The sequence below is a fragment of the Rissa tridactyla genome, chromosome 5, assembly GCF_028500815.1.
Source record: "Rissa tridactyla isolate bRisTri1 chromosome 5, bRisTri1.patW.cur.20221130, whole genome shotgun sequence".
NCBI classification, from domain to species: domain Eukaryota; kingdom Metazoa; phylum Chordata; class Aves; order Charadriiformes; family Laridae; genus Rissa; species Rissa tridactyla.
Genome location: NC_071470.1, coordinates 24,985,483 through 25,270,178, shown reverse-complemented (window position 1 = coordinate 25,270,178; position 284,696 = coordinate 24,985,483). Strand labels below are relative to the sequence as shown.

Below are 284,696 nucleotides of genomic sequence, written 5' to 3'. Positions count from 1 at the left end.
GCCACGCAAACAGCTGCTGTTTGCCCCTGCACTGCTCTCCCTCAGATTTCTCTTTTTCTTCTGCTTCCCCTCCTGTGGCTTTATTTCTTTGCTCCCATTGATTTTTAGGGAATTTTCTTGGCAGCATCTTGCCCCCTTCCAAAGCTGCTGGCACGCCTTCCCCGTCGTGATTCCCACCTCGGAATGAGGGCTCGAACCCGACGCTGGCCCTTGGCTGAAAATCCGTAACACCCACAGGGGTCTGCATGGCCTTGGTGTCCCGTCACCCGACAGACACCTCCTGGAAAAAGACAGGACATGAGGCGCTCGCTGCTAAATGGCTTCTACAACAAGAGTGTGCCTTGCAGAAGCAGATTCTCCCAACCCTCCATTGCACCTTTGCTGAGAAGTGACTTAAGCCTGTGCTGTGTTTCAGGCTGGGGACAAAACTCCTGTGACACCCAGATATTTTTGAATGCCTGTCTGCACTCAGAATCCTCCCTGTGAGACAGAGCAAAAGGGAGCTTGAGCATGATGCACGCACGGCACCCACCTGCTCCATAGGGACAGTAGGTCACACGTGTAGGAAATGGGGACGGTGCCAATGTTAGCCTGATGTCTGCTTCATCTTCCAAAATACTGCTTAGTACCTTTTGTTTATTGTTTTTGAGTCTAGAAAATCTATTAAATCCAATGTATCAATACATTAAACACCATAGTAACCATGCCTATATGCAGTGTTCCTAAATTATCAGCAGGGAGCTCTAAATCCATCACAGCACCTCAGCTGTAGGAGGACGGGGAGAGCGGTACCATATGTGGCAGACGTGAATGGCAATTCCCTAGCTTTCCATTTTTGGTGGCGTCAGAAGAGTTAAAGATTTATTTTCCGCAGGAACAAGAGCCTAAAACAAACAGTAGTGACAGTAATTGCTCTGGCTTGTTTTATTTTTGTTGTTAGTGGTGAGGTTTTTATATCCCATCACTTTCATCAGCACTTAATTGCTGGCACAGAGCCTCGGCTGCCGAATTACGGGTCTCATTGCCATGCGAAGGGCTGTTCCATCCTTCTGAAGGAGCTGTGCCCATTCCAGAGTTAAAGCTGTGGGAGTTTTTTTGCTTAACACAGGTACTAAACTACTCCACTCTGTGTTAAATAAAAGACCAGGTTGTCCTTCAAACAACTGAGCACACTGGTGGGTGAGAAAACTTCCGACGGCAGGGAGCCTGCCGACCCCAGGGCTGGCAAGAAGAGTCTCTGAAGGTGGCGCGGGCAAGCTGGGCAAAGCTTGGTGTAACTCTGAAAGGTCCCAGCTGAACTGAAAAACAAGCAGGAAGGGCCCACCTACAAGCACAGTGAGCAAGGGGAGGGCGTCATATAAAGCTGTTCTATTGTCTTTAAGCAGAAATCACCATATGGAAGAGGTCTAAGTCAATGTTCTGGCCGCATCTTGCTTCTGTTGTGGTGGGACTTTCACCAAAAATGTGCACATTGCCTGAGATTTTACCCTCTGTACCTAAAGGGCTTTGTACAGCCAAGCGTACAGCAGAAGCCGGGTGTGCAGGCTGGGTGGGTGGGTCATGCAGGGAAGAGGTAGGTCTGGCAGGACGGTCTCTCCACATCTCATTTTCACAAGTTCAGATGTCTCTGAGTTTCATCTCCTTTCCATCTGCTTTAGCTTCAGGTTCCTGACACCCTGGTGGTGCAATTTACCCAGAGCTTGTAGACAGATAAAGAGCTAATAAGAATTTTATCGAAGCAGATTTTCTGCTAGCCTGATTCAGACCAGGGACTTCGAACCAGCCTATTGAGGTTCTGATGAATGCACTGATCACCCACCGCTTGCTCTTCAGAGATAGTAATTCCTTAGTTATTCCTTTCCATCTGAATTAAGACTGCTTGCTTTGCTCAATTTGTGGTCTCTGTGGCAAGTTTGCAGCATAGCGAAGCGGGGGAACTGCCTCCACTCAGCCAGTCTGAGGGTCTGGGCAACGTCTAATCTCCCTGCCATGGGTCCCCTCCTGTGGGACATGAAGCCACGAAGGGGAGAGTTTGGTAAGTTTGGACCCGTTATCTCCAGGACATGAAATGATAGGGTCAAGACATTATTAGGGTACACAGAGCTCCCATGTGCTCCTGGATCAGTTCACATCCCATGTCTGTAGTTTCTAGAGCAGGAACCCTTAAGGTCTAGCTCCTGACTTCAGATCCAGCGTCTCATCTTCTACTTACTTTCCACTAAAAATTTTCATCCTGCTGTGTTGAACTTGCCAGCAGTGTTGGGAGATGCAAAACACAGATCGTCTAGAATACTTTGTCTGGTCTGACAAGGAAAAAAAAAGGTATTATCATTTAACTGTTGTGATGGTAATGTTTTAGCAAAAGCAGAATGCCAAACTGTTAAAAGAAGCCCCCATCCACACCCCGGTGAAGATGTGAGGCTGTACCCCAGCAAACTGACTGGTTGCCTCTGGGATGGAAAATATTTCAATAGTCAGCTTTGAAAATGCGCAGAGATGTTAACGTGTAACCGGGGAAGATGTGCATTATCTGCAGTGATCAGCAAAGTGCACCCGTATATGAGTCAAACGTGACATTTCGTCTGTGCTTCATGATCGTGTGAGGAAACGATCACGATGAGCCCCCTCCAGCCCTCGTGCAGGAGAACCACACAAACCCCACAGAGGCCGTTTCCTACATACGCTCTCAAAATAGGCCTTACAGCAGCTTCAGCTAGTGCGTGGGCCTTCCACCGAGAACGAATTTCATGCTTTAAGGCTAAATCTGGGTTAGCATGACAGCGTCTGTCTGACGTACCCATTTTGCATGAGAACACGGTGCATGTTTGCTAAAGTTTTTTGAGCCCTGCGTGGAGACCCATGAGAGAAAAGCCATTCTGGGAACTACGGCAGTTTTATACCAAGTTCTTTAAAGCGCATGAATGGTACTTGCCTGAAATGTTGCTTCCTTGTACAAGGTAAGAGTCTCTTTGAGCAGAATCCAAAATCACACATTGCAATAATACTTTCAGTCAACTTCATGTCTATAAAGGTATCGTGGTAAAAATTAGAGTCTAAATGAATATCGAAAGGCAAAGATTGATACATAGTCTGTCATTCACTATTTTAAAATAATTTAACATCCAATGGTGAGAATAATCAGGCAAAATAAATGGTTGGAAGTCCGAAAATTCAGAGGTGGTATCCAGTGGTGAACTGTGTTGTCTCCAGTCCTAGTCACAGGCAAATTGCGGCCCCAGTAAGTTTCATGGAATTCCAGGTGCACCATCTGTCCTGCCCTCTTGGTGCCGGAGCTTTGCCGGAGCTTCTCTTCCTGTCTGCTCTGGGAGCTGAATGCTGCTCAGCCGGGGCAGGGTCAGGGGCTTTTTGGTAAATCTGGTTGCCCTGTCTGCTGACAGTGGGCTCAAACTTACAGCACCTGGGAAATGAACCAGTTGACCTGTTGGTCTACTGGTCCCCAGCATGGGTGGGACCATTTGAGGCATGTGGCTTTGATTCTGCTGTTTTGCTTCATGGCCAGGACAGGACCAGCATTTGGGAGCTGGGTTTGGGGGCAGAAGGGGAGAAGTTTGTCAGCCTCCTGACTGCTGGAGCAAGTTGAGAAAGATACATTTTTCATGTGTATACAGTTATAAATTCTGTTTTATTCCATGAGCTTATTTCTAACTACAGCCCTCAGTATACATGAAAACTTCCTCGTTGTGCTAAAGAAACGAGTCACATCTACATCCCTGGAAGGCAAAGCCTGCCAGCATGATAACATGCAGACAGGTTGAACCAGTTTGGTGCAGCTGAACTTCTGAACCGGAGCTGGATCACAACCCACCACTTTGAAGCCTAGAAGGAGGTAGGCACATGACTTTCCCCACTAGACCACATAAAAACATCCTCAAAGTCAGTGTCTGGAGCCTGCTTAGACCTGGGGGGCTGAACATGACAGAGGAGCTGTTTCCAGAAGCAGCAGCTGTGACAAGGCAAAGAGGAAAACCTACAGCCATGGTACAACAATGGGATCAGTGGGGATGACCAGAGGGCAGGGAAGTTTGAAGGATCTTTAGTGCTTGTATCCTGAGTGTCTTCAATGCCTGCATCTGATGGGCAAGAGGGATATGATTGATACACAGCATTGATCCCTCATGGCAGATCTCAGTAGAGCCAACAAGAGTGCTTTATGTGTACATGCCCAAAATCAACTTTTCTAAATATCTGAAGAGTCTGGCTCCAGGAACTGGCACCTGGGGATGGCTTTGTCAGGGCCCTCGTCGCCGTGCATCGGCCCAGTCCCACCTGTGGATAGTTTGCATTGCCATGGCTGTAGCCAAGTGTGTTTGCATCTGCTATCACTAAGGCTTGACCCAGTGCTGGATTGGCCAGGGCATGGATGCAGATGGAGCAATTTACTCCATCCTCCCACTTTGGAGAGGACAGAAATGCCGCTGGCTGGAGGGGTGCTCAGAGGTTTGGCTTTGAGCGCCCTGTAAGGGCCTTTCCTGCAGAAGGGTATTTAATGTCTGCTTTCTCGAATAGAAAGCTGAAGACTTCAACAACCTCTCCAGCTTCCCGTGTTGAAGGCTGCTGTTTAGTGGCAAAGATTAGATTTGGGGTGTTCTCCAATAACCTACTGCATCATCATTTACTCCCATTACTAGTACTCCAACAGATTTCAATGACCTTTGCGAAAATAAAATCAGACTAGATTGACATATTTGCTTTAGAAGATGCTAATCAATATCTATTTTGTTGGCCAATATGGTTATGTCTCCTGTTATTGTGATTTATTTCATTTTTGTTGACCAAAGGTGGTTGGATGGGTGATAACAGTACTGAAAGTGGCAAGGGTTAATAAATTCAGATGAGGTTGTCATCTTATTACCAGAGTGCAGGAAGTGAAGCACAGCCATTTAATTAACCTAGTCGCAATGAATTTCATGCAACACGCAGTTAACACTCCATCTATTAAAACTGCGAAGCAGATGGTAGTGAGCAGTTTTGTCTGCCGTAAATAGGGTACCAATTTAAATTACTTGGTGCACAGGATTTTATAGGACAAAATTATCTAGATATTAAATGGAGAGATATTTAATAATCTCTTTCTTTTAAGTCATGCATATATCAGCCTCTTGATCCAATAGCAGAAAACTCAATTATTTCCATGAAATCCCCAAAATGGACAGCTAAAAAAAAAAAAAAAGGCAAAACTTTGATGAATTGGCATTTCTTCAAACTCCAAGGCCCTCAGTCATTGTCTTTGTTGAAGAGCATATACCCCATTATAAAGTTTTACCCGGCTTTCTCTATCTGCCTAAGAGATTTTTATTATTCACACAAATGGATAATCCTAGTTGACTATTAAAAGGCCACATTTCTCAGTAGACAGGTAGTTTCTCTCTGGCTCTTGAAAAACAATTGTGATAAATATTAGCAAATTTAACATTTTCCTTTTCGTTTCCCACAGTTAGGGAGAGTTATGTGAGCACATAACTGCACACACTGGCAAGGGAGCTGTATATCAAAGGCCCTGTGGGCAAATCGGTGCCTGAAGCTGAGTCGCCGCTTTGCTTCCCTGTCTCTTACCCTGGGGAGAGGAAGATAAACTTTAAAAAAAAAATCACCCCACAACTGTATGATATGGCTTTCTATGCACAAAATAATTTAGATGCTTCTGGAACATGCCAGCTTTTGAAATTATTTCATGCACAAAATTGCTGCCCTCATATGAAACACAAGGCAGAGATGCTAGGAAGAAGCCAGTGATGCTAGGAAGAGGCAAAGAAGGTCTCCTTAAATCACAATTGCCTCAGGAGGGCATGAAATCCATTTGCCAGCAGAGAAGCAAATGTTTTTTTGAAATCGGAGCAGAATCCCAGGAAGAAAAGGGCCGCCTGAGCCAGCAGAGCAAGTAAGTTGCTGCACCCCCAGGAGCCTGCGGCTCCCACAGTCCCAGGCAAGGGCAGAAAATCGTCTTTCCGCTCCTTCAGAGAAAATAAATCTGATGGACCAACCTCCTTCGGCGCTCTCCTTCTCCCTACGAAGACAGAGGCTTGACAACAAGGCTCTGCTGCTGGTGAATAAGGTTCATTAAGCCCGCAGAAAGCTAGAGGGTGTGCATTCATTTATTTGAATGACTCTCGGAGACTTCTTTATTTGAATGACTTTTTCCTCAGAGAGGCAGAAGGCAAGTGTGTCCTTTGTCACCTCCTGTGATTGCTCTGTCCACTGAACCGCCAGCAATAGCTATCAGAAAGTCTCCAGAGATTCAAGGCATCACAATCCATGACAAAAGACATAAATTGCTCTTTTCACAGATGACATCCCGCTTTATCTCAGTAAAACACAAATCTCTGTTCAATGCCTGAAGAAGTCCTGGAGCATTACTTCACTGGAGCAAGGCTTCATGTAAATATGACTAAATCAGAGGTGATCCTTACACAATCATCCAGCGAGATTTTTTTCCATTCTCTATGCTCTTGACCCCCAGGGGAATTCAACTATTCATTGGTACCAGCCCCACCCTACTTAAGCAAACTGCCACCGTCCTTTTTTAGCCCTTCATATCAAGGTCAAGAAGGGCTTCATTTTCTGTCGTACCTGGTGGCACGGGTTTGGTTTGGCTATATCAAAAATGAATCGTAGTTATGGTCCCAAGCAATAAGTGGCAATGCAAAAGAGACCACAAATCAACAAACAAGAAGTAAAATGAAGGCTTACCCCCTCCCCCGTAGGGGAATTTTATTAGCGGGCAGTTTTACCTGCTCTCTTGGGAAGGGCATGCAGAGGTCCTAGCACCACCCCCTCTGCCCTAGGAGCCATGGGAGCACTTGACTATTCTTCGTCCTTCACGGGTGAAGCCTTGTGACAAAGGTTTATGGACTTCTTGAGGAGTACAGGCAAATGTAGAGACCAGCCCATCGCTTCTGGGAAAAGGACAATCACGTCACCTTTGTGCAGCCACACTCACCTCCAGGATCCTACAAACTGCCACAGCAGCAGGACACGATGTGTAAAAGATGAGGAGCAGAACATGGTCTTTGTTCAAGACCGTAACTAAATAAACTGAACAGTTCAAAATTAAATTTAATTCCATTTACTTTCAAACATACTATGAGCTATTTCCTTCCTAGCCATTGCTGCTGAAGAAGGAATGGACAGCCAGCCAGGTGGAGGAGACAGTGTCCTAACTCACAGAAGCTACCACTGCTGCAAGATGGGTCTCTGCCCTTCTTCACCCAGAAGAAAAAAAAAAAAGGCATGTTAATACCGCAAGTTTGAGAGTGGCAGCTTTTAAGCTGCTGTAATTTACTGTCACTCCATTGACACTAAAGCATATCCATACCCACAGCCTGACAATTCCCCCCTTTTCTTTAAACATCATTAACAGGGTTTCCTATGAAAATAAACACTTTAAAACTTGGAAGATTCTACTGAAAGATTGTGAAACAGATCAAAATATTGATAGGATATTGGTTGGGTGTTGATATTGATTGGATATTGCATTTGTTAAGACAGGTCAATATTATTGTTCAGTCTGAGACGCAGAGGCACTTCAAGGCAAAGTGACCAGCCTGGGCCATCTCGAGAGGTCCAAGTCAGCCCCAGGAACAAGCCCTGTCTCCTGACTGCCAAGTCAGTGCTTTATCAACAAAGTGCATTGTTCTTTAGTATATTCATTTATAATGCAGATTAGGTGGATGAGAGGGAAATTTAATCATTTAGAATGACTAATAACTATGCTAATGTGTTCAGATAAAATAAGCATTCACATATGCTGAAAGCCTTTATAGTGTAATAAACTTCTGTTATCTTTCGAGGCGTGCAGTACTTTGATTTTCATATACCAGCTCCTCTTTATTTCAAGTGCAATAAAAACATATTTTTTAAAAAGATTGCAAAGCCTGAGACTGCTGAACCTCCCATCAGTAGCGCCTGTGTGAAGCGCTGCCAGGCTGCTGCGAGTGGTGGGCTGGGGGCTCGGGGTTTCCTTGGGTGGTTGGGGCTTTTTTCACTCTCAGACAAAATGTGTCAAACCAATTTGAAGACTTGGACTTCAGAACTGGCAAAGAGCTTTGAGGGTGTAGATTTCAACAGGTCTGAGGCTTTGTGTGTACAGGAACACTAATTCCTTTGGAAGTTATTTCTATTTCCCTGCGTATGACCAAACACCAGCTTTGTTCCCCTGTCTAAATTCCTATTGTTCTTCCCCATGACACAGATACATTTATACAACATTTTAGCATTTTTTTTCCCCTCTGCTGTTGCAGACACGGTTGCTAATCATGCACCAGCGGTCTCTGCCATCAGGTGCAACACCGCAGCCTCACCTCTGGCTGCGGTTCCTTTGCTGCTTAGAATCATAGAAGCGTAGAATGGTTCAGGTTGGAAGGGACCTTAAAGATCACCTAGTTCCACCCCCCTGCCATGGGCAGGGACACCTCCCACTAGACCAGGCTGCTCAAAGCCTCATCCAGCCTGGCCTTGAACACTTCCAGGGATGGGGCACTCACAGCTTCTCTGGGCAAACTGTTCCAGTGCCTCACCACCCTCACAGGAAAGAATTTCTTCCTAATATCTAATCCAAATCTCCCTTCTTTCAGTTTAAAACCGTTACCCCTCATCCTATCACTGCACTCCCTAGTAAAGAGTCCATATCCACCTTTCCTGTAGGCCCCCTTTAGGTACTGGAAGGCTGCTATAAGGTCTCCCCGGAGCCTTCTCTTCTCCAGGCTGAACAACCCCGACTCTCTCAGCCTGTCCTCATAGCAGAGGTGCTCCAGCCCTCTGGAGCATCATTCCCCCTGCAGGCACAGACCCCAGGGTTACAGCTGCTGAGGTGCAGATCAGGCTGAATGTTTTAGGAAACCGGTCGCTTTTTGGCTGAGAACATCTCCCAGTGATGCTGGTGCAGGAGGTCACCCTGGAGCCCAGGATCCTGCTCCGTCGGGGCACAGCCTTGCCCTTCTTGGGGAAAAGTGCGACGCTGTTCTGTATTCTTCTGCTGCCCCTGCATCGCGCTGTGGTTCTCCTGTATGAAGCAGAAAAGTAAGTGAGAAGTCGCGGGAGAAAATCATCTCAGAGGGACACAAAAAAACCAAAAAGCTAACATACGCTATTAATTTCAACCTGCACTGAAAAAAAATATCAACTCGGTTTGTAGAAAAACAGCTATCTCTAAAAAAACCAGGAAGTATAGCAAAAGCAGTAATATTATTTATTTAATCTTCTTCCCTTAAGCAGAACAAAATATCAAAAATACCCAGTCTGTAAAAGGAAAGAATCATCTGGCAGTCGGCAATAAGTGACCAGATATTAAAAACGTCGTCAAGAACAATAGCAGATCTCGGGGTTTGTTTTCCCCTTTTAATAAGACAACAAAAGATAACTAAAATGAAAAAGCATAAAGCAATGGTGTCTCATCCTGGATGAAAGCACAAGCCTTACCAAAAGCATTAAAACAGGAATGTGCCCTAAAGTAGGAAACGGGGCCTCTCTACCCGGTCGACTTTTGTGAATGAGCGCAGAGAGCTCTGCAAAGGGAGGGCTGCCAGCGCGGGAAAGGCACAAATGCTGCGGAGGACATCTTCAGGGAAAAATTAGAAGAGGAGCCTACTGAAGCTGGGGTAGAAAATAGAAGGGAAGCTGACTGGGAAAGTGCAGATCTCAGACAGTTTGTCAGGCCAAATTGCCTGTTTCTATCTCCCTGGTGATGCACAGGTTATATTTGGTACTTGGAATTTTGTCATTCACACTCCACCAAGTGTTCGTGAGAACCTGTATTTAAATCACAAGGTCAATCAGTCATGCTGGAAAGCAGTGCTACAGAACGGAGACGAAGTGACTGCCATGTTCAAGCCTTTCTTTAAATACTCACTGATGATATTTTCTAAGCTAACCTTAAAATCCAGATTCTGGTGGCCGTATTCTTTACACGGAAGAGCTATGTAAAACAAAGGCTGACGGGAGGATTTTCAGTATTCAGCATTCTCCCGCAATCATGAAAGCAGGCGGGAGGGAAGGCGGCGCTGGCAGGCGGAGGGGCAGCTGCCGCAGGGGCCGGGTGAGCAGAAGCAGCACGTCCCAGTATGCCGGCTGCCTCGGGGTGGTTAAAACCCCGCAGAGAACTGGGTTACGTTCCTCATCCTGGCACAGGCTTGCTGGACCAGTGGAGATAACAGTCCTCATCTGCTTTTTTTTCAGCTCCTTAGCAGAAATGTCATAAATAAGTGCAAGGTGTGAGTATTTAGGAGGAGCATTTTCTTATCTTTTAACTAAGAATGTTACAGAGGTGGGTTGTTGGTTTTTTTTCTTTTTGCAAGGTAGGGAGAGTAGTAGATTTTTCCAATCTAACCTTTTATAGGCCAGGCATGTGATACGTGGCAAGAGCCATGAGAGGCATTTAAATTATCTCTTTTGAGGCCTTTTTATGCTTATTTTAGTTTCAATAGAATTGGGTCTGTTCCATATGTCCTGATTCACTACAGGATGCTTTTCTTGTCAGAGGAGCGGCTCTGTTTGATCAAGATGGTACTGACCTTGTTTGTGAAATGAAGTATCAACTCAGTGTATGGGGAAGTGTCTGCCTAGCACAGCTTCTAACAAAAAAACCCAACTTTTAGAAGAACGGTTTTATACAGGTTCTATTAAGAGCAAGCCAGGGAAAAAGCACAAACCTTATGTAATGCCGCATCACATAGACATTTAATCTTCCATTCACCTGATTAAAATTTTAATCAGAAAAAAAACTGGTCTGAAATAAAAGCACTATCGGATTTTTAAGTGTCTTAGGCTCCTGTCGACCCAAGAATATAAGATGCTGAAATTGTAATAGTAAGACTGGATAGCTCTTGTTTTTATCTCCGTGTGCGAGAAAAAATGAATGTTACGATTATCTGCGTGTTACTATTCCCTACCCACAGATAGGGAAACAGAGAAGTTTTGTTCCATCATAACTGACCAGACGTTATCAAGGTATATACACTATGTGAACGACTCAGCCCTGCTTTATTTTAACAGCTGTAATGTTTGCAAAGCTATGCCTTGCGAAAAAAAAAAAGTGAAAGATATATCTGAGGTATCCTCAATAAAGGGCTGTAAAAATGTTGGTTAGACTGCTGCCTATGACTATATTTAGATATATGTCTCCCTGAAGAATGCAATCACCAGGGTAAAATATTAACAGTTGGTTTATGGCGCTGCTATTTCCCTTTTACTTCCTCATTCATGTGCATGTGGAATAGAGCAGACAAGGGCTGGGGACAGGCTGAGGAGGGGACTATGTGTCCAGGCAGAGGCTCAGTGAGGGGGTGTAACACACTATTCCTGCTCAAGGAAACTTTGGGAGAAGTCACTCGCCCCCTGTGGCCCAAGGTCAGCCCTCACCAGCAGTGCAGAGCGACCCAGATTAAATTAAATCTTTTCACTGGGCTTTTTCACCTGGAGAAATTGCAGTCAGCTGGCACTGGCCTGAGGAATCTGTTCTGAGGGATGCAGAGATTTGTGCGCATCCACGCCCAGACCTGATGTTGGGTGAACAACGTGTGCATCCCCACTGCCTGAAACGAAATCAGCCCCTGAAAAAAAAACAACACAACGTCACTTCAGCCAACATACAGCCATCGGCAGAACATGCCAGAGTGGACACACTTGAGCAACGCAGCAATGTCGGCAGCTGTGGGCTGTGGGGCTGCTGCCCGCGGCTCCTGCCAACACGTGGTCCCAGCGTGGCCAAGTAGACACATGCCCGGGTGGCATGGCCTCGCAGCAGCTGTGATCCGGCAAAAAGTCCAAGGGAAAAAACTGCCTGGCACGGACCGGCAGACTCTGACTAGCCTGCAGCAATGAACATGGGAGTTAGCTGGTAGGAAAAAGTGAGCAGCAGCGCTTTTTTGGATCAGCAGCTGGAAACAGAGAGGCCACGTGGGCTGTTTCTCAGCTCGAGCATCCTATCCGAACGCTATTTTGAAATGGGGAAAATACGAAGCATGCCTAAAATCTGACAAACAGCACAGAAGATTTCCCAAAAAAGGCACAGAGGGAGGAGATATTAATGGAGTGACCCAGCCTCATGCTTCGGGAGGCCGTGTGCTCACCGACTGGGGCTGGGAAGGGTTTCTCATGGTGCAGCATTGCATACACAGTAAAGATCAAGAGGGCACGTTCTCGTGCAAACATCCAGGTTTGACCATTGTTCGAGACAATATAATACGCTGCTACGGATGGATCCATGGCACACTCTGCTATGGCAATTTCTGCTACGATGAATTCCCAGGAATGTGGGGAGCTGTGTTAATATTGGAGCTATGGCAGCAACAGCCACAGCAATGGCTCCTCCGAGTTGCTTGTCCCAGCAGTTAAGGAGAGGGACTGCAGATGGTTTCTGCCTCGTTTTCCATTGCTGTTTTTAAATGTAGGAGATGCACATGATTAAAGCAAAGCGTCTAGATCTAGAGATCATATTTTAACCTCAGGGTGTGTGTGTGAGAGAGGGAGAGACAGACAGAATGGATTAGTTTCTGAATTAGTGTTTGTAACAGTTCTACAAACACTTAGACAAATTCATAGTCAAAAAATAGTGTCAACGTTTCATTTAAAAGACTCTTTAAGGAGTTTCATCGCCGTATGTTGAAAATCTAAGCTTTAAAAGAGCCAATGTCTAAAAGTTTGGCTTCCTTCTCAAATGTGTCAATTGATATTTTCCTTCATTTGACCTATTTATCTTAAAACATTTATAATCTGTTGGGGGGATGTCCATAGCTAAATGTCCAATTTGGTTTGTTTGTTTTTTAAATCTGCCGTTCCCTTGCCAAGAAATTAAACAAACAGATGCCACTCTTTTTGAGGGGCTCCATTAAATACAATGTCTTACGCACCATCTGCTGGATCTGCAGCAGCAATTAACAGCTACACGCTATTCCCAGAGCAGAGCTGACAGCAATTGATGGTGCCGGGATACTGGCAATTTCTCCTTCCTGCTCCTCACCCTCTCCCTTCAAAATACCTATAATACAATATTTCCGCATAAAGGACTGGATACGCTGAGAAAAAAAAAAAAAGGAATAAGCGATTCTTTGTTCTTCAAATTATAATGGATGAAAGTCCGTGCCAGGCATTACACTTTTCAAGCAAAGAGCATATTCAGCAATAATGACTGAGCCAACAGATGACTGCAAAGGCAACGTGAGCAAAGTTTGTCCTGCATCTTTTGGGATCGTTCTCCTCCATAACGGCGTGCAGCTGCTCTGAAGAGCCGGGGGCCGGGACTGCGCAAAGGCTCTTCCCTCCTGCACTGCTGGTTTGAGCCCGCTCAGGTGGGAAACCACTGAAAATTGCTACCTACGTTTGATACCGAGCTCGAAATACCTGGGTAGGCTCAGCCTATTGAGCAATGACTCATGAGTGCTGGGCGTGATTCATGTCCATTGTCTGCCTGCCAGGTAAATGGCTTTGTACCAGTTAAAACTCTCGGAGACTGAGTCTTTTATTGGCAAGTGGCCCTCTTCTTCACGGGATGACACGGAGAGCATGGGTTCACTTTGTTCACTGGGGCGTCAGCTTTCAGCCTACTACCCTGCCCTTTCTGTTAGCTGCACACATTGATTACTTGCCCCGGAAAAGAAGAGCTTCCCTGGCCTTTTCTTCAGTGTTTGTGGTCATGGCGCTGTGGCTTTTCCTGGAGCTGTTGGGCCTGGCTGTTAGTTGTGCTCTGCCGGACAGAAGTAGGAGTGTCAGGGGGCTTCTCAGGGCACCAGAGGACTCTTTAATGCACTAAAAGGCAATTAAAAAATCTGTGTACCTGAGGCTTCAGGCTTCCTTTCTAATCAACACAGAAAGTCCATTTGCAAATAGACCAGCCTGCCTACTCCCATAGCTTCTGCCACCCCTCCACACATCCTCACAACTCTCCAACGTCAAGGTCCTCCTTTGAAGACCGTGATATTCCTCCCACAGCTATATTTACACAGTATTATCTGAAAGACATGCTTAATGCAGCAATGGTGCATTGCTTTATTTTCAGCAAGTTGTTTGCATTGCTGCCCCGGTGGAAGGATTTCTTTGCCTCAGTTTGTCAGGCTCGTAGTCTGTCCTCAATACAACTGATTTCTTCTCAGGCTTGTAAGAAATAAAGGGATCTTGGGGTTTAACATTTCAGATGCTCAGCCTGGCCACAGTGTCAGGATAGACAGGTGCACGTTATTTTGGAAATTAAAATTTCCATCCTGACAATAAATCTGTATAGTAATTATCTTTATTGCCCTGTATGGTGACCACCTGTAAAGGCAATCTGAACTTAAAAAGGGCGTCTCATAAATCAGGTGAGATTTAAAATCTTCCAATAGTTTGTAAATCTGCCCAGGATTTAGGGATTAATTGAAGAGCAGACAGCTTAATACATTACCCTTTCACCTCTGTGGGCCTGGGTTCAGAAGCTCACTTAGGTCAAGAAGTAAAAAATTAGATTGGTGATTTCTTCTCAGTCATTACGAGCGCTGGGGTTCAGGAGAGCCTGGTTAGTAGTGCTCGCAGCGCCCTGTTCTCTCGGTGAGGGTTTGCTTTGAGGGTTGCACGTGTCTTGTCTGCTGCTGGTACTCTATTCCGAGCTTACTAATTTAAGAATAAAGTCAGGTGCCTGAGGAGACCTGTTAGTGGGATACGGTGGCTGTAAGAGCGGTCAGGAAGCACCAAGGATGTCCCTATGTGGACACTAAGTATATCACCAAGAAGCAGTTTTGCTCTTAAAACTGAGCTAGTTCATTAAGGGGATTGCATGGATGCTGGCACAGATGAGGACGGGAGGGGACATCCCCGTCAGCCCTTCTGCAGCCCTGCTCAGCCTGGTGGATGGCCTCGCTCATTGTCGCTCCCCATGCTCCCACCCTACTGCTCACCCCTGCCCACCTCCCAGGGCTTGCCAAGAAAACAACCTTGCAAGGAGGACGGTAGGAGAAGCTGGGGTCAGCAAGCGTCCCTTCATTTCTTTGTCTGCATCTGAACACAATAAAATGCAGCAGCATGCAGTAACGTGGACCATCCCTCTCCTGATTTGCTTTGGCTTCTGGAAGATGGGGACACTGCAGAGGTCCTTGATGTACCCTCAGCCGCGTGACGCAGGGTATTTTGTCATTCAGCAATGACCCCCAGCAGCCTGTCCTTGCTGACTGGGAGGCAAAGGCCGTTTTACAGGGATGTGCCCTTGATGAAAGTGAAATGTAGCTGGCGTCCATAAAGGTGGTGGAGTAGCCCCTCCGTGCCTGGCTGGTGGTGGTTGCCCCTAGCCCATGGCCCTGGCTTGTCAGCAGCGCGTTTACTGTGGCTTAGCACTGACTGTGGGTGGCAAAACGCAGAGCGATCTGCACCCGGGACGAGGCTGGGGCAAGGGACTGAGCAATGCAAGTGTCTGTGGCGTACATCTCCCTGGGGAGATAACCGCGCTCTGAATCCCTATTAAAAAGCACCAGATTGGGAAGTCACTTGATGGGACTGTCCCTCTCTGTCAGCGTGCGAGCATCCCTGCCTGGATTTATGCTTGTCACACCCTTCAGACCACCCTTGAGAAATACCTATGCAAAAATAAAAATTACCCGTGACCCTTGGCTTTGACTTTTCGACCTCTCCCTTTCCCCCACACATGCCCTGTCTGCTCGGGATTTGCCAGCTGACTAACGAGATCGGGTGAGATCTCTGCTCTGAAAGGACATTTGAAAATAATGGGATTTCTTGGAATCCACAAACACACACACACACACACACAAATCTACATTTCCTGTGTTGGGTTTTTTTGGTCTGCTTGGAACAAATGTCGTCCTGGGGGGTTTTAACCTTACAAAAATGCATTCGTTACTGATGCAGGTCAGAGGTGAGATGAAAAACACACTGTGAAATCCAGTGATAGAAAGCTTAATCATTTATTTTCTTGCCTGGGATCTCTTCGCTTGTTCCAGCTGGTTCAAAAGCACTTGGAACATATCAACAAGGATTACACGACTGAAAACAAACCTTTGCCAGCAGCAGAACCAGACCGACAGAAACAGGACAATAGCCTTTTTCATGCCACAAAAATGCTACTAAGCAGCATACAGTTTCATGTGTGCTTCCACTTCCCCTCCCCTCCTGCTTAAATTATGAAATACTATTTACTAGCAAACATTATAGTTCACTTTTTAAGTGAATTAATATGATTAAAGGGTTGGTTGGGAAGTGGTGATTGAAGTTCCAACTATTAAAATGCACATCAGTGTGCAGGGAAAATAAAAAAAGCACTGAAATTCTTTTCAAACCCAAGCACCAGGTGCGTTAATTACATTTCATTGCATGTTGGTTTATTACTGCGGTCACTTGTGCCTTATGATCTGCATTAACACCTGCGTTCTATGGATATCTTGGTATTTCACTAAACAAGATGAATATTGGCCAGATGGTGACTCCAGTAGGAAGCATTTCACGTAGATTTTCCTGCTTTGCACAGTTGCCTGTAAAGGAATCCTGAATGTCATACTACACCAAAGCAAACCCAAAAGGCGCAGCACTAAATTTGAGATCAACTGCCTTGACAGTATATTCACAAAGGATCAGATGATGGCCAGAGCCCAGCCTTGTAACCTGGATCTTGCTAATAAACCTCCCACGTGTAGCACAACGGCGTCGTTCGTACCAGCATTTCAGCCCGTGGAGGGACCCTGCCCGGTGCAAAAACACAATTCCACGGAAAACTGGGTCAGCTCAGGTCTGAAACACATAGCACAGATGACTCAGTGTTTTTTTTGGTGTTTGTTTTTTTTTTCTCTAGGTTGCACACATGACCTTTCTTCCATAGTACAGGTTAGTTAATGTACAACTGGCACCCAGCCCTGGGGAACTGCCATGACAAGGGGCCAGGCCCTAAGCCCAGCCACCCTTTGACCAAAGCAGGGAGCACTTCAGGAGAGGTGGGACGGGACACAGACCTCACTGGCCTGTTACTGGCACCAGCCGGATCTTGTTTAACACATCAAGAGTTACTTGCTGACCTGCACAAGAAAAGACCAACAACTCTCAAATTTCATGCTGGAGTGGTATTATGCTGTTAAAAACTTGGGCAAACCTTCTAAGATGTGCAATTAACACCTACCTCAAGGCCGCACCACCTAGAAAATGCAGCATCGTTGCAGGGCACTCTCCGGTGCCGCCTGTGGGCTGTGCTGTCCTTATTTGCTGGTGTTGCAGGACAGGGAGAAGGTTTTGCCCACGTGAGTGACATTTTTACTGGAGACATCCACATTCATGGCTTCTTTTTGTAATCCTTCACTTGCAAATGTGGGTTGAGCACTATGTGACCGTAACAATTAGAGTGTCAATACAAACTGTCGTATGGTCAGAAGCATTGAGTTTTTATGGGCTCCATGGTTCTGCAGTGCTCTTGCCTCCCACCTGGGTGCACTGGGGGGAGCTGAGGGGGTGCCGCCAGTGCTTGTCAGGTCCCTCCTCTGCCCTATCTTCCAGGACCGAGCTGTGACACCTTATTTTCCTCTGGGGGGGGGCAGCAGACATATTTTCCCACCTCAGGGCAGGTAAAGGTGGGATGCTCTGAGTGTGCTCCTCACAGAACATGGACCCCGGGCTGCTCCTGCCCTACCTCTGAGAGAGGCCAAGCTGGCACGAGGGGACTAAGCAGAAAAAATGCAGCAGGATGGCCTGTGGACCATGGCTGGCAGACCAGGACGCAGAGCGGGCACATCGGTTTGAAAATCGGGGGCTTGACCTGAAGGCAGAACATCAGCAATACCTGATAGCGGGCTTTCTGAGCACTGTCCTTGAAGAAGGCTCAAAAAAAGCCCCCAAACTAGACACAGTCTCCAAGTCAACACCCTGATGCGTACAGACGGGATCAAGGCAGCAAGTGAAGTACCGTGGGCAGCCACTGAGCTCGGCCCCGTGCTCAGGATGGGTGTGGAGCACCCATGGACCTGTCTGGGTGCTGAGCCCAACCGTCCCCGTGCCGGCTGCCGGCAGCTCCTCACCCCCCCGGCCTGCAGGGATGGCCACGGAGCTGGCAGCTGCCCTCCCCGCCGACAGCCGAGCCCCTCGGGTTGATGACCCCGTTGTTCCCCATAGAGGCGCACAGCACCGGATCCAATCTACGAAAATAAGAAGTCAAAAAAAAATACAAATTAACTCTCCCACCTTTCCCCCGAGCACACTTCCCCCCGCCCCGAGCTGCCGTTTTATACAAGACCAATATCTCACTCTTGGAGGAGTGTAGGCAAATCCTATTACAAGTTGAGATTAACCATCAGTCAGATAACTCACCAGTGCAGAGATCAAATATAAAAGATGTATGTTCTGTGTCATCTGTTTAGCAACCTTAAATTAGCTCACACGGGTGGATGGTGCTGGCCAAATGGCAGAACATGTGCTGCAAATGGAAATCAGAGTCAAAGCAGAATCCTGTGGGATACCCCCAGCAATTTTAAAGCAGCTATCTTATTACCTAAGCAATTTTCAGGGACAGGCAGAATTCAGACCCAGCCGACAACGCTCGCTGGTCCCACCTTGGTGAAACTACTTCATTATTATTTCAGTAGTGCCTGGAGAGCTCTATCTGCTGCTCCAGTTTCTCTGCAAAACCCCTCCCAACAACCCACAACAAAAGACATCTCCTGTGAGGACAGGCTTACGGTTTAATTTAAGACAAGGCACAGCAAGTGGAAGTAACAAACAACCAGAGAGACTAGAAGGGAGAGGGCTGATGGAAATGGTGGAAAGCACCTGTCCCTGGAGTCCCTGTATGTGTACACACATACAACGTACAGATTAATGTGTGCACAGAGGCTTCAGAAGCCCCTTAACCTGAATATAAGATATCCAGAAATAATTGATTAGAAGAATGCACGCGTGGGCTGATGGGATGGAGGATGGGAGAGACCTGCCTTGCTCTCTGCCAAGGGGAAGCAACATACATGGGTGGGTTTGACTCAGGATTTTTCATACCATGAGCAGCTTTGGGGTCCGTAGGCAGTTCCCTTACCAAGCTGCATACCTGATTGAAAACTCTCTTTTTTCTCAGCATACATAGTATATACATTTGATCTCACAGCCTTGGTCTGGGGAGCAGGAGAAATAAGAGGACTCTGCAAAGTGGCCTTGATGGTGGCTTTGGGTGAGCGGCACACGAAAGCCGGGCATGGAGCCAACTGCAATGCCACCGAGAGGGATGTGCATCATCCTGCCAGCCACACAGGGGTCCTCAGGCCCTTGGCAAACCCTCCTCGGCAGGGCCTGGTGAGGAGTGCCCTTGGGAGGAGAGGGAAGCCGTTAAGGAGATAGGTGGACTCCCAGCTGGAGCAAAGCGTGAGGGGGTTGTCTCGCAGCCACGTGACCTTTGCTGCCTGGGGCATGATGGCAACCAAGCCACGAAGCAAACAGAATGACAGCCAAATTCACCCTAAAGGGATCTGGGGTTTTGTATATTGTTTAAAAATTTAATATTTCATTTAAGTCTTGCTGAACAACTACTGCATTGCCTTATTTCTTGTAGAAACACCAACCGGTTCCCAGCTCCAGCAAGCCTTACCCACGCCTGTGGGCAAGGAGGTTCAGCCTGGCAAACCCACAGGGGCATCAGCACGTCCTGCACCTCTCCTGGGGGTGTAAAGGGGGCTGTGGGGGACAGTTTTAGGCCAGTTGCTCCCTTTTCCTAAGGGAAACTAGGTGTACCGAGCCCATCTCTCGTCTTCCAGCAACCTGGCATCACAGTTACAGTAGGAAACAGATTGTTCAGGCACACGTAACTCAAGAAGGATACTCTGAAAGTGAAAAACAATTTGCAGAGGTACTGATGGCAGCAGGATGCTTTGAACGTTTCCAGGTTTGTGTTTACTCAGGGCTTGGGGATTCTCAGCGGAGGCACAGTAATGCCATTGAAGTGCAAACCACTACGAAGGGGACTGTTGTAATCAAAACCCAGTGCTTGTTTGGAAGCAACATCTTAAGAAGCAAAGGAGTAGTTTTGAAGAGGTCACTTCCAAAAAGAATAGTCAAAATTCCTCTGGGTCAACAGCAGCATGCGCATTACTCTCAGATGAGACTCCTCCTTATCCCCCAGTCCCTAGGAGCACACAACATGCAGGAGTTTCTCCTGCAACCCTGACAGTGTGTACTAAAAATTCACTTTGAAAAAAGAGTATCTCCGGTAACGTCTACAGGCCTTTGACTTTGCTCTTTCCTTCAAACACCACTCGTGATGCTGAGCATTCATTCTCTTGGCCTATTTGTTCCTGGCAAACAAAGAGCAAATTCCCCTGGGTACAGCAATCCATTTTTAACACGCTGTAATTATTTAGAAAAATGTTTTGATAGGAGCAATGAAAAACTGGGGCATTTCAGGTGTCCCTGAGAAAGTTCTCGGAGCACTGCGTGAAACGGGGACATGGAGTCTCTTTATTTATGGCACTACCCAAAAAAAAAAGAAAAAAAAAAAAAGGTCCACCTTTTCATCTGTGGCATTTGCATCTATTTGCAATTCATTGAACAGCCCCTTCGGCCTGTCATCTCCAAGTGCAGAAGGCACGAAACTCCTGGGGGTCCACTCCAAAATGGGCAGGGAAGGGAGAAGACAAGGACTCTGCTCCACGAGCGTTGCCGGTGGGGCAGGTCCGGAAAACAGTCCCTTTCTGAGCTATTGTCTCCTTCCGTCCTCCCAAAATCTATGGGACTTCATATGTTAATGTACCCTTTTGGGAAGCCATCTGATGGAAGACATTGTGGCAGAAAATGTCAGGGTCCTTAGCAGGAGACTCGCAGCAGTATGAGTTATATGGCCCAAAGGCACACGAGCTTGATAGGGGCAAAGAGATGTGTCTCCTGCCATCCTCTGGCCAGCTGAGAATGTCAGGGATGAAACCTGGAAGCTAAATGTCAATTCAATTTTGCCACAAGGGCGTATTTGTCATTGAAGCAAGCATGGGCAGAAAACCACCCGGACCAAGGCTGCGTGGTCAGTGCGGCAGCCTGCTCACACGCTGCCTGCCAGCTCCGAAACCTGTCACCCCCCTCTTCTCTTTCATCCCCAAATATTCTTGTTCAGCGTCTGTGATGCTGCTTTGTGCCTATCTGTAAGGGTGAGCCACCGGCATTGAAAAGGTAAGCAGCAGATGTCGCGTACAGGGGGCATTGTGCTGAAGAAGGAGGTGTGGGAAGGATGTAAATGCAAGCAACAGAAGAAGAAAATTAAACAGAAATGAAAGAGTTACAGCTCAGTTGTCCTCAAAGGACCCGTTATCTTTCAGGGAGTATGTACAAGTGAAATAAAGGGGGAAATAAACATACTCAGCATATTCACTGCCATCTCCTGGTGGACAGAGAAATAGCCCTATCCCGCCCTGCCCCACCGGCTGCCGGAATATTAGAGCATTTTTATTTCTTCAGACACTATAGAACCACAGACTCAAACGGCAATGTTAGGAAAAGGAACTATATGTATTTTGGAAGTGCACTGCATGCTATGAGCAGAAGAGCATCAGGCCACCTGGGGTCCGCTGAAACCAAGGACAAAATCCCCCATCCTGTGGTGGGAGCAGGGTCCATCCCGGTGTTGGCCATCAACACTTATGACACCTCTGCCACAGCGCCTCTTTTCCAGGAATGATGCATCGCCCAGAATTACAGACCTGTTAGTAAGTTTTTCAGACTTTACATATAATTTGTTGTTTAGACAAATCGTCAAGTGCAATCAAAGCCTGAGGAAATGTTAAAAAAGAAAATTAAATGGGCCAGGATGGATAAATTGTGGTACCTGCAGATCAACATATGACCGTTCCCAGCAAAACAGCTGGTTCTGTGGGTTCGTGCTAATCAAAATTAATCACTCTCTTTCACAGTACATTTCACTCAAGAGTAAAAAGATTTTATAGATGCAGAAAGCAACGTACGCAGGAAAGCAGTGCAGGACTGCAGGGCACAAGCCCAGGAGAAAGCCCAGGTTGCCCCAGCTCCCCACCGCGGGACCAGCATCTCCCCCTGCCTTTGCTCCTCCTTCCCAGCTAATGCTCCGGAAACTGCAGCGTCAGGAGCTGAGATCAAAGCCAGGGAGGGAAGATTTGACTTTGCCCCAAGAAAGGGATTAAAGGAAGTAAAGGAAAAGTATTTGAAAATAGACAGATACCGGTGATTTGACACAGTTTTGGAAGGAGGAGCTTCAGCCCCTTCCCCTGCCCTGCGGAAGCAGGTTGCAGGCAGCCTTCCCTGCCTGGCTCCCAAAAGCATCACTCAGCAGTTTTAAGTATGTCACCGCCAGGATCAGTCTCTTCTTTTAAAAGTGAACCTTTGAAAAGACACCTCTTCGGTGACGCAGCATGGCAAAGCGGGCCCGTGGCACATGGAGCCATTTTAAAGCTTCCATGTTCGCCTGCATCTGATGGAGCTGGTATTTCAGCTGTCAGGAGCTGAAACCTAACGCACAGTGGCACTTGGAGAGGAAATGTTGTGACAGCTTTTATTTCTGGTGAAATACACCAAAGAGAGACAGAGTCAGGCGACCGGGTGCAGAAGGAAAAGAGCAGGGAAAAAAAGCGGATTTGAGCTGAGGGAAAGGTCTTGTAGCACTTTTCCAGAATTGCCTTTTCTCTCCCTTGCTGTTTTCAATGTTTCCCTTCTGCCTACTTTAGCCCCTGGAAAAAAATACAGAGAACCTTTTAAAAGAGAAGATAAATCCTTTCTTTAGTGAGATGTAGGTTACTGATATCTGTCTGGTTATAAAACCAAACCGAGATCTCTAGCTCAGGAAAATTCCAGTGCAGAGAAAAGCAGATTTCCTTTGGTTTGCTGCCATAGGTTGGGTTGCATCTCTTCCATACCTGAACAGGACAGCATCATTCATCAGGAACCCCAGTATTTCAGCCTCTCCTTTTTGGAGCAGGAGAGCCTGCCCCAGCGCTGGGGCAGTGCCAGCCCAACACCACCACGAAGAGGTTTGTCCAGGCAAGGGCTGGCGGGGTCCCCTGGTGTCCCACACCGAGCCTTCGCATGGAGCTGGGCTTGGGCACCTGGCACCCGGGGACCATGAGCAGTGCCCACCTCTAGCCTTGCACACACACACACATGCATAACTTATGCCTGATGCTCACGCTCTAGTGACTCTTCCCTCCACGTGCTGTCTTGAGGCAGGTGGACACCTGCCATGCATCAGCCTGGGTTTCTCAGAGCACTGCTCCACGAGCCCTGCTAACGAGCAGGCTGTTTGGGAAATCTCTTTTTTCGATTGCACTGGCTTCCCTAAGAGAGGAAGTGCAATTTGGCATGTCGTGGTGGCACTAAAACACCTGATCTTCCCTGTCCTCCCTCTGGGCTATCACCAGCTGATGTCCCCAGCCCAGAGTGGGTTTGCTACCCAACCACACGCAGCCACCTCCCAGTGGCGTGGCTGTGCCTGCACAAGGCTTATGCCCTCCCAGAGAGACACAGGTTGGTCCCAGATCTGCTCCCAGTGAGGGATCTGTGCCGGGCCCTGCACCACACAGAGCAGCAGAGGAACATCTGTGCCTCCAGAAGCCAAGGCACAGTGCCCAGGCTGGAGCCGAGGCCAGCTGCGGGGTGGCCATTCATCATGAGATCTTCCAGCACGCTGATCTGCTCCCAGCAAGAGGATCTGGTGACTTTAGCACTAGAGCTTTTCTAATGCATGGCATTTTGAGAGCTAGCTAGTACATGCAGTTGTGCTGGCAGGTCTGAGAAGCTACTGAATTTTAGGAAAGAAAAGGAGAAGAGAAAAACCTTTCAGCTCTTCAGCTACACCAAAGTCTCTTTAGAGTCAAGTGATGCCACCGCAGTTCTCATCTGATTAGTGTTTTCCATCTCTTTTGCTTATTTTGCACAATTACAATTGCTTTTGTAAGCACTGGGCAGAGATGACAATACCACAGATCTTAAAAGAACAAATGATATATTGCTAATTTCTGAGCATTGAAGAGAAAGGTCACATCTGAATGATTAGGTTAATTCCTGAGACCCCTGCTCATACCATACAGCTACCTCAATTAATTAAGCTACAACAAAAGAATGGATACTAAAATTATAGTAACTGTCAGAGTTCATCATGTAATTCATCTTACAGTTCCTGGGTTACTTGCACTTGGGGAGAAAATACTTTTTTGCACTCATTTGTTTAGCTATTCATAAATATTTCAGAAGTCTAAGCTCATTTCTGTTGGCTGTGCTATAGTTTGTTGCTCCTTCTGTTTTACAGAAGGCTTTCATCTTGGGTTCAGCCAGAGATACACATCTTGTAGGCTATTGAGAGAAAGACGTCTCTGGGTTACGTTACAGATATGCCAGAGCAATTAATCTCTTTGAAGAAAGATGGACTTGTCAACAAAGTTTTCTTCTGAAGACCGAGACATGGTCAGAACAAGGGGGTGTTGTGCCCGCGCAGTGCGAGGGGTGCTCAGGCATCTTGCTTAGATGAACAGCCAAGATGAGGTGCTCCAGAAGGCAATACTGGTTATTTCATAGTGGGAAGATTGGTATTTGTTGCATACAGAGAGAATATTTTTGCTGTCCTGTCAGCTAACAGGATGCATATGCTCAACTAACAAGGTCAGTAGTCTCAATCCTTATTCCTATAGGGATGCGACCATGCATATTTCTGCCTGTGTTGCTATGGGATCAGTAAACTCTGATCTCCCAAGCTTTTATCCTCGGGGATATCTTGTGGTCATAAACTCTGTAGGAGTGTTATTAGAGCTCCCCTTCTCTGTTTATGGTGACCGAGTAAAAAGAAACAGCTACTTTATACGGTTCATTATTTTGTATACCATCCTCGTGCCCTCCCATTGCCAATTTTACCTCAACAGCTGCTGCTGCGTGGTTTTCAAGAGGGGTAGAAATGAGGCTGTCGACCTGGGCGGGAAAAACAACTCCTTGGCTTGCACTTCAAGAGAGGCCCGGTAAACCCAGGGGAATGGAGAGTGAGGGAAAGACAGGAGGAAAATTTGGGAATACAGGTGTATGGAAAATAGTGAGGAAAGGCCTGGGAGGGTGGGAGGACAGCCGGTACAAAGAGGTGGGGGGGTGTGGAGGCCCTGTCCCAGCAGCTACAGAGGAGGCACCTCTGCTGTGAGGACTTTGGATGAAGGTGGAGGCTCCATATCAGCCCACAGCCCTGCAGAGCGCATTGTTGGGATGCGACCAAGCACGGCACTTCCTTGTCAATCACCTACGTGCTCAAGTGCATGGCCAGGACATGCTGCCTCCATGCAGCTTTGCAGGCCGGTGTAGGTCCTTCCCTCACAGATAAAACAGATAAACCTGCCCCTCCAGAGCGGCAGGAGGGGCCCCGAAGAGCCACTGCGTCCCTCGCAGTGCATGGCTGATACTTCGCCTCCTCCACAAAAACAACGCTGCTGCAGTGCTCCCTGAGAAGTGCCAGTGTCCAACCAGCCAGTCACAAGCCAACAATCTTGCTTCATATATTGCAAAGAGCCCTCAGCTTAGTGTTATTCTGCGCTGTACATAGACACATACTTTTTCCCGTAGATTATTTTATCTACAGATTATGTATAGCCACTCTCACCTGCTGATGAGTGTGCTCTTTGTTGCCTGGTCCCTCCCTCACTCAAGCTGCAGATGGACCAGCTTTGTTTCGGGATAACGGGACTCCAGCCATGCCTGCAGGTCTGGATGGTGCCCATCGAACCAGGCCCATGGCACGTGAACTTTCTACTCCGGAGGTTTTGACTCTTTATTTTTTGCCGGGCGGCTAGCTCAAAGATGTCTCAACCGCTGATCTGAACTCCTAGACGTTGCTACAATACCGCTGCCGAACAAAGGCAGGCTTTGATTTATGCAGTGAAAACAGTGTGAGTGGAAATGTCTCAGGATCCAACAGCCTGTCTGTTTTAAAGCTCATCCTTAGTCGCCATAAATTATGTTCATGTTAAAAGACAGCTTGGAGAAGCAAGAATAAATTGGGGCATTTCTTGTCCCCTCCGTGTCCTCATGCCATCCTCCAGCCCAACACTGAGCTCACATCTTCCAGTGGGATGCAGCATTTCCAAGCTTTCATGTGAGAATATGTTGTGCTCCCATTTTGGGTTTCTGAGACAATATTTTTTGTGCTCCCATTTTGGGTTTGCGAGACAGAAACAGAAACCGCTGCAGTTCCTGTTTTTGCAGAATGAATTTGCTTTAACCCAATAGTTTGTTTAATTTACCGAAGCTGTAACACCTGCAAGGCACGTCCTCATATAATTTTCCAACAGGCAGGAAAGAATCCAATAGGGAAATGAGTTTCCTTTTTTTCTCTTTCTTTTTTTGGTGTAGCAAAGCTGCTTTTCAGTAAAGATGCCAAAAATTTCTCTGCCCAAACAGTGAGTTTAGTGTGTTTGGCTTTGGGATGTGAATATTTTTACACAGCTTCTAAGCTGCTGCTATTTAGTAACACTTTTTACAGGGTTATTTTCCTGCAGTACTTGCAGATTGCAGATGGGTCACAAAGATTTTTAGCAACTTTTTGACTGGCCTGTTCTTTACTATGTGCACTTGTGCTTGAAAAACTGAGGGAAAATTGGGCTGGGGGATAGAAAGCCTTTAACTCTCCCGGCTGTATAAAAAGGTTGAAAATATGGGCTGATTTCATCCATAAGATTCAAAAGCCAGAAGGAAAATGAGGACTCCCGCATTTATTGTATTTAACATTTTATCATTTGGGGTTGGGAATAGCTGAATTCATGAATTTTGAATGTTTGGAAGTGCTCTTGTTATAATGATAGCTTAAATCAAATGTAAGTAGCAATAATCAAATCTGTTTTCAGGAGCTCATAGACAAAGAAAAAAAGTTAAATTGCTTGTAAATGTGCAAATGAAAGCTTTCCAAACGACCAGATGAGTGAGAGAGACAAAAGAATGACGCAAAATACATTTAAATTGTGGGACTGCAAACCGTTTGATCATATATTCCAGGCATGTCCGACCAAAGCAGTTACTATAAACCCTTGATACAAAAATGAAACGCACAGCAGAGGTCTGCACATCTACTGCTGAAAATCAGACACCTCTTTTGACAAACGCCTGCCTTTTTTGCTGGAGTAATGTTCACTTCAAAGGCTAAACAAAAGAATGATTCACAATGAAAACAACATCCTTAAATTTTCGGAGGCTGTGAGCTGTGTTTAGCTCTGCGGATGCAGGGTATCTGCAATCACGCCAGTCAGCTCCAGCTGCTGCTGCTGTAAAATCCGAGCTCTCACCTCTACGCAACACTGTTCTAGTTTTAATTTACTTATTTTGAACATAAAATAGCCTGTTAGCTGCAGAAATTAAAGATATTGGAACACTGCTTTCACTATAATTAGAAAATGCTTCAAGGATGTATAGAAGATGTGCTTGGGGCGTATTTTTTATACCTTTTAACTGAATGACTTTTACATGTGCTAATTAATTCCACCACTATTTTAAGATAAATGCTAAAATAGCTGTATTTTCACAAATTCTACATTTTTTCACCATTGTCTCAGATGAAGAGCATAAAATAGTTCCACAACAATTGTTTTTTTCACCCACTGTGTCAGCACAAACCTGCCAAATCCACCAGAAAACTATCATCTCCCCTGCTTTCTCCAGTGCATCCTCAAGGAGTTGTGTGACCTCCAGCTCCTCAGCTGGCTTGAAACTGATGGTCCACAACTGAGACTCAAATGAATATGGGAGCTTGATCAACACGGAATGTTTTGGAAAATCCCACCAGCAGGCCAAAGTAAAGAAAGAAAGAAACTGTTGTAAATCATAGAATCATAGAACCATAGGGTTGGAAGGGACCTCTGGAGATCATCTAGTCCAACCCCCCTGCCAGAGCAGGGTCACCTAGAGCAGGTTGCACAGGAACGCATCCAGGCGGGTTTTGAATGTCTCCAGGGAAGGAGACTCCACCACCTCTCTGGGCAGCCTGTTCCAGTGCTCTGCCACCCTCAAAGTAAAGAAGTTCCTCCTCATGTTTAGGTGGAACTTCCTATGCTCAGGTTTGTGCCAGTTACCTCTTGTCCTGTCCCCGGGCACCACTGAAAAGAGCCTGGCCCCATCCTCCTGACACCCACCCTTTAAGTATTTGTAAGTGTTGATAAGGTCCCCCCTCAGCCGTCTTTTTTCCAGACTGAAGAGACCCAAATCCCTCAGCCTTTCTTCATAAGAGAGGTGTTCCAGTCCCCTAATCATCTTGTAGCTCTCTGCTGCACCATCTCCAGCAGCTCCCTGTCCTTCTTGAACCAGGGAGTCCAGAACTGGACACAATACTCCAGGTGCGGCCTCACCAGGGCAGAGTAGAGGGGGAGGATGACCTCCCTTGACCTGCTGGCCACACTCTTTTTGATGCACCCCAGGATGCCATTGGCCTTTTTGGCCACGAGGGCCCATTGCCGGCTCATGGTCATCCTGTTGTCCACCAGGACTCCCAGGTCTCTTTCCACAGAGCTGCTCTCCAGCAGGTCAGCCCCCAACCTGTACTGGTGCATGGGGTTATTCCTCCCCAGGTGCAGCACCCTACACTTGCCCTTATTGAATTTCATAAGGTTCCTCTTTGCCCAACTCTCCAGCCTGTCCAGGTCTCTCTGTATGGTGGCACAGCCTTCCGGTGTGTCAGCCACCCCTCCCAGTTTTGTGTCATCAGCAAACTTGCTGAGGGTGCACTCTATCCCTTCATCCAGGTCATTGATGAATATATTGAAGAGGACTGGGCCCAGTACTGACCCCTGGGGATCACCACTCGTCACTGACCTCCAACTAGACTCTGTGCCCCTAATCACGACCCTCTGAGCTCTGTCTTTCAACCAGTTATCTATCTGTCCATTCATCAAGCCCAGTTTTCCTAAGCTTCCCTATGAGGATGCTGTGGGAAACCATGTCCAACGCCTTGCTTAAGTCAAGGTAGACCACATCTGCTGCCCTCCCCTCATCTATTGATCCAGTCACGCCATCATAGAAGGCTATCAGATTAGTCAGACATGATTTCCCCTTCGTGAATCCATGTTGAGTACTTCTGATAGCTTTCTTTCCCTCCACATGCCTTGAGATGAGAACAAGCTGTTCCATCATCTTTCCAGAGATGGAGGTGAGGCTGACCAGCCTGTAGTTCCCCAGCTCCTCCTTCTTGCCTTTTTTGAAGACTGGAGTGACATTGGATTTCCTCCAGTCTTCAGGCACCTCGCCTGTTTTCCAGGACCTTTCAAAGATTATGGAGAGCAGCCCAGCAACGACTTCCGCCAGCTCCCTCAGCACGCTCGGGTGCATCCCATCGGGGCCCATGGACTTGTGAATATCTAATTGACCTAATTGATCCCTCACTCGATCCTCCTCAACCCAAGGGGAGTCTTCTTCTTTCCCCGTTAATTCCCCTAATGCCTGGGACTCCTGAGGGCTGGGCTGAGCGGTAAAGACCGAAGCAAAGAAGGCATTCAGTAACTCTGCCTTCTCCGCATCCTCCGTCACCATGGCTCCTGTTTCATTCAACAGTGGGCCCACAACTTCTCTGGTCTTCCTTTTGCTTCCAATATACTTGTAGAAGCCCTTCCTGTTGAGCTTGACATCCCTAACCAGGTTTAATTCCAAGGCAGCCTTGGCTTTCCTCGTTTCATCCCTGCACGCTCTGGCAGCATTCTTGTAATCCTCCCAAGGGGTCAGTCCCTTTTTCCACTTATTATAGACTTCCTTCTTCCACTTGAGCTTTTTCAGAAGCTCCCTGCTCAACCATGCGGGTCTCCTGCATCCCTTGGCCGATTTCTTTCTCTTAGGGATGCACCAATCCTGAGCGTGGAGGAAGTGGTCTTTGAATACCAACCAGCTTTCTTGAGCCCCTTTGCCTTCCAGAGCCCTAGCCCACGAGATCTCTCCAAGCAGTTTCTTGAAGAGGTTGAAAATAGCCCTCCTGAAATCCAGGGTTGTAATTTTACTTCTTGATGTTTTGTGCGTAGTACCCATGATCCTGAACTCTATCATTTCATGATCACTACAACCTAGGGTGCCCCCAACCTTAATGGCCTCCACCAGTCCCTCTGTGTTTGTCAGTACCAGGTCCAGGAGTGCTCCTCTCCTTGTTGGCTCCTGTACCACCTGTGTCAAAAAGTGGAGGAGCCTCCTGGACTGTGCATGCCTGGCTGTGTGTCTTCCCAGAAGATATCGGGGTGATTTAAGTCCCCCATGAGAACCAAGGCCTGCGATTGCGAGGCTATCTTCAGCTGTCTGTAGAAAGTCTCATCAGCTTCCCCATCCTGATCAGGTGGCCTGTAATAAAAACCCACAACAGTGTCCCTCATATTTGCCTGTCCCTTAATCCTTACCCATAAGCTCTCGACTCTCTCTTCATCCACCCCTAGTGAGAGCTCGATGCATTCCAAATGCTCTCTCACATAGAGTGCAATTCCACCACCATGCCTCGCTGGTCTGTCTTTCCTGAAAAGGACGTAGCCATCCATGACAGCATTCCAGTCATGCGAGCTGTCCCACCACGTCTCAGTAATTGCAATGAGATCGTGGCCCTGCAACCAGACACAGATCTCCAGCTCTTCCTGCATATTCCCCATGCTGCGTGCGTTGGTGTATAAGCATTTCAGAGAGGGGGTTGTGTGTGTAGTTTTGACCCTTGAGGTGTGGTGTGTCTTCTGGCTTTCAGAAGTACTCGCACTCTGGCCCACGAGTGCCGAGCAACTAGCCCTGGCACCTCACCAGCAAGCCCAGTACCGTCCCCAACCCCCTTCAAATCTAGTTTAAAGCCCTCTCAGTGAGTCCTGATAACTCTTGTCCTAGAACCCTTTTTCCCCTGTAAGTCAAGGTATTCCCGCCTGTTACCAGCGGGCCAGGTGTTTTGTAGATCAGGCCATAAATCTGGACATAATCACAGCTCAGGCCGAGTGCTACGAGATTCACCCAGCAGCACAGCTGAGAAGAACTGTAGTCCTACTAAATCCCGAAATGTTCGCTGGGTGCTCCAGGCTGTTAGAGGGCTGCCGTGTCCATCAGGTCATGTCCTCAGCCCCTCGTCGCCTCCACAGCCTCTTTCCAGGGGTGGTAGGACACCACACCAGCCATCCCACTGCAGACCTGCACCAAAGTGGCCATGTGGGGAGAGATGGGGAGCAGCCAGACCGTGCAGGCAAAACCTCTTGCCTCCGCTGCTCATTTGTAAAATAAAGATAACAGCATTGCGCTCCCACAGGAGATGTCCTGAGGAAAAACAGATTAAAGGCCATTAAGTGTTTGGGTGCTGCAATGGGCACATCCCCATCCTGCATATGGCTGCTTTAGTCCTGCACACCAGTAAAAGCCAGTCTCTTTTGCATCAGCTGTCCATCCTCTTCCTCTGGAGCCTGACCCTGGCTTCCCTCCCTGAGGCATTGTGTCTCCTTTCCCCACGCCTCCCCATGAGCCATTTCTACATGGAAATAACCTCACTGGCACATAATTCACCCCCCTTATAGTGCAAGGAAAGTGCTACCCAGCCTCACAGCCAGTGGCATTTTGTGCCTTAAAAATGGCTTTTCGGTTATTGCAAATGGGCAGTAAACTGATATCCATGTTGCTTATTCCATCTTACTGCTTTCATCCCAAAAAGCAGATAACGTTCTTGTTCTGCATTTAGATGCATTTTTTTTAATTATATATCTTGAGGTCAAATTGTTGGGTTTTTTTTTCAGTGATTAGCTATAATAGCAACCTGAAATTCCACTTCCACAAATAAGTTTATTATTGAATTTTCTGTATTATGTTACTAATTCAAATTTTTGTAAGAAGAAACTCTAACAGAGTGCTGGGAGCTTGATATTGCTGAAGTAAAATGTGTATTTGATCCCACTCAGGAGACTTGCAGGTGCTGGCAAGGACCTTGAACAGGTACTGAATTCACATAATCGTGTATCCCTAAATAAAGAGGAAACTCTGTGATACACTAAGACCATTCTTGGAGTGAAACGACAAGCCAAATTACATCTTAGCCTTCATCAGCAGGAGGGAGGTGTGCCACACTGCTGCTATTGAAAATACCGGGGGGATTAACATCTCAGATCTCCAAAACCTAAACTGGAGATGTTAACAAAATGAGAGAAGAATGTAATCCTTTGAGCGTGAGGGCTTTGGAAACAGGCGGAAGACCCTGGCTTTCTTCCTACCTTGTTTTTCTAAAAAAAAAAGGCGTCTTCTAGATGACACTGTATAAAATTTCCCAGTTCCAAACTTTGAATCCAGCCCCGTGGTTCATCAGATAAAACTGCCATCAAAGCCCCAGGCAGAAGCCCAAAAGATAAAAACCTCATCCTTTTATCCACATTTAAGGAATCACGACGTGGCCAGCCAGTGCCTGAGCATCCCGGGGCATGCTTGGCACCATCCCTCAGCCGCGGCATTCTCGCTGAGACCAATTCTTTATCCCCATTAGTCAAAGCTCATTCTGTTGGTATATTCACCTCCATAATGAGGAATTAATTTCCCAGACTAGTTTGCAATGCTAAGGACTACGGATGGATGTGCCCTCTGGTTTCTTACTGCAGCAGAGGACTCAGCGTCTGTGTTCATCTCTGCTGCTTTCACTGCACAGTAAATCCCTTTTAAGGTCTCCCTTTTCCTTCCTCTGCAACTTCGCCTTGCTTCCTTCTCCCCGCCCAGCAGATGCCTCTTGATCCTTGCAGGCATTTGTGGGCTCCCTGGTCCGTTCTCTCTCCCCTGCGCAGCCCCAGGGCTTGAAGGCTTCCCACGAGAAAGGCACCATAATGTGCTTTTCCCACTCTGACCTGGGGGACTCCCAAAGGCCTCTGAGTGTAGAAGGTATCACCAACAGCAGGAGGCTCTGAAATGCCAGGTTGGCTTTGCTCCTGTCTCATCTCTGGGCTGGCATAAAGCAGAGCTCAGATCTGAGCTTTGCTTTTTTGTTGTGCAGTCTTTTTTTTGTTGTTTTTGTTTGTTTCTTTCTTTCTTTGTTTTGTTGTTTGTTAGGTCTGAACCCTCATTCAGTGAATGCAATACTTATTTATAAAGAGCTTCACTGAGTTTGGGAATAGCTGGGTTGAATGGTTCAGACTGGTAACCCAGGTGTAAATCATCCTTTTTTTGTTCTTCCATCTTGTGTTATTTACAGAGCAGAACTGCTAAGCAGCCAGGGAAGCAGAGAACAGCGTTAGTGTATCGCAGAAGCTTGGCTGCTAGCTGCTGCCTGGGTGCAGAAAGAGAGGAGCCCATGCCAGCTGCTTTACTTGGGTTGCTGCTTTTCAGGACCTTTTGTGCAGTTGACGCCAAGGTTTCTGATGCTGTAAAGACAAGGGTCTCATCAAAATGACTTGCTGGAGGCTCTGCATCCTCTCCAGCAGGAACAAGGCTATGTGCAGGGGGTGCAAAGGCAACACCGTCCTCATATTTCAGCTGGCCAAGCCACTGGTGAGACAAATATTTGACAGCCAAGGGACCTTTTTTAACAGGTGATACACTGCATGACATGGAGGTGGGCTGTGAGACTGGGAGGCTGCCGCCCTCCTCTTCTTTTGCAGCCAGCCAGCACCATCCTGCTCGGTGGGTCTGCAGCCTCCCCTGACACCCTGCATCCGGCTTTCCTACAGCGAACCCTCACACCAGCAAAAGCGGTGGGCAGTCTGGTCTTTGGGGGGATATTGCCCAAGTTTAGTCAAGCTGACTAAAAAATGTGAATGTTTTCCTAATTCAGATGAAAGGTAGGTGGTGGAGGGGTGTTCATTCATTTATTTTATATGAAAGATTTTTAATCTTTGAAAAAGGTGTCTACACCTTTTTTTACACCCCTAAAAAAAAGGTGCTTGCCTCTTCTTTTGGTGGAGCTGACTCCTAGTCTCGGTCCTTTCAGAAGCACAAAAGTTATGGCAAGAAACCATAATGCTAAACCTGTTGTCAGGCAGATCAGCTCCATCCATTTTCAATGATGCACTGGAGCAACCAGTTCATTATTATCCTGACTTCAGAAAAAAACCTTTCTTGGACAAAAACTTGTCTTTGGAATATAAACTGACAGATGCTCCTAGCTTGTACACAGGGCGAGGGGGACATTGAAGCCTGTCCACTGGGATACGCTGCTCAAAGAGTGCATTAAAGGGTGTGCAAAACCAACAAGACCATGTCCTGAGCTGGTACAATTTGGTAGTAGTGGCAGGAGTTTCCACCCTGAGCGGGTTAAGTGGGTGAAACACCAGTACTAAAATCCCTGCCGATGAAGGAGAAGCTTTTAGACAAGCTCAGCAACCACACAATTATGTTTTATCATCGCCAGTCTGAAGTTACCCGAGCTAGTGGTGCAGTCAAACACATTAGAAGCAAACTGTAAAAGAAGACTATAAAGAATAAAAGCAATGGGGGACTAAATGGCAGTCCCAATAAGAAATAAAATGATGATGGTATTTTCAAAAGTGCCACCAGGGGGCAATAACAGGCAGAGAACGAGCTAATCTTGGGCTTTCTGGGACTGGATGGACTCTTGCATCTCACCTCCAGGTGACGGGAAGGCTTTTGACTTGCCTTAGGAGAAAAAAAAAAAAAGAAATCCTCCTGATTTGCCTTGCTCCCCCTGCATGGGAATGAGAGAGGACTTTACAATTCAAGCCTTTGTAAAGACTTCTTTGCATCTGGGCAGTAAAAGGAGCGCATTCTTTCCCCGGGCAGCCAGAGGCCCCACCAGCCCCGTGGCCGAAGGGCGGGCAGTGGGGCCGCGGTCCCCGGGACGGGCCGGGGCTGGGCAGCCAGAGCGGTGCCTGCAGCTTGCCTCCGGCAACTCTCTGCCAGTTTCCTTAAGGATGAAGCCCAGCCATGTTCCTAAACCCTTCTCGTCTGGGGCAGCAAACGAGCTGCTACAAGCGTAGGTAGTTTTCTGCTGGGTTTTTTTGCTTATTTGTTTTTTTTTTTCTAACAGTGTTGGCTTTAATTCATTTGGTAGAAAAACTGGTTGGATGGCTGTTGTGGAGACTGGTGCTGCAGAGGGAACCGGACTCATTCTCAGGCACACGGTGCAGATGTGTCTGTGGAGCTGTGAGGATTTTCCACGTTGGGAAGGAGGCTTTCACGTTTTCACATCCCAGCATCCCCACATCCCTGCATCTGTATATCCCAACATCCCTTCTTCCCTATATCACAACATCCCTACATTCCTGTATCCCCGCAGTCCCTCTGCCCTGAGCACGGCAGATCATCCCTCTCTGATGCAACACCCCTGTGCAAGGAGGGACTTGCCTTAATTGCTCAGCAGCAGAGACTCCCCTCAGCGAGTGGCTTGGGAGCACTGATTCCATCATTTTTACCCGTAGAATTCAACTGTGACAATAGCAGGTGTTGCTTTTTTGTCACTTCTTTTTTTTTTTTCCCTAAAGGATTTAAAGTAGCCACTCAGCTAACAGACAGATTATCTGGAATCAAGCTAAGTGGAGTATTCTGTTTCCTTTCCCTTTTCTTTGGAGAGGGAGCAGGGGAACAAATCACGTATTCTTTAAATAAAATAAATTTGAAGCGGCAGATGAGAATTTGTGAACTCGTGCTGAGATTTTACTTTGAATCACGGGAAGAATGACTGGGAACTGGAGCCTCCCCCATCACTGGGGAGTGCCCTCACCCTCTCAATGATAAAATAATCTTCTCTTCAGTGCAGAAAACATTTACCTAGCCAGTGTAAAGCTAAACTTATGTCAGAGAGACTCAGAGAATCCACCCAAGAATATCCTCATGGCTGGACATCAGGATATTTTCCTGGAGGGAAAATGGATTTAGATCTCCTGAAGCAGAGGAAGGAGTTTGTCTCCTACACTTCATGACAGTCAAATGTTTTTCTTCATTGTCTTTTAATATCAGTGTTCAAAAAATTAAATATTTTTTCCAACTCAAAGCAGCTCTTCCCTCCTCTTCCTTTTTTCCTTTTGTTTTTGGTTGAAAAAAAAAGAGATAAGCAACATAGAATCATAGAATCATTTAGGTTGGAAAAGACCCTTGGGATCATTGAGTCCAACCATCAACCCCACTCTACAAAGTTCTCCCCTACAGCATATCCCCTAACACCACATCTAAACGACTCTTAAACACATTCAGGGATGGTGACGCCACCACCTCCCTGGGCGGCCTATTCCAGTGTCTGACCACTCTGTCTGTGAAGAATTTTTTCCTCATGTCCAGCCTAAACCTACCCTGCTGCAGCTTAAAGCCATTCCCTCTTGTTCTATCACTAATTACCTGTGAGAAGAGACCAGAACCAACCTCTCTACAGTGTCCTTTCAAGTAGTTTAAGAGAGTGACGAGGTCTCCCCTCAGCCTCCTCTTCCTCAAACTAAACAGTCCCAGCTCCTTCAATCGCTCCTCATAAGATTTATTCTCCAGGCCCTTCACCAGCTTCGTTGCCCTCCTCTGCACTCGCTCCAGCACCTCGACATCTCTCTCGTATTGAGGTGCCCAGAACTGGACACAATACTCAAGGTGGGGCCTCACCAGTGCTGAGTACAGGGGGACAATCACCTCCCTCCTTCTGCTGGTCACACTATTTCTAATACAAGCCAGGATGGCATTGGCCCTCTTGGCCACCTGGGCACACTGCTGGCTCATGTTTGGCCATGTGTCAATTAGAACCCCCAGGCCCTTTTCTGCCAGTATTTTAAAGCAGCCCAGCCCAATTCTTCTCCCTATTGGCAGCTGAATCAAAAAAATCTGTGAGCTGTGAAACGATTATCTAGGCTTTTTGACCCAATATAGAAAGCTGTCAAATGCAGATGTTTGAAAATAGCAGACTCCCTGTTTGTGGGTAACAACCGTACACACACACAAATTCTAACATAGAGAGGGAATAAAACAGAGGGGAGTGGTCGGCTAGAGAGTTATCTCCTTGTGTATATGCTGATATGCAAGGGGAAAAGTAAAGCCATGCTTCCTTTCTTGGCATGACTAGCAAAATATACTAAGCTATAATCATGGCCTTGAGGTATGTTGGAGGGGAAAAAAATACTAATGTTAACCAAGAAGTTGACAAAAAAATTATCTCTTTCTTAGCAAGTGATGCCCAAACCCCTTTGATGCCTCATCGCCTCTAAAATTTGCCATTTCTCCTTGCCCTCGACACTGACATCAGGAGGGGACCTGGGGTGGCAGATAGCCTGTCCCTCAGCAGGATGGCCTTTGGCTTTGGGAAAGCGGCACCAGGTACTGCACACTGCTGCGGGGCCAGCTGCCGGTGAGTGTGCAACTCCAAGGCTTCTACAGGGATAACTTTTGGCGGTCAGGAAGGGAATTTCCCTAAAATCTCAAAGGGCGCCTCAGAGCTTCACATCTTTGGAGGTTTAACTGTGGGTGCTGTGAGAGAAAAGCATTTTACCTTCACTGCTTGGGAGAAGTGATTCTGAAGGTTCTGTAAAAGAGGTTTAGAAAATAGAGAAAAATATCTGCTTAAAAATAACAAAAATACCCTATAAAAATGGTCCCAGTTTTCAGGTGCTTCATTCTCACACTAAGGACCAGCTTTTAGCAGCAGAGAGGGTATCAAAAAATGGTTATTAAAGCCGAGGTCGTGCTTTCAGCATTCGGGGTCATTTGGGAACCAAAGTAAATCTGTCTCTCAAAGATGAGCTTCATACGTGTGAGTCCACTCAGGTACTTCTGCCATGGCAGAGTAACCCTTAATGAGCCCTCTTAAACACCGCAAAGAGGCACAAAGAGACTTTAGTACAAAAATAGACTGAGTCCATGATTTCTTAGTAATTCCTAATGATGTAAGTCTTTTGCCTTGCAGCACTATTACTCCTGGGTTGTTTGGCTGGAGTCACTTGGGAAGTTTCAAGAAAATTTGGAAAACAGCACTACGGAAATTAGAGGTCTCTCTCGTATCTGTGAGGATAAATACATTCACAGCGCAATTAGTTACTGTGGAGTTAAAATGCTGTCCAGGAAATATAAGGGGTGGAGAACAGTGACATTTTGGAACCAGAAAAGAAAGATATTTAGAAATTTTTAAAATAGAGCCTATAGAAAACAGTTCACATGGGACAGAAAAAGGATATCCTCATTTTTCATCATTAAGAAGAAACAACACTGTAATTAAAAACAGACTCCAAAGTACTGGTCTGTTTATTCACTATAGATGGACTGAATTAGCAGTTGGTTAGAAAACACACACACATGTGAAAGGATAAATAAAATAAGGGTATGGAAGACTCTATTTTTCCTTTCAGACTTCCATATCCAAGTACACACGTCTTTTCATCTAAGACTGCGCGCTCTCGTCTTTGCTGCCTTCGCTGGGAGCAGAGCATGGTAGTGATGGGCTTTGCAGCTTTCTGGGCTTGTTACCACTCCAACTTCTGCCGTGTCACAGGATTTTCCAGATTCCTCACTGCTCTTCGTATTACATTTGTACCTTTGGTTCCAAGCGGTGATGGCTGAGCCAGAGGGCTGGGTGAGGATGGAGAGGGGGGATGCAGTCTCTGGCAGGGGGCTGTCTCCCATCGCTGGGCAGTGGAGCTGCTTGTTCCCAGCAGCTGCAAGGAAAGCGTTAGGGCTCCTCTCCTCCCCTTCCTGCGCCTTTTTCCACTAATGCCATCTGGCCGAGTGTGTGAGCTGTCATTCCCTTGGTCTGGCTGAAACCACACCATGCCACCAGCCAATTCTGGGCTGCTCCCCGCTGCTGCTTTGGCACCTTCTCTCCATATTTACCTCACCTTCACCCCAGCCCCAAGCTTTGCTATGAGAGCAGGGGAGCAGGAAGGAGCAGATTTTCCAAGTCCTTCCTCCTGGTGCAATGCCCCAGCAGCCAGGCTGGGCAGCCTCCATCCCTGCCACAGAGAGGGATGCTGAGAGCCACAACACCATCGGAAGAGACCGTAAGGTTGTAGCATCTTCTGCTTGAGGCACTCCAACCTAGAATGACTCATGGACTCTGGTCTGTTTCTTTAATTCAATGAAAAGTGTCCTGCAAACTTATAAAAAATCCCTCTATCCAGGCAAGCGTGTGCACTCCCTGTCTCAGCAAGCGATTGCAGTATCACTGCCTCCAGCCACCTTCTTGAAAAGTGGACCCATGCCATGAACTTCAGCATCTTGTACAGCCCAGCATACGCCACCATCACGTGCTTGGCAGCATGCAAAGAAGAGGGTGGTGGTGCCAGTGAGTGGTAACACATTCAGCCACCCGGGTCTGACCTGCAGCATGGTGTGGGTGGGCACCTCTGGGGCCAGTGGCCACAGCCCCACACATGCCACATCCCTCCTCCTGTAGGGAGTCCCTCCCTGCCTCCTCCCCACTGAGCTTCTTTGCACTGCCTTTAATGCATCCTAAGCCCTCCAGCAACTCTTTCAGCTTGTTAATTTGGCAGAAGAAAGGTGCAAGTTCTTGCTGGGTGAGTTGGTGCCAGCTTAATGAGCTGAATCTGCCCACAGAGGTATCTGATGAGTGGGAGGACCAGTGGAAGGAACACACAGATTAGCAGGGCAGGGTGCTGGGGTGGGGCAAACAACCCATTTTAGCAGCAGGGGACTCCTAGATAAGCTCAGCCTGTCTTTTGGATTGCACCCTGCGATAGCTGGTTCCACAACGCCTCTATATTTGAAAAGCAGATATTATCGGTGGGCCCCGGTAACCTGCCTTCTGTTAGTACCAGTACTCAGTTGCACAAAGGTAGTAGCAGGTCTCCACCGTGGCAGCACAGCTTGGGGATTTGGGATGAGTGTTAAAACCTTCAGCTGTGCCTGCTGAAGTCCCTAACTTAAATTTCTGGCTTTTCTATACATCTTTGAATGCATGAAAGAAAGGCTTTTCTGCTAACTAAAATAAATGTTCCAGCTTTTTATGATAAATTGCTCATTCTGGTCAGTGCTGTTATGCTACCTCAGCAGGTTTAAGCAGTCAAGCTAATTGTGACAGCAGTGATTTGTTTGTCCTGAATTAGACATTTCATTTCAGAAAGTTACCAGCTATATTTTGTTACCATTAGTGTCAGAGAACTTGAGTAGGTCAGGAAATGCATATAGCCAACAGCCTACTCACTTGGAAAGGCATCCATAGACAATAAAGTTTTATGAACAGAAATTTAATGGCATGGATCTTTCCACTCTTTCCAAAGAGTCTGAGCTTAAGTGATTATTTTTGATGCTGAATCCTTCCACTTAGGTAACTGCTGGTAATGCAGGCTGCATCCTGCTCCGCTGCTGTACAACGACGCCATCTGTAATTAATAGAGCTTCAGCCTCCCTGCTTTTGTTTTGCCTTAGCTTTGGGGGATGGTGTCAATTGACAATTAAAAAAATCCTCCTTCCATTAAATTAAAGAGCATTTTAAAAAAAGAAATGCCACCCTCTGATAGCAGTTTAGCAGCCGGAAGGACAGTCTATCAGACAGCCAGAGAAGGAACAGCAGAAATGAATATACATGCGTATCCATATGTAGTGTTTGGTTTTCTTGAGGAATTGCCATTTTATCCTGGAGTAACCCTCAAATCATTTGCAGGAGGGTGTCAGATAATGCTTTCTTCAAACCCAAGCCAGCTGTATGTGCAGACAGGGAGAACCATATGGTGCCTCGTGTGCGGGGCTGATATTTGCTGGGTTATGAAGATAGCTCTAAAGGCTGTCTGGCTGACTGTCTCCTGGCGTGAACACCGAGCCGCACTCGGCAGCTGCTCTTTCTTCCTGAGAGATGCATGGATCAAGGGCCGCCTTGGGTAGGTTGGAAGGCGGGACGTTTTCTGAATTACGTAGGAAAACTGCCCCTCTCCAGGTAAGGGACTTTCTCAGTTTCTCCACCCATACAAACTGCTCTCATCAGATAAAGCAAATGTGTATTTTTTTAATGCTTTTGTCTTCCTGGTTATGCATTGCATGAATTCAGTACAATTCCAGTCCTTATTGGAGGTATACAGCCTTTTCTTATCCAATTCTCTTTTACTATAGTGACTAACTGCTAGAACTTAATCGTGAGTTTTGAGACTGGGTAACTGGGCTGAGACTCATCCAAACATCGTATTTCTGTCCGGACAGGACTGTCAACACTTCAGCACAAATTGTCATCCATGTACACTTAAAAATTCACTTCTGTGGTGTTTGAATTTCTTTTACAGTAAGTTTCTTCACCTATGCACGAGGCCTGTAATGCTCAAAACACTTTCATAAATCCCACTTTTAAGAGGTTTGTGATGTTCTCTGCACCTCCTTTATTTTGAAGAACTTGTAAAACAAGATTAGAATACACGCAGCCTTCCACATCCAAGGACTTGATAGCATAAACAGCATTTGTCCAGGGGAGTTTTATATGCAGGTTGAGAGCTACCCTGAGCCTGAGGGAGTTCAAGCCTAGACCTCTTGTTGCTCAGGAGAGTGCCATGACCTCCGGGCTATGGGCTCCTCTGCCCAGAGGAGACGGTCTACCCCTCTGCTGAAGCTGTGCCATGCTGCAGAGGAGAAGAAGTTGTGAATGCAAGGGTCCCTGAGCAAACGGGAGCTCTATTTGTTCTTTAGCCCTGTGATTAGGGCCTTTACCTGGAGATGGTGGGTCTTTTTTCCCACCTGTGCTTCTAAGGCTGCTTTGGGTACCCATTCCTAGCACTAGCAATGCTAGTGTTAAAACAAACACAACACTCAACCCCTAAATTTGTTCTGGAGTTTGGGTCTGTGAATATGGCATACCCTGAACAGTCATGGGGATGAGCCTTTCATGAGAGGCAGGCAGGGAGACAGTTGCTTGACATAACTAGTAAGAAGGCAAATCTGAACATGTGCATGGGCACAGAGGAGTGGGCATACTCCAGAGACGCTGGCCTGAAAGTTGTGATTAAACTTCTAACTCCATATCAGCTTGTTCATCTCTACCTTTTTTTTCCCCTTTTCGCATTCCTGGGCAAAAGTGAGGATGGAATAGTCAAAAGTAATAGGTTACAGGGAACTAGACAAGGAAAATATGGAGTTTGGATTCAACTAAGTTAAATTAAAGGAGTTGGCAAGATAGTCAGAAAGAAACTGGAGAGACCAACAGTAGAAGTTAGATTGCTGTGAGAAATAGGAATATTAACTGCTTTGTACCAGGGTGATGGGATCACATAAGATTATTATTTTTCAAAAAAAGATATATCAACATACTGTAATATAGTAATAATTTGTCAGCGGTTGTGAAGTCCAGGCACCTCAGGCAACTTTTCAAATTCTGCATAATCTTCAATGTCTATGGGAAATACAATGAAATATACCCTGTTCTTAATTGATTCCTTTTGCGCCACATTTTTCACGCAGGCTTGGCTGTTGGCCTTTCTTTGCTAAGAGAGGGTTTCAACAAGTGGAGAAGATCGATGGCCAAACCAATCAATTACAAAATATACAAAAGGTCAAAGCACTCAGCTAGCACATTGCAGACTGCTTCCAGATAAACCAAGCATAATAAATCGGATAACTTCCTCTTTGAACAAACAAAATAAGGAAACTAGCAAGTACTTCAAGCTGATAATGTTTTCTTTATGACTTGAAGAACTATGTGCATAGCCCTGCGGAATATGAAACAGGCTAGAAGTCCTTTCCTGCACTATCCCATTGAAAGAGAAGAGAACAAAAATAAGTAGTTTGCATCTATGATGCTGAATAGACTTGTGACAACATCTAAAGTAAATTAAGATTGATGTGTGGAAGCAGCGAGATGTCGTTAACCTTTGTGAATAGCTGTAGCATTCTTCTTCATAAGAGTTTTGAAAGAGGGGCTTGTAGAAACATGACCATTAGTCCTGGGCAATGAACAGTGGAGGGCAGGAGTGCTTGCCTACTGCTGCTGCCATGGTCTCTGTTTGTGGCCTCCAATGCCAACAGACCTTCATTGTAATAACTGTATGGATGCTTTGGACATTTTGATGGGTAGCGCTGGGGGATTCCTGACCACGATGTGGCAGTAGCAGCAGGGCTGTGGGAACTTCACTGGTGTCAGCAGAGGTCTGAAAAGGGGCCAGCAGAGCTTGCTTTCTAGCATGTACAAACCCAATGCACCCAGGAAGGAGAAACTGCTAATAATGCTCAGAGGAATTATTTGCTTTCCCAGTCCTTCCAAATGAGTATGTGTGCTAATTTTAAATGGGTCTGTGTTACTTTCAGACTTATCTTTAGTTGCTTCTTGACTGCACGTGGCAGAAGAGAAATAAGTATAAGCCGTTCTTATTACACTATCTTGAATACCAAGCATGTTTTCATTCCATCTAGCTAACGTGAGTAGAAGATAAACTGGTGGCTTACTTCCTTTTCCAAAATAAAGGGGAGTGATAAGCTGAGACCTCATGGAGAGGAAGCTGCGGTGCCCCTGGAGGTTACTTCCGTCCAGCCACCCGTGACACGAAGACAATAATCTTGCTCTGAAAGGGATGTGAACTGACAGATGTGGACTTTATTTCTATTTCCATCATAGACTCTGTGGATTTGGAAGAAAGAAAAACCTGGGCATTTAGTGAAACATCTCTATAACCTGTGAAGGGGCTTCACGTCGTCCATTGTGAGGCCCTAACTTCCACTCAGAACAATATGAAGGTAGACCTTGTTTTCTTAACTTTGAGGAAAGACCTGTGCCCAGCGATATTAACATGACACTTTCTGAGTAACGCAAATGTTCAGTGTTTGGAGAACAGACACTTTGGTCTGCATTTGGTACAATGGTCATTCTCTCTGCTTTGAGAAAACAGACAAACCGAGAGAAAATAAGGTAGAAGATTTAAACACAGCATTGCTTTTTGCAGACATTGACATTCATTTCAGGAGCCCTGCAAATCTCAGTAGGTTCTCAGTGATGGCCCGAGGCATCAAAACATCTTTGCAATTCTGGGCTCTGGTGTTTAAAACTCCTGCAGGAAAAGTGTGCTGTGGAAAGAAAGGGGAGGGGAAATGAACAGCAGGGAAAAAGTCCCCATCACCATGTGGAGGCGTAAACAGGTGAAGTAAAACTCCAACTCGAATTTTAATTGCAGATGTATAGTGGAGGCAATGGAGCTGCAATGCTCTGCCCCATTAAGACTCCAAGCCCTAGCACTGGGGTGATCTGACTCACTGGAGGGTGAGAAACATAATGTGCTGTACTGCTTGCAACAAATAACATTCGATTTCAAAACAGTAAGTATAGCAGAGTTGTTCCAAGCTGTTCCAAGCAGACAAGATTTAAACCCTGCATGTTAGTTTTACCTTGGTGACTAATGATTGAATGGAGGTGTCTTTAGTTAGGTAATCTTATTGGGTAAATGAGATTTCGACTGTGTTTTCCAGCAAATTTAGGCTTAGAATAAATTATACTAATTTGAAAAGTCAGAGGCCCTGTTGGAACTGCACTTTGCATCTTATATAGATAAAAAATGCATGTGGAGTTAATCCATTAGTATCCAGATGCCTCTCTGAGGTGTGCAGCCCCAGCGGGTGCCCAGTCATCTAGACATGAGCTGTTCATCAGCCATGTGTCCCCATCCTGCAGCCATTCTCTCGTTGGGCATCTACAGATGGGAGTCCACCAACTGGAGCTCATGAAAGCGGCACCCCTTAAAAGCAGACCACCAATCCCTCCCTCTTCTGTTTCCTTAATAGTGATACCGGAATTTACTGAAGTTTTCACACTGATCTCTTTCTTAGCTATTTCTGTGTTATCATCCTGGGAATACCTTATGAGCTCTTCTGCTGACCAAGATGTAAGTGCCAAGAGCTAGCTATTAAAAAGAAAAAAAAACCAAAAAAAAAAACACAACACAAAAAACCCTCCCAAACAACCAAATAAGCAAAATCTTCCATGTGTTTTGACATCATATTTCCATGTAACCACTGGTTTTTCCTCTCATTTAGGGCTACTGGAAAATGACATATTTCTGTTTCCCTAGATGAAGCCAGTCTTCATTCACACCACTCTGTATGAAGGGAGAATTAGGCTTCTGGCTTTTAGCAGCTTTGTGACCTCCTGGAGTGCACTGTGCCATATAAACCTGATCGTTCTCTCAGTATTGAAGCAAGATGAATTCTGAGCAGTTACATTCACGTCTTGGCAATCGAACTGAGTATTATCTGGATATAAACGCATTCAGCTATAACACAGGAAAATGCCAAATCCCGGCATCAAAGGATACTTCTCCTTTTAATGCCACAAAGTCATAATTCCTTCCTGCCAGCAAATCAAATTCTTAGTGGTTCACTGCAGATGAAGGATTTTCTTTGATTCCTGGTTCAGATACTTGTGTTGGAAACATCCTTGATACTTATTAGAACCTGCTGAATCTTAAAACACTTCGGTCAGAGAAAGGACTTAAAGATGTCACCAGGAAAAAGTCCCAGCTGCTTGCCACATGAGAGGATTAAAATGACAATTTGTCAAGGGTGTGACAACTATATTCCTCAGAGAACATTTACTTGTGCATCTATTAGATGGATTTATGTTTTTTGTCTTCAAGATGCAACAATCTGTTATGCAACAAATGTCCGCACGTACAGGACCATATGGAGACTTGCATTCACAGGTGAGGCAAGAGCCATTTTCTTCTCCTTTGAAATTTCTCCGAGATGAAGGATTCATTTTTCCCTAACTCCTGCGTTAGTTGCTGTGTTGTACCTGTGAGGACATGAATGCCAAATAGCAGTTCCCAGTTCAGCTGCCACGGCTAGCAGCTCCATCCTACCACAGCTGCGTCTCAACAAAGCCAAAAGCAAGAAAATCAATGTTCTGGTGAAATGCTGAAATATGAAATAGTTGCCCAGAATTGTAACTTTAGAGGGATTAGAAATGAGCCTATCACAGGCACCAGTGAGCAACCCTATAAAAATAAAATCTTTCTTCCAAAAAAATCGAACCTGTGTTTTCTGTTGAACGCTTAAACCTCCAAGGCTTGCAGAGCGCTTTGCAGTTGCTCCTCCACTTTTACTCTTGCATCCCACCACCAATCTGGAAAGCCTGATAAGCAAAAGAAATGGGTTCAACTCTTTACTTTTAAGACTCTTGTTACATTGGAGCTCACGTTCCTTTCCCTCTGACAAAGCTTTAACTGCATCTTCTTCCTTAAGCCTCCTTCTCTATAACATACGAGAGAACTGCCAGCTGGTGCTTTAACTTTGTGTTGTGGGCCACAGAAAACTTTCCAGGTAGTCTCAGAAGGCATAAAACATTAACAGCTCAGAATAAACATTTGATTTTTATCATCGCGGCTATAAAGTTAATGGGATTAATATTATTTGCTACTTCACTAATGGCTATTTATTCCTTAGTCTTATTCCTGTGAGGCAGGTTAGTGAATGAAAGTGAGGAAGACTCAGTCCAGAGGTAGGTATGAATCAATGGCAGGGCCCAGGTTTCTAATTACCACGAGTCTTCTCCACGGACTATTAGAAAACATGTTTTTTTTCCTATGGGACAGGGGCAACATCCCTGCTTCCCCAAGAAAGACTCATCAGGAAGAGAAAGCAACATCTCATGCTTCCCTAAACAGGAGCAGAAAGAGGCCAACTGCGGGAAATGCTCTCCAGATGATCTTTAAAGTTTCTAGGTTAATTCTCACAAGAATGTAAATACAAGTTTCCAGAGATGCCACTACCTAAAGGGATATGCCTCATGCCTGATCACAAAATGAAAATTAAGATACAAAAATCATTTAAGTTGTTAAGTGACACGATAGGATGCTTTGTATTTTTACTGTTGCCCACCTGAATGCAAGTCCACCAGCAGACCCACAGAGCAAAATAAAAATACTCTGATAGCTATACTTTGTGGAAAAATGAAGACTTGTCAGCTCATATACTGAAGTTTTCATATTACCATATGATTTTATAACGGAGTATTCTATGTCCTGGTTATTATCATTTAGTACTGCAATGACACTCCACTAAAAAAAAAAAATTTGGTTTTCCTTAAACCCTTTCTCCCATCATTGGCAGTGGTATTTTATCTATGCTGATTCAATGCACAGGGCCCTGTTTTTTAATTCTCAATTTAAAATATGATATACTTAATATTTTATAGTAATGTAAATTAGAACAGTCAAACGAACAGGATCTTTTATAGCCACTTCAAAGGTGGCATTTTGACATTGGCTTGTTTTGTCACAGAAGATTAATTTCCCCTTTCAGGAGCACCAAACACCTTTGAAAATGTCCATCTAATGATTCCATCTTCATTTACATTAGTTTTGCAAGGAAATATGTCTGGCAAAGCCAAACTCACTTAATAACAACTACAATAAACCTTATGTCACCTTAGCATCAGCAGGTCGGTTGGATGTATTTCCAAAAGCACTCAGTGATTTGGCGCACAGTCCAAAATAGGCTTTTCAGGACTCTCAGTTTCAGAAAAGAGTCTGTTACAGTACTAATGTGGAAGCTCAGAAACTGAAATTTCCCAAATCACAAAAATGTTTTATAATTGGCTTTTTTGTCTGCTTGCTTTTAGCTTCTCTGCAGAGAAAACTCATAAATTCAATTCATAAATGCACACCCTGTGTGTCAACCACAACTGGTTGAAATAAATTCCCTGCAAAACGGAAGAATTCGACATGGGCACCAGCAACTCTCCTGCATGAACAACATTTCACATGCTCCACTATCTTAATTCAAGCAAAGCAGAACACAGGCATGCCCAGTAAATGGATGCCTTTGGAAATCAAACCTCTGCTATTTAAAGCTTGATAGTGTCTCAGAAGATTGGATCGTTGCCATGAGTTCCTTCTGAAACTCTTCAAAATCACATGAGGGAGCAGTTTGGGGTGGTGCTCAGCCATGAACCTCAGCTTGGGTGTCCCACCCCTTGTGAGAGGGACACCCTGCATTGCATTAGCACAGGAAGCCCAGGAGAAAGCCCTTGGACATGTCCCCTAAGCCTCATACCAAGGATGAGCGCCTTTAAAAACACTGGGAGTTTTTTGGCCAATTCGGGGACCAGGCCCCCTTGGGAGCTCCGAGCACTTTGTGTATTTGAGGCTGTTGCTTCTTCCTCTGCTTTGAGGCAGATGCTGCTCCTCCCAGATCCCACGCTGAGGGGACTACATGCCAGAAAAGAGCATGATTTTTTCCTCTTCTCTGTGTCTTTACTGAGAAGGCGACAAGTTAGCCTATCATGCTTTCCAAAGATGATATAACATTACTTCGGGGACACTATGCCCCAGGTCCTGTTGGGACTCTGTCATACAGCTTCAGTCTGGAGCACACGCTCGCTCCTTGCTCCATGGTATACATTGAGCTCCTTCCAGCAGGAGTTTTACAGCAAGCTCACAGTTGCTTTAAATTAGAAAAGTTGGCAAGTATCCGAGGAAAGGAGTGGGAGCTTATTTAGCTGAGACAGACAGTTACAAAACTCAATACAAGAGCATCAAGCTTCAAATAAGTTTTCACGAAGTACATTATTTGTCATCACGGCATTTAAATTTGTTTTAAAGGATTTTGAATCACCAAAAATTACCCGTTGGCTTAAATCTACAACTCTTAGGACGCTACCCAAAAGAAGTGCATTGCTTTCCCTCAAAAATCCGATGTCATCCACTCGAGCATAAAGGTAAGATGTAACTGATTCTACTTTCCTATTCTGACTTATCTGGAATGCATTTGAAGAAGGGAATGCAATAGAGAGATCTATTGGAAAAATGCAGTTTTTTGCTGGGATACATGCGATTCCATTAGAAATCAGCTGTAATAGAGCTTCAGTGAAATCTGTTTATGTATCTTGTCTTGTAAGGGAAGATTAATAAACTTGGACAATTATGCACATAACATTACTAACAAAATGTTACCAGACAGATTTTTTTCAAAAAGCAAGGACACAATTTTCTGGAAAAAAAATTAAAATTTAAATGTCTACCTTTCACAGGGTTTAAGGTGATTTAATTGCCTAAAATCTTTTGAAGTATTTCTCTCTATTTAGCTTTAATCTTACATGCCATCAACCCAAACCAGAAATTATTGGTTTTTTCCCTCGTGAATGATTCCAACACTGTTCCAATTCTTCACTTTAACCTTTGTTGCTATGGTTTCATAGAAACTTGTTTTGCAAAAAATATCTGTAAATACCAAATAAATCATTTTGCTTCAGGATTTTGCTCTTGCAAAGTTAAGCTCCTGCATTTAACTTATTAAACCCTCACAAATACATCCATTTATTTTGTTGGGGTGTTTCTTCTGTTTGGTTGGTTTTTTTCAAGGTCATTTAACTTCTTGTGCTTCTACTGCTACCGGCAGTACGCTTCGTGCCTATGTGCAGGCTGCGGAGAGAATGTGTGCTGTTAAATAGAAATGAAACGCTGAGCGTAGGTGATTAAACACAACCTTGGTCTGGGTAGGTGAGAGTGTAAATGGATTAGTGGTTTCTTGCTCCCTTTTTTCCCCTGGGTCCCTGGTTACCATTATCCAGGCGAGGCTGAGGCAAGGCTTGCCCGCGTGCCAGCTGCCCAAAACCTGATACTCACAAAGGTGGCTAATTTCTCTAACCCACTCACTTTCAAGGAAATGATGAGGCTTTTCAGGCTGAAGTTTTAGGAAAATATGGGTGTGAGTGCAGCATTGCCCACAGCCCTTGGAGCTGTGCAAGCTATGGAAATTTGCTAACACTGACAGCTGGAGAAACAGCAACCTGCTTCAGAAATCACACAATTACAGTGTTATATAGCATGGCACATTAAAGAGGCAGAAAATCCCATCTTCCTATAGTGCCTGCTCCCCATTTTCCCTGGTCTGGGACAACTTCAGCTGCGCTATGGGAGCAGATTTTCCCTGGTGGGAATGCAGGGCTGTAGGTCGTCCTGGTACTGTGTGCCCGTGGGTCATGCTCCTCTTAAGAAATGCATCTAAGAGTAGAGAAATGCGGAGCAGAGAGGGCAGGGGAAAGGGTGGGGAAAAGCAAAACTGGAAGTGGAGCAGCAGATATGCCTGGCCCACTGGCACGGGGGAAATCCTGAAAGTTTGGTTCCCTTTGAAGCTGCCCCTGGGTTAAGATTTGTGCCGAGTGGCACAAAAGCTCACCATCACCATCCTTGCTGAGCTGTGGAAAGGCAGGGCCAGGGGAATCCCCATCAGGTGTCACCTGGGTGAGGACTATGTGCGGCAGAGATTGGGAAGAATATTCCATGCACATAGTTCCCTATTCCTTGTCCTTCCTCCACAATACCCCACTGATCTGATGGATAGGTGAGAGTAAATATGGTTGCTGGTCTGGTCCATACTTCTTAGTGACACAGGAGACAGGATGGTTTCTGAAATCGAGTATCACAGACACAGTGACTGCTTCTGGTTCAGCAGCAGTAACGGCCAATAATGCAAGAACACCGTGTTCGTATTATTTCATCTCCTCCGTCACCTCCATGCTTCATTGATGCACTTATTTACAGTTCAGTCCCAGTGGCAAGGTGAGAAGGTAGGTGGAAATCCACATATAAGCAGTGTCCTGAAGGCTGGGTTTGAGTGCCTGCAGGAGAAGATCCTCTGTCCCATTTGCTGTGATAGAGCTGACATATCCTTAATTCTCTGTGACGTGCCCGTTCACAGGTCTGTCCCATGCACTGCTAAACCTAATTTACAGAGTCCTTAAACAGATGTTACAGCAACATTACACATACTGTCATTGCATGATCGAATAACATCCATGTTCCAAGAGAGACACATTGCAGATGATAAAATTACTATTTAGATTGTCCAGAAAAACTTAACCTTATAGGGGAGTGAAAATCCTAAGGCTGCAACCTTTTATACAAATAACAGGCATTGAAAAAATATAGTGTTTCTGATTCCTAGAGGTTGTTTGTCACAGCTGCAAGGTCAAACTCCATGTTATCTGCAAAGTGGATCTTTTTTAGTCAAAAGGACGCCAAAGCAATTATGCGATTGCCTTGGCAGAAAAATCTAGAGGCTTTGCAGGCTCATCTTCATGATCATACCTGGAAAATAAGTGTTGCAAGTGAGATAACTACCGGCCAGATTTGCATTTTAGTTATAGGCATCAGGCTGCAACTGTCAGCAAAAGGTATTCATTTCTGCTCACAGTCTCTCCAAAGTAAGAGGTGCAGATCTGTAGGGCTGTTTGTCTCTCGAGTTGAAGAAGAAATCCAGATTACTCCAATTTCACAGTGCTGCAGTAAATTGTTTGAGTTCTTCATAGACTAGGATTCAATTTTCATTTTGGAAAAGCAGTATGAATTGGTTCCTGGGTGTCTAGCCTCAAGCCTCACGTGATGTTGGATGCAGCTGGGAAAGCTCAAAGTAATGAAGGCAGAACTGCAGAGGACCTGACTCAAGTCTCCAAAGATAGTTTATGGTTTCGCCATATGATCAAACAGTCTATAAATTTCTGTGCGGTGTATGCATTGGGAAGGGCAGAACTGTTCAGTAAAAAAACAAGTCTTATCACAGAGGATAATGGGGACTCTTTTTAAAGGGGAAGAATAGGCAGTGCATAATGGGAAAAAGATCCTGGCAGCAAGAGGTATACAGTTTTAAAACAACCCAGAGGGAAAGAGAGGAAAAGTCTCACTGGCTGTGATGTTTCACTTAGTCTGGGCAAACCTAGAAGAAATCTGTGGGGACCAATCTTTCCTGGGCTGAGAGATGTGAGAGTCCATATGTTGTGCTGGCTTAAACGTATTGGCTCGTCTTCAGTCTATCTACTGTATTTGTCTTCCTCATCTGTGTGAGTATCGCATCTCTCAGACCCGAATAGGGTGCAGCCTACAGAAGTGGAGGCCAAATCTTGAACAAGATTTAATGGAGACAGTTGACTGTGTTTGGACGCCATCAGGCCACCGATCCTATTTTCAGCTTAGGCTCTCCCCTCCCCCTTTGGAGAGACCCCAAACCCAAAATCAGACACCCCGCAACAAACAGAAACATCTGGCAAGAGTCTAAGGTTAAAGTTGGGGAAGGAAGGGAACTGTTCAGCAAGGGGATATTTTTTTCGGATGTATTGTAATTCAAGTGGTCTGTTTTATTTCTCTCAGTTTTTGCTACATTCTTTCAATAAAGATATTTTCCTTTCAGAAGAAAATGAGAGTGGAGAGGGTATTAATAACGGAGGTGGGACCTGAAATGTAGTTTAAAAAATGTGCAATAAAAACAGGGAGTGATAACGCTATAAAAACAAGAAGGGCTCAAAGGGCAGAGCTGAAGAGGTGTGTTTCCAGCCTGATCGCCCCCACCTCTTTCTGTTGGTCCGATGGGCCTCGTTGCTGGTTTCAGGCCAGCGTGGGCACCTCGTCACCACAGCACAGGGAGAGAGACCTCATTTGTGAGCTGCTGAGAGAGGGACCTCCTTTTTTTTTTTTTTCACCCTTTGGAAAAAAAGAAGTCTGAGCTTTTTCTGGATTTGTCCAGGAAAACTCTCCCTTTTCTTGGAGGGAGACTATCCCTGTGCTGGAACACGTATCTGCTATTCTCACTAGCAATTAGGACTCAGGACCAAAAGTCTTTTCCCTTTTCAGCAGTGCATAAAAACTTGATGTTACGCCAGCCTTGCTAGCCCGGCGCTGATGTTCCTGCACAGTGCCGGTCTGCTGCGCTTCAATGCACCTGGGGATTGATCCCACCGCCCCAACACATCCAAGACTGCTGTTTCTAGTCCTTTTTCACCATCACTAAACAGTGGAAGTGGCTCTTTGGGACTAAGAAGAGAAACACCTAAGTTACTTTTTTGCATCCATTGCTTGTGCCAGACACCATGTCGTTTGTTTTTTCTACACAAAGCAATTGGCTTCTTTGAGTCTTTATGAGATCCAGCTCTGCATGGATGTGCTCTGAAGGTTATCTTCCAGAGCCTCTCCTTTTTTGGTCCTAAACCCTGAGAACAGTCTTTGATCACAGCCCTGCTTTAGCAGCTCTCCCAGTCCCACACATCTTTACTTGTCTCCAGCTTTTCTTCAGTTCCTCTATGCTTTTCCTCCTGTAAATTGCCAATCTGGTAGCCTCCTTCTCATAGCCCTTCCATTTTCCTGGTGTGTCTGTGTGTTTACCCAGAGGCTCCCCATTTACCACCTCTTTTTTGGGGGTTTCTAGAGGGGGTCTGGTGGCAGCCATTCCTCCCTAAAGCAATGGTCCTGTAACCCCTGCCTAAATGATGTGGGAAGGCAGAAGTACTCTCAAGCTCCCCAACAGCCGATTTCCCGATGGCTGGAGGAAGACTAAGGCTGCTTTAGCCTCTCTTGAGTTACTGTTTCTGTTATTCAGTGCAGAGATTCTGCTAGAAAGTGGTGATATGCGTCTGCAGATGACCTCTGATTACCAGCTTTGAGGTGGGGCAGCAAGAAATCATTCCAGGGAGAGGTAGTGATTTTAGGGGTGGGAACAGGATGGCCTACACTCCAGCAAAGCAGTTCCCATAAAGGACTGGAGTCCAGGTCACAGCTCCCTCTCCTCTCCTGGAAGAAGGAAATTTTCCCTTCTCTCTCCAGCTTGGGTAAAGGGAAAAGGAAAAAAAAAAAGTATCCTTTCCTGATTCAGCTTCATCATCATCAGTTGATCATATATCTGAGTGCCCCCAACAGGAACACAAAGATCAAGTAACATGGGCAATCCGGCAGAACGAGCAGGGTCAGTGGTCCTGGCTAGCTGTGAAACAGGTTGTCCTGCTATCTATCCCCTCCCTCCTGCACCCCCAGAGAGAGCAGGTCCTCTCTGCCCGGGGCTGGCCCTCAGGTCTCAGGGGGGCTCTGCTGCACACTCAGGTCTGTGGGCGTGCAGCAGGTATTTTTTAGTTTCTCTGCAGAAAGGGGGACCAGTTGCATTTCACTGTATTTGAAGCTTTACAGTTGCATTACACTGCCTTAAATCAGAATGGGCTTTCGGAGGCTGCATTGGAGGTTGCCTTCAACTGTTTAAGGAAAATTGAGAGTTTCCTCTGCAGGACTGCTTAGGATGCCTCCCTGCACGCTCACAGGCCACACATCTCATTCCTGATTTTGTAGCCTGCTTCAGGTAGAACTGCGATTCAAAATTTCTGTGCCTGGAATTTATCAGGCAGAAATACACGTATGTCACACTGCGTCACACCAGAATGGTGCCTCCTGCGCTGTCAGGAGGTGTCCAACTTGTAGGACCTGTACTGTACAGCTGGTCTGAGAGCGTGCACTGAACCTGCCTGGGGTTTCTCGTGGGCCTGATAGAGCTCACAGATTATCCAAAAATCTTGGTTAAATGCACATATCCCTCAAACCCAGCTGGAGAAGATATCCAGCATGAAGAGGGTATCTTGGCAACACGAGTTGTCAGAAGCCTCCCAGCATCTCGGTTTCTCCCTTTCTGCAGGCATGCTCTGCCCTTGCAGACCAGCGCTGATGTCTGAGAATTTTGATTGCCAAAGGTTAAAAACTATATCTGACTGGTGCTTCTGCAGCCCAACAGGGCATGTATTAAATCCCTGCAATGGGATCCAGGCCACACTGAACTTAAAACAAGCCTCATGGTTCCCTTCAGCTGGATGGCGTAAAGGAGTGCATGATCTGGGTGCATCATGGGTGCAGCTCCATGGATGCCCAGGCTATGTTTGGATTGCTGCATCAGGCAGGATTTAGCCCCAGCTTCCTACTCCTGCAAATACTGGCTTGTAGCCGAGAGAGTTGTTTTCATACCTCCTGCACGAGGCGAAAGCTTGTGTGAAATGCTTTGACGTGGTGTTTCTTGGCTCTTTCCAACCTGTCTCAGCAATCAGGAAGTTGTATCACCTCCATGGAGATACACCAGGGTTGTAAAACATCTCCATTCCCTCAATTAGCACCATTTTATTAATCAGAAGGGGTGGCTGGACTGCTTACTGCCATCATTGCTCACACTTGAACAACCTCTGTGGTGACTCTGGCACAAGGTTTGGATTCCTTGACAGTAAGACTTGATGATCCCATAGCAGAAACAGTTTCGCTTGCACGGAAGAACTGCCAAGACACCCTTAAAAGGAAGGCTGTGCCGAGCGCATGCTGCTGGAGACACTCACTGCTGCTCCCACCCCCACAGACACCATCCTGAGCAATCCCTGCCACAGACATGTGTCTCCTCTGCCCCATCGAGCCCCTGTGCAGAGGACAGAGGGCCTGATCCTTTTGGACCGCATGGCCAGAGGCCGTCAGGACCTTGCCCTGGTACCGAATACCGCCCCCCCGCCAGCATCACACCAGCCCAGCTGGCCACTTTGCTGTACGTGCCTCCTCTCCAGCATGTCAGCAGAAGCAGATGTTTCTAATTTATCACTAAAAACAAACAACTTAATCCCCCAAATATGCAGCAGTTGGGGGTGAGGAGGGGCCCTTCCACTTAAAGCTGATTTATAAATTGGATAATTAGGGTTAATTTGTCCATGAATGAAGCAAATATGTGTCAGATACTGTTACCAGAGCTTCCTCCCTCTACTTTTTGCAAGCCCTAAGCATCCAAAGCCTTTTCAACCTGAGGTAACGGGACACATTCCTATTCTGCTGGCCAAAAGCATCTGGCACTGCTTCGTTTCATCAACAGCTCTAATATTTATCTATTTGGGCCTTCAGAACATTATCTGTGTGTAACTGACATTGCAGGCCTCTGTCGCCAAAGGCAGGCCTCGGCCCAGCGTAATGGCTGAAGGCGCTGATGGGAAAAAGCCTGAGCCCAAACACATTCCAGATAAAACGGAGAAAAATATTAGTTTTACCTATGTTGTACGAGAGCTGGAGGCCACAGCTAGCCTCAGAGCATCTGTATTTCGACACGTGCACATACATTGAGCCGTCCAGCCTAATATATATTATATGTATGTTTTATATATATATGTACCCTACTTCTGCTGACACCTACTTCAGACCACCAGTTCCTACTGCTTACATCTTAGAATCATAGAATCACAGAATTGTTTAGGTTGGAAGGGACCTGAACAACCCTTGCTCCCTCAGTAGCTCCTCATAAGACTTGTTCTCCAGACTCCTCATCAGCTTTGCTGCCCTTCTCTGGACACCCTCCAGCACCTCAATATCTGTCTTGTAGTGAAGGAACCAAAACTTAACACAGTATTCAAGGTGTGACCAGATCACCTAGTCCACCCCCCCTGCCAAAGCATCTTCACCCAGAGCAGGTTGCACAGGATCATGTCCAGGCGGGTTTTGAATGTCTCCAGAGAAGGAGACTCCACCACCTCTCTGGACAGCCTGTTCCAGTGGTCTGTCACCCTCAAAGTAAAGGAGTTTTTGCTTATGTTCAGACAGAATTTCCTGTGTTCCAGTTTGTGCCTATTGCCTCTTGTTCTGTTGCCGGGCACCACTGAAAAGAGTCTGTCCTCATGGTCTTGACGTTCATTAAAAAAGCCTCTTCCCCAGGCAGCTCAGCACCTGGCCACACCACGTCTGCCATGCACAGGCAGCACTGAAGTAACAGCAATGCAGTGGCCTTAAAAAGATCTTAACAGATCCTGGACACGTGGCAGCAATGCTGGCCCAGTTCTGCAGAAGGGCAGAATTTGGGGGCTGCTGCCAGAGGTCTCTGTGTCTTGGGTGTCTGGGAAAGGTGATGGGAGAAGGCAAGTCCTACTGGCAGTAGGGTGGTGGAAATGCCTAGGAATCCACAAAACAGAAAGTATCGGTGTGTGAATGGGAGGGAGGCCTTGTGTGAGGCCTCAGCAGCCTGCGGACCCCTAGCCTGGGGTGGTGGGGTGGGTGGCCGGGGCTCAGCAGGGCTGGTCCTGGTGCTGCGGGTCACATGGTGCTCAGGGAGGCAGGGAAAGGGAGGCTAACGATGTTATCATGGTGTTACCTGAACCCCGGGGGTTTACCAGTTCATTACCTAAAAGGCAAAACAGGAAGAATACTGAGCTCAGTCTGCAAATCGCTGTGCTAAGCCTTGCCCTTTTACATAGGAAATGGATGGCTGTACTGATTTCTTCAACCACACCTTTAAAAACAGGGTTCAGTTGGGTGTCCTCTCCTGGTAGGTGCTGCAGTTGTAAGAAAATGCAAAATAGCCTTGTATGCAGCTTTCTTCGGGGGCCATGGGAAATCAAACCTTACACTGGAATGGTGATAAGGCTGTGGAATGCTGTTGGGATGACCAGCGCTCCTCTCCTCAGCAGTCTCTTCTGCCGTGAGCAGCGTCTCCCGGGGCTGGAGCAGTCGAGAAACACTTCTCCTTCATTATTTCTATTGAATGATAAATTAGACAATGTACCAGGCTTGCAAAGACTTCTCATCAAGCGGGAATGTCAGCTAGGCTAAAGGAAAGATGAGAAGGAGAAAAGAAGAACGGAAGAAAAACAGAAGGAAAGCAGGATTAGAGTCAACAGCAGTGCTAAGAGCAGGAATCAGAGCCCTCAGTGCTCTGCTCCAGCTACTACACTCCCATTCCTCCCATAGGCGATATCCATAAAGCGATCTGGGAAAACAGTGGGTTTGAGAAGAAAACTGAAGACAACTGGAACAACACTGAGCTTGAAGTAATTCTATTTTTGGACTAAACAAAAAAAAAATCCGAACATTTTTTAACTCAATCCAGACAAGTTTGTGTTGCTTAAGCAGTTTTAAGCCTCATGCAATGAGAGCACCAGCACCGTTTTATTCTGCAAAGCTGCAATCTGCTTTTCAGTTTTGAAGCCTTTTTCCAAATGAAGAAACCATATGCCATTAAATTAGTTTGTACCAGTGATGTAGCCCTTTACTTCTTGCAAACCGGGCTGTGCTTCAAATGGTGACATATACTGCAAGTGTCTTCTTCTCTACCTAGTTAAAGAGGTGCCTCCCTCATGCAATACACGAGGGGATGGTCAAGGATAGCCTTGTGTCAGAAAGCCTCATACTTGCAGGAAGGAGACTGGTTGCAGTTCGTTGCAAGAAAAGAACATTTTTCTTTGATGTTTTCAATAGTTTAGCCTGAAATAGCCTAAACCTCACTACAGACCCGATGAAAAGACTGATGAATTTGAAGGCGGAAAGCTGTCTCAAATTTCCAGATATATGTTGAACATGATATTTTGGGGCACTGATTTTTGTTTCTGACTTTTTTTTTTTGCCAAGGTTGTAGAGAAGAAAGGGTTACAGATTTAACTTACGGGGGACTTGATCTGTTGCAAAAAGGATCATTTTCTTAAACTGTCAAAAGACTAAACATAATTTTTACCATCATGTTGGGAAAGTGACACAAACTGACAGAAAGCATGCCTTCTAATTCCCAGGGATTTTATTTTGCCTTCCTACCTCTGATCAAGTAGCAGGAGTTGAAATGAATTTTTCTTTTGGGTGGCGATACACCCCACAATGGAAAAGAGAGAATGTCCTTGCCTTAAAGGATCTCCAGCGTTCATCCATGATGTCTGACCTCTAAGGGGCAAGACAGTTTATTAAAAAATCCTTTCTGACCCTGAAATGAAGGATCACATAGCACCTCAAGTGCAGGCTCAGGACATTTGTATGTGAACTTGAGATTTGCTTTTGATGGTTTTAATGGTATGTGTTGTTGATGTTCCTAAATTATATATCTCCGTGAAGCATTCAAAAACAAATGTTCAGCCCCCACGGGGTATGGTAAAAGGCCTAAGGATAAGCTTTGATGTGGATATAAAGTCATGGTAGCTGTCAGGTCCTGAGTCATCTGCCAGTAGCACCCACATGACCAGAAAGGGAATACATATGCTTCTGCGCATTTTTGAACCAGACCTTCAGCTGGTGTAAATTAATTATGCTGCCTTTGCAATCAATGCAGCAGTATCTTGTCAGCTCAAGATCTGGCCTTTCCGATTCCAAGACTGAGAAGTTATATGGGCAAGATATTACACACTACAAGTTTAAAAAGGAGATTTTCTTTTTATACATTAATGACACATTAAAATTAGAATAAATTACACATTAAAAAGTCAGAATTCTTCATTTTTAATGTGCCATTTGAAGCATCAACAGGAATTTTCATCTTCTGAGTTCTTGCCCATTATTCACTAGCTCATATACTAGCTAAGACCATGTGAACAAGTGCCGTTAGCATCTCACCTTAAGTGAGATATTGCTGCAGTCCCGATTTGGCTGACTTGGCAAAGCTGAGCAGGTGTGCAACCGAGTTTCCAAGATAGAGGTTGGCAGTATGGAACATTCATGTATAGGTTGCAGAAAACCTTAACCGGATTGCTCCAGTATGCAGAACAAGTCTAGCCCAGATCCGCGACCCATGCTATATTCTTTTTGTTTTTCCCAGAAGTAATATATCGTTGCCTAGCTATATGCCATTTATATATATAATGGTGAGACCATGCATAAAACAATATTATTCACCAAAAGCTAAATGTGAGATCGAAGTGTGAGGGCCATGCATACGAGCCACTTGTTTAAACGTTTTAATTTTCGTTCTTGTCTTTCAAGACAAGGCTATCTTGTCTTTCAATTCTTCCCAAGCCCTCCTTATGTATGAAAAGAGTTTCAAAACAAAAATTGATTCCAGATGTCTTAAGTGTATTTTTCCAGGCCTGCAACTTAAACAAGTTACAGCAATATGCACCTTCACATAGTTTTTGATCATTATAATATGAATTTTCACTGACAGCAGTGGAGATCACAGAGACCTTTCCCAGTTTCCAAAACCAGCTTTTACTAATTTGGATCCCATTCCAGATTGTCAGAAGGGCTGTGTTTTAAGCAGAATCATTCATTTGATGATCCCTAGTACAGCTGCCCACCACATGTACAGCAGCAAAGTAGCACTTTTTAATTTTCCCCCACTTTCAGCTTCAGCACTGGAACCCATTACATGGCTGGCATCCCACAAGTGCTGTGTTACTTTGCCCCTCACCTCAAAAAGTGATATGTAATGACAGGGTGGCTGTTAATAACTAATAGCTAACTAATAGCAGGAATGCAGAGAGAGGTGACAGCAGGTAGGATGCCAGCCCTTAATCGACTGCTTAATTTCTTGCTCTGTACAGACTGTGTGATCTCTGGCAAATAATATCATCCTTGTGCCTCAGGTCCACAGCTGTAAAATGAGATATTATTTTTTGGCTTCCATGCCAGGTAAGTATAATCAAATGACTGGGTGATCAGATACTGCAACAACCAAAAGTTTGTAATTACCTGGGGTAAGGTATGCAAAATCCCTCTGGACCATAATCATTGAGTCAGCTCCTTGCTCTTGGAGGTAATGGAGGTCAGGTGTGCTGTATGGAGTGGAAAACCCTGAATAATAAAGTCATCGTGGCACATACTGCAGAGACATCCACCAGCTGATTAGACCTGCTTTGGGCAGATGTTGGATGAGATGAACTACAAAGGTCCCTTCCAACCCAAATTACTCTTGTGGTTCTGTTCTAATGCTGCACCTCTGCAAATACGTCCTCTTGGAGCACTGGAGACCACGGTGCACACCCCTGAGGCAGCACCGCAGGAGACAGCCTGCCTCCATCAGGGACAGACCAACTAAGTCATGATGGACCGAACTGATTCAGGGCAGCTTGTTGCCTCCACCAAAAGTACTTGTGGCCCCTGATCCTAGAAACAGTTTAAGTGCCTTTAAGTAGCACTGTATCTCCATGGAGCCAATCAATGGCATGGTTTATTTCTAGATGACCATCTAAAGGAAATGAAAGTTTACCTTATTGGGAAATGTGCTCTCTAGTTCACATTCACCTGCCATGTCATCTTACATTGCCACTGAGTGAGTGTTTCACTCCTTCTGGCCCAGCCTTTACATGTGAAACTGAGCTTTGTGGTTCCTATTGATGCTGTGTGTGTTCCATGTCTCAAGAAGTAACTAAGTGAGGGCTTTGTAAAAATTGTGAGCTGACATTGGAAATAACAGCTACTGGGAGGTATATCCCTGTGAGGACCAAATTTTTTAAAGCTGTGTGTAAAATCAGACGATTTCATAACAAAGTCTGATCAAGGTAGTTTAATGGACTCCTTAATCAGACATAGGACCTACTTTCTCAGGGTGTCAGAGGTAACCACACAGCACCACGCCAGCAGAGCAGCACTCCCAGCCTGTGGGCAGTGCAGCCCAACTGCTCTTCTGTGGGCTGTTTGAAAGATAAATGAGAAACGTAAGACTTTAATTAATTAATTTACACTTATACCAGGAAAAAAAAAAAATTAAATTTTTGATGTGGTAGATCATGACATAGATTTCACCCAACTAGTCTCCCACATTTCTGTTTGTGTTATAGCTTCTGGGGTCCTGGCCAAGCTTCCACTTTCACATTCACAGCTGCAATTGTAACTGTGACCCTTGGTTTGGGAACTGTTTTCTTAGCTCCTATATAAATTCTGTGAACGCCTATACAATACTCAGTAAAGCAGATGGTATTTTCAGTGACTACCACCGCCTCCAGTTGTGAGCCAGGGCTGCACGTGGCCCCAGCAAAACGCTGTGCCCCAAGGCGTGCTGGGCTCACGCAGCTGTGTTATGGCTGAAACAGGCTGGGGGGAGAAATGACACTGTCCATGCATGGGAGGGCTGCAAGCACACTGCCCGATGGCTTTGTACTTCCTCAGGGGAAAGCCACATCCCTGGGGCAGAAACCAAGTCATGCTTGGAGGTAATTAGCTGGCGCTCAAATTAGTGATGTGTTTCAGATGTTGAAAACAAGAAGATTTGGTTCTCAGAAGTGAGGGGATATAGTCTCCTTGTCTCAAAACACTTCACAAAGAAGGTTACGGACAGAAAGCTGGACCGGGTCCCGATAATGCCCCACTTGTGGGGCTGCCATCTCAAACCTGGGCCTGCACAAGTAGTCCTCTGTGCCGAGCCTTGCTCCTCCAAACCAGGTGACAGGGCATCTGCACCATAAACCAAGATTAAAAGTAAAAAATCCCAGCTATTTTCTAAAAATAGAAAAGTTGAACTGGGAGAGAGGGAGAAAACATGTGCTTGCTGATGGTTTACCAGAGAGGGAAGAGGTCTAGCACGGCGGGTGACAGTGGCTGAGCAGGAGCCAGCACAGCGGGGGTCAGCACTAACCTACATAAATAATCCCTAAGTATGAGAAAAGGCATTTTGCTGTCTGAAGTACAACACTTGCACCCATTTTAAAGCAACAGCTTTCAAGCATGAATTTTAATTTAAAAAAAAACCACAAATCAATGGCAATACTTTGAAATTCAACATATATTTATATATGGTTTGATAGTACCTCATATTTTGAAAACATTAGTGGAGAAAGGGAAGCGGAAAACAGCTGGAAGAGCTGAAAACAGTCAAAATTAATTTATTGTAGACTTAGAGTTTCAGTATTTGACAAAGGAAGTGGATATAAATGGAAACTAAATTGAAACTGAGACTTTTCCCATTCAACACAATATATCACTGCTACCAGTCAGCTACAACTGGGAGAGACAATTTAATTACCAATAAATAACTTTGAAGTTGTACATGTGTTTTAGTGTCTTAATAAAGTTGCAAAAAAAAAAAAAAAGAAGCAACAACAAAAGCTGAAGCCAAGTCTGAGGTTCAAGAAAAACCTTGATAACACACATATAAAACGTGTAGGGGGATTTTCAAGTCCATTGTCACACAAGGAGAGTAACACACTAGACAAAAGGGAACAGTTGATCGTTCTTCATTAACAACTATGATTTCCTCAAGCCAGAAATGCTTATCAAAGGTTTTGAGTTGTTTTTTTTCTTTATGTTTTATAGAGCAAGGAATATTGCATTTACAATATTTTAAAGTTTGATTGTAAACTGTAAGTTTATTTCCCTTTTTCCCTCCTTTGCAACTGAATACAATGGAATGAATGAAGACTTTGATTTTTTCCTTTCTTATCTCTTTCCTACTCCTCTTATTATGCCTAAAATGTGGTGTGTTTTTCATCCTCTTCATAAAACCTCTGTCTTCATTGTCTGGGAATGGAATGACTATGTTTAAAATAACGTCTTTATTCTTGTAAATATAATTTTACAATGGAGCAGGGAGCTTCTTTTTTGCTGAAACTTTACATTTACCTATTTTAAGCTACATCATTATCTTGCTTTTCATATTTGTCTCACTATTTGTTCTACTGAGGACTTGTTCCAAAGCTATGCTTGCTTTTATGAAGCTTAGTAAGTTTAAGCAGACCAAAGGAAAGAAAGAGAAAAAAAGACGTAAACATCTATTTTGAAGGAGAAAAAAAATTATCTGAAAAACACACATTTTGCTTGCAGGCGATTCATTGCATTTGTGATTTACAAAATACTAAACTTCAGCCTGGGTTACATTTCCTGGCTGAGATACAGAGATTCTCAGAAATTGAGGTTTGAAATAGAAAGTCAGCAGTAACCTCATCTGGAACATAAGGAACCTCAGCAGAGGGGACAGAGCTGAGAGCGCTGCCGCCTGGGAGTCGTCAACCGAAACAGAGAAGCCCATCATCTTTGTTTTACTTTTAAAATATGTGAATAAAATAAAAGCTGAAAACATGCATTGAGTTTTCATTTTCCTGTGCCTCTGCTAGAAGCATTGCTCACATACCCTACCGGTACAGAGCATGACATGCCACAGTTTCTGCGCTCCGATCGCTCCCTCTTATGTTACTGCTCAAGTATGCATTCAGAAAAGAGCCAGCAGATATAGTAGATTTATTCTAGTTGTCGAGGTCAAGGACTCCTTTTTTTTTTTGGATGCAGCTGAGAGGGAACTCTTTCCTCCTAACACCAGACGGGCTTTCTGCTTTGCAGTCTACTGTCAGTGTGCACCACTGATAAAAAAACATGTGAGAGTACTTTTAAAGGAAATTATTTATCAGTCTGAAGCACCGGTGAGTTATGTGCCGTCTCCAGTGCCAAAGTTAGGGGGCTTTCAGCAAAGCACAATATCAACATGCACTGCAATTCAGAGACTCCAGCTGCTGGAAGCTCTTGCAAGCCATGTAAGTAAAGGGCTTTATTTCACTGAAACAAACTTTTTATATTCTCTTGCCTCATAAAAACCCTGAGATAATCTAAACTTGAGATGAATTTCCTAATGCTAGTAATGTTGTTGTCTTGCTGTGGCTCTGAATAATGCACGTATGTTGTCACAATAAATAACTAACTTACCTTTCTCGAAATGTTTTGCTTGTGAGTAGTGTAAGGAGCAGAATCTGTACGCGGCTCGGGCAGGCTCTGCATGCTTTTCCGATCACCGACACTTTCTATTCTCTGTTTGTGATCGGCACGGAGAACTGCCTCATTTCTTCGATTTCTTGTTACTCTGATTGCAAGAACAATGGGAAGCTGTCAGAAAAACACAAAATCTGTGCAAAGGAAAACAAAGAGCAGAAGGATATTTTATAAAGCGGGATCAGTGAACCCCAAAGTGTGTTACTCCCACGTTGAACTTGCGGTCTTGTGAGTTTCTATATACTTTATAGTGAGGTTTTAGATGTCACAGATTATGTGACTAAGAGGAACGTTAAATGACAGAAGAAATATTTTGATTGCTTTATAAAAATGTATCTTGCTGTTCATGCTCTTATTTAAATTAATCACTTTCTGTATGGTAACTTGTAGTTTATTGAAGGATGGATCAACTTTCTTTGAGGTTCAACGCTGCAGTTTCAGGCCATGAAATATTTCCCTGTCCCCTATGCAATTCATGTATGTATTGGTGTTAATAGGCCTGGCAAACAGGCGTTGAAATCCCAGATTTCTCTTCTTGTCTGTGAGGTCCTCCCTGTCCTTTTGATGGCTACCCATATGCAGATAGGGTGATAAATGAATGGAAACTGGCTGTGGTGCCAGGAAGCTTGATTAGCTCCACTGACCAGGTACAGGTGGTATTAACCTGAAATAGAAATTTAATATACTCAGGGTTCTCAGTATCTTCCTGTCCAGAAAGCCTCTAGTCCCCCTGCATTCCTTGCAGCCTTTCCAAAAGCACCTAATCCTTCTGACTTTGCACCTTCTATTTGGCTCACACTTCTTCCCAGCTCCCAAAAACTTTTAGCAGGTCCTGCCCTCCAGACCCACAGATCTGCAAGGTGCAAACTCTGCCTTCCAACCCTCATGGGGAAATCTGGCACGTACACGCAGGACAACTTTACTTATTGCAGATACGCCACCACAATCACCTCTTGAATCAGATGCCCAGAGGAACACGGATGCTGCCCCAAAGAGCTTGTTACCCCTCCCAGCACTGCTGTTGACCTTCATTTCCATGGCAATGCAAGAGCCATGTGGGGAAATGGGCACTGTCCGTTAAGGGAGATGCCCACAGTTCATTGAAGTCAATGGGAAGGCTCTGCTTGACTTCAGCCAGGCAGTCAGACCTGGGTGCCAAAATAGCCAGGAAATCAGTAGACACGCAGGGCTGTGGAGCTGCAGTATGTTGCTCCCGGTGAAGCTGGGGCATCACCTCCCTGAGTGAGACCAGGGAAAGGCTCTGTGGAAAGAAGGTTGCAGGGGATGTAGGGGATGTAGGTTGCAGAGATGTAGGGGGGCAGTGTGAAAGCCAGACTCCTCTGATGATGGAGGAAGAAGACGTTGCTCTTCAAGAGTGTTTGGAGAGTGACAAAAAGTTTAATTTTTTAGTACAGAGATGGGTAAGAGCTGAGGTAACTCTTTTATTATTTTTTTTTTTATTCTTTGTAACTCAGCTCCCACATACCTAGCTGGTGTAACTGCACTCCAGGGAAAAAACAGCAGTTTGTTATATTTTTGGAATTTATGTATATTCATGTGTTCCATTAGTCTCTTGGCAAATGCATCTTTTGAGCTCCAAAGCTTTCTGAACCTTTCATATAGTCCTTTGCTTTGAAGCAACAGATGTCTGTGATAAGCAGATGGTTATGGCTTTGAATTTGAACATCTTTAAATACTTTGTTGTGTATATTTTATGGGGAGGAATGTACTCTGTCTTAGTATGCAGAACCGATGCATTAAATGAAAAGTATCCATGTCTGGATGTTTGATGTCACTTCCTAGTTTGCAAACCAATAAACCACATGTTTTTCAGGATTATTTGTTGTGAGATATTTTCACCCCATTACTCAATTTGTGTTTTCAAGTTGCAAACCAACTGCGAAATATGCTAGTCTGAGCTCAGTCAAAGCAAGCAAGCAACAACAAGAGTCAAAGGAGCTGCCCCGGTTGTGAATTGCATTCTCAATCTAATGTATACTGTGAGTAGGCTGAAATCTTCCTCCTGAAAAATTTCCCAGAGGAAATAATGCAGTGCCTATAGAAATACCTGAGAAAAAGATCTTTTGATCTTTCTTATTCTAAAATTTCATTTTTCAGGAGGTACGGCTGTTAAATTCGATGAGCAGGGAATCTAAGAACATAAGATCTTAGAACAGGAATAAATTTGGGAACACAAATGGAAAGAATAAATCTCAAATAAGAAGTTAAGTCTCGTTTTCTTTAAAGGAAAAGAAACCAGATAAAAACATTTGATCCAAATGTTTTGCTATTGGATATTCATTTACTGCTCTAAAAATTTTAGTTCTTTTCTCTCTCTCCACTTGACTTTCAGACTTGAAGAGTTTGTTTTTTAAAGAAATCTCTTCAGACAGCCTGTGACATATGAGAACTGTTAAACTTGAATTAGCTGATCTTAAGAATGGATTATTGCAGATTGTAGAAGGCTTTGTTAATTATAATGACATAAGATATGTTATTGCATGGCCTCAGTGCTTACACAAGGCACCAGCCTGACTCAAAAGAAGAGAAATGCCTCATTTCAATCAAGCTTTTGAGCTTTCGCTTCCACCTTTGAGAAGGAACAGGACTGTTGAATGGCTCATGGTACTGGAGGGGTGCTAGAAGGACTCAGTGGTGATGCAGGATGTGCTCTTTTCCTCCTTTTTTTCTCTTTCTCCATTCCCTCTGGGAACCTTTTCCTTTCTCACTTTTCCAGAATACAGTAACCCCTAATGTCAGGCTGTCACAGAATACAGCTTTTCCTCTTTTTTCCACCTCAAATCAGCCCCTCTTTACTCCACAATACCAGGGGTGGTGTTCAGCCTTGCTGGAGAAGAGAAGGCTTGGGATGGAGAAAGGGCCTGAATTTCACTGCTTGGATTTCAGTAGCTAATCCCCATCTCTGCAGGTACAAGCAAAGTAGCCCATGTGTAAGCAAAGCATGCAGGCTGCTGACCTTTGCAGTCTGTTGCTCAAGGCTAATAACTACTTTAATTACTGCCTTGACTAGCTGTGCATTTCCCAGTGGTTTCCTCACCCAAATGTCTTCTGGGACTGGTCATTACCCAAGACAACAGTGGACTAATAGAATGATTAGTTTGACCAAAGAGAGCAGTTCCTTCAGTTCCACTTTGAAAGTTTTAAGATCTCTTCTGTATCCAATGCTGTAGGTTTTAAAAGAAAAATTGAGTAAAAAAAAAAATAAAAAAAAAAAAGAAAATTGTTGAAGGGCTCTATTTTATAGTCTATTATTTGACAATGTGAGCTTTAGAAATCTATATACAAATTGGGCGGAGTTGTGAAAACTTCTGATTGATGAGCTGTCTTTCTTTCTGACAATTCTAATTGTTTAAAGGCTGCAAATGTTCAAACACTTTGAAAACTGCAGGTAGTACTTTGCTACCTGACAGCAACGTAACGCAGAGAGAGGGTCTCCTAAGTAAATCCTTGCAATGACATGAAGAGATTAATTCTGATGCATGCCAGACTTCTCTTGTATCTATCTCAAGACCCCTCTCTCTGTGGAGCCCTATTATCCATTACTGGTCTGGTGTAACACCTCAGCACATATGGATTTATTTCTCTGAATACCACCTCTTGGGCTTATAGACGTGAGGACTGAGGCAAGACTCCATGGCGTTTGAATTGAGGTCATACTAGAAGTCTGTGAAGATACAGAAAACTGTAGGTAGTTTTTCTGAATTCTGAAAATATGTGTCCATTCAGGGTCATCCATAAATAAACAGGTTATTTGTAAAGAGGGAAAGAAAACAGCTTTTAATCCTTGCTGTGATGCTGTGTGCCTATAGTTTTCCCATAGGGTTAGAAGCAGAAACAAAGCCTTCAGGCCTGACTGAAAGCTCACAACCTAAATGCTGTACAAGACAATGAGCAAAACAGGCAGCAAAGGATCATAAGCAGCAAAAGATCCAGAAGTGACCAGGATGGAGAGCCCAGACCACTTACCATTACTGTGATTCCAGTAATGGAAAAGCTCTTGGCAGGCAAGGAAGCAGTGCAGTGGCATTCCAGCCTGCAGATGGAATCTAGTCTGGAAGCTGCTCTAAGCTAGCTGCTGCAATGGAGGGTTGCAATGGGAACACGGCCTTTGTGCTTGTAGGAAAATCAGCCTTCTGGAACAGGTACTGTCACCCTTAGTTATCAATAGCTGCTAATTAATGCAACCTATATTTGAGTGACTGACCAATTATGAAGTTCAGTGAAGTAAATAGCATACTTGATATCTTAAATGTAGTTGGGGGCAGGGGGGGAAATCTGCTTGTGTTCATATTTGAGAGGGAATTATTTCTGTTATGTTTTTAAGGTTTCCTCTGTGGCTTTTAGGATGTTTCCTGAAATCTGCAATTACATTCATGTAACATCTGCGTCCAGCTTTTTCTAAAATAATAGTAAAGCAGACTGCATGGTAATTAAAACAATTCTTTCTCTGAACCTTATCTCCCTTTTGGTTTATCAGCTGATGCTCTAGCAAGTAGTTTATGCCTTGAGAGGTTGTTCATAGATAGTTCACTGAGATAGCTCAGTATCTCAGCTAACTTGTCCCTTCAAGGACCTTGGTAACACTGAGAAAAAATTCAGTGTTCACCACAAACTGACTTTGGCAGTTACCAGTAGTTCAGATGGGAGCACGTGGGGAAAGATGACAGTGCAGGGAGTCAGAAGAAAGAATTGGGACTGTTTTGGGTTTTTTGTGGCAATGGGGAACCAGATTCAGCATCACATGGTTGCAACAGCAAGGGCACAGCCAGCACAACCTGATCACTGCCTCGGTGCATGAACAACCTCCCATCTACCTGCATGGTGTCATTAACTTGTCCCCTGAATCTCCTGCCTCAGAGGAAAAAGTCCAGACTAGAGATTCCTGGAGGATTACAAAAAATCTTCAAGATTCAAGAGAGCAACAACACAAGTGTTTGAGCATCCCAAACAAGCAGAATAATTCCCAGTTACAAAGCTGAAGATTTGGCCACTATGTGACCATGTTGCATTGACCACACAATGTCTGCTATGTTCTGCTCCTTAAAGAAAAAGCTCTATATTCATGGCCACTCCTTGTTCAGGAAGGAAAATATTCAGATTGCTAGTCAGATTGAGCACCAACAGCCATAGAACAAGAAGGTAAGAATCCATATAAACTGAAAATCAAGGTATTTTATCATTATAAGTATGACAGACATCACATACTCCTAGATTTTTGTAATCTACAAATGGGGAGTCATCCTTCTTTTATCTATACCTACTTTTGAACATCATTTAAATTCCTATAGGCCAGGTGGCAATCACAGAAAAACCAGCTTTTGGAGGTTCCTGCTTGAAGCAAGGTATTTAAGGCCAAGAAGAGACACATAAATGAATACAATACCTGTGGGGTTTGATAGCTGACTTAAATACAGTTTCTTTAAGAATAGGCATGGACTCAGCACATGAGGGAAAGAGTCATCCTCATGTTCATCTTCCCAGTTGAAGAGAATGATAGGTTCAGGCAGACAGCGTGCAGAGATGTTTGGATGAACTTGTTGCCAAAGACCATCCCAATAGCGCATCTATGCTGTGAATATCACACTTGAAATTAGTCAGCCACAACTATGTCATCTTGATTTACATGCTAATACAGATGATGCAATAAGGCTCTGGAGAGATGGATCTACAATTAGTTGGCAATACATTTTTTGGCTTTTATGAATCACTGAAATTTCAGAATTCTCAGTGGTGTATTTCTCTAACTTTGCACCTTGCCTTTTAAATGAAGAAACATCCCATTGTGGTCACATCTATGACATCACCTCTTCAAGGAGAAAAGGATGTCACACTTACTTCTTTCTGAAAACAGCAGGTGTAGAAATAGAGTTTTGGCCATTTTTCATACACATGAGCTATGACAAAAGCTTGCTCATTATCAGCCTTCTGGTTGAGAATAAGCCTATGCTATGGTTGGGAACAAGCTATGTTTCAGGGCCTAATGGACCCTGAAACAGAGCACTAGACCCTGTTCCAGAAAAAAAAACAGCTCAGGGAGAAATATGAAATGCCTGTCCATGAGATGAACGTTGTTTCCAAGACAATCCCATGAGAGAAAGTCTTTAAGCTACATGGCTATTTCTAAACTGAAAGGACCCTCGATCCATTTTATCTTGCAGGCAAGGAAGAGACATGAAGGTTGAGAGAGGAACTTCTGCACATGGGGTGATGATGACTGGTGATCTCCCTCCCTATGGCAGATAAAGTGACATGTGGGTCTTTCGACACCTTTGACCCCCTCAGTGTAGCCCTTTCTCACTCTGTTTTATTCCCACAGAAAGAGTTAAAAAAAAAACCCTTCAGCATCCCCTCACTAACAGGGAATATTTCAGTGTAGGATTACATAAATCATGTTTTGCTAACATTTATGGAAGTTATGATCACATTTCTGTGGTCAGAGCTGTGTGTATATTTGTTCATATTGATTTCACTGTAATGCTAGCTTGTTGCCCCTTGTTGTAATGAGGTCTTAAGTTTTCCCAGTTGGCCTGAGGTGGTATTTCCAGATTATGAGTGTATTTTCCCTAAACTGACAGTGTCGTAGCTCTGCATCCCTTTGCTATGTCTTTGAGGGCTCAGCTTTCATGCAGGTGCCTAATGCTGTTCCTGAAGTTCATGCTCTAATGCAGACAGGATGGTTGGCTAATTTCTGCTTCAGATGGCTTCTACCATCTTTTCTTCATTGCTGCCAGTGTTTTCTCTTGCTTCCCTGGGGACACCAGATGCATCTAATGAGTCCAGTTCCAGCTTCCAAGCTGAAACAGATCATGGACAGCCGCCATGTGTTGTTCAGATGCTTGCATGGGAGGGAGAGACCTCCTTCTTTTTCCTCTTGCTGAACCAATTCACTCAATAAGAACTTGTTTTAGATCAATTTTGCATTGCTTTTAGCTAACTCCAGCCTTTTCTAACTTTCTCCTTAATTTCAAGTTTTCACTATAACCTAAAATAGGAGAATTACCTTAAAAGAAAGCTGGTAGCTTGCTCCCAGCCTAAATGATAGGACAAGAAAAGTGTTTAAGCCTAAAAGTTACAGGCTGTAGCTGATGAGAAATAAGACAACAGCCAGAGACATCCCCAATGTTGCATAGGTAGCTACAATGTATAATGTAGTGCAACATCACAGCCGGTCTCCCAAATTGAAAACAAGGAGGAATAAAAGACTACCGCACCTTGGCTCTTAAATCCCTGAACGTGTTGTCTGTGTTGATTAGTTACTTTGATTTGTGCTTCCACACACAGCTCATTTTTCCCTTTAATAAGAGTTCGGCTTGTAAATTGTCACTTGGATTAATAGTATTTGCACCAAACAGTGTAATTAGGCTGGAGTGATGGAATATATTACATTGTTTGTTTTCCATTATGTTTATTCCAGATGGCTTTTGTCACTGACTCTTTTTCTAAGCTGCGCTGTTAATAAACATAGGATAAATCTAATAAATAAATTTGCTGTGCTCGGTATAGATCTGTGGTTGTGGCTGAGATGGGCTTATGCCACTGAGTAATGGGCTCTCATTAGAACTACAGAAATGTTAATTCTCACTCATATGTGAGAGGGAAACGGAGCCCGTGGATAGTGAAGGTTGAAGAAGATACTCGTGGGCTTTTTCCCTTTAAAACACATCCGCTTAAAAATTAAACTGAGGTTATGATGAGTTCACAGTTGTCGTGTTTTATTGCTTCTCTGGAGAAGGGAAGAGTTCTCCAGTAAAGCTATGTAGCGGGTACCTGTGTTCAAGTCTTTCATTGCTGGAAAGTTCCTCTGTGCCCTTGAGCAAGCTCTTTTGGTCTGTGCCTTGATTCCTGAACAAATGCTTCCTCTCTTCTGCATTTTAACTGTCTTGTCTCTTCAAATAGAAGTTGATCAAAGTCCCTGCCTAGGCTGAGACTTTGGTGATATCAAAATTATTTTAGAAAGAGAACTGGAACATTTTGGAGAAAAGAACCTTATATGGGATGGAGATGCAATGTGGAAGTCTACATGGCACCAGGACTGTCTCAATCTGCTCATTTGCCAAAGCGGCATAGACTGGAGAAAACTAAAAGCCAACTAAATGACATGACAGCAGACCTTGAAAAAGTCATATCACTTAACAAGTTTTCCAGTACTGGCCTCTTAGTTTTTCCATCAGAAAGGAACATAAGAAAGCCCAGGATGAAACACAACATAGTCTATCTTACCATCTTTCGAAGGCTTTAAAAGTTGCATTAGAAGAGGTGATCATGGTTGCGGAGCAGTAGGACCTTAAAGCCCCAGTTAAAGTGTACATTTTTTGTAAGATCAGCCAAAAGCAGATTGTAGCAAACAAATGTTGTTTCTTCTAACGTTTCCCACTTTCTCTGAAGTCTTCCAGGAAGCACATAAGCAGGCAGCTGCCTGCAGTGCTGCCTTTCATAAGTACGAGTGGCTTCTCGCATTGCTGTTAACTGCTTAGCCCTGCTCTGAGCAACTAAATCAGCGTCTCTGACTCATGAAGGTAATGCAAGGCAATGCTTCCCCAAGTGAAAAAACAAACCGTGAACATGAAGTGTTGATTTGCCAAGGTAAGGAAGAAAAAAATGTCCATCTGGGCTCACACGGGCCCAGTAGCAGCAGGCTGGGGAGCCCAGTTGGTGCTGTGAGCTGGGTGGCAGCAGGTCTCGGCCATGCTGCATTTGAGCATCTTGCCCTCTGCGAGCCTGGCTGCAATCCCCTCCTGCCCTCGTCTGTTTCAGTGGTGTCACTGGTTTGGAGGGGAGAAGGGAACAGCATTTCCCCTTATGAAATGACAGAGCACCTTCCTTTACATGTTTCCAGCCATGCCCTGGAACTGGTAGTGAAGGATCTTCCTCTTCAGCCTGGTATTACTTTTAAACCAGGGAGCTAGGCTCAAAAAGATGGCACAACGGCTGGCACTAGCAACCATACCATATATTGCCAACTATACCATGCACCTCTTACGTGCCCCTTTCAGAGATATGTCAGCTAAGCTGCAGCTGGAGAAATAAGACTAAACACTTCTGTTGGCTGGCATTTGTGAAAGTTTCTTGGAACACGAGTGGACAAGGAAGGGGAAGGAGAAGATGTGTGGGAGAAATAATTCAAGAAGTCCCCAAAGGAATGGTGAGCTGAGAAAGGCAGGGAGGGCACAGCTGTTTTGGTGACTGAGTTATCAGAAAAATGAGTATACAGCCCGTACCCGCAGCACTGGGTGTCCCGCCTGGCCAGGCTGTGAGGCATGAAAGCGTTAACCCTTCTGGAATCGGTACAGGACATTCCAGCGCTTGAATTCACACAGTAAAAATAAACCTCGTGCAAGGCGTGTTGCCTATGGGGTTTATGCTCTGCTTTTTGATTCAATCATTTAGGAATGCAAAGCCCTTCTACCAGGTCTGGGCTTTAACAGCGCCTTCGCTTTGCCATCGCTGTCGCCGAAGGTGGAGCAGATCTGTGGTAATGAAGTTCCAAAGGTCCATGTCTGCCTGCAGCCACTCGGTCATGCTGTTTCTATAGGGCCCAGTTAATCTCTGGACTGTGCTGCAGCATCATTTTTTAAAGACTGAGGACAAAATGGTTTCTCTCCTGTGTGTTGTATCCACCACGCTCTTCCACTGCATGTCCACTTACATGGCAGGGCAATGATGAGTATGTCCCACGGAGGCTGAGGGTTTGCTGGGAAATAAGATAAAAGCCTGCACATCACATTCCTGCCTGTTTAGTTGGTGGGGTAGAAGGAGGGTTTATCGTCCCCAGCCAGTGCACCCTGTATGTGCCAGACTAAAGCACGGCAATGTGTGAGCTGGACGACAGCATTCCCAGGCAGGCAGTCACTCTTTTTTTTCTTTCCTATATTGGACAGGACAGGACTTGGCCCTTGTATTTTTGAACACCAATAGTTCCTGCTTCTGCCACTGAGACCTTTGTTTACGCTCGGAGGCCTCCGGTGGGAGTTTCCACTCATTTCACATCTTTCTCTGTCGCCCTCCTTATTTTCCAGCCGACCATGATCAAACACTCTCGTGTCACTTTCCTCGTCCCCGGGTGTTCCTTTGGGTGGCAGGCAGCTCCCAGTTTCATAGTTATGCTCCCTCTGCTCCCCAGACCCACTGGCTTGATTTTTCTTAGAATCCTTGAGGCTGGCAGTACTTTGCAATTATCATCCTGAGAGGTGGTCTACTAAGGCACATGGGAAAAAACATTGTGGTGTTATTTTTCCTCCTATTAACAAGCGGAGTCAGCGGAATATTCTCAGTGATTTATTTCTGCGCAGTTCGTATACAAGGGAGTAGAAGAGAGAGTCAAGGAACATTGGACCAATTTCTATTTGGTTACTCATTGGAAAACTGGAAATAACCACGATGTAGTCCAATGACTTACCCTGGATTTACACCAGTGCCAATGAGAACATAATTCAGCCCACTGATTTTACATTACATCCCAGTGAAAATGGACAACACACACAGTGTGTTAAAACCTATCTGAATGCTTATTAAGAGTCCAATAATAATGTTATTGAGGATTATTTAAAAATGCATTTTCTTCCTTCATTTCTATCCTACCTCTTTAGGTCTTCTGCTATTGTCGCCATAATTGCTGAGCACCTTGGCCATGAAAATGAACAGCAATTGCAAAGTCTTTAGTGAACTTCATGAAGTATTTGGCGCTTCTCATTTTACTTGTAATAGTATTTTGTTGTCATCTTAGATCTTCTTAGTCTTGTCTTTTTAACCCCAGAATACACTACTATGTTTGGAAATACTTCCTGCAGAGTTTTGAAAGAAAAAGAATCCATAGCATTCAGCAATTATGTCATGAATAGAAATTTACTTTATCTCCTTTATGAAAAGGATATCAGCAAAATTTTAGCCTGTTATAAGAAATGTTGATAATAATGATTTGATCTCTGCATTGACGTTGTTAATACCATTCAGGGTGACATTTAACAACTGTTAATGAAAACTGTTTTACTTAAAGATCAGTTGCATAGCAACTTTTGTAGCAAACTCAAATAGAAAAATGTTCTGTGCCTATTATTAGGCTCTATCCAGTTCTGCTCATTCCATTAAAGATAGTTCAGAAAATACTGAAGGCTTGATCCAGGTCAGCTTCTCTGCTTACAGCTTGCATAATCCCATAAACCCAGTGCACAAGCCTGACTTGATTCACATCACTACTTCCACATATTCATGCGTTGCAACAATGTGAAACGTACTTTAGGTTGACAACCCTTTGACCCAAAAAAATGAAGAAGGAGGGAAAAAATGCCTGTGCTTTCAGTCAGAGGAGTAGGAAGCAGGAGAATGACATCAGAGCAGGAATCCTCCATGGCACTGGAGGCAAGAGGAGCTGCACCTTGCACTGAAAATTTCTTCTGCCTTCTCCATTTATTTCCATCTCAGTGGCATGCTAATGTGTTAGCTTTACAGGGTAGCATGCTGCCAGAGCATTGCAACAATTATGTTCAATGCCAGATGCTAAAAAAGCTTCTTGAAATATTACTAAATAAGGTATTGTGCATGTTCTACATGGGGAAAATAAGTAAATTCCCTGAGCAGTAAAAATAAGGGAATCTCTTAAGTCTACTAGCTATTTGTCAAATGCTTGTACTTCTTTATGGTGTTTTTCTTCCCTTTCATTTAATTCTCCAACTTTCAGTCTCAGCTTGATCATTTTTTTTGGAAACTAAAATCATCTCTAATTTGTTATTGCTTTATTATGGTCTTATTTTGAGATTCATGTTGATCTATTTAGAGTAACAACATACCAATATTTCAGTATCTGGAGAAAAACAGTATCAGAAGACTAATTATTTGGAACAAAATGATGCTAAGGGCGAAAATTTAGTACTGTTGCTGGGCATGTTATTATATTTCCTATATAAAGCGTTTGGTTTTAGGATCATAAAACACTTTCTGCAGGTTGCCATCATAGGTAACTGCCTCACACAGTCTCTGGCCAGGGAGGGAGGGCTGTACTTGCTTAGTGAACATGGGCAAGCCCTGGCTAGGAGGGAGGACAAGTTATGGGTCCCAAAGGATCATGACGTTAGGATCCAAAGCTGGAACCTGAGACTTTTTTCCACAGCAGCATATTCAGTGCAAGGGATAACCAAATGGCAGCACACCCACATCAGCCTGGGTCACAGCCTTCTCCTGGAGGGATGTGCAATAGCCCTCAGGGCAGCACCAGCCTTTTCTTGCTCCTTGTCTTCCTCCCGACCCATCTCCTCTATCACAGCAGGCTCCTGCAGAAGACCCGAGGGCCTTCTCCGCACCCACCTGGTGCACGAAGGCAGCTGGGCTGGCCTTGCTCGGGTTTGCAGGTTTTACAGCACGTGCTGGGTCTGCTCATCCTGCAGGTCGCTACAGGGGACAGGAGCTGCCACACGGCCTCTCCTCCACCTGGGGTCATGCATGGCGGCTGGTGAGGACCAGATACAGGGGCACCACAGCCATGGCAGAACAAGGAGACAAGCTGATAAAATACCTCTTCAGATTTCTGGTCACTGTGAAGGATTGCTGGCTGCTCCTGAGACTCCGCAGCACTCACTGTCACCTGTCTGTGGCACAGCTTTGGAGAGAGTAGAAGGGCTCAGTGTTGAACCCAAACTCAACCTCTGTATAAACCATTTTCTACACATCTTCTGTTTATCACATTAGCTCTCCCACAGGCTGCCAGGACAACTTTATTTGCTGTTTAAAATCTTAAATGGAAATTGAAAAGTCTCCAACATCATCACTAAAATGTGCAGTGGGGACAAGCGGAAAACCTAAATTTATCACTGGAAAAACAAAGCCGATACTCTTGTGAGTGGTTGGAAATCAGTTTGGCACTGCAGTTACAGCACTTCAGTGTCTTATTTTTGTTATGAAAATTGTTTTTCTCAGCTTTCTTCAAGGCCAATCAGTAATCATTTCTTTTGTTGGGTGTGTTTTGGTCTGACAGTTTTCATGTCTCTCTCATTCACGGTCTGATTCCTCAGTTTGCTAAAGGACAGCTGATAAAACTCAGTTTCAGATAAACCAAAAATTACATTTATGCCATAAATACCCTCTGTGATTATGGGAAGACACACAGTCAGTCTCTTTTCATTGGCAGTGAAACCAGCGTATAAGGCATGCTTGAATATCATTGTTCATTGTTGCAATATTGTTTTCTCAGGGATATCATGCCAAATTCTCTTTTTTCAGTACTGTCCTTATCTGAACCTTTAAACCCTGTCTTTCTAAATGATGAAAAGTACTTCCTGTTATACCCTGTAAAAGCCTCTGGCTCTCCTTAGGGTATTTATATCCACTACACTCAATAAAGATAAGAGTAAAAAGAAATACGTCATCTTGTGACCACAGCAGTCATACCAATTGCTGTGGCGAGATTTCCCCACTCACTATTAATATACAATGGATTCCCTATTCTTTTCATTTATCTCCTAACAGCATTCAGAAATGTCTTTGTTTATGGCCTGGCAGTATCAGAAGCCATTATAATCAGATTGCATATTTCAGCGGTAAAATCACCAAAGATCCTGATCTTGAGGATGTACAAGAGACATTACCTTTCACAGCAGCTGCAAAGCACTCCGAGTTACCAGCAGTTTTAATTATGAATAAGCAACTGAACCAGAGGCTGCACCAGAGCTTCAGATTTGAACTGAAAGCTGCCCTCAGCTGGAGGGAAGCTGGACGGAGAGTGGGGGTCAGGACACACAAGCCACCATCCATCAGGCTGTTTTGGAGAGCAGCAGGCAGGCTGTTTTCACTCACCATGAAATTTCCATAATGAATTATACCGCAAACGGAATGAAAAAAACACTATTCCATTTCTTTTGGTGGTTTTCCTTTCTTTCAGCTGTATTCATCAACATTTATTTCAGTATTTTGTAAATCTATCCATACTCCATCATCTTATTACAACCATGACAGTGGCACAGCAATAGGTGGATGATGCAGGATGGACAGACCAGGATAGCGTTTCCTTACAAGTAGTTTTCAGGAGTCATTAGTATTTTTCTTCTCTCCATTTGAGCTTTGGGACCATTAATTAACTGCTCCAGCACCACTGCAAGGCAGGAAATCATCACCCTTCATATGAAACAGAGAAATTAAGTAAGTTATGTGATTTGCCCAAAGCTACAAAGAGAACCATTATGAAGACCAAGGTAAGAACTGATGATTTTTTTTAGCACGTGGTCCTGTAATGCAATTAGCAGAGTCAACCTCCTGCCCTCTCATCATCTGCTTTGTTATCCTCCACCTGAGAATGGCACTGACTTCAGCAGTCCTTGCTATTTGAAGCTGAATTTTGCTGCTAAGGTTGATTTCCACTCAATAGGATGACTCCTACCGATATATTTTTGCCTCTAAGATAAACATTAATATAGGCCTTTGATTAAAGCAACGTAGGTATCCCCTTTAACTGCAGCGTGACCCCAACACTTGATAATTATCAGGAACAGGCTGAAGCCTACAACAGCATTTTTTATGCCATCTAGCGGTCATAGAAAATGAAATGCCAAGCTCAAACCCAGGGTGCCACCCAGCAAAGGCGCCGCAGCTACTCTAGCTCCTGCTCTGATGATCCCTGCCCCAATTAAGGCTGCATGTGCCTCCCTTTCTTTTGCTGCTCTTCGTACTGGTGTTTCACTTGGATGGCTGCAAGCTGTGCTGCTAAAACTCTGGAAAGCTGCAGTAAGAAGTGGCCTGAAAACAGTGTTAAGTAAATAGATATTCTCCGGAGCACTCTCGGCTTACACGAATGCTGTGTTTCCATGGAACAGGGAATACGGTTTCTTCACTGCTTGGAGAATGTGAAGGAAACTGTGGGGACTGATGAAACAACTGATAAATAATAGTAGCTTATATACGTAGAAGGTTAGTCATTTGTTTCCTGAGGAGATGGACGCAACCGGGTGCCTTGGAGAACAGAGCTGGCTGCTCCACCAGGTTGACCACTGGGTCCCTGCAGGAAGGAACGTGGGGATGGGATTTGGACCTGGGGTTATTTTCAGCTACCTTTTTGGATTCAGTTCTCAAAAAACACAGACAGGGACTGATTTCTGTATGATCTTTAAAAGTGCAATCGAAAGAAATACTCCCCTAGCAAGGGCAGTAAGGAAGGACCGCTTTATGTATGCTTAATTAAAAACTGGCTTGGAGAGTTAAGGAAAGCCAGACAGCACCATCAACAATAGTGATACTTTTCAGTGGCAACAGCATTACCTGCCTTCTTTAATAATAAGCAACCACTGAACAATAGGAAGAAATCATAAATTCTGTGTGTTTGAAAATAGGTCAGCTCAACACCTAAGATCATGGCCACATAGATGTTTTTGTAAGGCATTTAAGATGCTTTTAAGCTAATACATTTTAACTACGAATTGTCATGAGAATGAATATGATAGTTCCTAATGCAGATAGGGTTTAAGACATGAAAAGCATGTCAATTTGTTCACAGCTGACTTCAGTATTACATAGAAAGTTAAATACCGTCCACTAAGAGACTTTTGGCCAAGTGAAGCTTGCAGCTCACCAGACTTGGTCAACATTGTGTCATACTTTGTCTGTACACACATTAACACATTTGGTAAAAATATAACAACTTGATGAGAAAAGCTTCCTTGTTTGGATTGGACTGCCTTTGACAATCCTTTGACAACCCTCGTGGCCCTAGCTCGAGCCAATGCCAAGACCTTGGGAAGCGAGCAGCCCAAAGCAGTTGAGTCCCCTGCCACTCTCCAAAACGCCTCACCCACACTCTTCACCTCACGGCTTTGTCAACAGGACACGTTTCTGCTCCCACCCCAGCACAGCAGGGCTTCAGACCGATGGCCTCCTCCAGATCCAGCTGTGCCAACCCAAGCTTGTCCCCTGTGCTCCCACTGTCCCCTGGACAGGTAGGGCTCCCCACTCCTTGTCAGACACAACAGACCACAGCAAACAAGAGTTCTCTTATTCCCACTGTACAACCAACCTGGTTCATTTTGACTGCAATAGGCCAGGAGACACACTCTGGAGTGCCCAGCCAAGCTGGTGCTGCGCCAGGGAAGCCAGCATGGACAGGACGGCGGTGACCTCTCCAGCCGTCACTACCTGAGATGCATGTCTGCACCATGTTTAAGCTGAAGAGGATCTGGGACAGCTGTGCCGGCAGGGCTGCGAGGGCAATAACCTCCAGCGGTGTGGCTTGTAATCTTCATCTGGCACAGCTCTCTACAAAATGAACATCTGTCCACAGCCTAAAGATATGTTTCAAAACTGATTTAATTAGACCAGCACGAGCATCCATCTGGACACTTTTAGCTCTTTGGCTCCCTTTCACCTAGCAAACAACGGTGCTGGATAAAAATTGTTTTCACCTGCTCCAACGGCAAAGTGGCCAGAAGGAAAGGAGGGTGTATCAGCCACGCTAGCATCTTAAACTTTTGACAAATAAGTCTGGTGAATCCTGATGAGGTGTTTTACGAAGTTGCCACCTGCTGAGATCTCCCGCCCAAGGTGGCCACAGCTGCAGAAAGGGCAGCAGGAGGAACGTGTGCCTGCGGCCACGCAAAGCCCAGTGTCTCAGCTGAAACAGCCAATTTCATTGGGTCCAGCTAGTGTAGGAATGGTTTACACTGCACCATGCCCCGGTCAGACGCTTACTATCTGGAAACTCTTCCCTTTCTTACCCACCTGGCTCTTATGTTCCCCTACACAACGGTACAGGATAGCAAAGCATGCAAATGCTCCCCATATGATTAAACGCAGTGTCTGATGGGTTAAACTGCCTGTAGAAGTGGCTGATCTACAAAGAAAGGGAGCCCCAGCAGAGCAGCAGTAACACACTGCAGAGGGATAGTTACATTTTAAATCGGTACATGCATTTCTGCATCAAGAGTCCAACTACATCCTTAGTTTATATAGCTCCTTATTCCAGCTTAGGCCAAATAAAAATAAAGTGATTGATTCTAGATCAATCAAGGCATCCAATGAGAATCTGGCATTTATTTAACTAAATTATTTGAAGAAAAAACAATGCAAGGTTGTGCATGAATGTTGGAAAAACGTATTATACAAATTAAAGAAAAAAATCATCTATGACAACCGAGAGCACCATCATTTTTTCAGCACCATTTGGAGGCTGCAGATAACCCAAGTCTCTAATAGATTTTTCCTAAACTCCTAATAAAATCCTACAATTTAAATTACTTTTAATCTACCTCATGCTTACTATCCATAGTTAAAATCCTTTTTAAGAAAAACAATCGGAATTTTAACTAGTTATAGATGGTGGAGATAAAACTGGTCTTTACAAATCTGTGTTTAAAATAGGATTTTCAGGGAGAGTACTGTTTATGTTTGCTAATGTTATCCAGGCTGTCTATTTGTAAGCAGGAGTCAAAGGTTTACAAGCTTTAGCCTGCTGTAAAGGTAAATCAGAAGAATGAGGGAAGACTGTGAGTGTTAAACCCCCCTGATACGCTGGACCTTCTTTATCAGACACAGACAGGAGACAGCAAGGGGCAAGCAATGAGCAGAGGGGAACAGATGCCCTTCACACAATTTCTGTTGTCTTTATGGAGAGGATAGTATTGGTAACTCATCAAACAGATTGGACTTCATGTTCCCCTGGCCTTTTCCTGGTACTCAGAATAGACCAGGAGGGTAAATAAATAGGGATATATATAGATGGGGGGATATTTGGGTTCCTGAGCTGTCTGCTGTTTCTGGGAAGTGGTGCAAGTTCACGGGCATGAGGGATGCCTCCATCTGGCCTCTCCCCACTGTGGGTTTTAGCTGCTGTTGCAGAAGGCTGAGAAGCCTCAGCCATGTCCTGCTGCTCCTTGACCAAGCCTGTCCCCCTCTTGCTCTCGGAAAGCAGATGTCCCTCCAGACGAGAGCACAAACTCCCCCTTTGCTTATCACAGAGAGACCCATCCCACCTCCTGCTTTATTCTCTGACTAAATTCATATTTCCCTCAGAGATATCAAAACGAAGCCGTGCAAAACCCAGGAGCTACTGACCATTTGTCATTTGGAAACAGCAGCAGCATCATTTCCACACACTCACTACATGCAGCAGACCTCAGCTGCCCGTCCACCTCCAGGTCTTTGTGATTTTGGGCACAGAAAGAGTTGCAGATGGCCTCGCTGTGGCACCCACCAACACGGCAGAAACAGAAAAAGTTTAAAAAAGGCTAGAAAAAAGCAGCCCCACAGCTTACAGATGAAACTCCAAAACAGAACAACCTCTTCTCTTAATGGGATCCTTGTTTTTGCCAAACTCACTACATTTGCTAAGAGGCGGTGAGTCATTATTGCCCTTTCTCCACAGTCGAGGGCCTCTGGAGAGGAGGCTCTTTTGGCTGCGATTACTCCTGCGCAAGTGGTACCACCTGCACAGCATCTCTGTGTCCAGGGGCGGAAAGAAAGGACTAGTCTTTAACAGTCCGCAAACGAGGGGAGGGCAGCGGCAGTGCATGGGGGCTCGGGGCTATACCATACACCCCGTGACCTTCCGACAGGTCCTTCTTCTGTAACTGCTGGCATTCTGCGTCCCTGCTGTGGTTTGAAGATAGAGCTCAAACAGGGAGAAGGGACTATGCTATCTGGGCTCACCACAGCTTGAACATTCACTGCAGCAAACAGTACTTCGGCCAGACTTCTGGCAACAAAAACAAGCTCCACATCTGAGATTTCCATTTAAGGACATTTTCCAGCCATCTTTCACCTCGGCCAGCTGTAGCATCACGCAAGGGGGACAAGCCTTCACACTGCCACCTCCCTGCCACCACGCTGCTCTCCAGACAGGCGCCCCTTTCTCTCTGTCCCATGTGGACATGGTGGCAATCTGGAGGGACATACAGAGGCACATCAGGATGGCCCTGGTGGTCCCTGGGCTTCACATGCTGCTGCGTCTCTCCTTCCCCCTCACCTCCAGCCTCAGTGTCTGGCTGTTAAAGGGAAAACCCAGAGGAATCTGCATCCCAATAGACAGGGAACAAAGGGAAAAAGGGTCTTTTCCACATACGCCTGTTGCGAGCGGGACAGATTTTGACCTTTAGGCTCCTGATGCTGGGAGGAGAGCTCGGCAGTGTCAGGAACCTGGCAAGGAGAGGGGAGCTCTGTGCTGGCAGGCAGAGAAGGAAGAGGAGGAGGAGAGGAGGAAGAAGAGGAGAAGGAAGAGGAGGAGGAGAAGAGCCCCCCTGACAAGGAATGGTGAATGTCATCACCCCGTAACTTAGCCAGCATTGTGGCTGTGAGGACATGAGGCCATCAGTGACACCGCTGCGTTCAGCTGGCTGCTCGTGGAGAGCAAAGTGAGCGTCTGTATAATCTGTCATTCTGTGGTTAAAACAGATAAATAAGCAAACTTGATTTTGAATAATAATGAGACACATCTGTATTAAGAAACCATGATTATTTTGTGTAAAGTGTGCCAATGAAAGCAGTATTTTATAGAGTATCTGGAAGGCTGACCTGAAGCTGTCTGTAGCAAACACATGAGAGTTTATGCAGCTTTGATGAATTCAGAGGGTTTTTTTCTTTCTATAAGAGGCACCGAGGTCTCCTGGAAAACATTATATTTACTTTTTACTACTTTTCTTGGCTTTTAAATCTAGCAGAATGACGATCACTACAGTGGGGAGATTCTGTCCCATGTTGTATGTCTTTGGCAGAGACCAGATAACACAATCTCAGGCAGCTGCATTTTTGCAGCTGTACTTCTGCGTTTTCATTAGACACGATGGGTTTACGCTGATCTGAGGACATAACATGAAAGCAGTGAAGCTGCTAGACCTACTGATCTTGTATGTCTTTCAGAATCTGGCTTACTAATGTTAATGCAGCAGAGGAAAAGTGCAGATGGCTCTTACGATGTAGTGGACCATGTAATCACTAGCATTTGTAATTGTAAATGAAAAATATTCAACACGGAAATATTTGTGGTAATCATAAGGAGTCCAAAGTTACTGCTTTTCTAAGAAAGATAACGTATGAAGGAGCAGCTTAATCACTGTCTCTTACAATGCAAGAAATAGAAGGAATCAAATGAAATTGTCAGCTAAAAAGACTTAAGGGAGACAAAAAGGTTTAAGGGACACAAATGTGTTCTGTGCATAATTAATCTAACAAATCTACCTATGAGGAATGTTATAGAAAGCCAGAGTTTAAACTCTTTCCAAGTTGACGGATAAGGAGCCCAGCAAGGCTGACAGAAAACAAAGACTCAGAAAATATCTCCAGTTCAGACGACCTCAGCTGCAGAGCTCTGGCAGCAGGAAGATAACCTCCCGGCGAGCATCGCCACGCGCTTCCCACATCCTCGGGAAGAGCGCAGGGGCCTGCCATGGGACGCTGCTAGAGAGTGAGGGATCAGGGCTAGAAAGGCTTTTGATCACATTTACCAGAGTCATTCATATATAACATTAATCCCAAAACAGAGACATAATGAAATGGCTGTTATGGATGATGTCATAATTGCCCCTGGAGAAAAAACTGTGACACCAATTAATTTCATGGAGAAGGAACAGCAGTGCCTTATGAAATTCTGCAGAGACCTCGTTTCATGCATTAACAAAATAAGCAGAATAGATAAAAACTATGAGAGAGAAGCTGTGCCAATAAAATTGTCTCAAAATGAAGGGTTTCAATATTCTCTCCTGTGAGTTGATAAATTTATAAACCATTTTTTTTAACTTTACAGTCTCTGTGCATACATATATATGCACATATATACATTTAAACTTTCCCAAAGACAAAGGAAAACCAGAAGGCCCATAAGAAATCACAGCATCTCACAGAAAGAAAAGGAGAATTCTAAGCAGGAAAGAAGTCATGTTTGAGCGTAGGAGTTTTCAGTTGCAATTATCCTGTTCAAGACATAATGTGAATTTTAAGCAATAAACAAATCACAAATTTCAAAATAGATCTTTCTGCAGTTCCCAATGAAGATACCTATCACAAAGATAAAAACAACAGAACAGTTTATTACATGCCAGCTTACTGTTTATCAGCTAGAAACAAATCTAAGTGCATCTTTAATTCAGGCCATCAGAGAATAGATCTGTATTAAAGAAAATTAACTCCATCGGTCAAAGTCAAGTAGAAAAAAAATCTTTAATAATATCTTTGACAGAAAATGCATCCACCATGCTCCAGGGCCTTGAAAAAGAGCTAAGTTAGAACAGGAGCCCTTGGGTTGGTAAAGGTACAGATGTGTATGTGTGTGAGTGCACAGACGTGCACACATACACGCTCTTGTCTGCGATACAATTATACCCCGGTTGAGGGATAAGCAACTGCTTGAACTGATCTGAGACACTTTAAATTATAAGAATTTTTTTCAGCTTTATATCTTGATTCCATGCCATAAAACCTAGTTTTATCACTGAAAGGAAAGGTCACTTTAACCAAGGCAAGAGAAAGCTTCTCCATGTTTTATGTATTTTCAACTTTATTTGCAAGTCAATACATTCTGAATCTCTGTAGGTTTCCATTAAAGTGGAAATTGCAAAACCCTTTACCCTAATGGAAACTCAAAGTTAATACGCATGACTCCTCTTTTTTTATATATTTTATTTGTATTAACAATTACATAAGGAAATTTCTGGGGGACAGATCTTAGAAATGATTCTGGCACACTGTTTGTCTTAGACTAGCCAGAATTTCTATAGAAATAAATTTAAATCAAGGTTTCTGTTTAACATGCAAAAAAGCTCATGGCAGACAGCTGCCATGGAGTTGCAACTGTAAAATAACACTGAGTTTATTGTCACCATTGTAAATTATATCAGTAGATACTTGAGTGAGAAGCCTGAGCAAAACTCTAGATACCACAATAAGGCAAAGTCACATTCACTGATTATGGAACTGCAAAGAGGGTAATCTATCATCCCTTTTCTTTTTAAGAAATATGCATGCTTTGGCATAACCTACCACATACCACCACCTTGGGCTGTGTTTGCACTGCAGGTGCACCCCAAGATGGTGTCATCTGCAGACATGACTCTGTGCTGCCTGCGTGTCCTGTTTACTCCTTCCCCAAAGGAACCCCTCTGGTGCCGTGTCCGGGCAACCCAGCAGACACCCCAGGGCACAGAGTACCACACAGCTTAGGGTGCACCCAAATGTATGTTTACTGGCTATACGGACTAACCTCAGCATGCTGTATTTGGGTGAGATGTCCTCGTCTATGCTATTTGCTACCCAGTGGCATCTTGATCAGTACGGAGAAGACCAGCTGGATCGGCGACCTGCTAGGGTGACTCTAACACCCTTTGATTCAAGGTTAGGTGGGACTTGTTGGCAGGCTGAGATCAGGGCAAATTCAAGTGAAAATGAAATTAAAATGGTTGCTAAACATTCTGTGACCTTCGGACCATCCAGAAACGCCCGCTTACATCTCCTGAAGACCCTGCTGAGATCACCCTGAAGCATCACACACATGCAGAACACAGTCAAGGTAAAGCCCACTCCTTATCAGCCAAAGGTCAGACCTTCCTACGGAAGAGTGGCGACTTGACTGACAGCTGCAGCTTCTTCCTGCTGTTCCCTGGAGGAACCCAAGGAAACAAACACTTCCCAGACAGGATGGATTTCAAAAAACAGTCAAATTATTGTTGCAAGAACTTGAGTGAGAGAACACCTTCAAGGTCGGATATAAATACAAGGCACGTGGCTTCAATAGAGTTATGCCCAACTACACAAGGCCCAAATTTTGTTCTTAATGATAAGCAGGAGTATGGCTGATGCCCTGTTACAAAGTCAGAAATGACCAGTTATCAGATACTAGACCTCATCTGCACTGTACTAAAAAAAACTACAGAAATTATGCTGACTTCATCAATTTTAATCCATTTTAATCTCCCATGAGAGAACTGATGTGAAATATAAAAGAGCAGTTCACAATTACTTAAGAAAAGCAGAATCTGAAAAGTGCTCTTGAAATAACCTGATTTTACACCAGCAGAGCAGTATTATTCCTGAAATATCATTGATGTTGTTGTTTTACTGATGGAAGAAACAGAAGCATGTAAGATTAAATAATTGCCATGGAATAGACATTTCTGATCGAGGAACAGAAATTGGATCTCCTGAAAGAAAACTCTGTGCTCTGTTTTCTTTCTTCCTCTCTGTGAATCTGATCAAACACCACTAATAAGAGAGAGATTTGCATTTGATTTCAATGTGTACAGAACCAGGCTGACAAATGATTATGTGTATCAAATTCAAGTTATTGTATCACAGGAAAAACTGTCATTCTTCTAAGTGAATTTGTGTCAGACAAATTTGTGTCAAACAAAATAAGACAAAGTCTCCCCTCCTCTCCTCTCCTCTCCTCTCCTCTCCTCTCCTCTCCTCTCCTCTCCTCTCCTCTCCTCTCCTCTCCTCTCCTCTCCTCTCCTCTCCTCTCCTCTCCTCTCCTCTCCTCTCCTCTCCTCTCCTCTCCTCTCCTCTCCTCTCCTCTCCTTAATATCTCACGCTTGTTAAACTCTTTTAAAACACTTGTTATGCTGTATTGCAATTAGGATATATAGTAGGCTATAGTAGTTAGCAAAACAGACTGAGAGACTCTCCAGAGCTCTATACAACAGCACGAGTTTTTCACTTTCAAGGTTTGTACAAATTAGAAAACAAATAAATAATACTTTTCTTTTTCTTTTAAGCTTTTTTCTTGGAGATTTAAAGCTGACTTCCTGAAATGTCCAAGTCAGAAATACAGAGGAAAAAGGATTAGTGTCAGTGTCACTTCAATAAGAAAAAGCTGTGATAATAGATTTTAGATTTTTCAATGTGTTGTAAGAACACTCCAAACATTTCTTCGAATGAGCAAGTTTGACACTTATGTCTTCACAATACATAGCAGTTTCTGTATTAAAAAAGAAAACCAAACAACTCAGACTGAGACTCTACAAATCCAAACAGTCCACCATAGAAATGGTTCTCATCAGGAGACTGATGAAAGCAAGAGCAAATCCTGGAGGACACAAGTTGGCACTGTGGCTCAGGGAATGCTGCAGTGGGGAGAGGAGTAACGATCCATTACGGAATTTAACAGACCTTTGAATGCTTTGTGCTGCAAATTGTTATTTCCATATGCATGGAGTGGACCCATGCTGCCAGATTGGGATCACAATGCTTTATTCCTCTTTGAATAAGCACAAACTGTCAGAGCCATGAGGGCACTGGCATCCCTGACTGTCCCTGCCAGCCTCTCCTGGGGTGTCCCACCACCCTGCCTATGGTCCAAGACCCCATTTCAGCCCAGCTGACCCCCACCCACAGGCTGGCGTCCTGGTCTGGCTCTCGGATGCTTGGGGTGATGGGACAGCCTCTGGCTGACAAGAACCTGCCCTGCCGCTCTGTGTGGAGCTCCATCACTCCCAGCCCCAAGGAGAAGCCAGCCCTTGCCTGACACAAACACCTCCACAAGATATGAAGTTGTAGAACATCAGGTCCATCAACTACAACTGCAGGTCCTGTGTGAGAGCTTGCTGGGTACCGACGGGATTGCCAGAGGGTGGGCTTGGGTGGAGCTGGTGTTCCTGTGAAGACTGATGGGAGGCAGGACACAATGCCCCTTCTGCTCTTCTATGGAAACACAAGTCTTTGTTTCAATAAGAAAATACCATACCATATAGAATTTAAATGGAATTTTATTTCACAGCTCCAAACTGTTTAGAGCTGTCTTTCTAATGTGCATGTCCTTCATGCTCACAAAAAGGTCAACGTCACTGAAAATCAAGTTGTTATTTAAAGGTTTGATTTAATCAGGAAGAAGCATACTTAAAAAACGTGCTATTACCCAAAAGCAGACATTACATAAATTTCATTCTATTTTTATATCTTTCTGGCTCCAATCTCCTGAATCTGACATTAACCATAACAATCACACGTGTGGCTAAACCAGGCCAAATTCTCCTTTTTCTATTCCAGTATAAATATAGAAGTAATACTGTTGAAGTAATAGCTTTGAGGTAGACTCACTCCAGGAGAATGGGATTTTTCTCAGAACAGCCACAGTCAGGAAACTATGCTGACTTTGAGGCCAGATTTTTATCTCCTGTACTGACAAGTTAGAGCACCAGCGTGGAAAAGACCACCAGGGTTGATGTGAGAGCCTGGCAGTCCCACAGGCTGGGGACATACGTTAACACGGGTGGCATTTTGAAAAAGCACACGAGGCTTCAAAACTCTGGTGCCATTTTCAAAACACCTTAGGCTTTCAAAAGTTCAAATTCCACTGATTTAAAGTAAGGCTTAGCTTTTAAAAGCATTTATCATGTGTGCCAATGGGATACAGCCTCCTAAGACTTACACCTCTCTGAGATTCAGCTTCACAGCCACAACTTCCCCCTTAAGTTTGACTCTTTGGTTTCATGTTGAGGTTCTCTCTTTGGTGGTCCTGAACTTGCCAACGGTGCACCAAGGGTCAGAAGATGGAGACCTCGCAGCGAACTCTGGGCAGTGGATAGTGCAGTGGCCTGTGGATGGAGTCCTGCAAGAAAGCAGGCAGCATCTGCATGGCTACAGGTTGCCTGGGGATTGAGCCATGGCTGGTGTGCACAGCCGGGGTCTCACGTTACCATCCTGAGTATCTCTGCTGCACAGCACTGCTCCTGCCGGTGTGCCTGAAGAGACCCTCTTCAGAAACCCTAGACCACGGCAGCCTCTCATGCTCCAGTTGGTACCTCACAGGTTTTATGTTTTATGGTCCATGCACTTGGACTTGGGTACCCAGTTCCCCTCCAGATGCATTGTCTATGTGTGAATGTCATATGGGCTTTTTCTGAGGTGGAACTTTTAGGAACTTTTGTAAATTCAGCCCAAAGGTTTTAGCACCGCAAAGATATTTCTTACCCAGGTATATTTAATTCCAGAATGATGATTTTCTACGCCTGTTTTCACATGCACGGTTGTGCAGTTATCTTTTGAAGATTCTCAAGCGGGAACTTGGGAGCTGTAGTGAGTTTTTTTCGGGACTGGTATTATCCAAGCTCTGTTGTGCATTTCTAGCATTCTTGGGAGCATGGCTTGGGTACAATGGAGCATTTCAGAAATTCCTGCTTTTATGCTGCAACATATATACTCTCAGTAATAAAGTTCAGAGTGGTATAAGATAATTAAATTCATAATATAGGGCTTTTACAATGCCTTCCATCTTCTTAGCATCATATAAATAAAAACTAATTATTCCTCCACAGTCTCGTCAGAATCCAAATTTTGAAGTTAGAAAATTTACACTTTATACTACCTGTGCACTCCCCAGTATGTTAAGGACTGTTTACAATATCACCTGGATTGAAGGGACCGCGGTGTAATCCAGTATCATCTGCTTTGAAGGGACCACAGTGTTTCACAAGTCATTTCTTGCTGGGGATTTGCCCACGTAGGCAAAATTTCCAGTTACCCTCTTGGACAAGCTACTGGCTTGCTGTGTTGCAACAGCAGCGCAGAGAGACGCTTTGTATGCTTAAAAATGTTGCTAATACAACTATGATTATTTGCAGTGTTAAAAAAATTTCTCGTGTCAAGCCCCAGACAGATGTCCTCCTCCATGTACAGCAGAACAGGGATAAGAGGTTGCCACTCAGCTGAACACGGCTGCTCCCTGCCCCAGGTCACAGCCTCCGCTGCTCCTCTGTCAGAGAAGTTTATGGGAGCCTGCCCCAACTTGCTTCAAGGGGAAATCAACCAGCTTAGTCCTGCCCAAGCATTTAAATCACTCCTTTGGTCTTTGCCCAGTTTGATGGAGAGACGTAGTCCCTGGCTGGATGCCTACTTTTCCGCAGTGTTCCAGGAAAGGCACAGTGCCTGGGTGATATCACCCGATGAGTTTCCAGAAGAAAATGATGTGCTGGGGGAGGAGTGTCCCTTTCAGGTTCTAGAAGTTTTCTTCTCTGTATGATTATGTTTTTAAATAGTGAACACTGTTCTTTGGTACAATACGCTGCCACCAAGGGAGCAACTGTGTGAAGGAAAATCCATCTTCAGAAGTTTCCATCACCTAACAAATGACATTTACTTTGAGGGGATGAGAATTAAGCCACACCCAGGGACTAGAACACATTCAGCCATAAATCCAGCGACATTCCCAAAGTTGTTCTTGCTGTGTGTGTCCTGAGCTCACTTTGCTGGTCGGTCCTTCATTCACCCCTGTGCAGTGATTGCTGTCATGATGGGCGCTCTTTATGGACTTTCATTCACAAAGCCCAGGTGTGAACACAAGTGAGCACAAGGCACAAGGCAGTAGAAGTCCATCTCCTGTGGCTCATGGCAATAATCTATGACTTCTGTTCTTGGTTGTCCTCATGTGCCCTGCAGTCTGACGTTTTCTTTTTACACCCTCTGTTTTTCCTCTTTCCATGTCATCCAAAACGGTTTTCCCAGTCTGTTCTCCATTTTCTCTTATATCATGGCAAGGTTGGTAAAACAGAATGATCTAAGATAGGAGATGGAAATTCTCCTGGCAAGGGCTGGGGAGGAACCGAGAAGCAGCAGCCTGCCTGAACTGAAAGGAGACGGGCACACTGCTCTAGGCATCTATCCACATCTTTAGATGCCTACCTACTTCCACGTGTTGACTCCGGTTCAGATTCATAGCTAACCCTGCAAATTGCAGGTCACCCCTGAAGGCATCCTGTGGTTTATGGGTCCTGTCTGTTTTGTTTGGTTTGGGGTTTTTTAAAATTAATTTAAGAAAATAGAGAAAACCTTTTATAGAAGCCTGTACCCAAGGTGTAGGGACACTTGTATCCTGAGTCTTCCAGTGTTAAATCCTGTCCATTTTTCATTACATTGTAAGCAACCATATTATTGTCTCCATGTTAATTGCCAACTGTAAGCAACTGGCCGAGCTTCTCGGCTCTCTGTCAAGACAAATCTGTCAGGTTTCATTTATCTGTGTGTTCTGGTACAGCTGGCAGTGAAACCGCCTCGCCTGCCAGCCCTCATGTTAAAATTCCCCCCAGCTGAGTCAGACTATCTCACTGATACATGCCTTGACCAACTTCTAGGGCATTTTTTGTAAAAGCAACCTTCCAAATACCGGGAATGGCTGGAACCAGAGAGACTATGTTTCAAGTCAGACGCTGAGAAATAAAGTTATTCCCACTCCTTTGATATTTTGAAAATCAAACACATTGAACTTCTGGTCTTGATTACAAGTGCTCTATTTTTTCATGAAGGCTTGAGATGTGGTTGAAGAATCTGACTGCATTCAATGTAGTTATGAAAGGGACTGTTCAAACATGACTGAGTATAAACTTAAGCAACTGAGATCGTTAAATGTCAGCATTGCTAATAAGGCCTTCAAGGATTGTTTTCTCAGAAATATTTAGCTGATGTTCTTTCCCACTGGCTGATCGATCACTTTGGGCACCATTGGCCATTCTGGGACTGGGAATCAAAAGTTCAGGCTGCTCAAGAAGTGTCAGGTCACTCTCCCCTTCTTACACAAGGGAAGTAAAGACAACATAAAGCCACTTGGAGATTGCTGGATTGTGTAGCTAACCCAAGGAGTGTGGTGGTGGCCAGCTGTGGTCTTGATTCCTTAGAGTAAGTCATGGTCTTACAGGTGGAGCTCTGGAAGCCCAGCATAGTCCCCACAGCACAAAATGAGCTGGGAGATGCATAAACCTGTGCCTGACTGAAGGTGAATGATCAATGTAAAATACCTGGGAAAAAATCCGTAATTAAGACTCGTATTTTAAATAGCATAAAAATCATACAGTGCAAAGAAACTGCAGAGCATGGCATGCTAAACTGCAAGCCACTGTTTCTGAGGCTTTGTAGAAAGGTCAGTGGTGGTGGCAAATTGAATGGCAGGTTTGGACCCTTCAGGCAGGTGCACACAACTGATTTTTGTGGATCACGTTTTGAGAGGGAAAAGACAGGCATAGCTAGTGAGATTTCGAGCTAATTGTTGAGGGTGTCTCTGTCTGCTTCTCATCCTGACTCGTTACCTCCTTTTCCACCTTGTTTCTCCTACCACAGCTCTCCTGGATGGGAGAGCTGGGGAAGGTCTGTACATCCCACAGTGGGGATGCAAGGTAGCCATGTGAGGCAGTACAGACCTTTGCTATTGGAGAGCCAGAGGATGTACACCCCATCTTGTTCTCCACCCCTAGGCCTTTGCCAGTGCTCCAGACAGAAAAGGCCCAGGAGCATCGCTATTCTCGTCTACATCTTTTTGCACAAGGAAGTTAAAACATATCTCCTCCTTCTCCTGAAATAGTTGTGCATATGTATTGGAAGTGAATTCAAAGCTAGCAAGGAAAGACAAAAGTAGGAACATGGCCAGGATAACTTGTGCCTAAAAATTACTGGCTTTTGACCCAGCTTTTATTTATAACAGATGCATGGGAAATCTTCTAGGATTGTTTCAAAACAACGCCAATCAGTAAATTTTAGAATTAAGACCTGTATAGCTGGACAAGGGAGGAAGATTATATCATATACCAGGAAGTCTCAAAACTGGGAATTTGCCACAATCCCTTAATTCCTAAACTTAAAAAAAAAGTTAACGACACAAACTGAGTATACTAGTAATGAAGTCAGATTTCCTAAAGTCTTTATGATAAAGACCCTCTGCCCAGCACGTCGCTTCAACGGGAATGTAACGTACAGAGTATCTGCTCAAAGTAGATCATCGAATCATAGAATAGTTTGGGTTGGAAGAGACCTTTAAAGGTCATCTAGTCCAACCTCCCTGCAATGAGCAGGGACATCTTCAACTAGATCAGGTCTCTCAGAGCCCCGTCCAACCTGACCTTGAATGTTTCCAGGGATGGGGCATCTACCACCTCTCTGGGCAACCTGTGCCACAGTTTCACCACCCTCAGTATAAACAACAGGCTCTGCTAAAAAGGGGTTAATCAAGGGCAGACTACCAAGAGAGAACAATGAAGAAAAAGGTTGCTTTAAATTTCACCTGGCATTTCCAAAGCATTTTATCAAATGAAATAATTTTGAAGAAAAATCATACCTAATCCTGCCTTTCCTTGGCTGACATTTTGTTTGTATTTTCTGTCTTCTCCTCCCTTCTTTCTCTTTTTAACAGGTTTTAAGAATATTTCTGCTAATGCTGTCTGTCCCTGGCAGAACAACCCCAACTCTCTCAGCCTGTCCTCATAGGAGAGGTGCTCCAGCACCCTGAGTATTTTTGTGGCCCTCCTCTGGACCCACTCCAACAGGTCCATGTCTTTCCTGTGCTGAGGGCTCAAGAGCTGGATGCAGTACTCCAGGTGGGCTCTCACCAGAGCGGAGTAGAGGGGTAGAATCACCTCCCTCGACCTGCTGGCCATGCTTCTTTTGATGCTTCTTTTGATTCTTTAGATCTGTCACCTTAAAGACTGCAACAAGGTATTAGGCCCAGAATAGCTTTTTTAATATTTTTCGAATATCGAATGAATCAGAAGATCTTTTGGTTTATGCACAACTGCAGTGATTATGCTGCTTGTGCAATTCGAACAGTGACAGAACAAATTAGTCTGCCATCCTCACTTAGAAAATCTGTTCCAGAGATTACTGCACACTAGAACAGATCAGCATGTCTACCATCTTCCAATGAATGCCTTGGCTTGCACTCTTGCTCTACCTAGTGGGTTTGGAATCTATTGAAATACCATTTTCTAAACCTGGAATAACATTATTCTAATCCTGTGTTCATAGCATTCTCATTATTATTTTTGTTGATGGTTTTGATGAAGATGATTGTTATCGTTGCAAACAAGAATACCATGTGCTTGCTCTGGCTTTAAATATTTGGGAAAAAGGAATGAACTCCTGAACTGCCGTTTTTCCCTGAAGAAAAATTATTTGGCGTATATAAATGCCATTGTTTCCTAGCCCAGTTTATGGACAAAAGTTTGTATCTCTGAAAAGGACAACCAGAAGCCAGGACCAAAGTGTAATTAATGACTCACATTCTGCCTACCAGTTAATGCTCTGTGGATCAAGTAGCTCATTGTAACATAGGTGACTCCTGAGAAAGTGATCTGGGAGGTCTACTCCACCCTCTAACTTCATAAGCCTGGGTGAATGGAAATCTCCGATTTTGGCTTCCTAATTCAGCCTTAAATTTCAAAAGCACGTCCATATGTTATCATTCACAATTAACACAGCAATTTACCTTTTAGAGCACTCCTCAGGAAATAGGGGGCAGGGGTTCAATGCTGTGCATCCTTCCTTGGTCTGAGGAGATTCACACTTTCCAAGAGACTGCTGCAATAACAGAGGCACCTTCCACCCCTCCTCTTAAAACTGGGCCATTACGCAGGAAAAAATGCAAGAGTCTGAAGTGAAAGGGCAAGAGAAGTCCTGATTCTGTGCATAGCTTCAGAAATGTCATTTGCTGGGTACCACTGTTGGAAGCAGCCTTCTGTATCCCCCCCACCCCCCCAGGCCTAAATTCTGGAACGTAAACATCATCACCTGTACATTATCACCATTTCCTCCCAATCCCAGCTCTGTTCCCCTTCCTGCAGTCCCACCATTCTGCTTCACAGCCCCATCACTCCTTAAGGCCCTCAGCCCATAGCTGAAAGGTCTCTATGTTCCCCTCTATGCCTTCTCCTTCCCAAATTGGTTCTCCAACCACGATGCCCCAGCCATCTAAGGCACATCCTTATCTCAACAACCCTGTTCCCCTCACCTTCCCCAAATGACTTTTTTCCCATGGCCTTAGGAGAAACACATGTCCCAGACTAATTAATTTCCTGTAGGCACATGAGAAGAACAGCAGGGGAGGTCTGGGAGCTGGAGAGAGCTTCATGCATCAGTAAGCTACTGGCCAGCCAGTGACAGGAGCAGCTGTGTGAAGGCTCTTACTGCGATTTGTAAAAGTCCTGGACACAGGCAAAACCAGCAGTTGCTGAGATTGTTTTTGCTTGGCCTACGTGCAACACAGTGTGGGAACATCTATCCTACTGATTCAGACTTTCATCTGGCAAAGGGCAGTTTTTGTTCCAGTCCTTGATCCTTAGGTCGTGTCTGCTTCTTATCCATCAGCTCTGTAAAATGCGTACGCAGTCTTAGGCATGAACCCCCTCCACGCTGCTCCCTCCTGGCTAAGTGCTTAAAGTTGTTCTTCTCTGCAGTGAGCTTTGTTGTCCCTGATTTAAGCCCTATGAAAATCCACACGCTTTATTTGGGTACACACAGTAGTGCATCCAAGCAAACGTCGCTGTGAAGTTTGTGCTTGTAGCTAACTACTGCCGTGGAGTTAGCATTTGCTGCTCTGCCGTAATGTTAAGCATTCAGACGTTAATCCACTCTTGGAGGCTGTGGTGCCTGCCTGCCTGTAAGGCTTTATCAAATGACAGCAAAATTAATAGTTTGGTTTCTGCCAATTTGATACAAGATGCTTAATATGAAAAGCAGAATATACACCACTAAAGAGGATTTTGGAACACTGCTAGTTTTTCTCCAACTACAATATTTTCATGCTTTTATTTTTCATTGCCATTGATACCAAGGCAGTTTCTAATTTTCTATTCTGTAAAACAGAAAAAATTCTTCATAAAGACTGCGTATGTCTATATGTATATGCTGGTCTTTCTCCCTGCTGAATAGATTTGACCATGCCATATACCAGCTGAAATATGATGAACTGCAAATAAATGTAAGGTTTGGGTTTTTAAATCAATCAGCTAAAGCCAAATAGTATCACAGAGAAGGGAACGGGAACAACAGTTTCTAGATTGATTCACTTTGCAACTTTAACTCTGAGTTTGAGAATGAATCTGAGTTTCACTGTAAAAAAAGGCAGCTGGTATTTCACACAGATATTTTTCTAACGAACTCCTCCACTACATTTCTTCCTTTTCTCCCCACAGAAACCTCTGGACTCTGATTTCCTTGAAGGCTGTAAATTAGCTCTGAAGGAATGGACAACGCCAACAAAAAACCCCACACAAGTCTTCTGAGAAGCCAGCAAGGGAACTAGAAAAAACAGCTTGACACAATCTCACCTGACCCATGACTGACTCTCTGCTAATGCAACACTAATTTAAGACACCTTTGTACATCAGGTGCTGCAACTCCTCAGCATGTTACTGTTTGTACAGTGTTTTTTCTTTAGTCTCCCAGTACACAGCGGAACAGAGAAATCCAAATTTACATTCAGCTGTTTATAAAAACACCCAAATACTAAATATAAAGCTTTAAACAATATTCTTGCAAGATATTGCAACAAGGTTCATTTCATATAAGAAAACCCAACCTGTTAGCAGCCCCTTCACACGCCATCTGTCCCCCGCAGAGCAACTGCTGGATTTGACCTGACTAAGTAGGTTGAAGTGCTTATTTTTGCTGTGGTCATCAGTGTTTCCAATCAGCCACTGGAGCTGTAGCTCTCTTACTGGTGTCCCTTCTGAAGGCTCAGCAAGTTTCTGCTGAGGTTATTCAGGTTGGAGATTCATTTGCAATCATACAGGCAAATTTCAAAATGAAATGAAGGTGTAAGCTGTGAAGCTGTGTCTTCACTAGAAGTGACTGCTCCCACGGGCACGTCCTCCTAGCACAGCTGTAACTGCCTCCACCAAGAGGGCTTTTCTCTGTAAAACTTATGCAGGTCCCAAAGACAAAATAAACTATGCAAGCAAAGGACTTTGCATTGAAAAGTCTAGATTCTTTGTTTAATGTGTCAAAATTTGGTCCAAAAAAGCTAGCATTTGCCAGTTATGTCAGTCTACAAGCCACTTGAAAGACACAGAGTAGCATATGCGGTGAACAGAAAAAAGTCCAACCTGGCAGACTTTCCTCCTTGCCTCCTACATGGATTCTGGTAATGCAGAAATCCCAGGTTGAGCTCTGCCCGTGTACCTGTGCATAATGCACCCCACTGTCACACTTACTAGACTATTCAGAGCCATCTGCACGTGACTAGAGTGCCATAATATGCATAAATAGTCTTATTTGTATGTATTTTTTTCCAGATCCAAGGATGTTTGTGCTGCTTTACATTACAAGTTTTGCCATCTACACAAGCGAACAACCTCTTCAAGGCCAGTTCAAAGGAGAAAATTACTACACCAGATACATCTGTAGCATCCCTGGTTTGCCAGGCCCTGCGGGTCCCCCTGGAGCCGGCGGATCCCCGGGGCCACACGGACGCATTGGTCTTCCAGGAAGAGATGGTAGAGATGGCAGGAAGGGAGAAAAAGGTGAAAAAGGGAGCGCAGGTATTGAATATTTGTGTAACCTAACACAGTAGTACAACAAAGTAAGACCTTTCATCATCACTGTTATACATATATATATATATATGATGAATGTGTGTATGTGCCTGTGTGGGTTTAAGTGTGATGCGTGTATATATAGTGAGAGAAAGAAAATATGCAGATATATTTTAGACATGTCTAATACGCGTATACTGAAATCTGTGTAAATAAATGTAAATGCACAGCCTTCCTGCACATAGATGCTAAGAAAAAGGTTGGCAAAAATGACGGATGTGTGGTGTCAAAAAAATAGTCTCACTAGTCCCATTAGCGAGGAATAGAAGATTAGCAGGTATTTAGGTACACACTAAAAATGCTCATCGAGTAGGAGATATTTAACGCACAAGTATCATTCTATAGGTAGCCACGCTGCTGTCCTTCCCACCAGCAGTGCCCATAGTTCAGTCAGCAATGGACTGACCATGTATAAAATTCTCCAATGCGTAATCAAGACGTATGAAGAAGAGCAGGAATATAGAAACAAAGGACCCTCAGGCTGTGGAGCCCGGTCCTCTGTTACAACCTGCCATTCCTTTCACAAGATTACTAGAAGATTTTGAAAATAATTTTGGAGTATTTTGAAATTCTGATGATGTTTTTCTGGTTTGTTCAGGCACACACAGTAGCTCACACAATCATTTACTGAGCTGATATGTGCAACGATTAACTAACTTAAAATGTTTTTGAAGGTTTAAGAGGAAAGACTGGGCCATTAGGACCAACTGGAGAGAAAGGAGACCAAGGTCAGTCTGGTAAAAAAGGACCTGGAGGATTGACTGGTGCCAAAGGTGAAGTAGGTCCAGCTGGACCACCTGGACCTAAGGGAGATAAAGGAGACCGAGGAGAACCAGGTGCACCAGGGGTCTGTAAGTGTGGAAAGATAGTGCTGAAATCTGCCTTTTCTGTTGGCATCACCACCAGCTACCCAGAGGAAAGATTACCAATTGTATTCAATAAAGTCCTCTTCAATGAGGGGGAACATTACAACCCTTCCACAGGGAAGTTTATTTGTGCCATCCCAGGGATTTATTATTTTTCTTATGACATCACCTTAGCAAACAAGCATCTTGCGATTGGGCTGGTTCACAATGGGAAGTACCGGATAAAGACATTCGATGCGAACACAGGCAACCACGACGTAGCTTCTGGATCCACAGTGATCTACCTTCAGCCAGAAGACGAAGTATGGCTTGAGATCTTCTACACTGACCAAAACGGTCTCTTCTCCGATCCAACGTGGGCAGACAGTTTGTTTTCCGGATTTCTCTTATACGTTGATACAGATTACCTTGACGCTTTGTCAGATGAAGATGAGCTCTGAAGCAGATGATGTCAAATGACATTCAAACTGGACAACCCAGCACAGGATTTTACCTAGACGTATGGGGGGCACAAGTTGAAAAAAATAACAAAAACCTGGGAGTTTATTTTTGCTTTGATAGGAACCAAATCTGAGCTCATAAGGATCTTTCTAGAATCTAAGCTGGATTTTTTTCACTGAACAGCAGGGATATCAAAAAGAACTGTAACAAAAGACTGCATCACTCCAGGACTCACTCCTCCTGAAAGTTATGTTTATAATAATATTTAAACAAATTTAAGATACTGTACATTGGATTTTATATAAAATATATTAAGTTGCAATGTAGAATGGTTATTTTGTATATGACATTAAAGTTAAATTGAACAACTGATGGCATAGTCATTTTTGGTCATTTTAAGACAGGAAATATATTAAAATCAGACAAACATTTGTTTTTTTAAAAGGAGAGGAATTAGGTAGGAACGTCTGCTTCAGGATGCAGCTGAAGAGGTCATAAGGACAGTCCTATCTGATATTTACACAAAACACTTATATTCATAATTAACTGACCTCCTAATAAATACATGAAGATTTGTACTAGCTGAGGACTGCCCAATGACAGTCCTAAAAGAACAGAACAAAGGCATTAAACATGTAAAATAATTGAAAACTGGGAGATCTGAAAACTTGGAGACAGGCAACCAGTATTCAATGTGGGTATTTTCAGTATATTTACAAGTACGTTCGCTATTCTTTCAATGCTATTCAGTATCTTTACAAGAAATGTGGATGAAAATATAAACTTTTTGCTGAAGAAAATTATGGATGACAAAAAGCTGATAGAACAGTAACCAGTAATGAGAATAAATTATATGGAACAAACTGAGTCACATCGTTAAAGCAGACTTTCTTGCATTCCAATATGGCCAAATGCAATAAAATAAATGTAGGTCACACACAAGATGAAAAACTGCATTCAGGAAATCAGTGAACTTGGAAAAAGTACACGGGACATCATGGATAATCAGCTAAATATGAGCCATCAGAGTAGGCTGTTGCTACAGCCCTTTGGATGTATGATAAATGGAATTACAAGCAGGAGGAAGGAGTAGTTACTTATGAAGCTGATACTTCTGTCAATGTTTCAAAAACTTACCTAAAAACGGGGGGAAAAAATGGTTGTAATTCTACCCATGTGGATTACACAAGAGATGTAATAAGGTCAGTTTATTTCTCTTGTCAATCAGGTTAAGAGGTGATTTGATCACAGTCTACAACTACTAATCTGGAGATAAAATTTCTGGTAGCAGCTGCCAATTCCTTCTAGCCGACAGAAGCAAGATCCACTGGTGAGAAACGGTATCAATTCCCACTGGAAATAAGGGACCCATTTTACCAATGGCGGTAATCAATCATTGTAAAAATACCCAGGAACCTCATGAGTTCTCCTGCAGTCAACATCTTTAAATCAAGACCGGCAATCTTTAATTGGGTGTTCTTACTTTCCAAGAATTTACAAAATTATTTTAACCATCCCAGATTTACAGAAACCTGCTGCTTTTATCAGTTATTCAGATAGTCTCCAATGCTAGTGGTCTGCGTTGCACAACTCGTGATCCCAACTTCTTTATGACCAAGGCGGGGGGAAATTTCTGGGGTTTTTCTGTGTACTTGACTTAATTAAGAAAATAACAACCAAATAAAATGCCACAAAAATACGGCTGAGATTGCAAAATGAGCACTACGGTTATGTATGGAACATGAATCTACGCACCCTGCACCTGTGCCCCCATCTCCCCAGGCATTAACTCGCGTGTCTTTGCGTGCACGATTGCTGCTTCATGCAGCGAACAGCTGCAAAGTCCTGTCCACAAATCAAACCGGCACTGCCTGTACAGCCCTGGTTTTATTTGACAGTGAGAGATGGGTGGTAGAAGACAAAAGTGGATTATTTTTCTAACTAGACATCTAATTTATTAGTGTTATAGAAATATGGAAGAGAATACTTACAGATTCAGTTTATCACCGTGCTGTACAATCATTTATACATCTGCAAATTAAGCACAATATGAGTGTAAAACACAGCCCAGTCATCATTCACAACAATGACTGACAGCCAGTGCTTCACAGCCACCGCTGCCTATACAAGGGACAAAGACTATCGGCATCGCTCTGTGCTGTCCACAATGAAATTCCACAGGACAGGACAGACAATCCTATCAGGCCCATGATGTCCAGGAAGCATAATTCAATAGATGCAAGATTGGCCCTATAATATGTATTATGCAATGAAAGCAACTAATAGAAGTATTTAATTGCGTGTTTATTTTTTAAATAAATGTGGAAATAGGTTTATGACATTTCAATCAATAGAAAGTTCATGTTAGAAATAAAAAGTCGATTTTTACTAGAAATATTTCACACCTTCAAGCCAAACTTAAGAAAAGAATCTGACCGATTTTCTTCACGCTCTCCAAAAACATATTTGGTTGTTATAATAAAACTGGAAATTTTCGGACAAAACTAATTTTTCACCATTGAACAGAGAAAAAATAGGGCTTTATAGTGAAATGTTCCTGGTTGCAATCCTAACTAGAAGCAAACTGATTCCATGTAATACTGAAATTGTAAAAATGAATGAAATGGAGATATTTTAACCACACCTATGTTGAAAATGACATCATGGGAATAAGTAAACCAAGAATTACTGCTTCCTTTTACTTAATAATTTTAGATTTATGTTTGTACAATCATAGAAAAGTCATTTTAGCTTCCCTGAGTTTTCCCATTTGGATTCTGTAGTTATTTGAACAGTTTAATATTTTGGCATGAACTGTTAAAAATAAGTAATTCTATTGAATTATTGCTATAGGTTTTGGCAAGAAGAATCTTTTTACTACACGTATGGACAACATATTTATACAAGTAGAATGTGTCCCTACCCTCATTCAGGATCTCCAGACATTCTTCTAAAGGAAATCATTGTTACTACTATTATTTTACTTGAAAATAGATCAACTTTGATGACATGATATTTCATTAGGGGTATTTCTCAGTCTCAATTTGAATCTATATGGAAAATATCTTGGGCTGAAGTCTTCCCACTAATTACACCAATAGTTGGCGAGGTCTGGTTTGCTTTAAAGATGTTGTAGGGTAACACAGCACAAAATATCTTTGGGATTACATTTAAAATCAATCAAAGATTTCTACAGAATATAGATGTCATTCTACAGATGCCATAGTGCCAGATAAAATCAGACATCCAGACCAAGTTAGTCATCTAGACTTTGTCTACAGTCAGCAGGGAGAAGTGAGTACCACCAGAAGAAACACCTAGGAGAAAGCAGGTCTTTGCTGCACCACCAACTCTTGGGCTTTCTGACTGAGGCTGGAAGAACTCATACAAACCTGAAACCACCAGGAAACCTTCAAACGCGATCAAGAAAAATAGCGTTCCTGAGATTCGTAAGTATATATATATATATTTACTTGGGATATATGTATTTAAATATACATAAGTAAAAATAAGATTACTTAAACCAAAATAGCCCCCACAATCGTTTACTCTTTCAGACTTTCTTTAATACCTGGTAGAGTGACATCAAAGAAGTCGTCAGTCACATGTTCCATTGCTGAACATTTTTAACCTAGATAACTAAAGAAATATTAAACTCCATCTCCAAACTGATATGTTATTTTGAATAAATACCTTCACATTCTTCACTATTGGTATTCATAACCATAAGGTTCTAAAGATTTTTTTACAAAGCTCAGGCAATATAGAGGAAAGAGTTGCTATTGAATATCAGTACTGAAAACATTATCCACATTCTTCAAATCTTTTTAAATCTACCTAAAACCACTTATGTGCTTTTGTGACAGGCAAAAATATAAAAATCTGACAAGCAGCTTATTTTGTTTCCTACCAAGTACATTTCATTAGTTGACGCAGTTTGCATAATACCTTATTTTTATTTATCTTCCACGGGTCACCCACTAGATTCAATTCGTATTTATTCACTAAGACATTTACTGATTAATTCACTTTTAACTAACAGGTTCAATGTATCCATTAGCAGGCAATTCATACTCTGTATAACTATGCTGATGTTGTACTAGGTAATTTGGTCAGTAGGAACTTTAGTTTTATGTGGAGATGTGACTTATTTTATATATGTAGTTCAGTAGGTGATGAATCCCATCCAAGAAATAATACATGAGACTAAACAGGAGAAAAATAGAGCTGAGAAAGCAATATAGCACAATCTTTCTCAATGAGTAATGCATTGCTTTCAAGAAGCAATTTATTCCTTTCAATATAAACCATTTAGACTTCTGCTCACAGAGCATTTAGAGGTTACACTCATTTCCCTGTAACTCCTTAAGTCAACGCTCCAAACTGAGGTTATGTCCGTATTTCTGAATTTCAGAAGCATGATTCTTCCTTATACTGGCATGAAGAAAGTTACAAGAAATCTGACGAAATTCTCAGTCTCTGACATGTGGTTTTGTCCTAGTTGCATTCATCAGATCAAATCATGAAAGTTACCACCTAAAGCAAAACAAAAATTAATTACATATATTATACATTTATATTTTAATAGTAAATACCTACAAAGAAAACCATGTTTTGGATTATTTGGCATTTGGCTTATATCCCTCAATTCTGAGTATAATTATTTTGGTATGATCCAGCAGTTACCTGCTGGACGAGGTATGAGAAGATTTTTCCTCTATGCAGATTGTTCCTGCAGAAGCCATTATTAATGTGAAATTTATCTTACATGACTTTAAGCTCTAAAAGCTCAAAGATCATTGCCTGAGTTAAATCAGTCGTTAGCTCTCCTGTCATCAGTTCAAAGAAATATGTGGGGTAAATCTCTGTTTGGATGACACTGTATTAGATGCCTACCTCAAGAAAGGAAGAATCTGGAGATACCTGTCTCTTCACATTATCTGTATCTACGTGACTGACTTAGGTTAGCCTTTGAGATGGCAAAAGTTAAATAAGACATCTGCTCTTAGAGAACAACCTGCTAAGTGGAAAAATTGGCGTAATTTAATACGGCAATTTATATGCCTCACAATTAGGGAGAAGATGTGGATTGATGAGAACATTAGAAGTACCCTTCTAATGATGGAAGTGACCTCTTCTCAGACCTTTCGTAAAGTATTGCTCAAGTTCCTCCTGAGACAACTTCAACTGCAGTAATTTGGCTGTCCTCCAGAAAATGCTACAGTATATTAAGGTGGGCTAGATAATCCTCTCATGCCTCCAAATTCAACACACTTAAATATATATAAATATTTACTTTTTAAGGATACTTAATTTAGGTGTAGAAAACCTAAATGTATCCTGAAGTATTTCTACTTATACAAAAAAAAATTACAAATTTGTTTCTTTTCAACTTTGAAGCACCTGTCAAAATCCTAAACACAATACAAAACATAATGCAATATTTGTAAAATCGTCTCTGTGAAAGAATAACCTTGTCATGTCAACAAAGGGACAAAAATACTGAATTCTGGAAAAACATAAATGAGCCATGATTCTCAGCAGGCTCTAAAGCGACTTTTATCAAGAAGATGGGATTTCTAGAAATAAGTGAATTATATGAAGGAAATGTACCAGTAGTCCCTTTTCTTTCTCTACTTTCAACAAAGCATTATCCCTAGGCTTGGAAGACAGTGGAAAGTATTTAAAATTTTTGAGTTGAAGAACAATCTCTTTAATGATCTGAAAGCTTGCCTACCACTTATGCTGATGTCCCTTCCACACACCACCTGCATTCTCTCACACTCTGGATGTTCTGGAATGTGAACCCAGATCTCTTCTCCACCTGTGACAAATTTCAGGAAATTTTATCTGTGATTTCTGTCATGTTGGAGTAAGGGGCGATCAGTTTAAAATCATCAGGATAAGTGGAGTTTGTTCTCCCTTGTTTGTAAACTCCATGAAACCAAGATCACTGTACGAACACAGCAACACATACTCTTGTAAACGTTGTACATGGCTTGTAAGATTTGGAGTTTTGCTTCTGTTTTCATTTGGTTTTACAAGTTTTGTTTTGTAAAAAGGCAAGGCAGGTAAAAAGAGGTGTGTATGGCAATCCAAACCTTACATTATTCATTTTAAAGCTGTTTTGTGACTGAACTTGGGGGCTGTGATCCCTTAGCCTGCCTGCCCCTGGGGCAGCACTACAAGCTGACGTCTACCCTGCCTGTGCCAATATCCATCCTTGACCCTTGCTAACAAAATAACTGTTTAAGTGTGACAGTGTCATAACTAACTAAGTAAAGCTGCTCACATCATCTAATTCGGACCACTAAATCTGCCGTCCAGTGTAATCAATGACATTGGGCTTGCCTTTGTTTTTATAATGCTGACTGAGATAAATGAGTTGTTCTCCGCCCCAGGAAACATATGTGGTTTGAATTCTGGATGTCTCCTGTGAGTACAGTCATTGTACTGACATGTGTTTTTAAGCAGCTTTCCATCCTGTTAAGCAAAGGTCCCCCACTGCTCCTTTAGGGTATTACAGTACTGTTCCTTACATAATGCTCTTCATATTTGTCCCTCATTTAAACGGTTTGTACAACTGTTTCTGTGACTGAAATAAATTGTTGGGATGCAGACTTATTAGCAAAACAAGATGTTGAATCTGAGTTCTTGCCAAAACTTTAGATGAAGGTTCACCCACTGGAACATTTCCACAGTCCCACATACAGTGGGACTTAGCAGATAACAGAGACTGTGTACTGGATAAAGTTACCCTAAAAAACCTCTCTTCTGTCACTTCTTTCCTATTCTTGAAGGCTGTTGTCATGTCAGGTGTCTTCTAGCTGTGAAAGCTCCTCTTTTAGCAATTAAAAATGCATACTCCCAATCTTTTATCTACTATGTTTACTTCTTCCCATGATTTCCTTCTTACAACAGTATTCAGAAATGGGAAACATTTTAGCGATCTTTTTTCATGTGATTCCAGCTACTAAAACTTTGCAGTAACAGACCTTCAGATGTTACAGGGACTGTTTATATAAAGACAATTATAAATAGGTCTAATAAAAACTCCATTTAGTAATAGCAATATTGTTTATTCCAGTTGTTCTAAAGATATTAATACACATGCTAACATAAGAAATTACTTTGTTAACAATTCAGTGCAGCAGAAAAGATCCCTCTCCAGATTTGATAGGAAAACTATAAATTCTTTTACCTATAAAAATTAGGAATTTTATATAAGACAATCCACATTCCTACAAACCATCTGATAGTACTGACATTTCTGCGATTCCTAGTACCTACACAGGCTGTTTGGGAGCATTTAACAAGTAGATAACCCATCCCTCCACTGCTTCTCTAACCGGGGCTAGAGGATTGTATTTCACTTTAAGCGGGCTCTAGAACAACCCCAATGAAGCCTTCATATCTTTCTTTTCTCTGCTACAGAAGTATTAAAGTATATTGATAACTTCATAAAGTTATGATTTGTCTCACTTCTCACTTTAGTTTCAAGATTTGCCTTCCCGACTCAGAACATTTACTGATACATTTTTTTAATCCTGGTGTGGCAAAAGGCCTGTGTTTGCAAATTGCAGCTGTTGAGAGACTATACCTTTTCTAACTTTGCAGTGTTTCCCATTATTTTTCCCCAAAATGACGTGCTAAGAAGCTTGCTGAGGCTTACGCTGATTTGTAAAGGTCATCTGTAAATAATAATGCATCGTTGCCCCCTTGATACAGCTTCAGATAATACTCTGAGTACTTTAATGCATTGGAAAAGAACTGGCTACTAACCGTCTACTTCAAGGATTTAGCCTACATGACTGATGTCAGGGATTTTTTTCAGAGTGAAATTAATCTAAAAAAAAATTACTTGCTGGAATGTTGGCATGCAGTCTGAATTAGAGGTTTAGCATCACCCTTTGGTCAACAGATTGAGACAGGCTCTTCCGCAAACAACTGATAATCAGGAATTACTGCTCTGAATCACACACATCCCAAGAAGAGTCTGTGCCTCTCCTCTAGTTACGGAAGAAGTACACAGAAATTAAGTCAGATAATTCAGCAAAGTTAGGTACATAAAGTTATGAAGAGCGACTATCTTTACTGTACTTCAATCTGAAACAACCATCCTTGATCCTGCAAAAATATAGCATGGATTATGTTTTTTTCAAGTCACTGCAGTAACTGAAATGCACCCCTGCCTGCAGGAGCTGCAATCACTTCATCATACTTTATTCAGGACTTTCCCTTTTACTGTAAAAGAAATTGTTGACAAAAAGGAAGTCTTCCGGAACTGTTTTAGTGGTTTGAGGAGGAGAATCTGACTCTTTCTCTTTAAAAGGCAAAGCTGAGGCTTTGTTGCTAGGAGGAGCCTTGTGCTTGGCTCTTTCTGTACACGGAAAGCTGCTGTGTAAGAAAGCTCAGGTAGGAAACAAACATTTTCCTTCAGATCTGTTTCAACATCAGAGCATTCTGCGTGCTTACATGAACGAGACAGATTTAAAACTCCAAAATCCTAAAAATTATTTTCTAGGTGCTTTTGATGTAGTTACTTTTTTAAAGAGAAGTGAGAGAAACTTCACTGTGTTTCTGTTGTCAGTTTTAAGTGCTTTGGAAACAGTCTCTGAGCTAAGGGAGAGTTTTATAGTTCTTGCATACAGTTGTTTATTACATTTTAAAATGCCTGCTATAGTACTTAACTTCAAGAAATGCTAGAAAATTGTTAAAGAAAGTGACCATGAGGCCCTTCTGCTATGTTGCTGGTGTTCTCCATTTACACTTGCCTTTAGGGAAGCCTGTTTAAATTTGATATATAAAGCTTGATATGAACAAGAGATTTATGTGCCAAGCAATAAAAATGCTGCCTCTTCTTGCAGTGCCGTGAAGAGGGTATTTGAACCCTGCCTGCCGCAAGGAAATTTTGCCATTTTTGGGTAGATCACCCTTAGCCCTGGTGCAAGATACTTACTCAGGGAATTGAAGCGAATGCACAGGTGGTTTGGGAGAAAGAAAACCACTCATTTAGGGCAAGTTCAGCTCTGAGTTAGTTGAGACTTATTTAGAAACCTGAATGTCCTTGGGGCTACTAACTGGCAAGGGCTAAGCCTCAGGAGGAGACAACCACCTTGCTCCTCCTCTGCTGCTTCTGCTTTTTTATTAGGCATCTCCTAAGAGATAAAGAATATGAAGATGAGTCTTCATATTCTAGCCTGGGCTGGAAGTATTTTTTGAGGCGAGTATGCACAAGTCTGTACATACCCAGTACAAAGAACTGATGGGGAAAGAACGGATGACCTGTGGAGGGCTCAGTTAGCCCTATCGCTAGAGGAGATTTAGCCAGGTATGGAAAAAGGCCCCACATTTTACTCCTGTGAGTTTTTTCATGGGGATTTTGAAATCCAGAATAAACTATGCTGCTGTGAGTTACTTCAACTGTTAGGTCAGCACATCGGCGCTCAGGTTTTGCACTGCTGCAGCTACGTTGGCGCAAGGTTTGTCCAGGGAACAAGTACAGATGAAGTCGTTTCCCTGTCGATTTAAGGGTAAAGCAGGACAGGAACCTGCAGTAATAGTAGCAACGAATGGAGTTATACAGACATAAATTTAAAAATTTCCTAAATGCTCGTAATCAAATACAGCAACTTTCAGCATTCAGGGTGCAAAGGTTACATGGAATATATCTCATAATCATTACATAGATATCAAAGTGTATCTCTCATGAGTAATTCCTGCATTGCTTGTGACAGCCAGGTGTCAGCCACTGACCAGATGAACCGCAGTGAAGAATCCCAGAGGATAATCATGGAGGTTAGTGTCCAGTTAGTTGAGACAAAACCGGTGTATGATCACTTTTCACTGTATATATGTAACTGAAAAAAGCAAAATAAGTAAGTCAGGAGTGTCTTGCAAGTTCTGGTTAACCCTAGATCAGACAGTACCATGCTAGTTGATGCAGGCTTGCATCATTATTTATTTCTGTGCAAACACATTGCAACCGCTGATACCATATGCTGTGAAACAGGCACCTTTAATGTGTATTTTTTATTCTATTTCATACTGATCCAACACTTTGTTGATTATCTTTGAATTATTGGTATAGTATATTTAGCCTTGAGTAGGTTGAAAAAAATGAACATTACCCTGTTTTCTCATCTGTAGAAACGCTTTTGAGGTGATCGTGTTTAAACTGTGCCTCGTGTGATGTCAATGAAATCTTAAAAGAGGAAAAAAAAACAAAACCCAAAAACCTCTTTGTGGTATAAGAAGATATAGACAGATATGTGTAGATCAGGCAATGTACTTTATAGCTGTTAGTAGGCTTTAATCTTGCTAATAAATAGCAGTGCATGCTAACTTCAGTTAGTGTCACGACTGTAGTCTGCCAATGGCAGCAGCAGAACATGCAGATACAAGTAAAATTGATAAAATGTTTTAATAGACCAGAGGTTATCTCCGTGGGTCTGGGGACAAGGCCAGCCTCCACCCCACAGCGCAGCTCGCGCTCTCTCTCTCTCTCTGTGAAAGGCGGAGTTCCCGGAGGAGGACGCTGCCGAGATGGAAAAGCTGAGGAGGACCTTGACCGCTCGCCGCCAAAGGAGAAAAAAAGCGGTGAGCACCTCCGCCTCCCCTCCCCCGGCCCAGGCCTAGGCGCGGCGGCCCCCGGGTCCCGCCCCGCCGCGGGCTGACGGCCGGCCGCTACCGCGCATGCGCGCCTCGCGCTCTCCCGCTCAGGGCCGGGGTCCCACCGGCGGCGGCTGCAGGCAGCGGCCCCGCTTCTTGTCCCGTTCCGTCGCGTCCTGGCTCCCCCTCACTCATGCGCCCTCCCTCTCTCTTTCTGCCCCGCTGCAGCTGCCGGAGGCTGTGGGTCCCCCCGAACCGCGGGCGGAGGAAAGGAGCCGCGCTAGCATGGCGGCGGCTCCCCGGACAGCGCGCGGTGAGTGACTTCCCAGCGGCCGCGGTGGGGCGGGGGCGGGGCCGGGGGCGGGGCGCGCTAATTATCCCGCCCTTCGAGGGCTTCATTAAACTCGCTTTTCATCCGCGGTAGTAGGGCGGGGATGGAGGGGGGTCTTTGTGGGGGTCTGTTGTGTGCCGAGTCAGCTGGGAGCGTTATGCGTACAGTCAGGGCGCTGCGCTTGAAACACATACCCCCATGGTATTCAAATGTGGATAGATTATGAAGTGTGCTTGCACAAAATGCACAACGTTTTTCAAAGGTGTTAGTGTAGACCTGCAGTATTTACGTACTTGAATGTGAACCTTGTATTTCGTGCTTGAAGTGTTATTTGTGCGTACGGTGGCATTTGGACTTATTGATGGGCTATTTTAACTATGCCAGGTGACATACTCACAAAGTAGGAGGGCGATGTAGTGGGAAGCTGTTGGAAGCATTTACATATTTGAATGTGAACCTCAGATTTTGTGCTTGAAGTGTTATGGTGATGTATGGATTTACTGATGGGCTATTTTAACTGTCACGTGTGAAATACTCTACTCACAAAATAGGAGAGGGCAAGAGTGATGTAGGGGGAAGCCGTTAGAAGTGAATGTCTAACTGGAGGCTGGGGAAGAATGGAAGTTGTGGGTACTTGAAAACTAATCTCCAGTTTCTTCGGCAGAATCTCAGGAATATTCCTGTTAAATATTTTGGACAACGTTAATGTTGTGGATCTTACTGCATGTTTTCATGGGTTTACCTAAATAGGGTGCATAAAAAAAACTAATTAAGAACGGAGTATTAAAAAGTCAATAAAATGAAACATCCAGGAAAGTATAGACATGCTTAGGTTTTCATCAACATCAAGGTTTATCAAAGTAAAATGTATGCGTTATCCTTAAACTCATTTTAGCGAAATAGGGTTTTTGTTACAGCTGTCTACAATTTAGGGATGTTTCCAGCCCTTTCAAGGTCCGTGTACTTTTCTTTTGAATGTTTTTTGTCTCTCGCTGTGCCAACTTGTGCTAACAAGTGATACGCTGTTGACAGATGGAGTCCAAACAGTTTTCAGAATTGATTGCATGGGGAAATCAAGAGACACCCTCTAGTGATGGTTGTTTTCTTTTACAGAAGCTCATTTTCCAAGAATAAACAGAACAGCACAGCATACTCTGAGAAGGAAACTAGCCATTAATTCCCTTATGTGATGTTTTGTTTCCTTAACTATTTTGCTCTGTTACTTGTTCTTGTTGCTGCTTCTGAAATCTCTGTAATTCTGCTAATTTTGTATGATGGAGTGAAAAGTACTGCATGTGGTATTGTGAATAGACTGTGTCATTGGTTTACTTAATTGCGGTATAATTTATCCATCTGGTTTGGGTTTTTTTGTTAAATTACATCTTAAATTTTGAGAAGGACCACCTTGAGCTGAAGTCTTCGTGCATCTATCCAAAACTTTTTTCCATTTTTTTTCCCCTCAAAAATCAGTCTGCCAGATTTATAAATAATTTAGATTTCCATCATCTGTATATTAAACTTTTTAATATGCTGACACTGATGTCTGCTATTTTGTTGCCCAATCATAAGCTAAAAGTAGATTTCTTTTTTACTTCCTCATTGCCTTTACTAGGCTGAAGATCTGTGCATGAATTTCTGCTTATCATTGTCTTGCCAAGCCATAACTAACCATTTAAACAAAGTAATAAAATGTAACAACACCACCCCCCCATCTTCCAGGTGTCATGGAAAAATTCTACATAGGGTGTTTTCTCTACTCTCTTTTTTTGGTTTTGCTTTAGTGCCTGTAATACATTGCCTCTATTACTAGGCCATATTTTAGTTTGTTGTGGCTGTCACCATATCTGTTCATTGTTTATGTTAAATTTCTGGTGTTAAAAGTATACACACACCCCTTTTTATGAAGAAGGAACTGTATTTTAACACACGTGGGAAGCAGGTAATGTTTATGGAATTACCAATTTCTGATGTCCCTCAAATATTTGGTTTATTTTATGCTAGCATGGTATGCTTATTTTTTCATTCTGGTCCCACTATAGCAAACTTAGCTTGAAACATATCCATCAACTATTTCTTCATGTAATATTCGTCATAGTCTCTGTTTGTCCCTGCTAGTCTTTCAGGCGCTCAGTCAGTCTCTACTGTTTTTTAATGCAGTCTGTGTGCAGAAATTTATTATTTTACTATGAACTACTTATGTGTGTACTTAGATTCCTATATACCTTTTGTAAATGGAAGGACTTGGCTATATGTCGGTCCACTAGTCAGACATAAAGAAGAATTGCTTTAAATAAAAAGCCCATGTCTGATAGTTATTCCCTTGTAAAGCCAGGACAACTGCAGTGTTACAAAATTGTTTTCTTCGTTGTTGTTTTTTTTGAATTTGTGTAGTTAACGTGGTTGCAATTTCTGGAGTGCCTTAGTATGCATTTATGCAGTGATTGTACCATGAAAAATAAAAAAGTTTGTCTAGGACCTATGACAGAGGGTTCCCTATTTTCTTTCAGGTAACTGATGCTTGGTCACAGCATAAATGTCTGTCTGTCTGCTTTCCCTCGTGCCTGGTTTCCGCATCCAGTTCAGATGCGGGACTAGTGTCGAGATACTTGCAGCAGTTCTGGGACTCTGTCAGTGTGGAGAGCTTTGAAGTCACACAGAGACCCAGTGGGTTTGGGCTCCTCCGAGTACAGGGGGAATCAAGGGAGAGTTATTAGATGACATTTTCAGGTTTTCAGTTTGGCTTAATTTCAGTTTGACTATCCAGCAAGCTTATTAGATCTGCCAGAAGTAAAATATGAAACCATTGTAGGATAATGACACTTCCAATGTAAAAAACGGTGTGAAATTAGGCCTGTATGGAAAATAAAGGCCTGTAATGGCAACCTTGTGAAGTAATGTTCTCAGTATTATTCTTTCACTTCAAAAATGTATTTTGAAGGTAAACACAAATTAGTTGGCTGTAGAGCCCGTTCACATAAGCAGAACAATAGTATATGTACTGAAAAATAAAGCAACAAAAATATTTTTTATGTGGCCCTTTTTTCAGGGAACCACATGAACCCACAATAATTGATGCGCTAATTTTACTGCAACTATTAAAGCCTTAAAATGTTTTTCATTATGTATAGAAAGGATAATTCCCCGGTTGTTGCAAGGACTGATTCATTCATAAATAATTCTGCATGGAGAACAGTTCTCATGCTTTAAGAGGCGCTTAAAGTAGCGACAGATTGTTTCTGCACTAATTTTGCAGGTTTACGCCTTTCACTTTAACCTGGCTTGTCTGGAAATGCTTACAAGCAATTGTCAAGTATTTCAGAAGATGAAAAGCAGATTCCAATCTGTTGCTTTCTAGTTTACATTTATCAGAATGGAATTGAAATAAAGCATTTGCTCCAATGAAATAGAATATGTTTTTACATGCTACCTGAAGAGAATACAATCGTAGAAAAAAGTCATGGAAGGGAAATCAAAAGGTAACTTAGACCAGCTTCTCCCCTTAAGTCATTTCAACTCTATTCAAGTCTTCAGACCTGGTTTTGGTTTTGGTTTTTTTTGGGGGGGGGGGGAGGGGCGGGGGTAGACAGGTGGACTTGGACATGCACGTTTGTTGCCTGGGTTGTTCTGGGTTTTTTTGGTATTTTTTATTGGTGGGTTTATGTTCTGTTTGTTTTGTTTGGTTTTTTTTTGCTTTAAAGCTTGCACCAGTGAAGATTCCATAACTATTTAAGGGACTCAATTCCAGTGCTAGAATACCCCAGAAGTTAAAAAGCTTTTCAGTGTGTAACAACTTTTCTTATTGCAATTAAATTCCATCATTTCAATCTCCAGCAGACACAGAGAGCCTTTCTGCATCCAACAGCCTTTTGTGGGCTTGAAGTTGTAAAAGATGTTGAAGTTTTTTTCCTCATTCCAAAATCTCTTCAAAGTCAGTCTTTGAGCAAATGTGACTTCTTGTAGTTCTTGCCTGCATGTTTTATACACTGATAGACTATTCCATCATTCAAACCACTAATAAGCATTTTAAAGGCATTAGATTGAGGCAGACCCTGAAAATACCTACTCAGTTTGAATTTATTGTGATTTTTCCAGTGACTTGCACGCGTCCCCTTCCCCCTGCCTCTCTGTCATTTCATTCAAATATTTCCTATTGAGAGACACTTTTTATAGGGCAAGCTCAAAAGGTGAGATGTATGCTTTTTGCATTATTCACAAGGCTGGGTAGAATATATGTTGAAGAACATTAAATTGGCTTGATCGGTCTTGATCTTGGCTAATGCGGCCTTCTGATGCATATTGTTTTACTGACTTAAATATTTACAAATAGGCTGAGACTTTTTTGTAGAGTTGAAGTTTGACTGACTTCTGTATGCTTCTGCAGCTTGCTCTTTCCCATCTCTTAAGACACTCGCCCAGGATTTTGGAACTTGCCTATTCTCCATCACTTCTCAGAATCACTGGAAGTTCTGATGTTGTTGCAGCCAGTTAATTATTGGATACCCTGCAATGATGGTTCTTAATTAGCTCAGTCTGATGAATATTTATCTAGATCTTGTTCTCTGTTTTGTCATTAATTCTTACCCTGTTCTTGCTTGTACTGCGTTCCTTGTTAGAAAAGACAAAATGCAAATAGACTTTCCTGTGTGTCATCTCTTAGTGTCTCTACTGAGTACTTGCTTATTTCTGTCTCTAGTAATCCTCTTGTTAAGGAAGTGATTATGGGGTGCTTTCTTTTCTCTTATTTGTCTCATGCTAGCGATATTCACTTTGTACCTTGTTTTTTCTTTTGGAAGTTTCTAAATACAATGAATGCTACTTTGTAAAAATACAGGCAGTAAATTGTGTCATTTGAAAAGATTATGATTCTCTCAAATCTTTTGATGTTTCTGAGTAGAATCAGTATTAGTGGGGTTTATCTTAATGTATTTTTCTTTTCTAAATGACAGTGGACTAAGGTCATCCTAGAAATTAGATTGCACTTTGAATTTGGTATGGTAGGTAGCCTTTAAATTTTTAAGTTGTATATTCAATGTACAGTATTTTCTGCTACCAGTAAAGCTCTTGGAATAATATTGAATCAGCCGTAATGTGATATATGTTGTGTGACCTTACCTCCTAAAGCCCTTACCCTTTGCTGTTTTATCTCCTGTTCATGAATTTAATGCCTTATATAAACCTGAAATCACCCTTTACTTAGACCTTGGCAAACAATGTTCTTTCGTAAGGGCAAAGAACAAATCAGTGTTTGGCTCAAAGAACTGACAAGTAATATAATTCTATAAATGGAGATAACTACAAAAACTTATTTACCTAGAATGTCATGTATGCACAGATTAAAAATTAAAGAAAAAAAAAAAACAGCACCATGCACCACAAAGCACATGTGTGAAAAGAGCTGCAGTTTTCTCCTGCTAATCGTCTTACAATTGTTCCAGTAAAAGTACCAGTGTGTCCTGTGTGGAATGATGGAGCTCCTTCTGGAAAGACAAGCTAGTTACAAAAGTTTTGGAGAAGAAAATAAGATCTGAGGATTCCACATATAAAAAGGCACATAGGGCATTTCTCTTTAAAAAGTTAATATTGCATATATCAAAGTCAAAGTTAAAGTTTCAGTAAGCTCCTGAGAATTTCCAGGTGAACTCCAGGGCTCCATTGAGACTGAAGAGGTCTGTGCAGATGGGGAGACAATTACGTAGCTAGAATCAATTTTGCTAATGAAGAAATGGGTTGGGTCTTTCAAAAAGAAAAATACTTCAATGATGACTTTCTAAGCTATTGGGTATATTCAGCTTAAAATATTCCGGAGACTTTTATAAGGAGGGTAGCTTTGACTCTTTTACAGTGGTAGTGCAATCCATGAGAGGGAGATGGGTACCTTCTCAAATTACCAAGCAGAAGACAACCATAAGCATGTTTAATACATAAAGCTGCTGGAAGTGTTGCCATTTGCTTAGACATACAATCTCATTTATATTGTACATTTAAAATGGTTTTCATTTGTGTTTATATGAGAGGATGGGTTGCAGGTATCCACTCCTTTGTATTTCTGACCCTAAGAGCGTAGCTTCTCTATAAACAACTGGATAATTATTTATTTTTTATTTAGGTATCAAGGAATGCAGTAGGGTACAGGTTCGCCCATCGAATATTTACTGAATCTACCTGAAGAAATCATAATCTAAGAGGATCTGATATGTGGAAGATAAGGGGGAGGAATGCCGTCAGTCCTTCAAAGGAAAAGGAGACCCTGATAAGTTTGATTATCAAAGACACTTTCTCATTTGGTTTTAATTATGGAAGAAAAGCCTGGGCTTTTGGGGAACAGCAATTCAAAGTCTGCAACAAACTAATTATCCTTTTCCACAATCACATGATTACTCAAGTCAGTGGCCAAACCTGGTATTTACTATTTATCAAAAAATCTAAATATATGCCGCTGATTTAAAACTCAGATTTGTGTGTTTCACAGGATCAGCAGAGAATACTTGATCCTAAAGGATATAGAGTTTTGATGAGTTCTTGGGGTTGGTGGGTGGGTTGTGGGATTTTTTTGTTTGTTTGTTTTTGTACCAGGGGGTACACCTCTAGTGATGGCCTTCAGCTGGACTTAGCAATACCGATCACAACCCTTTGAGCCCAAAAGTTCAGCCAATTTTCAGTTCACCTACTTATGTAGTCCATATTTCATCAGTTTCTCTATAAGGGTGTTACAGGAAATGGTGAAAAACAACATCCACTGTTTTCCCTTCATCCACTAACCCAATTGTCTTATCATGGAAAGTTGTCTCGTTGGTCAGGTAGAAGTTTTTCCCCTTCATAAATCCATGCTGACAACTCCCAATTTTCGTCTTGTACTTAACATATTCGGCAATGGTTTCCAGGATTATTTGCTCCATCACCTTCTTGGGCATCAAGATGAGGCAGACCAGCCTGTAGTTCCCCAGATTTTCCTCCTTGAAGACAGGAGTGATGTTTTCTCACTTCCAGTCCTCAGGAACCTCCCTTAATCATCATCACAATCTTTTAAAGATAATTGACAGTGGCCTTGAGATGACATTGACCAGCTCCCTCAGTACTCATGGAGGCATCCCATTAGGACCCACGGATTTGCGTATGTCCAGTTTGTTTAAATGTGGCCTTACTTGATCTTCCTCTACTGAGGGTAAGTTTTTGCTGCCCCAGTCTTTTTCACTGGTCTCTGGGGCCTGTTGGTCCTAATGGCAGTAAAAACTGAGATGAAGAGAGCACTGATTACTTGGGTCTTTTCTGTGTCTCCTGTTACCAGGTCCACTGCCCCATTCAGCAGCAGGTAAGCGGTTTCCCTAGTCTTCCTTTTGCTGCTAATAAACCTGTAATATCCCGTCTTGTTGGCCAGCACATCTATTGCCGTATTCAAGTCCAGGTGAACTCTGGCTTTTCTAAGCCCATCCCTGCAGGCTAGGACAGCGTCATAGTATTCCTCCCAGGTCTCCTGTCCCTGTTTACATCTCTTGTAAGTTTTCGTTTTACTTGTGATTTAAGTTGGTTAATCCATGTAGCCTCCTGTGGGTCTTGCTTGACTTCCTGAGTATGGGGACAGACTGCTGGTGAGCTTGGAGGAGGTGATCTGTTGATGACAGAGGGGTGGCACAAGTAGAGCTGCGAGTAGTTTGTGTGTGAAATGGGAAGTTACTTGATAATGCTGCCCGTCGGACATGGGACAGGGTAAAATGTATCTTATTCTCTTGATTGTACTAGAGCTGTAGCACAAAAACACTGCTGCAGAAATTTAGTATTTTGTCACTACAAAAAGCAGGTACCTCTATGCTGAAAAGCGAGCAAGTCTGTAAATTCTTTACTGTTTTGATCACACCTGTATCAAGATTCAGAGCACATCACCATTCAAAATTAGATCTACACAGCTCTAAGTAACAGGTTATAAAATATCAGGTAATTCTTTACATATTTTTAATAGAAAAAAAGTGTGCATATGGTTTACTTAAGGTGGTTCATAGTGTATGATGAAAGGTAGATCCATCACAGATAAATGCATTTAAGTGATAGTCCGTAATGTCTGAATTCCAAATAAATGTTTCATTCCTTCACATTCTCTCATGCAAGTTCTTTCTGTTGGAATATGGGACTCAGTATGGTATATATGGTTTTATTTTATATAATTTTCTTTCAGAAAATACTTAATTTAAACATTACTGTTTTTTCACTGTTTCAGACTTGCCGCCTGTTCCTTCTACATCGAGGAGAGACTCTGCAGAACTTTCTGTTAGGGAGCGAATGAGAGAGAAACTAAAAGCAGCAAGGGTGAGAATCCTTCAGAAGTCCTGTTTGGTTAACTTTAGTCTTCTAAGTACCACCAACATCATTTTGCTTGCTTAGTGCTGTGTGAATCTCAGATGAGATACCTGCTTTTTTATGTCTAGGGCCGATATAATGCTTGGTTGATCAGTACAATTATTTTCCAGTATATTTATATTGCTGTGTTTTTTATAAAGTTTATATTTAATTTGTTTGTAATAATATAAAAGTTGTCTTTGTTTCATAATTCAAATGATACAGTCATTACAAAATCCTTCTGTGTTTTTGTCATAAAGATACATTATTTTGAAATCATTGTATTTCCTTGTAAGTTTACTGTGCAGTTTAATAAGGAGTATTAACATCTAGGTCTGTAAAATCACTTAAGCTGATTATATAGTTAAAAGATTCTGTCCCTAAAACAAACATGCATAAGGTGTTGAGTTCCTGGGAATTATTGTAGCTTTGGTCTTATTATATTTCGGTTATAGCTAAGCATTTTTTTGTTTGTTTGCTTAGTCAAAAGCAGAAACTACTTTATCACAAGAAGACCCCAGCCCCCGACCCAGGTGTTTAAAAGGCATCAGAGAAAGGAAAACAGAAGTCAGACTGGATAAAACGGTAAGAAGGTGCATTGGGTTTTGCTATTCTGATGATGAGAAAATGAATGTGAAAAATGGAATAAATCAAAGACTACGCACAGCCTTGAAGATCAATTTCATTTATTTTAACGGGATCAAAACTATACTATTGTTTAAATTAGTGATCAGGAAGGAAACTTTCTGATTATTGCTTTTAATGTACCTATTTAACAATAATCATTGGCTTTCATTATAGCATAGCCATCATGTGGAATTTCTGTCATTTACAGGTTCATGACTTCTGTTGCTTAAGATGCCTTGAAGTATTTAAAAGTTACTGTGACAGAAAGGACCACTGTATTGTAGCTTTATATAAATTTGCACAGTGTAATTGCTAAAGGCTGGATATTAGCTTTCTGTCATTGTACTGTATTGTATTTCCTTGTATTTTATATTCAGGTTTTTTTAGTATAAGCATGTTCTTTGTTAGAAAATTAATTTTGTATTAAAAAAAAATAACAAAGGCTATGCCTGTGTAGAACTTGCACTCAGATAGTCTTCAGAATTCACAAAGAGATTGTTTGCCTATAGAAAATGGGTTCCAAGGAATGTGTATGCCCAGGAAATAACAGCACGTAGCAGTAACGTTTTTGTCTGGAATTCCAAACAATATGAATTAGCTTGGCTAAATTGCTTGTCCAGGGGAGAATTACCTAATCATGTAGGTTGCGGGGAAGGTTTTTGGTAGTGTTTTCTTATAAAAAGTAATTTTCACAGCTTTCAGTTAAGTGTTGGTTTAATATGTTTGTATTAGGAAAATGTGGAATTGCTACCCTTATTAAAGTTGTTTACTAATTTATATAAAATGTGGCTGAAGCTTTCCATGTGTTTGCTTTGTTTCCTGTACGTATTTACCCACATATGAAGTCCTGTTTTGTTGTTAAACAAGCGGCCATCGGACTGCCAGGGTTTGAGATTTTCTTTTTGCTATTAGTATTTTGAAGTTTAGGTTGAATAGATGTAAACTTGAGAAATGTCTTCCTTTAATCTAAGAATTCAGGCCACAGGGTGGAAAAACAGATAGAATGTTAGATGTGTTTATGTTGGCTGGGCCCAATGAAAATCACTTAGAAGCCCTTAAGTGAACTTGCTGAAGCAACCTCAGAACCAGTGATGCTTACAGTGATCTCTGAGTAGGGACAGGTACTCTCCCTACTTCAGAAAACTGGAATTGGATAACCACAATACCTTCTTTCTTGAAAAGGTAGAGGAGTATCACCCATGGAGTTTTAGGGTAGCCTAGCAATAATTGTTTGAGAGAGAACAAAACAAATAATTGAGTTTGTATTTAAGCACCCGAGCAATGGACGCCACCTTTTTTAAATAATACTAAAAAGGTTTTTCCTGATTGCAGCAGGGGCTGTATGAGAAGCTGGCCCTAGCTCCTTGATTCCCTTCCCGGGTCAGCAGTGTCTGTCAGCAGCACCCTCGCCACTGCTGCCCGCCTTGTGCTGTCTGTCAACCTTGCATTTGTAGACAGGAAGATTTTTGCATTGCTGCCCCATTTCTCCCCCTTGCGGAGATTAGCATGTGGTTGCTTGTGTTTGGCAATGCAGAAACAATGATCTCATCAGCAGTCAAGAAAGTAAACTAACATTTATGCCATGAACCATTTCTTGATACTCTGAAGTCTATTTCTTGACCCAAAGGAGAAAGGAGTTAAGTAATAAATAGATGTACCCTTTTAAAATAAATATAAAATCAATGTAATTGTTACCATAGTGACTCTATTTCTTTTTTGTTTTGTTTTGGTTTTTTTCTGTGACAAAGCAATATATAATCTCTGTATTCAGCTATTTGTTGTCTTTTTTTTCCTATAAAACAGTAAATGTATGTTATATCTTATGTATATATTTTTATGCAGTCTGATAATGATAAATTTAGGGAGATGCAAGAAGATGAATCCCACTTACCGTCAAAAATAAAGTTTCGTGATTCTGTCAAAAAGCTTAAGCAAAAGTCAACAGTAAGTATCAATACTTTCATTTCAATAACTGATATTAATTTAATTTAAACTTTATGTGGCTTCATGATTCTGTTTGAAGAAGCAGACAGAATTCAGTCTTAAGCAGTGGAGGGGGTGTTATTTAATTTAAAAATTCACAAACAGTATGTGCCAACAATTGAAGGATAAAATGGGAACCTTAAATATAAGAATGGCTTTGGGTCATTTGATTTTAAAAAAATATCAAGTAAAATCCATCTGGACACAATTACTGGAGGAAAAATTTTATGCTTTTTAATGTTTAAATACTTTCTATTGAATGCCACCAATTGGCATTAAAGCAATTTACAGATTAGTATATTCATATTTATTATCCACAAAATGCTACTCTTAATGCTACTGTTAATTCTTTTATTAGAGGATTCATCCTAACACTAAAGGGGCCTGGGTCCTTCAGAGGCAAAAAGCCATTAGAAATTTCTCTTAATTTCTTTCACCTGGATGTCTGCATTATGGCCAGAATTTAAACTTTGGCATTTCTCATTCACAAATTGTTTATATTTGAAACAGTAAGCTGGTTAAAATTGAACCAGGTAACTTTTTTTTAATAAAACATTGCAAGAAATATTTAATGAAGTAACAGTATAACATTAGAGAAAGTTTCATGTATCATTTAAAAATTTCAGTGAGCTTAAGCATTTGTTCTATTTGAACAGTTCTATTTGAGTTCTGTTGGAGATAAAATAGTTGTTATCCTGTGAGACGTGTTTATACATGCTGTTATTGCTATTATTAATGGAAAGATGCCTTCACTTGGCCTAAATTTCGTATGCGTGTTCTGTATTTAAAGTATCATTGTCGTCTTTTCTTAGTTCCAGAATGATTTTCCTTCCGCTGAGGAAGCGTATAATTTCTTTACCTTCAATTTTGATCCTGAACCAGAAGGTATAAAGGCTGGTGCCAGGAAAAGGAATGAATTAAATGCAGAAGAGGAGGCAGAAGAAGAATGTGTAGAAACACATGAGGATGAGCAAGAGGAGGATGAAACGGTGGGAGCTATAGAATAAATGTTCATATTTTTATTCTTCAATTAATCGCCTAATACAAAATGACAACTTTTGTTTCCTTAAAAATTCTGAAAGTGTACTCTCTAAAGCTCTCCATTTTAAGAAACAGATGAACTAACAGAGACGTTTGCACTTAAACTATAGGATGAAGACATATGCCTAGTTAAAGATGATGATTTATTCGTTATTGGGCAGACAGATGAAGATTTTATAGTAATGAAACCTGCTGATTGTGAAATCTACTCAGAGCAAGTAAAAAAGGAAAAAGAATTTCTTTTCATTCCCAGCATGCTAGCAGGTATGAAGATTGTGCTTATCCATTTTGTTCCTGGATTTTGCATAGCGTGGCACCCTTTGATCTGCTAAAAAAATACCTGTCAGAGTGTCTCTAGCAGTAGAGAGGTACTTAATTGCATTTCTCTGACACTGATCATCCAGTCAAGTCTGAAAAGGTCTGACAAAATGGATTAACTAGGGACATGCACACCTCAGCAGGTCACCAGCTGGTATGGGCAAGTGAACTCGGGGCACATTGGTTGCTCTGGCATAATTACCTTAGTGCCGTCTATAGTAAATGCAAGCCGGCTGCCCCCTCTTTCACTGAGGTTTAGCTATTACATTATTTAACATATGCAACAGGGCACTGGGTACACATAGTTAGGTACTAAGAGTGGATCAGGCACTGTACGTTATAACTTACACTGTTTCTTCACTTGGCCACATCTGCAGTTTTTTCCACGTGGCAAATTTGTCAAGACTCATGTAAGTAACATAAGGATTTTTGTAATTCAAGTGACCCTTTTCTCAAAATGTGATTTTGTGAATTGGAAATAGTTAGTCAACACTGATCATGTCTCTGACCTTTTTGCCTTATTCCCATAGAACTGCAAAGTCTGAAAAAATTGCTTTATAATATCACTTGCTATTTAATATTTGAAGTGGAAGAAATAGAAATGAGTCTCTCGGTGGTCTGTACCAGAATGGTATCAGCACAGCTTGCAGTGCAACGTCAAAATATTTGACATTCGATGCTTGTGTTTTTTCCTGTCTTGTATCTTAGTTCTGACTGCTTCCAGTGTGGTCCACTGTGTTCTGACTTGGGGGATAACTTTTATTGTAAGCCTCAGTATAATCTCTCCCTGTTTCAAGATTGCTCCTTGAAAAATACTGAGCCCATAGACACCAGTGAGATAATCCTGCAGGCAGGCTGTAAAGAATTCCACCTACTGTTATTGGGCTAACACGACTTTTTATGCGTGTTCTGTATTTTGTACAAGAGTAGTTTAAGCAAACTAGTAATAGTAGTTTGGATTAATCTTAGTTAAAGTTTGACTTTATATGGGAAAGGCTTAGAAGTGTTTCCAGGAATAAATTCTTTACCATAAGGGTGGTGAGGCACTGGAACAGGTTTCCCAGGGAAGCTGTGGATGCCCCATCCCTGGAGGTGTTCAAGGCCAGGCTGGATGGGGCTTTGAGCAGCCTGGTCTAGTGGGAGGTGTCCCTGCCCAGGGCAGGGGGGGTGGAACTAGGTGATCTTTAAGGTCCTTTCCAACCCGAAACATTCTGTGATGTTTGGTCAGTTGTTGCTGCGAATGGGTTTTTACACTGTTTTGCAAGCAACCATTAAAACTAAAGTCCACTAAGTTATTTGAAGTATTTTTTGGTGAGGAAATGTTTAATTATCTGTTTCACAGACTTGTGACACTTTTATGATAGATTTAAATTGTGGATCTGTCCTGATTAAGAAAAGGACCTGTTTTGGTTATATATCTATTTCTTTTTTCCTAGTTAGGAAAATATTTCTGATGGCATGCTCTAATATGCAGTGCCATTTGTTTAAGAATGGCATAGGCTTTTGGAGAATTAATAAACTAGAACTACAGTTGTTAGATATTTTACATGCTTTTCTATTCAATTTCTCATTAGTGCCTACTTCTGAGAAGATGCCTGGAAATGTGCAACCTAGGTACCTTGAGGATGAGGGTCTTTACACGGGAGAAAGGCCCTTTGTATCCCAGTCTAATCAAAATATATTAGAAAACAGAATACTCAGACAGGAGCAAGTAAGTCACCACTACCTTCTTAGCTGCTGTCTTTTTTAAATCCTTTATTTATCAGTATTTTATTTTGTTATAGTTAAGTAGGTAGATGGTTATGGTAATATGGGGCTTTCCTATTTAAAATGTTTAGCAGTATCAGTCGTCAGGAAATGTGGATTCTTGTAGGAGCGTGTTTTAGTGTATCCCAATAGTCAGAGCACCAGACTGGGTCTTAGAAAACTGGTGTCTTTTCCTGGCTCTGCTCGTAGCCTGCTGGGGAACAAATCACCTCACTTTTCTGTGCCGGAGTTTAGTTGCCACTACAATGGGGGAATTATAATTTACTATTTTATAAAATGTTGTGAGCCCTAGTGGTATGTATAAAGAGTTATGCAAGAGCTGTTGTTATTATTTACTGGAAGATCATAACAAAAGGAAGCAATATGGAATGGCTGTTTTCTGTGTTCACTGAAGATAATATGAACTAATAAATTTGTAGAAATTTACTGATCAGACTCTATGAGTAATTAAATATTGGTATAGACTATCTGGAGGGCTTTTAGCATCATTTTAGATTTTTAAGAATGGCTTACGGGAACACCATGAAGGTGGCTTCGATGTATTTTTTTCCTGCTATATATGTGTAGTTTAGTATAGATTTAAGCTACTGTACAGCAGTTGCCCTTTATATTTTATTATGACTCTATGAATTTTTCCTGGGCTGGCAGGGGTACTTTTGTGAATTAGATTGGGAATATTTGGATCTAAAATTTTTAACTGGACGACTCTTCAACCCAGTTAGTTTTGTGGTTTGCTTCACTGTGTTACCACATCAGTATTTGGTTCTAAGGTCAGCTTAAACCAGGTGTGGGAATAAGAGGGCAGGCCAGCATCTTTCAGCAGCTGCGCTGGTTTAAGCTGTTCTTGAATCCCGGTCATGAAAGCAGAGGGATGAATTAGGACAATGTTTAACACGTGAAGCCATGGGTAGGAATTGGTGTGTAAGACACTTACCGTATCTGCTTTCATAGATACTGTTTAATTAGTTCAGTTTGTGGACTAGAAGAGTTGAGAGATCCTTTGATAAGTGATCTCTCCGAGCTGCCATTTAGCTCTTTAATTCTTTGCTTTATGATTTTTATAATCCAATTTGAAGATTTGGGTGGCAGTCTTGTGTAAAACATTATAATTCTTTCCATTTTAGCAATTTAAGAAAACATAACATTTAAATATTAAGTGATGTAAGTGTCGATTTTTTTGTTTGTTTGTTTTGTTTTGCTTTCAAATCTGTAACACTGAATGTTGAAGGAAAAAAATCAGTGTATTTAAAGTTTGAACAAGCTCTTGATCTTCTGATTTCAAAACTTACCTATAGTGTATTTGAAGATTTCATTTTGGTGTCTTAGAAAAGTTTCGGTTAATTTGGTCACCTTTTCTTCTGTAATTGCTTTTCATAAGAATTACACTTTTGCAAGTTATTTCTATATAAAGTAAGAAACAATATAAAATTATGGTTTTATTTCTAGGGGAAAGAGTGGTTTGGTGACGACGGCAAAATTTTAGCATTGCCTAATCCAATTAAACAGTCTTCTACAAGGCCTCCAATATTCTCACTTGAAGAAGGCATTGCACCAGAACTTGAAACAGTGTATAGAAAGGTAGGCATCTTTCATATGTGTTGTTCCTGAGACCCAATATACCAGTTCTTCTGTTCCAGAAACCCTGGTGAGCCGAAGGGTTTTGCGCTAAGAACCACGAGTACTGACTGCTTTTTGGGGTTCCACAACTGGATTTTAAATGTGCTCTACTTTTTCAAGTGTATTCCCCCTGTGCTTTTCTGTAAAAATAATGCATACAAAAGGATGAAGAGTTTAGTCGGTAGCGCCCGTTAAAATAGTGAAGTGACAGTCCATGAGAAACTGCTTCAAGTCTGTGAGTGACTAAGGTCTCTGTGAGGCACCCTTGGATATTCTCATGCTAAAGCAGGGGTGCCTATATTATACTGTAGATAGATACTATAAAGCTCCTGGTGGTAGAAGCTGGTAGACAAACTCAGTGATCAGGACAGAGGTGCTCTCTGCAGCTTAAGAGAGAAATAATTGAAAGGCGTGTGCATGATGGTTATTTGACGCTGATGAAACTCCTCCAAAAGAAATCTTTACATGCAGTTCGCTCATGTAGAAAGCAACTAATTTTGAGTTATGTTGCATCAGTGCACATCTTTTTTGGGTTTTTTGTTTTTACCTACCCTGGCAAACAGCAGTTGCAGTGTGCGGTCAGTACAAATCGAAATAAGTTTCGATTAAAAGCATTCAGCAAGCTTTAAGCAAGCTTTAATTGCTCTGCTGGTCAGCACTCTATTACCCCATTGGAACAACTGTGGCTTTCTAGACTTTAAAGTATATTGCTCTTTCGGGACACACAAAGTGTTTCTGTCTCCTGCTGTTGGTACAGATTTGAATGTTGGCCTTTAATTGATGCTGGTTACAAATATGCAATTCTCAGGATGCATTCAGTACCACAGACCTGTGCAGGGTGTTTCTGCCTACAGGAAAAGAGGTTGCTGCTTAGATTTTCGTAAAGATAGGCCAAGAGAGCTTATGTTTCAAGAACACCATGTTTACATGAATAGTGATATGTAAATACCCAAATCACTGTTGAAAGTAAGACATGAAGCTCAGGGGTCCTTTATGAGCAGAGAAATAATTAAAGCATAAGGAATTCAAAGCTGTCATTTTTATGACAGATTATGTTACATTAAAAATTTTGATGAGAAACTGAATGTGGAAGGATTGGGTGTGTTTCATGGCCATTTATAACAGTCCTGTAAAAGAGCTATGCAACAGCTGAATTCCCCTCTCAATCCCCCTTTTTCCAGTTCTTATGGAGGGGCTGCAACAAACACCACATAAATAACAACTTCGTCTTTTATGGTACCAGGATATATCTGATGGATCCCTCCTGAAGGATCCAAAGAGGGCGGCAGCAGTAGTCAGGCAGGAATTACTGATAGAAACCACGATTGCCTTTCGGTTGCAGCAGACTCTTTGAGCTTTGTTGTTGAAAGCTTTCATTGGGCTTTGTTGGTGTGAATTTCCCTGGCGTTAGAATGGAGAAGCAAAGAACATATTTCCTCTTCTGCACAATCCAGATGGTCTACAAGGAAGGCTGCTTTCTGAGAGCTGGACTGTTTATCTTAGAGCTCAGAGAAAATAAACCTGTACTAAACAAACAGATAAAAAGAGAACTAGCAGGCTTTTCTTTTTCCAGTTCAGTGTCATCATCTTCATTACTCAGCAAAACCTGCAGTAAAGGCAGATGCAGGTGACTTCTTATTTCAGTCTCATATGGGCTATCAGAATTCTGTTGTGTAGAATACCCATGGTGGTTTTATACCACCCATTTGTCAATAAAACAATCAGGTTACCACAAAAGCCTTTACAGTTTAAGACTCTGTAGTTAGATGTAGGCAGTGCTAAATGGGTCATTTTCTGTCATGGGATCTCTTTGCAAGATAATTTTGTTGGTGCTTGTAAATCCATTTTATTCTTTTTTTCTTTCAGGCAATAAAAATGACAGCTGCCAATCAATATCTTGTCGGACCTGGAGATTTTCAGGGTCCATTTCAATTGGATATTGATATTTCTGGACTGATATTCACCCATCATCCCTGTTTTAGCCGTGAGCATGTGTTAGCAGCTAAATTGGCTCAGTTATATGATCAGTATTTAGCAAGAAGACAGAAGAATCTTACCAAACTTCTCACGGACAAGGTATTTCTGTTGCGTCGTCACAGTTTATTGAGATAATGATGTGACAATTGAAGGTAAAAGCTGAATTTGTTTCTTCAGAGTGGAGTGATGAAATTCTAATTGTATGTAATGAATGGCGTTTTATCAGAAGATAAAACCCTAAGTATTTCATTTAGATTGCTGTGTGTTCAGTGCAGAACTGAATTTTTAAGATTATGGATTTCTTTGATCTTCTATTTAAAATGAACTCCGTGAAGGTTCTGAAGTAAAGGGAATATAATAGTTAGAATACAATAACATTTACATAGTATTCCTTAGAGTATCCAAAATGTTTTCCCGTGAATGACAGATAAGACTTTACAGGATTGTGTACAGTGGCTCTGAAAGGCAGGCAGCAAAAGACAGAATTTGAGGATGGAGGGAAGTTAGTGCAGTTTCCTTTCAGTTGTCAATAAAGAGTAAAAGGAAGCAGTTTAATTTCACCACATTCTGGAAAAATTGATGATGGATTTTCAGGTATGTATCTGTGACAGATGTTGTGTTTTAAATGCGTACTGTTGTCACATCTATTATGTCGCTCTTGTGACACAGCAAAACCCTTGTCCAAACGTAGACTTCTCTGTTCCTGGCTCCGTTAGTGACTTGCTGGGTGACCTTGGCTGGGCTGCTTACCCGCTGTGTGCCATCACTCTTCCTCCATCTGTACGTTGGGAGTAATGGTAGTGGTCTTCTCTGGCGCAAATTTGTACATGAACATGAGGCATTGTTAGTACAATTCTAATATGATCCGGGTACCCAAGAATATTTTTAAAGCATTTTAAACTGCTTTTGAAATCTGAAAGGATAACGACTACTTTAGAAATGTGAGGTAAATACTGTGATATGACACAGCTCTATGTAGTAGAGCTGGTCTGTTAAAAATTAGTTTGATTATTAAGTACATGGATATAGATTCAGATTTCCATGAATTAACTAACTAACTTAAAGGGCTGTTAGAGGGGGAAAATAATCATTGTATGCAAGGTCATTTTTATGTTACTGTAATGAAAATCAGTAGGTGCTGTACAGATATTTATGGATTTTGGTATAAAGCATTAGGCTATAGTTATAATGCTGGACAAATATTTCATATAGAGTCTCAAAAGAATTCTTTGGTATTACTTTGGTATACTTCTGTCATTACTTTTGAAGGATTTGCTTTAGTTTTCCATGAAACAGTGAAATAGGACATTTGGGTTCTCCATGCCTATATTACAGGAACCTGTGTGTGGGAGGGGTTTCCTGAGCGTTTTCACAGTACTTTGCCAGTATTGTAGGAAACTGCATGATGTATTTTTCATAAATGATTTTTAACGATTAGGTATTTTGGACTAGGTGATCTCTAGAGGTCCCTTCCAACTCTGAAGATTCCGTGATTCCGTGATTTTAGCCACCATTCTGCTACTGACAGGCAGTTTTAAAACCTGTCTCCTCTAACAGTCATTATTTAATAGCCAGAGTGTTACAGACAGATTGTTCTTATCTGGCTTCCTCCCTTTTCTCCTCCCTCCTTGCCATGTCCTAGTGGACTTCTACTTATCCACTACTGATGTGTGCTTTTCTTATCTTAAAATATATCACCTTTCAGTCCTTGTTTTGTCAGGTTAAAGAAACTGCATTTTTTGTCTCTCCATGCCCCGGATGATACTAGCAACTTTCCATGTTTTCAGTTATTCTTTCAAAATTTTTTTCAACATCTTTTTTTTTTTATACCAGTGAGTTTAATTTTGTGGTTGCCCCTGTATGTTTTCAGCTGTATGCTTCGTGTTCTCCTATTACATTGTCTCTCCAGTTTGATGGATTTCTTGAAAAAAATCTTTGCTCCTTGATTTGTAATTTCATTCCTTCTACTTTGGATGTAGTTGCTTTCGTTTCTGGGATTGCCATTAGCCATTCTGGTTTCACATTCAGGATTATCCTTAAGGAGATCTACAGCAACATAGTAACTAACGTTTTAGTTCCTACCCTACTGCTGTTCCTTATTTTTCTCTCTTCTCCTAGCCAGTCCTTTACATTCTCTTGTCTTCACAGCCATGTATACTTTTGCATTCTCCTAAACTAGGTGTCCATCTTCCATGTAATCATTTGATGCCTATCTTCAAATCTTAGTTGAAGGGGTGGCCTTGTCTCGACAGTATGGCTTCAAAAGTGCATTTGAACTGTACCATTGTTCCCAGTTCCGTCTTGTCCTTGTTGTTACATGCAGTAAGTTATGCCTAAATGCTTTGCTGCAAGGTGCCCAGCTTCCGTAAGGCACTCATCAAATCCATAATCCACTCATTTTTGTTGTTTATTGATTTGCTAGGGTAAGTTTTGGTGGCTGTTCCTAGTCCCCAAAAGGCCTTTTACAGAAGGTGCTGCCGAAGGTGTTTCTTTGGCAGACTCACTGGCTTTTTTCCTACCCCTTTGATTGCTGAGCTCTCAAAATAATCCCTAGATCAGTCTTGTTGCCTTGTTTAGATCCATCACGGTGGTCAAAGTCAGTAAATCTCCCCTCGTATGTCCAGGGTTCCTAATTAAAATTTCATCTTGAAGAATCAGCACCTCACAGACATGGCAAAACCCTGTAAATACAGAATCAAGACAATGCAAAGTTTTTTGTTACGTAGCAACTAGATCTTTCATGTCGAGGTGGATTACACTGTATGCCTTATAAATGTCAAACCATCTGTTAATTGTTTGTTCATTCATTTAAGCTGCATGCTTTGAGGAATGCTGTGCAACGTAGTATAGATGGTGGTGATACCGGTGTTCCTAGTCCTGTGGCACAACAGAGCATACCTGAATACAAAATTGAGATCAGGTAGGTATGGACTCATTAAATCAATGCTTTTTAAAACTGTATTCCCTTTTTCCTTTCCGTGCTGGTACAGAATATTATTCATGTCAGGCTTTTAAATTCTGCTGTAAGTAAGAATTTTCAGGGCTTAAGAGTTCTAACTAAGTTGAGTAAAAATAATTATGAAGAAAATATAGCTTAGGCAGAAATCTTGATTCAAAAGTGGTCCAATTTTATTACCTTTTATGAATTACTTAGTAAGTATTTACTGATGTGTTTTGCGCAATTAAAATTTAATTAAAATAAGGTTTTAATAGACAATCATCTGGATGCATGAAGCTCTCACAACAATGCAAGTGACATAACTTTTTGAAGACACAAAAACTCTAGTTTTTTCCATCATCATCTTCCTCATTGCACAAGTGTTCTGGATTCACTTCCCATTCTTAGGTATTTTGGCCATGGTTTTGCCAATGGGTTAATATATACATAAAATGGTAAGAGTTTTGTTTTACAAGATTACGGTTATTGTTCTTGGACAGTAACTGTATAGTAAATATATATTACAGTTTTTGGCTTGGTAGTGAAAGTGAGTATTATTTTTGGCAGATGGACAGTGGTGAGCTGTAAGTGTAAGCAATAGGATAAAAATTAAGTTGGAGACCCATGCTGAACAGCCTTTAACTTAATAAAGATATGAAAGTTTTTTACAATCTGAAAGTAGGCAATGGTGTATTAATTTAAATAAGTACAAGTTTAGACTAATGTAGTGGATCACATGATAATATTTAAATTAATTTTTCTTTTTAATAATAATTCTTTCAGCCTTGAAATCTACGTCTGCTTACACTTACACATCCACTTACTACTCTTAGTTTGGGAATTGATTCTTCAGATTTTCATCCTTCAAGTGTGCTGTCTTGTAATACATTGGTATCTATGCAGGACTTACAGAAGTCTATAATGTATTATTTTATACTGAAGGATAAAGTCTTCCATTGAAAAAGGAGTAGCTTTTATTAATATTTTCTTAACACATCTACTAGAGGACTAGGAGCAGGAGGTGTGTAGTTACCATACAGTATCTTGGAGACAGGAGCACTCACCAGGGAAGGCATGAGAATGGTAATGAGAAGGTTCACTGTGGGAAGGAGATTCTTGGATTTTGGCAGCAATCCTGAGGCTTGCTTGGTGGTTAATTCTAATTAGACAGAATATTCCTTCTGGGTATCGTACGTGTTTTTGTAGGTCTTGAGTGCTTTAGTTTAGTGTCACACTATTATGAATCAGGAGAAACTCAGCTGAAATCAGTGAGATCAGTGTTGTGTAAGTAATATGAGATGAGCTTGGCTGGGATTATTTTAGGGCTTTTCATATCTGTAATTCTTTCTGGCTACAGCTCTGTTGTTGGAAGCTGTTACGCTTATGAGGATCAGATGGGATCGGGAGTTTTTACTGTCATGGCGTTTAATACTAACTTGGACCACATATGTTGGTAAAAACATCTGACCTCCCTTGTCTCTCTCCTAACATTGCATTTCCCTGATCGTCAATGTAGTACACTCATGAGAAATTACAGAAGTGAAGAGAGTGTAGCATGGAAAATAATGTAATTGTTTCCTCCACCCTCTAATAACATAACTGATGTGTACTCTTTGTTGTCTGAAGATCAGAGGTGTAGTTTTCCATCGGTTTAAGGAAGAAATGTCATCTGAATGCAGAAAACTTTTGCAAATGGGCAATTCCAGCCCTACTCTCCTCATTAGCTGAGGAGGAAGCCAACATATGCTGCGACTTGCAGGTTTCAGGCTCTTCTGGCTGATGTGTTTTAGCAGAGGTGGTTCCAAATTGAATGCATTAGATAAGTGTAATTAGTTACCTATATGTTCCTCGTGTCTTTAAGCTTTGTCTTCTAGCTTCATCTGGTAGAGAAAGAAGTAAAGGTTGTTAAGCTGAGTGGATAAGTAGTACTCAAGCTGCTAGCTAACAAAAGGGAGAAGTTACTCAGGTTCCTTTCTGGAAAGTCTGTAGTTCATCTTTGTGTATTGTTTTTACTGAATTTGCTTATGCTTTTAAACAATGTATGATGTATTTCTCCTCTCGGCTCTAACAGCCTCCTTGTCTTCTGTATCCTCTGAATATTACAAGCAGTAATGTGTTAGTTTACATCTTTTCTTTTTTTTTAAATCACTTTACTAGACATGTTTAGCTACCAAGATAGTGCTAGAAGCAGCCTGTGCTTGTGCTGCATAGACGTTTACATCGAAAGTGTGTGTTGATCATTAAAAGTGGTAATGAATAGCTCTTTTACAAACAGATTAGAGGGTGGAAATGTGAAATACGAATTCTGAGACAAAAAAATCCCAACGCCCTGTTAATTTTGTTTGTGTGAAGAATCTTGTAGGGCTGTCGAAGGACTTACATTACTTCATACATTACTACATTACTTCATCTCTGCAAGTTGTTTTACTGGAGCTAGAAGCATGTTAAGATTAAAACATATTTTGTAATGTACAATGGTAATAAGCATTACTTCATAGCAGCAGTGTAGGTTTCGTGGTCTGTTGTTTACATGAATGGACTTTAAAATGTTTTTAATGATGTACAGCTGTAATAAGCATTTCAGAAAACTTCAATATCTCTAGAGAGCGAACTGTAATTGAAGTCAGATTGTGCAAAGTACAAGAGACTAGAGTACAGAAGGAAATCAAATCCTGCCATCTTCAAGTCTGGGTTTTATGCTCCTTGGATTTAAACCACTGCAGGCATCAATGAAATTGAAACCCACATCGCTTGGCTTTCGGTATCACAAGTTTTCACTCTGTTGTTCCACTGAGTTATACAATTCTGTTTGATTTTGTGCATATGTTTATATATATTTCTAGGCAAACCAGAAGACTTCGTGATGCTGAACAAGAAAAAGACAGAATGTTGCTTAAGACCATTATAAAAGTTTGGAAACAAATTAAATCCCTCCGTGACTTTCAGAAGTTTACCAACACACCCATGAAACTTTATTTGAGGAAGTATGTTTTGATAACACTTTTTGTACTTCATTTGCCAGCACTGGAGTTTTAATAAAATTAGTCAATTTGGGAATTTAGAATTCTGATATGAAGGGGGCAAAAGTAAGAATTTGAGTAGTGTCTGGCACTGGTTGAGGCTGCCACTATTCTGTTTGAGTTTGGGGAGAAAGGAAGATGAAAATAACAAGTAACTACTGTAACAGAAAGGAATTTCTAAAGGCTAATAAGTAAATAAAACGTAATTGTATTCATTCTGGATGGTGACTGTCTGCTTTCAACTCTTATCTCATCTATTTATGCTAGTAATTTTAAATAGAACACACTTGGGATATAATGAAATTAATTCATAGAGAAGTAGACACTATATGTTATAGACTTAATTGTAGCTCTCACGTTAATTTATGCAACGTGTTGATAACTATTGTTTTGAAGGGAAGAGGTTGATCAGAGATCAGATGAAAAAGCATATGAAGCAGAAATTCAGGCTGAGATAAATGAATTACTAGAAGAATGTATGGAAGAACACGAAAAGAAAATGAAGGAATATAAAACTGAGTTACAGGAGTGGAAATCCTGGAAGAAGACACAGGTTTGTTTAAATCATTTAGTTTCAGAAAAAAAAAAAATTACTAAATATGTTCAAAATTTGTCCTTCTAATACATAAATAAATAAATTTCAGGATAGTTAAGCATAAATGGATACATTCTGTCTACTTAGAATTTGTTAATAAATTAATTGTTAATTAAAAAATTAAAATATGCTAGGTTTTTGTGGAGCGTTGTCTTCATGCTATTGATTTTCAGCACTTCAGCAGTTCTTTCTTTAAATTTGATAGTTTTGCAGCATTCCCATTTAATTCATGTCCTTCTTGCAAGGAAAAAACAAGGATGAAATTTGTGTGTGGGAGTGGTGAAGCAAAATAATTATGATGTTTCTAATGAACAAGCAGTTTGTGTCATCTCATGTAAATTAATGTTCAGAAATGTCCCAAAGCTGAAAACTTTAATTAATATTTTGGACTTTTACCTCTGAGAAGCTTTATTGTTAATAATCTGTATTGTAGTTAAGGTCTCAGTCATGTTTCAAGGGGATATGGACAAATACAGGAGCTAGAACGACACACCGCAATAGGATGATCTTTGAAATAGCCTGTGGCAGTGCCAGCAAAATCAGATTTGCTTTCATACTTATGTGGCAAGGTACTGGATACCTCACAGTAATAGTGATCGTATTTGAATATAATTACTTCCCAGTTTCAATACTGTGGAATTTTGGATACCAAAGCAAATGAAATTTAAGAAAATGCTTCAAATATAGTTTTCAAGAATCTAGTGCGTCTGCTGATACTTTTATGTAAAGTTGTTTCATGTACATGCAGCATCTATGGAAGGCATTTAAAGTGTTTGAGGGGAAGCTGATCTGTAGGTATTGGAAATTTCCGTTATCAGAACACAAGCGGAGCACATGACTCATTAGTATCATCTCAATTGACTTGTAAGATAAGATGAATAAATATAAACCTTAAAATGAAGGCAGATAGTCCTGAGCATTGATCCTAATGGGAACTGTTCATCTGCATCTAGCCAGTTATGCCCTCACAAATACCATGGTTGGTGGTTCCAGCCAAAGCTGCTCTCAGCATCTTTTTATTCTTAGCCACAAACTGTCCTGAGACTGAGAGGATTGTGGTTCTTCCCTTTCAGAGCAAAATGTAGTACACAACCTTCCTTTCATACACAGATGTACTTTATTTTATTTTACTCAAAGTACTTTGTTGGTTAATCACTGCCGTTGGTGTCTTACTAACACAGATCACACGAATCCAAGGAAGATGCTAGAGGTAGAAGAGACTAGATAAATTTAAAAGGAAATACAAGAACAAAAATAAAAATATGCGAACAAGTTGTGTGGCTAAATACTTCAGTTAGTGAGGAAAAACTGTTCCTTTCCTCACCTCCTCCTGTTTTACTTATGGTGTCTTAAATCATGAAGTGGCTGGTGCTTCCAAGCAAGCTGCAACTCTGGAAGGAGGGATTTGCAGTTGTTTAAAGCTGAACATGCATATGAACACTCGAGTTCTGCAGTTTAGGAGATGCTGAAAGGCACGTGGTCTTCTGTTTGTTTATTCTGTTTGGCATAGAGGAAGGGAGGGGATCATTCTGCACGTGCTAAAGATACTGCTAAGATAAAAAGCTTGTGCTCCAAAGTTTGTGGCACATCTGCATTCACTTCGTCAATGTGTATGCAGACAATACATCTTGAAGAAATGTTGAGTAACCTTCCTTCAATCCTAACAGAATGCATGTGGTAACTCAGGCTAAATGAGAAGTCAGCTGCTAGCCAGAATGTTCAAGAAACTTCGTAAGTTGGTTGGGAAGGTTAAATAAATGTTTTGTTTGAAGCATGTTATATTTTTGAAGCATATGAATGGAATGCATTGCTGAATTCTGAATCTGAAGTAGTACTGTAGAATAGGAGAAATCTTATTTTTGTGTGTGGTGATTTTAAAATTGTACAGTCTTTTCTCATATATGTTTATCACTACTGAATCAAAAAGAGAAAACAAATCTACTGATCGAAACAAGTTCAGGAAAAACATTGTTATTTTTATATGCAGAAGTCCAAGAAGAAAAAGAAGAAAAAAGACATTCATGAGGAAGAAGAATCAGTAGAAGACGGTGATCTTGGTGAGGAACGTGTAAAACCCATCCCACCTGAAATGGTCAATAGCCTGGAAATAGAGCAGCAGGTTAGAGAAAAAGCTGACAACTGCAGAAGGAAACCTGGAGAGCCTGTTCTAATTCCTGAGCTGGTCCTGTCAGGAAGCATAACTCCAACAGATCTGTGTCCTCGGTAAGATAAATGTTGGCTTGCAAATTACTTTTATAATGATCTTCTGCTGTTATGTAGCAATTGATTGTTTGTACAACTTCAGGAGCGCGTGCTCACCATTCTGTTTAGCCTAATGATAAAACTTCTGCTTCTGAAGCTGATACAGTTTAATTCGTTTAAGTCACAGGTAACCTTGTATATAGTGGGCTTGGAAAATGCATGCCTCCACATTCCTCTTGAACCTTCTGATGTTCCTTGAGCATCTGCATGGAACAGTGGTGTATATGAAGAAGTTGTTTCCAGTGTAGAGTCTAAGTCACTTCTGGCAGTACCACTCTCACTAGCTAGTCCTTTATACCAGATCTGTGCTATAGTCAACGCAGGGAAAGTGAAGAAATCAAGTAGTAAACCAGAGATTTCACTGTGGGTAAAATAAATGTACTTATGTTACTTTTCACATTTATACATGCAATTTAAAATACATCTAGCAGATTTTATTAATTTAAAAACTGCTTTTTTTCATATTTATTCAGTAAATACAGTCATCGAGGAATATTTCTTGGCTGTTCTGCTCCCAATGACTAAAAACTTCAAAATCTTAACTCAATTTGATACCATTTTTTGTGCTTTGGAGGAAGGAGAGTAGAAGGGAATTTTGTTTCCCTAAATAACTCCTTTTATATGGCGGTGGCTTTAGTGGATCTAAAATTTGACCTGTTCATTTTAAAATCATTTTATATTCATGAGAAGTTAAAACAACTGTTAAATAATAGTTTAAAGTCTCTACTGTGTAGTGACATTTTTAGAATACCATCTTCGTTTAGATCACTTCTGTTTCCCCTTGAGGAATCAGATTCTCTTTGAAAATAACCGAAGAATAAAAATGTTATTAAAAATGATCTGACAGCTTGTTTGACGTATTTACAGACCAGAAGTTTTGCGACGAGAAGACGTGAAGAAACGCTCAGCGTTTATAAAAGTCCTTTTCAACTCCAAAGAAGTATCAAGGACTGTTACCCGACCAATAAGTTCAGATTTCAGAGTTCACTTTGGTCAGATTTTCAATTTACAAATATTCAATTGGCCAGAGAGTTTGAAACTACAGGTATATAATGATTTATCATAATAACTTTCAAAAAGATCATATGAAGTTTAATTATTCCTCTAATGCTTGTATTTTGCTCTATGGTAGTGTTTTAAAGACTGAAAAGCCTGTGAAGAACCCTTTGTAAATCATTGATGTTATACCCCTTCCTTGCTTCTCCAGTCACAAACATTTTTGATGCTTGTGCTTTATAGATATATATGTGTGTGTGTGTTTTATATATATGTGTGTGTTACATGTGACATGACTGTGGGCTGCATGGGGGAAATTAAATAATTGGGACATGTGATTAAATATGTTAGCAGAGCAGCCTCTTAATTTTAGAAAAACTGACTTAGGTTGCAGATAAACTTGCCAAAAATGGTTGTCTTGAAACCCTATTGTCCACACAGTAAAATCATCATAATGTTTGCTGGAGTGGGATAAGAAAAAAATTCATTGCTAGTAATGTCCATAACTGCAGTGGACTTGATCAACAGTGCAGTTAAGTCAGACCACCACGACCCCCATTCCAAATATGAATTAATGAATGAGTCACATGAATAATTTTCAGAGCCAATATAATCTATTCTTAGGACAGACACGGTCAGGATCCTGCTTATCCTGTTAGATGACTTTTCCTGTTAGGTAACTTATCACTGGTAGCTCAGGGGAGGGTGTCTACCTCTTGCCTGCTCCGTTTATGTAATGCAAAAATTGAAGGGGAAAAGGAATCGTCTCGGATTAAAAACATCTGAATGGAGAAATCACTCATACCACGCTGAGCCTGCAAGTGGCCAGGGAAGGGGAAAGCAGCCTGCAGTACTCCCAGAATGGGGACTGTGTGCCTTCCCCTGCGTGTTGTGGTAAAGGACAGTTACTGAGGCAGAATCCCTCTGGCATCTTCACCTGATGCCAGCGACTGTCACAAGCAGTTGCATATTGTGCAATGAGACTCTTTAGAGCCTAGAGCTTGTCGTACTGTTCTCAGGTGTGTTAGAAAGGTGAGGAGGATCTCCTTCTAAGAAGAGTTGAGACCAAGTTAGCTGCTGGTAGCTGAAATGTCTGCTAATTGGATATTTTAGAAAGTAAACGAATACAATTGCCTTAAGTGAATTATTTCATGCTTACGTCATAGTAAAACCTTTTGTGCAATTACCCTACGATATGTTTTCAACTTCTCATGATTACATGTGTAAATTTTTTACTATGTCTGTCACCATGTTTTTTTCTAGATATATGAAACGATGGGTATGAGTGGTACCACCTTGTTGGCTGAAGTGTTCATACCTGTTCCTGAGACTACAATTCTGACAGGCAGTGCTCCTCTGGAAGAAATAGAGTTCAGCAGCAATCAGCGTGTGATGTTGGACCATGAAGGAGTTGGGAGCGGTAGGGGCTCTCGGTCTTTCTCCGCTCAGTGTTTCTCATGTTGCTGAAACCATGTAGCAGTAACAGGCTGCTGTAAGCTTCAGAGTAAATTCTGTTAAGAGTGTTCACAGCTTCTGTAACTGCATCTTAAAAAATAGTCATGATTCTTATTATTAAAGTTTGCTGTGGAATTTTTGTCACTTACTAATTTTAAGCTGTGTCTAATAAAAATGTGTGTGTTTATTGTTTGGCTTGTAGTATTAGTGAAGCTCTACTAGCTATAGAAGGTGTTTGAGGTATTTTTAGTATTTAGCTAATCGGGCCTCTGACACTGCAGAGCAAACAGATGGTATTAATCAGTATAGCTCCAGTGATTTTAATGTTTTAAACCACTGAAGAACTGACTGTATAAGTGTATATGCAGATTAATTTTTTTGTCTTCCTATTTTCTTTGATGCCATCCTGCAACACATTTTATCCCGGGACTTTAGGAAGATGAAACAAGGGAGGTGGTAGGAAAAGGGGAAACAAGAATGATACGTAGTAGCATATGGAACGTTCAAGTTTATATAATAAGTTTGAACAGCATTAGGAGATGACTGACTTGCATAAATTTGCCATATATGAAATACAGATCAAGCTACAGCAGAATGATAGATAAAAAGCTCTGGAGGACGGAAATAGGGTAAAAAGCGTTACAACAACTGTGTGTGTAAATGTTATTGACCATGAGGACTGTATATGCAATTGTGTGTCTCAAAGCTTTAGGACTGACTTTTCAGTCATGCATAATTCTTTTGACTCTGAATTTCTGTTTCATTAATAACAGTATGCTGAATCTGAAAATTGCCAGAAATAGCGTGCATCTGTGAAGAGGGGGAAAAAATGCCTTTGGCATAGCTTTCAAGGCATACCCTTTCCTTCCAACCCAAATGGAAAGCCCTTCTGTAGGTGGAATGGAATCTTTCACTCCTTTGTAGAGCAGAGTCCTTCCCTACAGCATGCAGCAGAATTAAGTTGTTTCACACAACCTCGTTTATGTAAAGGCACAAGTTATTTGACTGCTTATTTTCGGGAAGTATTTTTAAAGATGTTTAGACATTGTATTTGAATGCATAAATATACAACTCGTTTTTTCCCCCTTGATAGGTGTGTCCTTTTCATTTGAAGCTGATGGTAGCAACGAAATGACTTTAATGACCTCTGGGAAAGTATCCAATAGTGTCTCCTGGGCAGTTGGAGAAAAAGGAATCCCCTTAATTCCTCCAATATCTCAGCAAAACACAGGCATTCCAAGGTAATATGGTATGAATTTGCAGTGATTCATGGGAAACTGATTATACTAGTATTTAAAAAAAACCCAGATGTTCATAAACAAGAATTTTCATAATTTTTTTTCCTTAAATTTAGATATTTTACTTTCGCTGTAACCCCCTGCGGATATCTTAGGGGTACACATTTTTGGTAAATAGATTTTATTTAGAAATTTTATCAGTACATTATTTATGGACAATATTAAAGTTAATCTCAAGCTGATTAATTCACTTTTATGATTTTCTAATAGAAGATGTATATATTGGCAAGGAATATATATGTAATCAGCTCTTTCTTATTTGAAGTACATTTGGGGAGGCTATCGAGACCCATGCTTTAAATTCCTTTCCTGTAATTAATGATAAAAATTATGTTATGAAAGCAGTAGAAGTTAGTATGGGGGCTTGACACTATTAGTGAATTAATCAGTGAAAAATTTGCGTCTGATCATTCCAAAATAATACTCTTTCCTGATTTTTCTCCATCAGAAGTCTATTGAGCTGCAGAAATTAGTATATTATTCCATTTAAAACAATCTAATTTGCCCTGTGGCTGCAAGTTGGACTTTGTAGATTATTTGTCCATTTTGTTGCCTTTATATATTTCCAGTAAAGTCAAGGAAATAATAATGTCTGTTTTTTGTAATGACCCCAGGTAACTTCACTGTAAAGCCTTAAGAGTTTTCCCATGCTTAATAACACTGAGCAAGTACCTCTCCCAGCTGATTAGATTCTGTCAGATTTTTATTTATTTAGAGGCTAGACACTGGCATCCAAATCGCCCTGTTACTATTTTTGACCCAGGCTCCAGCCGTTAGAGTAATTTGCTGATCAGCATATGAGTAACCTGCTGACTTCAATGACACTGGAACAGCATGAGATTAAAACATAAGGATGCGTTCCCAAAGGCTAACTTTCACTAATCACTATAGTAAATGGAAAAATGGGGAATTTCAGAAGGAAGTTTGCTGTAAAACACCCTTCTTTGAATTACCCTCTGGAGATGAACAGCCCTCCATGACTTTCCATTGTCTGTTGTGACAGTCAGACACAAGATTTTCATGCCTGAAGTTAGTTTTTGCTGCACATTAGCTTTTCAGCACAACTGTGATTCAGTATGAGTTTGTTCAAGAATGGCGCCTAAAGATAGAACCTCGATGTTACCACTTTATCTGCGGCTCCAGTAACTGCTGGATATTTGTCTGATTCTAACCAAGCATGAGAAATATCCATAAGTTCTTAAAGCTTTCCTGAAAATATTCAGGTAAGTAGAGAACAAAGACTCAAATTAGCATGCCTAATAAGAGAAGGGACGACATCCACCTTCTGTGGTATTTAGCGAATAACACGCATTTCCTGGCGTATTGGGTTTACGTGGCAAGGTTTTGGTAGCAGGGGGGCTTCAAGAGTGGTCTTTGTGAGAAGACACCAGAAGCCTGGCAAACAAGTCCATGTATGAATGGCCTCCAGACTACCTACCATACTTCCTTGCCTACTATGAGTACAAGAAAGTGAGCAGGAGCATCCAAAGGATAAGGAGTGGAGCTGGGACTCTGTAGTGTCAGGGAGGACCAAAAGCAGAGCTGCACCACCAGGGAGAAGGCTGCAACGGTGTCCCAGCGCAGGCAGTGCCCTCACCAGCCAGCATGCAGTCCTGCAGGAGCTGAACAGGAGAGGCAGAGCAGGGTGCTGGCAGCAGTCTCAGACATGGTGAGGGGATGAGTCAGGCCCCAGGGTCTATCCAGAAACAGCAGAGAAGGCGGCAGAGACCAAGGCTACATTGCAGGTCTGAGAGAGCCATCCAGGAGACAGGTCAAAGACAGGATTTAACATGTAGCACAAGCAAGGACTGTACATCTGAGAAGTTCTTTTCGGGATGGATTGTCAAAACTTTTATGTTAACTTTCATGCTGTGAGGCAATCTATCATCTTACTTCCTAGTAATCAGCAACATGGAATAGTGTAGGTGTATCATAAACGTATCAATAAGCACTTTATTACCCTGTGTAAAAGTTCCCTTCCACCAGTTTCTTCATATTTCCCCCTTACTTTCCTTTGCAATTCATCATTCCCTCAGTTGCATAGCTACAACTAAGAATTGTGTAGTGGAATTTGCTATTCAGTTTGTGGGGAGCTTTCTTTTTTTATTCTAAGATTGCTTAAAATATTTTTTTTTTATATTGCTAAATCATATGTGTTTTAGGTATAAGTTCTGTCAATTTCTGTCTTTTTAGTGCTTTAAAAAATATTGATGCTATTGCATCAATTGGCACTTCGGGCTTAACTGACATGAAGAAATTAGCTAAGTGGGCAGCAGAAGCAAAACTTGACCCAAATGACCCAAACAATGCAGCTCTGATGCAGCTGATCATGGTAAGTGGCTTTTCCAGAGATACAGGGTTAATGGAGCTCTGAAACACTCAGCCACCAGTACCTTCTCAGACAATCTGCATGCATGCCAGGGAGGTAGTAGCATTTGAATTTGTGATGGACGTGCTTGTGTGAGTGGTAAGAAGCAAAATGCTAACTAAAAATATGATTTATTAATCCATTTAGTAGTGGGTTAATGATTTATTAATGAATGTGGTTTATTAATCCATTCAGTAGTATTCTAGTGGTGAAAAACAGGTATAAGGGAATGCACAGAATGATTAATTTATAAATAAATAAAAATTATATATAGATTCTGAGTTTGTTGTTTCCTTAAAGTGCAGGGGTATTCCCAGTGTACTTGTATGGTATTAAATAGGAAGTCGCTCATTAGTGGCAATTGCACAAAGAGATGTAGTGTACTGTAGAAGTTGGGACTTTTCTAAATGTCAAATTGAGGAGCTATTTACATAGCTGAAGTTGTGTAAATGAATTGCCTTTACAGTACAGCTTCCTAGGTTACTCTGCTATGTTAGTTTTCCTGCTTTTTAATGTTTCGTTTATGTTACAAGGAAATAACATTTTATTGTCGTCTTCAATGTATAATCTCATATACTCAACAAAAACCTACTTTAAAACACTTAGTGTTTCAGTCTCAGTTTGATACACCTCAATTGCTTTTGCTTAAAATTAACATCTTTGCAATACGTATGTAAGACTTACAGAAGTTACTTTGTAGACTTTTGTCACTTTGTATGAAAAGGGTAATAATTTTTTGTCTAATTTAGGTTGCCACAAGTGGAGAGGCACGTGTTCCTGATTTCTTCAGGTTGGAACAGTTGCAGCAAGAATTTAATTTTGTTTCTGATGAGGAATTTAATAGATCAAAGAGATTCCGACTCTTGCAGCTCAGAAATGCGGAGGTGGCAGAGTTCCGAAACTATAAGCAAGTCCCTTTACATGAACGAGAAATCAGTGAGAAAATCTTCCAGGTAGAATGTTATCTGAAATATTTCTTTATTGTTTTAATGCTAATAATATTTGACTTGCAATTAAGTAAATTGGTCCCTTAAAGAATGTAAAGCTATGCTGATGAGTAAAAAAAATTAGAATTTTATTCCTTCAGTTTTTGCTGGTGTTATTTTAATCTAATTAAGATAACTTTCTTTGAAGGCAGTATTTCCACACCTATAGTGTGGAAGGAGAAAAATAAAACACAGCAACTGCTGTAGACACAAATGTTCTAAATACTTTTTTTTTTTTTTCAAAGGTGATTTCAAATATAGAAAGGTAATGCAAAGATAATTCAGGCTTAGGCTTATTAACTTTTGAGCCCTTTCTGTGGAGACTGCTGAAAGCAATGACTCTAACAAAAATTAAAACCTTCTTATGTGTTGCTATGGCTTACGTTGCAGTCTTTTCTTGTTTAGTATATTGTTCCAATTAGCTTACCCTGTCCTTGCCTGTCTGTTAATTACCTTACTGAAAAGCAATGTGTGCATTTTTTATTTGGGTCATACTTCAGTTATTTTTAATCTCATCTCCAGTATTAGCGTTCTTTAGTTCTTTAGCAATTCATGTGGCTAAGGAGCATTTTAGTGTGTTCATTCCTTAGCAGGATCAAAATCATCTCAGATTCTGGCAACTGCTGCTTTATTTCTACTTCTTCTCACATAAATTTCTTTGAAAAATTCCTTTCTTCCATTTCTTTTGGATTATATCTTTTTTATTTATTAATTTGATCATGTCTGGCTCTTTACAATAACTGGTTTTCCTTTTTAAATTTTAGAGTAGTTTCGTATCTTTTATTTAAAGATGTGTCACATCTTTGATATAAATTTCTGATCCAGTTGATTTTATGGACTAACTTTGTTCATTTCATGTTACAATTCAAAATTGAAAAACATAGTTTAAGAATTGTTTTATTTGGGTGGGTTTTATTTTCACTAAGGGTAAATTGAATAAACCCATGATCACCCATTCCAAGTTCATTTTATATGGCATGATCTTCAAAACTAAGTTTTAAGTAGTATTGTTTCTAGTTCGTTCACGAGCAATTTGGCAAAGAAGTCTAAAAATTCATAGGATCGTGGAAATATTGTTTGGAAAATATTGTCTGGAGGTCATCTAGTCCTGCTTTCCACTGAAGAGGTGGGACTGTTGCCAGCACTAGTGAGGTCAGCTGTGTTATTTGTCTGGCCAAGTTTTGAAAACCTCTAAATGGGTGATTCCACAGCCTTTATGGATAACCTGTGCCAGTGCTGCACTATCCTTCCAGTGATTATTAAAAAAAAAAAAATAAAATCATGCCCAACCTGAGCATTCCAAGTTGTATTTCATGGCGGGTTTCCCTTGTTATATTTTCTGGAACTACAGAGATTAGTTTAGCACTCTCTTCTTTCTAACTGCCCTTCAAATAGTTGTGGGTAGATATTGGATTGCTCATTAATCTCTTCCTCACCAGGCTAATTAAAGTTGAACACCTTGTCCAGTGCAAGAAAGACACCACAATACTGGAGCAAGTCCAGCACAGAGCTACCAGAACATCTGCAGGTTGTAGCACATGACGTACAAGGAGAGGCTGAAAGGACTAAGTTGGTTTTGGCCTAAGCAGGCAAGGCTAAGGGGGGCATTTTATTGCTTCCTTCAGGTACCTAGTGAGACAGTGCAGAGAAAACAGAGATAGACTCATTCTAGAGGCAGGATGATATACATGTTACTCCAAGAGAAATCCCAGTTAGACATAATGAAAACATTTTTCACAAAGAATGTATTCAAATTATAGAACACGTTGTCCAGCAAGTTTGTAGAATTGCCATCTCTAGAGATACTGAAAATTCACCTGGCAAAGGCCCTGAGCATCCTGATTGGACTTGTTCCTGCTTTGAGTGAGGGTTTTGATCAAATGACCACCAGAAGTCTCTTCCAGCCTACATTATTCTAAGATTCTGACCTCTTCTTGTAGGTCATGTACTCTAGGCCTCTGACTGTCTTAGTAGTCCTTTAGTGGACCCCCATCCAGTTTCTCCCCACGCGGCTTGAACTGGCAACCCCAAACTGGATTCAGTATTTCAGATATGCCCTCACAAGTGCCAAGCTGGAGGGACGAGTAATTTCCCACTGTCTCTAGGTCATGCTACTCCTAATGTACCCTGCGGTTTGTCTTTTGCCAAAAGACCACCTTATTTGTTGTCATTAAACCATAACCCCCAGATTTTTTCCAATATGGCTGTTACTCTGATGGTTGCTTTCCAGTCTGTGCCAGCACGTGGAGTTGCTCCACCCTCAGTACACAATTTTGCATTTTCTTCATTGAGACTTCAATTGTCATAGTCTTCAATTATCAAGAGCCCTCTGAATTGTGGTTCGGTCATTCATTGTATTAACCACTCTTCCTAATCAAGTGTCATTGGCTAAATTGCTGATAGTGTATTGTGCCTCCTCATCCAGGTCACTGGTGAAAATACTGAGGAGTATTGGCACTGTAATCAATCCCAGCGATACTTTGTTAGAGGACACCAACTGGACATTAAGCTGTTGATCCCTTACTGTTAGAGCTCAGTTGTCCATCCTTTTTTCAACCCAGCAAGCAGTCCATTCAGTCCATTCAAACCCATACTTCCTCAGGTTATCCCAACCAGGAATAACTGCATTCTACTTGTTGACAGTGGTGATATTTTCAATCTATATCCTAGCTCTATTCCTAAATGACAAATTCTGTAGTTGTACCTAAACCTGATAATGGAAGTTACCTGCTGTTGGTTAACCATGGTAGGCAGCTAAGCGCCACACAGATGCTTGTTCACTTCCCCTCTCCCTCTAGCTATTCTCTCCCCAGGACAGGGGAGAGAATAGCTAGAGCAAAAGCAAGAAAACTCATGAGTTGAGATAGTTTTATAAGTGAAGGAAAGAGGAAGAAGGAAGAAAAAAAAAAAAACCAAAACAAAAAAAAGTGATGTAAAGGCCCTTGCCACCTCCCATGTGTAGACTGATCCCTAATCAGTCTGTGAGCAATAGCTACCTTCCCCAAAATCCCCATCCTTTCCATTTTACTGCTGATCATGACATTATATGGCCTGGAATATCCCTTTGGTAATTTTGGGTTAGCTGTTCTTGCTGTGTTGCCTCCCAACTTCTTGCACACCCCCAACCTACTTGCTGCGGGGGAGTTGGGGAAAGAGATGGTGTTCACACTGTGCAGGCACTGCTCAACAATAGTCAAAACACTGGTGTGTCATCAACAACATTTTAGTCATAAATTCAAAACATAGCACCATACTGGGTGCTGTGAAGAAAATTGTCCATCCCAGCCAGACCCAATACAATTAGGCTATGAAATTATCTTCTTTTTTTCCCCACTGTGGTGTTTCCCCAAGTGGTTCTGTTGTATGCATCCTCTGCACTACAACACTAATATGCAGCATTGCTATGAAATCTTATTTTGCTCTATATTTTTGGTTGCTTATGTTCCTCAGAACAAATGGGTCCGTCGTGTCTACCAATGAACCCACCAGCATGGGCTGTAGGATTTTGATAATCCAAGACATGCCATGCTTATAGGCAAGCAGAATGTCTTGATACACTTATGGAAATGAAGCAACACAAGTGTCTTAGGTCAAATGGGAAGAGTTTCAATTTGGGGTTCAACACCAGAGTAAGGGCCAATCAGTCGGTAGCTGAGTATTTGCTTTATCAGAAGTTTATGATCTCTTCCTGTTTCTTCTGAAAGTTTATTTAATGCCAAGAGTATAGCAAGAGTTAACAAGTACTAATTACTGATTTGTGGTACTTAAATCATATTGCAGTAAAAAGACTTCTGAAGGGAGCAATGTATATGCATGTACCAGTTAGACATTCAGCTCCCATTGTCAGACTTCTTTCTGGCTCAGAAGAGCTATTCTTATTTTGTTGCTAATCTGAAGTCATTCAACAATAATTATTGTGCACTGGGAAAGTTAGATAAGGATTTATTGTGGAAATAAGGAAGAACTGTGTTTCCAGAATGCCCTTCCCAGACCCTTTATCTCAGGAAAAATTTAGGTTTTCTTAAGTAATAACAGTAGCAAAATGTCCTGAAGAATAATTTTACTGAGTAGCTTTTACATGATAATGAGCTGTGGTTTTAAAGCCAACCTGATTTGCAGACTGCCATTAAGCTGCAGATCCTAGGAGACCCCCTGGATGTGTAGACTCTGTGTTTTGCTTGGACTCTAGACTTTTCTTAATTTATGAGAGACACTTCCCTAAACTTATTGCATCTGTCAGTACAGTTTTCATTGTAGTCCACCAGAATAGTAACCACAACCCAGAGGAATATTCTATCAATATACATCTTCCCAAGAAGCAAGTGCTTCTCATAAATATTTTTCTTGTGGTGGTAACCAGTAATCATTTCAGCCCCTTGGTTAGGCTACAGGCTCTTTTATCAAACCTCAGGCAAAGCAAAACCTTCGCACTCTGGCTGCTTAAAGAGCTTTCATTTTCTCACAATGTACAAACAAGGATTTTTATTGTGCTATTAAATCTCTTTATTTCTTGAATATAACTTAAAAATAGCTCAATAATTGTTTCTCAACAAAGTCTCCCACGCGTAGAGTTTCTTCCAGTTTTAGACACTATGAAAACTAGTTATGTATATTAAAACACAGTTCAGATTTCAGGTTGTCTTCCATGAATATTGCGTCACTTCTGTTTGTAAAAGATTCTCCCTATTGCAGCTGCAGGAAAATAAGACATTTCCAGTTCAAATGGAATTTCAGTTTACAGCAGCAGGTCAAAGTTCAGCTTTAAAAGAAGAGAGGGAAATCTTCAAGTTATTCATAGTAATTTAAACCACATGAATCTTGTAACTTAATGGAATTCTTGTCTCTATTCATGGAAGTTTAGCAATGCTATTGCTGTATACATTAGCATTAAAAATAGCTTTATAAACCTCTGACATCTGTTTTGGTTTACTGTGATCCATATATTAATATTAACGAAATATTTACCATTTCTCTTGTATATAATAAAGCACTGAATATATATTGAATCACAACTCTAGTAAATGTCTTTAGGACTATGAGAAGAGACTGCAAGAAAAGGATGTGATTGACAGCAAAAATTACCTAGATTCACACAGAGCAGTTGTTGCCAACTATCTACAGAAGGTAAGCTGCAATAAATATGGATCCACCATATTTCTCCAGGCCGTACGTTGCTTCTATACTTGGATGTTTTATTGCTTAAAACCTGATTCATCTCTAAACATGACCCATAAACATCTTCAAAATTCTGATTTAGGCCTGAAACTGGTCTAATTGAACAAGCAGACGTTTCTGAATGACTCATTTAATCTTATTGAAAAAGTTGCAGTGTACAAAATGACCAGCCATTCTGGACTTTTCTAGTAGTTCTGTAAATTCTTTTTTTTGCTCCAGTGTCCCAGAGATTTGTACTGTTGTTTCCCAGGTATTTGCTGATTTCCTTTCCCTCACTATTTTCCTTCTTGTAAGCGGTGATGCTAAGAACTGAATTGTCTCCATGAAAGGGGCCCTAACAGCTGTTAAAAATCATTTAATGTAATACACAGTGTCTTGTCCTGCAGCCTAAGGTAAAGGGCATATCTTCCATCACATTACCTTCATTGTGGTATTAGAGTAACATCTTCTCCCCGTTTTCTTGATTTAATTTATTTTTCTAGTCTGTTCATTCTGTTAGGATGGTGTTCTCTTTAAACCTTAGGGAAAAAAAATATAGGAAAACATTGGCCGTAAAATCAAGAGAAGTGTGCAATTTCAGGCTACTTTGGCAAAATAGCAAGCGCAAAACATGGCGACCAGTACTGGAAATACCAAAAAGTGTATCAAATCCTAGCCAGCCCGCAAAACGTGTAATACGATGTTAAGGTTGATTTGATGTAGGACAAAACAAATTGTCTGTTAGGAAGAATGTTTTGTAGAAGAATCATAGAAAATGAAGAGTGTTTAGATCTTCCAGGCGAGTGCTAAAGCCCAGATTCAGTATGATAATACAAAAAAATCATTTTTAACAAACTTGTCGTGTCTGTGTCAGCCCCGTATGTTTTGCATGGTATTTAAGTGTGTACTCAAACATATGGTTTGTGCAGCGCACTGAATAATAGTATAGTAGTACAGAGTAACATACATTATGGTACCTTTATCTGTCACTCTTTTAGATTAAATACAAGTAGCCTTTTTTAAAATAATATTTGGACATTTTACACTTTCATAAAATCATCAGATGTGCTTGAAAATTAGATTGCTCACATCAGAACTGAAATTCAGTTCACTCTGAAATGTGATCTTTATATGCCTGTCACTTCAGCACACAGATATAATAACTAAAATAAAAACTTTTTAAAATAACAAAGGGAGATGTATCACAGAAAATTGGGTTTTATTGCTGTTCTGCTACTGATCTTGTAAGAGCACAGTATATAAAGGCTTTACGCATGTTATGGGTACGAAAAAAGGGCAAAGGCAATATTCTGTCAGTCTGCTTCTGCATGATTCACGGAATCACAGAATTTTTCAGAGTTGGAAGGGACCTCTAGGGATCATCTAGTCCAACTCCCCTGCTAAAGCAGCATTGCCTAGAGCACATCACTCAGCACTGCATCCAGGTGGGTCTTGAAAGTCTCCAGAGAAGGGGACTCCACAACCTCCCTGGGCAGCCTGTTCCAGTGCTCTGTCACCCTCACCGTAAAGAAGTTTTTTCTCATATGTTCTTCCTATGTTCCAGCTTGTGCCTGTTACCCCTCGTCCTGTTACTGGGAACCACTGAAAAGAGTCTGGCTCCATCCTCCTTAAACCCACCCTTTAGATACTTGTAAACATTAATAAGGTCTCCCCTCAGCCTTCTCTTCTCCAGGCTAAAGAGTCCCAGCTCTCTCAGCCTTTCCTCATAAGGGAGATGCTCCAGTCCCTCAATCATTTTTGTTGCCCTACGCTGGACTCTCTCCAGTAGTTCCATGTCTCTCTTGAACTGGGGAGCCCAGAACTGGACACAGTATTCCAGTTGTGGCCTCACTAGTGCAGAGTAGAGGGGGAGAATGACCTCCCTTGACCTGCTGGCCACACTCCCTATGCAGCCCAGAATTCTGTTGGCCTTCTTGGTGACAAGGGCACATTGCTTGCTCATGGGTAATTTACTGTCTGCCAAGACCCCCAGATCCTTTTCTTCAGAGCTGCTTTCCAGCAGGTCCACCCCTAACCTATACTGGTGCCTGACATTCTTCCTCCTCAGGTGCAGGACCCTACACTTGTCCTTGTTGAACCTCGTTAGGTTCTCCTCTGCCCAGCTCTCCAGCCTGTCTAGGTCATGCTGGATGGCAGCACGGCCCTCTGGGGTGTCAGCCACCCCACACAGTTTGGTATTATCAGCGAACTTGCTGAGAATACACTCTGTCCCCTTGTCCAGGTCATTGATGAATACGTTAAACAATACTGGTCCAAGTACTGACCCCTGGGGGACACCACTGGTTACAGGCCTCCAACTTGACCCTGCTCCATTGATCACAACCCTCTGAGTCCTGTCACACAGCCAGCTCTCAATCCACCTCACTGTCCCCTCGTCTCGTCCACACTTCCTCAGTTTCCTAAGGAGGATGTTATAAGAGACAGTGTCAAAAGCCTTGCTGAAGTCAAGGTAGATGACATCTGCTGCTCTGCCCTCATCTAGCCAACCAGTTATAACATCAGAGATGGGTCAAACATGATTTACCCTTGGTAAATCCATGTTGACCACTTCCAAAAACTTCCTGCTCTTGAACGTGCTTGGATACGACATCCAGAATGAGTCACTCCGTTACCTTTCCAGGAACAGAGGTGAGACTAACCGGTCTGTAGTTCCCTGGGTCCTCCTTCCTGCCCTTTTTGAAGACTGGAGTGATATTGGCCTTCCTCCACTCCTCAGGCACCTCTCCTGTTCTCCATGACCTTTCAAAGATGATGGAGAGTGGCCAAGCAATAACATCTGCCAGCTGTCTCAGCACTTGTGGGCGCATCTCCTCAGGGCCCATGGACTTATGGATGTCCAGTTTGGCCAAGTGGTCTCTAACCTGATCTTCCTCTACTGGGGAAAACTCTTCCTCTCTCCAGACCTTCCCCCTTGCCCCCAGGGTATGGGATTCATGAGGGACAGCTTTAGCAGTGAAGACTGAAGCAAAGGTGGCATTCAGTAGCTCTGCCTTCTCTGTGTCTTCCGCCACTAGGGCGCCCATCATCTCATTCGTTAGTGGGCCTACATTTTCCCTAGTCTTCCTTTTTCTATTGATATACTGAAAGAACCTCTTCTTGTTATCTTTAACTGTGGTGGCCGAGTTCTGCTTGAGCTTTGGCCCTTCTAATTTTTGCCCTGCATAGCTTCACTACATCTTGGTATTTTTCATAAGTAGCCAACCCTCTTTTCCAAAGATCATAAACTTTCTTTTTTTTCCCTGAGGTCCAGCCAAAGCTCTCTATTTAGCCAGGCTGGTCTTCTTCCCTGTCTGCTTGCTTTTTGGGACTTGGGCATGGCCTTCTCCTGAGCTTTTAAGAGTTCCTCCTTGAAGTAAGAGGTTGTTTGGAGAAGAGGGAATGCTTTCATCTCTGTCCTTCAGTCTGTGACCTCAGCATAGAAATGAAAGGAACTAAGGATTTTAAACATTTATTTGAAATCATAGTATTTTCAATATAGGCTTCATCGATTGTTCTGCAGTCCAAAGTGCTGCTTTTATTCCTCATAACTAATATTATATAGATTATTCTACAGCCTTTTCTGCAGCTTCATATAGATGTGGAAAACAGATGCCTGTTAGCGTCATTTGTTGTTGTGATTGCTTCTGATGATGAACTGTAAGCAGATAAGACTTCATTTTGCTGATGGTGTGCTTTCAGATGTTCTTATATGTGGCTAGCCAGTAACTTTCTAGAGAATAACTGTATTTGTAGAATGAGCTTATATTATGTTCTGAAGAAATATCTGGTGGAAAGAAAATTTTTCTTGGACCATGACTCTTTTAGAAGTGGGAAAAAATATAGAATGTGTATTTGGACATTTTGTTTGTGTTTAATGGACAGAATACAAATATTTGCAGTGGGTTTGCGTTATAAATGTACTTTTGTCTCTTCTCCTTCCGCATTCACAGGTTCGAGAATCAGTAATAAACCGTTTCCTCATAGCAAAACACCATTTCCTCCTCTCTGACCTTGTCAATGAAGAGGAGATTCCCAGCTTGGGGTAAGGGAGCTATCTTTATTTGTTATAAATCAAAATAATTAATGTAAAACCATCTCTGATCTTTTTTTGCAAAGTGTGACTAACTAACTGATGCGACTTTGTGTTTCGTATAATATATAAACTTCCCATCGCTGTGTACACTTCTGCCAGTACAGACAGTGTACTGATACACAAAGTACGTAAAAACTTTAAGAAAAAGTCTGGGTTTGGTAGAAGTAATGTGAAGCCGTGTAAGTAAGATTTAGCAGGATATAATGCATCAGGCTATGATTTGATGAGCTGAGCATACCCCTAGCTGGTGCCAGATTGAATGATTTCCAAATATCAGACAAGCATCAGAGGAAGTAACACTACTACTGGTTCTATCGGTGATGCTCACTTTGGTCAGTGCATATGCCCTGCAAATAACGTGCAATAGATTTTTTTTAACAGTCGTTTCCTTTATTTTACTTCTCATATATTCCTGTTTGTTGTTGCTGGATCTTTACTTTCAGAAATGTTACTGAGCTTGGAAATTACTTCTTTTTTTTCTTTTAAGATTATTATTTTTTTATTACTTAAGCACTTTCTTTGAATTTTTGTTCCGAATCCTGTACTTGTTGATCTTGACCTTTATCAGTCATCACAGCAGAGATGACTCTTAATTAGTGTTGGTCATTTAAAATCTGTGTAAGTAGGCAGGTTGTGAAAGATAGTTATCTTTTTCTTTTATGTAGAAGTTCCTTGTGTTCACTATAAATGTGACACCCTTAAAGTACAGACAAAGCTTTTTCAATCAGCAGTATAAATCTAAACAGTTCCATCTGCTGGAGATACAGAGACTTGCTCGCTTACAAAAGAGTTCATCCTGGTTTTTAGTTCGTGTTTTCACATCACAGAATGGAAAAATCCAAACACGACTATAATCAACTTTTTGAGTTGTTTAAAATAAAATGCTTCATTGATATTTTCTTACCATGAATACTACTTCATATTGCTAATTTATATGGTTATTTTTTGCTAATTTGCTATTTGCTAATTTATATGGTTAGTGAATTTAAAATACACCATGATATGTTTAAAGCATCTGCTTAGTGAGATATTTCAGTAACTTGTGGTTTTGTGTTATTTTAACAGCAATTACTGTGATATTTTCTTTATTATGTATAAGGAAATAATGTCATTTGCTATCAATTTTTAAAGTAGATTTTGGAATGTCTGCAGTTAATATCAATGATGTGAAAAAAAACATACATCTGCTTTTTATTCTTTTCTTGTTTTGTTTTTTTTTTTCTTTGGTTCTGCTTTGCCTTGGGTTATAAGTTCTGAGGGTCCAGGGTATGTTGTGGCATATTCATTCTGCTTCCTTTCTATAGCCTATTGTTTGTTGTACATAGCTGTATAATTAGATTTTTTGCCTATTCCATACAGTGGTTGTCATCATGTGCTAGATACCTTGTTTATAGCACTGTAGTTTAGATCTATCTTGAAGTTGTATAATTGTCTTATTTGTACCTTACCTAGTTTTGTGAAAAAAACAAAACAAAACCAAAACCCAAACCCACGTTTTTACACATTTAAGTTTTTATTTGTGAAATACAAGACAGAACTGAATTGTGTAGTACTAAACAATTAAAACTTATTGCTATTTCATAGAGTTTTATATGGCACTAACAGGAGCATATATTTCCTTTTTCTGTTAGTGCATAATTTTGCATGTGTGTCATGGGAACACTAGACTGCTGGATTCTATGCAAAAATGACTAAATATCTGTTTTATGATTATTAGTATTTTGGGACTTAGCCTCTTCAAACTGGCAGAGCCAAAACGACCATTAAAGCCAAGAAGAAAAGAAAGGAAGAAGGTCACAGCACAGAATTTATCCGATGGAGACATAAAACTGTTGGTGAACATCATTAGAGCTTATGATATTCCAGTGAGAAAACCAGTAATGAGGTATGTTTAAATGCATGTTTCCAGTACAGATTCATTTTCTGGTTTCTGCTGGTTTAAGGACAGCTGAAGCAACTAATGTTGAAATTCAGCCATGTGTATTGTTTTGATCCTCATGATAAAAACATATATACGTTTATCTTTTTATTAGTAATGATAAAGAACGGCTGGTTTGTAATTTTAGAATCACAGAATAATAGAGGAGTTTGGGTTGGAAGGGACCTTAAAAGGTCATCTAGTCCAACCTCCCCTGCAATTTTGTAGAATAGTATTATCATTTATCAATAACTGCTAAATTTAAGAAATGTTTTACCAAAAACTGTATTCATCTGCTTGAGGGAAAAACTGCCTGGAAGATAATTTACAGCTTTGACAACATTATAACTCTGGTAATATCAGATGAATTATACCTTAAGCAAGCCTGCTAGTTAGGGCAATTTTAATTCATAATACCAAAAAATAAGTATTTAAAAAATGCAGTGCTTCCTTGTGGGATACTATATTTGCCTCCTGAGTGTAGCTTGTTGGTCTTCTCCTTCATGGACTGTTTGTTTAAGTTAATAGACTGAGCCTAATTTGGCTCTAATTTTAAACGTGACCATTACCTTTAGGCACGTTAAGGCTGTGTCGTGTAGAGATACTGGAGTTGTGAGCAGTCTGGTTCAGTTCTAGCAGCAATGTATTAGTGCAGCGTTCTCTCTCTCTCCGAAAATGAATACACCTTGCATTTCACTCAGAGGTATTTTTAAACCGACCAATTACTGTGCGTATAGAATTTAGCGTCTGCTGGTGGTTTCTCTCTCTATTATAGTAAAAGTTCTGTTGGATTTCTGTAAATAAGTTCATACTGAGAAAAGCAATTCATATTAGAAACATGTTGACAGAAAGGAAAAGATGAAAATTTCAACTTATTATCGGTATTACAAAAATAACTAAAACCCCTCCCAGTCTTTTTGCATTATATGATATCATATTTTGAGCTGCTTTCTCCATGAATATTTATTTTTTTATAATCTCTACTCTGGTGTTATTACAAAAAAAGTTATGTGGAAACACTGTAAAAATAAACATTAACATTTATTTTACTTCACTCATGGGTTGCCAATTGTGTAATATTCATATGGGTTTAATTTTGTCGTAGAGGCCTTGCCTGGATACCATGAAGTCTACACTGTTTATGAATTCTGTGGGGGTTCATCTCCTTCCACTGAGAAACCTGTAGCTTAAGGAGATTGCACAGTGGAGGCAAAAAAAAAAGGGTCTGGGGTTGATAAGCTCTTCAGAAAAGAGAGCCTCCAGGCACAAAGCGCTGTTTTGCAATGAGACTTACAAGAGCTATACACTCACTACCCCTTTCTAGCATTCGTTTCATGTTATTTGATCAAATAAATATCTTTCCAAGGTTGAAGTCATAACATAAAAATATCAGAAGTATTTCCAAAATTCTGTATGGTTAATACAGAATGTGAGGGATTGATATTTTGTAATGTGTTTTCTGTCTTTTCTTGTTGTTGTCTGTTTCCTCTCATAGCAAACTTCAACAACCATCTAAATCTTCAAGGTCCTTTAATGAGATGTTTGCCGCCTCTCCATCAGCTCAGAGCCCAAGTGATAGCCCAGATTGGACATTCAACCAGGTATCTTAAAAACCTAACGTTTTCTTACGTGAAGTTGGGACTATTCCTTTTTTCCATAGATAGTAACATTTACCATCAAAAAGATATCTTATTAGTGAAGCTGGCTTGCCCACTCCTTGATGTCCAACAAGACAGTAAAGCTGCAAAAGGTTCAGAGAAGGGCAATAAGGATGTCAGAAATATGGAATGGCCACTGTACAGTGAACAATGGTAGGGCTTTTCAGCCAGCATGGCAGTAACTGTGAGTAGGGGAGGAGGGATATGATAGAGAGACACAAAATCATGACGAATATAGAGGCTGTAGATAGGGATTGACTGTTTACTGGCTCTTTTGGTCCAAGGGTGAGGGATTGTCAAGTGAGGCTGGTAGGAGTTAGGTTCAAAAGAAACAAAAGGTGGTGATTCTTCATGCGGCAGTTAGTAGCTGCCCAGAGAAGTTGCTTACGTGTAGTGTGGAATAAAGAGGTTTGCTTGCATTGAAAATGGGTTTGCTTGCAAATGGGTATTGGACAAGTACTTGGAAGAGTGATCCATTGGGAATTACTAAAGAGAAAAATCGTTACAGGCTTAAGAAAGTCCCTCTGAAAAAGGTTGAAGCCTGGAAGAGTAATAGGACAAAATATCATCTACGCCTGCTCTGTTCTTACTCTTCTGTATGTGTCTGCTGATGGCCGTTTTCACAGCCTGAATTTTGGGCCCGGTGCGTTCTTAGTCTAAACGAGCACAGTCATTCTTATGGCTGATAATGAAACTATATTTGCTTGCTAACTGAGAACTAAATTCAGCATCCTTCAGAATGAAGATGGAAGTCCTTCAGTGTTTTTTCTTCTTTTTCCTACAGTTTTCATTCAGAATTACTGCTTCTTGAAAAGTAGAAAAGGTTCTGCCGTATGCATTTGAACGCTAATGAAATGCTTCACTAAGGCATTTTTAATCACATTAGGGGTTTGTTGTGTCTAGTTAGGAGTTGCTTATCTGTAATAGGGCGCAGTTTCAGAGACAACCAGGATTTTAGCAGAAGGCTTCTTGGATTACAGATAGGATACAAGGGCACTTTTTTCCACTGGTGTCTGGATCACGTGTTCGATTTCAGTTACCTTCTTTGATTAGACAGCCAGTAGCTTTCCCACTCTCAGATGTGGTTCTGCTGGTGTATATAAATACATCAAGTATTCTGAATACACATAATCTTCTGGAAATGCTAACATACAATATTTTTAAAAGCTTCATAAGTGCTTAGAAACCTGGGAAATGCAATATTCGAGATATCGTAAAGTTTTATCTGGGCTGGACCAGCCTGATCTCCACAAAGTATATGTCTGTTTTTCTAAATACATGAAAATGTGTAATTTAATATGTTCTGTTTACTTTTTATAGATACTGTTTCCTTTGTTTTGATCTGTATTTATAGGTTTTAGTCCGTCCTTTCGTAGAAGTTTCTTTTCAGCGAACAGTCTGTCGGACAACAACAGCAGAGGGTCCAAACCCTAACTGGAATGAGGAACTTGAGCTTCCATTTAGGTGTGGCAAAATGAAATCACTTTATTTCTGACTAATAATAATTTAATTTGAGCATGCAAATTTATTAAAATTTTCCTGTTCGAATCACTATTTTGGTTTATTTAACCTTTTCAGAGCTCCTAATGGTGACTACAGCACTCATAGTCTGCAGTCAGTGAAGGATGAAGTTTTCATTAATGTTTTTGATGAAGTCCTTCATGATGCTGTAGAGGTGAGTTCATAATTGAAGAACAGGGTATATTACAGAATATTATAAGCTTTTTGAAGTTCACAGAATAAGATTTTTCAGTGTAATAGCTTTCACCCTCCTGTGCCTTTTTTTCCTCTTTTTGTCATTCCTTATAGTTTTATATCTAGTCAATACTGTAAGATTGTTAGAGGGAGCAGTCTTTACAGCGTTAATCTTTGTATGAATTAAGCTTGTACTATGTAATCCGCTGCTGGAGTTGCACATGTGTATGTAATCTATTTTAGTGATATTTAAAGAAATTGGAGATATTAAGATTGAGAGGCAATGTATGAATTATAATCTGAATTCTGTTCTTCTTAAATTTAATAAGGATTTTTACTAAATCCCAGATGAATGATCCCAGTTTCTGTATTTTTTTATTAGCTCTCTTTTTATGCTGTGTCTCATCCTGTTTTACAAGCTGTTTGGTGAAAGAAAACATGTTTTGGTTGTATATATTAATTTTTTTGAAAGAGATAAAAATTGCAAGTACTAGTAACAAGAAATTTTTGTAAGCTCTCAGTGTTGGCATATCTCCTTCCCTTGTTGAAACCAGCGAAAACTTTCCCAGTCAGTTCAGCATGCACAAAAATAGCAGCACTCAACATTCTTGAAAACATGAACCAAAAATAAATAATGCACACATTTCACTGAGAACAGAATTCTGTCCTCAAAACTGAAATGGAATTTTATGCAGCAGAAGGAAGCAAGATACAGTCTTGAAACTCAGATGTCACGCTAGCCTTTAAAGATTTTTTTTTTTTAATAACTTGTAGGCTGATCATACTAGATTTGGAAATCCCTGATAGGCAATACACATGGAAACAATGCTTCCATTCCACAGGGTTTAGTTAAATTTTCATACAATTTTGCCTTCAATAAACTTTTTTTAATACTAGTAAAATATTTCATTAGAAGACCACAGCTTAATTTACTTTGAGAAGACTCTTGTGGATTCCTTGTCAGATTTTTGAGATCTCCATCACAGGTTATACAGGGATTGAACCCTGAAGTGCAAGCACATTATATCATGGACCATGACGTTCTTGTATTTGCTTGAAAGGCATGCAGAATAATCATTGCTATACTACTAACTGAACTCGTAGTAAATTATTAAAACAATACTGAATTTTTATTAATGCCTTGATTAAATTATTGGTTGAATTAAAGGAAATGAAGCTGTCTTACAAAGTTTTGTGTTGGGGAACTTCTTAATAGGATGATCGTGAAAGAGGAAGTGGAATCCGCACTCATGTTGAGAGGCACTGGCTGGGATGTGTTAAGATTCCATTTACTACGATATATTTTCAAGGGAGGGTAAGTGTCAATAACTTGGAGTAAATCTCTTAAAATACAAAACCGGAGAGTGGAAAGGGGCTGGTAATGGAATGTCAGATTTACCTCAGTACCTGTTAGTTTATCTTTGTGGAATTGTTTGAAAATGTCTTTGAAACCATTAGTTTTTGCCAAATTTGGTGAGTGTTTCCCAGTAAATTCAATGTTTTGAAGGGAGAAGAGATAGACAAACATAAATCTACACCGACAGTTCAGCCTTGGCTTCCTGCCGTAGTGAGGTTAAAAGTGCACATTCTTTAGATGGTTTTGTCAGTGGCTTTTGAGATTTCTGGTATTGCACAGTCTGGATAGGTGAGCTAGGAATAGGAATATTACCTAGATAGGTGGTGGGAAACTTGACCTAACTCTTCTATTCCCACACTTTTCATGAATCACTAAATTTTCATCTTTGCCTTTCCCAATGCGTTCTTTCCTCCGTTTTTAGAACTTTTCAAGAGAAGCTTTCTTCAAGAGATATCAGTGGTTAGTCATGGGAGTGATAGTAAAACATGCAGTTTTTCATAAGGGAAAGGCATTTTTTGTCCAGCCACCCATCTTGGGCTTAGGTTAAGGAAACCGATTTTTCACATCAATAGTCCTGTCATATTGTAGTCTTGGTGTAGGAATCTTTTTCTGCAGGGCAATTACTTTCATGTGTAGATCAAGTCATCATATCATAAAAGTCTCAATTTCTTACTTCATGAAGATTCTGACATCAGCTGCGTACCTAATGACATATTAATTTGTTCTTTTCTGAGTATATGGGGCACTTCTCAGAACCTTAAAGGCTTTAAGACATACTGTGTGCCTCCTGGCTTCTTTGAGTGCAAGGTAAGTCTGTAGGGGTCTCCTTCAATTTAAGTGCAGTGCTTGGAGTTCAAAGTGTTTTTCTTGGGCTCTGCATTCACAAGGTAAAACAGCAGATAATTGTCATGGGATTCAAGAAAGCATGGGATTCTTTTCATTGCTGAGAAATTTTGGACGGTGTGTGTCTAACCCGTGCTAGTCCACTTGCTTCTGCTAGATTGTTAATAATATGCTATCTTCAACTCGTGAGGTCAATCAATGAATTTAGGTGTTTGAGGGTTGTGGTGCCCTATAGAACGAAGCTTTCATTGGCTTCAAAGAAGGTGTAAGTAGTTAGAAGCCCTAACCTTTTCTTCATGAGTCTTTGGCCACCCTGTGCAGACAATGTCACATGATGTGACCACCATTGTTATAGGTCAACACAACAAGAAAGAAGAAGATCCTTTACTTTTTTTAGGGAAACGTTCCATGTTGAATGCATGAAATTCACCTGAGAAGTGTGTCTGCTCACAGTCCTTAGAGACTTAAGGGGCAGGCATCGACATTTTAACAAACTGCTTGCTAATATGTAGTGAAGGACACAGGCTGTAGTCGGTCTTTGAGGATTACCAGCGCTGATGTCAACCTCTGCTCTTCATACTTGTTGTTGTATCAGTCTTTCTGCTGTAGAACCAGAGTAGCTCCAGGATTCCTGTGAGATGCGCTCCTGACTCGCTTTGAGGAGGTGTTGCAGTTAGTGATTCCCTAAGCACGGTGTAAGTGCCTGCTAGATCTTCCCAGCATTAGAGATTCTTTTCATTTGAACAGGATTTCTTGCTGAATTTGAAAAAACCTGATCATTCCAGATGAAGGTGCATCTAGCAATTAAATTTCAGTAGCAAATTAAGCATTTCTTCATCGCGTTCCACTATACTGCAGCAGAAATTCTGAGTGATTTATTTAGAGTTTTCTCCTCATCAAAACTTAATTTTGTTCTTAAATGTTTGATGGGCCAGACCAGTGAGTCATCTGTTCATCTTCACATCCACTGAAGATGTCCTTCCTGATGTCAGTCACCTGAATTCTGCCCAAATCAGGAGGTTTATCTTCTCGCTTTTCTCTTGAAGCTACGTTCTTCCACTATTGAGACTTGCCCGAGCAAGCGTGGGTCATGCCATCTCTTGTCTGACCTTTCAGAAAGACCTTATCTTCTGTTTGTGGTGGCAGAGGGAGATGGAAAGGGCTGGTGAGTCTATCAGAGCACTCTTCCATGGGGAAGCTGGCTGAATGGGCCCAGTTCCAATTGCACTCGAGAAACATCATTAGCTTCTGTGTGGAAGGTGTCCATCGTTGAGATGCTGAAATATCATTGCCACATCAATCAAACATATGCAAAGGCCTTTTGGCGCGATGCTGCCTTCAGGAGTGTAGTCCTGTAACCTGTATTTTGCCATTTTGTCATTTTCCCAGGTAAATAGTGCCACGTGGAGATTGCTGTTTGAAATAAGAACAGGGAAAAGCTGTCACTCTCTACTTCTCTAAGAACTAGTGTGTATGACTTCCGTTACATTAAATATCAGTGTCCATAATACGCATTAGAGGTTGAAATCCAGTTGTAATTAATACGTTTAACAATGAGATGTCTCACGGCTTCCCCACAGTTAATCAGGATATATGCAATATGCTCTGATTTTATTGTTTTGTAATTCAGAGTAATAAAGGAATAAAATATTTGAATAAAAGTAGCAAATGTGTTTGAGAAGGAAGTTTTGCTTTTGTGCTTCTAATGAGAAGTATTTCTCTCTATATGTTGTAGATTGATGGTACATTTAAGGTGGATACTCCTCCAGTCCTCCTCGGCTACAGCAAAGAAAAGAACCTGGGAATTGAGAGAGGTTATGATTCTGTGCGAAGCCTGAGCGAGGGCGCGTATATAACACTGTTTATTACCATTGAACCCCAGCTCATTCCTGGAGAGTCAGTCAGAGAAAAGGTAACTAATCACGTTCTTGCTTTTTGTTTCCAGTGGTGCAGTTCTTGAGATGCATATAAATGGGTGTGCTTAGCGTACCAAAGGACATGAAGTACGGAAGGACATTAATACAAATTCTGAGTGTTCTACTTCGAATTTTTTAGCTCAGTTCAATTTCATTGGATGCACTATTAAGTTAGATGGACACTTAATCCATGAGAAATAACTTTCACCAGGTATCTAGTTCCAATGTTAATAGAAAACAAATTGGCATTCGTTACCTGTGAGCATATAATTTCCCCACTTACTTTTGTAAACAGTAAAGTATTCATGTGAGTATTTGTGAACAGCGTGTGAAAAGGAGGTGGCAGGTGCAAACATAGTATTTTCTTGCTTCTGTGTTTATACTATTCAAATACAGCATTTATTATTTATGGCTTCACGCATGCCTCCAGATCTTGAAGATAATTATTTCTAAACAGCAGCTGTTATTTTTTTCAGTTATTTTACTAAACCAGAAGTGCCTTACACTTACAACAATATGTAGTTAAAATGCATACACCGCTTGCTATTTTATGTAACATTTATGCAATGATTTTGAGATTCATTCAGCTGTTTATTAGAGACAAACATTTATTTTGGTCATTTATTAGAGACAAACAGGAACTGGAGAGAAAGGTCTATCATTATGTAATTTCTTTTTCAGAATAAATATAAAATTGTGTGATGCATTCAAAAAATCCTTTTTCCTGTTAAATTATAGCCTTGGAGACTATCCAGTCCTATGTTTTCTTGCTTTTATGGAATGCCGTGGAAATTGTTACAATCTAGTACTGTTGAAAATAAAGAAAATTAATAAAGTGCGTTCATGGATGCCTTTTAAGGTTAATTACTTTGAAAGATAAGATCGTTACTGGAACTCAGAACCATAAATATAAACTTAACAGGCTTGAAGCACCCTTAATAGACGAGACCTCATTCAAGAGTTTCAGTCTTAATCTTCACATACAGTAATTGGTTTCTGGGAAAAAAATATACTGAATTTATAAGGAAACAGATCTCTGTTTATAGAAAGACCTGTCTCCAGTACTGTTTCAAAAGAAAAATCATAGAAATTCAAATAAGGGGCGAGATTAATGTAAAATATTATGGACTATATGTTGCAAATCTTAACCTCTTTAATGAGCAAGTGCTCAGAATTTCTTGCATGGATGCAATTTGATGCGTAGTTTCCAAAAGGTTATGTACTGTGTTAATACTTAGTAAAACGGCGCAGTTTGGTAGCTATACTTAGAATGGATGTGAACACTTCAGAGAGAAAAACCAGCATGTTTTATTCAAGTCGTAGATCTTTCTGACATAAGTTCTCTTCCATTTCAAATACAACAGTGGGAGCTCACTGCCCCTTGCCAAAACTCAGACATAAAGCACTATAAAGAGACTGAAGATGCAGCAAAGAATCATAGCACACTAAATCACAACACAGGAAACGAGTCCTGTTGTAAGCAGCAAGAAAGACTGCATGCCAAAGCTTCTCCTCACTAGGAGCCACGCTGAGAAGACAAGGGGCAATGGGTGCAAGTTGCACCAGGAGAGGTTTTATCTCGATATAAGAAAGCCATTTTTTACAGTGAGAACAATCATTCACTCAAACAGCCTCCCCAGGGACACGGTGGAGTCCCCATCACTGGAGGTTCTCAAGCTGCGATTGGACAGGGTGCTGCATAATCTCACCTGGGCTCCCTTTCCCACAAAAGGTTGGACAAGATGGTCTTTCAGGGTCCCTTCCAACCTGAGCTGTTTCATGATTCTGTCAAAGCTAAACTGTACCGCAAAGTGCATTGCCACTGAAGTGCGTTGAAAGTAAAACCAGGGATAAGGAAAATCTTGCTGAGGTAAGAAAACTATTAGTACAGAAAATCTGTTTTCCAAAATTTGAAGAACAGTGGAAAAAACAGTTGTGATTAATAAATCCTTAGGAGTTTTGCCAGATTTTTGTTCACTCTTTGCATTAGAGATTTTTCTAAATTTTATAAAAATTGCACTCAGCAGCAGATGATTTGTTTACCTTGGATGCTATGCCAAACCAAATTCTTTCTTTAGCAAACATTGTACAGGATTATAATAATCAATTTTTTTTCAAAGCAATATAAATAGGACACAATAAAATAGGATTTCGTGTTAGAAGAAACTAAATAAAGCAGGACCAAATTCATTTAGAGACCGTTCTATTTTATGTGGCATGTACCTAATGAAATCTGTATGCAAAAACACTACTGAAGCGACATGTGCACGTGTTCTAACCGTGACTAAAAAAAATTATAATTCTGTGCTGCAACTCGCCAAATGTAACACATATACTTATTATAGAAAGTGTTCGGCATAAAATGACAAAACCTAATTAAATGTTTTGCTGTCCTTTGTCCCTATTCCTAGCCATTCCTTCCTCTTTTGAAATACTTGTGTACTGTTTTAGGATGCTCAGCTTAATTTTAGTTTAATTGTGCAATACCTTTTTTTTGTTTCTTTACCTATTTTTCCTCTCTTTCTTGCTGTCCGTCCTGAACCTCTATATAGATGAATGAAATGCTTAAGGTACAATGTTAATAAATTAAATCAGTGGAGCGATTCCTGTTGTTCCTTGCTTAAGATTTAGCTTGGGTTTGTGCCATTCAGCAATCTTTGCGCACTTCACGTTACTTGATTCTGACATAGTAGTTGTTTGTCAGTAATATTTGCAGTGAATCACTACATTTAAATTTACAAAGTGCTGGGGGCTGTGTATTTTGTCTGTTAATGATGGTTGAGAAGAATCACCGCTGTGTGCCTTCTCTGCTGACTGGAGGTCTAGCTGCGGGGCCCTGCCCAGCTGTTCCACCTCCGGTTGGTTTGAGAAGAAGGGTAACAAACCACGAAGAAGTGGTTTGTTTTGAACAAAAATATTACGAAGGGTGAGCTTTTGTTCTCAGCACCACTAGAAATAGACAAGGGATTCTAAGGAGATGTAAAAACCAATTTGAACTGATCCTAAGACCTTTAAAAGATGACATCTTAGGTGACACGTGAGCAAATAATTGTCAGTGTTATAAAATTAATATGTGCTTTTGAGTCCTAGATTTGCTTCTGGAAAATCTCACCTAAAAGTGTTAAAATTTTATACAAGTCTGAATTACAAGGATTTATCTAAAAATTACTTGACTTCCTCTGCAAATATTTTGGCATCGCGCAGGGTTATCGCGGTGTTATTTATAGAAAAATTACTGGGATTTTGTGCATAACCTCAATGTGTTTTTAATGGAGTGTGATGTGACTAGCATGTAGGATTAGTACCGAACCGTAATTGTTTACCTTTGAATGAATATGTGGTGTTACCTACTCGTCCCTGCAGTTTTATTTGGCCATAACTTTCACTACGTTTTCAGTGCTTTAATAAAGCCAGGTACAGGTCATTAGGTGCATTCATAAGTAAATGCAAATTGCCTGATTTTCCATTACTTTGTCATTTCTTATACATCTGTGAAACAAAGTACATACTACAAGGATATTTCAAAATGCTATTAGGAAAGAATTTTACACTCCTTTTAGGCTCCTGTAAACCCTGAAGTAAGGCCAAACATAGTAAAGACTTAAGCCCAAATTATAAATAAAACTATTTTTATATAACTTCTACTTTCTTTTGAAGTTTGATACCCAGGAAGATGAGCAATTGCTCCAGGCAGCAGCAAAGTATGAGGCTGAATGTACATCGAAGTTTCCAAGCCGCCAATGCCTAACGACCGTAATTGACCTCAATGGGAAAACAGTTTTTATTACCAGGTATATCAAACCTCTGAATCCACCGCAGGAGCTTCTTGATGCCGTCCCAAATAGTTGTCAAACAGCAGCAGTAAGTACTTAGAAAAGAAGTGAAGTTTCTGGGATATAGATTTCACAATGTATGTGTTTGCACGTGCACATAGGCACATAGCACTTCTATATGTTTGCTGTGTAGCGATGCTTTTTATAAAGGAAGAACTAGAGATACAAAACAAAGTAGTAATGACTATGTGTGATACACAGTAAGTCTATCCATTATGATGCTAGAAATGGGTATTTGTCTTCGCTGGAAAAAATATAGGTATATTAACGACTATTGTCCTTTAAAAGACAAAGAATTACGCCAAACCTTAATGGAAGTAAATCATATCAGTCTCTGATGCAAGTTCTAAAATGAGCTAGCTGCTACTGTAATGAATTCAGTCAGTGTTTTGTCATTGGTATCTGTGGAAGGAGCACTGTGCTTCACATCTGGTGTAATACTACTATTGTTATATATCCTTGTTGTGAATTGAAGGGGCGACTTGGTCTATGTTGTTTTCTTGCAGGAATTGGTGGCTCGGTATGTTGCTTTAATTCCTTTTTTGCCAGATAGCGTGTCATTTGCTGGAATTTGTGATTTATGGAGTACATCAGACGTAAGTAATGCATTAATCAGTTCTTTATCCTCTTCAACGTGATGTAACATCCTAGCAGCCCCTGCTTTTGGAGGGAGATGGTACTAGAAAAGCTCGAGGCCCCTTCAGACCTAAATTATTCTGTATTTGTATTACTGTGAGGATTGTTTTTCTTTGTAAGCTCTTTACTTCGAAGAGTGAGGACCAAAGCTTGAGAAAAAAGTTGCTCATCCTGATATAAGCCAAAATAATTATCTTTGATAGGTTGCAATTGATTGACCCTAAGAATGCTTAGGCCTTTAAGTTTTCCCTGTTGTTTTTTTTTCCGTTATAAACCAATCCAAAACGGCTATTCAGGCACAAGTGAAAGGATGCTGACTGATGGAGACTTTAAAACTAGACTTAAAATTGATCATTGTAGTTCCAAGGAACTAGAGAAAAAATATTGCATGTAATGTCAGCAATAATAAGAGATTTGTGGCATATAAATGCTGTTATGTATAGAATAATAGCAGACATTAAGTTACTCACAGATGATGTTTTTACCATCTCAGAACTTTTCAGAGTAACTCAAAAGACAAAAGACCTTGGTTCTTGTGGTACAATCTCAGATTTTTACCACGAGAAATCATGGATTTTTGCAGCATTCACTCTGCATCCTGCATGTTGAAACAGTGCCCGATCAACAATAAAGATCCATTGCAAAGATCTGAGAACTCTTTTGCTTCAGAAGTGTTAAAAAATATTATTAAATGGTGTAAGTTGAAAACACAGTTAATAGCTGCATAGAAAGACTTTTTTTTCCCTTTTTTAATATCTCAATTAGCAATTTCTTTATCTTCTGGCGGGAGATGAGGAAGAACATGCCGTGCTCTTGTGTAATTACTTTCTTGGTATGGGGAAAAAAGCCTGGCTTATCATTGGAAATGCGATTCCTGAGGTAAGAGGATTTTTTCCATGGGTCTGAATATTAACTTTTATTCTCTGACATCTTTGGTTCCCACCAATGGATAGAACTGTTTCTTGCTGGCGCGTTTTTCCAGGAAGTTGTCTAAGCCTTGGGGCTGCTGGAACTGATTCTTTCCAGAGAGAAAAAAAGAATAAGTTGAAAGTATATCTTAGTATAAAGGTCATCTGTTGTTTTTTTTCCTGGACCCATGCTTCCACACATAATCTGGTAGTAGCTGTCATCCTCATAGTAGAATACCCAGCACCTGTAAACCTTGATTGGCCTTTAGCGTCTATAAATGGTGTCTCCAGGACAAAGGTAATGGAGACAGTCCATGTGCAGTGACTTGAGTCGGGAATACGCAGCCTGTGACAGAGTTGGGGTGGGACTGGGTAAAGGTTGAGAGGTGGCAGGAGGGGGCTAGGGGCCTGCCAGGGATTCTTACTGCTACGTACCCGTCTCTTGCTTCTCTCTCCAGCTGATGGCGGAGCTGCAGTGAGTAATGATAGCTCTGCTCTGGCTCCAACAGTCTTCATCTGCCTTCTGTAACAGAGGCAGGTTAGCCACTCTGCTGTGCCTTGGGCTGCAAATTGCCACCATTAGTATCTCAAATTACCAAGCACATGTGAAAATTTTGCCAAACAGAATTACGGTAAAAATCCCTGTCACGACTAGTGTCTTTAGCACATTCTCAGATCTTGCACAGCAGGAACAGGTACTCGGGTACATTCCTTCCACTCCAAATCTGATGGAGATGGTAGTGCTTAATAACGCGTTCAGCTTAGGCATGCTGTAAGGAGGGAGTTTATGCCAGGTATTTCAAGGTACCTGAAAAGTGGGGGAGATAACAAGAAAACAGAAGAGCAGTTTAGGGATTCCTGTTAGAGAATATAAAAAGATAGCTGGGAAATTCCTTTCAGTGCCCGCATGAGGGATGGCTGATGGATGAGACGCAAAGTGCACTGCCTGGGCGGCAGTCCTGCAACTTGGAGATTGCCCGTGGGCGAGAGTTGTGGCAGTAGCCAAGTAGGACATGCTGATACTGAAGTGGCATCCAGTAAACATTCCTGTATATAGGATTTCACATCAGTTGTTAGATGAACTGAGATGACTATAAGAATCTCTATTTTAAGAATGGCTTGAGGCTGTGCATGCCTAACACTGACACATAAGAGACAACACTTATTATTATGTAAGTGTTAGTTGATTGAATTGTAATGAACCTGTAAATTCTGCCCACCAGTTTGCCCCGAAAAAGTACTGTTTATCTCAATGGTAAAAATTTAATATTCCAAACAATACAAACTGTACTGTCTTTGTAGCCAGTTTTAAAACATCTTTCTCATATTTTTTTCTTCCTAGGGACCAACTGCGTATGTATTAACTTTGGAACAAAGTCAATATGTAATTTGGAATCCCAGTACTGGGTGTTTTTATGGGCAGTATGATACTTTCTGCCCCCTACAAAACGTGTACTGTCTGATCAGCTGTGACAATGTAAGTGTACCCAGTCTTGTCACATTTCTGTACATTTAAGAGCTGATAACTCTGTATTTTTTTTGACATTATGCATCATGTGCTCATCAGTGTAACTATATTTATGCTGTTATGTTATTAGTGATTTTATTCAATCTTAAGTAGGTTTTTCTTATTTCAAATATTTAGAGTAACTGAAAGATATATTTTTTTTAATCAGCGTTTAGGTGGATAATGACATCCATTCATATAATTTTTGTTACTTGGTTTTACTTATGTGTTTCCCAACTTGGATGGCCTAAGTTTAGCACTGCTTAGCTGAGGAGCAGCAATTCAGTGAAATGTAACTGATAAATGAAAAATAAAGCATGTTGGAAGGAGTCACTTGAGTTGCATAGATAGTGGCAGGCACAGCACCAAATGGTCTAACAAGGGAAAAAAACAGGCCGTACACAGAACCGTCAGTTACAAAAGGTTATGCATTAATTAGTACATTTACATATTAATTGTTGATACTGTTTTGCAGCCTTAGGAGTAGTAATTTAAAGGTTGTTTTGAACAAGAAGCCTACAGTGCTTGCGTGCTTCAGACTAGGCTCAAACACAGACCAAACCGAACACATATAAAGAAGTGGAGTGCAAGACATGGGTTCCTCTTGATGACAAAATACACAGAGAAGCTACCTGTGCAATATCTACTTATATTCTGCATCATAAGCTTGAAACAGCAATGGTGCTGGGGTGCAGCAGGCTCCCAGGCATCACAGCCACAGCTGCACTGTGCTGGGCCACTGGAAGAACTTCATCAGAATTCAGAAAAGACTCGTGTAGTAATCCAGAGGGATGGAAATGCAGCTCAGGCCAGTGGAAGAAATTCTGTCGTATACTGTAACCCAACACCCCGTGATGCTGAAGTGCTGGTAAAGGCAGAAAGTTTCTGAAAGCGTAAAAGCTGCCATGGTGCGCAGTGGATGGGGTGTTGAAAAGGAAATACTGGAGAAAACAAAGATGCAGCAGGAAGAGTTGCCAACTGCAGACAGTAGTTCTGATCATACGCTGGTCTCAATCCATACTCACAAGATAGGACAGACCAGCAGCACCCTTTTGCTGGAGAGTGCAAAAACTGCACATCAGCTGTGATTGCCTTGTTCCATATGAACTCATACCCATACTTGCTATAGGAGGTCAGGACCATATAGTATGTTATTGCCATTGAAGTAGAACATGTTACAGAGCTGGGATTATATGCTGAAAAGTTAAAACAAACTTGCTTTCTCGTAGATTTGGTTTAATATGCAAGAATATGATTCCCCAGTAAGGATAAATTTTGATATCGGCAAACCAAAACTTTGGAAGTCTTTCTTTTCAAGAAGCCTGCCATACCCTGGTCTCCGCAGCGTTCAGGTATGGATGTATCTATTACTGACTTCATTTGAGGGGTTCAGAGATCACAGACTTAGTCTCTGCTGGTTTATATTAAGTTCTTTGGAATCCTGTGGTTCGGTATATTTATGTAATAGCATTGGTTTTAAAAAATTTTTCCCAGGCACTCCTTAAAAACCTGAAAACAAGAATACTGCCAAGTATTTGGTTTTACACAGAATGAATGCACATCTGTTGTCCTCTAAATATCTATGTGAGATCCCAGGCCAACAGTGAAGTAAATCTTTAACACAACCCTATCAAAATAAGTAGCTTGGTGGTACAGAGAAAATGTCAACTTTTGTCTTACAGCTAGGAAGGCGTTATTTCAAGCTGTACACACATCCTTAGTAAATAAACAAAAATTTCTATACAGTTTCTCAAAGGTATAAGCAGCTGATGTTTACTTAAAAAAAAGGCATCTAGGTAATGCTTTTATTGTGTCTCTACTAAATAATAGATTATTTCAGCATAATTGTGAACTCAGGCAAGTACCATCAAGGCAGTAACTCCTGAAGTTACATTGTTGTATAGCTAGAAAGATTGCACTTTTTAATACTTAAATTTTTTATTTCTTGCTAGCCTCAAGAATTAGTTTATCAGCATTCGGACAAGGCTGCTGCAGTGGAACTACAGGGCAGGTAATTCTACCTCTAAAATAAATGCTGTCAGTGCTGATCACTAGAGGTGGAACATCTTCTTACATTCCTCAAGCATATTCATACCTAGGTCCTAAAACCTGGCATTGAATCCTAGGAACGGAGAACGGCCTTAAAAAAAAAAATAATCAGAAGCTGTAGTTCACAGGGCTTTTTTTAATTTTCTCTCTTTAATAGAGATTGCCAGAAAGCATTGCTGTACAGTTTCCTAATAAGCAAAATGCTGTAGAGGGATGAGAGGAGAGGCTGTAGACTAAAAAGGGGTGTAAGTCCCTGCCCTCCCATTGTTACTGAAGAGAAAGCTATGTTGGCATTGCTTTTCTGTGCTTTTAGGTTGTGGTAAGTTAAACTGGTCATTTATGTTCCCCATAACCTGTATGAAGTGTGTCAAGGGAGATCAGTTCAGGTGTCCAGTAAATACTAGAACTCTAATAATAGGTATGTTTTATTGCAGGATTGAAAAAATATTAAAAGATAAGATTATGGAATGGAGACCAAGGCATCTAACTCGTTGGAACAGATACTGTACTTCTACCCTGCGTAACTTTCTGCCACTGCTGGAACAAAACCAAGGCAAAGATGTAGAAGATGACCATCAGGCAGAGCTGCAAAAACAGCTAGGAGATTACAGGGTACAGTTGTGAATGCACATGGCTTGTGCACAGAAGTAGGAAGCTAAAGCCCTAGGATTTAGTATCGCTACTCTGTGGTAGAGAAGCGTGTCCCAGGCTATTCCTTTCCTCTGCTACCAAAAGTCCTAAGAGCTTTTATACTAAAGCTAAACCAGTGTAATATTTACAGAGTGAATGACTGATGATATATTTTATTTCATTTGTAGATGTTGGAGATAAAAACTTTATGTTGAACAGAAAGATAAGACTGTAAAGATAAATTGGCTGCACTGTTCTTGTATTATTGCAGTACCACAACAGTCACTACCTGCAATACATAAAAACCTGGGCAGTCTCCTTGCACTGGGCTGACTGGTGCATTAGTCTGGTCAGCGAGAACCTGGCACTGGTACTGAGTAGCACTACACACAGTCTTACAGATGCAGGAGCCCACACAACAACGTGCTTTACTGCAGTTTTCTACTCTTTGCTCCACTCTTTAAAGACAGAAGAAAATTTACTTAAGCATTCACTGCAGCCAGTGGTGTACCTATGCATCCTTCCTCCAGGCCCTTCTAAAGGTCACGGCATTCTGTTCTTTATGTAAAACATGGTAACAACACTGTACACAACTTCGGCAATTTTCAGATGAGTTGAGGTTTCAGTTCCTGTTGAACCTGAAACGTATGATGGGCAAGAAATGTTTGCCACCTCAACCCCCCAGCCGGTGCAGACAGGAGAACACAATGAATTAAAACCAGTTACAAAGCAGAAAAGCAACAAAGTTATGCTGTAGGTGTTCAACAATATAACTTTATTCTAGTGGATTTCATCTTCACTTTGAACTTAACCCAAACTTAAGAGGAAAAATGTCAAAGTTTGCCTGGAATATATGAAACAGGGAGGTGGTATTAAGATGCAATAAAAATGGCCATTTTGTATCTCCTCAGGCCAGCAATAGAAAAGATAAGTTTACACGCACAGTAAAACAGATTTTTAAAACTATGTATTTATTCAGGTGCCTTTACCTTTTCTTCTTACCTTATGTGGTTTTTTTCCTCTTTCTTTCTCCCAGGTCTCTGGATTTCCTATTCATATGGCATACTCTGAAGTCAAGCCTTTAATAGAAGCTGTACACAGCACAGGAGTTCATACCATTGATGTTTGCAACGTTGAATTTGCTCTAGCTGTGTATATTCATGCTTATCCCCAAAATGTTCTCTCTGTATGGATTTATGTTGCTTCACTTGTTCGAAATAGGTAGTATAGAGTAGTCAGAATACCTCAAGAAATCTGATTAATGTAGCTTATGTATATTTGCTTATGTAGTAAATATAACAGATGTCTCACGCTGCTGATTTGAGCTATCCCAACTATTTCAAAAATAGAGTGAGAACCTCATTTTTAGTAGCTGCAAACACATGAGCTTTATTCATCCTCCAACCACCAAAGATACTACTTATTACTGCTAAGGAAGAGGCTGACTGCTTAAAATTCCAGTACTAATAGGTCAATTTTATACAGTTTTTATAGCTCCCAGTGGGTCATGACATGCTGAAAGGCATTACACATGCCCACATACAGTGACATCGCAGAGTGAAATGGTAGAGCTTGGACACCTAATTTTCAGGTGAAACTTCGTTCCTGGAACCCTGCCTTGAAAACTATGTTTTTAGCTAGCCAGTTTATTTTATCGACAGACCTTCTACCTCTCCAAAGACACTGTCATTCAGTTACAATACAAATAGTTACAGTTTTCCACTACCTGAGTTCCAGAATGAAGACCCATGAATAAGTTTTGTGCACCAAAGAGCCATCGGTGAAGGCCATATTTCAGCTTTTAAGAGGCTGCTGCTTCTGCTAGTTCATACGTTGTGTCTGTATAATGCCAGCACCATTTAGAGGTGTAAGGTGACATTTTCTTAATGTTTAACATAAAAGTTAAAGTATTTACACAGAATCACAGGATGGTTTGGGTTGGAAGGGACCTCAAAGATCATCTAGTTCCAACCCCCCTGCCCCTGGTCTCCCACTAGACCAGGCTGCTCAAAGCCCCATCCAGCCTGGCCTTGAACACCTCCAGGGATGGGGCATCCACAACCTCCCTGGGAAACCTGTTCCAGTGTCTCACCACCCTCACAGGAAAGAATTTCTTCCTTATATCTAATCTAGATCTCCCCTCTTTCAGTTTGAGGCTGTTACCTCATGTCCTATCATTACACTCCCTGATAAAGAGTCCCTCCCCATCCTTCCTTCAGGTACTGGAAGGCTGCTATAAGGTCTCCCCGGAGCCTTCTCTTCTCCAGGCTGAACAACCCCGACTCTCTGAGCCTATCCTCATAGCAGAGGTGCTCCAGCCCTCTCATCATCTTCGTGACCCTCCGCTGGACCTGTTCCAACAGGTCCGTGTCCTTCTTGTGTTGAGGACTCCAGAGCTGGACACAGTACTGCAGGTGAGGTGTCACCACAGCAGAGTAGAGGGGGAGAATCACCTCCCTCGACCTGCTGGCCACGCTTCTTTTGATGCGGCTCGTACCAAAACCTAAGTGGAAGCTCACTCATTTTATACAGGAGTTTGATTAAATTGAGTGTGAAATCCTTACCTACAAGTTCCACTAGTAAAAGATTATCAAAGGAGTTTACTAATAAGCAGATTGGATTTTTAGTACGTGAGTAATGGTGTTAACTGTTAATGCTTTTATAAATAGCTTTTCATGCAGTTACCTTACTAATGCAGCTCTTCCAAGTGAGAGTGGTGGGTAGGACCAACGTTCCTACAGGAACAACATTCACCAGAACATATCAAAGTTGAAATTGTTCTTGAGCTTAATTCCAAACCAGACTCAGTCCATCTAATAAATACTAGACACAAAATCTTTGGTTTAGAGCCTCTGGTTGCCACAGGTTCCCTTTGGAAACCTCTGGCAGAAGGGAGTAGGTACACTGTCATCACACAATGCTTTGCTGAACAACACTGATGACATCTCACAAGTTTAGTCCAACTCCCCTTCAGAGAAGGGTCAAGAAAAAACACAGTAAGTGAACAGAATTTTCTGCAGCTGATTCATCCCTCAGCTCTGTCTCTACCAAACTGCACAGAAAACCACCTAGCAGCAAGAAGGACCTCTAGCTGCACCTTCCCAGCCTCAGAAACAAAGTTCTGGAACAAGTACAGATGCAAGAAAGCCCACCATGTACCCTATTACTCTCATCTTGCCTCAGTCAGCGTTGCACAAATAGCCACGTATCTACTTTAACCTTTGGGCAACAAAGTAAATTAAATGCAGCTTCCTTGAAGCAACAGCTGCTGGAGTAATGGTGTCCTTTTATACCTCCTCTGTAGGCTTCTAACTGAGCACTGTACGTTCTGCTTCCAGCCCATGTTCAGCTGTTAAACATGAACAATGAACTGCGCACAAACTTTCCATTCACTTGTATTTCTCTTATCTTACTGTTCTTTAGTACTAGTGGGAGCAAGATGGTATCAAAACTTGCAGTTTATTTTAATCTCCAGCTGTGCCCACAAGCTGACATCCCAGACACCAGGAGTCTTGACAGCTACATATGCCACCATGATTGCTGTCCTAAATAACTACTACTCAAGAGAATTTATTCAATTAGTAAAACAGGTAAAAATTACTAGTTTGACATACTGTCAGTCTTCAAAATAAAGCAGGATGGAGGGGGAAAAAAAACCCCACAACTGTCTGCCTTCTACAAAGGCTGCCACCTACCCCTCCTCTGCCCAAGGGAAAAACCACCTGCAGCCATGCCAGCCATACAAGCGGGTGCCCATTACAGTCTGCAACTCAACATGGGCAACAACACTCACTTCCTCTTGCGGTGGGCTCTTCCCCAGACCACCCCACACGCGACTCATACATTACTCGTGTCTCCTCCTAGTGCAGGTTTCGCTCAGCCCAACAAGAGATTCTCTTCCTCCCTGCCAGTCCCTTACTGTGCAGGGAGGGGTCTTTCTGAAAATCAAAGCAATGGGCAAAATGTATCATTGTCTTCTACAGATTTCCTGTGAATGAGAACTGACATCCTTTGAAGTTGTTTCAAAAATGCATCTTAACACAGTCAAAGAAGAAACAAAACCAAAACAAACCCCCCCACGCACACTGCAAGGTTCACAGCTCTGCAACCACCACAGCACCCACCCACCCAGTCTCTGCAGCCTACTGGTATGGCACGCCTAGATATTACACCTTAAAAGCATATATATTCAACCGCTACATAACTTTTTTGTTGGTGGGAATGTTTTATTTGAGTATGTCTTTCAAGCCCAAATACAAAACCAAATGCAAAAGGAAGGTGGGAATTTCCCTAATTTTGCAATATAAAGAACGACTTCAGGATGAGAGGAAAGGGGGAAGAAACAAGGCTCCTAAAGATGTAGAATTGTTACCCAAATGCAGACAGTACATTTCAAATTCTCTGCAGAGCTTTATATTGTACTTACGGATTCAAAATAAAAAAAAACATTCACTTAACACAAAAATAATCCTGTAAAGTATATTTAAGTGCCAAACTTGGAAGAAAGTGGCATTAAAAAAAAATAATCTGAATGTTTTCCCATCTTCCCCAAATTAAGTAAAACAAAACCCAACACCCTTCAAACCAAATGAGATTTTGTGAGATTGTTACAACACTGTACAGTACACTCATAATTAACATTTTGAAGTTGTGGGCAGGGTCAGGCTAGTATAACAAATCTCACTCCAAGGATTGTTAACACAAGATGCGAACTGTAAGTAAAGTGCATGAAAGGAAGCCTGCTCAGCTAAATGAAGTAGACTGAAAGGTCAGAAGTCAGCGGTCATTCGCCAGAGCGGCAGCAGGCCCGAAAACCACACTGCAAATTCTGGCATCCACTGGCGGTTTCAGCATGAGGACCTGCACAAAAACAGAACAAATGTGAAAAGAAGAAAAGGCCATTTATTTAGATGCAGAATTCTCATAACCTGGTAATTCAGAATATATCTTTTTTTTAGTAGACTAAACTTCCTTCAGCACTGTGAAGCCTGAAGCACTGTCAGTACTATTGTAGTATAAAAACCTCGATTGGAACAGTTATTTTTCAAGAGATTTTTGCTCTGATAGCTTAGTGCCATGAAGATAACACATTCAAAAATGAGACAGACGTATGATGAGCAACACTAAATGCAGTTTAAGCCAGCTCTCACAGCTAGCTTTCAAAATGAGGTATACTTTCACAATCCATATTTAACTCCCATTTTTCAAATTCAGATGACGACTTCATGGCATTACCAAAGAAACCGTGATCTCCAAAAGTCTTTCTACTGTAATGGAACAGTTTGGGTTTTTTTAGTCTGGAAGGTTTTTTGTTCCTTCATGAACACTTCATGGTGGGCTAGACCTCACATACTCCGACTGGAAATTCAAATATTAAAGAGAAAATCACCTTTAGTATCACTGTGGTTTTCAGAAGCCATTAGGCTAAAAACCAGCCATTCAAAAAGAAAGAAAAAGTTGGGAGCACAGACAGGATAAACCAACACTGTAATTCTACCCACCTCCACTTACCTTCGCTTACTGTTATCCCTTTAATTTGAAATGTTACAGTGATCATGAGATAAGAAACTATTAAGTTTATTACTACAGGATTTTATTTCCTGCAGCCATAAGCCTGCTTTAGAGACACAAACATTTACATTCAGGTTGGCTGAACTCTGGCACCCAACATAAATTGGCAGTGGGCCGCTGAGTTAACTAAAACAAGCTGGTAAAGACCTAACCAGGACAACCCAAATTTCCCCCCGCTTTGTGTTTGAGACAAATCAAAGAATATTTAAGGTGGCTTTAATATATTCAGAAAAGACTAGCAAAATCATGTAACGAACTAGGGCACCATGCCATGTCTGGCTTGCTTTTTTCCCCTTGAACAGTAATTTAAGTCATAATTCAATTAATTTCTAAGAACCAGGTGTCTGGAAATCAGATTTCTACTTCATGCCACACACCGATGAGCAATATTCTACAAAGTAATTCAGTTAACATGCATGAGACTGAATAAAACAAACCTGAAGCTATAACAAAGGACAGTATGCAAAATAGTGAACTTTGCATTTGTCAATAAGCTTTTTCCTTTTCAAATCTTTTTATTCACATGAACTAAATTTTGATCTTCCAAGTCACTTACGAGCTAGAGTCGGTGCTTCTGAATAGCTGGTTTAGCAGCGCATGTTCTGTGTGGCAGCATTTCCCAAGTCGTAGCTGACCTTCCTCATCATTGCCACCGCTAAGCAGCGCAGCAGTAATTTTAAAGCAACTGTCACATTTCTAGTAAAATGCTTGTTGACAAAACCTACAGAACCACAACAATCCCAAGGAAGGATTTTGACACCGCTTTCCATCCTTCTCTTGCTCACAACTGGAACAGAAAAGCTGTCCTTCTAGGTCTGAGCAATGGTCCATCTAACCCTCCCTACCTCCATCACTGGCAACAGCAAGTGTTACCGAGGGAGATAAAAGCCTACTGTGCACACCTTTTGTGTCTTCCCAGCATCCCTAACTGTTGTAGTAGGGACATTAAAGTCTATTCTCTTTATTATTTGTTTAAGGCTCAATTGTGCATGCATTTGTTTAACCTCTATTTTAACCTGCTGATACTAACTGCTTCCACAATTCCCCACAGGGCCAAATTCCAGAAGTTTGCTACGTTGTGTGTCTGCTTTAAATCAACCTCCTATCCATTTCATCTACTGTTGCCGAATGATAATACTGCAGAATTTGGAGAGTTACTGTTGCACAGTCACCTCATCTATTGCCTTCCCAGTTCTGGAAAGTCATCCCCCTTCCTGCCTTCTCATTCCCATATTGAAAGATTCCAGCCTTTTGAGTGTCTCCTTGCAAGACAGCCGCTCAGTTCCCTAACTCTTTTTAGTAGGCCTCTTCTGTATCTTCTGTAACTCCATCACATACACTCCTCAAGATGGGGAGACCAAAACCGCATGCAGTACTCCACATGTGAGTGCCCCAAGGCTTCCAGGACCATGCAGCACACTATCTTGTTCCCAACGCCCTGATGCCGCATAACACTGGTGGCTTTTTTGGCTGCTGCTGCAAACAGGAAAGATCTCAGAATTAGCACCAACAGCTCTCTGAAATCATCGTCTCCACGTTGCAACTGCCAGCTCTGAATTCAGTTTCATGCAATCAAAGTTTGATTATTCCCAACCACCCAGACATATAACCATACATACAGCTATACGGGAAGCTCGTAAGAAGTCCTTCTGGAAATCTTCAGCACCGGTATCCTTACTTGAGGCAGTTCAGTACAACTCAAAAACTTGGAAATCGCTGTCTGCATTTCTTACACCACAGCAGCAACAGAAATGCTGGGTAAGACTGATCAGGCACAGAAGTCTTGGGGAAGGGGGAATGGGGAGAGAGATGTCACCTCCCAGATTCCTGTCCATCCTGAACAGGGACCATTAAGCCCTGTTCTTTCTTCCTATCTTTTAATTAGCTTTCAGTTTTTAAAATTTAAACCAGTCTTAAAACAACTTAGAAGTTTCTAAGTTTTTGAGATAAGTAAACTGCATCATCTGAAAAGTTTATAGGTTCGTTTCCTAATTTGTTAGGCACTGAATTACAAATGCCATTAAGCACACCACAGTGAAAATTCACCCTTCTTCCTATGCTGCATTTCTTGTCCCATGTCTAATCCTCACACCATCACTAACTTTATCACACCCTTTATAGCCTCAGATAAAGAATTCTCATGAAATTAAATATTCAGAGTTCAAACCACATTTCCTGAAATCTGCCACTCTGTTCTTTCTTAACACATACAGGTAATTCCCATAATTTGGAGGGTATTTTATGCTGTTATTACAACACGGTAGTAAGTGTCATTAATGGTAGTTTTAACAGTAAGGCTATTCAGTTACAGCTCGTTTAATTTATGTTTTGACATAGCAATTGATCTCCTCCATCACAGGTCATTTATCTCCTCTATAAAAGCCCTAGCCCTCCTTAGCTTGTTCTTTTTTTGTATTTGATACGAATAGCACAACTGAAATGCCTTTGCTTTTGATAGCCACAGAGACTGTTTTTGCTTCCCTAGCTTTGTTTACTACAACTGACCTTTGGCTACACCTCTTCAGCTTCCTAACCTCAGATTTCCCCATTCTTTGCTACTGACTTCATTTGGACTGGACTTTGTTTTCAAACTACCCCTGTTTAAGTTCAAACAGCCTCTTTAACCTTGCCAAAAAACACACTCTCCTGTTTTCTTTGGACTGTATATACAAGGTCTCCAATTCATCTCACCTCACCGATTCAGCAGGTTAAGCAATATGGTAGCCATATACAGGTCCTTTTATATTGTCCAGCAAGATGGGCATTTCAGATCTCACAGTGGGGCTGAATCACTTTCAGAAGGGTCCCTCTTTTTCTACAAACTGTGAAGAATTAACGAGTGCTAGCAGTGCAGTGCCTAAATTAAATGTATTTTGGGCTGGTTCACCCGGGAGAGCAAAGTTAATCAGATTCTCATCTAACCTGCCACTGTCTACGTTACTGGCTGAGTTACCACTAAACTGGATTATTATAATGCTCTTTACATGCACGTCTGATTACTCACATGCTTCAGGTGACCCAGAACAGAGGTCTGCTTACTCATGATGAAAAGCTCTCAGTGTTTTCAAATAAACTACATATAAAGACACACTGCAATGCAAGAAAGGAGCATACCTATTTGATTACTTCATTTTGTTACGTGTACTAGTGAAACAAAAATTAGTTAAAATTTCCTAGAAAGAAGTTAGGCATTTCACAAAGAATACGTGACAACCCAGACCATGATAAGAAAAGCCACTCCAGCCAGGACAACTGGCTGCCACCACCACATCCCTTCAGACATCTGTTCTAGCTCTTGCCTGCAGCAGCAGAAACATTCATGAGGTCTACAGCAAGATGGATCCCTGACCTATCTAGGAAGAAGGAAAAAAGAAAAATAAAAAGAAAAAGGCTTTTGGCTACCCCAGTTCTTGATTCAGTTTACCAAGTAGCCACACAAAGACTAATGCTGGCCACAGGAAGGCAGCAAGAATGAGCTTGGAGGAACACAAAGGAGGGAAGGAAAGGCGGTTCTTTTTCACAGCCACCACCAGCGAGAGGCTCCATCAACACTGCATACTGTACTTGATGGTAAGGTAGCCAAAGTAAAACAATACAGGGGAACTACCGAAAGAGTGCTCAAATTAAGCATTAGCTTTTAAGAAAATATATAAAGGCAATAATAAACTCAAATCTGAGTTTACTAAGTGCTACTCTCTATCAACCTTTGGTAAAGTTCCACTTACAGACCTTTATGAGAGCACCTTGGTTATCTGTAGAACTTAAAGAGAGACCGAACTCTTGAAGTCTAACAACAATGCGTTCCCACATAAATCTGCACACAGGAGTCCGTAAATCTTAACAGATATTGCAAAGTCTTGGATCCAATGCTGGAAGACAGATCAAACTATGACCAAGGAATTTCTAAATGCCAGAAGAAAAGAATGAATCATCAGAATCACCACAACTTCATTTCATTAATGCCCTATTTCTTTAATTACAGCACCCAAGGACTACATCATTTAAAAACTTTAGGAACTGAATCGTGCTAAAAAAAGCTGCAAACAGCTACTGCTGCAAAAATTAGGGAGCCCCACTCTTCTAATCCTGAAGCTGATGGCACTCCAGGCTGTAAAACTGAGAACACTGTAAGGAGCCTGAACACAGCCTATGGGGAACTATAAACTTTAAGTGGTAAGAAGTAACTCAAACATTAAATTCTTCTAATTGAGTTCAGTGTGATTTACAATCAAACATGTTTTAGACATTAAACACAATCAGCAACTAGAAGGGGTGTGTATACTGACAGATTTGGTTTCAGCTGCAGCTGAGGGTTATATTTAAGTTTCCAGTGTTGAGAAAAACAGAGGTAAAGATCCTAAACAGCAGTAGGCAAACCAAGAACCGAAGTCATACTAACAGTAAACAAACAGGAAATAAATTTGGAGTTGTGCACAAATTCATAGTTTCTGCTCACAAATGCATGACATCACTGCTGTGCAACAGCACAACTGAGTCTACTTAACAGCAGAAGCTCTACCAGTTTAGTTTTAGTCTCCTACAAAGGTAGAGCAGCTATAGTTAGACCAGCACTTGCAATGCAAATCTGAAAATTGCAAACATGCCTACCAAACAAGTCCAGCAAACCCTCCAACAGAGACAATCCCATGAAGCTGTGTGTAAGGGCCCCTGTTAGGCTCAGTGTTCATAGTAAAAAAAAAAATACTACAACTGAGAATAGGCTGTAGGTGAAAGTAAAGCCCTTATGTGTCAACAGACAACAAAATGGTATCTTTATTATTCAAAGATGGCTAAATTCCATGCTGTTGGCTCCAATTTTTGTTCTGCAAGACTGACGGGTTTTCCAACATGATCCCAGAACATATCTCCTTCCCCGAAAACAATCCCTGATAAGCTGGTGGGCAAAGAAAATGACGAAATTATTCTCTACATGCTGACAGACCAGTGATCTTTGTGTTAGCAGTTAATAATACAATCTACATACGTGCAAACAAACATAAACTGCTTCAGATAGGGACTGATTTAAATGAGACAGCTATTGCTTTCCCTACAGTTACTTTAGAAATACCAAATGATACAGAAATAGTTCAAGCTGTCACAGAAATCCCGCTGCCCACAGAGTGGAATGAGGCATTAGTTTCACACTGAACAGCCCTATCACAATGAAGTTTGAGTGAAAACACGAAGAACAGCCGCCAGATAAAACTGCAGGGGATTCAATTATAAAAGGTTATTTCCCATTTCAGAATTTTGCTAGGACACCGCTGTAAGTTTTTATCTACTTCCTTCTTAAAGAAAACAGCAACAAACTTCTCAGATGCTCCTATTTCTCAATAGATGTGAGAAGCCAGACCATTACAGCCTCACTCTCCTGTTGATTTCTCTCTACAGGAGTAACTGTTCATCCAAACGCCTGCACGATGCTTTACAGAACCAAGCAGAGCTTACAGGCTCACAGCTTCCAGCAGGCGGCGAGAGGAAGGAAATAAACAGGAAAAGGATCAGGACAACTTTACAGAATAATTCCAAAAAAGTATTTGGTTTAAATATAAATAATTTCTTGAGCACAGTATGGAATAGCCAAGCTTTAAAGTGATAGACTCACACAAGAGATTCTGGCTTTGTAAACTAATACAAAGACAACATAGTGTGTATTTTAGGGACAAGGAAAGAAACAGAAATGTCTGAAGGCAAACCAGAACATCAAGTCTGGTATCACTGACAGAAGTGAAAACAGAGGAAAAAATAGTAAGGGATCAGCTGTAAAAGCTTTTAACTTGTCTTTAAAGACAACTTTAACCTCAACATAACATAAGGAGAGTCAGTGAAGGATTTTAAAAAAGGAACCTTAAAATTTTCAGATTGAAATGCTAGATTTTTAGCAGCTGTGGTCTGTATAGAATAGAAGTTACAAAAAGCGGTCTCAATTTAAAGAAAACAGCAGTCAGTGCAAGAAAGTGTATGAAGTAGTGCAAAAATTGTGGAAGCAAAATATGATTTAATACTTTCACTTCTAGTATTAGAATCCAATTCCAGTGTATCACCTTCTATCAATCAGTGGACCGAAGACCCAAATGTCAGTACGGATTTACTTGCAGTACCAAAGCTCCAGCATCCTGTACCCCTGCCATGGCTGCATCTCAATATGGACGCAAATTACTGAGCTGGACACCATCTACCAGGGAATATAATTTTGTTTTTACACACAATTAGCTCTTATAAACCTGTGAACTCAGTTATTATCCTCCATTTCCCTTCCTTTCTGTTGCACTTACCTGTTTTAAACTCACACATGGAATACAAGTCACACCATGGTCCCCACCTCTAATGCTATGAATGCTTACTGGACCTAACATAATAAACTGAATTCCAGTGTGGTAAACACTGAGAAGACTTGTACCATAAACATATTTTATGCATTTATCCAGATCCTTTCCCAGCTTAGATCCATTCCTAAATTACTGACTCAAGCAAAACCAGAAAAACTAAATTACATTTTCCATAAGGACACATGATGGTAGGAAGAAAAATATCTTATACCAAAACTACTGCAATATGGGAGGTTTGCATGGCAAAACACGTGTCATTGCTTCCCTAAAAATCACTGCTTTAGTACCCATCTAATGAAACCTCTGTCTGAAGTTACGACCATAAAGAAACATAAAACTACATGGTTTACAGGGAAAATATGGAGAGGGCAAGTGCGTATTAGCTATATGGAGACATACTTTCTAGCCCCTATTATTTATGCTAAATTATGAGATACATGGACTAAAAATGCTTTCCTAGGTAATATTACCATCAAGCAAAAATACCCAAAAGAACAAGTGTGGAAAAACTGACTTAACAGTTGTCACTTCATAATTAATCTGTGAAACAAGAAAAAAAGAAGTGGGGTACTGGTGGTTCTTTTTGTTTTGTTTTAAATGTGTCCTTAAACCAAGCATCACTCCCCAGAAAAACACCACATCTTCATAAAAAAACGTTACCGTTAATGTTGTCACAGTAGTAAAAGTGTTCATCGTTCAGAGAAGGGCATGCAGAAACTAAATCCTGCAGGCCTGCACCAGTTACAGTGAGACAACCCGAGAGGTTAAGGTGTTCCAAATGCGGCAGTCCTCCTCCCAGAGTCAATGCCCTGTTAACAGACAGAATACAAGTGGTAAGAACCTGCACAACTCTAGACTGACAAGTACTCCACTATGTCGCCAAGTCACAACTTAATTGCGTCTTGTAATAAAGCCCTCACACTTCTAATAAACCATGTAGTTTTAAATCTGTCAGTTTGATACTCTGTAAAGGGGATCACCCCTGAAGCCGTGTTAACAGACCTGAAAAATGAACATATCTGCAAGAAACTAACAATTCCTTCTGAAGAATTAATGGTAAATCACTTTGTTTATAAACAAATCCAGAGATGACCAAGTATTTCAAAGAACTACCAAGACATTCTTCTCCAAACCACACTGATTTTGGCAACTCTTCCAAGGTGATGTATATTCCTCAACCCATCCTTAAAACATGACACACTCAATTTTGGTGCATTATGCTTCTGAAAGTTTGAGTGTCTTGTATTTTTTTTTTTTAATTAAAATTATTTTGGAATCCAAATTTGCATTTGCATAGGGCTGACAGCGGAGCTTCCCTCTGACAACATACCACCTTATTATTTGAGTGGAATTCTCTGTTTTTCCTCTGAGTGCAAGAGACTTTGGCTGCTGATGCAACAGCCTCATGGATGTACCACACCTGAGTAATCGCTCTGCATTTGGCTGCTTGCTTCTCTGCAAGCTCACAAGACAGCCAGCCCAAGTTCAATCACAAGCAAGCTCACCCACCTGAAAAAACCACCAGGCTTGAATCACTACACTGCAGATTCAAGTCACAACATAAAACTGAAAATGCCTTCAGAGCAACTTTGTCCTGTCAGCAGGCAGAAGTAGAACTGTCGACCACAAAACCAGCTATCACTTAACAACTTTTCTATGAAATGCACTGGCATGTGTTTCTACTACAAGGTTTCAGTCTCCTTCATCAGGAACTCAAAACTATTCCAGTGAGTGCAAGAAGTATGCGTTGCAGCACGCTCTCAGCTCTTAAATACTGCCTTTTATCCAAAAAGCACCAATGGGAAACCAGCACAACTAAACCCTTCCCATGACTCAGTAACCAAATCTCCCTTTGGTCCTAGATTACCGAGTCATGACAAAACAGACCAGTAACATGCAAACTACACACAGCATGACCTAATCGGCACCACACGAAACTCAGCAGTACTAGCCCACTCCAGCAACAAGCCCAAACAGAAAGCACAGCTATCTGAAGCTTACTCTGAGTGAAAGAATAAGCATCAGAACAACCGCCATGGGAGACATTTGAACAGCTGGTACTTCTGAACATCAAATGGGGACAAAGTCTCTGGAGAAACAGATCAATGCCAGCAGCGCCTCACACTATTTCACAGTTGAGTACAGCACACAATAGAGGTAGGCTTGAAGTCTTCCCATTACATGAGGCTTTAATTAGCCCTAAGTGCTGCAGCACACCTCAGCCTCATCCCATTTTCATTATGAAGCAATTAATACTTTTTTTGACACAATACAAAATATCAGTGGAAAATATCACACACAGGTAATTTTGCAATCTCGAAGCCATCTCAATGCTCAACTATTTTTCCCACCTCTAACTGTTATATGAAGTCATATTTAACATGATATTCTGCACATAGAAAATTACCATAGACTCATTTAGGCTGGAAAAGACCCTTAGGATCATCAAGTCCGACCATTACCTGAACGCTGCCAAGTCCACCACCAAACCACTTCCCTAAGTACCACATCTATATGTCTTTTAAATACTTCCAGGGATGGTGAGTCAACCACTTCCCTAGGCAGCCTGGTCCAATGCTTGATAACCCTTTCAGTGAAGGCATTTTTCCTAATATCCAACTTAAACCTCCCCTAGTGCAACTTGAGGCCATTTCCTCTCGTCTTATCACTTGTTACATGGGAGAAGAGACCAATCCCCACCTCACTACAACCTCCTTTCAGGTAGTTGTAAAGAGCAACAAGGTCTTCCCTCAGCCTCCTTTTCTCCAAACTCAGTTCCTTCAGCCACTCCTCATAAGACTTGTTCTCTAGACCCTTCACCAAGTTCATTGTTCTTCTCTGGACATGCTCCGGCACCTCAATGTCTTTCTTGTCATGAGGGGCCCAAAACTGGACACAGTACTCAAGGTGGGGCCTCACCAGCAATGAGTACAGGGGGACAATCACTTCCCTAGTCCTGCTCACCACACTATTTCTGATACAGGCCAGGATGCTGTTGGCCTTCTTGGCCACCTGACCACACTGCTGGCTCATATTCATCCAGCTGTCAACCAACACCCCCAGGTCCTTTTCTGCCAGGCAGCTCTCCTGCCACTCTTCCCCCCAAGCCTGTAGCACTGCATGAGACTGTTGTGATTTAAGCGCAGGAGCCAACACTTCACTTTGTTGAACCTCACACAGTTGGCCTCGGCCCATCGATCCAGCCTGTCCATAAGTTATGTCATTACCCAGACAGGTTAAAGGAGACATTACTCCAGTTTTATGAAGTTTCAAGTGTACTGACAGGCCTAATGAAAAAAATAATCAGTGAATCAACACAATTTCCTAAGAAGAAATCTGCCTAGAACAACAAATTCACAAAAATACCTGACTTCAGAGAATACATTTAAATGATTTTATTTTCTTTAAATCCCCAAAGAAAAAGCTGGAAAAAGTTTTCAAGTCTGGTATTATAAATATTTTAAGAGGCAAAGATCACTTAAAACTTACCAGAGTTTCTTCAATTAAAATGTTTCTACTGAAACTAGGCAGATTCACCCCAGAATGACCCAAGAAATAAAATTAGAAAAAAGGTACTGCAGTAAAATAGCTCAAAAATGTCTCCTCACCTGAGAGCACGGTCTGTGATCTGGTAACATCCAGACAGACTGAGAAACTGAAGAACTCGTGCAGTCTCTTCATCTGTTTTTTCACTCCCAGAGTACGCTGAGTCTTTTTTCTCTGACTGCTTAGTCCTTGTTGGTTTTTTACACAGTGCAGAGGACTCTGGAAGTGCTCGAATAGTTCTTAGTGCTGTCCCAGCACAACAAAATGAGTGACCGCAGTAAATCAAGTCTGTAGAAGCACAGTGCTGCTGCCACCCTCTAGTCCTTAATCCATAAATGTCTCTACTGTAGCAAGATGCAGAACAATTAATATGGGATGTTGGTTCCATAAGACAAAATCCTTCAACATTTCTGTGTCGCCACTCCGCAGCATCTTCAATGTCAGCTAAATCATCTGCATCTAACATCCACACATAAGCAGAACTGAAGTTTTCTGAGCCATCAGGTTTAGTCCAATGCTGCTCACTATCTCCTCCCTCAATGAGGTTTTCATTGTTGATTTCATGCAAACAATTATACTTCTTGTTGGACTGCAGAGTAATCTCTCTGTTTTTCCACAAAGTCTTAGCATTCCTGTTTCTGCAGCTTTTCAGGATACCTCTGTTATGGTGAGTGGATATGATACCCAGAGCTCTGGAAATCCTCTCTATAGCCACATCTGTGATTTTTTCACATCCAGACAGATCAAGGTGGCGGAGATTTTGACAACAACCAACTGAAGACCAACTGAAATGAGGGAAAAAAGTGTTTCTGTTTTAAGTTTTTGTTCAGAAACAGTTGTTAAGGCTAAATATGGAAAAGAACATTTCATAAATAAAATACTTATATTCACTGAATATTTAAAGACAATATCCTAGACAGGTTAGATTGGATACTCCAAGTGCTGTATATATTCCTAGAAAAATTATGTCTAAAGAAACATGAAATGAATCAGGAATCAGTAACAACCTGTATTTTTCCATGTACTGAGACTTAAGAGGTTCAAATTTGCCATATATTGAACACATTTTTAAATAGTAGATCAGACTGCAAACACCAAATACATGTGACACAAATTTCAAAAAGCAGCTTCTGTTGTGCATAACACAATTACCCAGAGGCATCTAAGTTACTAGACATTGTAGACTAGACAGTGAACTTCTCAGAAAGCTGAAAAAAAACAGAACTTACTGAACTAGCAAGTTTTACCCCCCCTCAAAGAAAAAAATACTTCTCAGATGTAATGTTCAAAGTATTTTAACAGTTGGAATTTCTATTATTTGAGTTTCTCAAGCTTGGCTGTTTATACATATTGAAATATCAGTGTACTTAGACCATACGCCCTTCTGTCATTTCCCATTTCTTTCAGAAAGAATAGCTGGATTCCTGAAACATATTCTGTGTACAGTATTAATTATTCCACAAAAACGATTAGGATTAGAGATAGTAATGAAATTTGACTTTTTCATATTAACAAAGTCTCACCCCTTCAGTCTTATCTTTTTCAACTGAAATAGAAATGTGATATACAGTAATATTGTGACATTATTAGCTATAGAAGTATACAGCTGATTTAAGTGACTTCTACCTATCTATCCACAGTTTATGTTAACTATCATTTACTGTCCATAAATGATTACTTCTATTTACAGCAAGCCAAACTCATTTTGTCAGTTACAAAATTCTGTGTTGGAAATATAGATACATGAGGAGCAGGAATAATGTAAGTTTCTCTAGTGTCCTGGTCTGAGGTAAAACAGAACCAGTTTTCTGTTCAGTAATTTTATTTCCTAGCTAGGCCTCTTCTAACTCTCTGAAATTAACAGCATGTTGTGTCTAAAAGGGTTCCTTCAGAGTGATAAGAGAGTTTGTGCCAAGCAATGGTATGCAGAGAGGCTCTTACTTAAACTTATTGCAATAACAGCCATGGTCAGCTAATATCGTTATTTGCCCCATTGGAGGGTCGGAAGCGGAAAAGCATAGAGAGGTCCCACCTGCAGGGAGGAGTGCACAGGACAGGTGACCCAAAATTGACCAACAGGGGTATTCCATCCCATCTGCCCCATGCTCGCTATAAAAGCCGAGGGATCAAAGGGTCAACTCTGTTCCTTCAGTGGCTTACGTCCAAGGAGGACCCTGCCGGTTCACCTGCCTTTGATCCCGATCCGTGTGTCCCTGACTCCATCTGTGGAATCAAGTTCCCACCCACTGCTGAATCCAGTCTGGGACTTCCCCAGTGCCTGTCGGTGATGTCATCCTGGGAGCTTAATACGGTTTTGTATATACTGTATCTATTTCATTATTTTCCTTTTTATTTTATTATTAATATTTCATGAAAGTAATTTAGTTTCTTCTAAACTCGTAAATGTCGTTATCTCTCCACCTCCTCTCCATGTACAAGATGGGGGGGGGGGGAACATCTGTCATCAGCCATTGGCCTATTTGGCCAAAACCACAACATCTAGAGATTGACAGAAGCTCACAAAGATTGATTTCTGAGCCACAGAAATTCTGTAAGGCTTTTAGTTCAAGTAAAACTTCTTGCACAAGCTGCAGTGCTGTTACCAGCGTCCATGCTGGTAAAATATTCTGTGTTGTTAACATATAAAACTTGAGAGCATTATATGACGAATGTGTTGAGCACTGAAATAGCCGCTGAGTTTCAGTATCACGCTAAGACCCATTGGTGCCGGCTCTCCATCCATGCACCATCCCACTGACATCAGTGAAATTTCTGCACGCTTCAGTGAAACTTAGGAATCCACAGTTAGTACACCTAAGCCTTAGAGCTTTGCCCAGCATTCGATCAGTGTCTTAAATAGCAGCATTTCAAACACTGCCAGCTTTATCAGACCAAGAACTACCCTAACTGACTGACTACCAAAAAAACCAATCTATGGACAATTTCGAGTTGTTAACAGTAGAACAAAATACAATTACTGTTATTGATAAGTAATACATATCCAATAGTGAAGATAGGCCATTTTAAGTGGCCGTTATAAAGTTACATGCTTCACTTGTTATTTCATTGATTTGTTACTCTGGTTTAGTTCTTACTTAGTGTGAAACCTGAGTGTAATTTCTGTATTTCTCTCTCTATCGCCAATGGACTAAGACATGTTTGAATGTTTCTCCCCCTCAAAAATCTGGATTTTATTTTTTTTTTTTTTAGAGGAAACAACCATTATCTAACCTTTCAAATGCAGAATCTGAAATATCAGTTTGAGTGAGATCCAAATATTCCAAGTTCGGGCAAAGCTCCAAGATCTGTCTAACCTGGAAAAGGAAAGGAAAATAATCAGTAAAGACACAAGGCAATAAGGTTGCATACAGTGTCAAGAGACAACATATGAATTAACATTGTCTTGAGTTGCAACTCATTTTCACTACCCAAGTGTTTTAAACTCGGGCACATCAGTTATTAATTAGAGGCTGCGTAGCTACAATTATTAAATACCAGTTTCAAATTACACACCATTTTGCTAGACACTGCAGAACTGTAGGCCAATACTAATGTCTTCACTGAGGAACCTACATGCGGGAGGACATTATGAATTAAGCCATGAAGTAAACGTTTTTCCATTTGTGCTACATTAATAGCAAGTGAATCTTCAGCTGCTTCTTCTGCAAAACAACACCAAAGAGAAAGACTTAAAATATGCTTTGAGTCATTTGGAATTCACACTGTCATCTTACATCAAACAAGTTATTGGGGAACTAAGGAAAGCTTAACAAGCTTTCAGAAAGTACCTTACATCAAACTTTTGCTGAACTCTAGCTCAACATGCTACTTAAGTCTCATCTTTAAAAACTATCTGCTTGCCTTTCTGACAGTCCTGAAGAGTTTAACAAAAACAGTAAGAGTCTTAACAGAAAATGATCATTAAAGAAGTTGGAAAAAAATATACTACAGATGATGTACTGCTCAGGGGTCTCTGGGGCAGCTGATTCCACCAACTTGCTGTAAACATGGAAATACTATCTCACTGAGCATTTTGTATCCTGCGATATAACAGCTTAAGACAAGTTTTAAATTAAGCCTAGAATGCGTTAGGATGCAAAATGATTCATCCAAACTTCCTGAAGAGATGAAGCCCATATTTTACCGCCTTCCTAACTCCAGAAACATCCCCATAGCCCTTCTTCTACCTACACTCATGTTTGCTCTCTCCTAGATGAATTAATTCAGCTCATTAAAACCAGCTGCCTGCTTCTCCCATGCCCCACACCATTCCCCTTTTTTGTCCACCCAGCTGGGAGTCAGGATGAGATGAAGATAAGGAACAAGAATGCTCCTTTAAGGAACCTTAAGCAGTCACTAGACAAAACTTCACAAGTTCTTTCTTACTGTATAAGGCTTGGCTTAATAAGCATTTAACCTAGACTGAACATAAGTATTATTGCATTTGTTATTATTTTAATGTATTAGAATCAACTATAAAAAAATCTGTATTTTAAACCGATTTTACAAAAAGACTCCATTTTATACATTTATTTCTTACAGATATGTCACCTTCATGAAAAAAAAAAAATCAACAAAACCAGGTTTACCTACCAGATTCATCTATGTCAGCATCTTCATCCCATTCCTGGAAAGCACGACTTTCATCTTTTCTATTTTTCACCCATTCCTCATCAGGTTCTGTCTCAAGATCGGCTGCAGGACCACTATACCAATCACCTACTCACCCCCACACACAAAAAAAGGAAAGGGAAACAAAAAGAAAAAAAGACATTAATACAAACTTCTCATCACTTCAGAAAATAGCAATGATAAACTTCTCAGCGTACTGTGACTTCACCTAAAGATATAAATTAATTTTGCATTTATCTCAACTAAGGTTGGATTGAACCTTGACATAATTCTTTTTTGAGCTATTTCTTAAGGCTTCAAAAGAAGGCACGGTTTCAGTACTGTTACAGAACTCACAGCCTACTATGCTATCCTGAGACATGCTTGTTGTCCTTATTTTCTTGGTAGGGACCAATATGATTGCAAAAATAACAGAAACAATTATGGAATATTTAGACTGTGTAGGTGCTAAAGTTCTTTCTGTTAGATATATTAACCATCAACTTTTAGTATAACCAGTTGGTTTAAGACATTCCTGTGTTCCTCTGGAATCTCACAAATATACAGTCAACCAGCATGTATTTTATTAGCCTGGTTTTAGTCATCGCACATGACAACTCCAGGATCAAGAAAACCAAGTTCCAGAAGTAGCCTACTTAAACAGCTATCCAGTACTCGATAACAACATACAAATGACACTAATCAATAAACAATTTTTTAGATCATCTGGATGAACATGAATATCAGCAACAGCTACACTGTTTTAGCTTGTAGGGTACCTTCTCTCCCCAGGGGTTATAGCACTGGCATAATCTACTTCTAATCTGGGTATATTGCAGTTTTGGGCTTGGTATAAGCAGGTCTGCTGCCTTCCTCAGCACAGCCATGCTTGACAAATACAGCTTGTCTTACTGTCTCATTAGTGGGGGATCCTGCTGTCCCCAAAGCAAGAGCAACCCCTGTTGAATGGTACCAAAAGGAACATGGTTTCTTACATGAGCACCACAGAGATAATGAAATCCTAACTGACTGTCAAACAACTGAAGCAGAAGGTTTCAGTAACATTCCTCATCCTTAACTCATCTTTCTAATATATAAAAAGCATGGGAAGCCTTCTCTATATTGGGGAAAAAAAAAGTTTAAAATTTCCCTTCTGGCAGTAAATCCTATTTGAGAAGCTTCCACCCAGTTTAGAGTACTTCTGCACAAATAACTGTAGTTGTATAGACACTATATCATGAGACTAGCTTTCTGTTGTGCCAAAAACAGATTTAGGAATAAGTCATTTTAAGCAGTTGCCAATTATCTTTTTTTGCGTAGCACTGAATTATCAAGACACCTAGGTTTTAGATGAAAATTTAACAGTTTAAACTCTGAAAACCCTCCTCTCCACTCAGTCTTTTCCAGCTCAGGGACCAATCTATTATTTTCAGTAAGATTTATCCAACCAAAAAAAATTAATTCAGACCTAAGAGTGATTTAATTCCTCTCTGCCTGGTACAGACTTCAGAAACCATGGTACAGACCTCAGAAACCATTTTTGGTCTGGCCAGAAATAAGTTCTTAGCCTTTATGTATCTCAAAATTTAAGTTATGTATTGTTAGCTTTCTCTCTTAAAACTTTATGAAGGCACATAAAATATAGCTTAAACAGCACAGATGGTCTCCTTTTTACACAAGTACACTGACACAGCGGCAATTGCAAAGCCTGCAGTGCCATAGTCTAGTGACCGTTTAATACTCACCTAAATATGGACAACTACAAATATTTAAAGTTACAAATATACTCTGACAACTTGTAACTGGCCTCATTAGAATACATAGTATTTTGTCTATTTGACACTTACACTTCTCAATAGGAAATATTAATTAACAAGAGATTTTGATGAACAGAATTTATTAAAAAAACTTTTAGTCCTTACTGCAGTAGAAGTTACTGAAGTAATAAATCTAAAGAATCAATACTAAAAATAACATTCATACTGTTTTCTTTGAAGTCTGAATATAAAAAGAACAGATTGTGAGGAAGTGTTAGAATTACATTTGTTTTAAACTTCCATTCTGCAGTTATATCTGAGTCATGAAACAGACCTCTCAGAGGAGAGCATACTAGTCTGGAACTAACAAAGATAGATATATCTTATTTCTACCTAGTAACCTAATGAAATAAAAATACTACCGATGTAGATGTAACAGCAGCACTTATAATTCAAAACCCCTTAAATTCTTAAATCATAATTAAGATGTTGTATTAGTGAATATACTTGTTAGCACTCATACAAGCAAACAAGCCTCAGCAAAACTAATCAAACAGTTTGTATACAAGCGCTACTCATGAGTTACCACAAAGACAACTTTTGGTTTCCTAATTCTACAAGACAGAAATATGTTTTGGGGATTTTAATATTTAACCAAGTTTCAGTGCACCATCCTTGCCAGAAGCATGCTCAGCTGTCAGGTTCATTGTACATGACAGCCTACACTAAAGCATTCTATGAACTCAGAAATTCTGATAATTGACATGTTTTCAAAGAAGAATTACATTTAACTTACCTCTAGCCCAGCGAACAGGGTAAAGATGTTTCCAGAGAGATCCAGTTTTAGCCAACTGTGACCATTCAGTGCTTACTTGACTACACTGACATAACTCTTGGGGGTTAAGGTAACTGAAAATGGTCAGCATTACTTCAGGAGGAAGATTACTAATATTTGTGGTGTGCCCTGTTACTTCGGTTTCTGAAACACAGAAAGTGTGTGTTAAGTGAAGCACACCATCACAGCTTTAAGTAATAGTGGAACTCACATTTTGACTAGAACAATGAAAAAATAGTGTCTGAAAAAAGTTTTAAACAATTGCTTGGCAAAAATGTTGAAAAAAAAGTAGGTATCGCTTTGGCTTTAAAAAGCTTTCACTGTAATACCACCTCAAACAAAAAAAAAAAAATCAGCTCAGTTTTCCTATTTGCCATTTTTCAACTTACTAGTTTTTTTCCAACCCTGACACTCCAAGGGTCCAAAAAAAGCCCTGGACAAAAGTAAACTGCTGCTACTCAACCACAGTAAGATTAAAGCAGTATCTGCTATAAATGAAATGCTTTAAAAAAAAATGTCTTATGTCATAGATGATATACATATGTGTTTTGCCACATTCCCAGGAAACAGTGCTAGCACACAGTATCTACCAGCTGGGGCCACTGTCAGCAAAAGCGCTCAGCCTCTTGACTGGGACACAGAAAGAAGTCCATGCTTAAGTCTTTGCAGCTCTCTCATATTTTGTTTCTAGCTTTAACTCATAGCATAGACAATTAACTTTAACTTATGAACAGTGACAAGCCATTCAGGTTAGAAGGTAATACAAAATATTAGCTTAGAGGCGAAAACTTGACCACTGTAATTAATACTTTAATGGATAGCAGTAGGAACCATCTCCAATAACTCCCTTATCTCCAAAGAACAGAGAGCTGCAAACTATATAAAAATAACAAATTCAGTGCTTTTGTTAGTGGCTTTTTTGCTGTTTTAATGGAATTTTTAATGCTTTGTTTAAAGATAATTTACTTGAGCAAAAAAACATTTCTAAAATAGTTTTCAGTAAGTCCTTAGAAATAAGTGGTTTCACAAATCAATAGGGATTTATTTTTAAAGTTGAGACACCGAGTACACAAGACTTTGCAAAAAGAAACCTGATCCTTGTCTCACTGTAAAGAACCTTCAAAAGTGAGCATAATATAAACTTCACCCTGTGATAATCCATTGCTACTTCAAAAAATATAACTAAATAACAGTTTCACTTAATAAATCAATATATTTATTCGTATACTTGGCAAGTCACTGGAGGTAAACTACAGAGAGTTTCACACTAAAATGCAGTTAAAACTGCACGGGACTGCAAGCTGTGCTATTTTCTTCCATTTTTTACAAAAATGTATGCAGGACGTATACTTTCTTCTCCCTAAAGTCTAGAACACAGCCATTGCAGATTTACTACTGTCCCAAAACTGCTATTCCAGCTAAGCTTAACAGCAAGTAATGCCATAAAACTACTTCTGTCATATTCATCTGCTCAGATTCAATAGTATTTCACACCATGGACCATGATCTTTTCTGAAGGTTTCACCTGGAGGGCAGAAAATGACCAGTTCAGTAGTTCAGAAAATGATCAGTTCAAGTCAAATTTCATCAAAAAAAATCTGATTACGCAGTAGTTTTTCAAGTTTGGTTTTTTTTGTTTTTTTGGGGTTTTTTTGGTTTTTTTTGAGAGCACCACATCTTATCTATACCACAAAGTCAGTTCATGAGGGCTTGCTCTACTTATCAGTCTCACACCCCAGCACTACACTTTTGGTACATTAATTCTCCTTTCTTGGGGCATCAACTCTTCTTTCTCAGTTAAGAGTCAAAACTGCAAACATGGACAACTGAGGCTACTTCAACAGTCACAAAACAAGCCTGAAGCGCATTTTAGTAGTTATCCACGTGTTATAAGTTCCATCAGGAAAGGCGGTTACAGATGAACACAAATATCCACTTTCAGAATGCATGTTTCATCTGACCTACTCGCACGCTGCACGGGTTCATTCCCTTGCATCACTCCACGCACACAGTTTCTTCCTTTCTGGTTGCTAAGAGGCCAGGGAAGTGAGGTAGTGGGGAAGGTGAGTTGCTTTTAATTTGAAGTATCATCCGTTGCCTAACTATTCTGTGTTATTAAACCATCAACAGAAAAGCTTACAAAGTGGTCCTGAAACCCAAGAATTAAATGCAGGGTCTGCAAATAGAAAATACAATTTCAATGTAAGTATGAAATTAGAAGTTAATTCCTGCCTGTTTATTATATCAAATATTACCATGGGAGGGAAGGGAGAGGAAGAAGGTTGAGAATCAGTAAACAGTGAAGTACTATCTATATTACAACCTGCCAAGAAGCCTGTATCAAATAGTAAAGTTACTGAAGTTTCAAAACTGGTTTGAAAAAATTTTATAAAAAAGATTTTATCTGCCAGTACTTAACTTAGTTATGTCATTGGTATGGCTTTTTAGACAAAAATTGCGGTTTGAAAATTACTTATAACTTTAATTAGATGCTTCACCTTGATCTGCCTTCTCATCCACAGAATATTTGAAGACCTTCTGCAGCTCTTCTGCTTGATTCCACTTACTAAGACCTCTGAATTCTGCAGCCTCCTTCTGTGAGCAGTGCTGTGCAATTACTTTTTTCTTAATATCTTTCAATTCTTCATAAGTAAAGTATTCCATCAACATTGGCTGAAAAACCTAAAGCAAAGGGAAAAAAAAAGCCCAGTGCTGACAGAGATAGTCAATAATGTTACACAGACCTACCAACACAGAATTTCCTGTTTCAAATTCTCTCCAAGTAAAACACGTCATACATTAAGTGAACCTAAGCACAGGGCCATGGAAGATTTGCGTTCCAACCCTCTGCTTGCCAGTGGATCACTGCATAGTCTCAGGCAAGCTGTTTAACTGTTTTCCTCAATAGAAAAGGGAAGTGATTAAAGTTGCTTAAACTATATAAGTTATCAAGGTACTCACACGGAAGGCAAAGTGGCAAGGAAGAAAAACATGAGAAAAGATTTCTCTTGGACAGACTTCGGAAGATTTACTCTCTCCAGAAGATGCTTCCCAGTTTTTGGATACCCATAAATCCTCAGACTGGCAGTACTAGTCTATGTTTCAAATATAGGTCAGAGGCTGTTTGGGAGTGTCAGTTTGAGTCATGAAGTGCTGGTTTACAGGACTTGTCTTTTTCCTTTAAGTTTTGCTACACATCCCCTTAAATAACTACCTGCTGCAAATACATCCCAGCCCCAGTGGACTTTTGTTATCGATTTTTTAAAGGACTGGAGTTTCGTCACAAATTTTCAATATATTCAGTTTCAGAATGTGTCACGCTGCAGTCAGAGAACAGAACGATGACACCAGAGTCCTGAATGCAAATGGGCATTGTAATAAAAACAGAAGAGAGCTGTGAAAAAAACTGAACCTCTGAACCCTTTGTCTCTATTCAGTCATTCCAAACCCCAAGGAAGACCAGCATAATATTTGCGGAAGATTTTTACCTACCTCCTCTTCCTCTTTCATATGAGGAAGGAAATCCCTGGTAAAGGCTTCCAATCTCTCCTTCAGCTGTTTCGCATAGTTTAGCTGTTCGTATTCATTCTGAGAAGAAAGCAAAGGTTTAACTATTATCCATTCATTCAAAGGGTGAACTGTTAAATAAGCCAGTGTTCTAAAGTAAAGCCCATTACCTCTTGCCCATGCATGCAGCACGTTTGCTCTATTTCATGGTAAGAATGTGTTCACTTACAAAGGTTCATGACAAGCTGACAGTCTGTATCAGCCTGTTACTAGGCAGAACAAAGTACTCTCTTCATGCCCGATTCCAGTTTATTTTGTTATCAGATAAGAATTAACTTGTCTAATCACATTTTTACTTTGGAGCAAAGACTGAAGTCTGCCAATCTACAGTCTCACCCAAAGTTCAAAGTAGTAACAGACTTATCTAAGCATGTGCATGTTTTGCATAAGAATTATTCTAGGATACAGCAGTTCCACTTCATCTTTTAACTGCATACATTTTGCATTAGTTATCCTACAATTCTAGCTTCCAAATTATAAACAGAATTTAGAGTCAGACATGCTCTATAGCTATTTACTTTGGAAATGGAAAAAACTCTTAAAGACGTAACTGACTTTTACATGTTGAAGTTAGACCAGCATCATCTATCCATTTGTTCACTTGTTCTCTGTGCCAGTAATCAGAACCCAGTTCTGAAGTCTGCCCAGTAATTGCAACATACTTAAGTTCCTCATAGCTTTTACAGTAAGTGTTGTAAGTTTTACTTTTTGAACTTCTACAGCAAGAAAACTTGACTATTACAGAAAAAAGCTTTAGCCATTTAGTTTTAAATTAAGCTAACCACTCTCAAAAAAAAGTTACAGTTAACACATCTAAAGAAATCTATAGAAATCTGATTTTCCACACTTAAGTAACAGAATAAAAGTAGCATCCTATCAGAGAAGGTGTAACAAAAGCCAAGTGTTAAATTGGCTTCACCTTCCTTCTTTTTCCCATTCATTAATGGAAATAAGACAAACTTTAAGGTTTGATATGCACAGGGAAAAAATTATTTGCATGTCAAAACCAGCCTTAGATAGTAAAACAGAATTAACCAACCACATATTTTGTATTTTTCTTACTGAAAATATGGACCATGTGTACTAGAAATGTAATATGGGATGAAAAATTATTACTGGAGACTATAGTTCTTAGAGTGCAAGAAGGAGGAGTTAAGTTGGTTACCCCAGAGGAAAGACATGGCAGAATTCAAGTAGGATTCTACTGGAGAAGAATTCAACAACTTTAAGTCATGAAAAAGGCAGCTGGAGAAATAACATGTAGAGTTTCTTGAGGACTGGAACATTAACAGCATTACTGAGCAACAGATTACTGGAAGGAGTACATGACTCACTAACAGAATAAAACAATGCCTTTTTTTTTTTTTTTAAGTCCGGTAATCATCTCCATCTGTGACAATAATATGATGCTATGTGCCACAAGAAAAGATACTCAGGATTTCCTAACAAATTAATAAAAAGTATATTATTTCTATAGTCAAGACTCCATTTTGACCAATTATCAGTCTTTGTATTTGAAACTTCCATGTTTTCCCTCCAAAACACCTCCAACTATGCAGTGATGTACTTCTACCACAAAATGCACCTCTGAAAAAAATTTTTACTACAAATTCAGTAACTGTGATGAATGGCAAAATAATTTGTGTTTTCGACTGGAAAGTTTTCACTACTGTATCAAGAAAACACGAATGTTTCTTCTTTGTCCTTAGTTTATTTCTAGAGACCCTCAAGGAAAGTTGAGGCAACCTAATATGTAAGTTTTCCTTAGGACACAAGTCTTTCTTATAGTCTACCTACCTTCACATTCTTTAACCCTTTCTCAAAGAGGCTAAGCATCTCTGAGAGTTTGTTGTCCGAGTGCACATTGTACACTGTCCGGCTACGTTGCTGAAGTAAACCAATGATACACTCATTTTCAATCTGCTCATGCATTTTAAATTCCTTGAATGTGGCATAAAGAGATTGCAGCAGAGCCCGGAAGTCATTGTTGTTGGAGAAGTTAGTCTTGGAAAGCTACAAGAAAGAAAAGCTCAAAAAAATCAGTGAAAATCCTGTCAAGGTCAAGTTAAATCCTTAGAACAGGTATTATAACTCCTGTTATTCATTGCTCCCATTACTTATAACATAAAAGCTTAAAACCTTCAGTTTTGTAAAGAAAACTGGCAAAAATAAAAACTGAATTCGCAATTCGAGTGACTCACTTCAAAAGATATCAAAAATTAAAGTAAGGAATGCTTTTAATTCCAATCTTCAAGTGCAACAGATAAAAATCAGAAATTCAAGTGCATAGATAGGAATACACAAACTAGTCTTCTATTTTAATAGTAACTTCCCCATAATTTATCCCATTGGTGTATTAAAACATAAGTTAATGCAACTTCTTCCAAAAGTGGGCAGAATTAATACTGGCACTTGAATACTATAGATTAACAAATATTTATATAACAACCCTCTTAACATGACTATTGAAATCATTTACAGAATTCATAATTACTTTAACCTTTATGACTGACTTGCCATTTGATTTTTATTTGTTAACAGTAACTGACACAAATTCTATATAAAACCCTCAAACTTGTTTTAAAACTTTCAAAAACTCATTATGCATGGTCATTTCACGTATGTTTCCTCTTACAGTTCATTTAAACAGTAAGCCATTCTCTTAACTCCCCAAAATATATTAAGAGTTTTACAACAACGTTGTGCTTTGTGAATGAGGTTTAAGTAAACTAAGGGCTGAGCTGCACAATTTTGTGATTTCCAGTGGCAACTAGGTCATCCTATCACAGGCTCTGAAGAAAAAAAAAAGCTAAAATTTTAGAAATATTACAAGGAACTAATGATAACTACAGAAGTTTAATAAAGCATAATATATGCAATAATGCACATTAGAAAAAAAAGCATGTTACATTTAATCATACAAATTCTGAAGACAATTGTCTCATTCTACATGAATGAACAGAGCTTAAGAAAACAGCTAAGTAGTATGATAACTTTTTAAAGGAAGATCATCCTTGAGCGAACAATGCAGTTAGAGCATTAGTTTTAAGAAGTCACTACAATCAAAGTTGTATTTGAAGATCATAAACCAGTCTTGTGAAACCTTGAGATAAATAGAAAGATTTCCTGGTAGAAATCAATGCAATCTCCCCAGCCTGGCAGACAACTGAGAGGCTTTGCCACTTTCGCAGATCTACATTTTAGTCCTTAACTAAGGAGTCATTATCACAGACCCCTGAGCCCACCTTTAGGGACATATTATCCACAAGCGACACTGAGTCCCCCCCAAGTGAACACAAACTACACTAGCTGTTGGAAAAGGTCTCCAATGAACCAAGAACCAACAAATCAAGACAGCATAAATTCTAGGTAACACAGTAGTGCCATTTTTACATGTGTACAGTCACCATTAGCAACAATATGTTTCAGAACTGCGTTTCCCTTTGGTGAATGTAGAAAAATAGTATTTTTTCCATCCTTCTGTTTTTTTCCCACTTGCAGCTTCCAGAATCATAGCCTACAGCAATATACAAGAGCAAGCATTTTAGAAATAGAAATATTTTAATTTAGTTCAGAGGACAAGCCACTGGAGTATTCAGAAGTGTTTTAGTTTACAAAGATTCTGGAATCTAAGGAGTTTACTACAAACAGTAATCTGAGACTTATATGTTCATACAAAATACTTAAATCAAAAATAACGATAAACTGAGATATTTAAAACTTCTATCATTCAAAAAAAAAGCCAAATGCACTTATTCATTCTGACATTGCATTGCCACTTCCTGGCAACCACTCACAATGCAACGAAAACACACTGGACATCTGCCAATTACTTATGCAACTCCAACTCAGCTGTACCTCCTGTACATTACATGGTGTACATACAAGCAAAATGACTGTTGTTATAAAAAAAAAAAAGAGCACATTTACTTAGCCTCAGCAGAGACAGAAAATAGGACAAAGTTACTGGGGGGAGAAAACCCAAACGCTTACCTTTTAGACCAACCACTGACTGGTTGGTCAGAAAAAAAATGATGTTATTTGTAATCCACTGTGTTAGGATTTGCGTCATGCATTGTTATGTACATACCACAAATGGGAAAAGATCTTGGCTCTGAAGACCATTTCTATCCTATGCTAAGCTCAGAGAATGCAATGTACAGAGCAGCGGTACCAGATGAAACTACAGACTAGACTTCCCACACTGAAAAGCAGAAGTCTGCGCAAGCACAAGAGATGGCTACAGAAATACCTCTTCGGGATAGCCTCCTCACCTCCAGCCATTTGTGATTCAGACCTCAACAATGGTGAAGTTTGGTTTCCAATGTAGCATTTCTCTTGATTAAGTCCCAAAATCATTCATTTCACCCATAAGGATCTACAATACATGAAGTCAGTCCCCAAAAAAACCCTATTTTCCCCAAGAAACCCACTTGCTCCAAAATGCTTGGTGTTTTGATTGATGCAAAAATGTAAACAAGGCTGCTGAAATGTGTAACAGGAAGGTTAGACAAAACTATTGTATTTTGCTGTTGGGTTAAAATAAACAACCAGCCAACCAACCACAAAATTAGTTCTGATAGAAAACAGCATCTTCTCATTTGCCTCACCCAAAATCTTTCCAGGACAAAAAGTTCTATTGAACCTACCTATTATCATCCACAAATCTGGAATAAATAAAGAATACATCTGTGCATCCAATTTTAGAATTCCTGTTATAAATGTATTGTTATAGAAGCCACTGTAACATGAAATGCTTACATATTCACCTCTGCTACTGAGGCTTCCAGCAGATATCCAAGAGATTAGGAACTATGGAGAGGATATCAAGGTTTAATGACTGTACTTGAATCAGGTACATTAAAAAGGTCAGCCGAAGCTGAGGAAAACTGGCTTTTGAGAAGACAGGTAGCCTAGCAACAACGCCACTCGGTCAGATCTTTAATTTCATTACCAGGACTGATGAAGTCTTATGATAGGGGACCAAGACTATTAGCAGACTGCAGCTGCTACACTCCGAAATCCACTTTCCACCAGCTCTACGTAAGGAAAACTAGCGCAGAAGTTTAGTAGGGCAAGAAGAAAACCACCACCCCCCAAAACTCAGACAGAGAATCCCAAGAGAAGGGCAAGGGGAAGGAAATGGATTGTATTAAGAATATTTGCTGAATGGTCAAAAATATAAAGTACAGTGCCCATGTGATCCCTGAGCAGGATTAAAACACACCGCAGTAAACCAATTATCACAGCCACAGGCATTAGAGATACCTGGGAGCTTTCTGGACTTTTGAAGAGATTAGATTTAAACAACTGTAAGTCACAGCACAACCGGTTTTGTGTTTGGAATGTGAACTGGAATTGAGGAGTGGTACCACAAGGGAAACAGTCATGGTGCCTCCTGAAACTTAAGAATTCTACATAATCCAAACAGCTTGAGCCATAGGCTGTCAGTCAATCGCATTGCAAATTGTTTGAAACACTTCAGAGACCTTTGGCTCATGCAGGCATACTCTAGAAGTAGTCAGGAGCTGTTAAACTCAGTATTAACTTTATTTATTAAACTCCTAAAAAAAACCCCAAACAAAAATAACCACCCATACCTCAACTTTATCTCATGTAAACTGGAGCAGGCACATCTACAATCCAAGGGCCGCTGTGGTGCCAGCAACGAAGTAAAGCATGAGGTCACAAAACGTGCGAAATCTATTCCAAGTAACAGCATGACAAGGGGATGGCCACACTAACCTAAGACTGCTGTTCTCCTCTAAAATTCTTCATACTTAACTGGTCAATTTAGGGGTTTTGCAGTATACAATACTTAAAATCAAGATGTAAATAAAAAATGGAAATATTGATTTTTGTTTATCAGGGTTGAGAGCAATGTGTAAACTAGTATTAGGATTATTAAGAAGTAGATCTTAGCAGTTTTCTGCCACCGATTCAAGATTCGGTAATTCCATCCCTCTTTTGCAGGAAAAAAATAGTAATGCTGAATTAAGAAATCACCTGATGGACATCTTTTTTCTTAAACCTCAAATTACACCACTGAAGAACAGCTACACTTGAAAAATCTTTGTAGCTCAATCATATACCAGTTTTAGGTGAGTGCTCAACTCCACTGGACTACAACAGAGCCATTAATATGTTCAAGATGAATGTACAGAGATGCAGCAGACAAACACCCTTCCTTACTATAAGCTATTATGTCATTTTTGTGCTTCAAGAACAGGATGACAATACTGGCAAGATTAACAGTAATTGCTATTTATACAGTGCTTCATGTTCATGACACTCAACTGAAGGTAATTCCACATTCAACTCTTGTATCTCCTTTGTGGCTTTAGTGCTTTCATTAAAAAATAGAAACTTTCTGTCAGATGAGGACAGAGATATTTCTATCCAAAATTTTGTGAATAAATAAGAAAGCTCAATACTGCTAATTAAATCACCAAACAAAACACAGCATTACTTGGATTCTGGAAGTGTTTTACGTATGTGACAATATGGAAAAAAGTCTTCCTAGAAGAAAATTAATTTTTCAGAAATGTTAGCTTACACTGAGTAAACTGTAACAGTTATTTCATAGTATCTATGCCAAAAATAGCTTAAATGAGTGGAAAGGGTTTGCTTCTTCCTTAAAAACATCCAAGAATACTATAAACTGGCAAGGAGAAAGTGGCAAACAGGAATAAAGAAAAAGAAGTACACCGCCCTTATGAGACTAGCACAGCAGCAAAGTTTATGCTGTGTTGTAACTTACCCGGTTACAAGTATCTCTTTACTCCCAATTACAAGCCAGAAAACAACAAAAATAAGAGGAAAGATAAGAGGAAAGTGAAAACCGATTTTTCCACTGTGTCCAAAGATTTCACAAATTTAAAATGGAATAACTACTAAAGGTTAAAGAAGTTAGAAGCGGCTATAAATTCACAAACTGCTTTACTTCAAATGAAGTGTTTCCCCCATCAGCAACTGTAACTTCTGAGCAACCGCTAACCCTAAAAGTTCAGCCTGTAATCTAAAAAAATTGAAGGTGATTTTAATCTTTCTCATGTATCATCACAAGTGACATTTTCAACGGGTCATATCTATATATTCTGCTTTCCATGTGTAACCACTGTGCTCATTAAGACCTATACAAGCATCTGATCACCAATGGAGGTGAAATAAAGATATCGTATTCCTGATGATCAATGCAGACTACATTTCCACCACTAGTTAACTCAGCAGAGTTAAAACTCATTAAAAAAACCAAAACAAACAGTAAAATCTTTCTCACTATGGAGCTGGCAGACCACTTGGATTAAAAAAATCCAACACTTTTAGAATAGAATAGCACCAGCTGGAAAAAAAAAAGCAGCAACACGGCATTACTAGTCAGCTACAACTTTACACTCTTACATTTTTAAGTATTATCACCTCACCTATGCGATGGCACTAAAAGTCAAAGGAAAGGAACTTGAACTCTGCAGAGAGAGTATCTCAATTTTACGAGCAAGAAAATGGAGGGACGAAGACCATAACAAGGTGTGCCTGTGTCAATACCAAGAGCATGTGGTTTCATGTTATACTTAATCTGCTGTAAATTAGGAGGCGAGGATGGAGAATGAAACACCCAGAAGCGGCAGCCCTGCCTCTGCTTCCAGCTGTACATTCCCCTCACTTCCCTGGAATACACTAGCAATTATGCAGCTGCAAGATGTCTGGTGTACTGATCCAGAAAGAAGTTGTGCCTTTTTAGTGGGTTCATTTTTCACCTGGTCAGTGCACTAGTCTTACAGACAGCCTGCAGTGACACCCACTCACATGCCACGTCTTACTTCAGGATCCACAAGAAGCTCAGTTTATATTGTCCCCAAGGAAGAACTATAGTTTCAAGACAGTCTAGCAACAAGGATGACTGTCCTTTCAGTGTCACCTGCTCCTTGGCTTATCTTTATGCAGAGGTATACGAGGTGAACAGTAAGAGAATTACTTCATGCTCCAGCTGTTTGGATATATGAAGCCTTAAATCAGAGGAGTAATACAGATTTTCTACCCCGTGTACTTTTCTTGGCTGTGGATCAACCCAAAATAATAGCAATTAGTAAGGCAGGCAGGACAGGACCTGGCAGAATTCAACAAGAAATACAAAACTTTCAAATGCCCATCTATCTGTCATCTTGTCTACATAATCCTGCCCTCTATGTTATCTTGTCAGTTGTTTTGCAGCTTAACTAAAATCTTGAAATAGCCTTTCAAAAAGAAAAATGAAAAACAAACGCTACATTAACTCAGAGATTAAAGCAGGTAAAATTATTTTGTTTTTCAAAGAGCTCAGGCAACAGGGCAGGTAAAATCTTGTACTGTCTGTATTTTTAAAGGCTAAGGTCAAGCTGATAAATGCCAAGTGTAAAAGCACAGTGGAGATGCAAACAAAATGCTGTTATTTTCATTTTTACTGGTGTCTTTCATAGCACTCTGCACTACATGGGTGTCAATTTTGTCTAATGAACACTTGTAGATCAGTTTTTGAATCGTGAAGGGCTTTCCACAAAGAGACATCAATCACAGTACGGGACTGAGTGCACCAAGATTTTCAATGATGCAATGCTACTAGTGTCAGGCCCCCTTGGGGACCATATCAGAAAGCACAGCTCAGGAAGCACTGGTAACATCAGCTGAGCTGCCTCACTACGTGGCTTATACAAGTAGAAGTCTACCAGGGATAGACACAGATTGTCACCAGGCCTGCAGAGATGAACCCAACAAAACATTAAAGAAAAATCTAGTAAGGGTATGAAATACAAAGGCTTCAAATGAAAGCAAGATGAACACTTGCAATGATGCTGTTCTTTAGGTACCTGTGTCACAGCATTTCTCATATTTACTCTATATGCCACAGAGGACTTCTTGTCTTATACCCTCCCACAGATAGGTAGCTGTTAAGACCTGGCCTCTCACCTTCTGTCAGGAGATAGCTGAAGGCCCAAGTGTGAAATAACAGCAGCCTCAAGGCTCCTCTCCACTCACCCACTGCAGTAACTCACAAACTACAAACATAGTAAAAATGCCTTTGCCCTTCTGCAGTCTCCCTGCAATTTCCTAACAAGGTCGAAGGTGGGCATTGGAATAATTCACCACTCCAGCTTAATCCATCTTGGGCACTAACAGCAGAAACAAATAAAAAGCCAAGTCTCTCAAGAATTACAACTTATATTCCATTTAATCAATTAAAGCATATCCTACGATAGCTGCATTAACCACGTAAGAACACTGATACACGCTAATTACAGTCTCTAGCTTTTTAGAAGGCATCAGTTTCTGGGTTGGGTTTTTTTTGTGGCACAGAGTAGGAGAGAATAAATTGTTGTTGCTTAAAGCAGAGAAGGGCAAAGGTGGGTTATTACTGCTCTCCAGAGCAGGCTGGAAGAGAGGACAAAAGATCAGAGCAACATGCGAAGGGTGAACAGAAAACTTTTTTTTCCCTGCAATTCAAGGGCAAAAATAGGTGCCAAGCAATTACTTGGAAAAAATCCTGGTACTGTGTCTGGCATAAGAAAATACCCTCAGGTTTTTTCTTATGAGGGCAAAAAAAGAGACAAAAGAACAAAGCATCTGATGGGTAAGAAAAAAATAAGTATTTTACTAGACAATAAATAAAGAAATGGAGAGAAGGTTTGAGGTGACAACAAGAGATAACAGCATCCTGAAAAAAGGAGCAAAATTGCTATGCAGGTCTGAAAAGCCTCACAAATTCCAAATGTGTTTTAGCACTTGTGTCCCCCATTTCAGACCTCCTTCGGCACTTTACTTAATATGCATTTGATTAAAATGAAGGTATTTAAAACACATTGTCACATCCAGATTCGTCTTCAAAATATTCTTCTGCATGAAAAATGAACTCAAAGCTGTTATCTTACAACAGGTATAGCAAGAAGTTACTGAACTATTCAGCATCCAGAAGCTAAGATGGAAAGACGCCGGGTAGAGTCTCTGGTGAAACAGTCAGAGGTATGGACAGCTAACTCCTCACCTGTCTCTGGATGCTAATGAGGAGGTTTAATTTCCTTCCATCTTCTGCCCCTAGTCAGTGCAGCCCATCATTTGCAGACTTACTAACACTAAGCATCCTAAGTAGCTGCTTATTCATTTTAAGCACAGGTGAAGGCAAGTGCTCAATGCTACAGAATGTTAATTGGTAATAACCAAGTACTATGAATTTCTAAATCAACACACACATATTTGAAGCAGCAGTGGAAAACAAATGGTTGTGTACCAAAATACCGAAAAAGGAGTTCAAAAGTAGAACAAAAGCTTTACCAACATTTGTTGACTAGAAACAGAAAGAGACATCATCATGGAACAATCATTTTCTGGTCTCAAGGACAGCAAGCGAAAAATACTTGACTTTGAAATAGAAATTCAGAATGTTGATAATTTGTCTAACTTTTCAGATTTCAGTCCCCCTTGCTGCCACAAAAAGTGTAATCATAATGTGGTCATCTAATTCCCTGCCCGGTGCTTTACAATGTCAATTCAACTTAATTTGGTAGTATTTTTCACTCCTAAAATGGTTCATCTGCAATACCCTTATTGTAAGAACATCACAAATTTAACATATGAAAACAATTCATTCTCTTCAGCAAAGGCCAAAGCTTGCAAGTAAGAAAAACAGCTGAAGCACAATAGAAGGCTACTGACATAGACACAAAGGTTACAGAGAAATGCAAGTTATCAAAAGAAACCATTATTAGAAAATAAAGAGGCACTTTTTAGCTATATGGAAGTTTTGAAAAGAATCCTACAAAAATAACCAAGAATTTATCACTGCAGAACACAGAACAGCACTGAGACTTCAAACAAGGAGGACAGAGGACACAGAAAAACAGAAAAAAAAGTCTATATATACTTCGATAAAAGGAGAAAAGGGGTACTTTAAGTCAACTATTTAACAGGAAAGGCAGAGATGAGAACAGCAAAGTTAAATGTCTTTATTCAAGTCTACATAAGGAAGTTAATTAGGAAAAATATTTATGGCAATTAATTTTTAACAAAGAGTCAGAAGTATAGGCTAGAAAAGAAAAATACTAGTTAAATATTTATACAAGTTCAATGCATTCAAGTCAGCAGAACATGACAAAATTGATCTAAGTTTCCTGGAAGAACTAGCCAAAGTAATTACTGAACCAGGAGAGATAACTGCAGACATCGTTTGTAGAAAGGTACGATCACAGAAGACTGAACTCAGGCAAACAGAAGAAGGACCTTAGATGTTTTTGATCACACACCCAAAGGTTTCACAATAAAGCTGAGCTATTAAAGCAGCTGTTTACTTCTGCAATGGTTAGTCCTGTCCCCTCCTCCCATACTGTTGACCTGGTTCTGGAGCTCGTTTGACCTCTTAGTGAGCCGGTTTTACTGAATCACCTTCCACTTCAGTGCACTAGATGAACTAGCACAGAGGATATCATCAACAATTAACCCTTCCAGCAGTTGTTAGGTCCCCTCAGTCTCATGATAGTTTTGAGAGGCAGACAGAAAGAGACAGAACATGAGAACAAGCTCATCAACCACCGATAACTGCATTACAGCGTTTAGAGCATGACTATTTTTCCTATTCCTTTCCCTAAAGGAGCCTAAATTTGCTGGGTAATTCTACAACACAAAGATTTGAAAACATACTCTTCAGCGGCAGTAACTCCACAGACAACAGGAAGTTTGAAAGCCCATACAGCAATACCAGGTGTCTTGTCCCTAGGGAAGGCTCAGCCAAAATATAATTGCAGTATGTATCTAGAATGGAGTCTGCTACTTGAGCAGCCCTGATCTTGAAGCTAATGAAGTAACAACCAGCCAGCACAGATTTGTTTAGAAAAAAGAATCTGATTTCCTTTTGAGAGGATAACCAAACTACTTAAGAGGAAGGTGATACATGTTACAGATCACGACTTCTCTCAGGTTTTTGATACTGTTTTGCCTTACAGCAAAGTAATACAGTCTGCAGGAAGTCTCAGGGTAGCTCAAGCACGTGTAAATAGTGCTTTCAAGCTGTGGTTACGAATGTTTCCAGCCAAGCCACAATCGTATTTTCATGACATGATGAGTTGAAATCTGTGCTGCCTCATGACCAATACAATACTTTCAGGCACAGCTGGGAAAGCAGGAAGTACACGAATGGAGCATGCTCGGGTGCAGGACACACAAGATTGTAATGCGACAACAGAAACAGCCTCTACTGGACACTGACATATTGACTTGGGCAAGTGCAGAATTCTACAAACAGGATAGGAGTCTAACAACAAATATGAAAGGAAACTTGAGCATCAGTCCTCAGAGAAGCATGGGATTATAGAGAAGCAAAGAGCAAGTATGCTGCTGTTAAAAAAAAAAGAGAGAAAAAGAGCTTGCAGAATAACAAATCTGCTTTACTCAACACCAGCAGTGTCCTGTTTTGCACAACAGATTTCAGGAAAACATAGACATAATTAGGCTGAGGTTTCACAGCAGCTTAAGCCAATCTAGTTGCTGGCTGTCATGGTTCCACCCTCTGCCTCGCATTGGCTTCAATACTCATCTGACCAGTGCTTGCTGGCAGCACTACATCAGCAGAAAAACCACTCCACTTCAGAAAAAAAAAAAAATGTTTTCTGCCAGCTTAGGGCCTTTGTGAGTCACTTCAAGTGCTGATGGGAGCAAGAAAGGCACGCAGTCGTAACAGTGGCGGTCAGATAGCTTAAACTGTTACGGAACAGCAGCTCAGTTCTGACAAAAGCAACAAGTACGCTGAGGTACGGAAACCGTAACCCAGATGGTGAAGAACAATGAATCCGTTCGCTTTGGCCAGAAAACAGATAACTAAGATGGAGGACACGGCTACAATCTGCAAATGGGCGCACGATCTTTCTGAAAACGAAGAACGGTTCACTGGAGATAGGAAAACAGAATCTGCTCTATGTGGCAAGGATGACGTCAGGCATTAGAAAAGGCATTTTAACTATAAAGACTGTCTGCTGTAGCACTCCTCTACCTACAGGGGGGTACATCCTCTGAGGACTTAAAAAAATCTACTAATCATCAGAGTAGGCAATAGATTTGATAACTCTGTGGGTTTCCTTACAAAACAGAATTTTAGTTATTCTTGTTATCCAAGTCCAGGGCACCGTGCACAACATAAGCAAATATGCCATTTAAGAATGCAGCAAACCTCTAGTGAGATCTCTGCTAGCAAGTTAAAAACCAAGTAGGATAACTTTCCTAATACACCAAACATCTTAAGTGTCTGATTCACTGTTCTGTCTCACATCAGGTGCTGGAAGAACAAAATAAACTGTATAACTCTGTCCTAAAGGAAGAGCCTACATGCTTTACCCATCAGTAACATTATAGTTGTTCCCCAGAAAAAGCAAAGCACAGATGCAACCATTTCACCCTTGCTAACATTTGGTGGAAATTAGTAAATTCAGCCGCTAACAGACAGTGGCTATAATACAGTATGCAGGGAACACGAGGAACAGCAGGTAACGTGTAATTCACAAAATGAAAGACCCCTCAAGGACAAACTAAATTGATAAAGAGCATGGCTTCACAGATTATAATTGCCATGTAAGCAGAACTACAGTCTTATCTAATTACCGCATTTCAGTCACACAAGACGGAAAGTCAAACACAGTTCAGAGAGTTTTTTCTGATGCAAAGCTAGCATTACTCTAATACAAAGGTCATAGGCCAGGCACAATCTCCAATTTCTGGAACAGGGTTAAAGGATACAGGATTGAATACTTTAGAAAAAGCACCATTCATTCATGCTTGCAATTCTTCAAAAGAACAAGGAAGCAAGTGAACTCCTGTATAAAACTTTTTTTAAAAATGAGAGATTACGTTCATTGCAAACTGGGTAGTTTTAATCAAGTTTGCCAATATTTAGGAAAACCAACCATTCCTGCCCAGGCAGTTTTACTTTTATCAAGTCGTGGTAAATTTGGTCAAAACTTTGTGGGAGGGTCAATAAAGTGCCAGAAATGCCTCTCTAGGAACAAAATCCAAATTACTAAAATATCTGGAGATGTTTGTTTCCCTTCATGTAAAATGCACTCTGTTAAGATACCAGAAGTTCTCATGCCACCACAGAAGAAAAATAAACTGCAAATGCACTCACAGATAAAAGGCAAAGTGAAATTACACAAGGTCTCACATTCTCGTTCCCGCTCCGCTCAGCCAGTTCAGTTAGCTAACCTAGCAAAAAAACCCTCACATTTTCTTCACCTGATTAGCAAACCGAACAGGCTCACACGAAGGGGTCTGGTGAGCCCCAGAGCAGTACAAGGTGGCACGTAGAAAACAAGGGAAGGAAGCGAGAATTCCCCCATCCTGTTGGCAGCAGTAAACCATTATGCTGTCTCTCATGTAACTTCACCCTCCTTTTAAATGTCTGTTAGCCAATCTGGTTCTCCAAACAGCCATTTATGCCCGGAGATGGGAGGCACTACTTCTTTCAGTACGAGTGCTGGTTTTGAAGTATTTGCCTGAAACCCTTCTATTACACTCAAAGCTGCTGCTGCAAAGTTTGCCTTTCAGGTGACACATCAGCCTTGATTACTAACTACCCTGATGCAAGAATAAAAAACAATTTTGTCCACAAGTAAAATTATATATAGTTAAAATTAAAAAAAAAAAAAGAACAACCCTACCTGGGGCATCTTTAAGCGACTCACCCATTAAACGCTGCGCACAAAAACGCAAACACAGCCACTTGCGGACTGTTAGCGAGCACAACGCACAGCACTAGTGCCAGGCAAGGCATTAACTAACAAAAACTGTTAATTAACAAAAAAAAACAACGGGGCTTGCTGCCTGCCTCCCCGCCGCCCCCTCATCCCTACGGCCCCTCTGGGGCAGCCCCTCGCCCTAAGGGGGGGTGGCTGCTCCGCCGCGGCCGGCCCCGACGAGCGCCCACCCCCCAGCCCCGGAGCAGCAAGCGTGGCCGGGGGCTGAGAGCCGGCGCCCTCCCTCCCCGCGGCCCGGCCAGAGGGAAGGCGGCGGGAAGGCGCGGCCCCCGCCAGGATGCGCCGCTCCTCCGGGATGAGGAGAGCGCTACACCCCGCCGGGGGCCGGGAGGCGAGTGAGCCCCGGCCCGGCCTTGAAGGGACCCGAGGGGGGCGTGGGGTGCGGCGGGGGAGGCGGCACCACCCGCGGCGGGAAGGGCCGGGGAGCACCGCGGCAGCGGTGAGAAGTTGCCGCCGGGGCCGGGGCGCTGACAGCTGCGCACTGCCGGAATCCGCCCCCCCGCCTGAGGGCAGCGGGGCCGAGACTGCCCCCCTCCGCTACCTTGTCGCAGTAGAGCCCCACAAGCTGCTTCATCCGCCAGTGCGGAGCCGAAAAGACGTCCACCTCCTCGGGGAAAGGAGCCATGTTCTCCCCATAGAGCCCCGCCGCTAACGGCAGCGCTAACGGCGGCGCTAAACAGCCGCCGCGCGCATGCGCGCCGCCCCGCGTGACCACGGCCGCCCCGCCAGCGCCGCCGCCCGCCCCGCCGCTCCGCGCACGCGCAGTTCGCCCCGCGCCGAGGGGGCGGTGGAGGGGCGGGTGGCGGCCCGGTGGGCCCCGGGCATCGGAGGCCAGGCCTGCAAAATGCCGGGGGGTGTTGGGGAGAGAGGCTGACCGGAGCTGCGGGAGGGGCTCCGGGTGCAGCGGGGCTCCTAGGCTGCGCCGCGGGCGCGGCCGCCGTCCACGTCCCGTGGTGGCGGGTCTCCGTGCCCGGCGGGTCAGCTGGCGCGCCGGTGGCTCAGGGGGTTTTAGGCCTTTAATGAAATCGTAAAGAAGTAAAAATCGCATGGTGCGTTTGCATTAAGTAAAGAAAACTGGCTTTGCATGAATAATCTGAGGAGGGGACAATGTGTGAGGAATCAAGAGGGTGTTGGCAGGTGAATTCCTGTCCGTGAGGGAGCTGTGGGCCTGCTGTAGCAGGTCCGGAGGAGGCACACAAAGATGCTCAGAGGGCTGGAGCACCTCTCCTGTGAGGACAGGCTGGGAGAGCTGGGGTTGTTCAGCCTGGAGAAGAGAAGGCTCTGGAGAGACCTTACTGCAGCTTTCCAGTACTGAAGGGGGCCTACAGGAGAGATGGGGAGGGACTTTTTACAAGGGCATGTAGTAATAGGACGAGGGGTAACAGTTTTAAACTGAAGAGAGGAGATTTAGGTTAGATATAAGGAATAAATTCTTTACTGTGAGGGTGGTGAGACACTGGAACAGGTTGCCCAGGGAAGTTGTGGATGCCCCATCCCTGGAAGTGTTCAAGGCCAGGCTGGATGGGGCTTTGAGCAGCCTGGTCTAGTGGGAGGTGTCCCTGCCCAGGGCAGGGGGTTAGAACTAGGTGATCTTTTAGGTCCCTTCCAACCCAAACCATTCTATGATTCTATGAAGATGAGTGGTATGTCCGAAATGGGGCTATGGTGGGGAATCTCCGCCCAACTTTTTGCAGCATTTGTACCAAATAAACAAATACTGCGTTTGTTTAACAAAAGGAGCAGGACCATCAACCTTTGATACTCGTCTCCCCATGCAGCATTTCAAAAAAGAGTAGGAACACTTAGAATTGAGATTGCGCATCAGTTTAACGAAAGGTGTAACTGTCAGCCAACATGGCAACGTGTAGTAAATGTCCCAAAAATGCATGGTCAAGCATATAATGAATGCAGTAGACCTTCTTGACTGAAAACTATTACTGTATAAAATCTATGTTGCAGATATCAAATAGATTAAAAAGCTAGCTAGTTTATAGATGTAAGCAGTTAATTGTAAACAGATTGAAATATTTCAAGCAAAGGCACGCATACGTTTTTAGTCCGGTATTCCTCAATGTACTAATGCTTGGGAATAAAATGCAAAACTATTGCTGGTAGTAGACAGTGAGTTGACGAGAGATCAGGTGATGAGGGTTATCTAGATCACACTGTGCAAAAGAATCTCTTTATCTCTTTAAGGAAATGAGGCTTAAGCAATTGCAGTATTGGGTGTTTCCTTTTCCATTCATCCTTTCCACCTCCAAGGACTTTTGAACGTGCTGGCCTACTTAGTCATATTTGCAAATATGTACGAATCTGAGAAGGTTAAATTCGTACAACTTTGGGAAAAAAAGAAGCAGTTACACGTGAGAGAAGAAAAGGAAGGCAAAGCACAGGTGTTAACACAGCTGGCCAGCCAGCACATGGTTGTATTTACTGCGTGGCGGGCAAGCACTGGTTGCACTGGTTTTGGGCTTGTGCGTATCATGGCGTACCAGGGAGACCTCCGGTTACTGCTGTCAGTAGAATTACACACCGAAGACACAAACCCTCAAGAAACAAAGTTTGGTGAAGATCGTTGCTTACAGAGGAGCTTGTTAACATGAACAGTTCCAAGGTCATATTTCCAGGCATACAGCATGAAGTCATACAGAATTGGGGTTATTATGCCAGCAATTCATGCCTGAGTAATAGGTGAATAATGTTCCCACCTGTTATACCTTCCTTTTGCTGGAAGTTACCACTCCCATCTGGTAGAAATAGCAAGAGAGAACATGTCCCTTCCTCATCTTCCAGGGCTTCAGAACATAAATGTATGCTGAATTTCATGGTTGGTTGAGTTATTATTCAGTTTGTGAACTAGAGTATCTGCAGAGCAAATACGCTGCCAATTTTGCTGACTCTGCTTCATGGGCAATAACCTCCTCTAGGAGAGAGGGGCAGAGAGCGAGGGAGAGTGATCTGCATCCAGCATGAATTGCCAGGCCTTGGGAGGCAAGGTGGACATCCAGTTCGTGGTGGTGAAGTACAACACTACAAGAGAAAGTGCCTGATAATGGGATTAAAATATTGATTTTTTTCATGGACAAGTTTAAGGGGAGACTTGGTCATTTTCTACAAGAATTTACACGGAGAGAAGATTTCTGAGGGTAAATTCTTCATTAATGTAGCAGAAAAAGACATCATGAGATCCAATGACTGGAAGCTAAAGGCAGGCAAGTTCAGCCCAGAGCTAAGGTTTGAATCTCAAGGATATCAAACCATTGGAGCAATTTACACAGAGGTGTATCATTTTATCCATCACATGAAGTAGTTAAATCAAAACTAAGAACATACATTAAAAATGTCTGTGGTGAGTTAGATCAGAGGCCCATTCCGGCCTGATGATGTGTTTCTAGAAGTGGCCAGAGAGGAAAGGGAGCTCGATAGGTGGTGAGATGGTGATCCCAGCAGTTGTTGGACTCATTTCCATTCCCTCTGGGATGTTATGACAGGCCGTCTCTTTTTGCAGAACACCACTGAGCAGCACTCACGTCTGCTTCCCAAAGCTGATGAGTCCTAACCTGGGGTCTCCTTGGAGAAAAGCCATTTCAAAACTCGGTATCCGTCTTTATTTCTTTTTAATTACACTGTATATTTTAAGCAGAACTTTTATTCTTGATGCAAAAATCAGTGACAATTTCTGCCCTGTTCTCTATAGAAGATCACATCAGTGATGCCTCTGGTTTCTGTTAGCCCTGAGATTACTGAGCAAAATTTGGTTGCAGCAAAGTTGATAATAAATTCATTAATTCCCATGGATTACTGCACTTTCTAATCCTGAACCCAAAGCAGTGACTTCAAGCCGTTCGATTAACGTGCTGGTTCCCTGTCAGCATGGGCATGTTTCAGAGAGGTTAGGAAGAGAAATAGGGAGAAAAAGCAAGAGAGAAATAACTGAAATGCAGCATTTGCCATGTCTCCACCATATGAAGCACAACATTGCACATCCATTTCTGGGTAAATCTGGCTTTCCTGAAGAGACTGCTGGAGGAAACAAACCAACTGGCAATCTTTATATCATTTACAGTAGAAATCCATCATCAGCAACTTACTCTATAATTAGCAATGCTTTGCCTTCAGGAAGATCCATCAGCTGAGTACCAGTGCTTCAGTGTAAGCATGACACTATATAAATAAGTACATAAATAATAAAGATGTATATATTCACTGAGGCATGGAGAGTGTTTAATAGAAAGAGAAAAAGAACCAGCATGTTCCTCAAAAACGAGTCCATAGAAAAATTACTCTAAGGTTGAAAAAAATTATTTTTTTTTTTAAAAAGGGAAAAAAGTCATGTGGGTGTATTTGCAGCAGTGTATACCAGAGAGTATTTACACTGAAGATTAGATTAATTGATGCCATTTGATGGTCTAACAAAATACGTAGGGAAGTAAAGCTGGAGGGAGAATGAGAGTAAACAGAAGTTGAAGAGATTTCTTCAGTGCACAGGAACTATTTCTTAATCCTTTTTGTTCTCGTTGTGATTGATTTCTGCCTGCAAGGCGGTTTTTCTCATGAAGAAGACTTTAGAACATGTGTCATCACACCAAAACGTCACTGTCAGTATCCAGTGGAGAGGTGGAAAAAGAACTGACTGTGTTACCCCTATGTGTGATACAAGATCACATGAGAATTTGGGTATTTATGCAATCATTGTTTTATGTGCATATTTCCAATTTTTTTGTTCTTGGTATACATTCCAGCATTTTTTTCAGCCATTAGAGAAATATGTGCAAAAAGTATAGCCCTTTTAAAACGAAAAGAAACTGGTTTAAAACATGTTGCTTGCAAGCTCTTGTGATGTTTTCGGAAGATGTAGCATGGTAATGAGTATTAAGCAAACCTAAGGCATCGAAAATACCGAAGTGGTAAGGGTTTTTTCCTCCCTTTGCTGAAATATGTTGTAATTCTTCCCAGTTATCACCAGGTGGCAATATCATGGCCTTAAAAGTCTATTTTTACTGAAGTGGGGAACAGTTAGCCATGAGGAAGTGATGTATCCTGCTCTGCAATCATTCAGGAAACAGACTAGAGTCCCCAGCAAGGTTCACATTTCCGTCTAACTTCGTCTTTTGTGTACAGAGCTATAGCCAGTATTGAAATTATTAGATGTTAAGCCTCCAGGTTTCTATTTAAATTGTACCATTTAACTCTCCTTTTTTTTTTTTTTTTTTTCAAGAACTTAGGTTGTGTCAAGAATTCATCATGAAGAGCCTTCTTTTGTCTCTCTTACTGTTCTCTGTTCTGTTTATGAACAGCTTCTCAGAAATGCAGGGAAGAAAATGGAAAGGTGAAGGTACAACGCAAAACCTGGAAAGTATTGCCATTGGAAGGTGCTATGACTATATTAGAATTGTGAATCCTGCTGTTGGGTAAGTTTTTGCTTGTTTATGGATTAGTTTTTTATGTTCTGTACAAAATGATTATTAATCAGAAGCCTGATGTTTTGCTCCTAGCCAGGAAAGTAGTGATCCTTTTGAAGCCATATGTTTGTAGCTGTCTGAAAACAAAAAAATGAACTTTGACGGATGTCATGTTAATAAAAGTAGTATATTAAGGCAAGATTTTTAATCCTTCAACTTTTTATTTCACATTTCTCCTCCCCTAGCGCCACAGTGTTCTGTAAGAACACTGCACAGAAATGAGTGGTGGAGATGGGATTTCTGAAGTACCAAATCTGACAGTGCTCCTGGGAAGACCAGCTTTACTTTGCATGCCTTGTTTGTCAGGTCACGAAAGAGGGAAAGCACCACACTTTATTGCTATCCTGTGGTACTGAAAGAGACTGTTTAGCTCATCCACCTGAAAAATCAAGTAGTAATCAACTGCTGAAGTATGATTACCCATGAGCTTTCATTGTCTGTATTAATTACACAGAACTGGAGATAAATCACAGGCTTTGCTAAAATGACCGCTTTTTCTGTCATCCTAACATTGTTTGGGCTTCGGTAAAAAGAAAAAAAAAAAAGGACAGTCTCCTGGGGTTCAGTCCTTTATTCTGCCACTAAAATTTTTCTTGATAGTTTGAAGAGGTATTTGCAGAGGGGGCTTGGCTGTGTTTCTGCAGCACTGAATTGTGGTCTTAAACAGGATTAGATCATGTTGTGTAACATTAGCAAATATTACCTCCTTCCCGCAACCTCCCATTTTCAGTTCCTGCTGCAAAACAGGAAGATACAGGACTGAAAACAGGTTTGTGGCTTTTAACAAAGGCAAACCAATATGTTTCTTCCTAGTAACATTCTTAACTTCTCAGAAGCGTTTTGGTTCATAAAAGTAAAAATCATCCCAATGCCAGTAACACGGTACTAAAATTTCAGCTGAACAATTCAAGTTTGGCAAATTTATAAACATGTCAGAGTGGAAGGTGCCAGTAAACTTTGACACACCTACGGTATAATATATATTATAAACTATGAAAACTTTGATCAGTTAACAGTTGTGTTGGTATATGAAATCTGGTCTTGCAGTAGGTAGAGTTCCTGTTGGAGTTAACAGCAGCTGTCCCTTCATTTATATCTGAAGCAGGACATGACTAATAGTAATACAGAATAGACTAAATTGAGCAACATAAAGCATTGTTACTATGGAATTGTTAACTTTATCGTTAACCAATTTGGGCTTTTAGAAATGTAAATACAATATTCTTGAAAGTATTTCTATATGTCTCATGTTTATGACAGTTTTGTGGTCTAGTTAATCCCCGTGACATTTTCACAATATAAGTTTAAAATTAAGAAGTCTGAACACATTCATTAAGTATCCATTCTCTGAATAGCATGAAGCCAAGCTGGAGATTAGTACTGCTTTCCTGAATAAAGGCCCAAAATGGCATTATAAAAAAGAAAAGCTGCACGATTACTTTAATATTATTATGTTTTTTCTCTTTCCCTTAGGTCTGTAAGCAAATAGTGTAATCTAAACAAAATGGAAATTTCATATTGCACAGCTGCAAAACAGATACTCTAATTATTTATAACCCTTTCTGTTCATTGTCTGTTTCTTAATTGCCCCCAGGCTAGCTTTTACAGAGGCATGGCCACCTGGATAGGTTTTGCCTCTGAATTTATGTGCAAATAGAATAGTTTTTTAAAAATACTTCGCTAACAGAAAAGAAGCTAGCAAAGGCTGTCTTTCCACTGCAACATAGTTAAAACATAAAGATATTTATAGAAACATAAGAAAAACTTTCCCTTACATTAAAACAGAACATGCAACATGGCACTTAGAAGATGCATTTTACAAAATGTTATGGTCATGTAGAAGTGAGGGATTTGAATGAAAATCATTTTGAAATTTTCTAATAGGAGCGTGATGTATAACACAAATGTTCCTGTAATGCATTTCCCCAATATTTTTTATTTGTAGTATATAATGGAAGTTTTGAAAGCATATTTTTTAACTGACTAGTATGAAATAAATCTAATATGACTTAATAGTGTCTATTAAGATTGGAAGGAATTGTCCTGAACTACAGTCCTTCCCCACCCTGTAGTTTCAAAAAGTATTTTTGCCAGCTAAGAAATTTTGAGTAACAGAGCAGAATAATCCTTTTGATTTACAAGATGTTCAAACCTGGATGAGAAGACATGAAGAAAAAAAATGCAATATGTGAATTAACCAGAAAATTACTGCTGGATTCAACTGTCAAGAAAGATGTTAAGAGTTCAGTTGATCATAACTTACAAGTACTAGCATGAATAAGTGTGTGCTTAGAGTAGACAGCTCTTTAGCAGAAAGAGAGATAAGTATACACAGTTGTCAGAAGCTAAGTTTAACAGCTTGAAATCAGACATAGGGTGCAAATCCTTTTATCAAGTCAGGCTATTTAAACATTGGAACTACTGATCAAGGGTCATACTGTATCACTAAAGATTTTCAGATCAAGATCCCGTATTTGCTTACAAAATATTGGGTTTTTTTTAATATAGTTGTTGGAAGCATGACTGGAGATTACTGTAAGAGAATCTGTGGTCTGTTTCCTGCATGGGAGCTACGTAGCTCATCACAAGGGGTCCTTTAACTTTAAAGTATCTGCGACATTCAGCATCACAAAGCAGCTCCTTAAAGAATCCCAGGAGGAGAAGCACTGGCAGAAACCCAGCTGTCTATGGATGACATTAAATGAGCAAAACACTCTTAACGGCAAAGTTTGGTTTACTTATCGGGACTACTGTTGTTCAAGCTACAGCTTTGCAATTACAGCTGTGCGTGTTAGGAATGCTGTGTGCACATAAAATACATTATTCTGTTCTGCAGAGTGTTCCCAGCATAGACATTGTCACACAGTATGTAGGGAAGGTACTGTGGGAAGGTGGTGAAAGCACCAATTTCCTTCTTAATTACTCCAGGCAGGCTCAGAGTTGTGACAGATGAGATCGTGCAAATCCAGAGAGAGAAAACACTCCCATCCCTGGATGGCCTGTCCTGTCCTTCCGCAGGAGATTATTGTCCCCAAGGCAGAGCTGGCAGAAGGGAACCGTTGAAGTGCAGACCCTAGTATCTTATTTCAGGCCTCACTTCACAAGCAGTTTAAATGTTGAATCCTAACGTTCCTGTAGGACTCACAGTCACTGCACAGTGGCAGCACGTGTCCAACAATCACGGTACTCATTCCAACAAGGTAAAGCTGCATAATCCTAGGGCCTATATACAGAAGGCATCTCTCTCTCAAAACCATTATTCTACCATTGAAACTTTTTAGTAACTCCTCCTGCACTTGAATCTGACATTATAAGAGTAGTTTTATATTTCAGTACCTTTGCACATTCAGCTACGCTTTAATTGAAATGGCTTTTTGAATATGGAAGATTTCAAAGTGTTTTCTTTAGTATTTCTATAGTGCTGGGTAGCAAGCTCACTGTGTGTACAGTACCTTCCAAGATTTTTGTTGAATTACTATGTATTTCTAATTCTACATTGTAAATCCTAATATTTCCCTTGCTTTCCTAATCTGCTGCTGTTAGGAGTCAGGAAGAGACGAGATCTATATGCTCTTCCTGGGTTGCAAGTTTTCTACCACCCTGACTTCAGTTTCCTATCTTAAATTTGTGGGGGGTTCAATTTGGGAATTTGAAGAAGTTGTGAACAAATTACTTTCTTGCTGTGCTCTGAAAAAACAATTCTGCTATTTCTTTCAATTATTACAGTGAAAAGAATTGTTCAGAGATATGGGAAGCATTTAAAAATGCATTTATTAACAAGGATCCTTGCAGCATTCTACCTAAGGACTATGAATTATTCATCAACCTGTCATTGCACACAATTCCACCTAACAAGGTAATGATTACTAATGTTATGTTACGAGTCCTGTGACATCCAGCAGATTTTCCATGACACAGTTCACAACTGACCAAGAGTCATTCTGTGGATGACTCATGATTCACTATTTTTGGCCTGTCTGTAGTTTACGAATGAGGCTCAGGCTTGATGGCATTTTTCAATGTGTTTGCATTTATTTTATGCAGTAACTTCTCATCAACTTCTCTGTTTCCATACCAAAGATCCCCCATTTTTCCTGCTGTGCTGGGAGCTCTGTTGTAGTCCCTGAACTTCCACTTCTCCTTTCCCTCAAGTTAGGTGGTCTGCCTGCAAAAACTGTGCCTGCTGTCGTCTTTTGCTTCCACTCCTCACAGCCAAGTCTCAGGGCAATGACATGTTAAACATCAACATGTTAAACAAGCATAAGCAGAAATGAGATAAGACACCGTTATATGCTAGAAAACAGTAAGGGTTTGAGGTGCTGGCAATTGCAGACAACTGTGAAAGTGCAAACACCACAGCTCTTCGTGCCATCGTATCCCATCAGAATGTGTGCTTTGTCCTTCTCTAAAAGGTTGTGCTTTAAGGCAGTTTTTCCTCTAGCACAATTATTCCTTATCTCTAAATGACACAAACTAAACCAATAAATACTCCCGTCAACATAGCTTAATTCATGGAAGGGTTTTGCAAACACAGAAATCGCAGCTACACGAGTGATTTTTTCACACCATAAGCCAACATAGCAGTGTGAGAGAATTTTGGTAAGATATATCTGTCTTATAAATATCTGTCTTCCCTTTTTTCTTCCTTTCCCTAAATCTGTCAGGTGAGGAAGGCAAAGCTAGGGATAACCTTATTGAATATAGGTCTGTCTCCATTCCCATCATGGTATGAATGCCCTCAAGCCTCTAGTGATCAGAATTTACATGACTGTAAAAAAAACAAACTTCTTTCCTCTAAAGAGATAGCTAACATTTCTGGTTATTAGCTTTATTTTGAAAGAAATACCAAAACATGTTTTAAACTGTTTTCAACACCCCGTAATCTCATTGTGTCCACACCCAAATGATGGTTCATTTCTTCTCTATTTTTTTTTCTCCTTTTTTTATATAGTCTCTCTTCTGGGAAAATAATCAGCTGCTAGTCAATGCCTTTGCTGGCAGAGGCCGTCGCTACATGTCTCTGGGTGATACTCTGTTTGGCTTCTTTGCAGATTTTCTGAACTGGTGTGGGCAGGCCGACAGCCCTGGTAAGATGATGAGTGCTATGTTAAACGTCTGTCTGTAAAACCATAATGGAGACTGACTGCTGTGTTCTGGAGGAGCTAATTTTGCTCTCACCCCATGAAAAATTAGGGGTAGCTTCACTGTCACGTTCTCTCCTGTTTTGTGTGAATATTTAACATTGCAGTCAGGGGAACACACAGTGAAATCTAAACAGTGCTGCACAGGAGATAAACCTCACAGTCCTCTGAATGAGGAGCTCTCTGCATCCTAGGTATAGAGTTAGTCAGTTCAGCCAAATTATCGAATCCACAGAATGTCACTGTTTGTGTAAACTGCAAAGGATGGAAAGTCATACAAAAAAATACAACTTCCAGCTTTCAGTGTTATGTCAGACCACCTGCTATGTTCAGTAATGCGCAAATATATTTAATTGCTTTCTAAGGTCACTTTTTATGGCCATTATCATCTCTCTAATAGCACAAATCATGTGCCTTCCTACAGGACTGGACTATGAATCCTGCCCTACCACACAGGAATGCGAAAACAACGCGGTGGAGTCTTTCTGGAGGATGGCCTCAATCACTGTAAGTAGTGCGTGACTTCAGACATTAGTGTGTCCTGGGTGGTTCAGGAAAACATGGCTGGATTAAAACAGATTTAAGTCTGTAACTGTGCTAGATTATTTCTTCTGATACAAATACATTTTTTTAGCCTGGAAATAGTGTCTTAGCAAGAGCAACCTAACTTTCACCTTAGCTAGATAATGTGTTAAAATTCTGCGTTAGCTTTGTTAATATATATTAAGCATATACTAAGCACAATAAGCACACTAGTTGTCTACTGAATACAGGTCCTAAGTGACATTCGACAGCCTTGGTGAAAACCCTTTATTCATAGATCAAACCCAACACGGAGTGCCAAAATGCTTTCTTCCTATGCTGAAGTAACTATTTATAGGTGCGAGAAAATAGTTTGAGAAGATGCATTGAATTAATGCGTTGGCTATTTAGTTCTTTCTGCTGCTGTGACCTGCTAGGGTGGTAGTTTCATATTATTTTCAGAATTCTGATATTCTTCTTGGTAAAATTCTTTCCTTGGTCATTTTTGCTTGCAATACAATACCAAATCATATGACAAGTGTGTAAGATGAGTTCTGAAAAAAAATATAATTGTTATGTATTGCAGTATGCACAGCAGAGTTCTGGGGTGATACACGTCTTATTGAATGGTTCTTCTGTTGGAGGAGCTTATCCAGACCCAGGGTAAGAAAACTGACTTATTTATGTGTACAAGGTCTGATGCCGGCAAAAAAAAAGGTCAACCAGTTGTTTGGGTCTTCTGCTGCCCAAAGCATGGCTGAAACAGCCTGTTACATCAAAGTCTGCTGAGTTGTGGGGACAACTGCTAATTGCCCCCAGCTGTAGGAATTAAAATGAAATTGATGGAAAGAATCCTTTTGACTCTTGCATTTTACAAACTGCTGTGGCGAGCAGGATAAACGCTCTTTGAAAGCAGCCTTCAAGCTAGCCAACATACTGGGACAAAATGTGTATGTCTTAAAAAAAATGACTGTTACAAAATTTCTATTCAGGAACACCTCCAAGGAGAGGACGTTACAGGGAACATAGCCTCTGTCAGGCCTAGGAGAAAACTTTGTAAGTTGTCTAGTGAAGGTGCTTGGTCCTGCTATTTCTCCATGACCAAGAGAAGAAGGTAGCTTGAGATCCACTGTGTATTAAGAAAGCAAAAAAGATCATTGAGAAGGGTAATAGCAAGGATTAGCTTCCTCTTCTCCTTACTCCGTCGTATATTAAGGACAGATGTATTTTCCCTGATTTATAGGTGTACCACTATGCAGAAGTTCATCTAAGCTTATAATGAAAATTTGTTGTAAAAATACACCCATAAGAACTTTTACTGAATATGTGGCTGTAGCAACTGCCTACCTTTGATGAAAAATTCATCTTTCCTCACCTCAGCAACCGTCCTGTCCAAGGCAGATCAAAAAAACATCTTTAAAAGCCCCATAGAACAGATCCTACTCCTGTGTGCTCACTGAGGACTAAAAATAATCATTGAAAACTTAATTTTATCTCTAGATAGGAGAGAAACAGGAACCATCTGTTCCAAAACCCCTACTACCTACTTACCTGCACCCCCCAAAAGGTCCATCTCTGTACACAGCTTTCAGCTAATCAAGATGACTTATATGGTCTCCTTGGGTTGGTCAAGTGGTCAGCTGGGATTGATTCTTATGCAGATGATAATACCTGGCAGTCTATCAATGCACAGATTCCCGTATAGAGTCCTTATTTCAGAAACAGATTCCTTATTTCTGTTAATCTACAGATTCCTTATTTCAGAAACCTATTACGCATAAATTAATTTTTTCCACCAGTTCCCCGGGTTACCTGCCTGGTGGTATTGTGAGCAGTGAAATCTCCATAACTGGAACACAACCTGCCATGAAAAAAACCCAAAGCCAGTTACTCCATCTGTTTTATTTGCTGTGTATCTTTTGTCCCATTTATAACTGAATTCATTTAAGAGATCTTGTTTGAAAGAGGCTTAGAGTTGAATAGTTAACAGCAGAAGGTAATGTGAAAGGTCTACCTGTTTTCCTAAACATCTCTTGTCTGTTTTCAGGCATTTCAAAGCCACTTCCAAAGTTTATCCTGCATTAGAGTTTGTACACTTAAATCATCATTAAGTCACCTGTTACCATTTCGGTTAAGGTTTATTTCTCACTTCACTGCAAAATAACTTTGCTCATCCACACAGTATGAATTTAGTTGGCAGACTTCTTTAATAATATTAGTCTTTTCAAAAATTGGTTTACTGAAGCCAATTGTACAGTGCTTTTCCACAGTTTCTGACTCCTCTAGTTAAAGATTTATTTATCTTTTGGAGAAAGCTGCATTTTTGCTGGCAATAACATATGCATGAATGGGCAAATAAGTTAAAAAAATTGGAATCTTTATTTTTTGTTGTCTTTTCACTATGTGTTTAAGACAGGCTTGGACACCTTGGACAGATCGGCAACCCTGCTGTTGCGGCTACTGGTCTCTGGTTAGCCACCGCTAACTGGAGTTGACCAGAGAGGGAAACTGTTGGTATTCGCCTCCTCATATTCCACTTCTTCAGAAGTTTAAATTTAACTTGGTAACTTCATGAATGGGTCTCAGCTGGCTGCCAACAGAGCTTCCACACCAAAGCACCAGTAGTTTGCCTGCAGGCACCAGGGGGACAGAGTGGTGGTCACATTGACATCACTGGTCTCATCCAGGAGGTGACAACTAACAGTCCCTTCTAGTCTGGGGGGTGGGTCTCAGAGCATTTGAGGTGGCTAAGAGACACTGCAGCCCAGATGTAGACATTTAAGAAGACCCATTATAGGCAAATTAGAGCACATACTTAGGCTCAGGCTTGGACCAAGCATTCAGTGGAGACACGGCCCTTACAAGATTTCTGAGGGGAAAAAAAAGGAATTAAGAGGTTGGAAGTCATTACAGTACATCTTGCTGGAAGGGTTAGAAATCTGTGGCTTTGAAATGCCTGCGTCTCATAGAAAATTAAATTCAGGGTGGTGAGACACTGGCACAGGTTGCCCAGAGAAGCTGTGAGTGCCCCATCCCTGGAAGTGTTCAAGGCCAGGCTGGATGGGGCTTTGAGCAGCCTGGTCTAGTGGGAGGTGTCCCTGCCTAGGGCAGGGGGGTTGGAACTAGATGATCTTTAAGGTCTCTTCCAACCCAAACCATTCTATGATTCTATTATTTAGTTGCCATTTTATTATTTTAATTGTTATTTAAATACCTATCAAAGTCAATTTACACAAAGCAATAAAGTGGAAAATTCCCTAGGCGAAGGATGGACATGTCTAGAAGTTTCTCCTTTATGGTCTTATATATCCTAGACAAATACTTCATTTTACTGTTGCTGTGATTTTGTACCTAAAATATATATTTGTCTTGAGGCTGTTGTTATTTTTTTATTTAAAGCAAAATTGTATTGTATGTAAAAGCTATAACTACAAGAATGACTTTTTTCTTTCTTACTAAATATCAAATGCTTTTTGGTTTGCTTTTGCCTTTTTTAAACTTCACTTAAATTTGGTTCACCTCTGAGTTGTAACTTTTTTTCAGCTGAGCCCCTCTAAGATGAAGAATATGAAAACAAAGCTTCTGATTAAATGCCTTTGACCTTTGAGGACATTCAGAATGTGAATCAGATTTTTTCTTCTTTGTGTTGAGTCTGATTGTAATCAGAAGATATAAATGTAAAATTGAGTAACGCCATATATCACAGAAGGATCAGAGCCTTGATTAATGCAAAGGGGAAAAAGATTATTTCTTTTTCGTGTTTTTTATAGTTCTAAAAATTTGTTTCTTGAATCAGTTTTTTTGCAGATTATGAAATACCTAATCTACAGAAAGACAAAATCTCACAAATTGTCATCTGGGTTGTGGATGATATTGAAGGAGCAGATATGTAAGTTATGTCTTCAAAAAAACTTAATTACTCCTTTTTGGACCTGTCTTTAAAAATTCACCTTATCTTTCAGTTTGATTATGTTTTCATAGCAATTAAACTAAAAATATTTTAGATGCTTTCACTAACACAGAAGGCAAACCCTGCCGTTCCCAAAGAGTATAGAAATACCGGAATTAGACAAAATATAAATTCTAATATTAGGTCTGGAGTCCACTCTTAGTTAGAGAGATGTGTGTGTGGATCTCAGATCTTGAGTGAACTTGTAGCACATACAGGTTCACCAAGAAAAGCATCAATCTGAGTTTTAGATTAAATGCTGACATGAAATATTTCTTTCGCCTTGCCATATGCCTTCTTTTCAATTTCACCTGTCATCTTAACTGTTTGAAAACTAGTAGAAGCAGAGAAATACCACTGGGGGCTCGTCTTCTCTCAGTACTTAAAATCAAGCTAATAGTAAAAAGTAGGCTTTAAAATGGTCTAATTTTGCTGTTAATTTAATTTAAAAAACCCAAACAAACAATAAACAATACAAAACAGATTAGTCCAAACAGAATGGCCTGTTGGTAGATAGCCAAAGATAGTGACAATTTTCAACAGAAACATAATGGAAAATGGACTGTGAAGTTGAAAAAATGAATTCATTAGGCCAGAAATTAGGCCTAGTTTCGGACTGATTAAAGGAAGAAGTAAATAGTCTGTTCATTATAGCTTTTGTGGGGTCCCTACAAATGTACATAGATGAGTCGGGGGTAGAGGAGCAGAGGAAGTCAGTTTTATCCCAACCATCTGCAGGGTCCCTGCAGTTTAATATAACCTGGTGGCACTTCATTGGTGTTAAAACTGCCCTGGCTGAAAAGTCCAGAGAAATGGTCTCAGATGTCACTATATCCACCACTGGTCACTGCATCCCAGATGTCATCTGCAGTCTTACGAGCATGAGGCTTCTGTTCTTGCTACTCGATGCTTTTCAGTTGCATCCATTCGTTTTGTGTCATTTCCCTTTCACATCTCATCTCTTCTCTTTCCTATCTCCTTTTGCTTCTCTTTCATTCAGTTTTGGCATGGCCAACCCAGACCACATATTTTACCGTAGTGCTGCGGAGTCTATGAAGCATAGTTCAGATTAGCATTTCTCAGCCTTTCTCTTTAAATCAAAGAATCATACCCTTTTGAAAAAAAAACCACCATACAGCTCACCTCTGCAAAGGTCACCCTTATTACAATGAAAAATTAAGAAAAGCACTGGATGTTAATTTACCTTTCAGTTTGTGCTTGTCTGGATGCAAGGGAATATTTGTGTATTTTTATTAATTGCTTTTCCGATTATTTTGTTGGTCCCCATATGATTTCTTTAGAGTCATGAGTATTTAGTGACCAATGTGTAAGTAGCACTGACCTTAATACTTGACATTGGTGCAAGTTTTAGAGGTCTCAGTAGGTTCTATACTATGCTAAACTTTCTTTTGCTAATTGGACCACAAATCAAAAAATCAGTGCTAGACACAAGCTGTGTTTAGGACTGTTTCTGGTTTTTTCTCTCTCCTTGTGTTTTTCTATAGTTCTGTATTCAAGAAAGAGGACAAGCTTCTAACAACAGGAATAATTCTAATTAATTATAACCAACTTATTCTGTAAAGCCAGCTAGCATCAACTTTAGCACTACCTAAATAGCTGCCAAAGAATATTACAAATGAAACATTTATTATTTTACAAAATTATTTAGCTCTTTTTCTGTTTGTCTAGTGAAGTGTTAAAGGTGGAAATATTGGTTAATAGAATCTGCAAATGCTACACTGGCTGAAGCCAATCTTCCAGTCTCTGCAAACTGACTATAAAATATTAAATGACTGTAAGAAAATGAAGCATTATAAATGGCAATGTACACCAGTTTTCCATAGGTGTTAAGGAGTATAGAAGAGGCAAAGTAATGGGGATTTACTTTACTAATTCCATCGAGTTCAGTGAAAGGAAATTAGATAATAAAAGACTTGCAATAATATTAAAATGCTTTCTCACAGAGATTCCTGTGGAACTCATACTGTAAAGATATTAGAAAACAGGCTGAAAGCCCTTGGTTATGATGTCACCTGCACTGACAATTACAAGTAAGTGAAGATCGTTCATTAATATGCCATATTTGCAGAAGCATGTATTTTAAATGATTTCTTAACTTCTGATACTTAAGTGCCATTAATGTTGTGTCTTCAGTAGGAGACTGAAACGTTGGAGGGGTGATGTCACATTTTTCAGCCTTAGCATTTTTCACCCATGAATTGAACAAAACACTACACCGTATTGTATAACTGTATAATTAAGTGGAACGTTTTACTTACCCAATGTCAGACACAGAAGATGGCCTCATGTATTCCACTTCACTGTAAAATCTTTATTTGGATTGAAAAATCTGAACAACAGTTAAAAACACTGTTGGATGTCTGCAGAATTGTTAGTTATTCACAGTAGTATTCACAGCTGTAGTTATTCACAGCAGATTTTAAGATAAATGTAATTGAAGGGAAACTTTAGACACGATAGTACTGTTAGAGTTTGTTTTGTTTTTTCATTTGGTTTCCTAAGTTTTCTGCCTGAAAGATGCTAAATAAAATTATATTTTCCACAGGTCTGTAATGTTCTTACTTTGCCTGGATCACCCTGATGATTCTAAGTGTACCCTTTCATCGTAAGTAAAATAAGTTCAGTCCATCATCAGTGTCATTACAATCAAATAAATAATGCAGAAATCAACAGTTTGACAGATTCCACCTCTATCATCTATTATATATCACCCATACACAATATACAGTATTCTTGAATTTATTACTTACTGTGTATTGAGTATTTCTATCTACAAATTGTGCATAATTGTCTGTGAGCAGCTGCTATTCCAAATTAGGTGTTAATCAGTTCTAATAGATCACACAGCCATACTGTATATCACTCATGGTATGAATGAAGTTTGTAAATATCAGTGTTCTGATGCAAAATCTATTACAAATTTGAAATTGCTTTTATTAATATTCTTCCTTGAACAATGAAATAGTAGGTCAAACGGCAACAGACCTAAAGGACACTTCTCCAGTTACTGGAACTTTTCGTTCCAAATTTTGAGGAAGTTTCTTTTTAATCTTCCATTTTGTGTGCACACACAATTTCTATATTTTAACGTATTTACCTTGGGCCAGTAGGTTATCTGCAGAGAATGCAGATTATATCCAAGATACAACTTTCTTAATTAGCAAGCATCACTCCCAATAGTTTTAATAGTTTCCTTTCCTATCCATATTTTTCTTTATTGTATAAAGAGGATTAGATTAATTTATGATGCATTTCAGTGAATTTACAGTAAAGATGACTGTTTTCAGTTGTGGCTAAATTTCATAATCTATATGCTGTTGCACATATAGGTACACATAAGGTACTTGAACATCTGAATGTGAAAACGTCCTCACAGTTTGGAAAGTTGCAGGATCCATAAAAGTTGAAGGATGCATAAAAGTTGTTCTCTAGTTATATTACTTTTATGCGTAATCCATACATCTGGCCACATCCTATCTCCCACTGTCCTTTCTGCCATAATTCAAGCACCTGAAAATATTTTGTGTGTTAATACCTACCTAATGCTGCAACGATAACTTCTGCTATGAAAAACCTGATTTGCTGTCCCTGGTTATGGCAGCAGAGAGGTGCGACTCCTGCTTGCCTGCCTTGCAGTGTGTGGCAGTAGTGCTTCATGCAGTACAGAAAAGGAGGCGTATATCACTTTCTGTAGCATATGTTCGGTTTTTAATATACCCTTACAGAGAAAGTGAGTATTCTTTTTTTGTACTGGTCACTGAAAGCTTTCACTCATCTTGTGATGCAACAACATTTATTCTTACATCCAAATTATATCCCAGCACCAACATATAAATGTGTGATGAAAACAGTGGCATTGTAGATACCACTGATATCTCCAGAGTCCTTCTAGGTAGCTGATCATAGAACAGGCTTCCAGCCGTGTTAAGGCATTTGTTTGTTACTAGATACCTTGCATGGTGGATTAAAATAGGGTTTCCTTGTTCTGCCAGTGAACGGTAAAGCTTTTGTTCATGTGTCAAAGGAAAATACGGTTGTCCTATGCAAAATCACATCTGTGAACGTGATGACAATGTTAACAAACTAGAGGAAAAAGCACTTTACAGGACTTTAAAACATATAATACTGTGACCTCTTAACAGAAGATTTTTCTCTTCTCCCAGGTTTTAAACGATTTCCCTCAAAGTTTTGTGATGTGGGTACATTCCTCAGCTGAGGAAATGTGGATGAAAAGGCTTTTGGAAACCATTAATGTATTTTTCTTTCACCTAAGGGATGAGCATACCAGTTCTCCACTATTACCACATAGCGCTTGCAGTATGTAAGCAGGGGAGCAGCCACCCCTTCCTTTCCATCTATGTCGGTACTTAAATTAACATGATCACTAGCGTATTCTAAGCACCAGTTTCATCCTTTCCTGGGGTAACTCCTAAGCAACTCAGCTGTTATGATCCTCCTTCGGAAATGTTTCCTTGTGTCTTTCTGTTTCTTCCTGAGCCTTCTATTCCCTCCTGTATGCATGACAATGTAATAGCCTTGATTCACTTCTCATCTATGTTATCCCTAATCAAGACAGAGCTTCCCAATCGGAATGCTAACTATCATTGCCTCTCCCTGAAATGTAAGTGGCTAAAAATACTTTAAGCCAATGAATACTTACACTCTTCTCCAAATTATTTACTTCTCTGCAATAAATAACATCTCCATTGAAATTAGATGCCCTTTCAGAAAGATCCTTAAGCAGATGTATATAAATTATTTGATGATTATCTTCTAGATTTGTTTTCTCTGTTTTCCCCACCCTCTGATGGTCCATTAACTGACATGGGAAGAGTTTCGTCAGTAGTGGTATCACTTTTAAGAGCGTGCCTCTGTTAAGAAAAGGCTTCCTTTGCATAGTGTGTGCTCAGTGTACACATGTTACATTTTCATCCTTCCATAATAAATAGCGAGAGTAGGCATGCAGGCTCTGTGGCATCCCCTTTCACAATGGCCATTTGCTGTTACAAGACCGATAGTTGGCTTCTCAGCCTCCGGAGAATCATGTCCCGAGCCCAAAAACGTCAGAGTTGTGCAAGTGACTGCTTTTTGTCACCACAGCTCCCGTTACATCAGCATACCAAAGGAGAGGCTGTGTCAGGGTAGCAGAGGGATGGCTTGAATGTGCTGAAGTGTGCTTGGGGCTTACTGGGTAGTCATAGTGCCCCTTGACTCCTCTCCGGACTTGAACTACGGTCTATGTCAATTGGTTCGTTGACACCCTGTTTGCCAAGAACTTGTAAGTAAAAAAATACCCACTAGATGGCACAGGTGGCTTACAGACATAAGCAGAAAGGAAGCCAGATGCAATCTATTAGTAGTGGTATTTATTACTTGCATTATTGCAGTGTCAGGGAGACTTAGAAATGGATATGGATACTGTCGTATGAAGTGCTGTAAAAATATAGACCTCTAGGAACACTGCGGCCTAGAAGAGCTCTATACAATCTCAAGAATAAGGCCAGAGACAGTAAATGGATGTGGAGAGACAAGGAGGCTCAGGTATTAAGGTAGAAAGGAGCGTTCCCAGGGTTTGGCACACAGATATCCCGTTTATAAAATCATGACAGCCAAAAGGAATCTGGTGACGAGCTCTTACAAAGAAACTTCTAGCTTAGCACTTGGACGGCAAACTTCATCCTTGGCAACAAACCCCTGATATTTAAAAGAATCCTAACTCAGCTCTGTGCTGTGAACATCCTGTTTGTTTTCTTTTCTTTAGATCTGCACCAGCAGCACAAAGAGGACCTATATCTTCAAACAGAGGAGGCAGCTGGAACAAGCTCATGTTTGTTTCTTTTGTAGGCTTTTTGTTCAGATTTGCTTTAGTGTACTAAGTTAATCAAGTGAATCCATATCCTCTGTTTGCCTTAGCTGGCTAGAAATTTGGCTTTAATTAATTTCTAACTGCAATTTTACCCTAGTTCTGGGACTGGCAAACCTGCATATTAAAACACTGCATATTTCTATCTAGATGCCAACTACTTTTAATATCAAAAATTATTCTACTGCTTCTAGGAAGCCTCACCCTTCCTTTCCTTTTCTTGAATAGAAGAAATCTATTGCTGTTTCCCCTTATCCTTATTCTCCAGAATTAAACTAAGACTAATACTTCCTGTTCACATATTTCAGAAAGAAAAGTGAAACTATGCCTGTCATACATCTCCCACACAGCTTGCTTGTTTGGAAAAACAATCCTAGCATTTGGCCGTGGAAACTAAATGTCTGATTTTCGTGTATTGGGAAGGGGAACTATGAATTCAGACGAGATAGAGCTTAGCTTGCTTACTTGGTACAGTGGAAAAATTAAACTCATTTTCATAAGGGGTCCAGTACTTGGGCCAAACTTACCTGAAACTATCATAAAGAGAGGTTCTGGCTTGCATACTTCCATACAGCATTTTACCACATATTATTGATTGCTTCATCATCCACACAGCTGTTCCTCAGCTGGCATTTTCCTGGCCAGTGGGTAGCCAATAGTCAGGAATACCGGGGTCTAGAAAGCTCCATGGGTTTTCCACCATGATGTGATTTATGGCGTATCAAATTCAGACAAGAACCTGCCAAGTCAGACATCTGCCTGCTTGCAGTGAACTCGGTTAGCATGCTTCAGAATATATTGAGGAGACAGCAGATGCCATCTTGAAGATCTCTTGTGTTACTTCTGTGAATTATCTACGTGTTCCAGCTAGGTGCTCCTCTAAACCACCAAGACATCCAGCTACCAAGATGACACAGAAATCTTTGGAAAAAAATAGTTGTTCTTGTAGAAAAATAACTTTTAAGTAGAATTTTGCTGCCCATTCTCTGTTAGCTTCTGTATTATTTATTTTATTTGTGTTTGTATTAGCTGGTTGTCAGGAAACTGGAATAGGATATTCCTGTTATCTCAGTGCATCTGATTTAGGACTCCATAGTAGATTTATGTCCTTTCAATCCCTGTTCAATCCCTGGTACAACTATATCATGTTGTATGTTTGAAAGATAAAATAACTAAAATATGTTGTTGTTGCTTATTTGTCTGGCTTCCATTCCTGTAATAATCTTTAATTTGGTTTTAATGCAAACCCCTTTACACACATAGTTGTGTTTGCCTGTGTCACAGCGGGGTTTAGGCTCCAGCTTGAAGGATTTTTGTGTCTGTTTCAGACACTTGTAAAAGTACCGAAATCAGAAGTTAAAATCTGGGCTGTATTATGCCTCAAAATCTTTCCTTGCCTATGCTGAAACGTTAGTCCTTTGATTAGTTCCTTCAACATCCTCCTCATTTTTATTGCTTGTTTGGGAGAACTTTGTAGAGTGGAGCTGATGGTTGGACTCGATGATCCCAAGGGTCTTTTCCAACCTAAATGATTCTATGATTCTATGATTCTATGATGCTGTCCTTAGCAGCTGCCAGAATAAGAGAGGGATCTGTTTGTAACACAGACACAGCTCAGGTAACTAAAGCCAAGCAATTTTGATCAGTCTTCTATTTGTCCACAGCAGATCACATCATGACACATTTTGGACCGCAGGCTGTGGAGTGCATATGAGGCTCACAGATAGGTGTCCCAGCCCTCGTTTGGTTGAGTGTTGTCCTACCCATTGACCTGTGTATTATAGTGTGTCCGAGATTCAGAGAATAGCTTAATACCATTAACAAGCCATATGCCTCTTAGGCAACTTCCATCCACAAGCCAAGCACCCCAGATGGCCAACTTTTGCTTTCCAGCCTATGAAAACTTTCCAGCCCCTGGATGCAATCCACTCCAGCAGCGCAGGCAGTGCTGGCCATTGCGTATGATACCAAACACACTGTAGGAAGTGCTACATAATTCTGTTTTGAAAAAACAGTAAAATACAAAGTAGCATAGATATGATTCAAATAATTTTAGGTTATTTACTGCATAACCTTATATGAAGAACAACACACTCAGAAACCTCTTGCAGTGTTTTCATATTTCTAATGTTCTTGCCTCTTTTCCCATTCCTTCAACTCAGTATCAAAGGCAGCAATTTTTTTTCAATATCTTTTGAATAAAATGTCTCAAACTTGCTGGAAAGGCTTGCGAAGATCTGTAGATTTTTAGCTAACCAACTAATACATCTGGGAAAAAAAAGAAGGCAAAGTTTTAGATATATAGGCTTCCTGAAATCTTAAAGGCAGGAAATTCCATGCTGAGTGTGGATCAGTTGTTCCAAGTTTAATATAATGGTTTTAATCTGTGCAAAAGAACAGTGTGACTGGCATCTTGGAAGCAGAGGTGCAGAAGTGTCAGCAAATTGAGAAACAATAGGGTCATTTGTTACTCCTGGAGGGAAAGACATGAACAAAAAGTTGTGAGCAAGAGAATCCCTTATATCTTTCTTTTTTTATTTACTTCTACATCTGCAAAGTGTGCAAATAGTGCTATTTACACATATATTTTACGCTTAGTGGTGAGAATCAGCTACATATGCCTGTGCTCTTGTCTTGAACACTCAGTAAATGTTCTGATTAGCAATGTCTCGTGTAACAGCTGTTGCAAATTTGGAGAAATCATCATATCTAAAAGGCATCTGCCCTTCTACCTAAACTCATGCAAGCCTGCTAGTGGTCAGCAGGGTGCTTCAAATATGGCTTCAGAATGTTTCATACAGTCATACTTCTACTAGCAGCACTGCAAAAACAGCTGTTTCCAGACCTGAATTCAAGGGGGAAAATGTTGACTATGAAAACATTATGTATGTCACTTCATTTTGAATCCCGTTGGATGCCACAATCCTGTGTAGATCTGTTAATATCCAACTACTCGGGGCGACTGAAAGCATCATGTACAGGAGCATTACAAGGCGATCGGCATTTCTGCAAACACACCTGTGGAAGCCGCTGATACTAAGGTAGTATTTCGTGCCTTTGCCCGTTTTGTGGATCACTGAAGAACTCAGTTATGTCGTACTTTTCATTCCTATATAGAAATAGGTATAAACCCCCCTTCTGCTAACCTACTTCCTTTTTCTTTATTTTTTTGCTGCTGCATGTGTTCTAGTCAGTGTCTCTGACAAAAGCCGAACTCTAGTTCATAATAATTCATTTTTTCAGCTTGTATGTGCATGCACACATATAGATCTGCTCATACCTGCTCTGTCTACTTTTAAATGCAAACTCTGGGGTGCTCTGGAGTAAGAAGTTATGAGAATAAAGCAAGGACAGCTTGTTCACCTCTCTGTTCTTTTTATACTGCTGGTGTTTATTTTTGTCATATTGGCCTTGATGTGATATTCAGCTGACACGACTGTGTTTCTGATCAGCAATCTCAGATGTAGTGAAACTTGAATTTAAACCTCAACAAGTTGTGTAATACTTATTGTTCAAAGAAAGCTAACTTTCTCGATAGTTTTCCTTTCAATTGGATGAGCTAGAAATAATTCTGCTGTATTCTGCTTCAACAATAGAGAGTGTAAAGTGCTTTTAGCAGAGCCAAGAACTTTGGTTTAAAATAGCGCAGTGTGGGGAGGCACAGCATCTTAATTTAGGCAAATGTTAGGGTGGCTCAAGCACTTTAGAAGTGTTTTTCTGATTTTCAGGTTTTTCCTAATTCCAGCTTCTGCGCAGTCTAGATTTATTCATAAATGTACTTACTTATTTAAGAGGTGAAGAATATAATCTGCCAGATTTTATTTATAATCTGCAGGCATTTCATTTCCTACTGTTCCCTGTGAATTAAAAAAGGCAGGCTCAGAGCAGACCCTGATGCCCTTACTATAGCAGCACAGTTCAAGTGCAGGCTGGCAGAGAGAGGAGCGCAGGGAACTGGAGGCTGGGAGCGTGGCACATACGTACCCTCACACCGTGCCAGGGTGTCCACCCTGCCCGGGCAGCCCCTCTTCGCCCACCTTCTCCTCTCTTTCCTGCCACTCGCAGCAAAGGTGAACCTGACCTCAGTGCAGATGAGTTACTTCGTATTTTTAGCAGAGGGTGTGAGTGGAAAATTGCGATGTTGGAAGTTTTATAGAAGGAAAATGAAAGAGGGAATTATATTTAATAATACACATCGCCTTTAAGTAATAGGCACTGAAGTAAAGTAACTAATCCTTGACTTGCGACCATTTGAGTAGGAATACCTCTGCGCTATGGAAGCAGTAAGTGTGGTTAAGTTCCCAAAGTGCAGGCAGAGGGGATGCTCCAGAACTGTGTATCTGGAGTAACTCGAGTTATACCATTAGTTACAATAATTAAGAAAGACCTAGCATTTTTTCATCCAGTAACTGTGTTTGCCTGGGCAGCTCTTAGTGATTACATCTGATACAGTCTGATATCAGGTGCTAATGAGTGCTTGGATAAATAATTAACAAGGAATGTCAGGTATTGCAGGCGTAGGATGATATGTCAAGAATCTGGATCACCAAACTGCAGGAGGACCCTTTTTTTTGCCATTTGCAACAGGTAAAGTCAAGTAAATGACAGGTATTCTATATGGTATGCTAAGCCAGGGTACAGATCTGGAAAAGCTCCTAGGTCACAGTATACCACTTTGAAGAGCAGCCAGTGAAGAAGCAAATGAGCAGAAATAAGTATTCGATCAAAATCTTGCAATCTCAAATCCCAACTGTATGACATGCTGGCCAGTGTCACGCTTCATTCTACTCCGCCTTTTGTTTTAATGAAAGATGCCAGAAAATCCAGCGTTGGCATTTCCACAAAGCAGAATGAATGCTCTGGGCTTTCACCATGAATTTTCTGTCATGACTGCCCATTAGCGTGGGGTAAATACAAAAAGAGATGCTGGAATAATATGAAAAAGAAGTGATGGCAAGCGAAATATATGTTATATATCATGGAAAAAGAAGAACAGTAAGAATAACAAATAAACTAGGAAGCCACAGCATCAAATCCTGGACAAATATTTATATGTGTGTGTATAAAAGCATATTTTGTATAGCTGGCAAGCAGGAAAGATCTTGTTTTTCAAGTTTCTTGTTTTTTGACCTTTGAACCATCACATGGAGCCTTTCCAAGTGGCAGATCTACCCCCTACAGTTCTTTTAGGAGAATTTTTGCAATTTACACACTCCTGTGCTTGCAGAGCATACTTCTGTATCAACTTTGTTTCCTTGGCTGCCTCGGTGGGATGGGAGCCTGCTGGGTATTTCCCTTCAGAATGTGTGAGCAGCATAATAATTGGTATTGGGCAGCAAACAAGCACTCGATTTCATGAAAGTCGGTGAGGTTACTGCATTTGCTTTTCCTCTGCACTAAAACTAAACCTTGAAAAAATTTTGCACAAAAAAAGTACAGCAACCTCATCAGAAATCATGGTAAGATCCCTCACTGCTGGATCGTAGCTTTGGTATAGCTCCCACTTTCTTGCAAACTCTTCTATTGCAGCTGTTCCATTTTGTATAAATTAAACATGTCTTGAATTAAGAAATATTTTCTTCATAGCCTATTCATGTTGAATGCGTGATTCGTTAAATGTGGGTGCCCTTCTCTGTATATTAGTGCTTTAAACCCTATACCTTTGAATATGGTTTGTTGTTTTTTTTAAATTTGCCCAGGACATCATTTTCTGACATGTCTAAATAGGCATATGAAAACCAGGTGAAGGTGATACAGAAGAATGAAGCGACCCATTTCCTCAAACTGTTCTGGAGCTACTCCACAGCTTGTGTCCCCACTCCAGCCCCTTCCCCACCAGCAGTGTGTTCCTTCGTAGGGGATCTCTTGGCACGTGGCCTTGCTCCCTGAGAAAATCAATGCACAAACCCTGGCTATGTCTTTGTTTTGTTACAAACCCACCACTTTGTCTGAGAAAGAAATTGGGAACTGCAAAATGCAAAAAAAAAAAAAACAAAAAAAAAAAAACAGCACTTGTGACAGCAGGAAATCCTTCAGGCAGCAGCAAAGCTTCAGAAGCACCTGTACAAGCACCAGGCTCTCCAAGCGAAGGGAAGGGAGCAGATGGCCTGACACTCAAGAGAGCCAGCCAAGGGAAACAAGCACAGAAATGGGAGGAAGAAGCTCGGTCCAAAGAGGGAGAATGTTTTGGACCCCTTGGGATCTTTGTTTGTGATAAACAAAGAAAAAAAATCAGTCATTAGTGTGTGTTGCCCTGTCCCACGCTGAGCAGCACAGCCAGTGCTGTCATGGCTCCAACTGGCTCCAAGCGAGCTCGCACAGCAGTGAGCGGAGAAGCAAGTGCTAATCGGACAGACTCGGGCAAAGGAACTAGGCTGTGCACGTGCACTCCGCACGGCTGTGCGGAGCATGAGGGAGGAATAGCTGTTCCCAAACACCCCTTCCCTGGACATGAGCTATAAAGACACATCCCATCATAATGCTATTAATTTGTAAAGCGGTCAAAACTGCAGCACAGTTTGAAACATCTGAGCTGAAGGACAGATGTCACCACTTTTGAGAAAGCTCAGGATACGTCTATATTCCTGTCAGTGTATTTCACCAGATACTTGATCTTACCGAAATAATCTGACTGGCCGCAAATCACATCCTAGAAACAAGCAGCTTAAAATCTAGTGCCATTTCAGCAGAGCACAACCCTAATAGGAAAAGCAGGCCACTAATTTAGGGATCTTAAGCTCTGTTGTGGGACCTGAAAAGCTCTCATCCCTTATGCTATCTCCATAGCCTGCTGTGAAACAATAGCGTGTAAAAGCTTGGAGCTAGTTTTCTATGCGGTGTTTGGTAGGAGTTTCCCAATCAGAAAGGTTTTTAGAAAAATTAACATATATACAAAGGCTAAAAAAGCCTTTCAAAACATCCCGGAATCATTACTTAAAGAAGAACTTCACAGGAAGATAGGCAAATAGGAATAATTATCCATACAAAGAAAAACAAACCTTATCTACACAGGCAATCAGAAAGGTTTGGAAAGCTAATTTACTAATCAGGAAAATTTATCCCTTACTGATAAAAGATTTCTCCTCCATACTAAAGCACGATGTTTGATGAGAAGAAAAGACAATTGGCTTCCTTTATTTCTCCAGTTGTGATATCCCATTTGAAAGTAAGGGCATTTGGAAAGACAGAGTAGGGTGAGACAGAGATTGTGTTCTAGGACTCAAGGACTCAAGGGAACTGAACAGTCTGCCACTGTTTCTGCTTTAGCAAATCCCTAATGGAAATCATTTGGAAAAAAAAAAGAAGAACTGAACCTGACACAGCCATGCTGTAGCTCTTTACCACAGCTTCCCTTAATCTCATCTATTTCTTCCAAAAATACAAATGTAAGAGGAAGAATTTCTTAAAATCTTTTTGAAATGACGGGTGGATGGGTGTCAGAAGCCTTGTTGTGAAAGCCTGAGCATTACGACTCTTCATGAGACACTTCTGCATGCTATAGCAACAAATCTTCCAAAAGAAGATCCAGAAAGTTATTCAGAAAGGATAGTTTCTTCTGCTATCTAGAGGGCATTGTAGAGGAAATGGAGCTATACTCTTTTTTTCGGGGATGCACAGTGAAAATACTAGGGGCAATGGTCAAAAAGTACAGCAAGTGAAATTCAGATTAAACATTTAAAAAAAAAAAAAAATACCGTGGCAGTGGCTGCCCGGAGAAGTTTTGGATTCTCCATCCATGAAGGTTTTCAAAACTCCACTGGAGAACACCCTGAGCAACCTAATCTAACCTTGAAGTTAGCCATGATTTGAGCGAGTGATGGGACCAGATAACCTGCAGAGGTCTCTTCCAACCTACATTGTTCAATCATACTGTGAGTTTTCCAAGAATGGCAATTACTAAATATTTTCTTTCTGGAAGGGCCTGTCATACATAGTACTGTTCCTTTTTTTATTTCATAACGATAATGTGTAACTGGAAAGACAGCTTTATTTTTATAACATCGTTAGCTGCCCATAGAGTTTTAGCAGTCAGTCATACTAGGTGCATTTATTTTAAAACCTGATGGCTAAGACAGTCTATCAAGGACATTTAAAATTCAAATTTAGGCAGCACAAATAATATTCCACAGCATGTTGCATTTACAGTCAACATTAAGCTACCTGGAGATTTGCTCTTATAAATAATTGATTTCAGCTATTGTCTTCAAGGAAAGATTAGCTAGATTTCCATCTGTCTTCAATTCCCTAAATTCCAATATCTTTGGAGGCCTGTCTGATACAGTTCTCTAGTTCATTAGAAAACATGGAGATCTGTCTGCATTTTGCAAATCCTTATCACAAAATTGTAGCTTCAGAGAATTATAGAGTCATGTATGCTGGAAGGCAGCTCTCAAAGGCAAGAGTAACTTTGCAGTGATGTAAGCCAGTTTGTCCTTACTACCCTCAGATGCATCTCATCTGGACTGAGGGACTTGTATTCAGCCAGCGTGCTTAAATGATCCATAACTCAATCTTCCTCTGCTATGGGTAGCAGTTTTCTCCCCAAGGCTCCTACCTGGGCACTGTAGGCACAAAGACCCCTCAGAGTACTGAGAACAGACCGTGCCAGTGAAGAATAAGTCAAAGAAAGCTTAGAGTCACCTCTGCTTTTTCAGTGTCCTTTGAGACTAGGTCACCTGCCCCATTGAGCAGCTGCCTTATGTTTTTCTTGCTGTTTGTTCTGCTGTGGATGTGCCTGTGGAAGCCATTCTTCGTGCCCTTCCACACTTCACCAATTTTAACTTCATTGCGGGTTTGGCTTTCTTAAGTGCTTCCCTGCATGCCTGTCACACACAGAAAGCCAGCCAGACTCTCCTGGTCCCATAGCTGACTCCCACCCTGTGCTCGTGCCTTTAGAGACACCCGGGTGCTCTCACAGCCAGAGCTGGCCCTTAGAGACCCACTCACCCCCAGCTCCTAGGTCATGTCGCCTGCTCACCAGCTTGTCCAGCTTGATCTCCGCTGGTGCTCACAGTGTCACTCACACACCCACATTCACTCCAGTCACTGGCACCAGGGACACACGGGCCCTCCAACCCATGGCCTCACCTGTTGCTGCACCCACACCCCTGTGTACACACCCGTGCACACAAGGAATAGAGAGCCCTCACCCAGGGAAGGGCTGGAAAGGACTTGAAGAAGACAGGACAGACTGCCCTGGTCAGGCACACGGCATGGCCAGGCAAATGAACTGACCAACCATCTGTTTACATAGAACTGGCCCTTTTTATTCCTGTACCCCTCTATTTCACCACTCTTGTTCCTCCCAAATCACCTAAACCCCTCCCTTGCCCCACCTTTTCTTCCCCCTCCCCTAAACATCCCATAATAAGTCCTGTGTCATCATTAACTGCTTTTCCCCTGCATCCCTCGATATATCCCACTCCTAGGCAGCTCCTTAGTCTAAAAGGTGACCTGGAGAGCTGCCCCCAGTGCTCCTGGTGATGGGTGTCACGTCTGGATGTTGGAGCTAAGGCTCTGCTGGAACAGCCCTGGAGGGACCCAGGCAAAGAGTTTGTTCCTCAGGAGTCCTTAATTTGGGTTCTTGCCTGCCTTTGTGCCCCTGTGCTCCTCTGGGCTTGTGTCTCTCTGAGCTCCTTTATGGGTGTTCGGATGAGCGTTAGCACATAACCTAACAGTCTAGGCAATGCTGGTACATTCCTCCCAGATAGTCCATCCTTGCTTCCACTCTCCCTACACTTTCTTCCAACATTTAAGCTAGATCAGGACTTCCTGATTTGGCCAAGCTGGCCCCCTTCCCCAGCTTTGATTTTCTGCCCATCCGGATGGACTGTTCTTGTGCTTTGAGGAGATCGTTCTTGAATCAACTCCCTCTCTTGGGCTCCTTTGATGTTCAGTGTCCCCTGGGGTCACACCTACCAGGTCTCTGGAAAAGCCACAATCGTTCAGTCACATGTTTCTGTCACACCAAACTGAGTGCATCTACAGTTCCGTATCTGTTTTCCTTCATAAGGCCATTTTTCAACATTTCCTAAGCAGTAATTTCTGACTAATTGTCTGTTCTGATCATAAAATTCCCCATACTGCTGATTGATTAGCATCTAGAAACGGGTCACTGGCTCCATGTCTTTTGAGAAAACTACTGCTAGATCAATTCATCCCCAATAAAACACAGAGAAGTACCACTCCTCTGCTGCACCAGGTCACTGAAAGACCAGTCAGTGCTGGTGCCCAGCGCCAGAGTGTTGGACTGATCTGTCCTGGGATGTGGATTTTGAGTAGACAAATGCAAACCACGGGGCTGAGGCAGGGAGCTGCAGAAGACGGCAAGAGCATCTGGGGGTGTGGAGAGGGGATCTCCCTGAGCAACCCAAGCGTGTCCACTGGGCACTGTCCCATGTCCTTCTAAGCTTATTCACAATTGCAGATCTGACAGGTGACAGACAGATGGACCGGACCATCCAGTGACTCACACAGGAATTAAATAGCTTTGTGCTGGTGGCCTTAAGACATACTCCACCCTGCCCTTCAGCAGTGCACAAGCATTGTGTGTGAGAAACAGGAAGCAAAAGGGTGGAGGGGGGAAGGAACAGCTCGGGTGAGCTTGTGCAAATGCAGGAATGTTTTGTCTTGAATAAAGACTTCTCATTTTAGAAGTCGCTTTGTCCTGTGCTGCCGTTCTGGTTCTTTCTGGCTCTACAGTTCAAAACCAGTGTGTTGGCCTCAGGCTGCAGTGCAGCATTAAGCCCTTCGTACACACGCACGTGCTGATTCAGGTTATTCACACAGGGAGAAGAAACACCATCATATTTCTTGGATTTCATCTGTATTGTTTTTTTCTTTCTTTCCTTATATTCTCAAGTTCCTGCATAAGTCTTGACATGAGAAGCAGCCACACCACATATAGTGTAGGGTAATAAAAAGGTCACCAACAAAACTACAAGGCACAGTGGTGACATTTGGTCCTCCCACACTCTCCTCGTGTGTGAGAATGCATAGGAAAAAATAGTACATTCCGGTCGAGAGAGCAGAACATGTTATTGAGAGGAGACAAGCATCACGCTTGTCAGCATGGGCTGATCTAGCACTCTCCTTTCCCCACCTAAACCCCTCAGCAGCGCGTGAAACAAAAGGAATAACTTCCACATGGGAACACAGGCTGCTTACAAGTGATACAGATGAAAGAGGTGGAAAGCCCCAGCAGTCTGTAGTGGGCAAACTGCACATAATGACTTGCGGGTGCCATTTTACAGGATGATTTCCTGCACTCCGGGTCTGTCAGCTTGAGCCTGTTGCCTGCAGTCTGGTGGGCCCGCTCTCGTCTGTGGCACTTCCAGAGGAGGACCTGTGTCTGAAGAAGCAGCCCGGAAGACTTTGTAGTTTCAAACCTACATGCAGTAAGGGCGGGTTTAACCCCAAAACATGCCATCAGCATGGAGCGATATGCATCCATCCATAGCTAGATGCAGCCATAACAGTGGTGGGACATGGCATATCTCCTGCCCAAATGACAACGTGTACGACAGCAGGTAACAGCAATGGTCCCTCTGCATACCTCTCCTCCTTCCTAAGGTAGGGTAACACTGATCATGATATCCTTACTTACAGCAATATTAAGTGGCCATATTAAGAACACCCACAGAGCGCAGTCACTTTTATGAGGAAGAGAGGTATCTGGGCTTGAGAAGGAAATTTCACACCGCTTTCTACCCTGGAATTCAAGGATGCCTAAGATCTAATGGTGTTTCCATTTGCACTGAAAAGTCGTGGGTGCTTAAACATGGGTGTATTAACAAATTCAGAAGCGCCCATTAGTGACTCAGAGGCAGATGGCAATTAAGACATTACCAATTTTTCCAACAAATTAGTTCAGGGGCACCTCGTCACACAAAATTTGGTAGCAATGAATCAACACACACCCACATCCATCAACACAGAGAGCATCTTTACTTTTGAGGACAGCTGCACAACTAATTTCTCCGTGATTTTTCAGCATAATTAGAAGAAGAGTTCAGGACTGCAATCTTACAGATTTGAAAAGCTGCAAGTGTCTAAAATAAAATGGTGAAAATGCAGATACATGCATCTGTAAACTCAGCAGTCGGTTTTACATCTACATTAGTGGTTGCTTCAGTGAACTGCTCAGACATAGATCAGCTGCAAACTAAATCACCATTCGAAGGAGACAGCGATTTGATGGAGTAGTCCAAAGTTATAAGACAAATGCACTAAACCCTCAGCTTTCCGTGCTCAGAGGAAGCAAAGTCCATCTCTACACTTGCCTCACGATTTGACGCAGGGCAGCCTTGTTGCTGGATGGCAGCAGAGCCCTGCGCTCTGTGTACAAACTGCGCAGGGAAACCAGAAATGAACTTAGAAACTTTCAAACAGCTTCTGTATGCAACAAGGCAGAGAGAGAAAAGCGTGTGATATCCTTTCAAAAAATTGAGAAAATGCTGAAGGTATTAAAAAAAAAATAATAAAAAAAGATGATGAGACGTTGTGTTAGGGATAATAGAGAATGGTCGGAGTGAGACACGATGGAAAATTACTAGTGGAACCAAACCCAGTAAACATGCCGAGAAAAAGGACCTCAGTACTGTTGCTGCAAAAGCTATGTGTGTATCCATGAGAACCTGACCTTCGAAGAAGAAGGTAACAAGAAGGGAGTACAACAGCCTAGTCAGGTATCAGACAGCCACTGTTAGCAAAGCTGGATCATGAGCCTGGTGAGACTCGCTGCAGGCACTGGCCACACGTGCAGTGACTCGAGCCTGCACTTTTCCACTCAATCCGGTGCAGGATATAAGGGGGTGATCTCGGGCCGGAGAGGGGGAGAGAGACATGAGTGCACTTTGGAGACACAGGGGACACCCTGAACAAGCGCTGTGCCTTGCCTTCCTCTGCCGTACCGATGTAGCTCCTCGTTATCCTGCTGCTCAACAATGCTACTACGGTCTATGGGGTTGGTAAGACTCTTAAGTAACTTTTGGGACATTTGGGAACTGCTTAGCAAGGCTTCGCAATAAAGCTGAATTCACTGTGTTTTTTTTTTCCTGTAGCAAGGCTTCACAATAAAGCAGAGTTAACTTTTTTTTTTCCTTTGTGTGGGCCCCAGTTTGTGCGTTGGAATCTTTAAAAAAGAACCAGTTACAGATTAGCTGACAAAGATCTGAAAGCCAATTACCTAATCAGCTACGTTTTATATTGCACCTGCAGTAAACAATGTTGGTTATTTACCATAACACAACACTTTGCATCATTGCTGTTGCATAGTCCTTTGCACCCTTCTAAGTGGCAAGATAATTTATCTTGAGGCTGGTCTACAAATGAAAGGAGGCCTATGCAATTGCTTGGTCTGCTTGTCCGCTCCTCCATCTGTCAGCCTTTTCCCTCCCAAAACCCTGTGAATTAATTAGCCAATTTCAACCAAAATCTAATGGACTGGGCTGCAGAACTGTTGTTCTGATTATCTCTGTGAATGGAAGCCACACTGTGCTGTTCTGAGAAGATTAACCCTCCCTAATATCTGATATTCAGACTTTAACATATAGTGAAATGTTTTGTCATTCAGAAGTAATCTTAAAGAATTTACAGGAGAAGAAAATGCAATCAGGGTAGAAATTTGTGTTAAGTAACAACAAAGCGAACAAGACAATACCACCATGCTGCAGAAGACAACTAGGTAACAGCAACCAGCTGAGAAAAAAAGATTTGGGGTTGGGAAAGGAATGCTGGTGCTCAGACCATCTCCAGCCAGCTCTTATGGTAAACAGGAGCGTAATGCGGTCCCCGTTCCCAGCAGTGGATATGGCCTTACAGAAGACCTGAATGGGATGTTCTTCATGTCCTTTAGATGGCTGCTAGTGCTGGCTCAGAGTTAAGGCACCGACGTCCATCTGCCGGTCTCTTTGCCTGCCTATGGCTGTAGGGTGGGTGCGATGGGGGCTGCCACCAGGAAAACAGAACAACTTATATACAGGTTGTCTTGTGTCCTGCTAGTGCTTGTGCACTTGGCCCAGAGCACGGCTCACTTGGAAAGCTCACGTTGTGGCAGGCAGAGGAGCTGACAGAAGGGAGAGCTGAGCGGGATGCCCAGACACCCAGTTACAAATGCATTTTTCGCAGTAGCTGGAGTGTGCGGTTGGAGGGCACACAGCTCTTCACAGCTGTCACTTCGTACTAGCTGGTTTCCTTATCCCAGCCCTTTTATCGTGTTATTTTCAGTGTTCATCTCAAACCTTCTCTAAATGTTGTGACAGCGTTTACCCTGTGAAATTGGGAAGCAACGAGAAGGTGAGAGTCATTGCTATTCCAACAAAAGCGAGAAAAGACATAATGTCTTTAATTATTACAACAGCTTCTGCTCTTTTCAGTGCAAATTCTCTCATTCATAAGCTCTGCTGAGATGTGACAGCCAGCAATTACAGGTGTCCGCAGGACTGGGAGTGATTAGTGGCACTCTGAATACTGTGGTATTGTTGTCATCCAGTGCATTACGTTAAAATTCCACTCTAATAGGCTGCCCAGGGAGGTGATGGAGTCACCATCCCTGAATGTGTTTAAGAGTCGTTTAGGTGTAGTGTTAAGGGATATGGTGTAGGGGAGAACTTTGTAGAGTGGGGTTGATGGTTGAACTCGATGATCCCAAGGGTCTTTTCCAACCTAAATGATTCTATGATTGATTCTAATGAGATTTCATGACTCCTAAGCTGTCTGTGTAGCATTTGAAGCAGCCTTTTTTTTCTATCGTGTGGACAAATTCACTGCTAGTATAACTGAGCTCGCTTCCATTCAAGGCAGGAGCGGTGTTTCCATTTCTACAGGAGGGCTGGGCACAGGGCACACCTGGGAGAGAAATAGAGGCTGGCGAGGCATGACCAAAACACAGGCCAACCACACAACCATAAAATATTTCTAACAAGAAAGAATCGTTTCCAGTGTTTCCTAGAAGCACTGAAAAGATGCACAACGTACAGTTTCTGACCTGTGTTTACAGGTCACTCTTGTTTTGGACAGGTTCAGTCCCACCTGCTGCACACCACCTTTTACCAGAAATTTATGCCAGGGAGGATTCTTTGTTAAAAGAATCAGCCATGTTTGTGGTGTCAGAACTATCTACATTTGAAGGACAGTTAAAAAAAAGAAAAGGATAAATCAAACTTTTGAGTGATCAGGCCTTGGGAATGGCTGGGGGCGGGGGGGGTTGGTTATCCCTTCCTGCCTCAAAAATACCACCCGCAAAAGTTGCAGGTGGCAGTGGGAGCTGGCTGCTGTTGTCTTACAATACTCCTAGCAGGTTGATAAATTACACACAATACAGGTCCTTCCTTGTAGAAGTCCCCTGCTGCACCACATGGTATCAAAGCAAAGGCTGGCAATTACGTGCCTGAAGTATTTCTATCTTCTGACCTTTTACATCCACTTTCTAATCACCCCGCCCAAAGATTTAGTGTAAACACTGGCAGAAGAGTGGATGCACCTCGATAAGACCAGGATTAGTTTAGATTTACTATCTTGGAATTTGACGTGGCTCAGGGGGCTCCAAAAGTTGGCGATCAGTTTATGAGACAGGTGCTTTTAAAAACTGTAATTTTCCTTATAGAAGGAAAAATAACCACTAGCAAACCAGTTCAAGAAGGATACAGATCCATGAGGCTTCCCTGCAATCTCAGGGGAAACTCTAAATTTGCATTTTGTTAGGGTCCTGTGGAGGGTACTGAATTCCTGTGGACTGAAGTCAGTCAGCTTAAGGTCAGCTGCTTGGGAAAAATGCTTAGGAAAGGAGTGAAATCCAGCTCACTCCACAGACCTAAGGAGATGCAAGACCCTTGTAAAACACACCGCTTTTCACCTCCCTTTGTCCTTCCCCATTTTGCCTTCTCTTCTGTGCTCCCCTCCCGCCGTCCTGTCCAGGGAATACTGTTTCATCCCCTTTTCGCTAAGGCACCGTTATCATCTTTCTTACACCTCTGGTGGAAATCCTCTTGGGCCAGAACATTTGCAAGGAGTGAGTTCATGTGCACATTCATACTGGGAAAGAAACTACCACCTTCTGAACCGCTGGGGGTATGTACTTTTACTGGCCTTTCTGCTGCCCCCTCCACTCTGCTTGTCCTATTTATTCATCCTGATTAGGCTGCCAAAAGAGGCTTGACATTTACTTGTCTTTGACATTCCTTATGTAGTTCGAGGTGTTACAAAATCAGCAGCGAGGACACCTTCCAGAGCCACCGAGTCTGCACTCACCTGATGTATTTATTCTTGATGAATCAATGTCATATCTGAACAGAAGAAAAAAGTTTCCACACTGAAAAATAGCTTTTTTAAAAACTTTTAAACTTTTAAATTAACGATTCCATTATTCCACTCTAAAAGTGACTCTTAGACTTACTGAAGATCTGTACTTCAATACCCAGTGCAGGCAGAGGTTGCAGTTTCACTGCGTAAACTGCTTAGGATAACTAGTTGGGTTTTTTCCAACGTGGTATTCGCTTGTTAATGAAACTAAAGAGCAGCAAGTTGAAAACACGTGCAAACAAACATTAAGGGAAAAGTAAACCAAATTCAATAATCTCTCTTGTGTGTAATAAAAGATGACAAAACTCAGCTGTGAATACCTTGCATTCGTGTTTACAGGATGATGAAAACAAGGAACAAATAAAGAACAATCACCTGCGCCTGCCAAGGCAAAACCCGCGTGCTTACTGAAAGGATTATGGGGAAAAACTTCCTTTATGAGCTAATTCTTACTGAATTGTCTACTACAGAGCTTCCTGCACTTTTTGCAGAACCTGCGATGGGGACCACCGAGGGGACACAAGAAGTGTCATGAAGGGAGGACACTGTTCCCTCTCTTATGAAGAGATGACACTGTTAGGAAGAGATTAGACTGTTTCAGTTGGAAGGGACCTACAATGATCAGCTAGTCCAACTGCCTGACCGCTTCAGGGCTGACAGCCTGATATGCCGCTCCAAAAGTGAGGCTTCAGTTCAGAGCAAAACCCTCCCAAAGTCTGCATCATTTCTCGGAAAACAGGATCTGAAAAATTTGGATTATGTGCTTAAAATATTGCTTACCAGTGAAAGCTTTGGTCAGAGCACAGCATTTCCCAGGTCTTTCCGAACCGAGATGTGTCACAAATGCCTTTTTTTGCAGCCAAGCTGTCAAAGACAGGTACTTGGTAAGTAATTATTAACAATTTATTAATAATTTATAGTTAACATTATTCTGACATTGCATAGCTTATTTTGTTTAGATTTTGAGATTTGAGTCCGATTTTATGTTGACTTTTGGCTAGGGATCACCCTGTTTGGAGAGCACGATAAGGAACTAACTTCCCTCTTTTACAGAGAACACTTAATGCTTCGTTAGGTGATTTCACACAACCTCAGACACCCACAGTTTACACAGACACCCACAGTTTACACACTAAGAAATTCGTGCGACAGCTACTCCAAGCCTATCCGCCAGGGAGAGAAATAAAATACCCCATTGTGTGTTGACGACTTGAACGATATTTTGATGACTACTGCAAAGTTCACAATTGCATTTGGTAAAGTCGGATTCAACGCCTATCATTTAAAAATAAATGAATTTAGAGAAAACAGAGTGGGATCATTTGAATTCAGCTTTTGCTGACACATTAGCCGGAGCATGTTGCTGCAATGGGATCGTTATCTGAACAAAGGCTTTAGGAGTTTTACAGGCAATTTCCTGAAATTCACTTTTGTGAGTTATCCCTGCTGCAACTTCGCAAAGTTGAACTCGGGGAGGTGATGGCAAAGCGAGGAGCAGAAGGGAGCCAGCAGCCAGGCTCTCACCTCCCCGCCTCAAGTCCCAAAAAGCCATTGTTTGGCTTTAAAAACGACTGGATTGGCCAGAGCCCGCTGGGAAGGGGGCGGTGGGAAGCTCCTACTCTGGACCAGCCGGACTGTGTGTGTCCCCCCCCCGGGGCGGAAGAGAGGAGGCGCAGGGTGACACGCTGGAAAGCTATTTATTTTCCCTTTTGCGCCGGGAGAGCAGCTGCTGCTGCTCCTCACTGCGTCCCCGCAGGATGCCGTTCCAGCAGGGCTCTGCCCGGACACGGCAGCGCACCGTCCTTCTGGTGGGTATCGTGGTCCTGCTGGTCGCCCTCGTCCTTGCCGTCGTGCTGGCCTCTGTCCTGACTCACGGAAAGCAGGAGGTGAGCCCCAAAATGATGAAGTGGAAGGACAGAGGGACCACTAAGAATCTGCAAGAAGTCATCCTGGGAAGATGCTACAGCTACGTCATGGCGCGGTACCCTGAGCTGGGGTGAGTAGCGGGCCCGGTGGTGCATCAGGTGTGTGAGGTGAACGGAAGGGAGCTTCCTCGCACCTCCACCTGGCCCTGTCCACCAGGTTTGCAATGGCAGAGAGAAATCAGGGGGGTAAGACCCCGCATTCTATAGCAAAATGTACAAATTCAGACAGCAACTGTCGGCACCCCAGCGGTGGCTTTTTAAAGAATCTACCTGCACAGCCAATATCAGTAGTACTAATCCTAGGTCAAAATGTAATCATAAATGGATTTTGCAACTTCCTTAAAGCCAGCTAAAATAAAAGCTGGATTCTAGCAGGTCCAAGGACGTGAAGGTGAAGCATTTTGCTGTAAAGCTAATTTGCCAAAAATCCTGTAATGTGGGCCGCTGCATTCATGTAACCGAAACTACACTGGAAGGGAGGAAAAGGAGACAATTCCGCACGGATTTATAGGACGGACAAAGATGTTAGAAAAGCATTGAGAAATATCTTGGGGCTATCCAAACCAGATGTTTTGAGCATGTGGGCAAGACTTTGCGATGAGCACAGACGGCTTGCAGGGAGGGGTACCGACGGCCCGCAGTGCCAGCACGGCAGTCCCAGGCAAAACCTTCCCCCAGTGGTGGTCCCTGCTCAGCCCATCGCAGCAGGTAGCACTGCAAGACCCCGAGCAGCCCACCGCTCCTCTGCTGCAGAAGACAGTTCCCTGGGCCCAGGTCTGCAATAGCGTATTAGGGCGGAGAATTGGTTTTCTGATCCCTGGCCCCATAGGGAAAAGCAGAGTACAATATAAGGAGTGTCCCTGTTCCCCCTGCGGGTATACTGGGGACACCCAGCTCCTCAGGACAGGATCCGGGGCGGTGAGGATCTCTCCGCAGGGACCCATCCATCACTCCTGTGGCACAAGCCACCCTATTTTGTGTCCTCAGGAAGCCTCCAGCAGACATTTCCACCACCCCACGTGGCTGAGCACCATGGGGCTGCCCCGCACCTCGGTCAGGTGACAGAACCATCCCGGTCTTTGTCTTCAAAAAGACAATTGCCACCTCTCGTTCTCATGACATTGAGCTGATGTGAACAAAGCTGTACATAGTTTGCTTGCATTTGGGTTTCTCTCGGCCTCGGATGTTCGGTGCTGTATGAAAAAGCTGATTTGCAGCATTTGAAGGGAGATGAGCATGTGGAAAATCATGGCCTGAGTGTGCTGAGAGTTAAGTTTATGCTTTACCTTGAACACCTAAGTGGGTTTAGTGAGGGGAAGGGGGATTCTCTTACAAATAAAATTTAAAAGCTCCTGAAGCTTTTGCAAAATCATGTACATGTTTCTAAAAGCGCGCATTAATTTATTAACGAAGTATACACTCAATATTTAAATCTGACATTATTTTGAAGCCTCATAGCCTTTATTACTTATGCTTGTTTTGTTCAAATTGGGGTGCTAAAGATGTAAAAACCACTTTTTTGTGTGAATATGTGTCCAGACAATTTCACATATGTTTTCATTCCCAACACAGTCTGAATCTGATCTGGGAATTTTTTTTTTAAGCACTTCTTTCAAGGACGCTTTTTAAAAAATGACAAACCCCTGATTGTAAGTTTTCTAAAAGGTTGTTTTTACAAGGCATAACATTTTGTGCTGTTCTTAATCCAACAATGTTTAATAGCTGCATGGTTGTGAGCTCACTTTCTTTCAGATGAAATGACTTCTGTACAGTAGGGCCCTTTTATGTTTTATTTTATTCAAGAAACAATGTGAAATTTATCCAAGGCAGAGCACACCAAAAAAAGAAAAATACGCTCATTTCCCTGAAATGTTCAAGATGTTCCTGAACAGAGAATTAAGTTTAGGTGCTTTTCTGGGAATCCAACCTGAGATTCCTCGTTCCTGATGCTGCTGAGCTCGGTGGGCTTTGTCGTGTAACCAGCCGCTTCTGTCGCTGGCACTTTCTGACAATGAAGCGGGTGCCTGTAGGACACATCAGAGCTCCATATCTTTCATCCCGTGCTCTTTCATCATTAATGTAGGTCTTGGATCTTGTGTCGTATGAGGTCTTTGGTGCACTTAATCAAAGAAAAGGAGTAGGAACAGGGAACTGCAGAATCTCGGGCAGGCTCATGAGCTGAGAAAGCCGTGTCCTATACTTAGCTAGGACTTTTGCTGCTACTACTCCTACAGTGGGAACCTCGCTGCCTTGGTTAGAAATCTTCTCATATCCTCATGAATTTGTCCATAGACTGTTCTTGCCCTTTTAATCTTAGACTAACATGCGCATTTGTTTAAAAAGCTCCGCTTTTAGTAAGCTCGTGGACATTTCCTCAGATTTTTACTTTTTTGTGTTAGAGGCACTGAGTTCCATCTTTGACAACGTTTTGTTTTGGTTTTTGGTGTTTTTTTTTAGATAGCAATCTATTCACTGGAGGAATTAGAGAGTGTGACTATTTACTACATTTTGGAGTGCCATGTTTCACATTGGAATAGCTGTCAGGATTTGGGAAAAAGCAGGATTGTTGACATATGAATATAGACTTTATAATGTTTCCAGGTATCACAGATGGATTTAACAGGGGCCACAAGTCTATAGCCCGCATTTAGCTCTGCTCTGGCAACTGTGTGCTATAAATCATGTGGGAAGGCCGCGGACGTGCTGATGTACACCTTCACCATCACGGCTGCTTTAGCCCGAGCAGATACCTCTGTGTGCTCTGCCCCATCTTCCTGGAGCCCGTACACAGCCAGCACACTCTGGTCACGCTCCCGTCTCTCCTGATACGGACTGTGGGCTGAAGCCAAGCCCGGTCAGGCCACTGGAGAGAGACTTTTGCTGTCTGCAGTGGAGTTTTGTAAGCAGCTCATGCAAACTGATTTTATCCTGTTGGTTTGCTTATTCTCCAAAAGCATCAAAATGTTCAGGCGCTGTACGGAACTTGCTTGCTAAAGAACAATTCTCAGGTACCGTATACAGCAGCTGCTGGTAATAATTCTGTTTAGCTGCCTGTGTGCAATACAATCTGTGGTTTTATTTCTGCCGCTGGCTGGATGACTCTTATCATTTGTACACATATAGTTTCCCAGTTAGTCTTCCTGCGTAGAGCTATTGTCGGGCCAAAGTTGAGGAGAAACAAGCAGGGAACACCAAATGCTGCAAATAATGTGTTTTCGATATTAGCCCCGTTTTTAGGAAAAAATGTGGATGGTGTAGCATCAGGCTCTAGGGGTTTCATTCCCCGCACACATCAGTAGATACACACATTAAAGAGCAGTATTTCTTTTCTCTTCCCTGGAAAATACTGGCTGCTGACAGAAGACAGAGCTAAAGCAACAGCTTGTCACAGCTCAATAGTCCTTTTTTTTTTTTTCCTTCCCCCCCCCAACATTAACAAAAGCTGCAAGCTCTGCTTTCACTAGTCTTGCAAAAATACCGTACTCATCAACCGCGGCCGCTGGTATGTATTGTAGTTTTGTCTGAAAAAAGGTCAAAGGCAGTTTGGGCTGAAGGAAGGATTTGCCCTCAGATTACTTCGTCTCCTCTTTCCCAAGAATACGAACTCCCTCTTGTGGCTAACGAAATGCTCGCAAGTCTCATACTGCAGGTCCCCATGGCATGCAAGTTTAAGTTTAGGAGAGTTTATCCCTGGTGTAATCAGAGGAGGGCAGCGGGATGGGGTGCTCAGCAGGTCGTGCAGGTCCAGGTCTGTGCCAGCAGTTTCAGAAAAGCAACACTGGTCAAGAGCAGCTGTGGTGGCCCCATGACTTCCCCATCGCTCGGAGGATGTTGTTTACGATGGTTTTGCACCTTCATGCCCGCTGGTGGAGAACAGGTGGTAACAGATGTAGCATGAAACTGGTTGATGCTAAGTTGACTGGTCTAGTTTCCCTCTTCACCACGTTTGAACTGGCAGGCTGAGGTCAGATATGGTCAGCACTTTGTGACCTGGGGAAGGAGGGGAAAAGACACAGTATCTAAAAGGCCACGGTTACTGATCCCCAAAACACAAACATTGCTTTTTTTTTCAGTCATCTTACATTTGCAGCTCAAGAGATTTTTTTGTTCCCAAATAATGACTACTCTCCCCCCCTCAGATCTGCAGTCACTTCTCGGTCTCTGATTCACCCAACCTAAGCCAAGTTTGCAAGGACCTACTATTAAGAAATGGCTGAAGTAAAGCCAGCTCAGTTTCTGTCTAACCTCTGTCAGTGAGAGAGCACCACGGGCGCAGACAGGGAGCCACTTCAGTAAAGTACGTGACTCTCCAGGCCCAGCAATGGTCCTGGGTCTGACTAAGCAGTGAAAAAACCCAGTGATGAAGGTGCAAAATGTTGACCTTCAATAAATTTTTCATGCAGCATTGTGCGGGCTTGCAACATAGATTTCCCGCTTAAATTCAATTGCACCAACTAATGTTGGTCTTAAGTTTAGTGGCAAATTCCTGTTACAATGAATTTTGAAATCTGCAGTTCCATTAAATTCAGGAAAAGTTGGTGCATGTTCAGGAGAGCTTTGTCTTCTGACTTCGTGACCACAAATGCATTTTGTCTTTCCACTCCTTTGCAGCCTGTGGAGATGGAGATTTTTTTTTTTTGTCAAAAAGAACATATGGAACATGATTCTGTGTGAGATACTATTACACGTGCAGAATAATTTCTTCCAGAAAGAAATCTGTGGTTTGTTATTGTATGCTTAGTTTTGCATTTTGCCTTCATGCTTTGCTAGGCATTTTAAATTTAATTTCCTTGTATTTGTTCACTGATTATTAACACTATCACATCAAGCATAGCACTAAACAACAGCCATGATTTGATTCAGTGTCACAAAACCCTTAGCTTTATTTTATATAACCCTGACATTATACTGAAACTTAGCTGAAATTTGTGTTTTCGTGAGGAAAAAATGCCTCACATAAGAGAAACTTCTACTGAATCACAATCTTCTGAAGAGTATGGTGTTACTACCAAATCATAATGGAATTATAATGGAATTGTTACACCATCTCTTGTGGTTACAGAGCAAACAAATGGCTTTATTTGCACTACCTATCTGTGGAAAAAGTCACGGGGGCCAGGTGGACAAACTGAATATGAGCCACCAGTGTGCCCTTGCAGCCAAGGCCAATGGCATCTTGGGCTGCACAAGGAGGAGTGTGGGCAGCAGGTGGAGGGAGGTGATCCTTCCTCTCTACTCAACACTGGTGAGACACATTTGGAGTGCTGTGTCCAGTTCCAGGCTCCCCAGTACAAGGGAGTCATGGACGTACTTGGAACATATCCAGTGAAGGGCCACAAAAGTGACTGAAGTGTCTGACACATGGGGAGAGGCTGGGAGAGCTGAGACTGTCCAGCCTGGAGAAGAGGAGGCTCAGGGGAATCTTATCAGTGTGTATAAATACCTTCTTGGGGGAGTAAAGAAGAGCTTTTCTCAGTGGTATCCAGTTGCAGGACAAGAGGCAATGGGCACTGACTAAAATACAGGAAATTCCATTTAAACATAAGAGAAACCCACCTTTTTTTAATATGAGGATGATCAAAGAGTGGAACAGGTTGCCCAGCAAGGTTGTTGTTGCTCCATCCTTGGAGATATACAAAACCCGACTGGACGTGGCCCTGAGCAACCTGCTCTGAGCCAGGGGCTGGACTAGATGATCTCCAGAGGTGTATTCCTATTCTTCCATTTCCTAGAAAATGCTTGTATGCTTGCGAGAGGTCCGTTGGGTAACTGGGTAACTGGGTAACTAGGACAAATGGTGATGCAGAAACTTTTTGCCTTATCTGTACTGGCAATGGTGTTGGTATCTGTTCCTACCTTTGTTTGTCTTTTGGTATTTAGATGGGCACTGTGTCACTTGGGCATTTTAATAAGCAATGTGTGCTTATTAAAATGCCCGTTTGTTGCAGTGCTTCGGTGTACAATCTTGGTATTTCCCTCCCTATTTCACGTGCCAATGCACTGACTTTAATACCTTTAATACCTGTGTTAGCCTTTGATATAGGAAACATGCATGGTTCTGGTTTCCATTTCTTCTGCCCTTCAATATATGACAGAATCTTCTTTTACAATTGTTTCTAACTTGTATATGAGTGACTTTGGCCATTCTTGTAATTTCTTGTTAATTAAGATAAAATCATTATAAACGTTAACAGTTGTTTGAGTCTTACTCAGAGGTACACTTCCACTGAAATATGTGGTACTGAGCTTTAACAAGGAACTGGAATATAACATTTAGTAGTCACTAATAGTTATTAGCACTTTAGGATGAAGAGGCAGGGCTACTGCTTCTATAGTTCGTCCTTCAAATGAGTCCTCATGCTGTTTAAGGCAGGTTTCCGTAACTATTCTGGGCTATAATATAGGGCTCCATTTGGGTTTTATTGTCACCTCTTTCTAGAGGCAGTTCATTAGAATGAAATAATATTCTCTTTAGCAAGAGGTAAGTTCATATGGCAGTGAGTAGCTATCATTTATTTGTTCTTGAGATAATTAATCACCAACACATTTATTTCGGTTCTTCTGGAGTATAAACATCAATGTTAGACTGTGAAAGGCCATCCAGATCTGTGCAAAGCTCATACTCAGTTCTGTGCAGAAAATTCACCCTCCCAGGCTGTAACTTCCCTGACAACAGCAACCCAAAGTCTGAGAATGTCTACAAATTCAAAGGGGAGATGTCAAAAGATGCATTATCTTTTCTCCATGGCCAACATCAATGTACTTCCGAGGTACAGAAATGCTGTTGAGATCTGAATTTATCTCTCGCTTTGGCAGCCATATGTGAACTTGTCTGTCTGTTGTCTATATTGAGTTATAATCACATAAAAATTGTTCTTAAATGACTATGTATTTCTCATATACTCAAACTTATTACATATACTCCAATTTCTTACATTTATGTAACAGCAGTTAGATATTTAATGGTTCTTACTGCAAGATTATCTGGGCTTTCAAATAATTTTTCACATTTGTGTTAGCCTACGCATACTGCATCACGATTACCCCACCATCCTATATTAAAATCTCCTTGCAGTGAAAGCCTCCTTTGGTTTTAATCCCAGATACCAGAGAGAATATCATCCTGTCTGTACTGTCCTTTTACACGTTAATTGGAAGTATTTGTTGATGAAATATTGTTCAATGCAACTTTATGCAGCTATGCAGTCGTGCTGAGTCAGTTAGCTGCTTGTTCTTTGCTCTCTTGTTTATTGATTTTCTAGAATTGGCTATACCGAACCATGGCTGGTGGCTGTCTAAATTACAGTACCACCCTAGGACTGAGATTATTAAATGTTTGGAGGAGACAATCTAAAAGCTTGTTGTTGCCGAAAGGGAGAATCCTGTTCCCCGCCACCTCTCCCTGCTTCAGTTCTTGTGTAACATCGGTAGAGATGTCAGGGCTCAGAGGTGGCTTGCTGGTGGCATCGCTCAGCTGTCATTGCTAAGGTATGGTGAAAACTCGAGAACTGTTTAACACCCCAGAGCACCGTGGGGAAATATCACTTCACTCATCCACAGGGATAGGAGGAATAGATCCTTTTTCCCTCTAGAGTCTAATGAAAATATCCCTCAAGTGTCCAAGGGTAAAAACAGATGCAGTCTATCTGCCCAGGAGATGGCACCAAAATAAGGTATTAGCAAGGAGCTCACTCACAGTCGTACTAAATCTCCAGTCTGTTCCCTTGTCCTTGTCCTGCTGACACCCGCCACCCTTGAAGCAGGGACTTCTCCTCATTTACTGCATTTATGCCACATCCCAGCACTTTTGGTTCTATAATGTACTGCAAATTCATGTTATGGGGAAAAAAAAAGCTGCAGCTGCATGAGGCCATTGGGTGTTTCCCTGCAGTAACATACTTTTATTTAGAACATTCTTCTGGAAGTGTTTTTCCAAGTTTAATATTAAAAATACAGGGATACTGAAAATACACTTCCTAATCAGGGGATAAGACGCCGGCTTAAATTTGTTTCCTCTATATCTGTTGAAGACATGGCTCTCATTTGGAAGCTCAAACTGTAGAGCAAGTGTGACCCTCTGTCAAAATGCAGCCCGGGTGAGACAGCTGCCCTTCGAGGGGCTGCGTCCCACTTACAGAGCGTCGCTGAAAACACCATCTGCTTCAGCAGCTCGGGTTTTCACCCAGGAAAGCTGAAATCCAGCCAGCAAAAAAATCTACTTACGTAGATGAACTCTTTAGTGGTTTACAGCTGCCACCTCTTGGCTCAACCCTTCCCACAAGGCTTAGTGTTTTCCTCGAGCACCGATTCACAACTCACGTGAAATATTCCAGGAGCTATAAACCAAAGCCACAAGTTCAGCTGCCCTTACAGCCCTCTCATTCCTGAAAAAAGGTGAAGGACCGGTGTGACAAGGAGCTATCGTTTGTTCCAGGTCATTCCATGTACATGAACGTACACAGCCCTGAATTGCACCCAGGGGAAACCTCACCTTGTACTTCATTTTCCAGATCTCCAGACTCCTCACCTCTGCATGGGGAATTTAATTGCTACAGGCAACCTTTCCAGAAGTCATCTTTCTCTGAGGCAGAGATCTCTGTCTCTATCAGTTCCTGTGATGCTTTCCTTACTGGCTTTTGAACTATTTAATTAACAGAGAGCAGTACTTACAAAAGCAAGCTGCCAAAAAAAATCAAGTATGTCAATCTCGTATTGAAAAAGAGTCAGTCACCATAAATGTTACAGTGGCAGACACTTTGCAATAATTAAGCTAAGTGGGTAGTGAGAGCCTAGTGCTCATTGAAGAAGTTGAGATTGACAGCTCTTCCGCGATTTTTTTCCTTCATCCTTTCACTTGGTAATTTTTTCCCTCTCTATTATCCTAATGCAAAAAGCAGCAGACAGTAGCCTCTTCAAATCCTCATCAATGACAGTATATTGGCTGACCTCTCTTAATTCACAGTGCTGTGATTTTTATCATGAAGATACCTGATGGGAGGTTTTAGGTGCTTGAGTAACAGGACCGAAGCTGCACGTACCCATTTTCTGACTCAATGGTCTGGAGATGGGTCGGGCCATCAGCCGGCACGAAGAACCGCACGCCTTGGGGGTTGACCTCAGCTGCTGCTCCTGAGAAGTCCCTTCTCCCGCGTGATGGCAGTGTTCTCCTTGGGTTCCTCTCCTCCCACCCTCTGCTCGTGTTGACTGCAGACAACTCCAACTCCTGCTGCCCGGGCTGGGCTTGGCAGCGGCTCCAGAAAAGCTGCTCCAAAGCAGCAGTGAGACGCCGCCTGGCTGGAAGAAGGGAAGGGGCAGCAGAAGGAAACCCAGAAATATTTAGGATGAAAAAGTAGCAAAAGGATCCGAGGTTGAAGAGGGCTTCCCCTCAGCACAGCCATAAATGTTATTGTTCATTACATAATTTTTTCACAACATAAAGGCATGTCTATTCATAAGTTCACATGAAAAAACAGATTGAATATGGATGTATAAATTGCACTACTGTTTACAGCCATCAGAGTTTAGTTAAAAGAGGCAGATAAACTGATACCCAGGCAAAGATGGGTCTGTTAGATGCAGAGACGTTGCAACACCATTTAGATCCTTTATATGCATCCTCCTTCTGAGACTCAGGTCTTTTACAGGTGAAGAGAATGCCTTAGACTCCCAGCAGAGTTTGAATTGGCCTTATGCCTTTAAGGAGCTTTGTTATAACCACAAACTTCTCACTGACTTTTAAAGGCCGGCTATCCGAGTGCGTAGGTGCATATCTGCATTACCGTTTTGGCTAACGGTGGTAGCAAATGAGAAGGATTTTCTTATATAAATTGCACCTGCTGGTGAGGTTGGATCCCTGCAAAAGCCGCTTACATAGAGGGCTCTGAGGACTGTTTCCAGCTCTAACTTCAGAGTCCCACCACAGAGCCACAATTAAAATCTCAGTGTGGCATTGTCATGTTTTAGAAAGAAAACTTGAGGCCTTGGAAAAGCCCGTGTCTCAGCAGGAAAGTCTCTCTGCCTGGTAGAGTGGTTTGAACAAGATGGGCAGAGTTGACTGAGCTCTCCAGAAGGAAGCCTGGAAATCCTTTTTGCTTGCAAAGTTAAAATGGGTGCCATACTTGAAGCACCTCTCAAATTTCTGAGTCAAAAACTAGAGGCACCACGACCCAAGGAATTGCTGCCCTTCTTAAGACGTTTTTAGCATCCAACGTGATGAACTGAAAGCAATTGTTCATGGTATAACTGAAATCAGCAGGGATGAAGCTTATCTTTGATATTACACCAATTAGGTCGATTTCAACTGGGGATGAATTTGTTCTGTCATGACCAGTTAATGAAAAAAAATAAAATTACAAAGTAAAGTAAAGAAAAGAAACATCTATATTAGTAGTGATTTCCCAGGTAGCTCAATGCCATCGCATTCCTTTAAGTGAAAGGATACTCTTTCAAGGTTAGCCAGACCAGCGTACTAAATAGGCAAGAGATAATGATGCAGAAGCTGTCCATTTTTCTAATATGCACATTAAAATTTGGCTGCTGGGATAGCTGCTAATGGAAATATTCTTGGCCCCAGCTTCCGGTTGATGGATTAATGTGATATTCATAAAAAAGGCAAATGGATAGAAATACTCAAAATCATTGGCAAATGCAACTTCTACCCAAATGTAAGGACAAATGCAGGATGTGCTTTGCAGTGTATATAACATTCAGATTTAATAAGGAAATATAGTTTTAATGGTTGTTTGCATCCCAGCCTTTATTCGATGCTATACCGTATGCAGGATATAGTCTCTGTCTCCGGAAGGTCATAAGGCGAGTTCTGCAATCCTTGCTTTCCAGAGAAAGGGTGGCAGGTTCAGTTCCGGTGTTTACAGCAGGTTTCATGGTGTTCCTTCTAGTCTGTTAGTTACTAACAGCGTTTCCCAAACTCTATTCATCAAAAAACAAGGTTTGAGGGACGTGGGTCTTTTTAGCCTGGAGAAGAGAAGACTGAGAGGGGATCTCATCAAGGCCTATAAATACCTAAAGGGCGGGTGTCAAGAGGATGGGGCCAGACTCTTTTCAGTGGCGCCCAGCAACAAGACAAGGGGCAAAGGGGACAATCTGGAACACAAGAAATCCTGTCTCAACATAAGGAAAAACTTCTTTACTTTGAGGGTGACAGAGCACTGGAACAGGCTGCCCAGGGAGGTTGTGGAATCTCCTTCTTAAAAACCCACCTGGACACGATCCTGCCCAACCTGCTCTATTGGCAGGGGGGGTTGGACTAGATGCTCTCCAAAGGCCCCTTCCATCCCCTGCCATTCTGTCATTCTGTGATTCTGTGGCTTATGTATCTGAATTAGATGAATTTAACTAACTGGTAGACTGGGGATCTCTTTCTCTTCCTCCCTTCTGTAAACAAGCAAAGAAAACAAAATAAGTCCATTCTGTGACTGAGAACTTCCCAATGAGAAATTTGTAGCAGCCTGAAGAGGACAGTTTGTTTCTCAGTCATTTTTTGGCAAGGCATATGTGCTTCTTTCAACCTGAAACTGTTCTGGCTCGAATTTTTAACATACCAAGTGCCAGCAAACTTTTCATATAGTTTTCAGGAGGCCCAGAGCTACAGTGGGTCTCTGCCATTACTTCAGCTCAGTATGAGCTAAATGCTGCACACCAAACAAACACTTTCTTGCTGTGCTGGAAAAATAGGCAAGTGAAATTTTATTAATAGTGTCTACCTCAACAGTGAGGCTGCAAAGAGCGGCAGATCTTCCTGGAGCTGGGATTAACAAGTCCTGAAGTTTTCTCACTGCTTGTTTTTTTCTATATCAACCAAACTCACAGTTGTATGTGACTGGTAATCTCTTTGAGATGTGAGGCAAAAACCTGTATTTCATATCAGAGAAATAGCTTTCCAATGGCACAGCAGTGAACCGTTTTTATTCAGTTGTAAAAACATACATGTTGATAGGTGAGGATGGCGAAAATGAAATATTGTTCAGCTTTTGTATGTATTTTTTTACATTGAAGGTCTGTATTAGGATTTCTAAAACAATGCTGAAATTGCCTAGTTTCTATAAAAGCCCGTCTTCATGCCTGATGATTCTTCCATGTGGTACAACTGAAAGTACCACACCGATTACCAGCTGTGGAAGAGCTTCCCCCATTTGAAGGCTAAGCCCTACCACTTCTATGGCATTAAACATATAGTTCTGCTCAGCTCTGCCAGGACTGTGGATAAATATTCTTCTCTCAGATAGAAGTGACATCCATGCCCATCATCAAGTGCTGAGCTTGGTGTCTTGAAATGCTTTGAATTCGTGACTCAGCAAGCTCTCTTGGCAGGATCGTGAATCACCTGGATGGTTGTTGCTTCGTCCTTCTAGTGGCCATGACTTGAGTCCAGCAGCAGAAATGCTTTGTACTGTGTCTATCGCTTACCTCTCTGCTTTGGGAATAAAAACTGAGGTTTTCTTATGATTCCTTGAAAAATGTTTTTTCTTCTGAGAGCAAGTTTAAACACTTTGCAATATGAAAGGATAAATGACCAGGTAACCTGGGGGTGTTAACACTGTTATATATTACAGATTTCAGGAGTAGCTTAAAAAAATAAAAAAATAAAAAAAAGAAGAGTCCTGCTAGGAGGACAAATCATTTTACAGATTAGAAACTGTGAGCCATACAAACGTCTTTGAGATGTACCGGTGCTTACAGCCAAGCCCTACAAATTCCCTTTATGATACCATTGACTGCACAAAGCAATGGGGACAGCTGCCTATTCTGTAATGTCCCCCCTTACAGAGTGGGAGTCCTCTCTCCTGGATGATTCAGTGTGCCCATGTTGTAATCCTGTGTCACAGCGAGATGTATTCACAACTTCCCATCCGCTAAATGAAGTACTGAAGTTGGGAGGTTGGGAGGAGTTGGGAGGAGTAACCCACAGAGGTGTCTGTGGGTTACTTACACAGTTTGCAGCCAGAGGGAAGCTCCTCCAGGAGCTTCCAAGTTAAATTCTCCTAAGTGAAATATGTGAATACCCCCTGACATGATAGTGCAACAGCAAAGCAATGACTGTGCTCCCTAGAGCATCTGCAGTTTGGCTTCTTATTTCTACTGTGAGTGTAACTGGAAGTGCATTTAGATCTCTGGATAAAAGGCAATAGTTCAGTAAAAAAGTCATCATTGTTATTAGTCTTTACTTACCGGGAGGTAAATTTCGTTCATATAAACAAGAGGTGTGGTCCCTAACACAGCTGCGGCTGCCCCTGTAGCAGCCTGGCATGGTAAGGAATGAAATTCGGCACGTGGCCAGAACTGCCCCGGTTGGCCATAGAGCTGGAAACTCTCCAGCTTGACCTGTCCTGCCCCTGCCCCCAGGCTCTGTCTGCATTTCAGACAGCACTGTACAGTGGCAACACCCGAGCTGGTTTTAAATCATCAAGGTCAGGCTGCGGGATATCTGCATCCAGATAGAGTTCTGCAGTGTAACGCACTTGGCTGCCCCAAGAATGAGAGGTGAGGACATCTCTGCCACAGACCCTTCACAGGGGAGGACTGGAGGAAGCTGGGGCGTGGAAACCTGCTGTAGTAACCACCTTGGTGGTATGACATCCCCATAACCAACATCATATATAATGCTAAGATAGATTTGTTTCTACATAAATAAAGGCAGATGGGAAGGAAGCCCAGGGACATCTCGCTGTGGATTGCCTGGTCCTTCCTGGTATGATGCTGGCCCAAGCCCCTGTAGTGTGTCTGATGGAGGCATTCCCTATGGTACGTAGCGCTGCCAGGTGCTCTCGCTTTCTTCTGGACACAGATAAACAGGAGTCTGGCCTTCTCTTTGTGTGATGTTTATTTTCTGTAAGGCTTAGGAGTGTCCAGACAGCGAGGAAATGGCCAGGAGCTGACAAGTGGTTCTGGGTCCCAGAGATTAGACGTGGCCCGTGTAAAACAAACAGGTCAACTCGCTGCGTTCCAGTTTGCCCCTCTGATGCTCAAATGGGCACTCAGTAGAAATCGTGACCCAGTTCAGTAGTAGGAATGAGATCACACAACTGTAGGGAAGATTTACTTGAAAATGTTTGGAAATCTTCAACGATTTACTACTGTTTTCTTCATCCCTGTAGGACTGTTTTTAAGACTAATCAAATTCCACATCCTTCATGTTAACCGAGTACCAGCTGGTAACAAAGCCTGCAGTGGTGTGTCTGTCACGATACTAATTGATCAGTGCTATTTTTATAGTGCTTTGAAGGCATTAGGTTCTTCAGACAAGACAGAGTCCATTCTTCAAAGGGCTTTTAGTGGGAACACACTGGGACATGACTGCAAACAGTGAAGAAAGAATGGATGCGTCAAAGACAGTCGGAATAGCTCCATTCAGACATGCAGACAGGAGGATAATGCAGTCAGCGTTTTAGATTTACATAAAAACAAGGAAGAGAAGGATGCAAAATTACCGTCACTGCTGTAATGAGAGGGGCAGGTTTTCCACGTGGGCTCGAAACTACGGGAGTGTGAAGAGGAAGGGAAATGCACCCATGGGTGACAGCCTTGAAAACACATACTAGACAGGCAATAATTTTGAATTATCTTAATGCAGAGTTTTAATTCATTACCTCAGGTACAAGAAAGCAAATGTTCTGAGCCGTCCCAAGCCTTATTATATGCTGCAGCTTCTGGTAGGGAGCATGGCACTGCTTCAGGAGAGAGATACGAGTGCTTGCCCACACTGTGCAACAGATCTCCCCTTGGTAGTGGGAAAGGAGCCCTGCTTCTGGCAGCAGAGAGGTGCTTCATTTCCTAGGCTGACAAAGCAGCATCTTAAGAAACAAGCGTAGGCTGAGGCGATAGGGTTATGGCGTGGCATGAAGCAGTTCCCCCCACGTAAATTTAGTGTAATTCTTCTGACTCTCGGCAGTGAGAGCAAAAGGGCCAGAGCGTGTAATGCAGTGGAGGATCAGGAGACTGAAAAAAACCAAGCACCTGGTTTGGATCTCGGTTATATGTGTGCAAATCGGCTGTGGCTCCAGCAAAGTCAATAGCTGCGAATTAGTGCATGAGTGAAAGTAATACTAGGTCCAAAACTGCCAGACGTCTGCTTTTGTTTTAGGTTATAGATATTATTTCTGTAGGGTTGAATGCTCTGCGGGGAGACACCTGGGCATATTTTTGGCTCACTGTACCTGAGGTGGCAGTATCTTTCAGCTATATTTTTAAAATGTGCAAGTTATATGCTGCCACATTTGCTTCTCATTATTTGGTATGAATCAAGAAATTTGAAATCAAGAAAGCAAGAAATTTGATCTTCTGGTTATGTGATACCAGCACAGCTCTTTTTAAGGGACAAAAATATAGAAGGCATTCAGATATTGCAATTATCAGTAATTTAAAATGCAAGAGGAAGAGAGCAAAATGTTTTAGAACTGCTTATTCCCCAGTTTATACTCAATTTGCTGAAGATAACTCTGCATTTTGTAATGGGTAATGTATTTCGGTGCCTGAGCAGAGTCAGAACTCCTTTAAAATCGGATCCATAGTGGTTTACCGTAACAGAAGGAGATCCTTTCACAGTCATAAATACTCATAAATACTAACTAACTATGTTTTAATCTTTCGGCAGAGATAAGGATTGCCTAAAAATATGGGAGTCGTTAAAACATGCATTTGTTTACAAGAACCCCTGTAATATTACGTCAGAAGATTATCAGCCTTTACTGGAGTTAGCGAGTCACCCTATCCCCTGTAACAAGGTAAGGGTACAACACGTGGTGGGCTGCGTAAGGAGGAGTGTTGTGGGACGACGCGTCTGTGCAGCGCTCTGAGTGATGCGTCTTGTCCGTAGCGACTGTGAGCGGCTGTAGGTCGACGAGGATGATATTTTGCTCTCGTGCTTACTGCAAAAATGTTACCACCATTGGACCCCAGTGGCCCTGTTCATTCCCTGTCGCTGGAAGTCATCCCTGCGTAAGGTCTGCCTCAAACCTGAGTACCAGGGTTGTGCTGGTGAAGTGATGGAGATGTCCCTCTTCCATGAGCACACGGCGCTCTGTGAGGAGCACACTGCCATGCTGTTAGAGGCACCGTGTTTCCAAAAACCTGCTCTTCCACGTGCAGTTCAAAAGCACACAACAAATTAGGCATACATCCTAGGAGAACTAGTCAAAACCTTTCTTTCAAAATGCTGAAGACATCCATTTCCACAAAAAATAACCACTCAAAAAGAAGTTGGAAATGGGAACGTGGGCTGCAGAAATAAGAGCTGACCCACTAGTGTGAACTTGCAGCATTTCAATAAAAACTAAAACTCCCTCTTTATCATAAAAAAATTTTGCTTTTCTCCAAGAAAATATCCTGACGAGCTCTGTTATAAGTATCACTTATTAGACATTGTACCTTATTTCACAGTCACTGTTTTGGAGCAAGACAAATGACCTCGCTCATCGTTACACAAAATCCAATCAAAATTTCCTTACCTTGGAGGACACCTTGTTGGGTTATATGGCTGATAGGGTTTCATGGTGTGGAGACCCCTCTGCCCCAGGTAATAAGTCCTACTTTTTGCAAAACAAATCAGAACACTGGAATTCCAGATTAGTCTTTTCTCTTGTATATCTAGACCTAAACATAGTCATTTTCACATATTCTTTTCTTTAAGTTTAAAACCTTAACTGTATTTCTGCCCCATGTTATGGAAGAATGAAAATAATGCTTATTCCTCAGGTTAATTAAGAAACCACAGCTTTTTGGCTGCTATTAAAACAACCGATTGCTTCTTGGACTAATGGTCATATCTAGCCCCCTCTATCAAGATTACTGGGTTCCTTCCTGTGACTTTTGCGGGACAAATTGCAAAATAAGAATGCCATTCAAGAAGGTCCTGGCAATAGGCCAGTTGAAGTGGCAGGGGCAGTATGTAGGTACCCTGGGGTTATCGATGCCCACAGGACTCCTGGGGTGGTGATTAAAGCTAGCAACCTCAAAAATGAGCTGGAATTACTGAAAATGTTGGGCAAAGTTTAATTTTTCGATGCAATTGGACAGCATTGTCAAGAGCCAACCCGTTTCTCACATTTAGGACTGCATGTTTTCCCTTCTCAGTTTTCTGAGAATTATTTGCATACAGGGCCTGCAGCTGCCTCCCTGAACCGTGTGTCAGCGAACAGGAAGACCTTTGAACACATGCAGATTTGTTTCCCTCTCTTAGAGCCCTTTCCTTTCCTTGCTTTGGCAGGGGGCAAATCTTTTTGCCATCATTAATCATCTCTGAAAGCTATATTAACTTTGCAACAATACTCACTGTAACTAGCTATTATTAGCTATTATTAGCTATTCTATAAACGTATTTCTTCTCAGGAATCAACTACGAATCTTGTCCAAAACGAAGTGAATGTGAGAGCAACCCTAGCTCTGTATTCTGGAAAATGGCATCCAAGATGGTAAGATCTAGAATAAATCTCTCCGAATCTGAGAATGTTGAAAGGCACTAAGTTCCTGACACTGCCAAAAGTGTGAATTTGCAGATCGGACTTGGAATAGCAAAAGTTCACATGAGCTTTAGCCTTAGACGTTAAAAATTGTGGGCCTGGAAATTTATATTTGTACAATATTTAATGTCATTGTAGTTTGGGCGTTCTTATTTGTGGACGGAGACTGTGTGCCAGTGTCTAGAACAACACTTGGCAGGCAGCTGGAGCTTTGCAGATGGTATTTACAGTAATAATAATCACCACCTTAATTAAATCACAGGGCTGAAATTGCTAAAATAAAATACATTTTAGCGTGTGGATGTTGAGAGCAGTGCCTAAATTGGCACAGAAATTTTTCCAAGCAGCTGGGAATCCCCTTGCACCTCCCCAACATAACTCTGAAGAGCACGTCCTCCCACAATGGTATCTGGCAAGGTTCCTACGATGCGCCCACCCCTACGGACATGTCAGCTCCCATCACATGAAAGAGACCCTGCTAGTCCGACTCAAGCCATTAGCCTGGCTTTGTTGAATCAGCACTTTACAGAAAAAACATGCCAGAAAAAAACCCTGCTCTCCTGTATCAGTTCAATTTTACCTGTCTCTCAGGACTTCACCCTTGATATGAGTGTTAGTAGATGACTGCCTGGGTGGAAAACAAGCATTCGTATATGCTTCAGCCCTCATGTACGTAAGAAAAAGTCTACTCGCTGTCACAAAAAAAATTGTTTTGTGGGTAAAATATTGTACATAAGTTTTCCAAGCTCAAAACAATTTCGATGTTTTTATTAATCCCCTCAGTTCCAGAGACTGGGAGGAATAAACCACCGTATAGAGTCAGGGTGGCTCAACTGCAGGCTTTCTAGTCCTGACAAATTTAAAATCTACTAAAACTCTTAGTTATTGCATTAGAAAGTTGCACATAATGAAACCATCCTGCAACTTCAAAGCTCTCTAGAGCTGAGTTTGAGCCACATTTTTTAGAGGTAAGAGGACTTCAAGATCTGTTAAGTACAGTCACTTGTGGTAAGCTTTTCAAAAATTGTCTTACCAATGGATTATATAACTAGAGTGGGTACTTTATGTTGTAACCTTAGCAGTCTTTAAATATTTGGACGTGAGTTTTAAAGAATAAAAGAGCAGTGGTTACATGGTCCAGCAATTTAAAAATCAAATCAAACAAAACTCAGTGATGAGTTTTACTAAAACCACTGAGAAGAAAAATCCCAAGCCGCAAAAGAACACAGAGGGTGAGTCACAAGGTAACGAATACACGATGGTTTGCGTGTCCTTAAATTTGGGGTACCTCTGTTCTGGCTCATCCTCCCCACCTGAGTTAAAGCAGTCTGAGGGTTATTCCCAGTTACTGAGGGAGGGAAGAGCCCCATCAGGGAGCTGCAGCTGCTGGGGCTCTGGGAAGTTGCTATGAAAAGTGAAAACAGCAGTGACAGCAGAGTTGCTACACCAATCCCGTCAACCTCAGACTGTCAGTTTATAGCTGACTAATGCAGCTTGGTGACAGTTTTGCCACAGCCTTTAGAGGCTTTTTTTTTTTTTTTGTACTTACACCTTTTGTTAAGATATTGGCCAGCTCCTCTACTTGTATAAGTCAGTTCTGATGACATCGAAGAAGTTACAGTAATTTCTACTAGCCCTGAGTCCGACGTGGCACTGCATGTAGTGTGGGAGCGTAACACCCGTTTGTTTTGTTCAGTTTGCAGAAGCAGCATGTGGTGTGGTTCAAGTGATGCTCAACGGATCGATAGAAGCTGGAGCTTTCAGAAGCAGCAGGTATTTACTCAGCACGCTACCACCCATGTTTCTGTGGGGCCTGCATGCTGGTGAACACGTCTCTGCCAGCGCATCCCAGCGCAGAATGGATTTTGGTAAACTCATATAGAAATCTAAACCATTGGCTGTTGAAGAGATGATTCACTTAACATTCACTTAACTCCTTCTATACTGTGACTGTAATTGAAATCCTTCTGAGGGTGTGTGGGTGGGGTATCCAGTGTGCTATGACTGCACAAAGTAACTTTATTATTACAGTTTATTTATGCACCATACATGAATGACACATTTCTAATTGTTGATGGAGCTGACGAGGTGGATTTTCCCCCCTCCAGACTGTGCTTCCTTGGGTTACCTGGTTGGAAGTGCAGTCTTGAATAATATTGAAAGATGAAGAATATGCTGGTCGGGAGGACAGCTATGTTCATTTCCCTTGTACCAAACCAAACCAAACCAAACCAGTAGCCAATAAACCAAACAGGAGAAAAAGCACTAAATATGGAAAAACTTCATCTTGTTCCAGTCTGCAGACAGTTTCAAAAGCTCTTGTGAAAGTGCAATAAGAATGGGGAGAAAATCTTTTACTGCAAGGTAATTAAATAGTCTGTGAGAATCCATTGGCAAGATAGCGTTCTTTCACAGAGAACAGTAACAGCACTAATAAGTACTAGTATTTGGGAACATACTCTGTACATCTTACATAGAAAATTAAGAATGTTTTGCTTTTTCATGTCCCATCCCTACAGCATTTTTGGAAGTATTGAGATCTTTAACCTAAATCCAGATAAAGTCTCTGCAGTACGCATTTGGCTTATGCATGACATCGGGGGACCTCAAAGGTAAGTCACACTGGTACGAAACGATGAGTGGTGTGTAGAAGGCAGAGGGCGCAGCTCAGTTTTGACGAGTGACTGTCTAACAATGACACTGTGTTAAACTTGCTCTATGTTCACTCTGCTAGCTGCTTACTTTATTGGAAAGAATAACATTTTTACTGTTGTTTCCTTTGGTATTTTTTGTAGGTACTGCTCAATAATTATAGCTAAGACTCAATGACATTTTCCTTGCTTTCAAGGGGTCGCATGACCTTTAAACTCCTCCCATCCCCACTGAGCTCTACAAGCCCTTATCATGGGTGCAGCACTGAAGTCACAGAGCAGGCTATGTGTGCAAGGGTGAAGAGCTGGAAAATATGCTTTTCCACGGCAATAGAAGGCCTCAGCCTTTCTGAGTGACCTTTTCCGTCCCAATCAGATTCTTTTGCAAACCTATCACATTTCAAGCACAGAGTTCTGGGTCAGGAAGGAGGCCGTGATGATGCAGTGCAACTCAGGAGTGAGCGTGGAACCAGCAGAGACCCTTGCTCAGACAGCCTCTCTGTCTGACACAGTGCCAGCTCCAGTGTTCCAACCCCTCCTCTAGCCCTGACACCCAGAAGTGTCTCTTTGCTACACAGAGACAGCTCACAGGCACACATCTACCCTGTGGTCAGCGTGTCAGACAAATTCTTATGGACCATAACATAGAAGTTTGCTGAAGAAAAGGACATTGGGCAATCTGTACATAAGTTCCTCCCCAAACATGGCAAATATCGCCCCAGATCAGGGGATCCTTTCTCCCATGATTTCCCAACATCAGAAAAGCCATCGTGTTCCTCCACAACAGCTTCAACAACCTGGTGCCCTGCCAGCCCTCCTGACACATCCTTCTCCTGTGCCAAGTTCACAGCAGTTTCCTTTTTATATTCTACTTCCTAATGTGTGTTCCTTTTATCTTCTGATTTGTACCCCATGTTGAATCACTGATAACATCTGGTAAGTCTTCTGAACAAGGAAGAGCTGGCTCTGCTTCCCACTAATGCCATATGTTGGGAACTGGATTTGCCCTAATGTGTGTCCCATACTCTGAACCAGGAGATGATTTTTATCCCGAAGTAACAAGTCTTTTGCAGTGTCTCTGTTTGTGTCTCTCAGATTTGTCAGTCCGCTCACTATAGCTTTGGGGCCCCTTGGGCTATTTCAGGCAAATTAAGCATAGAGATAAAGATCTCAAAGGTATGACATTGCTACATGCTTCATTAAACCATTGGCTGGATGGAAAAGAAATGTACAAGTTAGGGCTCCTACCAACGGAAAAGCAGTTGAAACAGCCCCTTGTCAAACCAGAGTAGCAGCAGCCACAGACTGAGTCAAACAGGTAGGAGATGCTCACGTCCTGCTTCCTCCCGTGTTTTCTACCTGCTTCCTATCATTTGTCCTACCTGGGACTTAGCTGCTGGTTTTCGTGGTTGGCCCTTTCTCATCACACAGAGGACTTGATCACTTTGTCCTTCCACAGATTTTAATGAGCCTTATATCGTGCTCCTGTGGATGGAGACCACCAGTGGCTCGGGAGCAGTTCTAGAGCGCATAGAATGGAACTGAGTTAATTCCCACAGATACTTTCCTGCAGAGTTCTTGTGCAAGATACACAGTTGAACATCACACAGTTTCTACCAGCAGAGGCCCAACGGTAGCCAAAACTCCACAAACCCAATGGACTTTATGGCACATTAGCAAACAAGCTTTTAAAAGATCTTACCTGAAATAAGGCATAGTGACATAGTGACATAGTGAGGAATTTAGCTGAGCTGCTTCTACACACAAGGAACACAAGTAACAAAAGACTTTTCTTTCCAGTGAATCCTGCTCAGGTCATTCCATAAAGAGGTTAAAAAGCATTTTAGAGGAGCGAAACTTTACGATCACCTGTGAAGACAATTACAGGTAATTACCTGCTTCTGTTGGTGTCAACTTGCTAACATAAAACTAATATCACATCTCCCTCTTGATTTAATATGGGTTTCCTGGTTTAGAGCAGACTAGCGCAGATTCCCTTCTTACTGCCACCACATCCCTTCAATGTGGCTGTGTGCTTCTCAGGGGCTTCCACTTGTGCTGCAGACCTCGTGTTGGCTGGCTCTGGGGCTTGCTCTCTGCCCGGCCTTCCAGGAGGTCACCTCCATTGCACGTGTTCAGTTGCCTTCAGGGAAGGAGGAATCAAGCCTCTCTCAGCAGATTTTCATCTGATGGATTTTACCTACAATAATAACAGTCAATAGGCAGCTCCCCTCCCTGCTGCACGCAGATAACACAGTATGGCAAGGATGGTCCTTACTTCCTTCACTATAGTTTGAACTTACTTTCTGTCCAGCTGCTTTGTCAGAGAGTGAGGCAGGAGACATGGTAAGTATTGTGAATTACTATAATTCCCCATTGTCAGGAGATAAAAACAAGAGTCCGGGAAACAGAAGAGCCCAAGTTCCAACTTGCCTGAAATCTCTATCTGCCTGCTGAGGAGATAACAAGAGCCTGAGACCCACTATCCCTCTGTGTGGGTTCAGACACTTTCACACAGAGCAAAAGTGTTCCTTAGTGACATTAAAAAAGCAACAAGAGTTCAGTATTACTCATAGTTTATCTGTCAGGAACAGCTTTTCAGAGTTAAGGACTCATACTGGGTTAAGTGCATTTCCAAAGTAAACATTTCTATAAACTACTGAGTTTGTGACATTAGTTTTAAATAAGGAAAGGCTGGATTGCAAAGGAGACAAGTGCCTTATCTGTTGCTAGGATTTTAATCTTGAAGGCAGAGCAATATATTCCTGTTTAGATATTGCTAAAAATGATTAATGGGTATTCTGCACGTTATGAAAAAATTAACACTGGTGTGGTGCATAAATCTGTCAAAGGGTGATGCTCATGTACTTGCTTTCTCTTTGGGCAACTGCAGCCTTTAACCAATACTGCCAGGACCTGAAAGTAAGTACAAACTGTTTCAGCCTATGGTGAAATAAGCTAAGGGGCCGGAGAGGAAGGGGGAATACGTAGTAGCTTAAATCCCTAGTGGCTCAGCACAAGGAGAAACCTGTAAGGCATCACAAAGGGTTGCTGACATGCTCGTTGCTGTGGCTCACAACTCGCTTCTTAAGATAGATGCCAAGTAGGGCCTTCTGTCAGAGCTCAACTAACACATCAACTGCGTAGAGCAACACGGACAGTTAATTTTACTATTTTATATACAGAGCAATAATAAAATAAGCAATTTCCATGTGCAGTAAAACTCTTCAGGATAGGCCGTATAAGTGACCTCCACCCCCCTGAAGTCCTTGCAGACAGAACTGTGTGGGTCCCTACCAGCTGAGCATCTGGCTTTTCGTGCCATGTAACAATTGACGCTGAGCATTTCCTCTTGCTTTTGTCAGGGTCAGTAGTGTCTTCCAGAAGTAAATGAAAAATTTCATTCACTGGGTGTACTTCTAGCAAAAAATCTGATCATATCTGACATCGTTAGCAACAGCTTTAAGTTGTAGCAGGAGGGGTTGCCCCCGGGTGGGCAAGAGGGTGAGCTCCAGCACGGCAGCAGCTCTGTAGCCAGTGCAAGAGATCTTACGTCTTTTTCACAATTAGTTTTGTTATCACAGCGTAGCTGACATGCTGTGAGTTCACATCCTACTTTATTTCATACTCACCTGCTCTTGTCATGAACCCCTATAAACATCAAAGTTATCTTTCTGCAGGAAGATAGTAAAAAAAAATCCTAAGAAAAGACATCCACTTGATAAGCACAGGTGTAACATGCACTTTGACTTTCACGTTGCATTTAGTAACTGTGGAGTTTTATTCCGTTGTACTTGCAAAGCCATTACTGAATATTTGTTTGGTTTTGTGCCTTATCACAGACCAGTTCAGCTCCTTCAATGTGTGCATAACCCTGACCACGCGGACTGCAGGCCCTGCACCAACACCACGGCAACTCCATGAAACGCAGTGCTCCGCACTATTGAAGACTTTCATTACTTGCGTGTAAAGCTGGAAAAGATGTGGCTACGTAGCTTAGAGTGACAAATAGTCGCATGGTGTGTACAGAGTCCATAACCAGAAACCCTTGCTGTGACACTAGCAGCCAAGGAGCAGGAGATGGTGTTTTAGGCGTGAGAACTGTACACACACACCTTCAAACATACTATTCCAGAGGGACCCGGGAGCATGTTCAGTGGTTGAAGGCAGACGCTTTGCCCTGGTGTCCCTCCTGTACAGCTCCCCTTGTGTCCAGAGGGTCAGGGCAGGGATTCCCTGGCCCTGCACCGAGAAGAAAGGGACTTTGCAGCGGAGGCAGAGCTTGCTTGGATCAGGGCTCAGCTTCCTCCCCGCTGGAAGGCTGGATGGGGAATGAGCAGAGCGTGCTACGCTCTTCTTGCATCCCAGTGTGGCATCCCCCAGAGGGGAACATTGCAGAGTGGCACATGGTATAAATCATGTTTCTCCCAGGACTGTGGCACCTCTGAGCAGGTAAAGCAAGAGATGGAAGAGGCAGAGCAGGTGTTACCTTTTAATGGGCATCACAGTTAGTGGCTGGTGGGGAAATGGCTGAGCTGAGCCAAGAAAAGACCAGGAACCACTCAGAGGGTTGCCAGCATCTGTATGGACGTGTCAAGTGTGTAGCTGGGGAGGTAGAATAGCAAGACGGACTCACACACCCCCATTAAAATCCTACTGGAAACACCACTGCAGTTCAGATTACATTTAATTCTTAATATAGAAATAAGTGTAAGCCTTCCAACTTTCATAAAAGGTCCCTCAGGCCACAACTTGGCCATTCACTGGAATAGAGACAAACGTCAAAAGGTTGCCACAGTAAGGAGTCTCTCTTGACCTCCATTTCTGAGGTGAAAGGTGATGCCTTTACATGTTTGTAATTCACAAGCATGGACATGCCGTAGTACACAGAAGCAGCAGGTTTCACTGATTTCCTTTGATTTCCATTTTGCCAGTCTCATATGCATATTCAAGTGCAGTGTTTATAACAAAATAAAGATCTGAGGCTGCTTGTGGCCTCCGCTGTAGTTGCCTTTGTGCAGTGCCACTGACACCAGGAGAGCAGAGCTGGTTTTGCCGCAGATATACTCCTAGGTGTTGCAGTGCCAGCGTTATCAGCAAGTGCCAATTCATTAGGCAGACCAAGGTTTCCATGGCCCCACAGGCAGAAGGTTACAATGCTGTAGGTTTTAGTAGTGACTCCCCGGAGTACGAAGCATCCTTATGGAACTACACAAGCTGGTGTAATTTCAAGCATCTCCAGATGAACCTTTGCTCTGTAACGCAGAGGCCTGCACTGAGCGTAGCTGGACCACCCCCAGGACCTCACCCATAATGTTTACATTAAGTGAAATGTGTTTTTATTTGCACTTTGTTCTGTAAGTACCTAGCAGACACACGCCAATAATTTCAAATAGGTTATTTCTGACTATAGGTCAAGGATATGTCTTCATGCTCGCTTTTGTACCTCTTCTTTTGTAATATAAAACGTTGGCTGTAAAATCGAGAGCTATAATAAAATTGCTGATGGCAAATGTTGTTAATTCAGTTTCACATTCTACTTAACCTCAGACCGAACACGAAAATAAGCCTCTTCCTAAAAATAACTCAGAAATTAATTCAATGTATGAAACTCCACGTATACCGACCCAGGAAAGCAGAGAAAGGTCACAGCGCCTGTTCTCCTTGGGCTGTATTCTTCCTACCTCACTCTCCATCTTGTACAGAGAAGTCATCGTCTTCGTAGGTGGCTGGAAGTGAAACATCCTGTCTTTATCTCGAACACAGTCATGCAGATATGTATGTTGTTCTCAGACATATTAGTTAAGAAAGATCACGGTTCTTATCAGTAGTGACGTAGTAAAATGTTAAGAAGCAAATCTGTGTTTTTGAAAGCTGAGGTGCGCTCTTAATACAGGTGACGCTGCTGGAGTAAAGGACAGCTTTGTAACACAGGCGGCTGGCATGAACAGTGTCCCAGCAAAAAGTCTCTATTTTAAAGGTGTGTAAAAGTGACACACCTTTACAGGGAAACTTGGCAATAAACACAATTAACATTAGGGAAATTACTGAACTTGCCATTGCCTGGTTTCATTCTGGCTGGTCATTCTGCTGCCAAGAAGGGCTGCAAATTTTGTGGACGTGCAGGTGGCTGTACTGGAGGGAAGGTGCAGGGCGCTCATTTGCTTTTCCCCTCGTTAGCACTTGTTGCCAAGGGAGAAGAGTCAGCGCAGGTACTGTGGCTATCACACACTCTGGGTACGCCTCAGCCCCTTTTCCCAACACCACTCCCAGAGTCCACAGAGCTTGGTGTCATCTTCTGTGTCCTGCTGCTGGCCCTTAAGGAGGGAGCATTAAAGTTGGCCCACTTTATTTATTAGGAAAGATGCACTATAGGTGTACATCTGGCCCACTAACACGGATTCAAGCCCGTGCTGCTCGGATTACATGCATAGCGGAACGTGATTGAGCTAATTTCGAACAAGCGAGGAGAAGCATTTTTATTGTAGAATCATAGAATCATATCATCATCATCATCATTATCCATGATCACACATTTGACATGCCATGCAGACGTGCTCTACCAGACATGTAAAATTCCAAATCTTATTGCTCTGCTGAAAATTTACAAACCAAAAAACTCCTAGATCAAGGCAAAGTCCCAAATTCACAGAAAACTAAATAAAAGGGAAAAAAAAAAAACCTATGTGGGTTTTTTTTCCACTACATAGAAGAAATGTTTCTTACATAGTTTGAAACATGCTGGGTTTTGAAAATATGCTTTCAATCTGATGAAGCGAACCTCTGTCACAACTTGTTCAAGATAAATGGGCCCCAGGCCCACAGCAAACACTGCCGAAGAGCACTGCTCAGAAACCCGACAGGAATCTGAGTTATTGTGTGATAAGGTGATACCTACATTGTGCACTCCCAGAACCACACAGTGCTGGGAAAGCTACTTCTATGACCCTAGTATCACAGTATTGCTGCTCTCCCAGTCTTTGATGTACTTAACCTGATGAGAACCTGCACTTATTAAACTTACTTTTGAGATTAGGAGTCAAATGAAATACAGAAAGGTTTGTTCTCCTCACTAGCCGTTGCTTGGCCTCGTGTGTTTACCATGAATCACAGTGTTTGATTTAAAATGTCAGCTTCTCCTAGGGTCAGGAGGCTCAGTATACAAACGGCCTGAATTCCACTTAGGTCTGTACACCTCGTGTTTCTTCTGGGCTGCCCCCACACGTCACTTTGGTCACCTGCATCTCCCTGCTGTCACCCCTCAGCGCCCACTAGCTCTCTCCATTGCTTATGTGTAGGGATGTGGGTGAAATTAATGGCTGTGACTGTAGGCTTTCGTTTAAAATAAAAAGCCTCATGAGCCTAGAGAAAAATCTGAAAACTGGAAACAAAGGTTTAAACATGTGAAGGGCAACAAACCTTACCCTCAGCATCTTTTTTTTTTATTTTTTAAATTGTTTCTTTTTTACACTATTGCACTGCTTTTTTGGAGCCCAAAATTCTTAGTGCAGTGCCTACAACATAATCTATGGGGAAAAGTCTTTTTTGGGGGGGGACTGATTCTGTTTCTCTGTGTATCAGCAGCGTATAGTGCGGTGGATCTGGGACCTGCAGGACACTGGTGGTAGGGCAGTGGTTTTGGATGGGACTCGACATATCTGCAGCACTGCGGGGTCTTATCAGGCAGAGGCAGAGGTTTCACCTTGCTTGATTTGGGCTACCCTTCATCCATGTGCCTGGGAAGGCTCCCTGGTACTCCAAACTCAGACATTGTATAGCAAAAGAGAGCCCAGTAGAAAGAGTAGGAAAATAAGATCAGCAAGCCTTCAGGTAGGAAACCATGCAAACAGGCTGCATTGCAGGATCTCTTTCTTAATAACAATATCATTTGCAGGCTTAAGACAACAATTAAATGTGCCAAGATGCTGATCCTTCCTATTAAATAGCTTGAAAGGAGTAGCGCACTGGCTAATCCAAAGAAAACACTTGGCGTGTAAAACATGAAAGCTGGTGAAAAGATAAAAACCAAATGGTATGGCTGAATGACAGAGGCAAAATCACGGAAAGTGCAACAGGAGCTGCGGTAGTGGAAGAAAAAGACATAGAAAAGATCTATCTTTGTAGTTGGATCATACCTATGGCCATGGGATGCATGTCTACTTGTCCTCAAAGTCGAAGGGCTGGATTCGGCATTTGGCTAAGCCCCAGAGAGCTGTGCAGGCTTCAGCAGTCCCCAGGCAGCATTTCCAGTCCGCTCCTTTACCTTGCAGCAGCAGCAGCATCCCTCTGTTCTGCCAGCACAAATGTTTCCTGAAACTCCTGATGAACCGGCACAGGAAAATGGTTTGGGGTAATATTTTTTTTTTTTTCCCTGCTTGGAAAAATAAAAGCTTTTATCTAGCGGGAAAAATGTGAATCGAGTTTTTTGTTTCAAGCTGGAGGTTTAGTCTCACCCCTGCTTTGTGCAGCGGGAGAGGGCAGGTGCCTGCTCACTGCTCCTCCTTTCTTGTGTGGCACTGCTTGCCCAAATCCAAAGAGCCCAAGAAGCACATTCAGCAATATCGGCTCCACAGCAGCACATTCCACAGCAACGCAGCTGCCTTCACCCTCATTCATTTCACTACTGGGATCTGGGTGTGCACTGAGGGACAGTAGCGTGGAGAGGGATAAAATCCATACTAAATACTTCAGATAGGTAGGCTTTATGCCATTTAAGGTTAGTCACCTGATTATGCAGGCTTTATCTATAGTCAAAGGGACAAGCAAGGCACCTCCTGAAAGCAGTTATCCCGCTCTGCACTGGGCAGGGGGGGGTAAGACAGGAGGGATGCTGTGCGCTCCAGTATCTCTCTCCACTGACTGTGAAAGTTGCCTAGATTATTAGCTCAAATTTATAAAATTAGCTTCCAGGGGGCTAAATTTGCATAAAATGAATCCCAAAGATAAAAAGTTTCCCTGTGAGAAATATTCCTAAACAGAAAAGGACATCTAAACATCCTCTCACATAAAGTAGATGACAGGTTTTTGCAAAATATTTAAAATCCTAATTTCACAATTCATTTTCTGAGTATGTACAGCCACAGTTCTAAAATTTACTGACCGTTTCAGGAGCTGACTGTGTGATAATGCAGTCTTTCAAGCACATCAAATGCAGTCAGTTAGAAAATCTAGAATACTGCTAGAAAAAAAAAAAATGTTGTTATTAATCTGCTGCCTCCATTTCATAGGTTGTGTTCCGTTGGCTGCCTCCATTTTCAAGACTGAGACCACACCTGCTTGCTTTAGGGCTTTCTTTTTGTGCACATGCCGTATTTAGATATTTTTTTGACAATTTAGTTACAGAAGCACAGCCATAGCTGCTTTATGCCACAATGGCAAAAACCTTAGAATTTCTTTCCTGTTTCCTAATGGACTAAAAATGCAACAAGTATAAATTATTTTTACACCTTAAATAGTTTAAAGGGTAGCTTAAATGTTTTTTTCTCTTATTGAAAAATCCAGAAACTCATCAATATCGGAGAGTTACACTAATGTTTGCAAAGGACTGGGACAAACTCCAGGGAAAATCTTTTTTCCATTCCTACTCTTCTTGAAATACTAATCAAATCAAGAGCACTGCATTGCAATTAGACTTGGGATTTCTGCAGCTGAAGCCTGAGCCTTAGGAGCTTGAGCAAAAGGTCTCCTGTCTGAGAACATTACCAAAATTACATTCCCTGTGGGTCAGACCCTGAGGGGATGTGTGATTCACTAAACAGTCGGTTGGAGCTGCGCTGGGAGAGATAACAAACTTCTTGACGATGAGGCCGTATGCAGAGCCATATTCTTGTGCTGTAATATGCTGCATAGAACGTTAGGTGACCAGAAGGAGCCAGCTTTGCTTCCCCTGAAGCCAGACTTTCAATAACAACAGTATATGACTATGGGTTTGGTTTACAATATGAAAACATTAAGAAAAGACTAAGAAGTGGCCTAGACAGACATGAATTACAGAAATAAACAAAATAGTAATATGGATAATATAGCTCATTCCTTATACTAAAAACATTACTAAAAACAGGATGCAGGAAGACAGTGACATTTTACACGATTTTTTATCAGAGGCTCATAACTTTCATGACACTTCTGATACGTGATATGTGGAGCGGCGTCACGTGAAGAAGTAAAAGAATAACGTATGGCTTGATAAGTTTAAACAAGTCCTGGGATGCTTGAATCCTTTTAACATTCATCAACTACATCGTTCTTCGAGCTGTAGCTGTATTGAATGCACTATGTAGGTAGGGATTCTTTTCTAGGGCTACTAGGGACTTGCTAGGTGAGACTGGGCAAACAATTTAATCTCCAAATTTGAGATATCGTGCCTGAATAGGAGGAACAATAAGGTGATATGTTAAAATTTTGAGGGTTATAATGTCTAAGCTGATCTTACGAATACTACAGCTTGTTAGTTTCATCCTGTATTGCTCCTCTGCTCTGTCCTCAAATTGTGCTTTAGGCTGATGCAACTTTGCAGAGAGGCACTACCCTCGTCCTCTCTGATAACATGAGGTGATGAAGCATCCACGCTTCCCATGGTAGGTTGTTCCAGTAATTACTCAGCACCATTACTGGAAATTAATTTATACTTTGTCTATATTCAGGTTCTAGCAACTTCTTCTTGTATCCTGTGCTAAAGATCTTTCGGGAAGGGTAGCTTCTCCTCCTTAATCCAGGCACTTCTTGCTCTCTTTGTTTCGTGAATCAAAGAGATCAAGTTTTGCAGACATCTCAGGGTGATACATTTGCTAGAATCTGTGACTTTTCACTTTACCCTCTCCCATTTTTTATTACTCTTGTAGTGCAAAGAGTCATTTATATGCTCTGTAGCATGTTGACTATTGGATCAGATTGACATATCTAGATTGAAATTCAGTCCCTGCTTTTATTGTGTTTATCGCTGATGAGTCATAGTAAAATGATTACAGAAAGTACTCGCAGGATTGTTGGAGCAAAGTCGAGAGGCAGATTCTCTACTACTGGAAACCAACACAGCTGTTACTCTAACGAGCAGAGGTGGGTGGACATTGTAGTCAAAATACTGAGCTGCAGGAAAGTTTCAGGGAACCTCTCTTTCAAGTATGTCTTTCATTCAATCTATTTCACACATTATTTTTAATAACATAACATCATGGCATCAATTAACACATTACAGTATGTAAGATTTTTTTCAAACTTACACCAGAGTGCTTTCTTATCATTCTGCCATGGTTAATTGATTACAAAATAACCTTTCCTTTTAATTATTAACCCAAACATTCTATCTTAACAGAACTATAACAAGTTCATTTTTTCTTTTCTAATCCAGACATGTTGTCACTCCGACCTTCTTGACAAAAAAGAATTTCTACATAGCAATATGCCTGCAAATACAAATTAGGTGTATCAGACCTGACTTACTAGCTTTCCTGAAAATCAAAAATCCCTCGCTGGCATCAACGTATCGCTATCTCAATTTACCAAGTGAAAAACAACAATCCTGGCAAGTTAAAGAGCTTTTTAACAATGTCCGAGAGAGATCCTTTCTATTCTAAATACTAAATTGAAGCACAGAAAGTCAAGGAAACCTAGCTGTAGACCTGCTGATGCTCTATAGTCCTCTTTAATGCCCCAACCCTGCTCAAGTGCCGCGCATGTTCCACCTGACCACCATTCTACTCATTTTTCCTGTTTATGCCTAATTTCTACTCAGTCCCCCAGGAAAACAGAGATACCCATAAGTAAACCAGGCGGAAGGCACAAGCACATGGGCTGTGGTATATAACTGAACATTGAAGCCAAAAAAAGATATCGACGTTTCAAAGAAGAGGAGCAAAATCAGTTAGTAATCTATGTCCTTTTGGTTTGGATTGCTCATGTTCACAGTCTCACAATATTACCTTCAAGTAAGTGGCACCGAGATGACGTATTGGGAGACGACTGATTTTGATCTGGGGATGTACAGCATGACAACTTGCGTCAGTGCAAAAGTAATTGCTTTATAATTACAATGTCAAAAATTATACAGTCCCACAGCAGAAATATAGCATTCTGCATTTCTAAAATTGACAGTCTTTTCATTGACGTTACATTCAATTAGCTCAGGCAAGGTTACTTTGGCCAAGTCTTGGCATGATAAAACTTGACGCAGTAAATTAAAAACGGACAGGAAATTATTTATATATCTCC

At 41.5% G+C, this 284,696-nt stretch overlaps 4 protein-coding genes across 17 annotated transcripts; 3 read left to right on the top strand and 1 right to left on the bottom strand.

The window, feature by feature from the left end:
* The first annotated feature begins 47,746 nt into the window (after positions 1-47,746).
* Positions 47,747-176,991, top strand: LOC128910498 (complement C1q tumor necrosis factor-related protein 7). Of its 7 annotated transcripts, XM_054203803.1 has the most exons (37): positions 107,856-107,901; positions 109,224-109,284; positions 110,002-110,085; positions 110,326-110,410; positions 118,638-118,726; positions 119,240-119,341; positions 121,226-121,327; positions 122,179-122,355; positions 122,518-122,671; positions 124,300-124,436; positions 125,939-126,070; positions 127,976-128,185; positions 130,900-131,006; positions 133,868-134,008; positions 134,441-134,597; positions 136,627-136,862; positions 137,769-137,946; positions 139,161-139,317; positions 140,446-140,593; positions 142,844-142,982; positions 143,768-143,971; positions 149,036-149,128; positions 153,109-153,200; positions 154,969-155,136; positions 156,665-156,770; positions 158,182-158,291; positions 158,406-158,502; positions 159,739-159,837; positions 162,458-162,634; positions 166,296-166,499; positions 166,978-167,067; positions 167,873-167,986; positions 169,358-169,492; positions 170,752-170,874; positions 171,475-171,533; positions 172,006-172,183; positions 173,238-176,991. In XM_054203803.1, exons 2-37 carry the CDS (start codon positions 109,246-109,248, stop codon positions 173,424-173,426), a joined length of 4,812 nt encoding a protein of 1,603 aa, XP_054059778.1. In that variant the 5' UTR covers positions 107,856-107,901; positions 109,224-109,245; the 3' UTR covers positions 173,427-176,991. The 7 variants fall into 7 exon arrangements, with proteins under 7 accessions (XP_054059782.1, XP_054059783.1, XP_054059781.1 ...); XM_054203804.1 differs by lacking the exon at positions 109,224-109,284 and having other exon boundaries at positions 107,867-107,901; XM_054203802.1 differs by lacking the exons at positions 107,856-107,901; positions 109,224-109,284; positions 110,002-110,085 and having other exon boundaries at positions 110,169-110,410.
* Positions 176,407-213,874, bottom strand: FBXL5 (F-box and leucine rich repeat protein 5). 5 transcript variants are annotated; one of them, XR_008466741.1, is made up of 12 exons: positions 213,724-213,874; positions 200,215-200,430; positions 198,343-198,438; positions 197,349-197,532; positions 194,812-194,994; positions 192,241-192,366; positions 191,161-191,309; positions 190,879-190,961; positions 187,710-188,432; positions 184,762-184,910; positions 178,329-179,248; positions 176,407-177,061 (listed from the first exon to the last, which is right to left on the bottom strand). XR_008466741.1 is itself a non-coding variant. In XM_054203809.1 (12 exons), exons 1-12 carry the CDS (start codon positions 213,805-213,807, stop codon positions 176,985-176,987), a joined length of 2,208 nt encoding a protein of 735 aa, XP_054059784.1. In that variant the 5' UTR covers positions 213,808-213,874; the 3' UTR covers positions 176,407-176,984. The 5 variants fall into 5 exon arrangements, 4 of the variants coding, with proteins under 4 accessions (XP_054059784.1, XP_054059785.1, XP_054059786.1 ...); XM_054203809.1 differs by having other exon boundaries at positions 179,111-179,248; XM_054203810.1 differs by having other exon boundaries at positions 179,111-179,245.
* Positions 213,875-218,275: 4,401 nt separating this feature from the next.
* LOC128910295 (ADP-ribosyl cyclase/cyclic ADP-ribose hydrolase 2-like) lies at positions 218,276-239,667 on the top strand. Of its 4 annotated transcripts, none has more exons than XR_008466682.1 (10): positions 218,276-218,593; positions 222,371-222,500; positions 223,596-223,731; positions 224,210-224,292; positions 224,894-224,970; positions 228,104-228,196; positions 230,221-230,307; positions 230,823-230,882; positions 232,441-232,594; positions 234,039-234,174. XR_008466682.1 is itself a non-coding variant. In XM_054203338.1 (10 exons), exons 2-10 carry the CDS (start codon positions 218,490-218,492, stop codon positions 234,151-234,153), a joined length of 885 nt encoding a protein of 294 aa, XP_054059313.1. In that variant the 5' UTR covers positions 218,327-218,345; positions 218,480-218,489; the 3' UTR covers positions 234,154-239,667. The 4 variants fall into 4 exon arrangements, 3 of the variants coding, with proteins under 3 accessions (XP_054059312.1, XP_054059314.1, XP_054059313.1); XM_054203338.1 differs by lacking the exon at positions 232,441-232,594 and having other exon boundaries at positions 218,327-218,345; positions 218,480-218,593; positions 234,039-239,667; XM_054203337.1 differs by lacking the exon at positions 232,441-232,594 and having other exon boundaries at positions 234,039-239,666.
* Positions 239,668-252,112: 12,445 nt separating this feature from the next.
* On the top strand, positions 252,113-278,454 carry LOC128910395 (ADP-ribosyl cyclase/cyclic ADP-ribose hydrolase 1-like). The gene is made up of 8 exons (XM_054203526.1): positions 252,113-252,435; positions 267,975-268,104; positions 268,760-268,895; positions 269,708-269,790; positions 271,535-271,611; positions 272,358-272,450; positions 274,290-274,376; positions 276,332-278,454. Exons 1-8 carry the CDS (start codon positions 252,197-252,199, stop codon positions 276,411-276,413), a joined length of 927 nt encoding a protein of 308 aa, XP_054059501.1. The 5' UTR covers positions 252,113-252,196; the 3' UTR covers positions 276,414-278,454.
* Positions 278,455-284,696: the final 6,242 nt, after the last annotated feature.

Bases quoted from the DNA above. Each gene is read 5' to 3' on its own strand.
- FBXL5 (XM_054203809.1), bottom strand. From the start codon at position 213,807: ATGGCTCCTTTCCCCGAGGAGGTGGACGTCTTTTCGGCTCCGCACTGG. The intron at 197,533-198,342 runs GTAGGTAAAAAT...CCTTTGCTTTAG, and splicing joins ATATGAAAGAGGAAGAGGAG to GTTTTTCAGCCAATGTTGAT. The intron at 191,310-192,240 runs GTAGGTAAACCT...GTTGTTTTGCAG, and splicing joins TGCTGACATAGATGAATCTG to AAGAAGCAGCTGAAGATTCA.
- LOC128910295 (XM_054203337.1), top strand. From the start codon at position 218,427: ATGAAGAGCCTTCTTTTGTCTCTCTTACTGTTCTCTGTTCTGTTTATG. The intron at 224,971-228,103 runs GTAAGAAAACTG...TTCTTGAATCAG, and splicing joins GGAGCTTATCCAGACCCAGG to TTTTTTTGCAGATTATGAAA. The intron at 228,197-230,220 runs GTAAGTTATGTC...GCTTTCTCACAG, and splicing joins GATATTGAAGGAGCAGATAT to AGATTCCTGTGGAACTCATA.
- LOC128910498 (XM_054203802.1), top strand. From the start codon at position 110,182: ATGCGCGCCTCGCGCTCTCCCGCTCAGGGCCGGGGTCCCACCGGCGGC. The intron at 134,009-134,440 runs GTATGTTTTGAT...ATTGTTTTGAAG, and splicing joins ATGAAACTTTATTTGAGGAA to GGAAGAGGTTGATCAGAGAT. The intron at 139,318-140,445 runs GTAGGGGCTCTC...CCCCCTTGATAG, and splicing joins CCATGAAGGAGTTGGGAGCG to GTGTGTCCTTTTCATTTGAA.
- LOC128910395 (XM_054203526.1), top strand. From the start codon at position 252,197: ATGCCGTTCCAGCAGGGCTCTGCCCGGACACGGCAGCGCACCGTCCTT. The intron at 252,436-267,974 runs GTGAGTAGCGGG...ATCTTTCGGCAG, and splicing joins GCGCGGTACCCTGAGCTGGG to AGATAAGGATTGCCTAAAAA. The intron at 274,377-276,331 runs GTAATTACCTGC...GCCTTATCACAG, and splicing joins ACCTGTGAAGACAATTACAG to ACCAGTTCAGCTCCTTCAAT.